The sequence below is a fragment of the Oryzias latipes genome, chromosome 13 (genome assembly GCF_053564925.1).
Source record: "Oryzias latipes strain Hd-rR chromosome 13, Olatipes_Hd-rR_3.1".
NCBI lineage: Eukaryota > Metazoa > Chordata > Actinopteri > Beloniformes > Adrianichthyidae > Oryzias > Oryzias latipes.
This window is the reverse complement of record NC_136249.1, coordinates 6,504,975-6,793,332: the sequence shown is the minus strand read 5'-3', so window position 1 is coordinate 6,793,332 and position 288,358 is coordinate 6,504,975. Positions and strand designations below refer to the sequence as shown.

Sequence of the window (288,358 nt, the reverse complement as noted above, 5' to 3'; positions counted from 1 at the left end):
CCGGACACATCAGTTCAAACATGAAATGGTTTTCGGAGGCGAGTGAAGTGATCTGACTAATGGTATTCATGCTGAAACCGACTAACCTGCCCTCCTTGACGGACGGGCGGTCGTGCGTCCTCCCCGCCCTGCTGACTGCTGCCAGTCAAACCAATTAAAGCAGGGGACGCTTGCAGGAGCGGAAATTGAAGTGAAGTTTGTTTAGATTGAAAATGCCCTCTCCAATTAAGCCCTACTTCACAAGCATTGGAGTTCATTATTTCACATTCCCATCAGTCTGTTTATTCATCAACAGATGCAAGACGAGTGTTGTGGCAAACCCCTTGAATTTTATTAGAGGGTCTCTTGTGTAGTTTCAAGAGCCAAATACTTGCAGGGTATTGGTGGGAGTTTGTTCAGTTTACTTAAGAAAAAAAAAAAACTTGCCCCTATCACCCTTTCGTGGGTGGTTTCTCACTCAAGCTCGGGTCCTCTACCAGAGGCCTGGGAGCTTGAGGGTTCTGCGCAGTATCTTAGCTGTTCCTAGCACTGCGCTTTTCTGGATTGAGATGTCTGAGATCTTTCCAGGTATCTGTTGCAGCCACTCCTCCAGCTTGGGGGTTACTGCCCCGAGTGCTCCAATTACCACAGGCACCACTGTCACCTTCACTTTCCAGGCTTTCTCCAGTTCTTCTCTGAGTCCCTGGTATTTCTCCAGTTTCTCATGTTCCTTCTTCCTGATGTTCCCATCGCTTGGCACTGCCACATCCACCACAACGGCTTTCCTCTGTTCTTTATCCACCACTACAATGTCTGGTTGGTTCGCCATTACCATCCTATCAGTCTGGATCTGGAAGTCCCACAGGATCTTTGCCCTCCCATTCTCTACAACCTTCGGAGGTGTTTCCCATTTTGACCTTGGGGTTTCCAGTTCATATTCTGCACACATGTTCCTGTATATTATTCCAGCCACTTGATTGTGGCGCTCCATGTATGCTTTACCTGCCAGCATCTTACACCCTGCAGTTATGTGCTGGATTGTTTCAGGCGCCTCTTTGCACAGCCTACACCTTGGGTCTTGTCTGGTGTGGTAGATCTGAGCCTCTATTGCTCTGGTGCTCAGGGCTTGTTCCTGAGCTGCAAGGATGAGTGCCTCAGTGCTGTCCTGTAGGCCAGCCCTTTCTAGCCATTGGTAGGATTTCTTGATATCAGCCACTTCCGTTATGGTCCGGTGGTACATCCCATGCAGGGGTTTGTCCTCCCATGAGGATCTGTCCTCCAGCACTGTATCCTCTGCTCTCCATTGCCTGAGACATTCACTGAGCACACTGTCATTTGGGGCCTTGAGCTTGATGTACTTATGCATCTTGGATGTTTCATCCTGGATAGTGGCTTCTACGCTCACTAGTCCTCGGCCTCCTTCCTTGCGGCTAGCATACAGTCTCAGGGTGCTGGATTTGGGATGGAACCCTCCATGCATGGTGAGGAGCTTTCGTGTCTTAACATCCGTGGTCTGTACCTCTTCCTTTGGCCATCTTATTATTCCTGCAGGGTATCTGATAACTGGCAGTGCGTAGCTGTTTATTGCCCGGGTCTTATTTTTGCCATTGAGCTGGCTTCTCAGGACTTGCCTTACCCGTTGGAGGTATTTAGCTGTTGCAGCTTTCCTTGTTGCCTGCTCCAGGTTGCCATTTGCCTGTGGAATTCCGAGGTACTTGTAACTGTCCTCAATGTCTGCTATTGTTCCTTCTGGGAGTGAGACCCCTTCTGTGTGGACTACCTTGCCTCTCTTTGTCACCATCCGACTGCATTTCTCGAGCCCGAATGACATCCCAATGTCAGTACTGTAGATCCTGGTGGTGTGGATCAGGGAGTCAATGTCACGTTCGCTCTTAGCATATAGCTTGATGTCATCCATGTAGAGGAGGTGACTGATGTTTGCCCCATTTCTGAGTCGGTATCCATAGCCAGTCTTGTTGATTATTTGGCTGAGGGGGTTCAGACCTATGCAGAACAGCAGTGGGGACAGAGCATCACCTTGGTATATCCCACATTTGATGGACACTTGTGCAAGTGGCTTCCCATTGGCTTCAAGGGTGGTTTTCCACAGCTTCATTGAGTTTCCTATGAAGGCTCTTAGAGTCCTGTTGATGTTGTACAGCTCCAAGCATTCAGTGATCCATGTGTGTGGCATTGAGTCATAGGCTTTCTTGTAATCAATCCAGGCTGTGCACAGGTTGGTGTGTCGTGACTTGCAGTCTTGAGCGACTGTTCTGTCAACCAGGAGTTGGTATTTGGCTCCTCTGGAGTCTCTACCAATGCCCTTCTGTGTGTCACTCATGAATTGATCCATGTGCCTATTTATCTTGGTTGCAATGATGCCTGACATGAGCTTCCATGTTGTGGAGAGACAGGTTATTGGCCGGTAGTTGGATGGGACTGCACCCTTTGAGGGATCCTTCTGGATCAGGATCGTTCGCCCTTCTGTTAGCCATTCGGGGTGAGTTCCATCTCTTAGCAGCTGGTTTATTTGTGCTGCCAGGCGCTCGTGGAGTGCAGTGAGCTTCTTTAGCCAGTAGGCATGTATCATGTCAGGGCCCGGTGCTGTCCAGTTCTTCATACCTGAGACTCTTTCTTGGATGTCTGCCACTGTGATGGTTACTGGATTCTGTTCAGGGAGGTTGCTATGTTCTTCTCTCAGAGAGACCAGCCACTGGGCATTGCTGTTATGTGCTGTCTCTTTCTCCCATATACTTTTCCAGTACTGTTCAGTTTCTAGCCTTGGTGGGTCTGCTCGGCTGTTTTGACCCTGCCACTGTATATATATATATATATATATATATATATATATATATATATATATATATATATATATATATATATATATATATATATATATATATATAATTTTAATAAATTAATAAATAATAAATTCCAGTTTGCAGTTTTTGTTTTAGCCACTTTCTGATATACCTTATGCAGTTGTTGTAAGACATTTTTATGCTATCAAAACAGTGAATAAAAACAGAAGTGGCTGAAAATTATGTGAGATTGCATAGTGTGAACTCCCATGGATCAAAGAGACTGAGAAAGTACAGGAAAGATAAGATAATTGTTGAAAGAAAATCTGTGAAAGTCACATTTAGAACAGTAGCTCATGCAGGGACCTCTTCAGTGTGTCACTTAGAGACTTATGTAGGTCAACTGCCGAAGTATGGGAGGTCATTTCCGCCCCCAGCAACTGTTTAACACAATATGTCTTTTCAATAACGTTAGGAAACTCTTTTTCATGAAGCAATACTTCTGAAATCAAGTTGGAGTCACTTTGCTCTTAAAATAAATATTTGTTCTTGCAGTAAACTCCTTTGTTGGATCCAGAGTTTAGTTCCAACTTTCACATAAGCCTCAATAAAAAAAAAGTCTTGAAGAAATACGTTTTTTTTGGAGGACAATTTTAAAGCTGTTTAATTTTACAGTGGATGTTGGACCCCAACAAGTGTTTTTCTCATTACAAAAATGGGTTTGACATCAATACTTAAAGAAAATATTAGGACAGCGATTCATAAACTATACTCTACAGTGCAACTAAGATAAATGTACTTTAGGTAAAGATATGAAAAAGAGCTTTTATTTGTTTGCAGAGGTTCTAGTTTTGCTAAAACCTGTCAACAGTACGATATTCTATTTGTCATCCAATCTAACGATTGAGTCAGCTTCCCTTTTTTAACTGAAAAAAGCCAAAGCATAATCACATCTTAAGCCTTAGTCCCATGCACCATGGGACTAAGGCTTAAGAGGAAAGGGCTCCCACATCTAATGCTACGTTCACACCAGGCTGGGAAATGTTAGGTCAAGCGACTGCTTCCAATGAAAAGTCTATATAGGTGCGCGCATATGTGTCTTTTGGGTTTCCACGTTCGAAACTCTTGCATTCCCACGTCACTACTCAGGTTTTTGTTTACAGTGTTGGGCTTTAGGTACATAACCCGCAGCAACTGAACGTGCGTTAAAAGTTAAAGAAGTTGAACTTTGACCAATCAGAGACTCGGATTTGGTAGGGGCAAAACACAGAAGTCCCAACTAGCCTAAAATCGTGTTTGTGCCTGGCCAAAATTCTACGACACCAAGGCCGAATCGGAATTCTTCCCCTACCCATACAGCTTCTCTCTACCCCTGCATATAGCCCCTCAAACAGAGATAAGGACAAATAGCGTCTTTTTATTCGGACGTCACTCTCACTTGATCGTCGTCTGTTGTCCGTGTTAGCGCGTAGCTGCCAGCACTCGGAAAATGCACAACAACACGAGTTTTATAACTTTAAAAAGTCATGGTAAAACAAAAAGTAATTACTTACATTTACGCGTAAACGTCTGTACTTCAGAGGACACCCACGTGAGGAAATGCGATTGCCCCTGTGGCGGACGGATACAGAGTCCTCTGCCGAGAGGGTTTCCCCTTAAAAAGCCATTTTGGACACCCCTAACCCTCCAAATAACCCTACAATTGCAGGGATAGGAAGAAGGGCAGGAATTTGGAATCGGCCCAATCCTTTCATATATCGGAATAGAGATGTGAAGAAAAAAAAAAAGCCTGGAGCAAGTTTTGCACCATTTTAACATTTCACACCAGCCCTCCTCCAATTGGGAGTTCATGTGCTAATATCAGGGAGTGACAGACCTGTGTGAACAGTGTATGCCACAAGGGCATACAAGAATGTCTTTTTATTTCATTATCGAATGCGCCACACATGCCCAATGTGTACGTAGCTTTAAGGAGAGTGCAGGTGTGTCTTGTAGTTCACCTAAGTAAAGTCACCTCAATAAACTTCATGAAAATGGAACGTATGGTTGTTGTGCGTGTGGTAAGTATATTAAAAAGTATTTGTAAGGCTAATGTAAGTTGCATGGGTGATGCTGCATAGGTTATCCTGTTGCATGGTGCCCTTAAGGCACACTATTTATTAGTAGGCAGGACTTGTGGAGGTGCTATGCAAGTCCCCAGAGGAGAATCAAAGGATGTCCACACAGAGTACACTGTGATTGTCTCAATTCCTCATTTCTAAACATCTGGATTGCCGGCCTGTAAAAGCAGATGAAATTGAGATGTTGCCCCGTTGGTTACATTCGTGGTCCACCTGCATCTTTTAAAGCATGAGGCTATTGCATATTCAGGGGGGAAAAAGCTGTCAGGTTTATCCTTCCACAGCAACTGTATTCACCAGTTCACTGCAAGCAAGTGGTTTTATTTTAGGAATCCGTAGGCCGTTAGATAACACTGAGCCCAACAATGCACTCACACACCAAGAACATACCATTGTATGGATGTTCTAATGTAAAATCCTGGCTTCAACTTGCATGACAATGCATCAATGCAGACAATAAGATCCATGTTGGTCTTTGTTTTCCTCCTCTGAGCTGACATCTGCCTCAAAACTGAACGGATGGACAGCTCTGATATTGCTCACCATTTTTGTTGCTCCAGTAACTAATATTGCCTTGGGGGTATGAGGGGCTGTAAGCTAGCAAAGGAGTAAGTGTTCATGGTATGTCAGCAGAGGCTTACTCTGTGCCAGTAGTCCCCGTCCACAACTCAGAAGTGAATTTTTGATGAAATCCTGCCGCTCTGCAGAAACTATGTCCCAGACAACAAAACCTTTCTTTTTGATTTTGCCAATAACAGCATAATCATAATTAAAAGACCAATGGGAACACTTTAAACATAGATCAAACAATAATGGGAGTGTGACTTTAAATATTTTTCAACTATTTTATTATTAAACAGAAAGTGAAAAGAGTAAGTGCATCCCTTTTTGGAATTAGACAAAACTCCACTTCTACTATGGCTATGCAGCAAAATCCAAGTACTACTTGTTCAGCTTGTTAGTGGGCCATAAAGGGCTCATAAGGTGGAAAAAGACTAAATAAATACAGTTAGTTTTGAGAGGAACATGAGAGTTGTATATTTGGAAAATATGCGCAGAGAAAAAAAACACAGAAAAGAACAGAGGTGTATTGTTTTTGCATCAGTCAAGGTCTTTCAGTGAAAGTCACTGTCACTAGAACATAAATGTGGGATGTGTCACTCAAGTTAGACTGTAATAAAAGCAGTGTGGGGGATTTCAGTGTTGGCTTCTGAGGTAAAAGGCTGCAGCTCTTGATTACCTACTTCCATTCATGGATGAATCACAATTTTGCCTTTTTCTTTTAAAATAAATGTTTTTTACTTCAAATACCTTTTATTTTATAATCATTAGGACAGTAATGGCATCACCTGATGTAGAATATATGAGATGCTTTGATTTTGTAGGCTGATGTTGTGCTGTAGTGATGTGTCTAATCTGTTTGCTAATGCAGACAGTACTCCTTCATCTAAAATAGTCCCATCCTTTTGACCGTTTTCTTTGCCTTTCTCCATAAATTTCTCACTTGTCTATTTGTTTTTTTTTTTGTTTAAACCAATGACATCTTTGTAGAATTGCCTATAACAGGCTGCTGGCGCTGCTCTGTGCTCTCTGCAGGAGTCAAAGGAGCGCCATCCATGCAGAAGAAAGCTCTGCTCAGTGTTCTGGGCGTAGGTTTGAGCTCGTAGATGACAAAATTAAACAAATCAAAAATAATCACTGCATTTTCTAATCAAATTACTTAAGGAATCGTTTCAGTTCAGGCATTCTATTTTAACAACCTCGCCAACCACACACTAATGACCCACAATGAGACGAAAACAAGGAACGGAAACTGTGAAAAGCAAACGGGGAAATTTGAGTGCCCATTTAATGGAATTTTGCCAGCGGTTAAGTGTATCGAAATGCCATCTCATCTTGCAATGCAGCTCCACCGTCTGTGACCTCAGAGTCGCAGTAGGAACAATGCTGAAGCTCTGAATACAGGTGAGTCAAAGGTTTGTTATAGCTCTTTTTCTCTAGTGTTGCTGTTCTGAATTTCAGGAATTCACCATCTTCTTTTGAGGCTGGATATAAGTTAATCTAGCTTTTAAATGGGCTGCTGCAGGCAACATGTTTGTTAAAAGCAACCTGCAGGCTGAATAAACACCATAAACCTCAATACTTAGAGTCCCTCTGGGTTTGCTGCTGTTTATGATACTGCTATCACTCAGTTCTGATGACCTGCATATCTTTTTTCCAGTGTGAGATCTTGCAAGAACACAAAGTACCAAAGGACTCTTATTACACAGGGGGCCACTTTGGAATATGCAGCCTTAGAAATATTGTTTAAATTACTCTCAGCTCCAGCAGTATGATTCATTCATGACTAACAGTCAACAAATAGAGACGCCGTACCCAGAGAATAATATCAGCAATGTTCCTGCACTCATATAATTGAAGAGGCTGTTATAAAAGTATACTGTTTCTATTCTGGGAAATTTGTTTGTAGGCAGCATTTCCTGATACTAAAGATGAAAAGAATATTAAAGCTTTGCTCTTTATGGTTAAAACTGTGTTTGTTTTTCTGTCAGTTCTGCAGCTGGCCTGGTTTTTTCATGATCAACGTGCAGAAGAAATCAGAGACTTGATCACCTTGAGTCTCGTTAAAATATGTGTTCAATGAAAGACGGCTCTGCAAAAAACCAGAATGAAATATCAACGGAGACTTGAATGGTCTTCAACATTAGACATTTTGAGGGGAACTGGCTCACCCGCAATCTCATTAACCCTTGTGCTATCTTAGATGACCCCGCCCTTACATTGACGTTTTCTCCCTACCAAGACAAAGGTGGATAAAGGTGGAAAGATTTCATGTAATCCATGGACACCAGTGAATATCACAAATCATTGAAGAAAAAAGGTTCAGAGCACTGTCTAGTGCAGAGGTGGGCACTGAGGGCCGCAGTCCTGCATGTTTTCCAGCATACCCTGCTCTGGCATGTTCTGATTGGCTGGACACATCTGAACCAGGTAATCAGCCATGAGTAGGGCAAGATTATTGGCTGGACACACCTGAACCAGGTAATCAGCCATCAGTAGGGCAAGAGTATCTGGAAATCATGCAGACACACCGGCCCTCGAGGCCTGGAATTGCCCACCCCTGGTCTAGTGGGTCTAGATGACCCAACTCCCAACGTTAAAGTGCCTAGGATAGCACAAGAGTTACACCACTGAATGTATATGAGAACTGGACTGAGCCAGTGTGGCGACACTAGTAAATTACTTACTTCTGTCTCCAATGAAATTAATCATTTCAGCTGACATTTTTTGTCACTCAGACGTCACCATTTTGGAGCTAGATCTAAATCGACACTTCCATGGCAACCACAATGGCCAATTAGGATTGAGCTTGATGGAAGTCCACACTCCTTCCATTGAAAGCGGGCTTGGGAGAATCTGTCGATCAAACATTTTGAACGTTAGATGTGTGACCACTTACTTTTATTGAGGCATCTGATAAGCCATTTTATAACTAAATAAATTGCACTACATGTCAAGTTGTGAAACACAAGGATTTTAATCCTGAGGAAGGCTCTGAGACTCGTACACTAGTAACCGTCATAAGAGAACGATCCGGTGATAAGTGAGGAGGAACCCAAGGTATATATACACACACACACACAACAGTGATTGACAACAGGTGAGTAAACAGGTGCTGGCGATGAAGAAGTCAAGTCAACAGAAGCACAACAGAACACCGAACCGGAACCTAACAAAATAAAAGCCCCAACCCGGAAGTGAAGGTGAACCTAACCGCCCTGGCCCCCGGTACCCGACAGTACCCCTCCCTCAAGGGGCGCCTCTGGGCGCACCACCGGGCTTGTCAGGATGGCGGCGGTGGAACTCCCGGAGCATGTCCTTGTCCAGCATCCTCGATGTCGGCTCCCAGGACCTCTCCTCGGGCCCGTACCCCTTCCAATCCACCAGGTACTGCAGACCCCGACCCCGCCGCCTGACGTCCATGATGCGTCTGATGGTCCATGCGGGCTGACTGTCGATGATACGAGGCGGTGGCGGTTGGGAGGGAGAAGGCTGGAGAGGACTCGTAACGTGTGGCTTGAGCTGAGAGACGTGAAAGACTGGATGAACACGCATAGTACGAGGAAGGCGCAGTTGGACCGCCACAGGGTTGATGACCCTCTCCACCTCGAAAGGCCCGATGTACTTGGGAGACAGCTTCCTCGACTCCGTCCGCAGCTTGATGTTAGCTGTAGATAGGAGAACCAACTGACCTGGTGTGTAGGTAGGTGCAGGTAACCTATGCCGATCGGCCAGTCTCTTGTTAGCTGCGGACGAGCGAAGAAGAGCAGCGCGTGCCTCCCTCCAGATGCGCCTGCAGCGGCGGTAGAGGTGTTGAATCGACGGGACCGTCGCCTCCTTCTCCTGCTCCGGAAACAACGGAGGTTGGTAGCCCAGGGAACTCTCAAAGGGGGACATACCTGAAGCAGATGATGTCATAGAGTTGTGGGCATACTCAACCCACGGCAGCAGGGTGCTCCAAGATGTCTGGTCACGGGAACAGACGCATCGGAGAGCCACATCAAGGTCCTGATTGGTCCTCTCGGCCTGCCCGTTGGACTGTGGATGGAACCCCGAAGAGAGACTGACCGTGGGACCAAAGGCTGCACAGAAAGTCTTCCATAATTGTGAAATGAACTGAGGACCGCGGTCAGAGACGATATCCACCGGAATGCCGTGCAGCCGGAACACATGTTCAATGACGAGTCTGGCGGTCTCAACGGCCGAAGGCAGCTTTCTCAGGGGCACGAAGTGGGCTGCCTTGGAAAACCGGTCCACGATCGTCATGATTGCAGTCTTCCCAGAGGAGGATGGCAGACCGGACACAAAGTCAAGGGCGATGTGGGACCACGGACGGCTCGGAACAGGTAAGGGGAGTAACAGACCTGCTGGTGGTCGATTGCTGACCTTGTTCTGGGCGCAGATCGTGCAGGCCAAAACAAACTCTCGGGCGTCCTTCGCCAAGCTGGGCCACCAGAAACAGCGACGCAGGAAGGAGACAGTTCTGTGTACACCGGGGTGACAAGTGAGACGAGTAGCGTGAGCCCATTGAAGGGCCTGACTCCTTACGGCCCTGGGTACATAGTCTGTTAGGTGGCCCACCACCAGGGGTCCGGTTCCCGGGTCTGGGCAGCTTTGATATCCCTCTCCAGCTGCCAGGAGAGGGCACTCAGAACACAGGAGGCAGGTATCACAGTTTTAGGTTGCTGACTCTCCACCACCGGTTCCTGTTGCCGAGAAAGAGCGTCTGGTTTGACGTTCTTGGAGCCAGGGCGGTAAGACACCACAAAATCAAAACGAGCAAAAAACAGTGACCACCGTGCCTGTCTAGAGTTAAGCCGTTTTGCGGTCCGGATATAGGACAAGTTCTTATGATCAGTCCAGACCACAAAAGGCTGACCCGCCCCCTCCAACCAGTGCCTCCACTCCTCCAACGCCAACTTGATAGCCAGAAGCTCCTTGTCACCCACATCATAGTTCGTCTCCGCCGGATTAAGCCGGCGGGAGAAGAAGGCGCAAGGATGAAGCTTGCTGTCCGCACCCTCACGCTGGGACAACACAGCTCCAACCCCAGTGTCCGAAGCGTCAACCTCCACAACGAACTGGGCGGAGGGATCAGGTTGGACAAGGACCGGCGCCGTGGTGAAAAGGCGTTTGAGGTCCCGAAAAGCACCCTCAGCGGCCTCCGTCCAATAAAAAGGCGAGGAAGTGGAGGTCAGACCCGTAAGGGGCGCTGCGACTGAGCTGTAATTCCGGATGAAACGGCGTAGATAGTTGGCAAACCCCAAAAACCGTTGGAGCTGTTTGCGAGTGGCAGGGGTGGGCCAATCCACCACCGCACTGACCTTAGCCGGATCAGGTCGCACCTCCCCTCCTGTGATTACAAAACCCAAAAACGATACACTAGAGGAGTGGAAATCACATTTCTTGGCCTTCACAAACAGTTTATTCTCCAGGAGCCGTTGGAGAACCAGACGAACATGCCGCCTATGTTCACTGGGGGTCCTGGAGAAGATGAGAATATCATCCAGGTACACAAACACGAAATGATGGATGTAATCTTGTAGCACATCATTAATCATGCCCTGAAAGACAGCCGGAGCATTGGACAAACCAAACGGCATCACCAGATACTCATAGTGTCCAAGATGTGTGTTGAAGGCGGTCTTCCACTCGTCACCCTCCCTCATACGCACCAAGTGGTACGCATTCCTTAAGTCCAATTTAGTGAAGATACGGGCCTCCTGCAAAGACTCAAATGCAGTGTTCATGAGGGGAAGAGGATAACGGTTCTTAATAGTGATGGCTTTTAACCCACGAAAATCAATGCATGGCCGTAAAGAACCGTCCTTCTTCCCTACAAAGAAAAACCCCGCTCCCACAGGGGACGAAGAGGGTCTGATAAGGCCCGCCCGAAGAGAGTCAGTCACATACTGCTCTATGGCCTCCCTCTCAGGCTTAGACAGACTGTAAAGATGAGTCCTGGGGAGTGTAGCACCGGGCTGCAACTCTATGGAGCAGTCATAAGGCCTGTGAGGAGGTAATGAGAGAGCCCGGGATTTCGAAAACACCTCCCCCAGATCGTGGTATTCAGAGGGCACCTTGGAGAGGTCGGGTGAGGACGGCTGTCCTACTGGGTCAGTGGAATCAGCCCCTGGATGCCGAGCTGAGCGTAAGCAGACTTCGTGATAGTGATTACTCCAACTGTTTATACGGTTGTTAGGCCAGTCAATGACTGGATTATGGGCCAGGAGCCAAGGAAACCCCAGAACCACCGGATTATGTGGTGAGTCAAACAGAAAAAAACGAGTATGCTCGTGATGGTTCCCAGACAGTATGAGGTGGACGGGCTCAGTAATCTGGTCAATAGTGGCGACAGCCTCTCCATTAAGGGAGATAACCTGCCAAGAGCGGGGAAGTAACTCTGTCTTTAGTCCGACCCGTTTGGCTAGCTTGGCATCCATGAGGTTCTGTTCAGCCCCTGAGTCCAATAAGGCCTGTACAGGAAACCCCCCACCCCTAGACATGACATGACCCTCCAGAAAACAGGAGGTGGATTTCGAACAGGTGGGCGCATACCCTCCGTTCGTCAGCGTGCCCACTCTTAATGACGAACGGAGACATTTGGGCAGTGCTTACAGAAATGTCCCCGCTGACCACAGTAAAGACACTCACCCGCCGCTATCCGTCGTCTGCGCTCAGAGGGGGATAAACAACCAGCTGCATGGGTTCCTCAAACGGAACTACAGGAGAGTCTGTGGAAGCAACCGAAGAAGGATGAGAAGAGGGCGGGTCGTAGTCGTCAGTGCGTCCGCGGGAAAAGGAAGCGTTCGACCGGCGCCCCCGTCGGCGATCCTGCAGTCGATTGTCAATCCTGATGACTAGAGCGATGAGAAGCTCCAGAGACGATGGCAACTCCAAAGGAGCTAGGTGGTCCTTCAGCACCTCGGACAGCCCCACCAGGAAAGCGTCTACGAGCCCGGCGGGATTCCATCCGCTCTCAGCAGCGAGAGTCCGGAACTCGATAGCGTAGTCTGTCACCCGACGATTTCCCTGCGTCAACCGCATCAGCGCCCGGGCTGCCTCTGAACCGGGTTTCGTGTGCTGAAAAACTTGGGTGAAGGCGTCGAGAAAAACAGAAAGAGAAGCGCAGGTTGCTCCCCCACGTTGCCACTCCGCGGTGGCCCAGGCTCCGGCTTTGCCGGGGAGGTGAGAAATAATAAACGCCACCTTGGCACGATCCGTGGGAAAACTGGCAGCCTGCAGCTCGAAATGGAGTTCACACTGTGTGACAAACGCCCGGCAGTCCCCAGAGTCGCCAGAAAACCTCTCCGGTCGGGCCAGCTGAACCGCTGGGGCGGGAGACGTCTGACCGGATCGTAATGTCAAGGAACGAAGACGTGGACACAAGATGCAGGACGACAGAAGTTGTGAAACACAAGGATTTTAATCGTGAGGAAGGCTCTGAGACTCGTACACTAGTAACCGTCATAAGAGAACGATCCGGTGATAAGTGAGGAGGAACACAAGGTATATATACACACACACACACAACAGTGATTGACAACAGGTGAGTAAACAGGTGCTGGCGATGAAGAAGTCAAGTCAACAGAAGCACAACAGAACACCGAACCGGAACCTAACAAAATAAAAGCCCCAACCCGGAAGTGAAGGTGAACCTAACCGCCCTGGCCCCCGGTACCCGACAGTACAATTAAAAAAATCACAAAAAAATAGGGATTAGCACTATGTTTAGAAATAAGTATGTTGTGCCCCAGTCTGTTTTTAGGAGACAGTCACACTCAGCAAAATAAAGAAAAAACTACTTTTAAGATGAACAACATTTAATGAAGGATACAAAAATTAAGGTTATACAGAAAATTAGTTTACCATCAGCGCACTGGACCAAACCGATGTCTCTCTTAAGGAACAGACACAGAGTGATACAAATTTCTCCTTTTTGTTCTCTCAAGTGGCTAGCTCCGCCTCTTAGGACTTTCCCCTATGTGGATCAGTTGTCAATGTGTTTGAATCCTGCTGCCAATGCATGGTCTGAATATAGTTTATCAGACGTGTAATGTGAGATGCAGAGAAGCATTAGGGAGGGGTCACTAATGCCTCATTTCCACTGAGCAGACACGGTCTGGTCCAGGCAGCAAAAGTCCAATTTAGACTGGTCCAGTAAATTCAGGTGAGCGTTTCCACTCAAAGTTGGACTGTCGCAGCGCATGGGTGGTGTAGACTGATTGCTATGCGTCATTGTTGAGCGACTACAGCAAAAGTTAAGCTATTGACAACGCATGGGTGTTTGGTATCTATAAAGCATTTAAATTAGTTTGAAAGGAGATTGCGCACGAAAATGTTGGTGCTAGTTTGGCACTTTCTGTTATTGTAACGACCTTCCGCCAATCAACGGGTTTCATCATGTGACTACGGTAGCTCCGTCCTGACTGGTCTATTCCATTTTTCTATGGACCTACAACCAACGGGGGGCCAAAACTGGGTCCATTTTTTGGGTGAAAACGCTAAATATACCATACTGGTCCGGATCAGACTGTGTAACACGGGTGCCAACCTGGGCCATTGTGGGTTTTTTTTGCAACCTGTTGCGTGTATACTACGTGCCTTGGGTCATGTGACCGCAACTAACCAATCAGTTAGCTTTACAAGCCGCTACCCCGGAAGCTATCACAGTACATGATAGGAGAGCTGGATTATGACGCTACGAGGTATGTTTGGCTTCGGATTTACTTTAAAATCATTCGATCTCATCCTGATCCTTTGCCATATGACTTATTAACTTGTAGGAGCCAACTACCAGCTTAATCTCGCCGCAAATAAACCGCATATTTGACACATTTCGATGAAATCGGTGAGTCTATACTTCCTCCTGTTTGTTTTGGTTAGCTTAACATTTGCTATTGTCAATGAATGACGTGGACCGGTTAACAGCTGCTATCAATGCCAAATTTCTGTTTTCTACAACGTTGATGTTTACACTACATGTTAACATTTTTTGTTAATGCAACCACATTGATTATTAATCAATGTATAGGTTCTTTAGTTATTTTGCCTAATTAATTTATTATTTTGCTGGTGTATTATGAACTTAAATGCACTTTAAATTGAAAAGCCATTCCATTGAATGGAAACACACATTTATGTGCCTTTTTCTCTTGTGCTTTGTTCAAGTGCTAATGATTCACTTAAAAGTTTATTATAAAACTGAATCACAATGAATTGAATTATGAACTGAACTACAATGACTTGAATTATGAACTGAATGTGTATTGTACAATGCTGGAACTTTAAATGACAATCTATTTACCTAACTAATACAATTTATATTTTTGTATTTAGAGGAAGATCTTGTGGTGCCTCTCCTTGTACTGTGACAGACCAATGCTTCTTCCAACTGTACCCCGCCTCTGACAGCTGGGACAGACTCCATCCTCCCCACCCACACCACCACCTCCCACAGCGATTCGGACAATGTGGAATAAAAGAAAGCAGACAATGGACGCAAAAACCGCTTAGAATTCAAGTATTCATGGGATTTTCTGAGAGATCTTAAAGGCTTTAAGGACCATCTGCACTCTAAAGCATTCTCTTGCTAAATCAATGGGCAACTTTCTTTCAGTGTTTCTCACTGATGCTTGAAAAAACAAAGTTTCTTCTCGTGGAACAGGAAGTTTGCAGACAAGCACACTGTATGAAATATGAATCAAGAGATGATACATCTATGAAGGTTTTGTCTTGAGAAAAGTGTCTCCTTCTTGACAGATTTGACTTATTGTGAATACCTGGGGAATGAGTGTGGGCTTTGCTTCTTCAGCTTTCTTTCACTTTTTGTCTTAATAAATTAAATTCGTGTTGTAGCTGCAGGAAGAGACTACACGTATCCCAGCATAGCACTGAATTTTTCATCAAGCTTTGCCGCCTTTGCATGCAGCCTCTACTAAGCAGCTTTCAGCAGAGAGAATTTTAGTTTTGCTGACTGTGATTTATTAGTGGTAATGCGGAATCTGTTTGTGTGTTGACTCATCAGGGCCAAATGATCACAAAAATATATTAAGGAAACTTGTACATTTGCTTAAAACACCACCAAACCTTTTAAGATATTTTTCAAAACGGAAACAATGGATTTATCTCATTCATCACTAAAGTCATTCCATCTTTTAAACTTTTTTTCTAACAAACTAAAACTTGGCTTTTAAAAACATTTATTTAGATGTTAGCATGTTGTAAATTTTGGAACCATGACCTGATATTTTAGCCATATATGCTAAAACCATACGATTTCTAAGTTAGATTTTTCTCTTTCACAAATTGTTTACATCGAAATGAACAACTACTTCACAAATTAGTATTTATTAAGATTCGCAAGTGTGCCAGAGAAAATGCCAAATACACAATTAAAATGTCTGCAGAATAGCTTTTATTCTTTCACAGTGTGGTGTTTGTTGACAGGCTGTGGGTCTGCTGTCATTCACAATGCATCTGTGAACACCCCATGGCGTCAGACTTCAAAGCTCACTTTAGAGGTAGTCTGACACAGCAAGAAATATCTTTCCAGCCCTGTGTCAGCTCTGTAAAGGGGTGCATCGCCCTAGAAGTACCGAAAAAAAAATATGTTCCCCTTCCCTTTTATATATTCCATTGAAACCTCAGTCATCTTGGTTGAGAGTTGGTCCAGGACACAGGTTCAATGTATATTCAAAACACAGTGTGAACATTTCTTTGTGGAACCAGTAGAAAATACAGTTTTCCATTTTGGAAAGAAATTTCCTTTTAAATGTGGTCATAAATAAATACATGAATGAATTCATGAAGATATGTATGTGCATACACAATGATCTGACTCAAAAACCAAAGACAAGAAAATAGTATTTTAAAAACAGGGGGGGGGGACCAAAAAAAAAATCACCTGTCCTATTCCTTAATCTGAGAGTTATCAGTCCTTTATAAGACTGTGTTTTTTCCATGATCTGACATTGCAGAACTAATACCAGTAGACTTAACAAATGTAGTTTATTAAAACGGCTACCATATTTCTTAGAGTACAAGTTGCATTTTTTTGTAAAGTTTGGCCAGGAGTTTGTCCTATACTCAAGAGCGACTTAATTGTGTTTTTAAAAAAATAAATTGCCTCATACATTTGCCATTTTCCCACTAACACACTTTGGCGTTTATATCCCACTTACAACGACTAGAGGACACTGTAGATGTGTACGTTAGTATTTGCAATGCTGAAGAAGAAGAAGAAGCACTGTCCAAAAAAAACATGGAGGAGAAGCTGTTTGTTCTCTTCCTGAACTTTATAATATTTTTCTTAGTTGTATTGAGACGTTAATATTATTGTCTGTATTATTTCCTTCCTGGGACTAATGTGAAACAGCAAATCATTAGACTGGCTTACAGAAACACAGAAGTATCAATTAAAGCTCAGATCACTATAAAAAAAAGAGAAAATGATATGAAGCTCTTCAAAATGAATAAATCTGATCTCTGGACATCATCCACGTTTTTCATGCATTGTACATGAGATATACAGTCAATGCTTCCATGTGGCCATCAGGCTAAGAACTTGATGGAAGCTTCACCCACACGCAAAGTGGGTTTCTAGTTAAGGTACGCATTTTTGGACTAGCACTGAGCATCCAATCTGACGTGACAAAAGAGGAATTGGACGCAAAATTTGACAAACATCGAATAGAAGAGGCAGCGTAAGTGAATACGACGCGTGAACAGCATTTAATGGAAATGCAGAGTTACACTGGGCTTGGGAGATTTGTTCAAAAGCATTGCCTCTTAAGCGACTTACATGTGGGGTTTTTTCTTCTTCTTCAAGCATTTTTTTTGCTCCAGTCACTTAGTGACCTATACAGTAGATAGAAGTGAGGCAGATGTATTATTTCACTTAAAAATAATATCAATTCATAATTTCACAAGTTTTAAATATGTCTATTGCTTTATTTATTCAATTTTGTGACATTGTTCTTTCTTTTATTATTAAGGAACAGAAAAAGTAACAGATATTTTTTGTCTTCTTTTTTCTTCCTAAAACAACATTCACCATCCGTCAAGTCTTTCTAGCCCAGGGCCTTTATTCCCAGCAGAAGTGTCAGAGCCGTAGCTTGTCCTTAGACACGTGTTATCTTTCGTACATGAATGTAATATCCTGAGGCTCGTGCATTCATATTTTGGTTGAATTTTCACACTCGCATCTGTCCCTCTGATATATTTCCATTTGCCTCCCCCAGGACTTTAATAATGTTGGAACCTTGATGGTTTGGGTCGGAAAAAATCCTCTTTTATACTCCACTCTGGAGTCCACTGTGGAGCTTTACACTTAACAGGATTGCAGGAAGAGTGGCGCCTGGAGTCACACAAGCGTCTGTGTTCTGACCAATGCTGGCAGTTTACAGGCATGCGCACAGAATTCTCATTTTATGTCAGAAAGATTACGATCATTTGAAATGACGTTGGCTCAAAACCATTTTGTGGAAAGAGTTAGCATATAAATGGAAAAAAAAGATTAAATCGCCAACAACAAAAGAGTTCATTGTCACCGGCTAGTAGTTGATGCTAGGACATGCACGAGAGGGAAAGGTGGTTTTTGTTAACAAAGTGGGCTTTGCCATAGAAGACAAGGTTTTACAATGAAATAGAACAAAATAACAAGGTGACAGATAAATGTCTATTATGTTTCAAAACTATGCCAATTTTACTAAACATGGAGTGTCTTTTCCAAATAAAATGTTCTGATTGAAAAAGTGGGTGTTACTGTGGCACACACCATCCATCTACACATTTACTGGACACTGAATCAACCTTAGAAGGAAGCAGTTCCTTGCATCACAACAAGCACCGACACAGTCAGAAGACCATCCCAACTCTTGCCCAAATGAGCAGTTGTGAGACGTGTGGCTGCAGGTTTAACCAATGTGTTATCCTAGGCACTTTAACGTTGGGAGTTGGGTCATCTAGACCCACTAGACAGTGCTCTGAACCTTTTTTCTTCAATGATTTGTGATCTTCACTGGTGTCCATGGATTACATGAAATCTTTCCACCTTTATCCACCTTTGTCTTGGTAGGGAGAACATGTTAATGTAAGGGTGGGGTCATCTAAGATAGCACAAGGGTTAAACCGCTGACATTTGTTCCTGCAAAGAACTCAAAAGACTCCAGGGGCCTCATTTATAAACGTTGCGTACGCACAAAAGAAGGCGTACGCCACTCTCCACGCAATAGTTGAGATTTATAAAAAGCAAACTTGACGGGAAAATGTGCGGTCCTTCACGCAAGCTCTGACCCAGGCGTACCCACAAAAACGGGTGAAATGAGAAACGGCGACGCGGTCGGCAGATGGAAGAAACACGTGAAAGTGAAAATGACAATACTGCCTCTCAGAAATTACATGAAGACTTCACAAAGCAAGTCTCACAATTAACAGCCTACACGAACACCCATTTGATCGATCAGCAGTGAAACAAATAAAAAAAATCAAACGAAAATTACAACAGAAATTCAAATGAACAGATATTTGCAGAAAGAAAAGTGAAATACGTTCTGCAATATTGGCATGTTGTGCAATTCATCCTCATAAATAATATAGTTAACAGAACGAAATAATGTACAAAACTGATATTCTCGTCAATGTGTCCGTCTGGCGGAGCAGACAAAGGTGTGGACGTGCGGACGGACGGACGGACGTACTAATTATCCACTAGGGAAAGTTGTTTTCATATTAAAACATTTCTTCATAAGCTATGGAATTATGGTATTCATGCATATGCCTTTAGTTTGTTTTATTTTTGATAAAACCATGTATGGCGTATGTCTCAACCATTCAGAAAGCAACAAGAAATTACATTTGCGCTGATCAATTTCCCATTTCCACATCGATTATTACCGACATCTGTAGCTTGTCAGATGTAATTAAATGGATGGAAATAAAATGCCCCATCACAATGCGTAATGACGCACAATGGCTGATCTTGCGCTCTTAGAAGATGTGGCAAATGGAAGAATTCGGAGTGAACACATCTTTAGACAGCAAGAAGACTTGCTGGCAAACGAGGACGAGTGGCTTATGAGCCGGTTCTGACTTCCTCCAGCCGTCCTGTTGGACCTCTGCGGGCTTTTGGGCCCGGCGTTACAGAGGAGCACTCGGAGGAACCACGCGTGTCACCCGGTGCATCTGCCCCCCCCCCCCCCCCCCCCCCCATGGCAGACACACTCTGGCGATGCAGCGCCAGACGTTTTTTTTGCCTCGACTTTGATGTCCGACCATTTCTTTTTTATTTAGGCCATGGTCCGAGGTTGTGAGTCTACAGCATTTTCGGCGTCTGCCACCGTTCGCCACTCAAGTGCCTTTTTGGCATTAGTAATGCCCACACTGTGCCCTCCAAACAACACTTTTCTCCTCTTTTCCACCTCGCCAACGATAACTTCTACTTCACATTGAGTGAAGTTACGTTTTTTTGATTTCCTCTCTGTGTTTGCCATGATCTCGCAAGACATGAATATTAATTTGTGGGCGTTTCACGGACTATTTATGGGCAACTATGGGCGTGTCATGAAGCCGCAAAAGCTGCGCAGCATTTAGAATTGGTTGTGATTTATTAAGGGAAAGATGCGTAGGATGTGCGTGCGCACGGTTTTATAACTCCGAATATTTCTGTGCGTACGCACGTCCTATGTTTCATCCGTACGCCACTTCTGACGCAAATCCTACGCAAAGTTTTATAAATGAGGCCCCAGGTCTTTGTCCCAACGCAGGACAGAAGTTGGCGTAATACAGTGAGTGGCTGATGGTTGGAAAACTGACCTGCAGAGGACTTCAGCAGCCTGCACCAGAAATGGTTCCAGAGGAAGGTAGCTATTTGGTTGGGGGGTGGAGTCGTTTTGGGGGGGCAGAGTTATCACATGTTCCCTTTTTTTTACATTTTTAAGAGCATTTATGTGAACTCTCACAGCAGAGCATTAAAAAATATTACGCACGCACAAATCCGACTGAGTCTAATTTCTCTCCATATTATTATTTGACAGGACAGTACAGACGTTATTTGTTGAAAAAGAAACGCTTCTAAAGTCCTTTTATTTGTGAAACAAATGCTTCAGCCTGTAAAATGGTTTTTTCTTTCTTTTCGATGTATAATAGAGTATTTAATTGTATAATAATTGTAAGAAAAAGTAAAGGTTTCTACTTCACGGATTTTGCCTATCACGGGTTCTTTTTGGAACGTAACCCCCGCGAAAAACAAGGGTTTACTGTACAGCACTTTTCTACTGTCCTTGAAGGGTCAATGTGCTTTACAGTCACAGTCCCAATCCCCCATACACACACTGGTGGCAGCTCAGCTGCTGAACACCGGCGCAAACTGGAGTCAATGTGGAGTTCAGTGTCTTGCTCAGGGACACTTTGACACATGGGCAGACATGGTGGGAATCGAGCCTGCAATCCTCCGATCAGAAGTTAACCACCCTACAGCTGCACCATGGTATCTTCCAATCAATTAGTAAATAACTGTTAAGTAGTTTTCCCATGTATTTAAACAAATAATAAAAATAAAATGACCTACCTGAAAATAAATAAATAAATAAAACAAAGCTGAAATACTCTTTGGATAAGTAGCTTCAGAATGAAAACATTTTGACAGCCATACATTTTTTATTAAAAGTTTTTTATTTCCTAAGAAATAAACTAGTTCAGACTGAAAAAAGTCATTTTAGATTGTTTTGTTCTGGTTTTTTAAGAACACAAAATAGACAATTAAAAAATAGAACAAATTGAGGATGAATATTCGGATAAATATTTGGATGAATATTTTACCAATAAATAAACAACAATAACATATTTAATAACTAAAAGTAAATATGTACTCTTAAACTGTATAATGCTTAATGGTTAATGCCATCAAAAAAATTCAATGTTTGCTGCCGCCAGAGAATGGCAGCATGGTGAGTCACACACACACACACACACACACACACACACACACACACACACACACACACACACACACACACACCCACACACACACACACACACACACACACACACACACACACACACACAGTATCACCTTTGCTTCATAGAAAGCATTTGAAGTGGCAGAGCAGCATGATATTTATTGATGTGTAGAGCACCTGCATGTACCTCCCCTTGATGTACAGATACTTCATCTGCTTATACTTTTCCCATCTCTTCATATCCCTGCATCTTCATGCACGTGTGTGTATGGACTGGCTAAAAGCTGTCACCAGAGGCTGCGCCTGAGACACCGTTGCCATGGCTACACCATCTCTAAGTAGATGACAGGCATGAAAGGCATGTTAAAAGATTGAACGCTTCTGTAAGGGCAGAGGAACACATGCAAGTTCACTCTTAAATGTTATCAGAGACAACTGCTCAGGTCTGTGTGCTTACAAAAAAAAAAACAACAACCTTTGTGTTATTTTCAATATTATTAAGGTGTCCTCATTTTTGAATAAAAATAACAATATGAGAAGTAAATTCAGCCTACCTTTACAGGTCTATACATCCCCTCTATTCACAGCTTGGACTGTTCCAAAAGCAGAGGGAATGTTGGAGGATGACTGTTGGCCAGGAATACTTTTATCTGAAAAAGTCCAAATTCATATAATTAAGTCTCAAAGGACATTCCAGTCAACCACCATGGTTTGCCTCAGAATAAAAGAGCAAAAGGCTAAGCTTCCAAGCAAGAATGGAACTACTCCTGAAAACAATTGAATGTTCTGCGATGACGGTTTTCTTTCTCCCTTTACTTGCTTGTTCATTACCATTTCCTTTGCGCTTTATTAACACGACAAAATAAAAAAAATGTGATGAGTCATGTAGCCACTGATTAGGTTGGATGAGGTTTTATTACAGACCCCAGAGCATGTTGTAAGCATTAAACAAACACAGTCAGGATGTTGAGACATCCTGGTCACGTATGACTAAGGCATGGCATCCTGAAGCTTTCCTCTCCACAACATCCCTGTTAAACAAATAATGTAAACTCTAGTGCCGTGGTTGGTAATCCATTTGAAAGGCTTAGTAAAGACAGCATTCGGACCCTACGCTCCATCAGAAGGCAGAGTCAGTGCACACCCACCCATCCCAGCTGAGCGTTAGAGGATGAGGTTTTAACTAATGTTGATCTGACTGCAGGGACAGGTTAAGCTTAAGGTTTAGGGTTAGCCACACGAGTTAGTCTTTTATCTTAGGTCCATATGCAAAACAATGTTCTGGAATTGCCCTTTTTCCATTAAATGCTTCCTAACTTTTTTCAAGAAATTGATTTTCTCTTTTTTCAAGAAGCTTACAGTCCGGACAAGCTTAGATAACCAGGAGGCAAACCCTTAATTATGCAAAGTTAATAGAAGATAAACCGAGATGAACTATTACACTTTTTCCCTCTTCTCTTTAATATGTTCATAGGTAATTGTTAATAAAACTGTTTCAGTTATCTTTTTCTTTTCCCACAGCTATCATCTTTTTGCTGCCTATTTTCTGAACACGTTGAGGGTGCGATCACCCTTTTTGAATCGTGTTCTGCCTGATGTCTGACTGTGAAAAGACAGTTGTTGACGTGCGGTCAAAATAGAAAAAGGTAAATTAAATGCATTTTATTTTCCACTGATCTGTGTTAAATATACATTTTCAGTCAACTCAACACGTTTTCCACAGTTTCTGAGGTAAATATCTCAGAATTTAAGTGTTGCGCGATCACAGACGGAGCGGATCTCCTGGTGAGGCTCTGAAGTGCTGTGCCTGATGTCTGTCAGCAGGACTCAATGTTAACAGAGACTTTCGCTGAAAACACTGCTTTAGGCCCGCAGAAAAAGGCTTTAGGTGAGGCAAGCCTCACCAGCAGGGGGCAGACGTGAGCTGACAGCTGCTTTGTAGCTACACTGGTGCCGTAGAAACAGACTAAGGACGTCTTTCTCCATTGAGGGGGAGAAACTCGTACAAAATAAAGGAAAATGAGGACGACTTTTCCAACAGATCATAGAGCTTTTTGTGGAGAAGAATAGGCGGACAGACTCAAACAGTAAGGCCAAACAAGTTTTTCAATGTTTGTTTATTAAAAATAACATGGGAGTAAGGGGAAAAATGTAAGTAATATAATCTATTTTATTTTTATGATCATTTTCACAGACATTTGATGACATTAAAGCACCAGAATTTGAAGTTGTAAAAATACCAGAAATAGTTACTGAGGGTCAACTGTGTGCTGAACACATCTGTATACTTTAATTTGGTCACAGTACATATGAATAATTTATACACAAGAAGAGTGTTCTATCCATGTCTATAAAAGAAATATTCTCTGTAGGACAAATATTTTCTTGTGTGTATTTTATAAGCTGTTAGCTGCCGTTGGATGAATGGTGAAATATTTGGTTCTTTCATAGTAAATCTGACTCCAGATGAGTCAGTGCCTCACCAGCCATCAACCTCACCGCGCGTCACTGGCTGTCACCCCCCCCCCCCCCCCCCTGTCTAACCTAAAGATAAACATCTGAATCTAAACATTATTTGTCCGTTTCCTTTCTCCTATTATATTGGATTCACACAGAATCTGAATTAAACTGTCCTGAAGTTAAATTAATTGAATATTATTGGGTCAACTGTGCTGAATACATTTTTAATTTTGGTTTTCTCTCCATAACGTTGATTGCGATTTGGTGCTTAAAAAATGGTCCTTTCCCCCCAACAGATGGAGAGAAAAAACGGATTAAGATAATGCTTTTCCTATTTCCTGTGCAGTCATATTTAGTTTTATTATTCCAAAAGAGTTAAGTCTGGCACAACTTTATTAAAAAGTTCCTCCTCATTTCTATGTCTTAAAGAATTTATTATGAACAGGTAAAGCAGAAATGAAGTGTAGCACACATAAAGTTGCCAAAACAGAGTCCTGTCTGTTTTCATGGTGCTGCACTATTTATTCCCTTTCATATTGATAAGTGTGGTTTTTGGTTGCTTGCTGTCAGATTCTCTCATTTTCACCCTTTTAGTCACATCACAGTCAGGCTCTTGGTTTGTCACATTTTATTGTTTTGTCCTGTTTTACTTTATTTACTAAACGACATTTCTGACACCAAGTATTGAGACCATCACTAAATGAATGTGCACTTATGTAAGGAATCCAAGGAGGTGTTCTAAAAAGTAAATTACAATTTATCACCTATAACCTCAAGGCCGTTTTCTCTCAAAGAAGAGATTAAAAAAATGAAGCTCATTATATATAATGTCAACTTTCATTATTGCATCAGCTCCAAGGGAATTTTACTTAATACACACTTACCACACACTTTATTAGGCACACCTGTCCAACTGCATGTCAGTCCAAGTTTCTAGCAGCCAATTACAACGCAGCAACTTAATGCATTTAGGCATGAAGACATGGTCATGATGATCTGCTGCAGTACAAAGCGAGCGTCAGAATGGGGAAGAAAGGTGATTGAAGTGATTTTGAACGCAGCATGGTTGTTGGTGCCAGACGGATTAGACTGAGTATTTTAGAAACTGCTGATCTACTGGGATTTTCACCCACAACCATCTCTAGGGTTTACAGAGAATGGTCCAAAAAGAGAGGGAATATCCAATGAGCTGCAGTTCTGTGGACAGAAATGTCTTGTTGATGCCAGAGGTCAGAGGAGAATGTCCAGACTGGTTCGTCTGATAGAAAGACAACAGGAACTCAAAGAACCACTGGTTCCAACTGAGGTCTGCAGAAGAGCAACACATCCAACACTGAGGGAGATGGACTACATCAGCAGGAGACCACACCAGGCGTCTCTCCTATCAGCTAAGAACAGGAAACTGAGGCTACAATTCACACAGACTCACCAAAACTGGACAATAGAAGATGGAAAAACGTTGTCTGGTCTGATGAGTCTCCATTTCTGCTGCTACATTCAGATGGTCGGGTCAGAACTTGGTATCAACAACATGAAAGGGTGAAACCATCCTGCCTTGTATCAATGGTGAAGGCTGGTGGCGGTGGTGTCATGATGTGGGGATATTTTCTTGTCCCCTTTATCTAGTCCCTTTAGTACCAAATGAACATGGTTCTAACACCACGACCTACCTGAGAATTGTTGCTGACCATGTTCATCCCTTTCCGACCATAGATCTTCTGTTGGTTACTTCCAGCAGGATATGGTGGCATGTCATAAAGCTGAGTCCTCTCAGACTGGTTTCTTGAACATGACAATGAGTCATTGGACTCAAATAGCCTCCACAGTCACCTGATCTCAACCCAATAGATCACCTTTGGGATGTGGTGGAACAGGAGATCCGCATCATGGATGTTCAGCCAACAAATCTGCAACAACTGTGTGATGCTGTCATGTCAATATGGACCAAACTCTCTGAGGAATGTTTCCAGTACTTTGTTGAATCTATGCCACCAAGAATTATGGCAGTTCTGAAGGCAAAAGAGGTCCAACCTGGTACTAGTAAGGGGAACCTAAAAAAAAAGGCAAGTGAGTGTTTATGTATCGAATATAACACCCAGACATGATTTGTGAACAAAAATTAAATTTGGAGGGTCTATTTATTCTAGTCTTAGGCTTTTCTTAGTTATTTATATCTACATTTGCATCTTTGCATTTGATGATGGAAAATCAAATGATAAGCAACAACACAAGTGTTTTCTATGCACACATACACCCATTAGTCCCTCCAAAGCAGGGCAACAATAAAGCTTGTGCTTTTATGATGTGAACAGACTGCTCAAGAAAAAAGACAGAGGCAGCCTTCTTTCTGTAGCAGGGTCACTTTATCACATTTTATTTGCTTCTTTCTATAAAACGACATTTCAAAGGAAACCCTGAGTGGTTGAATAAGTGGCACACATAGCTGTGCCATGGGTCAAACTGAACCAAAAGGAGGTCATTCTCAAATTACTTTGCCGTTCTCAGAGACCTCTAAACGGTGGAAGGACCTTCCGTCATTCTGCAAAAGCCTTTACAGGCCTTTTATTGCAGTCCAGACTCAGGAAATGTTGGAACTTTGTGAAAATTTAGATCAAATCTAAATTCTCCTCCATTATTTTTTATTGCAATTCAAAGATTTCTGATTTATTGCTGTTTGTTAATAAAGTGAATAATTATAAATCAAGATACATTGCAAAAGAGAATACTTCCGTTCATGCAGCAAGGAAATTTTAATTAATAAAAAATCTTATGAGAGGAAATCAAAATCCACACAAGCATCCAAAAAGGGAAAAATAAGCTTAAAAAGGCTAACTGTTAGATAGAATTACTTTAAACTCAATGTTATACAGCCAAATAATTATATTTTTTGTTAATTCCAAGCAAAGTATTTCAATTTTTCAAGTTGTTTTGTACTAATTGTAGTTCCTTTTGACGACAGTGACACAAAAAAACTTGTGTAATTCGTGACAATGACTCATTTTAGAACAAAATATGAACAAAATCTGAGTACCGTCTTCGTATTAGTTGGCCCATCTCAATAAATCATCATCAATTCTGAAGCCACCACATATTCTCAGAACCTAAATGAAAAATTTGAAATATAAAAATGTTAAAAACTGTCTGGGAGATTTAACACCCCTCCGTTTAGTTCCGTTTTAGGAACTAATTTTGTTAAATAAAATGCATGTAGGATATAAGGATTTCTTGAATCAAACAAGTCATGTTTTTTTGTGTCGAATCAAGTTTTATTTTATTGCCAAAGGAAAAGAATTGAGGCTCGTTTTAATAATACTTTCCATTTGTCTGAAAACTTGGTTTTACATCTTTCCATGTGTCAACAGTTTTGCAGTGTATCTTCTGCAAAAGCCTTTTGTGTTGATTATTTACTAGAACCAGTACACAGCACAGGCGGATGAAATATTCAGAGAAAATGACAAGTGTTTAAAAACATTACAGATGCTTCGATGCAGTGCACTGTGAAGTCATTTTCAAAAATCCATGAAGCTTTAAATGAACCTTTTCTGGAGCCTTCATTAACTTCTTTGGGTTCAGAGACACAGGGGAAAGATCCAAGATAGATTACGTGAGCACTGTGCGGAGAACATTTTATATTTCAGGTGGTGTTGCAGAAAATGAAGGCTGCATGGTCTGAACCCACATAGAGATTGCCATCAACAAGTCCAGAAGCCGGGGCGTGTCCTCATGCAGCGTGTGATCATAAGGACTCTGTCCACGTCTGGATGTCCTTGGCAAATGTAATCTACACTTCTGTCATTGCAGCATAAATACTGAAAACTGTATTGAGTCTACAGAGCAACATGTGCTGCATCTCCTCCAGAAGGCTGCCCTCATTTTTCAACGAGGTAATTACATTATTTTTCCGTACATATTTTTGAGATAAGGCCCTTGACTGGCCTGTCTGCAGGCTTGATCAGCCCCCACTTGAGAATGTGTGGGGAATTTGAATGATAACATTGTGACGACATTGACCATGTTGTTGAAAAGCATCAACCCATCAACTACATTTAACATTAAACTAAAAACACAAAGTGCTTCACCTTTGCACAAGTTAAAGAACAAATAATTAGAAAAAAAAAGAAAAAATTGAGAATATTAACAAGGTCAAATAAAAAAAAGAAACATTATCATCCATTGAAATCCCCCACATTCAAGAAAACACATAGAGAGACTTGAGTTTAGTAAATAAAAGAATGAAATATTGAGGTCTGTGGTGATGAAAACAAATAATAATAAAATCCAGCCTCTGCAGGAGCGGCGTTTCAACAGGATGGATATAATCGAAAAACAAATGGATGACCAAGAGCAGATCTCCAGATCTAACGACGTGATAATCACCGGATTGAAAATCAAACCCTGGTCATACGCGGACACAGTGACCACTGGGAACAGTGAGGAATCCGACGAGCAGGAGACGAGCTCTGTGGAAAAACAGGTGGAGGAGTTCTTAAAGTCCAATGGAATTTCTCTGGACGCAAACAATGTGAAGATGTGCCGACTGCCTCCCAGGACAAGAAAGACAGACAAAACAGCAATCTGATGCCAATCAGAAACACAAAGCAGATTTATTGAAGCAAGGAAGAAATCTGAAGGGAACCAACGTTTACATGAAAGACAACCTCATGAAAAGGAATGTCGACATCCCCAGAAGAGCACGTTATTTGAAAAAGATGGGAAAAATTCAAGGAACCTCAGTAAGAGACAGTAAAATTTATGCCAAAGTCTGTGGCTCCCCTGAGGAGTCCAAGGTTGTTCTTATCAGGAACCTGCAAGATTTGGAAAAATATTTACCAACTACAGTCTAAACAAGAGATAAGTGAAGATGCTGGTCTTACAAGGTGAGGAGATGAACTCTACTATCCATAGCTTCTAAAAATAACAACACTTTTTCTTCAAATGTCACCTGTAACCAAACGACTTTCAGAGATCTGAATGGTGAGCAAACCGACCTTAAAATATTCAGTGATAATGACAACAACCTCCAAGACATCGACCCTGATCAATTTTTTTCCACTGTTAATATGGACTGTAAATATTACAGCATAGATGACTTTAAAAACTCTGTTAACCCAGAAGAAAAACTGTCAATCATTCACTTTAACAGCAGTAGCATGTGGACCAACTTTGAAGACATCAAGGACTATTTACAGAATATGGGGCATTCCTTTGATATCATAACCATATATGAAACGTGGTTCAGCTGTCACAAGGACGCTGACTGTGAATTGGAAAACTACGAACTTAACTATGTGAACAGAGTAAACAAAAAAGGTGGACGGGAAAGTAGACCAGAAAGTGGAAAAAAATACTAAGTTTACAGTAATTGATAAATTGTCTGTTGCAGTGGATGGAATACTGGAATGTCTTACAATTGAAATATGTAACGACTCAGGGAAAAATGTCATTATAAGCTGTGTTTATAGGTCGCCAGGGTCAAGCTTAGAAGTGTTCAGTGACTGGATGGAAAAGATGTTTACCTCTCTAAATAACAAAATATTATACATCAGTGGAGACTTCAATATCGATCTGATAAACCCCAGCAAACATAAAGCAACCGACGACGTTATCAGCAGAATGTATGCTATGAGTTTACATCCAACCATAATAATAATTGATACTTTATTTATCCCACGATGGGGAAAGTCTTCGCCACATTTTGACCCATCCCCTGGAGTGTGGGGAGCTGCAGACTAGTCATGCTCGGGGGGCAACAGCTTGCTGGGGAGGGCGGGGATCGATCCACCATCCCTTAGGTAGGTGGACGACCTGCTCTTGAGGTCTGTGGTGATGAAAACGAATAATAATAAAATCCAGGCTCTGCAGGAGCGGCGTTTCAACAGGATGGATATAATCGAAAAACGAATGGATGACCAAGGTCTTCAAAATGCATGTAAAAAGAAAAAAAACCTCTATAAAAAATTCTTAAAACAGAGGACAAGAGAAACTGAACAAAGATATAAGTCATATAAAAATAAACTAACTGAAATAACACGGCACAGGAAAAAAGTATACTTGAAAAAATTTACTGAATGAAAATAAAAACAATGTAAAGCGAGTTTGGGAAATATTAAATAACATCATTAAAAATGGGACAAAAAAGCGAACTTATCCAGATTACTTTACAGATGAGAAGGGTCAAAGCTATAACATCAATGTAGCAGCAAACGGTCTCAATAACTACTTTGTAAACGTGGGTCCAGAGTTGGCAGCGGAAATTCACCAATGCAAAACTAGCAAAAACAATAATCCACCCATCGAAAGGATCCCACACTCAATCTTTCTCTCTGATGTGAATGAAAATGAGCTGATATCAATTCTGAATAATTTCAAGAGTAAAAACTCAAAAGATTGTGAGGATATACATGAAAGTGGTGAAAACGGTCATGTATAGTGTATCTAAGCCTCTAATGTACATATGTAACTTATCATTACGAACTGGGAGATTCCCAAACCAAATGAAAATAGCCAAAGTGATTTCTATCTATAAGAGTGGAGACAAACACCAATTTACAAACTATAGACCTGTTTCTCTTCCACAATTCTCAAACATTTTAGAAAAAATATTCAATGATAAATTAGCTTTATTTATTGAAAAACATAACATTATAAATGAAAACCAATATGGTTTTAGAGAAAACAGATCAACCTCATTGGTTATCATTGATGCTGTGGAGGAAATCACAAATGCTCTGGACAAAAAGAAATATGCAGCTGGAATTTTCATTGACTTATAAAAAGCATTTGACACTCTCAATCATGACATCCTACTTGACAAACTGGAAGTTTATGGTATAAGAGGACTAGTGTTAAGGGTGAGAGGTAAGGTGAGAGGCTACCGTGCAGGAATCCAGGGTTCGATTCCCAGAGGGGAAGAAACAATGGTACTGGAAGCAATTACCATATCAATGGCGAGCAGTTAACATTCTCAGTGAGGGTCCTTAGGCAAGACCCTTAACACTACCGCCTCCCAAGCGCAGTTCAGCTGCAGCTCACTGCTCCCCCAGGGGATGGTTCAAATGCGGAGAAGAATTTCCCTTTTGAGGGATAAATAAAGTATCTGAAAAAAAAAAGAATTTACATTAGAAACCAAAGAGATAAGTTGTGGTGTCCCACAAGGATCAATTCTGGGCCTGCTGCTATTCAATATTTACATAAATGATATATTCAATGTTTCAAAGCTTATGAAACTCATATTATTTGCTGATGACACAAGCATATTCTATTCTACAGACAATCATAAGGAACTTAACAATGTAGTAAACACAGAGTTAACCTAAATAAATCATGGATGGATTACAACAAATTATCTTTGAACCTAGATAAAACCAAAGTGAGGTTTTTTGGAAACTACAACCCAAATAAAGAGCTCTCAATTGAAATAAATAATGTCTTAATTGAAAGTGTTACAGAAATCAAATTCTTAGGGGTTATCGATGACAAACTAAATTGGAAGTAACACATCAGACACATACAAACTAAAGTCTCAAAAAGTATTTCCATCATAAATAATTCAAAACATATATTAGGATACAACAGTAAATAATATTGTACTGTAGTGCACTTTAAGTAGTGTACTTTAATATCTTTAATATTACCATATTTCACCTACTGTATAGAAATTTGGGGGAATAATTACAAGAGCTCACTACATCCTCTCTTTTTACTTCAACAACGAGCCGTCAGAATTGTACATAAAGCCGGATATCTTGAACATACAAACAATTTATTTTATCAATCCAGACTTTTAATACTTTATGACCTTGTGGATTTTTACACTGCGCAACTTTTATACAGAGTCAGGGGGAAATCGTTACCATTCAATATCCAAAAACAGTTCTTAGCAAATGAAGGAGGCTACAGACTGATGGGATGTAGGAATTTCAAGATCAAACTGATAAGAACCACAAAGAAAAGTTTCTGTGTCGGTGTGTGGCACTAAACTTTGGAAAGGGGTAAGTAATGAGCTCAAAAAATGTTCATATATCCAAATGTTCAAGAAAATGCATAAATAAACTCTGATTTCAAATTATGAAGATAAGATGAGTTAACGATCAACAGGTGTTTGAAAAATTCTATATACATGTGTGAACTTGATTGCAGGGAAATAATTAAAGCTCTTTTAATTACAATAAATTAGTATTACATCATTTAATGTGCATGGGAGCCAGTTTAGCTCGTGCTGGTTTGCGGCGCCTTCCGTCCGTGAAACTAGGGTTCGACTCTGGGCTGCTCCCTGTTCCCTTTTCTACTTCTGTGCTGGTTCCAAGCCCAGATAAATTGAGAGGGTTGCATCAGGAAGGGCATCCAGCGTAAAACATTGCCAAGTTTACCATGCAACTCATCCTCGAAGGACAGGTTGTTTCGCTGTGGCGACCCCTGATGGGAAAAGCCAAAAGAGAAAGAAGACATCATTTAATGTGCAACTAATGATTACTGAAATATTTTTAATTAAAATCAATAAACTATCGATTTTCATTACTTGATTTACAATGTTTAGCAATATTTACTGGTTTAATGTAATAGTGATAATCTAATGATAATCAATGATTATTACATATTGGTTACCGTTACTGTTTACTGAAATCATGAATGAATGTTTTCTGAAGATAATCAGTCATTTTTTTATAGGCACTGGATTTTGTTACTGAAAAAGAATCTATTGGATGAGAAACAGATTACAACAACTATGTAAAACTATCCAATGAAATAACTCAGTAGGGGTGGGATTATATAGGTTCGCTTCTTCCCACTTCTTTTCAAGCAATAAATCAAGCTCTACTTGACTTTGGTTAATGATCACTGTATTTAATTAACCCTTGTGCTATCCTAGGAACTTTAACGTTGGGAGTTGGGTCATCCACTCACTCCACCCACTAGACAGTGCTCTGAACCTTTTTTCTTCAATGATTTGTGATCCTCACTGGTGTCCATGGATTACAGGAAATCTTTCCACCTTTATCCACCTTTGTCATGGTAGGGAGAACACGTCATTGCAAGGGTGGGGTTATCTAAGATAGCACAAGGGTTAAGCAAATGTGATTTTGTTTTGTTTTATTTTCTGTCATTTTAAGCTATGCATTTCATAATTTCTGTAATGAGTTTGATAATATGTGTAATTCTTTATTGCTTTGACTACAATGCTTGACATAAATCAATAAATCAAATCAAAATATTTTAAACAATTGTGATTCAAAAGGGTTTTTGCAACATAAGTAAGAAATAAAGTAATGTATCAAGTATGTAAATGAAATACTGAAGTGTAGAAAAGAAAATCAAAGTAATTTGCAAATAAAATTGAATTCAATTACTAACATAGTAAAACATTACCCATTGACTTCTACAATGCCCTACTTGAAGCTTAAATTGTCAGCTAACGGGCCCAGCCATATTGGCTGGAGTTTATTTTTAAATATAAATTTTTTTTTTTTTAGTACTTACGGGTAAGAAGATAACAGAGGACTCCCAGAGAGCGTGTTAGAACAGTTCACAGCCCAACAGCAGAACACAAACCAAAATATAGCGTAGATGCTAAAGCTAAAACGGATTAAACAAGGTAAACACTGTTCCCAGAATCCACCGCGATCATCATCTGTCAATCATAAAACCACATCCCCTCATTAAGCGAAAATAAACGCTGTTTATTTATTTTTTAAAAACTTTAAAAAAAAAAAATCCTTTCCCCCAGGGTTTTCACGATTTGTTACTTTGACTCCACCCCCGCCTGCTAGAGGCAACGCTTGGTTTAATCATGTGAGCATGTGGCGGCTTCTCACCCAATCACAGTCCTACAAATCATCAGCCTTCCGTTGCCACTAACCAGAAATGGTCAGAGTCAGTGTTTTCATGCCAGTCACTCTCGCCAATCAGGAGTGAGCTTGTTGGAATGCCACACCAACTACCACTTGAAAGCGTTCTCGAGAGAATCTGTCAATCATGTCATGATCAGAACACGAGACGGACCAAGATGCTGTAACCCGGAAGGAAGAGGCAGGTAAGTAATTTGGTGAGTAATAAGATTTAATGTAGATCCAGTGGGTCTTGATATAATGTGAGGCTGGAGCTCTGGTGGAGCTGAGGCTGAGGCGTGGCCGGAGGTCCGGATGAGGGTTTTCAGAATTTGTAGCGTAACCACAGCAGAATCGAGTGGCATGGCAGTGGATCTTGATCGTGGCGTGACTGGAGTTCTAGACATTGGCGTGGCTGAAGTTCTTGACTGTGGCGTGGCTGAAGTTCTTGAGGAGCGGAGTAGTTCCAGGAGGTTCAGGAATACAGCTTCTGCTCGAGTTGAAGGATGACTCCGGGGGCCTCTCGTGAGGTTCCTGAAGCAAGGCAAAACAAGATTAGGATGAACGATACAAGGCAAGGGGGCCAGACGTAGAGCTCAGGAGAATAAGCACCATCAGGGTTAACGAACTGGCGAAGAATGCTGGAGCTGGGTCTCCTTTTGAAGAGCAGGTGGCTGATGAGGTGAGTAGTCACAGCTGGTGAGTCAGGAGCAGAGCAGAGCTGGGAGGGGGAGGAGCGCTGACAGAGGCACCATGACAAATCAAATACTTTGAATGTCCCAAGTGAGACCACATACTTTACTGAGGCATCTGATTGGTCAGTTTATAATTTAAATGACTTGCATTACATAAAGAAAATATTGTGAAAAAACTATAGGCTCAGGAAGAACATATAAAAAAAAGGTATCTGGGTTATTCTGACAAATAGAATGACGGATTAGTAGCTGCTTCTAAAGTCTACGGGATTTTGGCTTCTTGGAACCAGCGGGTTCTTCCTGTTTGGAACTGGAGGGATAGGAGTCACTCATTGCAGTTCTCACTCAATGGCTTTTCCTAACAACCCACCGACTCACCTGAACTAACTAGTGCACAGCTTCCTTGTTGATGCCACATAAATGCCTGTAGGTGGAAAAATCCTCTTTTGTTCAATGTAAAATTTATAAAAAATTATAGAAGATATATTATTTGTTGTTTATAATGTTAAAAATTCATTAATAAGGGAATACTACTTAATTAACCTTTTAATAATACTAGCCAAATTTCCTGATCATAAATGCAAAGTCCAGAATAAAAAACTCACTGCTTTTACTGCTCTTGTCTATAATCCTTTTTTTTCCCCTTTGTTCATTATGTTCCCCTGGCACATTTTGTTACTTATTTTTATATCTGTTTACTTTAAAGTTGACTCGATTTTGTAATATTATCCTGTATAGCTTCAATAAAGATTTTTGAAGAAAAAAAAAAAGTTTTTTGGGGAAAAACAAACACGGCCTCATTTTTATTTCGGGTGGCATAAATTGAGATGCAGATTATGATCGCTGCAGACCCTCTGAGGACAAAGATGTATAATAATTAGGTTTCTGTCTTTTTGATTTTCACTGTGTTTTGGAAAATATTTGAACACGTACATGTCAAGGAAGACTTTGAAGAGAGCACAAAAGCTACATTTATCTGTCTACCAAGGCAAAAATAACAAAACAGTAAAAACAAAACTAAAGAAATTAACTTAAGATCTACAGGAATGCTGGAATTTTGAATGTTTTTGTTGTCAGATCCACAATAATTTACTTTTAATTTCACTAAACCTTGCATAATTGTTCCTCTAAATGATGAATGTTTTCATACACTCAAGCCTTAAAATATCCCAGAACATATGACTTTAAGCATCAAGTAACTACTTTAGATACTTCATAGAAAGCTCTTCCATCAGTCATGCTCTCAATAGCTGTCATTGCTGGGAGCTGCTTATGTACACAACCCCGAAAACCTGCAGCCAAGAAAATAACTGATATTTTAGGGTAATGCATTTTTGAACATGCCCGTGTATACCCTTACATTATCATACCAAAGAGCACAATGGACAAGTGATGGATGATATATTTAGTCCCCCATTTATCATATAGAAGACTTGAAATGCAGTCTTATACAGGGCTGCACTGCTTTATTCTACCTAAGCGGTTTTCTGCAGAGACTATATGCCACAATTATTAACATGTTTGAAATACTGGTTGCAGCTTTTTTTGGGATATTTTTCTAGTGAAAGCAGTTGAAGAGAAAATCTTGATACAAAGGCAAATCTATAAAAAGGAAAGAAGTCTTTACATTATCCATGGTTGAGTTTACGGGGAAGTCTCAGCTGATGTCAAAAGGTGAGATCCAAAGTGTGCGGCGCCCGTCTTTGTGCTTCATGCTGAATACAGTTTTAGCAAAGGCGGCATCTAATTAGCTGTCGAAAATTTAGCATAGAGGAAAGATGGATACCGCGGAAGGTTTGCATTAATAAAACTCAGCCAAGCAGAGTAAAGCATAGACTTGGGAATAGGGACGCCAGGGCTCAGGGGTACTATTTCATGCAGCAGAGCTCTGCAGATGGAGGAGGGTGGGTTTCAACTTTAAATCAAGTTGGCTGTTGTGGGAAAGGATACTTGCCCATTCCTGAGGTGATTGGGGAGAAACTTAACAGCAGTGTGCAGTCACTGTCATGCTGCAGAGACATCTGCGATTTACACTCTAATTGGGGCGTAATTTGCCAGCTGGTACATGGTTAATATGATAAATTGTGTTTTGCTGAAGGTATGAGAGCTGAAGAAAAATGGAGCCATACGTGTGTGGGTAAATGCTGACCTCAGATTACAGGCAAATCTTTCAAACTTTGCAATTCTTGTTTTAGCAAGAGTTTTGCAGACACATCGTGAATAAATTATAAGCTATAATTCTGTCTCAGTGTTTGTGGTTTGCCTGTATGCGGCTCTAAGTGTCTTCACAAGTCTAATTAACCATCCAGTTATATTAGATTTCTCTATACAAAGTTTTAAATGGATGTTTTGAGAGAAAAAATGAAATTTTGGAAACCCTTTTTTTTTAACCCTTGTGCTATCTTAGATGACCAGGTGGAAAGAGTTCATGTAATCCATGGACACCAGTGAAGATCACAAATCATTGAAGAAAAAAGGTTCAGAGCACTGTAGTGGGTCCAGATGACCCAACTCCCAATGGTAAAGTGCCTAGGATAGCACAAGGGTTAAATAATTTACTAAGAAAACTGTCAGATTAAACACTATCAAGATAAAGAGCGTAAAGGGAAACCTTAAATTTTTTTATGCCTTTATCACAACTTCTTTTACTGGTGGATACAGGATGCCTGCAGGCGAAAAAAAGGGCAAACGTGTCCGGGGCACACAGGTGGCCCAGAGGAAATATCAAACTGAAGTCGTAGATCGCTCGGGGAGCCCGTAGGATGAAAATGTTCATCAACATTTTTCTACGAGTACGCTAGAGGCTGCGATTGAAGCAAACACATAAGGATAAGTAAGGCTGAAGTGGGTGAGACGCAGGCACATTGTACAGAAATTTCCTTTTTTCAACCCCCCCCCCAAACCCTGTGACAGAAGTGAAAGGTGTTTCACCTTTCAAGTAAAAGGTGTGTGTGCTCCTTACATGTCTTTGCGGCATGGCTGGTAGAAATGAGGAAATGAAAAAGTTGGAGCATGGTTCGTATGGACATGCTGTGGGGATCTAACAGGGACAGAAGTAAGAGCACTGTCTCCCCCTTTGGTCACCGGTGGGAGCCGTCCGGTGAGTTCTAAACACACTAAAACTCCAAGCAACCTCCAGTGCACACTTCCTGGATGCCACACAGCTGACTCTCATTCACTCAATCCACCACAGACCTGAGCTTCTGTCTCCTGACCCTGTTTCTGACTGTTTGCCTGCCGCCTGCCCCGACTCTTGCCTGGATTTTGACCACCCTGTCTCCCCTCTTATGATCTTATGCCTGTTATCGACTCCTGCCTGCCTGATCGACCCTGATTTAGCGCTGTGGACTTTTAGTTGAGCTAATAAACCTGCTGCATTTGGATCCAGCCTGTTCCTGGATAAACAAGCACTTGCGTATCACCTACACACCCCGTGTGCAGCGTTTGCATAGAGTTAGTAAGAACCCAGTATTTTCTCCTTATTAATGGCGTCAGGGCATCGTACCACATCATTGCTTGTATGTCATAAGTGCATGAAACTTACATTATCCCTATAAATACTTCAAAAAATACTTAACACATGCATGACAATCAATCATATGTTCTGTTCTTATGACATCCTTTAAAGTAGCTGCACAAGCCTCAAGGGAACAGCAAGACACACCTGCGCTCTCCTTGCGATCTAGCTGCACCTGTCCACAATCCTCCACGGGCCAGGAAAACCCAAAAACCCGCAGCACCCATGCGGGTCAACCAATGTATGGATGCATGACTAAGGCACTGAATAAAAGTGGTGCTGCTAAAGAAAATCAAGGGGTCCCTCAATGGACCACACATTGGTGTACTTTGAAGAGATAGTTGAATTGAATTAGGAGAGGTTTGTAAAAAAGAAAAGTGTACAATTTCAGGAACTCAAAAAGCTCAAAAACATTAATTAATCATTCTGTCCGCTGACTAAAATCAAACTTTTTTGTTCGAATGTTTTTGGCCATAATCTGAAAATAATCTCATCAATCTCAGATATTTTAATTCAAAAGAACAACTTTAAAAAAACTATAAAATACAATTGAGTAAAGAGACATTAATCTAAATACATTAAAAAAAACATTATGTAGGTTCTCTGTAGAGCTGTTTGAGATCACCAAAGTAAGCTAAAACACCAAAAGCGAAGCACTTCCCAAGCCCAGCTGGAGACGACGATTCTGGCTCCAAACAGGACAGAAAATCTTTGTGGACAGGCTGACACATTCTTAAAAGAGCAGGAGAGAATGTACTGCCAGCTCATACATGCTTGCCTGGGTGTAGAAGTAACTTTCCAAAAGAAACGGGCTCAACTGAGTTAGACAAGAGCGCATTGATGCCCCCGGTGCTGTCAGCGACCTGGCTTTCATTTAGGAGGTGCCATTTCCCATGTGAATCACGTTGGACGCCACTTAACCAGAAGCCCACTCTCTTCCTTCACCTGTTTGTACTCCTGATCTCACTTTCTGCTCTGTCCATGAACAATTGTACTGCCATGTTTCCCTTTATTTTTGTGCCAGATACATCTTTAAAGAAAGAAAATCGAATGGGAAAAAAGCAACAGAAAAGAAATTAGCTACAATTTGCAGAAACTGCATCCTCATGATAACCAAGTTTTAAAAATGAAAAAGATCGCATCCGACAAAGATGCTTTACTGAAGAACGACCTATCGTCGTATATCACTGGGGGGCTGGATGGATAGGACAATTCATGGTACAATGATTCAGCATTAAAAGTCTCGTCATCAGTCTCCGCAGTATTGAATAGAGAAACCCATTTCCATGATAGAGCTATAAATGTCTGCTTGACTCAAGCTCTGAGGCCTCCATCCCATAATTTAGCTCTGATCTGAAGATGCTTGCTGCCATGAAAACGGTTTGGTACAATCGTTCTTTTTGACAGGAGCACGGCGGCAGTATTCCATTATCAGAGCGGAGGCGTGTCCGTGTTCTTTGTGACCCTTGAAGGTGCACATTTAGCATCATCCAAGAAAAAACCTGGAATTTCACTGCAGGAGCAGGAGCAGGGGACCGGGAGGAAATCATTTCAGTGCACTTATCATTATTTTAACATTCTCCATCCCTGCTGGGTTTCCTTTTCTACTGAATCACGCGCTTCTATTTCAGCGCTCTTGTGCATGTCTGCTTCTGCAAATGTGCATCTATTTATTCAGTCCCAGCACCATGCTGTTATAGAAAGTATGCAGTGAGAGGTATGATTCCTCCGTTTTTGCTTCACTCTTACACACTATGTAAGGGTTAATGGCCAACAATGTATGCATTATCCCTTTTTATGCACGACGTGGAAGCCTGAACCGTCCGACGCGAGGTTGCTTCCACGAAGTGCGTTAAAAAGTAATAACGCACACTTCAAAGGCCATTAACCCGCTTATACCATGGTCACTTACAAAAGAAAGAAATAGTAACCCGTTATTAGTCCTTAATTCTTGTTTTTTTCCAATTTGGATCGCTTTTCTCACAAAAAACGAACTATTTGTTACGCGGCCACACCACGTAACAAATAGTTTGCGTTGTGCGCACCACCGCTGCAGTCAAGATTCGGCGATATAAAGCGATATATATATATATGCTGATCTTTCCGATGGGTTGTCCAAATGATGAAGCTAAAGGTTGTTTTAAAGAACCCGGCGCAGTGATACGAAACATTTAAGCTAGGTGACCGGACCTTCTTTTTTCACCGTGCGGTTATCCTGTGGTATATCACTTTTGAATGCACAATCAGAGCCAATCAGAATCGAGTATTGGCTCTGGTCCATGGTATAAATGCTGGTATTGTTGTTCATGCCTATATCATGCTTTCTTTAAGCCTTTCAGAGTAAAACATATCCATATATATGATCATATATTACCTTTGGCACACTTAAGAATGATTTTTTTAATGTGTTTAATTTTCTTACATGGAAGAAAGACCACTTGATATCTGAAGCTCCGCCTTTCTCTCCTTGCGGGTACCGCCCATTTTCATGACGTCAATGTAGAGTCGTATAGAGTGCGTTTCTCTCTCGTAAACATACAACTTCTGAAATTTCGCAAAGATGGATGTGCATATTGTGCATAAAAACTGAAGCATTTTTGCCAAACAGCGCTAGCTCTGCAGAGAAAGTGGGTGTGTTTGTATTAGCCTGGGGGCGGGTCTAGGAACGCAGACTCTACCTGGAAGGGGCGGTTCCTCACTCATCTAAGTCGCAATGTAAGAAACCGCTTGTTCTCATGGATTGGGAGGGGCTGGTGCTCATATTGCAGGATTTTAGAGGGATCCTCGGAAATGTGTGAATGGATCAAAATACCGCTTTGGGGTTGTTTATAGTGAGAAATGAACATTTTAATACAGTTAAAAGCTCAAACGTCCGTCAACGTATGATCCAAAATATCTTTTGGATCATATACAAGTGGACGCATTGGAATGAAGCAGAGTCTGTACACCCCAACTACAAGTTTTTTCCAGCTGAATTTTTTCCTAGGCTTTATTTTTTTTTTACATTTGATCTTCATCATGAGAAAAATGCCACAAGAATATGTTAAAAGCACCAAAAAACACAATTTTAGAGTGTCTGCAAGGTTTCTGCATGAATTATGATGGACTATATTTATAATAATTGCTGGCAATGTACCGGTAATCTAGAATTTTTCCAAACTATGACCTCAAGCCTTTTCATTCATTGTGTACATATACTTTTTATCCTTCGATTGTGGGGTCATCTCACACAAACCCACACAGGCTTTTTCCTGCCCGCATGCTTTATCCTATATTATCTATGTGTAGTATACTGACGATAATTTCAGCTGACTGCTCTTCCACAGTTTTAAATTTCATGCTACAACTACAGCTTCGAGAAAATGTTTTATTCATTCATGCCGTACGTTGCTTTTTTTCCCCCTCTGTGCTTCATTTGCTGGTTGCTGTTGGGGTGATTTTGTTTCTTTTGTTGTTATTTTTTTTCCTATTGTGTGTGATAGCAGTTAAGCCTTTGAATGGGTTTCTATGAAATGAAAAGTTGACAAGGAATTGGGGGAAAAAAGGCTCAAAGGCTGCAAGAAGCCTGTGTTTAGTTTTTGTGTAATAGCAGCATAAGCATGATCAATAAAGCTGAGCGCAGATACGATTTATACTAATCAGTAAATGAAATATTTGCTCTCAGGGCTGTAATGTAGTGAGTGTGAGTCTGTGATAGCAGTGAAGGAATTACAGCTGGGGAAATGCATGGCGCATTATTCGGAATTCATCCCAACCAAAGAGGAACACGGAAGGAGATTTGAGCTTTTATGAAAATGAAAAAAATGCAAAAACAAACGAGCAAATATGATCACATCCCAAAACAAGCTTGCCTTTATTTAAATGTACATAAAAAGAGACTCCCCCCTTTAGAATTGCTGAGAGTAAAAGAAAAAAGGAATTTATGAGACATGCTTAGGTAAAGCACTTCTTAAAAGCTGCATGAAAGCAATCCATTTCCATGATGTCTTCACACGTCAGAGCTGACAGCATTCAGCTTCAGAGGAGGAAGTGAGCCACTTTTGAAATTCAATGCCACAGCCCCCCACCCATGGGACACACAGCAACTGCAACAGTCTTTTTTTTTTAACCCTTGTGCTATCTTGGATGACCCCACCCTTACATTGACGTGTTCTCCCTACCATGACAAAGGTGGATAAAGGTGGAAAGATTTCATGTAATCCATGGACACCAGTGAAGATCACAAATCATTGAAGAAAAAAGGTTCAGAGCACTGTCTAGTGGGTCTAGATGACCCAACTCCCAATGTTAAAGTGCCTAGGATAGAACAAGGGTTACGGTCAAACCAACAAAAATATTGTTAATGTACATATAGGAGCCCAGACCCATTTTTTCTTAAAGATAAAATAATCTGTATTTTACCACAAACCAAGTGGACCAAAATCTATTTCTGATATTTTTCTGTTACACTGATGTCACCATAGGTTCTTAGAGTTTTTGTTTTTTAGTTTTTACTGTGTTACTCTTTGATTAATAGCGTTTTTCACAGTTGAAAAACAAAACAATTTTAGAAGAAATTTATTTTTTCTGAACCAAGACTATTTCAAGCATGCATAACCCAATAAGGAATATATTTCCATACATCAGTGTTTTTCAACCAGTGTGCCATGGCCGAGATGGTCAGGTGTGCCGTGAGAAAGTACCCATTTTAAAACTCACAAATTTAATGACAATAGTCTTTATACTTGGATTAATAATTATTTCCTTTAAAAAAACAAACACATCATTACTTCATATTTACATTTAAATCAATGAATGTCTGTACAATGTTTCAGCTGAGTGCCCAGGCACTCCGGACCACGGTCAAATCCCCAGGGGTTGGGTCTGCAGCCACATATATTTATTTTATGCTCACATACGTCAAGACAAACATGAAGAATCTAATCTTTTCCGGTGGCATTCGTCCTTCTCACTCGTAGGAGAAAGCGAGCTGCCTCAAGCGTCACATGATGTCTGGTTCTGCGCTGCTCACCCTTTTTCACAGATGTTGAGCCATATGTGTGGTATCTCACAGCAAAGATAAAACCTCAGGATTTTACAGTATTAAACCTGTTTTATCTCAGCTTTGCGGGGGGGGGGGGGGGGGGGGATTACACTTCACACAAAAAAAACCCATCTGTCTACTGGACCAGAAAATAAAGGACTCTTTCCCCACCTTTTGACGGACGACGTCTGCCGAGCTGATCCTGAAACCCTTCATGGATCAGAGGCTGTAATGTTCTCTGAAATTGCTACATTAGATTTTAATGCGTGCGGCATAGTAAAGTTTGACCCAGGGAAGACTAGTAAATACCACCATCAGATTAAAGACTTCCTAGCAAGGTGGAGTCTCTTAATGTAGTTCATATATTTGCATGAGTCGCACTGAAATAACAGTTTTGAGGAGAGTTTCATATTAACTTCTAATGTTTTCTACATTCTTCCTTCATTTTTTGACCATATACTTTAAAAAGAATAAAGGGAGAAATTAAAACGATAGACACTTTTTAAAAGTTATTTTGCTGTCTAAATGTAATTGAACAAGGATATTTCACTTCTCTAGGACCAAACAATCCCTAAATATTTCTAATGGATGATAAGTATGTATTACACTAAAAATTTTCTCATTTTTCCCTTTTGTTCTTGTAAACACTACCAAACACTACCAAATATTTACCAATGCCTTATACTCACAACTGAAACAGGATGTCTGCAAACATAAAGGGGTAAACCTGTAAGGGGCAGGTGGTGGTGTGCAGGAAAGATTTGCATCGTGGATCAGTCGACAAACCCGTAGAGTAAAAAGGTTTGGCTCCTCATTTGGTATGAAGAAGTACTTAAAAATGTAATTTGAATCTTAATTTTGTTTATATATGTCCTCCAACATGAGAAAAATGCTACAAGAACATGATAAAAACCAAAACCAAAATTCCTTTTTCATTGGTGTGGGTCTTTGCAAAATCCTGAATGTGAAGCTGCTGACTTTGAGGCAGTGCTGTGTGAAAAATATAATCTCTGTATGACATTAAACTGGAAATGTCCGTTTATTAATATGTAAACAAAAGAATATATTAAAATTCCAAAAGTACATCAACCTCCAAAAATGCTGTCAATGATGTTTTGCAGCTGCTGGAGGACGTTGGAGAAAACGAAACTTTCGGAACAAATAAACAAAGGTCTCCTTCTGAAATATTAATGTTTTAAATAATTTGTTAATTCTAGATAATGTTTAAAGATGAGTTTAGTTAACCTAGAAGTTGTTTGTATTCTAGGTTTGGAAAAAGCATAAAATGGTCTAAAATCCGGTTGTAAATGGTCAAACTGTGCTTTGACAACAATGGAGCATTTGTAATTGATCTAAAGATCAAAGAAACACAAATATATTTATTTTAAATTTATCTTACAATATGGCTCTTAAATTTTCAGCAGTGCCTGGTGATTGAAATGGATTAGAGGTTGGCTAGGAGGTTAAAGCTTTAGATCAGCGCTGAACTCATTCCACCAGGACAGAAGTCAATCGAAAAAATATATTCCAGTTATGTCATTATTCCAAAACGGCATTTTCATTCTGTGTACATTATGCCCCCTCTCCCCCCTCTCCCCAAATACCTCCAAATGCTGCCAGTCCTACAGGATGGAGGCATTTTCAGTCAGTGCACACCTTCGATGTGGCTGTAAATGACCATTCACTGGCTCGCCATTTGAGCCCCAGCCCCCTCCATCTTTCGTGCAGTGCTGAAGAGATGATCGAGCAGCAAATGAGTCGGATTTTTCTTTTCCCGCTCCTTCGTTGCGCTGTATGAAAGGGTTTCGCTCATCGCTGCTTATTCGGCGAGGACAATGGGGTTGGAAAGTGACGGACAGGGCAGAGCAAAGAGGCAAAAATATTTGTCATCCATCATTTCTACGTCAGTAAATATCATGAATGTGCAGATTAATCAAAGACTGCTATACCAAATAGGGCGCAGAGTTTTTGACATAATATGAGGTTTGGGGTACAGTTACAGTGAAAAACTAAAGGAGATATTAAAGTTTTTTACATTCATGAACCAGTTCAGTAAAGATTTAAATAGAAAAGTTTCATTTGGATTACTCCTCACTGGACATCCCATCACACAATCAATTATAACATGAAATTAAAAAAAAAAAAAAGCTGGTGCTGCTTAGAGATTTTGGTTAAAGCAGTTCATCTTTAAAAATTCTTCACTCTGATTTGACTGAGCTCCATAATAAAAGAAAAAAATGGAAAAAAATTGGGGTTGTATGTAATCTCTTATCTCTTATTTGATGAAGTTTTCTTGTCATCTTTGCAGCTCGTATCAGTAATATGAACACAAATGTATCATTTGTTGTTAGTATTTTTAGCTTAGAGGTATGCATGTGCACTTTTTCACTTCACCTCATGTCTGTTTGTCATTTAGTTTTTATACTTTTGCTCACCTTCCAATAATATGCTTGCATTATCAACAGTGCTGAATTCAGATTAGAAAAGAAGAAAACTAGTCCTTTCCCAAAGCTCTTAATTGATCTTAAATGTTTAAAATGATTTATTTCTTTTTGGAAATTCATAGAGTTTGATAGCTTAGTTTGTTTTTATAGGATTTTCTTTGATTAAAGCTTTTTGATGTTTTGACACAAAACGTCCCAAAGTGACAATTTGAAGACTGAAAAAACCGAAAAGCAAAAGAAAAGATGAGCAGGACGAATGAATACGTTTCAGAAGTGTTGAAGCAGTGAAATATTTTCGAGCCCGTAAAGGCCTCAACGGGCTAACATTATTCACAGGTGTTCCAGGATTTTAAAGTTCGGATTTTATTTTTATTTTTATTTTATTTTTTTATACTTTTGCTACTAATTTTCTTCTTTTAAGTTTTAATAGTAGTTATTTACATTTCAGTAAAAAAGATACACGCTGCATAATAATTTCAATTAAAATCTTTTTTAGTTGTGTGTCTTGGTGAAAAACATTTTGAGACATTGGTCTGTTCCTAGAAAACGCACATCAAGCATTCATAAAAATATTAAATATAACATTTTATCTATTCACTATGTTTTGTTTAAGGTCATTAAAAGCCACATATACCAAATATTTATTTCAATAAAGATGATATAATGGATACATTTTTTCAAGATGCCTTGACAAGCCTTCATAATTAAATTAATACAAGATAATTACTGGCAATGGATTCAGACGGCTCCTGAAAAGTTATGATTTGAGTGCTTTTGGAACATGCTTTGCATATATATTTCAACCAAACTAACAAACTTAGCTTAGCTTCTTCATTTCTTTGAAGTACCTACAGTAAGTTCTTCTTATTTTTCAAACTTCAAAATGCCAACTGTCTGCAAAAAGGAGCTGAGATTGTTTCATGACATACGTTTTTCGTCTTTTTTGTTTAGATTGTGCATGAAATTATAAGTATTTGTCACCAAAAAAAAAACAGTAAATTGAGTAGATCAAGATTATGTCCAACATTTATTAAAACACTTTGGTTCAGTGGAATTGAATCCCCCTACCGAAATTGTAGTTTTTTAATACTTTTAGCAAATGAAGAAAATGAAGGTACTCTTATCTGACTAGTGGCAAACGTATTCACTGCAATCATTTATGCTTTATGAGCCGCAGACAAACGCTGTTTGTTTCAAACGCTGAGTTCTGCAGTGAAAGAGCAGTGGGAATAAAAGCTAAGTCATGTGCAGCACCAAGTCACTGCTATCGTTCTTTTGTCTTTTTCAACATCGAGGTTGAAGGCAAAACAATCAGCATCTACTGGAATAGTTTTATGGAGAGATCATGTTATGCTTAAAATAAAAAAAAATAAGTCTTTGCTGATTTTTAGACGTTCAATTTGGCACAGTTTTCATGACTTTCACTTCTTAAGGTTCGAGTGGGGCTTTTTCACAAAAGATACGAACTCCCAGTTAATCTAAATAGTTGAGAATGGGTTTTGAAGAACATCATTTCTGCATATTTTATTTAAAATGTAATTTTTACAGCAAATTTTGTTGATTCCATTGAAATATTTTATTTGCTTAAAGTCCCACTCCAATCATCTTATATCTGTTGTACCCATTGGTCTTTTGATTCTGATTATTTTTAGCCATAAAAAAAATACCTGTGTCATTTTCTAGGACATAGTTTCTGCAGAGCAGCAGGAGTTCATTAGAAATTCCTCACTGAGTTGTGAGCGGAAATGTCGGAGAACCCCACCCCCTTTCCCCTCCCCGTTGTGGAGCAGAGCGGGAAGCGTGGGGCCTGCCTGGTGTATTCTCCACGTCACAAATGCGATCTTTTTCAAACGGCACTTTGTCGTCTGATGCACAACAATCTGAATAAAGAGAAACTCAGAAAAAAAGATTCTAAGCTTCATTGTCTTTACATTTGTCCTTCACCAGAAAAATGCCACATGAGCATGTTAAAAACCACCATTTTCATTGGAGTGGTCTTTAACCCTTGTGCTATCCTCTGGGGTCCAGATGACCCCACCCTTACATTGACGTGTTCTCCCTACCATGACAAAGGTGGATAAAGGTGGAAAGATTTCATGTAATCCATGGACACCAGTGAAGATCACAAATCATTGAAGAAAAAAGGTTCAGAGCACTGTCTAGTGGACCCCACTCCCAACATGGGAGTTGGGTCATCTGGACCCCACAAGACAGCACAAGGGGTAAAGAGGAATTCTTTGGCTGGAAATATCCAGTTTTCCTGGGATCTTCAGGAAAAATATTCGCCTAATTTTGAGAACCAAGCGGTGATGTCTGATGCAATTTATTTCAAACCTTTGTGTTGTATTTAAATGAATTGCCTCTGGATTATTCCAGGGAATAGAGCTCAATAAATATCAAAAAAGAAGACTTTAGGCCAAATGTAAAAATAAACCCAAACATTCAGTTTTATTAAAACTGAATGCTGTGCTTCGGTGCATAATCATAAAGGAAGCAAAAAGAATGTAGAATAGGACTTTTTTATTCAAATTTATATTAAATTGGTTGATTTATTTGAAAGTTTTAGCGATTATAGCAGTTCTGTTATATAAATATTGCTTTGCAAGTAGTCACAATGCCTAAAGGTTTGTTTGTTTTGCTTTCTATAACAAGATCGCATCAAGCTGTGTTGATCTCAGTCAGTCCTACGAGTTCTATTCCTTTTTTTGTGGGGGGAATGTGTGGAAACCGCATTTGCTGCTGAGGAGCTTGTACAGAAATGAAGCACCTCCAGCTCTGCAATTTTAAACAAAAGACTTGTATCTCTGCAAGACAAAGTCAAATCTTTGCCTTGGCCCTCCTGCTTTCAGATGCAAACGCTGAAATCCTGCTGCTGTGAAACATGCAAATTAGACTGCACAGACTCAAATAATCTGATAAACATCCTCCATTGCATACCAAGTGTCGAAATGCAATTTCTGCAGGAAATTACAGTGCCGAAGAGCAGGAGATAGGTTTTTAGAAATGGAGATATAAAAGCCCATGAGGGATCTGCAGCCACAGTCTCATTGTCTTTGAAAAATCGGCTCATTGTAGCACATCTCTGTTGTGGAATTGTAAAAACTTTTTTTGTGCTCTAATTAGCCAAATATTCTGACCCAGATATGATCTACTGGATTTGAAACTAGAAGAGGAAAGGCTTGCAGGCAGTGCGCCTCTGAGGGCTATCTTATCTGTGAGCGCAGAATCCCTGCAGAGGCAACCCACAATCAGCTCTCTTGCTTCCCCAGACGTATCACATTCAGGCTCTGCAGTCTGCTGAAGCCCAGCATCCAAAGTCCTTGAAAGCTTTGTGTCGAAGGTTGCGATTTACCTGATGAAGGTGTGAGCTAAAGGATTCTCTGAGAGCTTATTTTTGAGATGACGTTTTATTTCATTTTAATTCATGCATTAATATGAAGATACAGCATGTCTTGCTTTTCACATGGAAATCCAGTTTCACCTTGAAAATGAAGATCCGAGTTGGTTCAATTCTGTATCGATCCGCTCAGAGAAGCAGCCCCGATTGGGAGGGAGTGGCACTTGGAAGGGCTGATAAGTGTGACTGTTGGCTGACATTGGCTGGTAGCTGAACTCATTAAACTAATGAATCTGGAGAATTGGTGGTGGGGGCCACGCTGAAGGATGCTTTTGGAGGAGGGGCACATCCAGGACGAACTGACCTTTTCCATGACTGATGTAAGAATCCAGGTGAGCCATGTCAGCAGAATCTGAGCTGATTTAGGGACTAATGTGACATAAAATAGTAAACCCTGATTTGAATTAGTTTGAAACATGAACGTTTTCAAACAAAGCATGCATTATAACTTTATAACATTTACATACCACACACACAGATTGCGAATGCATTGTCATGACTTATCCTTTGCATACATCTGCTTGCTTTACCCAAGCTCTGACTTAGTGTCTGCTTTTGGATCAGGAGCATTTTTGGATTTTGGATCCTGTTTATTGGAATAGGTCTGTCTCAAGCAATCAAGACAAAGAAACTTTTAAAAAAGGCAACTATATATATATAAAAAATATAGTTTTTTATATATATATATTTATATCTCACCCTTCCGCCTGGGAGCTTAAGGGTCCTGCAGTATCTTAGCTGTTCCTAGCACTGCGCTTTTCTGGACTGAGAGGTCTGAGGTCTTTCCAGGTATCTGTTGTAGCCACTCCTCCAGCTTGGGGGTTACTACCCCGAGTGCTCCAATTACCACAGGCACCACTGTCACCTTCACTTTCCAGGCTTTCTCCAGTGCTCACGGCTTGTTCCTGAGCTGCTAGGATGAGTGCTTCAGTGCTGTCCTGTAGGCCAGCCCTTTCTAGCCATTGGTAGGACTTCTTGATATCAGCCACTTCAGTTATGGTCCGGTGGTACATCCCATGCAGGGGTTTGTCCTCCCATGAGGATCTGTCCTCCAGCACTGTATCCTCTGCCCTCCATTGCCTGAGACATTCACTGAGCACACTGTCAGTTGGGGCCTTAAGCTTGATGTACTCATGCATCTTGGATGTTTCATCCTGGATAGTGGCTTCCATGCTGACTAGTCCTCGGCCTCCTTCCTTGTCTGTCTGTCTATCTGTCTGTATACTTCCACAAACATGTGAATGATGACACAATTTCAATCATGAATAGACATATTTTCACTTATATTTACAATACATGACTCTTTGAATCCATGAAATATTGGGTTTGTCAAATACAAATTAAATAATTGCTTTAGCAAGCTAAAACAATCTGACACCTATTAGGTCACTTTTTTATTTTGTATAGATAGGCCCAGTTACTATATACATATATTTAAGCTTTTTTTGCATTATTAGATTTTTCCAGTCCAAGTACAGATAAAGTCCCATTAGCTGTAACGCACCTAAGAGGGTAAAATTTGTTCTCCTGATTTGACCCGTCCCCTGGCGGGGAGTCACGCCTGGGAACCATTTGGTGTTTAACCCCCCAATCCAACCCCTTAATGCTGAGTGTCACGCAGGGAGGCATCGGGTCTCATTTTTAGAGTCTTTTGTATCACTCTGCCTGGATTTAAACTCAAACCTTCCAGTCACAGGGCAGACACTGTACCACATGGAGATGGTGAGGTGGACACCACATGTTTGCATTCACTCAGTGGTAGACTAACAGCCATGGGGGCTTGACTATGATCACTGAGCTGTGAACTTTCTGTGACATCGGTTCATTTTTTGTAGACGGATGTAAGGTCAATTCATAAAAAGTTGTCTCTCTGGAGTTTTGATTAAATGTTAACACTAAAAAATAAACAATCAAATATGTGCAATAATCCAATACATTACATTTATAATTTTAGCCTTTTTATGTCATCCAATCAAGAATCTATCATCCTGACATTTTTGTCTTTTTGCCATGATTTACTTAGTAATTAGATAAGTCCAAGTATTAACAGTTCATGTGAAATGTTACTGGAATCTGAATCTTCAAGATAAAGTGATTCCAGAGGCTTCGAGCTTCTTGACAACACAATAATTTAAAGTTTTTTGAGGGATATTAATGGGACCATTAGTTGTGCTGTGCAGAAGTCAGGTGGATACACAGCTGATAGCGAGTGGCGATCATTACGTTAAGAAATGAAGGTTAGTCAGTCCCAAAAATTGGGAAAATTTTGAAAGTGTCCCCAAGTGGAGTCACAAAAACCATTAAGCAAAGAAACTGGCTCACATGCGGACCGCCCCAGGAGACGAAGACCAAGAGTCTCCTCTGCTGCAGAGGATAAGTTCATCCGAGTCAAGTCAATGGCACACAGAGTTCTAGCAGCAGACACATCTCTACAACAACTGTTAAAGGAGACTGTGTGAATCAGGCCTTCATGGTAGAATATCTGCTAGGTAACCACTGCTAAAGAAAGGCAACAAGCAGAAGAGACTTGTTTGGGCTAAAGAACACAAGGAATGGACTTTAGAACAGTGGAAATCTGGGCTTTGGTCTGATGAGTCCAAACTGGAGATTTTTGGTTCCAACCACAGAGTCTTTGTCCGACGCAGAAAAGGTGAACGGATGGACTCTATATGCCTGGTTCCCACCGTGAAGCATGGAGGAGGAGGTGTGATGGTGTGGGGGTGCTTTGCTGGTGACACTGTTGGAGATTTACTCCAAATTGAAGGCATACTGAACCAGCATGGCTACCACAGCATCTTGCAGCGTCATGCTATTCCATCCAGTTTGGGTTTAGTTGGACCATCAATTATTTTTCAACAGGACAATGACCCCAAACACACCTCCAGGCTGTGTAAGGGCTATTTGACCAAGAAGGAGAGGGATGGGGGGGCTGCACCAGATGATCTGGCCTCCACAGTCACCAGACCTGAAAAGTGGAGATGGTTTGGGGTGAGCTGGACCGCAGAGTGAAGGCAAAAGGACCAACAAGTGCTAAGCATTCTGGGAACTCCTTCAGGACTGTTGGAAGACCATGAAGTCCATTTCAGGTGACTTGAAGCTCATCAAGAGAATGCCAAGAGTGTACAAAGCAGTAATCAAATCAAAAGGTGGCTACTTTGAAGAACCTACAATATGACATAGTTTCAGTTGTTTCACACTTTTTTGTTATGTATAGAAATCCACATGTGTTCATTCATAGTTTTGATGCCTTCAGTGTGAATCTACAATTTTCATAGTCATGAAAACAAAGAAAACTCTGCCCCAACATGTATATACCTAGGCGTTGTACTAAGGGAAATTAAATGCCAGAACTTCATATAGATATTTTTTAATTAATATAATTATTTGGCAAAAACTACAATAGCTGGCCTGCGTGAAATTTCACTGATTTATTATAATAACATTGAATCTAAATCATGCAATCTAACAGTGATTTGTCTATGAAGACTTAATTGAAGCAACAGCAAATAAATACGTTTTTTTGTCGATTCGGGGGTTGCACAGTTGTATAGTGGTTATAAGTCTGGCCTCAAAGCCAGAAGATTCCGGTCTGAAGTTTTTTTTAATAAAGGCAACATTACGGGCTTGTTTTTTTAATAGAATACCCTTACACATTACAGTAAATACTCAGCACAGGCTTAGATTTTCTTTCAGGGCAAAAAGGTTAATCATTTTTTATTCTCTCATTTTGTATTTCTCTTTAACACAGAGGAGTATTTTATGTGCTAATGTTTCTTAACAGATACCTGTCCGATTTACTTTGACTGTAATTCTCAGAACGTCTTATAACACGTTTCCACAAATCAGCAACTTTATTTTATTAAATCTCCATTTTATGTAACCTTCCCTCTTCATTCAGTTCATTTACATCCATACCATTATTTAAAAGAGCTCTCAGCGCACTTGAATCATTTTTTCAAAGTTTATTCTTTTAATATTTGTTGGTTTTCGTTGGTCTTTCTTAATAATGTCTATGTCCTGTGCTCTGAATGAATTTGTTTAGTAAATGCATTATGATGAAGGCTGAAAAGTTGAGAGCTGTTGTGTTTGTGAATGTGGATGTATGTGAGTGTCAGTCATATACTTAGTTTATTTTGGTTTGTCAGTTATTCTCTTCTTTTCAGTTGTCATCTGCCTGGGAGGAACAATTCGTAAACGAGATGTGCCATCTCAAGTGGCTGATCCTCCCATTGCTTAGTAAATGTTTGAATAAATAAATGTAAACTATTTATAGTAATATATGACATTTAAGTCAATGTGAGCATACAGTGCAAGAAATGACAACACGCAGCAGCAGAGCAGACCGACTTAACTAAATGTTTGTTGATAGCGTTCCAAATGTGTGGAAGCTCACTTGCGGGATCTCTGCAGCCCGTTGATGAAGACGTCGGTATCTCTGCAGCTGTTCACTTCAATCCTTTCTTCCTCCACCAAACACGAGATCTCTAAGTCTGTGTGATGTTTCCGTCTGTGGAGGCGCACTTTATGGCATTTTCAACGTTCTTCTGATTTCATCTTTGTTGTTTTATTTTGAAACAGAATGTTTCATGTGGGGGAGGGGCCTACGTAACATTGTTTCTCTTTAGCTTTGGTGTTTCGTGCATGACAGGTTCATGACATAATGAGACAAATGCACTTCTAAATAAAGCAGCGGTCCTCTACACCCAAACGTGTCTCTGAGCTTTTACAAATGAAACTCCGCTTCACCGACACCGAACCCAATAAGACGGCTAAACAAACAATAATCTGATTTTGAATCTCCAAAAGGTTAAAAATTTCTTTGTTTTTGAAACTTATCCAGAAACAAAGCTTCACAAAATGCTCCACATCTTTCATCTTCAAGCAAGGCTCTGATAAATAGAGAACTTTGGTGTTTTTTCTTGTTAATTTATGACTTTTTTCTGGTAAATTTACGACTTAAAAGTCATAATGAAAAAAATGTTTGTGAGCTGGCCCTAAAACTCTGTTGTAGACCTTAGAGACAGAGTTAGACTATAAAGGGCGTAGGCTTTGTGTAGGATAGGGGTAGGTATCACCAATAATTTCCAGAATCCATTCGATTAACGTTTTTTTCTTTTCTTATTCTTTTGATTCAAATCAATTTGATTCAGTTTTGAGTTTATATGGTTTACACATTCAGACATGTTTGTATAGAAATACAATAATCCTCCATATAAGTTTTGAAGATATTCATATTAATCTAATACAGTTCACACACTGTAAAATGTCTTAGTGAAATAGACCAATGAGACTGTTAACAGCTGAAACATGGTTTCTCAAAAGGAGAAGCTCTGCTAAAAATGTGCCTTTAAATGTTAAAGGCTCTAAAATGTGAGGGCCTTTAATATTGTAAAGGCTCTAAATTGGCTTAAGTGTTTTGCCTGTCCTGGAGGGCGTTTCTGTTTGACCTCTAGGTGGAGCTTTTGCTATAGTATTACACTTTAATCCAGAAGATTTGAGCAAAAAAAAAAACAACAACTGAGCTTTAGATCACAAATGGTTACTTTGAAAAAAAAAATTCTTAAAAGAGTTTGGAGAATTCCTGCCTGTGAGTCACTAAAGCTGTTCATTTAGTCAGCAATGTATGTTTAGGTTGACTGAGCGTTAGCATTAGCCCTCCTATAGGAAATTCCATTATACGTTAGCATCAAGCTAGTGACCTTTGGCCCTACTACTATTATTGTTAAAATTAAACTATAGATGTATCAGAGTATATTAGTAATGTTCCATGAACCTTACGACTGTATTTTGTAAACAAACAGTTTTACAAATGTACATCATGAATGTTTCAAAATTTGATCTCGCGTCTCTTGTTTGCACCAAATCCAAGAGAAGGAAAGTTAATTTGAACACTTTCTGCAGATGATTGGAACATTTGAATACACCTATAATTGTTTCTAGGCTTTTAGAGTCATCTTCTCCTTTACACTTTCAGCATTTTTCCCCCTATGGTATTGAAAAGATCACCTTCCAAGCTCAAGTCAGGATAGGAAAAACATCAAGGTGAAATTTAACATGAAAACTATGTTAAATATATCTGACCATATTTCTATATTTTCTGATAGCTTCTACAAAATGGTAGAATTTTGCTGAATTTTTTTCAAGCAGATCAAAAACAGCGAGAAGCTCTAATGCCTTTGGGCCACATTTATGGAAATCATATTTCGGAAAGGCTTGGAAGATAAATGTCAGTTTTGCAGAACTGCTAACAACCCAGAAACCCGACAAAGAACACCAGCTACACACAACGTTTTCACAGGAGGTCATGCACTGGAAAGCCTTAAGGCTACATTAACTAGTTCCAGAAAAAAAACAAGCTCCTAAATCAAACTGACAGTGTTTGAAATGAGTGGTGAGTAATGTAGGCCAAAGGATTTCAACAACTTCAGATGTGTGAAACACAATAAGACACTTCATCAGTGGTGTTTTGCTGCTTTGTCAGCTAAAAATAAAGCAAAGGGAACTGCATGATCTCTGATAATGTACAATGTGAATGTGACTTGAAATATAACAATTTTTCTAATTTAAAATGTTTTGCCCAGTCATTTCCACCAAGTAGCTTTTTCAGCAATACTGCTTTTAGTATGGTGCAATTGCTAATTAATTTCACTAATTCCATGTTTTACTGTTCCTCCACTGATATCCAATTGGGTCAAACAGGTATTCAATTCTTTATACTTCATTAGCTCTTGTGCTATCTTAGATGACCCCCCCCCCAACATTGAGGTGTTCTCCCTACCATGACAAAGGTGGATAAAGGTGGAAAGATTTCATGTCATCCATGGACACCAGTGAAGATCACAAATCATTGAAGAAAAAAGGTTCAGAGCACTGTCTAGTGGGTCTAGATGACCCAACTCCCAACGTTAAAGTGCCTAAGATAGCACAAGGGTTAAATTACCACAATCCCTATTCAAGTGGCAAAATGCTGTCACTAATGAGGAAACAAAACTGACGTGTTTTGTGCACAACATAGTTTTAGTTAGATAGTCAAAGTTTATAAAATGATTTGTGGTTCAACTTTGATAAAGAAAAATGTATTATTAAAAAGCACTGAATTACTATTTGCTAAAAGTCATCAAAAGTTTAGGGTGTCATGTGGAATTGTTGGATCCACAGCTGCTCTGGAAAATCACCAACTAGGATTTTCCAAAATGGTTTCATCCGTAGACACTCCCACGTGTAAGGAGCTCGCCTCTCCATGGCTGGAATCAGACGCCGACGTCTCCTTTGATAGATGATGACGAGCGCTGTATTTGCATAATTATGATTAATAATCGAATTAGTGTAATTGGGAAATTGTGTTTTTTTTCCACCTATTTTAGAATTTCAATAAAGTTTTGCGCATATGTGTCATGGAAACGCAGCTAGTGTCAACATAAGGCAGGAAGTAAAGACAGATGCCACATTAGCATGACTTGCATGTAGGTCAGTATTAGGAAATGATGTAATTTTTCATTACTCTTTAATGCGTTCAGTTGGTGTTAACGGATTACATTGCATGAATCCTGGACTGCCACTGAAAAAAAAAAGAATTCTCACATTGCAATGGCAGACAGAGACATAAATTATTCAGGTGCTAAAATATGAACATAGACTTCAGAGCAATTGATCCCCACATCAATAAGGAAGACTGGATTACAAAGTAGAAGGGGATCAGACTGGAACATACTTTACTTGTACTGCTACCAGAAGTTCCAAAATAACAATAAAAAAAATGGTAGAAACTCTTTATTCCCTTTTACTGTCTTTGAGGGGATTCAACCACAAACCGGGCACCAAAGCCTCTAAAGCCTCACAGCTTCAGCTGTTTGAAAACTTGTGAGGTCATTATGCATGGCACAAATCCTAAAAACTAATACAGGACAGTGAGGGATTAGTGCTGAGAATTTGGATTGGAATATATAACACATGTCAGATCAGCCCCTCTAATCACACCACTGTTGGTGTGTCTAATTCCCCATGTGTCCACAGTGCAATTCCAAACAGCAGATATTAAGGATGGGATGTGTGCCGGTTGTGTTTTGATCTCCTGCTGAAATAGGAATGCTTTCTGAACTCATCATTTATTGGGGTTATTTGGGTGTTTGCTGGTGATGAAGGAAGTACAAAAGAGCATTTTTCTTCAGTTTGCTAGAGGCCAGTAATACATTGATTACCTTTGTGGTCTCAAGGTAACCTGAGTTTTTGCTTTTCTGCATTTTCTCATAGAGCTTTTCTGTGGTTTCTGACTACATTTATATATTTGCAACAAACTTGCCTTGTAAGCAAATCAAGAGCTGACAGGAAAAGAAAGTGCAAACTCAATTTAAATGCAATATTTTTGTGCTTCCTCTGAACTACAACAAACCTCCCTAAGGTGTAAAACATGTCCTACAGCATGCAAAATGACAGGACTGTGTAGGTATCTCTAATGCAAAGACCTTTATACTTTATACAAATTGTGTTGTACAATAATACCATTGTGCACACTGAAATAGTCATAGTGCTTCAATTCTGTGGGGAATTTGAAGACATTTCAAACCCAAACTTGGTTGGACTTGCTTTCTAAAGGATCAAACCTTCTCCAAAAAATCCAACTGCTCCATGTCCAACAAAAGTAAACAAGCTCCGACTAATACATAGGAAGAAGCACAAAGAAGAAAATCTCTGAAACTCTTGGATTATTATATATTAATAAGCTCCTCCCCCTCCTAAATCCACCACTCGTACCTGCTAGTTACCTTAAAACTTTGTCGTGATTCACACCAACTCAAATTGAAAAGGTTGGTTTGCTTCTCAAAATACAGACTTCTGACAAAATTCACTCCCTTTGGTTCACTTCAGCTCTTCAGTTCACAAAAAAAAACATTCTCTATTCATATTATTGCTTTATACCATGGTCCAGGTGAATACTCGATTCTGATTGGCTGCTGGGTGTGCGTTAAAAAGTGATATACCACTGGATAACCGCACGGTGAAAAAAGATGTTCCGGACACCTAGCTTAAATGTTCTGTATCACTGCGCCAGCTTCTTTAAAACAACCTTTTGCTTCATCATCTGGACAAAAACAAGCGGTAAGAGATGAACTTTCTCTCTGAACTGATGCTTTATTCAACCCATCGGAAAGATCAGCATATATATATCGCTTTATATCGTCAAATGTCTTTTGTGACCAAAGCGATCCAAATCGGAAAAAAAACAAGAGTTAAGGACTAAAAACTGGTTAATATTTATTTCTTTTGTAAGTGACCATGGTATAAGCGGGTTAATGGACTTCGAAGTGTGCATCATCACTTTTTAATGCACTTCGTGGAACCGGTTCAGGCTTCCACGGCGTGCGTTGAAAAGTGATGATGCATACTTCGTCTGCCATTGACCCTTACTTGTTCCTCTGTGTTAACTTGTTTTTGGAGTTGTGGTAACAAATCAATTTCTCTGTTGTAGGATCACTTAAAGACCGACCCACCCACCCACCCACCAACCCACCGACCCACCGACCTACCCACCCACCCATCCATCCATCCATCCAAGCCCATGGTTCATTTGATCGCATTTCATACTGTTTAAAGAGAACTATGCAAAGTAACAAACCCTGAGTCAATCCTGACAATTTGCATTCCAATAAAAATACAATATGGTGTCAGTTAATGTTTTTATCGTTCTACAAAAAGTATCAAACTGTTCTAGCTTACATGTGCAAACTTTTAATACAATTTTTAGTGTTTTTAGTTGTTTCAAGCTACAGATACACCAGGCGTGTGATGTTAAAACAGAAAAGTGATGTTAGTCTGGGGCTTTAACACTTGGGTGATTAAACTAAATCCATTCATCACTTCATGTTTGCAGCGCTTACACATCACACGAGGTTTGGGCTAACACATGCATGGACGTCTTAAACTGGTGCAAACTTCATGATGACCAGAGCAGCCCAAATGTGACTTTTTGTAAGCAACCAAAAGGCTGTTTCCCTCTGCCTAAAGAGAAGGAAGAACTTTTTCAGTTCAAAATCCTTTCCGAAGGGTTTTGGGGTGCACAAAAATCTGCAGCTTGCATATTAATAAATATATAAATGCTGAACGGTGTCAACAGCAGTCAAAGAACAACAAATAGAGTTAGTCTTTTTTCAGGAAAGGTTTTATGTATTTCAGGACAGTGGCAAACTCCAAACTCAAGCTATTAGAACAGCACAGCTCTGTCCTAACAAAGTTCAGGGTTGAAATTGGTCCACTCAGACTGGAAATTGCACCTACAGGGAACATTTCACAAATGATTAAATTAAAGTTTCTATACAACCACAAACCCTGCAGCAAGTGGATCAAATTCCAACTCCCAAACTCCTGAAACTTGTAAGCCCAGACAACTTTAAACTGGTTTAGAGGACGAGATTCTACATCATTGGGGTCATGCCTCTGTGACAACTACACTTGTAGGGTCCATCAAGCTTTAAATGAGCTTGATTTGCTCATACAGGTGTAATATTCCTGAAACTAAACAGTTTTTATGTTTCTTCTTATCTATTCAAATGTCAAAAATTGTGTTTGGACAGAAATAAGTGATTATTATTATAATTATTAACACACTGTGCTTTTATCAAAGGCAACGTTAAACCAGGGAGCACCCAAAAGAAAAGCTAGAACAAGGGCAGAGGGTAAGTGAGTCAGTAACTGTGTGATACTTTCAGCTATACTCTTCTAGTTTTGTGCTTTTTCAACTTATAAATGTTCTCAGTAAAATAAATGGCTGCTTCAGCTGGCGTTAGGTTACGGCCCTGCCATCATTCGTTTATTTCTGTAGGTCATATGCTTGTGTCAGAAATGTGTGTCTGTATCATTTGTTATGTGAGTCGTATTTAGCTCTGCTAATAACACAGCATGGGTCTGCACTGTGGGACCCTCAGGGCTAAAATGTGTTGAATAGATGAAAAAGATATGACTGATTTATTTGGAAGACAGAGGCTGCAGCCGTCTTTACCTGTAACCCCTGTGCTCTCCTAGGCACTTTACCATTGGGAGTTGGGTCATCTAGACCCACTAGACCTTTTTCTTCAATGATTTGTGATCTTCACTGGTGTCCATGGATTACATGAAATATTTCCACCTTTATCCACCTTTTTCATGGTAGGGAGAACACGTCAATGTAAGGGTGGGGTTATCTAAGATAGCACAAGGGTTAATTAGGTTGATATCCCACATTCAGAGACGGCCGAGCTTTACTTGACAGGGAGGGAAGAAAATCCTTTAAGACACAGGGATAATCAGTAAGCACAAACATTTTTTTAGTCAAGAAATAGTTTGAGTTCTTGACCAAAAAAACTTTAACCCTTACCCCTCATCTGTTAGTAAGCCTTGAAGTCCCACTCCAGTCATCATTTGATCTGTTGTACAAGCGCTCCCAATGGACTTTTAATTATGATTATACACTTTTAAGCCAAAAACAAACAAACCAATGTGTCGTTTTTGAGGACGGTCTCTGCAGAGGTACAGGAGTTCATCAGAAATTTGCCTCAGGGTTGTGGGCGTTTGGGGTAAGATTACTGTCAATAAGAAATGTATGCCAAAATACAAAACTGTGCTCAAATTAATACTTGCTGCACAATGAAAGAAAAATGTGAATAGAACATTCAGTTTCATGTTTGACACGTCTGTTTTGACATGATTTGTCTTTATTTTGAATACAACTCATGCTTGTCTTGAACACAATATTTCTCCTGTAACAAACTGTCAAAAATTCTTCATTGAGTCCTGAAACATCGAACTGAGCGAGCATTCGCTTTGAGCCTCATTTGTTCAACTAAAACAGAATTAAACTTTTTAGAATGTTATTGATCCCGTGGAAGGGAAGTTATCCTGATACCATAGCTCTGTTGAACAGCAGCCGGGACAGGCTACTGCACCGTGATCCCGAAAGGGATAAAGCGGGTGAAGAAAATGGATGGAAAATAACAAAATCAAGAAACTGGTACCTGACCGTATAACTAAAAAAGAAAGTTAAGAAAGGAAATTTAAAAAAAGAAGAAAGTTGAGTATTCTGATCCTTCTGACGTTTTTTTTTTTTTTTTACTGCAGCAAAATTCATCCGCCAGTTGGCCTACTTTAGCTCTGAGTTTGCTTAACTGTTTTAGTTTCATTATCCTCTTAAAATCAACCAATTTTGACAGACATGCACTTTTTGTTTTTACATCTAATGAGTAGAGTGGAATGTCTGCTGCCGCTTTCTGGACTTGTGGGTCTGAAACGATCTGCTGCACCATGGTTCACTCAATCAGCTATTGAGCGCTGGGGCTGACAAACTGCTGCCAGAGATCGCTGTATATCTCTATTATTGTCCGTTTTATTCAATTTTCAACAGAGCTTTGGTAACAACATAATTTTAAAACATTCTAAAAAGTTCTATATTTTAGTTTGATAAATAAACTTTAAGACGCATGCACAAATTTGAATTAGCGATGTTTCGGGACTCGATGTATATGCCTTTGACCCTGTGACGTGTTTTTGACCGTTTGTTAAATAGAGAAGTTATATATTTAAGAGTCGTAGTTAAAACAAAGACAAATCGATTTGCAGCCCTTTTTCTGCAAAGTTGTGCACAACATATGAATCTGTTTGTTTGCTCCTGATTCACAAACATTTGAATAAAGAAATGCTTAGAAATTCAATTTTAAGCTTAATATTGTTTATATTTGCACTCCATCATCAAACAAATGCCACAAGAACATGTTAAAAACACCAAAAAGACTATTTTCATCTGAGTGAGTCTTCAAGAGATATTTCAGGGAGGGACCTGGAACATCCACGATGCTTTCATGAACCCACGTAGCTCAATTCAAATGTCTGCCACTCACTTTGCTTCTCACGTCTGATCAAACAATTCTGAAAAAAGTTGTAAGACTAAAGCAAATCCAGATTTAAAACTCAGACTGGGTCCCGATATTAAATCAACAGCCACTATACAAATATATACACTAGTGGCAGAATGACCAGAGGATTCTACCTGCCTTTTTGACTGGAGCTCTTTGTGCTATCCTTGGCACTTTACCATTGGGAGTTGGGTCATTTAGACCCACTAGACAGTGCTCTGAACCTTTTTTACTTCAATGATTTGTGATCTTCACTGGTGTCCATGGATTACATGAAATCTTATCCACCTTTGTCATGGTAGGGAGAACACGTCAATGTAAGGGTGGGGTCACAAGATAGCACAAGGGTTATAAGGGCAACAGCATTCTTTCCTTCACTTTTCACCTCAAAAATGTCACTCTGACTGCCTGCTTGCACCTGCGGATCATCCGCCGTCTTCACCCTTCCCTCAGCCCTCATTCCACTGCCGTACTGGTCCACAGCCTCATCACTTCTCTCCTGGATCATTGCATTTCACTTCAGACTACCGCAAAAACGAACTTCACCTGTTTCAAAACTCTGCCGCCCGCATCATCACTCAGTGCCCCTCCTTCCATCACATCATACCTGTACTCAAGCAGCTTCACTGGCTACCCATTACCTACCGCACCACCTACGAAATCCTTATTCTAACCTACAATGCCATTCATAACCTCGCCACCCCCACATCTCTAAGAACTCCTTCAAGTCGCCACTCCCGCCCACTCCCCTCTGGTCATGTCCTCCCCTCAACTCCCCACAGCCCGCCTTGTCACCATGGGGAGCAGGGCATTCAGTCACTCTGCCCTACGGCTCCAGAAAAACTTTTGAGATTAGCCTACTTTTCCTCACTGCAATGCACTTTTTTTAACCCTCGTGCTATCTTGTGGGGTCCAGATGACCCCACCCTTACAGTGACGTGTTCTCCCTACCATGACAAAGGTGGATAAAGGTGGAAAGATTTCATGTAATCCATGGACACCAGTGAAGATCACAAATCATTGAAGAAAAAAGGTTCAGAGCACTGTCTAGTGGGTCTAGATGACCCAACTCCCAATGTTAACGTGCCTCCAAGGCACATTAACAGTGGGAGTAGTTTAAAAAGTATTATTATTATTATTGTTATTATATAACCCTAAGAGACTCCTGTATGTTCGGCATCTCATCGCTGAGCAAAGTCAACCTGAATCTAAGACAAAGTGCAGATTTTGAAGCACTTTATGTCTACAGTGTGTTATCAAGGATCCATTTGGACAGCGACGTACCCACCCTTCTGAAGGATGGCTTTTATTTAAAAGGGAAAAAAATAAGAAGTTTGTTGGAACTTTTCTTGTACAGAAAAAGCTACATGTAAACATAAATGTTTCATGCAATCATTTATTAAAAAGAAAAGGCTTAATGGGCTTGGAACTGACATTCCTCATGGAATGGGATCGTGTTAATGATTCATAGTCTGTCATACTGTATGTAGTGAGAGCTTTGAAAAATGTTTAAGGGTTAGCCTAATGGAGTGGGTTTAGAAAAAAAAAGTTTTGCATCTTCTGACATGCAATGTCTTTAAAAGACGGAGGAAACGCCTTAAAAACGTCCAGGAAAACAAACGGGCCATCACACGTGAAACAAAGCACCAACATCACGATTCAGGAATTAAAAACCATAAGCTGATCTGTGTGAAAGAAAAAGTTGACAAGAAAGAAGGGCAAAACAAGCCAAAGGAGCCGGGACCTTGGCCAAAACAAGCAAAAGCAGGAAAGCAATAGTCCCACTAATGTTGGAGTCAGCGCCTGGATGGCTCCAATGTTACCCGCCAATTTTGTTGCATGTTAGGTTGGGGAGTGAGAGGCGGTCTAAGCTAGCAGGAGAGAGTCTAAACAGACAGGAAGGGGACATGGGCTGACTCAACGCCCGTAGTCCCGCCCACAACTGTTGCTCTGCAGAATCTACTCTGCTCAAAAGGTAAAGGGAACATTGGTAACCGCAGCAGAGGGGCCCCATGTTACTGTTCGCCTGGGGGCCCCAAAACTGCTTAGTCCGCCACTGGTTGATGTTCACCTTTTTAGCTTTAGGGATCGCCACAATGAATCAGCTATCACTGATTCGCACTGGTGCTTTGACAGAGAGTTTTTAAAGAAGGCTGTTATTTAGGATGGTAATAACCAAAGCCTGACAGGCTGGTGTGGCTGTTGTGGCTTATCTAGTCTGCTGTTTGTGTGGATACGACACCCAGAGCTGTACATGTCAGAAGCTGAGCCCTTGTTCAGAGGCTGCAGTGCGATTTGTAGCTGTCTAAGGATTTGCCCTTGATTCACAGGTATTACACATCTGTTTGTTGATCAGTCTGAGGCGCTTGTATGCCACAGATACTGTTCGGCTGATGGCCCATTCAGTAAAAACAGAATCCCTCCTCAGCCTACCCGCTGCTGCCAGTGACAGCTGTTCAGTGGGTAGACTTGGCCTCCTGCTGCTCCTCTGAGCGTTCTAAAACACGGTAAACTACTTTTATCTCAGGAACGACAGCACTAATCAATGAATTAGGTTTCCTTTAGTGACAGCCAGTATTTCAATACTTCAAATGTGTTTGAGGATTCATTTTAAGAAGTAGGAGAGCTGCAGCAGCCCTCAGTCACATGCTGTGTGCGTGCTGACCTAATGCTGCCAGGCTCACACCCATGTGCCATCATTTCCTGCATAATGGTGGGGAAAATATGAGAGTTGGGTTATATTAAGTGACCACAGAAGCATTACACCCTTCTGGACAAAATGTCAGAGTGACCCTCTACTCAGTAAAAGTTGTTTCAGTTATTTGCTCTCTGTAAATGTTTTTTTGTGTGTGTGTCTAAGTCCTGCATTCAAGAAACAAAAACAAGTAGAAAGACATCAAATGAAGAACACCCCCACAATAGCAATGCATGTGCACTAGGTAGGTAGTTCAAATAATGTATTTCCAGTGTCCACAATGTACTGCAGGTTTTGACACTTTTCCTTAATTTCTTAATAAAATAAATACAAATATAACTATAATGTGGATATTTTTATACTTATTGTTAGACTACAAGCGTATCAAATGTAGTTAAAGGTTCAAATCTGCCCAAATTCAGCCCTTAAAGGCACAATGTTAGATCAATGAACAAGCCTCCACATTTCAATTACTAGTTTTAGGTCAATTCTGAAAGACCAAATATTGTAGTTCATCAAACGACCGCAGGAGGCTGGTTTACAGAAGAAGGAGCTTCCTGATTACTTTGATGTAATTTTAAGCAAAAGGTAAATGTAAGTACAGTCTGGTGTTAAAAAATCTTTTTTTTGTTCATGACAACTGTGAATAGGATTATTAAAATGATGACACTCATTGTTATAATCTCAGTAATTCTCAAATTTGCACAATAATAGGGGTAGTTATTTATTTTTTTTCGTCTTTTCTGGAGTACACTCCACTTGGCATGTCTGACCTATATTAGACATCATTGCTCAGAAACTACATTTTTACAGGAATTGGGAAAACAGTGCATTTTCTTTATTCAGCAATTCTGGGGAGCAACTGCTGGTTCCACCAGACAACTCCCATGAATGACACAGCCCAAGGCTGTAAACAAAGAAAAGCAAAAACAGAGGTTGAGCCGGTCAATCGTTTCAGAACCATCACATGCATTCCAACCTCATTCATCTCCAAAAGGAGCCGCTCTTATGAATGAATTACATTTCAAAGCTGATATTTTTGGAAACAGAGACAAGCAATCATGCTAGCAGTTTAATGGCCACAAACATGCATTTTGGACTCTCTTTTGTGTGCTGCATGGAGACAACATAATTGCATGTGACACGGCCCTGGCTCTACCCTTTCTCAATCTGACTCTGTCCTTTCTGCTCCCCAGTGAATTCGGCCTCCAGGCAATTCTGCAAGATGTGAAAAACACAATAATAATGCACAATTTGGACTTTATTCAGAAAGCTTTGGGCAACTAAGGTCTATTCTTAAATACACGTCTTGAACAGATTTTCAGTTCTTTTGATACTGCATGTGGCATTCAGATTAGTCCATGTTGTTGGGTTTGTACTTGTTCGCCTGTCACTAGTGAATGAACAAGGTAAGATAGTTAGCAATCCGAGATGCTGCCATAGAATGTTTGTCTGCGGTTCACGCTTGACTTGGTGTGTCAAAGGTCTATGACCAGTAATATAGTGAGAACATGTCCTATATTGAAAGATTAAAACATGATCATGCAAAGGCGTTTCATTACATTTCATGCCCCGCATGAATGAAATGTTTCAGCATTTTCGTGTAATAATATAGACATTTTTAAAGGAGCTTTTTAGATTGTGTGGAAACGATTTAGTTACTAGAACAGGCTAACCCCAATAAAAAGATAAAAAATTGCAGCTGTGCTAGTTAAAAAAAAAAGAAATACAAGCTGCTGAGAAGCTTTATATAAAAAATAATATGCCAGGGTCCGGGTAAATACTCGATTCTGATTGGCTGCTGGGTGTGCGTTAAAAAGTGATAACCGCACGCCCCAAAAATAAGTTCCGGTCACCTAGCTTAAATCTTCCATATCACGGCGCTGGCTTCTTTAAATCATCTGGACAAAAACAAGCGGTAAAAGGAGAACTTTCTTTCTGAACTGATGCTTTATTCAAACCATCGGGACGATCATCATATATATATATGTTTATATCGCCGAATCTTAACTGCAGCGGTGGCGCTGCGCCTTTTCACCACATAAAAAAATAGTCCACTTTTCGTGAAAAAAACGATCCAAACCGGAGAAAAACCAAGAATTAAGGACTAAAAACTGGTTACTATTTATTTCTTTTATAAGTAACCATGGTATAAGCGGGTTAATGGCCTTCGAAGTGTGCATTATCTCTTTATAATGCATCGTGTCGGACGGTTCAGGCTTCCACGGCGTGGGGTAAAAGTAATAATGCATACTTCTAAGGCCATTACCCTTACATATTGGCACTTTATCAAAGCGTGCACAACACAAAATCTGAATTAAAAATAAAACCTTTTTGTAAATACTGTCCAGGCTTTCAGACCGCTGTATCATAATGTGACTGAACAGTTACTTTTCAGCCTCTCTACAGTATGTTTTTATCTCAACAACTAGCAGCTGCTGACAGAGCAAGTATCTTATAAGCGTTGGCATCTCAGCAGGTTGGAGTGACCCACTGACTGCAAAAATATATATATAGAATACAGCATGACGGATGATGTTACAGCTATGAATACCTGAACCAGACTCTGGCGTGCGGTAGATTAAGACTTTATACCAGACATTCAAACAAAATCAAACCTAAAAAAGAAAGATAATATATATATATATATATATATATATATATATATATATATATATATATATATATATATATATATATATATATATATATATATATATATATATATATATACATACATATGTATATGTATATTACTTGACAAAAAATCTGCACTTGTTCCGATCAGAACCAGAATTTGATATTTATACAGAAATATAAAATGTATTGACTCAGAAGAGATGAGTTCATATAAATTTGCTTTTTCACAATTATTTTTCAAGCGCTAAGTCAACGTTCCACGTGATTTTAATTAATAATCACTGTATCTAATGAATCTAATGTGACCTACGTATGTATTGTATTCAGAACTGCAAATATTTCTATGAATAGAAGACACAAATATTTTCTTCTTGTGTTTATGTTGATATTTCTTTGTTTATTTTTCATTAACCAATGCAATTTAATTTTTTTTGTAATGAGTTTGTAATATCTAAGTGATGTTGTTGTATTGCGTAAAGTCATTACTTGATGTCTAAAAGATACATAATAAATAAGTACCAAGATGCAATGTAACATTGATGAGTGTGTGTATTCTTTTGGAATGTGGAATGATCATTACCAAAGTTTTTGTTTTGTTTTGTTCCTGTATCATTTTTCAGCTGAAGAATCTTGTTTCCTCCTTCCTTTTTCATAGGGGATTTGGTGTTTGGTCGGAGTATATGGGCGTGTCTGTCTGTCTTCGTCAAGTGTTTCTCGTATGTTAGCGTTATTATGTCAAATTGTTTAATTTTTTTGTTTTTTTGTGTTACGAGTGTTGTTGAGTGGGGGTTAGGATTTTATAAGCATAAACTTATTCCATTTTCCCTTTCAAATCCCATTTTTAAAGTCTTGTGTAGACTTATTTTTACATTTAATGTAAATGTTGATTTGATTTGAAATAAATCTTGAAGTAAAAAACATAAATAAATAAACCAAACCTTCTTCTTCTTTCTCTTTCGGCTTTTCCCATCAGGGGTCGCCACAGCGAATCATCCTTTTCCACCTCACTCTATCATGGACATCTTCTACCCTAACATTAGCCAACTTCATGTCCTCTGTTAAGACATCCATGTATCTCCTCTTTGGCCGTCCTCTTGCCCTCCTGCCAGGCAGCTCCATCTCCAACATCCTTCTACCAATATATCCACTATCCCTCCTCTGAACATGTCCAAACCATCTCAGTCTGGCTTCTCTGACTTTGTCGCTAACACAGGCAACATGAGCCGTCCCTCTGATGTACTCGTTCCTTATCCTGTCTAACCTGGTCACTCCTAAGGAGAACCTCAACATCTTCATCTCCGCTACCTCCATCTCAGCCTCTTGTCTCTGTCTCACTGCTACCGTCTCTAACCCATAGAGCAGAGCTGGTCTCACCACTGTCTTGTACACCTTTCCTTTGAGTCTTGCTGACACTCTTCTGTCACACAACACTCCTGACACTTTCCTCCACCCGCTCCAACCTGCCTGCACTCGCCTCTTCACCTCTTTTCCACAATCCCCATCACACTGAACTGTTGACCCCAAGTACTTAAACTCCTGCACCTTCTTCACCTCAGCCCCCTGTAGCCTAACGCTTCTACCTTGATCCCTCTCGTTCAGACACATGTATTCTGTCTTACTACGACTGACCTTCATGCCTCTTCTTTCCAGAGCAAACCTCCACCTCTCTAGCTGTTCCTCCACCTGCTCTCTACTGTCACTGCAAATTACAATGTCATCCGCAAACATCATTGTCCAGGGAGATTCCTGTCTTACCTCGTCTGTCAGCCTGTCCATCAGCATAGCAAACAAAAAAGGACTCAAAGCTGATCCTTGGTGTAGTCCCACCTCCACCTTGAACTCCTCTGTCTGACCTACAGCACATCTAAATAAATAAACCAAACCAATAACTAAAAAAAGAAGTGGCTTTAAAATGAACTTTAAATGTCAGGTCATTACAAAGCTTTTTAAATAACTTTTTATAATGTCCAGGGCATGCACATTTGGATTTGGAAATGGTTTATTTTAATCAATCAAAGCAAGAGTAATGCACAAAAAATGCAATCAATCAACAAAGTGTTACATCCCTACAAATAAGTATCAAACATAGGATATTTAATCATCAAATCATAGATAGGAAGCGAAATTATATAATCCCTCCCCAGTTCAACCTTACAATTTTCTTTAAAAGAAATATCATACTCTGGTTCATAGCTTCTAATCAGATATTTATACCTTACCAACACAGATTCAGGTCATTAAGAATCCTTAATGAGTAAGTATCAATAAATCACATGACAAAGATGAAGTAATTATGTAAAATAGACATAACACTATTTCATCTCAAGCAAATCAAGTATCAAAAATAAAAATGATGTGCAGATTATTGTTCATTAGAAAAATCATTAATTAGACATAACACTATATCAGATATCATCATAAGCATATACAGTTTAAATATAAAAAATCCAAAATATATGCAGATTATTTTTCATTGGAATAACCATGAATATAAATCACTTTTTGAGAAACCAAGTGAAGTGATATAATTAGACATCAATCACTTTAACCCTCTTCAATAATTGGTTAAGTACATTTATGATTAGAATTACATGGTACTGCCGTGGAATAAAAAGGTCCATATTCTGTCCATTGCCTATATTTGGTTTTCCTTATAAAGTTCTCTTCACTCTGATGTCTGCAGACATAGTTTATCAAGGTCCTTATCCTGCTGCAGCTGATATCAGTGACAGGGATAGGCTCCAGCAGCCCCATGACCCCAAAAGGGACAAAACAGCTTTAAAAGATGATTAAATGACATTGGCTTCACACAGATTTGTAGGAATAAAATCAACAACAACAAAGTTTTGCATCGCCATTTTCAAACTATTATGAAGTCCGACTGAAGTGCAATTAGAACAATAAATAAAAATGAAAACCAACAAAATTTAAATCTTACATGGTCTCTTTCCCAAAACCAGATGGATGGGCCACTGCCATCATCCACACATGAGAAACAATGGATAAATTCTTTGGATGGTTGGGCAGGTGATTGCTCATTAGTCCGGAATTTGCCGCTATCCAGGCTTGCTGAGTTCACTTAGTGTCTGCTTTCATTTACGTTTTATCAGAGGCACTTCATTTATTTATTTCTCAACAATCTACCAATTCTCTGTAAGGGAATAGGCTCTCTGGTGTTTGTAACCTTAAATTAGAGTAGAAATTAATTGCCCCCCCCCCCCCCCCCAAAAAAAAAGAAAAAAAAATGTGTGTGACAAATGGAAGGGGGGCATGTTTTTGACTTGATACTTAGATTTCGTTTTTATCCAGAATTCATTTTTTGCCTGATTGTTTATAATTTAGCTACTATATATATATATATATATATATATATATATATATATATATATATATCCATCCATCCATTTCATAGACCCACTTTTTTTTTACTTACCCATGTGGGGCAATATAAAAAAGAAGAGCACACTTAGATTAGGTTTCTCATTTCTCTTGTTTCCATTTTTGAATTTGTTAACACTATTAACCTAGTATGTGATTTTTGTGTGCCCCTACTTTCACGTCAATGAGTGTAGCTTGGCCATGAAGTAGTGGTTCACCGTAAAAGGTGTATTCAAAAATGACCAGAAACCTTCTCTACATTTACAGGCATAAAACAAAGACGCATCTTTAAAGTCTCACTCCAATCATCTTTTGACATGAAATTGTTCTCAGCTGTCTTTTATTACAATTAGGCTATTTTTTTTTTGCCGAAATCAACAAATTGTATCATTTTTAAGGACATAGTTTCTGCAGAGCAGCAGAAGTTCATTAGAAATTCCCCTCTGAGTTGTTGGCGGGATTGTTGGAGTGGTTTAACCATGTCACCCACGACTGAGCGATCTGTTTATACACTTTCCTGCTAGCTTACAGCCCCTCAGGCTCTCTCTAAAGCCAACATTAGTGGTGCAACAAAAGCAATTTCAGAGATACTGGATCTAGCCTTACAGTTTGGAGCGAGATCGCCAGCTCAAACGAGGAAAACAAAGACCTACATGGATCTACGGGTGGATGCATCAGAATGGAGCGGAGCAGGAAGCTTGTTTCTACGAAACAAATGAGCTCTTTTTCAAACAGCATTTTTGGACTGCTCCTGATTCCCAGCGATTTCAATAAAGAAAAATACTCAGAAGTGCAATTTTAAACGTGATACTTAATATACGTCCTCCATCATGAGAAAAATCCCACACAAACATGTTGCAAACATAATTTTCATCACAGTGGGTCTTTGAAAACAGAACTCCATAAACATTAAAGCATCATCTGGTACATTGATTGATTGATTGATTGATTGGTGACAGCCAGTCACCTGAAAACGGGCCGACATTGTAAGTCACAGCTAACAGCATTTTAAGGGTTCTGACTATGGTCCGAGTAGGTTACAGGCAGTCAGCCACAATGGTTATAGCGGGGGTTGTGTAAATGTGCAGATGGCTCTTACTTACAATCCACCAAAGAACGGCATTTCTGTAACAAGTCCCACAGTGTAAGCAGTTCGCCAGCAAAAGCAGAACTGCGCTGCCTGGTTCCAAATACCCACCTCAAAATTTGTCAAAAGATTATATATCAATGGAGCCGAATGAGGCCAGTGGGGCTTGCCTGCCAGGCGTGACTCCAAAGCTGGCAACGTATCGGGGCCCCCTCCATCTGTTGCCCCGTTCTCTTTGTGTATTTTTGTGTGTGCCCTGGTCTGTGCTGCACCCGTCTCTGTTATCAGATGAACTCCAAGTCTTCTCTTTTTTCCTCCTATTAGGATTGAAAAGACATACCAGATGGCTCGTGGAATAAAAAAAACAAAAAAAAATCATACTCTTCCAGAAACACACAAGGCACCACCCACAGCCATGGAGGAGCTCGGAAATATTACATGTGACATACTTCTGACACAAAAACACACAACTCTTCCTGTTTGTTGGTAAATACAACAATGGCAGCTGCACATTAACCAACAGATCTGCTATTGTTATTAATCTTTTTTGCCTGGTCCAATTAACATGAACGTAGTCTGTACTTGGACTCTTCATAGTTATGGTACCCTTGTAGGGACATCTACAGGTACCCCAAATTTACACTGGTCTGTCTGCGGTGCACCTCTGTTGCATTGCGTTGAGAGTCCGTCTCACAACCGTCAGTTCATTTACATCGTCTCTTTTGCGTCTCTGGTCCATTCCTCCTCCCCCCTGGCTCCCAGAGGATGGATTTGTCCTGCCATCCCTGTGTGCAGTAGTTGGTCCTGCTTTCTTCGCTCATGTAAAACTTAAGCCACCAGGCCCCATGCCCTCTCGTTTCTCGTAAAATGCCCGTTATGTGTTTGTCATAAACGATGTTATGTTTTTGCACTGCCAAAATTAATCTTTTGTCGTCCATGAAATCGACGCTGGCGTGATCTGCAGTGTTAACGTGCGTTACTGGGTGGACGTCATCTCAAATATAAAATCGAATTTGATCGCGTCTTTTTTTGTTTTGAAAACCGGACTTCTTTTCCATTTCTCAGGATTTTTCCTCATGTGTCAACAGACGGGAAATAGAACTCCCTCATGCCGGTGGATGGATGGGAAACGCAGATATGATGCAGGCGATATTAACGTTCGATTGATGAATGAACGTTCAATTCTTTTATAGGCTAGAAGGTAAAGCATTCTTTCATTATTTTCTGTTGCCTTTCAGTTTCTTCATTCACTCTTACATTATGGCAAGTTTCCCAAATGATATTGGTTTTTGTTGATATTGATTCTACTGTCCCTCTTAGTAGAGATTTGAAAATTTTGATATAAATCATCACTTTAGTATTTTACAGACAACAGAATGTAATTTATTTTGTGTTTTTTTGTGTTTTGCTTTGATTCTGTGTGTTGGGGGATGTAGAGAGGAGAATGGCTTTTTTGTTTTCGCTTTGGGGTTTTGAGATTTGCTAAATGGAGTTACTGCCTATCTTGTTAGAAAAGACAAGTTAGTAACATTTAGTCTCTAAATTAAACCACAAAGGATACATTCGTTTTTGCTTGTTTGTTAGAAAATACATTTTTAAAAGGCAGCTTCTTCAATGGCATCAGCCCTGCTTCCTTTTGTTTATCAGCGCACACACAAACCACACACTCGGCCCTGAACAGCATGGATTGTCTGTGGCAAAAGACAATTAATGAATGCATATTTAAATCTTCTGTATGCTGGGCGGAGATTTAATTCAAATAATTATGATAATGCTATAGCTCGCTCCCATTTCTGGCTGATTTTACGTCTGTTTTGACCATGTGTCATCTGAATGTCTCACTTGACTTTCAAGCTGCCCTCTTTTCCCTTTCATTCCCGTGATGAAGCCTCCCCGAAGCAGTCATCCTTTCCCTGTAAATTGCTCTGTCTAACACCCCGTGTCACACTCTTGCATTATTTCATCCCAGCAGCTCAAGTCCCCACAGCTCCAACCGGCGATCAGACCGAAGCTGAAAATACCGCATGACATCAGTGCAGTGAAATTTCCCTCCCTCTCGCCAGATCATCTGATGCTATTTGTTTGTATTTTTGTTTTTTTTACCCAGGTTATCCAGGCTCACACGTGCACACACCATCATATTAGTGGCTGTGCTCATAACAGCAATTTGGTGATTTGAATTCCCTGTTGGCTGCTACCTTTTTCATTATAACGAGGAGGCAAAATGCAAAGGAGTTTGTGCGTTCAATATAACAGATATAATTAAAAACAAATGCGTGGAGACGTGCCTCACCATAGGATTATTCATTGTCATGTAGGGGAAAGACTACAGGGAGTGGGTGTCTCTCCTCCTGCCTCTCTGCAGTCCTGTGTCTTGGGTTGTCCCTCTCTGAGGTCCGTCATGTTGTTACTAGCTAAGATCCCTTGTGGCAGCGGTTCCTGGTCCAAAACTGGTACTGGTCTGTGGGTCAGTTGGTACCGGCCTGCAGAAAAAAATGAAATAAATAAACAAGACCTACATATTTTCTGTTTTATCTCAAATCTAATTCTGAAGGAAGTTTTATTTTGAAAAACTCCTGGATTGTAGCCACCACATCTGACTTAGGTTGTGTCCAAATTCCTTCCCTACTCTCTTTCTCTATATAGTTGGTTCGCCATTTTGTATAGCTGTGAATCTACATATTCCAAGATATTTACCAGAAGTCTCTGTGAAAAACCAGTGTGCATCGATGCTCACTAAATAAGCAAATATAGACCACAATGCATTGCGTCTGAACAATTTTTGCCAAAAAAAACGTTTTTTCTTAACAAACCATCAACGTTTTTATCTTCAGAAGACAATGGTTAAATAATCATTGCAAAACGCTCATATCAATGAGATTTTAGTTTTGTGAAATCGATGACGTCATATCCGCCATTTAAAAAAGAAAAAGAAAAAAAAGGTGAGCATGGTGTCCAAACTGCTTTTAGTATTCCGGGCACTAAATAGTGCCGCACTATATCGTAGCCTTAGTCTTGACGCATGTCAAGTCGCTCGGCCATGCATAGAAAATACGATAACGCTTTCTTTACAGTACTTATAATGTAACTACTGGGTTTTTACATGGTACTTTTTATGGATTTTATTGGGTACTTGCAGGGTGTTTTGTGTCTTCTTGGTACTTACTGTGTATTTATGTGGTACTATTTGATTCATACTTATGTGGTACATACTGGGTATTTATAATATACTTACTGGGGATTTACATGTTGTACAAAGGTGTCCTGTGTGGTACTTAACACATGTAAGAACAAGGTAAGTACAAATAAAGTACCTTGACCTTAAGGTCCGCACTCGATGTATGTTTCATGGTATTTACCATTAATTTACCACAGAAACTACCCCTTAACCCTTGTGCTATCTTAGATGACCCCACCCTTACATTGACGTGTTCTTCCTACCATGACAAAGGTGGATAAAGGTGGAAAGATTTCATGTAATCCATGGACACCAGTGAAGATCACAAATCATTGAAGAAAAAAGGTCTAGTGGGTCTAGATGACCCAACTCCCAATGGTAAAGTGCCTAGGATAGCACAAGGGTTAAGTATAATGAAACTGGACTGTAAAAGAAAGTTAGCCCTATTTTCACTCTATTACATGGTTCTTTCAGTAGTAAATGCTGGACATGTTCACGTATTACCTTCCCGTACAGTGTATAAACACACTTGGTCTTCTGACCTCACCAAATGAGACAATGCTAACTTGTTGGTAAGGGTAAAGTAACTACATTGTAAAAACATATTCTGGCTTGATTACTTCTAGTAACATGTAGCAAATTTAAAGAGAAACAAGACAGCAGTGAAAACAACAATCTTTAATATGATACACTTCTGCTGCATACAAAGTGTCATCACAATGACATTTGTTTTAACTACAAAACAGTAAAAAAGGAGCATTCCAAAGAACAGATATTATTTTCATATTTTCATTTTTCATATTATTTATCTTTTCTTCCAGAGTTTTGTATCGTTCCAGGAATGATTCACACTCCTTTGCATGGCTCATGAGTTTGTCACCCACCGTGAAAACAGGAAATGGCCCCAGATCCTCACCTTTTCCAGCTAAAGTCATTTCTGCAATAGTTGCAGTCAAATCTGTTGTATATTTGTCTATATCACACTGGCGACATGTGAGGATTGTTCTTTTTGTCCGTCAAAATTCCTTCAGCAGAGTTTGGTAACAGTGCAGGACTTCTTCAGAGTTAAGAACTGCAAAAAAATCACATTGCAAGCTCAAATGAACATAAAAAGCATAATGACTTTTATGAAATACAAAGTATATTTTAGTTATTTAATAATTTCTGTATTGAGTTTGATAAATCTCTATAAATTCTTTATTGTTTTGACTGCAATGCTTGAAATAAATCAATTATCCTCATTTATAAACATGATAGATTATTCACAACTGCACTTTTTTTGATGAAGTACAAAGTATATTTTACCTACACTAAACAAAAACACCAAAAAGAAAATAAAGGAAAAAATCAAAATTGCCATAAAAAAATCTAATTTGCTTCTGCTGTTATAAAAGCGTTCCCAGTGGTCTTTTAATTATGATTATGCTGTAATTTGCCAAAATAAAAAAAACATCCTTTACAAGGACATAGTTTCTGCAGAGCGGCAGTAGTTCATCAGACATTTGCCTCCGAGTGGTGGTCTTGGTGTGGAAGTATCCCATCATCTCTTCGTTTACACTCTCTCCCCACTAGCTTACAGCCTCTCACAACCCCACTGTAATTATTAGCGGCGCAACAAAAATGCAAAACAGTATTGAAATTATCCAGCCGTCCAGTTCTGATCCAGATTCCAGCTCAGACGAGCAAAACAAAGACGCACATGGATCTATTTGTCTGCAGGTGGATGATCTGAATGGAGCGGAGCAGGGAGGCTTTGACCCACCCATTTCAGTTGCTACATCACAACTGAGATTTTTTTCAAATGTCTTGTTTTTAATCTGCTCCTGATTCTTAAACATGTACTCAAACACGCAGTTTTAATCTTAAACTCTTTTATTTGTATCCTCCACAGTGAGAAAAATGCTACAAGAACATGTTAAAACTATCTCGCTCCTATAGGGGCGAGTCTTTAAGGAGCTGAAAACGAGGTGGCTGTGAAAAACTACTGTCTGCTTTTCTGAAGAAGTGAACTTTTTTTTTCATCTGCATGCAGTATTGAGGTAATTTATGGCAATTTTGGATGTGCACGTGTGACTCTGCATGAGTAATCGGCCTATTTCCAACTGTGTTTCAGCTGCTGCAAGACAAATTCAACATTTGCCTTTTTCTTCTCCTACTTTCCTGTTCAAGAGGCGTAAGTGGAAATGATGAATAGTTTCACAAAAGTCGTTTGTGGACTAGAGAAACGGTCAGATTCTGACAGTCACCAGTCATTCCCAGCTCCAGAGCATCACACTGGAAAGGCGGTTCTGGATTTTTTTCCTCTGCCTTTGACCCCATCTCTTTCTATTACCCTTCGCTGCACTCTGAGACCCCCCCCCCCTCCCCTCCCGTCTCTCTCTTTTTTATTCGTGCTTTATCCTGCACCCCTCTCTTTCAGCTCTGCAGCCCACCCTGCTCGGAGCTGTATTGGTACATGCCATGAGAAAGCCCATCTCTAGGAGGGAGGAGGGAAGGGTGGTCTCAGTTCTCAGCTAGGAGGCTACTGTAGTCCTCTACACACACACACCATTCACAGACATCTCTGCGCGCGTGGAACCGTCTCCAACCGTCACGACAGAGCAGCCCGCGTCCGCTTCAGCCAATCGAGAAAAACCAAAAAAAACAACAACCCAAAAAAAGAGGGATACGAGAAGAAGGGTGGGAGGGAGAGCACGCAAAAGAAGAGGTGAAGAGCCACAGAAGCAAAACACAAACATCGCTGTCCGTCACTCTGACGTCTCCCCTCATGCACCCGCTGTGGCGTGTGTGAGTGCAAGAGGAAAGAAGGAAGGAGGAAAAAGAGAAAAACCCGTGGAGCTCCAGCTCTCTCCTTGCTCCACATCTCTGTCATTTCGCCCTCTTGTGCGCAAAGGCAAGTTCCTCCCGGCAAAATGAAAGAGATGCTTTTAGTGAATTCTCCTCCGAGAGGGGGACAATGAAGAGGAAGGGGCGACAACACAGCGGGGAGCAACACAGGATTTCTAGAATGAATTGATGGCTTTCTGCTGCATGCGCTGGGAACAGCACTGAAGTCTGTGAATCAATGAGGTAAAATTCCTAATCTCACATCATCTTCTCTTTTTGTTTTTTTGTTCACTATGCCTGACTGACTTACATGGTCAGATAAGCATCTGAAAGGCACTTGAAGGCATGCGATGAGCTTGACAAAGATGAGCCAGTTTAATGCTGATTTGGTTTGGAGATTGCCATCTTAGTCCCCGGGTTGCAGGGCTCTGTGGAAGTGAGACGGGGGGGGGGGGGGGGGGGGGGGGTGTGAAAGCAGTGCATGCTGGAAGCTGGAGAGAGGCAGCGTGAGCTGGAAGCTGGAGGAGCAGTTCAGCGTCAGCCTGATGAAAGGAATTGGCAATAATCCTCATGATGAGCATTTGAGTGCTGAGATAGCAGACGGGCACAGACCCATTTTCTTTGAACAGAACAGCAGAGACGTGAGTTCAGCTGGAATTCTCTGATCAATGGGAATTGATTTCCCTTGTTTTTTTGTTTTTTTAAATAAATGCATTTTTAATCTTGCAGTACAGATAAAGAAGTCTGATGAAAGAAGGTGAGGTGCAGAAAAAGAGGTCCAGAGGGAAATCTTTTGTTATGCTGATTCTGAGCAGTTTGACCCCATAAGAAATGAATGAACGAACCAACAACAACAGAAGGGATGCATGGCTCACGAAAAAGGGAAGTTTTTAGAAATGTTGCTTCTATGCAGCTATTCATTCTCCCCACATTGTGGTTCAAACCTTGATTTTTGGGTCCCAGTTTGGTTTCAGTCTGATATATATATGATGTGCTGATTTCAAAGCAACAACAAAAATAGGAAAAATCTGTTGTGAAATGTTCTAATAAGCAAAAAAAACAAACAACTTTCAGTTGTATGCCTGTCATAAAACAATAAATACTAAATCCTTCTTAAATTTAGCACAATTGTTTGACACTTTCAACGTAAACATCCTCGGATGGTAGGGATGCTACGCTTCGCTTTCCCTTTTCGGTTTAATGTTGGAATGCACGGTGATTAGTTTGTAATATCCTAGGCACGGTGATGATTGTGTATGGCTTCAGAATAACAAGAAAGTGTGCTTTTAGAATTGGCGCTTGGTTCAGGCTTGGAGAATTCAGGATTTTATAGCCTACATATTTAATAGGTTGTGTTGTTTCTGGGTCCAGTATCATGTGTGTTCTTTTTGCAAATGCTGTTGTATTTAGTTGGCGGCACATTATTGTTTTCCCCAAGATATGACAGATACACGAGCAGCTCTTTTTGTTTTTCTAGATGAAACCATGGAAGCAGATTTTTAAAAGTCTAAGTAGCCCAACCAATTTAATTTCATTTTCAATGGTTCTTTACAAGATGCAGCAGTGTAGCAGTGGGTCACCCTTTTCATTTACATTTCTGCTTATAGCTATATCCGTCCCACTGGAATTCAAGTACTACAGGGTGGCACAAACCGGGGGGGGGGGGGGGGGGGTCAAAAGGTTTGGGCCTCCATAAAAGACAAAAGGGCATCAGCATGTTTCTAAAAAGTTCAGTTTGGTCCACTTATGACAAGCTAACACCCAGTTTGACATCAGTCCCCATGAGCAAATGTGTTTTCCCTCAAAATTATGTTTTCACAAGCCAGTCGGAGAAGAAGTTCATGGAAAAAGATGACGTGCAATCTCTTCTGTACTCTTAGCTTTTTTAAATAAAATACAGATGTGAGCTGTTTGTTTTTTCCAGCAAATGCCTAAATGTATAAATTAGATTATTTTCCAACAAAATCCTCAAAAATGTTGTGACCTTGAGCCTTAAGAGAACATCTTTTTAAAGCAAAACTCTTGGATTCTCTTCAGCACTGTGCTGAAATGCATTATTTCCACACAGCAATGCATTTACGCTGCACATGCTGCCAGCTGTTTGTCGCATGCGTGTTTGCATGCCTGTGTGCAGCTCTGCACCCTCTGACCGTGTGTAATTTTAGTTTCTGCTCAGTCAGGCAATGTCAGCAAATAGTGTCCGGATCTCATTTGGGGAGACGGAGGGTCTTCATTTCACTCTGTCCTTCGGGTTGCCTCTCGGTGCATTCAATGCAGCGGCCTTCTGGGCAGGAAATAAAACCCTGAAGTTGCTGCAATTCTCATCAAAATACCTCTGTTATTGTGTGAAATGAGTAGAGTTGATGACAAATATGAAGAAGTTGTTTTGCAATTATAAAGATTAATACCATGTACCATATTTCTAACTCTATTTACTATATTATAAGGTGCACCCTCAATGAATGGTCTGTTTTTGAAATAATACAAGGTGCACCGAACGCAAGACAAAAGAGTCAGAAATAAATCTGTCAGTCATTCAGACTGTGTTCACATGAACTCTAACTTGTTTGTAACACGCTACATGTTAGCTACGCTTGAAGTCACATTAGCGTATTCGCAATAATCACGTGACACGTTTTTCTACTTTGACTTAAAATGGCCTAATCATAATTAAATGATCTCTGGGAACGCTTTTAAAAAAATCAAAAGATGACCGGAGTAGGATTTTTAAAATATCAACAAAGGCAACTGTTTTGGACATATTGTAATGCATTTAGGTGAATTTATCTCCACTTCTGCCATTAAATTTCCCGGCCTTCATAGGTGTTTATTGTTGTAGAAAAGGAGGTATGTTGTATTCCTCAGTGGGTTCAGTGCTAAAGGCTGATGTTATGAGGCAGCACACTACACTAAAAGGAGCACCGTCAGTGAATGGTCTATTTTCAAAAATGTGATTTATTTACAGCGCAGCTGTTCACAAGAATTTGTTTAGAACCTGCCCCATGCTAGCTACATACGAAGTGTTAGCATATTCACAATACCTACTCACTACTTTATTTGCAACACATAAAAAACACACGGATAGCGCTAGAATAAACATGACTGTGACCACGTTATCCCCCAACCTTGTTAGTAACATCACGTCTACATGTTAGCCACGTTAGCATGTATCAGCAACGCGCAGCCAGAATGAATCCAGGTATGTGGTGCTCTGGAATTTTAAGACGCACTGTCATTTTTGAAGTAAATTAAAGTATTTAGGTGTGCATAAAATAGGGTAACTTGTTTTTGACCGTTAAAAAAAATGTGTCGTTTTTTTTATTCGTTTTGCATTTCCTCACAGAGGAAACATCATTTCGGTTTTGATTTCAATTAAGAGAAGCCCTTTCCATCTACAGTAACGCAGAGCTAATGGGTGATCGTCCAGAATAAGCACCCACATCCTTTAATTACTAAAGCTTTTAAGCTAATAATAAGCTTCCAAATGTGAGGCAATAAATGTCAGAAACACAAACCAAGATTTACTCACACAAACTGAATTTGCACACTTCTTTCTAGAGCGTTGAGAAACACATAAAATGTGGTATGAATCTATCATACTGTGTTTTGTTTTGTTTTTTCCCTTAATGATAAGGAATCCGACTTGATGTTGGGAGTCTTTTCCAACACAGCTCAAAACTAGTTTTCAAATGTAACAATAAAACTGTCAGAAAAGGCTTTCTGCACCAAAACATCTGCAGTTTTTCTGCTGTTCACCTATTTTTTTATTTATTATTATTATATTATTATTTATTTTTATTTATTTTTTTTTACATCTACACATTTGAATTTAACACCTTAATTAAAATCAATTCCAGTCTTGATTTTGCAGTATTAATGAATAGATTGTCTCAGGTTTGTCCTACTTTCTGCTCTTTCTTTCATGTTGCTTCTTCTTCTAAACTGACACATATAAAAGCTCAGGATTTTGCAGACAAAGGAAGTAGGACATCTGTCATCCTGACATCCGTCAGGAATAGAATACCATTTTTTTTTCTCCCAATTTTGATTCGTCAAATCTCAAGCATTTGTTTAAAAGTCACTGATCATCCTTTCACATTTGGATTTTTGGCAGATGGATGCAGTCGATGAATCAGCTGCAGTTTTCATGTATGACAGATCTGTGAGTTCACCTCAAATGCGCAATAATTTTATGCCACTTTGTGGTTTTGCAGCCTGAAAAACCACTCAGTTTGACTGAGGTTCTCTGTTTTTGTGTGAACATTTCAAAGCATGTGTCATTTAAGCATAGCTGCTTTATTTCATGCGTCATATTCAGGCTCTTTGAAATATTGCTGTCTTAAAGACCCACTGTTATGAAAATGGTGTTTTTGGTGTTTTCGCCATGTTCTTGTGGCAATATATAAAAACAAAAAATGCATTTCTGACTATTTCTTCCTTCAAATCATTGTGAATCAGGAGCAGACAAAAAAAATGCTGCTGGAAAAAGAGTTTGTGATGCAGAAAATACGCAGGGCGGGCCATGAGCTTTCAGCAATGTGACGGGAAGGGGGGACAGGGTTGCTCTGCACCAATGATCCAGCCCACAACTCAGAGGCTAATTTTTTTATAAACTACTGCCACTCTGCAGAAACTATGGCCTAGAAAACGACTCAGTTTTGGCGAAAAACAACATAATCATAACTAAGAGACCACTGGGAACGACCAAAAGACGTTGGACTTTAAATATATTATCAAAGAAAACTTTTTTGAACATGTAGGGCATCTAGGTGAATTTATTTTCACTTCTACCATCAATGTCCCCTGCTTTCATAGGTGTTTATGGCAAACTGTTCTCAGTTTTTGCCTAATTATTATTGTAGAAAAGGACAGGTATGCTAGATTCCTCAGAGGGTTCTGTGGTAAGGGCTAAACCAGGGCCTCTCATTCCTGGTATCCCCCTGCCTGTTGTCCAGCTCCGCCTGCACTGCTAGCTGCTGATCACCTGGACCAGGTGGGTCATTCAAGAATCTGGAGACATTGGGTTGAGCTAATCAGCAGCTAGCAGGACTTGGAGATCTGGAAAACAGTCAGGGTGGTAGATCTCCAGGACCGGGAATGAGCAGCCCTGGGCTACAATAATAAGTAGTACGGTCTCGCCGCAAGTAAAGGTTACTGCACCGCTAATGTTTGCTTATGGCACCCGAATATATGGTTACCAACATAAGAACAAAATCCAAGCTGTCTGATGGCATGGGTAATCATGGTAATATCTATAAAAAAAAGTGGGTACACACCCTTTGTAATGAATAGTTGAGACACAAAGACAAAGTGAAATGCCAATGAAGAACAACCCGTCACGTCTTGCTGCTCCGCTGCTGTGTACTCACCGTCTTACACTCCTCCGGACACCTAAAATCTGTCTGGCTCCCCGTTAAAACAGCCACTGTTGAAGCTCATTATTGTTCTGCAGAGGAATTAGAGCAAACTGTGCATCACAGATTCTCGCTGTCTTCTCTCCTGCAGCTCTTTCTCCCTCAGGGACAGCGGTTGTTGTGCCTGCAGTACATCACAGCAGCTTGTAGTGACCAGAAACTGCGGATAATTAGATGCTCAACTCCTCCGAACTTGCTGGGGCTGTAGAATGCATCTTGACTTATTTCAGCAATTTCAGAAAGGCTGCCAAAAACAATCAGTGTGTGGGCCACCAATACTCACTTATATGGAGAATTGAACTTGAAAGGCAAGTATTATAGGAGGATGGGAGGGTATCTGACAGTGGAGAGGATGTGGAGCTCAGAACAGGAAGGAATGTAAGACCCACTCAGATGAAAATGGTGTTTTTGAACATGGTTTTATGGAGGACATATATGAAGACAATTTTGATTAAAATTGCATTTCTGACTATTTCTTTATTCAAATTGTAAATAAGGAGCCGATGAAGAAATGCAGTTTGAAAAAGAGGTAATTTCAACAGAGTTTTTTGAGTTTTGGCTAAAAATGGACTAATCACAGTCGAAAAACCCCTGGGAACACTAAAAAATAGATTAAAAGAGGATCGGAATTGGTGTACAAGTCCAAAAAGAACTGAATTATTAAATCTGCTCACAGATTCTTCTTTTTCATGAGATTATGTAGCTTTTCACAAAGGATTTGAGATCATAGCGCAGGTGTTTGGGGGCCATAATGGCTACCGTCATAATTGCACTTTAATGAAGGGCCAGTTGTGAAAGGGGCTCGTGATAAGTTTATATTGGAAACCAGCCTTCACTCTGCGCTAAAGCTGCCGTTTATTCCAGTCCCTCTGAACTCAGCAGCAGCGGTCCTTAGGTTTGCTTCTTTCTTTGCTGATGCTGTCATGCCCATAAGCCATAAATAAAGCGAGTCAGACGCACGCTACACTTATATATCATTTGCTGGCAAATGAAATGGCTTTTTTTTTCAGCAACAAAAGAAATCATTATTCCAGCCTGAAAGGCCACATTTATTTACATTTTATTAGTCTCAGAAAATAAAATCTGCATCATTTTAACAAATGAGTGTCTCTGGCTGCTTCTGTTTCATATCTACCTATGTAGATGGTCAATAAAAGAACATTTAACTACCGTAAAAGGTTTCCGAAGTCAAACAGCTGGCCTGATGGGGCGATTGCAAAATGTTTTACTTTTTTTTTTAAATTGTATCTGGACACATTTTGATTGGTTTTCCCTCAGGAAGCACAGCTGTGTTGGACAAGAGAATGATTTTAGAAGCAGTTGCCAGCGTTAAATCAGTTGCTCAGTCATCAGGTCTCTTCAAAATGAAGATGGAGAAGAAGGACAAAGGCCTCCTGTGCGTTCAAGCGGCCATTTCCACTGAAAGGTGCATTTGAGGCTTCTGCATTCAAAACTCTGGCATTCATACAGGTTTTGCAGTTTTTGGGCTCTGCATGTCAGACCAGGTTGAACTTTGACGTTTGAACGGCATCCCTTTTAATTCTCCGAAGTGCCAACCGTTTGAAAATTGATCAGGGATGAGAAATAAATAATTGGAATTGGAATTCTGCAACACCAAGTCTTTCAAATATCGTAACAGAGCTGTGAAAGAAAAAAGCCGAATCAAGACTCAATAGATTTACACCGCTTTGCCAAGCCTCTTCCAACTGTAGGTGGTGGACATGTGCTTGTAAACAGTAGCAAAAGAAAAGAAGAAGAAGAAGAAGAAGAAGAAGAAGCCTCTACCTGCTTGGTGACCACCGTGGGCTGAATGTGCAGTCAGGAACTAAGAGGTTTGGTGCGAAATGTCGCAGTGGTGCAAATCTTTCTCCAGGCTCTCTCTTTCACATCTCTTTTCCCGTTGACTGACTTACAATGTACAATTCCGGCTGCACACAAACCAGTTCTCTTCATTTCCTCTGAGTTGATTTGTCCGCAAAAAGAAATAATAAAAAAGAGCTCCTTACTAGGGATGGGTACCGAGCCCCGGTAATGAACGAGCCCCGGGGCAACATCCGTCAAGACCGCAGTATCGTTACGATCTGACCTCAACGGTTCTGCTATCCGTACTGGACAAAATAACCTCTTTTTTCGTGTATTTTACTTTTCAAGTTGGAAAATGTATGACGTAAAATGTTTTGTTAAAAAACATTGTTGCATAATGAGGAAATAAAACACTATGTTCTTAATTTATTCATTTATTTTTCGTCCTCAAAACGTATCAATAAGAGTATTGTTAAAATACAGTATCGATAAGCAGTATCAATAAGAGCAGTAGTATCGTTAAAACCTTACCGATACCCATCCCTACTCCTGACCGAGTCTTCAGCTTCACACACCCCCCTCTGCCAAAGCACGTTAGGCCTCACAAGACCAAGAATACATAGAAACACCAACTGTTTGCTCCTCTCGCCTTGGCCTGGAATGCATTCTATAAGGGTAGCAATTATATAACATAAGAGAGAAGAGCCTCCCTCTTTTGTTCAAGGCTCTGAACCTGCAGTGACTATAGCAGAGACGACAGGGCCTGTTAAAAGTGTCAAGCCTGGAGGGAGGAGCGGCTGCATTTAGCAAACTGTGAAGTGGAGTAGAGTGCCACCCCACAGAAAGTGGCCGTGATTAGGAGGCAGAGACGATAATTTCACATGATGACAAAGGTCTTCCATTATTGTCACCACAAGCTCGTGATGATAATGTGACCCGACAGCGGTGCTGAATGCTGTGGGGGTGCGAGTGAAATCTGACTAACATCTGAGGAGCTGCTGGGGGTGTCTGAGACGAAGCAATGTTTTGGGCTGAAATCAGACGAGTAATCAAAGAAAAGGAGTTTCAATCCCTCCTGTGTTCTGTCGAAGTGCTTTCAAAGATGGTTTGTTCTGTAACTTTTTTTTTGTGCCTTTTGTTTCTTTGGTAAACATCCACTTCCTGTCTGTGCCGCTGCAATTACTCACACATTAGGAAGCAGCAAAGGGCTGCACACTGTGTGATGAAGGAATCCGGGGTTTCAGGCTCAAACAAGCTTACTCAATTGCCCTTTTGACAAAATCCTACAGGTTTTTGTCATAAATCCCTCAGATTTAACAAGAGTAAGTATCCGTCCAACTCTGCTGGGTAAAGGATCACCTTGTGGTCATGCTGAGAGAACACAAGCACCACTAATGAGCCTGGTGCATGAACACATGCATGTAAATATTTGGAACAGCTTTGGCAAAAACAATAAAAAAAAACAATCATCACCTTCAACTGGGTCCTTTAAAAACAGCAACAATTGAGAGATGTTGAAACAACAGGTGGTGAGCAGAGACTCAGCATCTCTGCAATTTGGCATCACCAGCTGTTTGGGATGCCTCAGCTGCAATGACAACAAATTATACTGCTGGTGTGCTGACCAGCTAATCTGTCCCCCTGAGTGAGATTAGCTCCGTAAACATTTATAAGAAACATGGAATAAAACATATTTAATGCTGTCACTGATTTCAGTTTCTATGGCTAATGTATTTACCTTTAGTACTACAGATGTCAGAAGACCCAAAACTGGATTCAATTGGAAAAAAACATCATTTAAAAAAATACTTTGACATAATTTAAAGGCAAATAATTAATTAAGAAAAGAAAACATTATCAAATATAAAAAAAAATAATAATAATAACACTGAAGAATGGAGAAGCAGCAGGCTGAGAAGACTTGTGGTAAAGGCTGTGGACAGTAGAAACTAAATGATCAGAAGGATCATTGCTAAAGGAAATGACTAAGAGGTAACTCAAAGACTTTTTGGAAAATTTGATTTAGCAAAATTAATAACAAAGTACGGGAGTAGGGGTGGGATTATATAAGCTTGCTTCTTCCCACTCCTTTTCAAGCAATAAATCAAACTGTACTTATACCTCAGTTAATGATCACTGTATTTAATTAAGCATATATGATTTAAGTGACATTTTTGTTTTGTTTTCTGTCTTTTTAATCTATGCATTTCATCATTTCTGTAATGAGTTTGATAAATATGTGTAAATTCTTTATTGCTTTGACTACAATGCTTGAAATCAATCAATAAAATCAAAATCAAAATCAAAAAAGTATGTTCATTTATCTTCTTAGAGACCCACTCCAATGAAAATGGAGTTTTTTCTTTTGGCATTTTCCTGATAATGGAGGACTAATATTTAGGAAATTAAAATTAAATATAGATGTCTGAGTATTTCTTTATTCAAATAGTTGTGATTTAGGAGCAGACAAAAATAATGTCACTGGGAAAAGTTTATAAGCGTGACATAGAACCGACTTCAACAGGCCACAAGCTTCCTGCTCCGCTCCATTCTGATCCAGATCCATGAACGTCTTTATTTCCCTGAGCCCACATCTGGCTCAAAACTCTAAGCTAGCAGGAAATGGATGGCGGGAAGTAGAGGAGGACTTACTTTGTGTCATTGGCCCTGCCCACAACTCAGAGGTAAATTTCTGCTGAACTTTTTTGTTACTTTATTTCATTAACTTGCTTTTTAATATTTCAATACATTCAAGTTAAATCCCATCTTAAGTTAACAGAGCAGTTAGAGTTTTCCTAAACCGGGTCAGACGCCTGAACAGGAAGATGCACCCGTGTTTGCACCTTTCAGGACACACGAGGGAGCCGACGCCTGTCCGCACAGGGAGGTCCTGACAGAGCGTCACCAGGAATGAAAGCAGAGCCGCTTGGTTTGATCTTTGGCTGCAGAGCGAAGCGTCTTACAGGGAGATCCCCAGAGTGTTGCGGACATTTTGTTCAGCAGTCCGCTGCAGTGTTCTCAGAGTCACCAAGGAGGCAGAAGCCATTAGTCACCGAGACATCCGACCTCTAAAAGCCCAGCGGAATCTAGAAATAAAAGAAAGAGAAAAACATTGACTGTTGGTGATGAAAACGTTTAAAGATACAACTAAACAGCAGCAAAAGAACATCGCTTCCAATCTGTTTTTATAACATACAAAAACCTTTTTCAGTTGGCTTCATTCTTTACTTATGGAACAAAAATGCTAACAATCCAGATTTGAACAAGAAAATCCAGTTAAAATCTGCAGAAAATGACAATAAAAAACCAACATGTCCCATTAAAATAAACCCAAATCAAACCCTTTTTTTCTTCCCTGTACATTTAAACTTTTTTTTTAAACATTTATGAACCAAGCTGGATCTCATTGATCCATGTCATGTCAAATATGTTGAATGTAAACATGAATACAAGCTGAGGTTAAAGAAAGTTACTAAAATAAAATTCCTCCAGAACTGATAGTTTTTCATGAAATCTAAAAGACAGACCTTAAATACATCAAACCGAGGCCTTGAATGAATAATTGTTGTGCTTTCTTATGCAGCCTGTTCTTTTGTAATAGTGAATAATTTCGTTTTTTCTCATAACGGTTTAATGCTCTGCAGTCTGTTGGCTGTTCCCTGAAATGGGATGAAACGCTGAGGTATGTTTTGTGTCAGAACAGGGAAAAACCAAAAGAGAATTCCCTCTCCCAAGTGACAAAAAGAATCCAGTGGCATCAATGATTTAGGGTGTTTTCAGACTGGACACATTTGGTTTTCAGTCTGAATACACCCGAGCAGACCCTGGTCCGGGACCAGGAACCGCGCTTGGACACATCTTTCGAGGTGGTCTCAGTAAGTTCCAATCGCACTGAGCTTCGGTTCACTCCGACTTTTCTGAAGCTGAAGGCAATCTGTGCCGCCGTCTCCCCAGTAACCGCCTTGCAGCATGTCTGCGCCGGAAAAGACAGACGTTTGCTGGTCTGTTTTAAGAACGTTTCCTCTAAATAAGCTCCATCCCCCTCCTTTGACACTTTCAAAAATCTGTCTCTTCTTAACATCTGTCATGACAAGAAACCACCTCATCGGAGATGTGGTGCCTGGAGTGAGACCCTAAATGGGAGTTGGAGGGGAGTCTTTGAGGACGGGGCATGGGATGGGAGTAAAACGGTGAGAAAGAAATAAAGCCCTGTGTCTTCTAGAGAGGCAAAACATAATATTTTGTAAAGCAGAAAAGATCATTAATATGGAGTATGGGGGCCACCATGGTAATAAAATTTTTTAACACATATAGAAGAATAATAGAAGAAGAATAAAGATCTAAAATTATCAAATATAATTTCAAGAAATATGACGCCTGGATTCATGGCTTTCTCCAAAAGTCTAAAGTGACCCGGATTCTCTATGGACCTCAATCTAATGTCTGCAGACATAACAACAAAGATAACTAGAAACTCTGAGAACGAAAGAAAGAAAGAAGAACAAACTTCCTAAAAAGAGAAGTCTTATAGTGGCGGCGTACTGCTCCTTCCTGTGTCCAGCAGCCAATCCCCTGCAGGCATTTGCACAATGTCCTTATCAGGAGCTGTTCACCACTTTGGTCTTTAAAAGTTGGTTCCTGTTTCCGTAGAACGGACCTGTTGACCTTTGGTTGACTTCAAATGGGTTCATGAAAGTAAGTTGTGAGTTCGAGAGAACCCGGGTTGACTGCTGTGCTCGTCTGCAGACGAGAGGTGAACTTCCTGTTGCGTTGGCGTTTTGTCCAGATGATGAAGCTAAAGGTTGTTTTAAAGAGGCTGGCGCAGTGATGCAAAGCATTTAAGCTAGCTGACCGGAACTTCTTTTTTCACCGTGCGGTTATCACTTTTTAATACACACCCAGCAGCCAATCAGAATCGAGTATTCAGCCAGACCATGGTATAAAGTTATGGTATGTAAGAAGGCACGATATAACAACATGATATAGAAAAGACTTAAAACAGACATGTTGAGCTGCTTTGGTTCATTTGTTCTTTTAAAAAGTAAATTTACATGATCTAAATTTTACAACCTAATAATTTTTTTAAATTCACCTTGTACTTAATCCACAGTATTTTTTTTTCTTTTCTTTTCTTCTGGTTTCATCTATAAAGTCCTCACCCCCCACCGTGTCCTCGCCATGGCGGTTCAGACAGCAGCAGCTGGATGAACCCATTCTGGAGAAGAATATCAGATATGACTTGACCTAAAGCTGTTTGTTTTTCCATCCACTTTGCAACTTTTACTTATTATGGTAAAAAAAAAAAATATCAACTGTAAACTAGTCTGGATCCAGAACGACCATAGACCGTCTTGGGAAACTCCACAGGGAATTATTAATGTTTGCATTGCTAAATGAAAATTCACACTGAAGGGTGCCCTTTGTGTTGATTTATGAGGCTCAGGCAGCCTGGTTTAATTGTGGTGTGTTGTGGGATGAAGACTCATTGAGTAAACTTGTGAGGCATAATGAAGATGTGTGCATTAAGAGCAAACCGACACGTCCAGCGGAGAGCATTCTTATCATGGATTTGCTTCTCCAAAGACATGGTGGTGAATTAGTGGTCTTATTCAAAAAATATACATATATATTTTTCAATTTTATTTCAAACACAAATGAAAATAAACCCAAGAATTGGAAATAGACAGATACAACAAGACAGTGTACTTGAAAGGAGTGGGTTATAGAGAAATCTTGGTTGACCCCACCCCTTTTTTTTTTTACAACACCTGATCATCTGCATTTTTCTATTGAAAGTTTTGTTCAAAACATTCATTCCATTCTGCACAGCACCTATGCAGAAGGGACATTTTTGTGTTAATTGATCATTTCTGGCATTGCAAGGTTCCATTAATGACTTCTTGTAGTTTTTTTTTTGAATACATGTAAACTTTTACTCTTTGTTAAATCCACACCACAAATTGAGAAGCACATTTTCTTTTTCGTTGCATGAATGCTCTGCTTTTTGAAGTTCAGCTGATTTCTTAACTCATAACCCCCATCTCTGTCCTTCAACATTTGTTGGATGTTTGTTGGAAGTTAGTTATGTCTGGCTTTATGATGAGTACTGTTTTAAGTTTCACTAGTTCCCGTGATTTCAATAAACCCGACCTTAAAGAAGTGCATTTCATCCATAATCCACACCATGAACGATTCTTCATTTTCCATATTTCGATGTAAAATATTTTTATATTTCCCCAAACTTTTACACTGTACTGTAAATATATAGTATTATCAATGAAAATATTAGTAATCATGCTTTGTGAGTAAGTGTGTGACGCACTTTTTCCCAACACTGCTATGTTTTTACCCACTTTAGCTCTGACCTGCTTTATTTGTGGCTTCCAGATTATTTTGTCGTCCATAATTATTCCAAGAACCTCAATTTCAGTCACTCTTTTAAAACATTATTATCAATAGCAACTTTTATTCCTATATCTGCAAATCTTTCAATTTGATTGTAATTTTGACTATGCTGCTCTTTTTTTAACAGCTTTTTATAGTGCAGACAACATAAAAAAAAAACCTTGGGCTCATTATTAGGCAGAGCCTTGATGTGGTTTGAGAATCCATTGTTAGTGCTAATGATGCTGCCAGGCCCATGAATTCATCAGCAGCAACAATCTCATTTTCTGCTGATCTTAATCTTCAGTGTTAACAAACGGGGTGTTTGTCAGACATAAATTATGGCTCCAGGCTGAGCGGAAGCACGCAGACGACGACTTGTCATTTGATAGTCGATGCTGATGTCTACTGCTTACATATCTGCTCCACTGGACAGCGTGAAGGTAAAATCCCCAAATCAAAAGACGCCCTTCAGTTGCCAAATTCTTTTCGCTTCGCTTGACATTTTTAAGCTTTAATAAACTGTCGGACTGACGTGAACCACAAAACATTTAGTCTCATTTCACATGAGCTGCTGGACCTCAGACAGCTGTCAATCAGTACTTATTAAAAGGGAAATGTCGCTGTTGAGGGTTTATGGCTTCCATTTTTAAACTGATGCTCTTCATCCGAGACCAATTTTTGAAGCGTACGGAAGACACCAATGGCCTACTTTTTTTTTGCCCATTGTCTTGTGATAACGCCATCTACTATCACAAAAAAAAACTTTTCTCAATTAAAAGGATAGTAGATGTTGTTATCACGACAGTAAAAAAACGTTTTCATGTCGTGATAGCGAGACAACGAATAACGTACTTTTTTCATTTTTCTACAATCCGTAGCAAAACAAAGCAATTTCTCAGAGAGAATGTCAAACCTATGATCAATTTCTGATTGATTACTTTAATCGCGGTGCAACTCAGTCAGAGATCGTTCTGATGTTCCGGTCATAAACAACGGCCAAATCAGTCACTGCTATTTGAGCAGAAATATGGCTCAGCTACAGCTGCAGAGGCCCTATTCCAATTTTCAGTCTTCTCATTGAAGCACTATTGTGACAATAAATAATGAGATCTATCTCATTATTATGAGATTATTATGAGAAAATAGAAAAAATGAAATAAAAGAAGAAGTCGTTATCACGAGAAAGTGGTTCGTGGCTTTTTGTAGAAAAGTATGAAGGTCACAACATTTTAATGCAACACTTAAGTGTCTTCTTAACTTTGCATCATGGGAAAACATATTTCTATGGGAATGAAATAGTGAACGGCACTCGCAGGAGCCTTCTGGGTTTTTTTTTGTGAAGAGACTACTGGCAATTTTGAGAGATGTGTACATAAATGTAAAAAAGCAGTAAAATAAATATACCGTATTTTCGGAACTATAAAACACACTTAAAAGCCTTAATTAAAAAAAAAGAAGCATATTCCGGAGCGCCTTAAATATACATTCATTCTGGTTGTGTTAAGTGATGTTGAAGTTATTTTAAGAGGTACACGCTCTGTCAAAATGTCAAAGTTACTAGAAAACAAAGTTGGGTGTTCTTGTGAAAATGCTAACGTGTTGCTGTGCCTAGCATCCCTGCGCCGCTAGCCAGCAGTCTGGTGGACAGCACTGAATTCCCTCTTAAACCAGTGTGGCCAAACACAGGTGGCTGTGTGGCTTTCCTATTAACAAGGTTGGGCGTTAGCGGGATCACAGTAATGCTTGTTTTAGTGGTTTTAGTCTGGGGGTTTGTGTAGAGAGTTACAGGCAGCCTATTGTGAATATGCTAACATGGCTAACGTGTAGCATGTTATAAATACATTCTAGAATTGTGTGTGCAGTTAGTAAAGTCTGACTGGCGTGATGACTTTTTTGTGTGGCTTAGTGCTCTTTACAGTTCAGTGCACCACATGATACAATTATATTTACCTCATCATTTGCTGTGCCCTATAGTGCAGAAAACATAGTATATTTCTTTATTACCATCTTGAACACATCAATAAAAATATAGGCAAAACTATCACTATGAGTAAAAGATAAACTATTATGGAAATGTGTCTACTCAGAGAGAAAATGTTCATTTTACTACTTTTGGGGTCATTTTTTTATTATTTTATTCCGATCTAGTTTTGCATAGTACAGAAATGACAACCAAAACACCTGCAGGTGTGCTGGCTGCAAAACCTCGTGCTAAAGTGTGCAGCGTGCTGAGGAGTGAAAGATGGCAGGTCTTCACCGCAGCCTGTTGTTATTGTTGGGCTCCCTGCGTGACATTTCATGTGTAGTAGGTGCCAATTACATCTCACTTCAAGTGTTGCATCTCTGAATCACAAAGTGTGCTCCTACTTGTCTGCAAATTCAGAGGAGCTGTTGTTGTCAGGGCCTTAAATTGATGGTTTAAACCAGTTCCGCAGATGTAGTTTTTGTAAATGAAAGTGCTCTTTTTTTAGTTGACTTTAATGCTTTGGGACAAGAATCTGCTTAGTGTCAAAAGCTGATTAAAAATCCAGCTTATTTTTAAACAACTGTTTTTGATTGGATTGAAAATTCAAATATTTAGAGGGTGAAGTGACCTTCTTGGCCAATCCATTGTGCAGGTTTGCCTCTTTTTGCTTTAGGCTTTAATTAAGATTTGAATAAGGTGCATTGAAAAGCATTTGCTGGCTAAGCCTGTCAGCAACAGAAATTAATTAGCGTGAAAAAAGTCTAAAGGACAGAAAAACTAAGAAGCTTAGATCGTCCATGCCTTTAATTATTAAATGTTTGTAAAAGAAGAGTGGCATTTTTAACATTAAGAAACTAAAGGTCATTTTACACTCTGGATTTTTACCTTTTTTTTTTTTAGAGCATTGCTTTTTGTGTACTCACTTCCCACAAGTCTTTGCAATGTAGTATCAGCTGGCAAAGCAGCTAGTTTGATCCTAAACCAAAAAAAATAGAAGACAAACACATCTTTATGGGAAGTTTTAATCAACTTCGTTATAGTAATTTAGGAAAAACAATTAATTAAAAAAAAAGCTGCTTTAACCCTTCAACACAAGGGCTTCAGCGTCCGTGTTTACATTCTTTGGACCACAGTAACTCATTGAAGAAAAAAGGTTCAGGTTCGGTCTTGTGGGGTCTAGATGACCCCACCCTTACATGGACGTGTTCTCCCTACCATGACAAAGGTGGAAAGATTTCATGTAATCCATGGACACCAGTGAAGATCACAAATCATTGAAGAAAAAAGGTTTAGCGCACTGTCTAGTGGGTCTAGATGACCCAACTCCCAACATTAGAGTGCCTAGGATAGCACACGGTTTTAAAGGGGTGTCAGACTCCTGGCCTTGAGGGCTGCATCTTGCTGGGTTTTAGGAAATCCTGCTAAAAACCTGGATCAGGCGTGATTGGCCAATAAGGAGCTTCAATGGTTAGTTGGAAAACATGTAGGACACCGGCCCTCGAGGTCCGAAGTTTGACACCTGTGTTTGACGCAATTAAGTTAATGTCGGCGGATTCTGAGGTGGATTAAGCAGCTTTGAGCTGATATGGAAGACTTTACAGCAGTGAAGTTCTTATGCAATTAATGTAAATCGGATTCTGTCATGCAACGCTTTACGGTAGTAAAGTATAGCCACTTTTTTCCACTTTACTCAGCTGATTCACGTTGATCAAATCTACGGTTGAGGTGTTATTTTAGCCTTTGTCATAACTGCCTTCACGGGGGATACACACAGGCGGAAAATGGAAAAGCCTGTAAAGGACACGAGGTGGCCCTGCCTGTTCCTGCAGACTGACTGTTGAAAATGTGGAAATTCAACAAAGTGTAGTTTCTATGGCTGGGTTGATCAAATTGATTAATCGATCTTAATCAATACAAGCTTAATAGATCAATAATCGATGCCTAAAAGTAGATAATCTTTTATGCCTTTCTTTTTCCGGTGACCTAACGCATAACAGCACTAAAGCTAGCTTGATGCTAAGGTATAATGCTATTTCCCATAGGAGTGCTAGTGCTAACGCTCAGTCAACCTAAACATACGTTGCTGACTAAATGAACAGCTTTAGTGACTCACAGGCAGGAATTTTCCCAATTGTTTTAAGGAAACTTTTTTTTTAAACAACCATTTGTGGTCTAAAGCTCAGTTTTTTGCTCAAATATTCTGGAATAAAGTGTAATCTAAATGGTAAATGGCGTATACTTATATAGCGCTTTCTACCTTCTTTCGAAGGCCCAAAGTGCTTTACAGTCACAGTCCCATTCCCCCAGTCACACACACATTCACACACTGATGGCGGCTCCGCTGCCGAACACTGGCGCCAACCTCCCACCAGAGGCAAGGTTGGGTTCAGTGTCTTGCCTAAGGACACTTCGACACATGGTCGTACAAGGCGGGAATCGGGCCTGCAACCTTACGATCATGGGTCGACCGGCCTACCGCTGTACCACGGCCGCCCCTATAGCACAAGCTCCACCTAGAGGCCAAACAGAAACGCCCTTCAGGAGAGGAAGAATATAAGGATTTTCACATTTTTGTTGGAGCTTCTTCTCTTTTTTTTACAATACTACAGTATGTGAACTGTATCAGATTAATATGAATAACTTCAAGACATATATAGATAATTGTTGTTTTTGTTGCACAAATATGTCTAAATGTTTGTAAATTCCATATTGAATCGAATTGAGTGGATAGAGAGAACCTAAAGAAATCGTGAATCGAATCAATCCAAATTTCGGTGGATTGAAACAAATAGATTCTGGAAATGTTTGTGTAGTTTGTGTGCATCCCTCGGGCAGACTGTGCAGAACCAAAACACTCCATGACAACTGAAGCATCATTTGACGGAATGCCATAAGGCAGGACATACATGGAGTATTATTTCACACGCAGCCGAGGAGTTGATTTTTATTCCACAGTGGGTTGGAGGCCTGAAACCAATGCCTTTGTGTGATTGATTACACGCTGGAAGCTAATGAGATAAACAGAGCCTGAATCAATTCAGTGGAGAAGGAATCACGCTACAGGGGAGCATGCAGCTGTGTGCAGCGGCTGCATTGACACGCTTGTGCTCAAAAAGACCCGCTGAAAGGAGACTGGAGGCTGCGGTTTTGGCGGAAAAGCGTTCTGTGTCCTCTTCCGCTAAACGGAGCTGCTTCGCTCGCACGCTGCAATCAGGGTCAGTGCTGCTCAAATCAAACCCTCCTGATTGGATCTGACAAGTCGGGTACTTACTGCTGAGCTACTGTTGCAAAGAAAAGCATTTTCTTGACAAAGACAAACAAGACGGGGGCAGTGTAGCGGGGCAGTCATGTAAAAACAGACGGGTGCGAGAGTGCTGTTTTAAACCGGGGTTAGCGACAAAGCAAATCAGAAATGTGAGTTACCATCATCTGCCTGCATGAGGGACTTTCTGCTGGGTTCACGCGCTAATGGCAGACACACTGATATTACAAATGCTGTGGTCAACTAATTAAAACCTTCATGCTGCACCAGGGTGGCTATAAGAGGATGAACAAGGCTGGATGCCATTTAAAATGTTGAGCCTGTCTGAGCTGCTAATGGTGACTTGGAAAAAAAAATGAGAGCAGACACAGCTCACAGTTTAGAGGAAGTGATTATCTGCTCTTTCTCCTATTTGCTTGGATTAGTTTTACCAATGCTCTGCAAAAATAAAGAGACGGGAGACATGAGGGCTCTTGTTTCAGGCCAAAAGAGCTGGATTTCTTTATCCTAATAACTTGTATATCTTCATTTCTAACACAACTGTCAGCTTAAAATGATCAAACAAGTTGGATTAGAGTTATAGTGATTTTTGAGTCTCTTGATGGCCTTTGATAGGATGACAGGAAGGAAATGTGACCGGGCTCTTTGGAGGACACTCAGAGGAGGCCCATTTAATTGACTGCTTTATGATTGTGTCACTCAAGTCTTGTCTGCACACCAAAGGACATTTGGGAATGAGTCATCTGACATACATGGGGGAGCCGGAGAGTTACAGCCCCACCGAGTCCAGCATTAATTGAGGGTTTTCCTTTTCACAGCACACAACGCCCATCTCTCCGTCTCCAATGTTAATAAAAATTTACTAGAGGAAATTGATCAGATCCATATTTCATTATTATTCCTTTTTGAATCTAGTCACGAGTCTTCAAGCAGGACAGAACGGCCACATCCTCAAAGGAACTTCTCCCAAAAGAGACTTTTCATAGTTGTTGTTTCGTCTCTTATGAGATTTCATATTTACGATACAATTATCAGTATAAATCCCATTAAAATGACTATTGTTGTAATATTGGGCTAAATAAATCAAATTGAATTGAAATTGAATTAAATCTTAATCTACTAATGCACAACGGTTTGTTTTGTAGGTAAAATTTTATGTCTTCAGTTTTAGTGATTAAATCTTTCTCAAATGTTAAAGCGCCATTTTATTATTTTTAAAATTACATAAGAATTGGATTTTGTTTTGTTATTTTCTTTCCCCCAATGTGTCTGGTAACCTCCTTGAATTTTGTATATTTGCTTGGGAAACACCTTGAATGTTTTGAACAGTTGCAACCTATGCAGTGTATGACCACCAGAGGGCGCCGACCCGTTTGCTTTAATGTTGATGAAATTCAAAGAGGAAGAGGTTTAGCTGTTCGTGATTTTGTTGACAAATATTAAAGGCGGACGGAGGCACAACATAGATGACCAGTCCGCAGACAACAAGATGGCGCCCATGCATCATTAGCCAAAACCGGAAGCTCGCACCCCCATTTCTGTCGAAAAATACTTTTTTTTCTTTTTGTCAAAAAATCCCTAATTGAACTGGGGATTAATTAAACAGTGTTTTTTTTCAGTTTTAAACTTTTTACCTTTATAATAATAATAATAATGGATTGGATTTATCTGCGCTTTTCAAGACACTCAAAGCGCTTACATTGTGTCCATTATTCATTCACTCCTCATTCATACTTGGTGATGGTAAGCTATGGTTGTAGCCACAGCTGCCCTGGGGCAGACTGACAGAGGCGTGGCTGCCATTTCGCGCCTACGGCCCCTCTGACCATCACCGGGACATTCATGCACATTCACACACCAGTGGAGCCACACTGGAGGCAAGGAGGGTGAAGTGTCTTGCCCAAGGACACAACGACATTTTTTTGGCTGGTGGGAGCGGGGATCGAACTGCCAACCCTTCGGTCATTGGACGACCTGCTCAACCACCTGAGCCACTGTCGCCCTTTGACATTGGAGATGTCTCCATCAAAACCTACAATGCACTTTGACGTACCTTACGTAATCAACGTGAATCCGCTGATTCGCAGTTAAAGAGCCGCTGTGCAACACCTTAAAGAGGCGTTTTACCAATATGCAACACATAACTCATGTAAAGTGTTGCATACAGGAGAAAAAACGCGTTTCTCCGTGATATAGTGATCGCGTTAAGGGTTGAAAAGTTACAGTTGTCAAAGAAATGTAAACATTAAAGTTAAATATCCTAAAGGCCTGTTCACACCGGGACGAATTTCGCCGGCGATTTTCGCCGACGTTTAACGCCTCGTGACTAAACAAAGGGCACCAATGAGAGTGTGCACACCGACGCGAAAAAACGCCACGCGCCAAAGCGTCAAAAAAAAAAAACGCCTCGGGTTCGTTTTTTTTTTTCGACGCGTTGCGCCGAAATCTATTCGACCAATGAGAACGCCGCTTTTGCACACGTGTCTGGAGCTTCTGAAGTTACAGTAAAACACAACTTGGGGGCGCTCAAACACAAAACTGCCTTGCTGAGCACACATACCAGCGAAGAAGATAGACGCCAAGTAGCGTCTACACTGCCGCAAAGAAATAATGACGGACATTCTTAAATATCCCCTTACCAAGTACCAGTTGGAGCTACTGGTGCTTGAAATATTCATGTTTTCTTTGTATGATTCTGACAAGCGCGTAAATACTTGCCCTCTTCTTCTGAGGGAAAAGCGACTTTAAGAATCGTAAAGTTGCGCAGCGCCACCTTGTGTACAGGAGTATTTCTGTTTACATTAAGCGCCATCTAATGTCAGGGAATGAAATTGCATGTTCGCTCGGCTCATCGTCAGCGAAAATCACCTGGGTGTGAACACAAAAAACGTGGCGAAAAACGCTGGCGAATAACGCCTGGCGAATATTCGTCCCGGTGTGTACGGGCCTTAACAGTTTTACAAATCTTTTGTTAATATCAATTTTGAACCGAATAAAACGATTAACATTTTATTGCCCCTTTTTAAGATCATCTTGCAACCTTAACCATTTATTCACTTGAAAAAGTTTTGAAAATTATCTTATCTTTGATTTCATAAACCGTAAAGGGATACAATCCCGCCAAACAACATCTTAAACAAACATAAGGTGCTGGAATCGCTGATTAAACCTGTGAAATGTCCGCTTCAGGCTGATGATGTTTGGGCGCCATGTTGTCCGCAGCCAGGTCCCCCTAGAAGCAGCACAGTTATTTTATCATGTGCATTCTACAAAAGGCTTTAGTCAGAACTCAACTGTTTTTACCAGAAACACAACAAATTAAGGAATCTTCTTTTTTTATGGTAACATTTGTAAAAACTTTAGTTATGATTATCCTTTAACCTAAGAACTTGTACCCATTACCTGTTTATATTTTTTCAAAGTAAACATCTTTTTTTTCCATTCTTGAGTACCTAAAGTGAATTGTGTTTAGACTTCATCCTGGGACCTAAGAAATAAAAGAATATTTTCAAAATTATAGAAAGAAAACCAATTTGAAGAACTAAAGTAAAAAGTCTCAGCAGCTGAATCCTTAGATACTAACTAGTATGATATTAACTGAGTGAGTGAGGTGTCAAAGAATGTCCAAAGGTGGTTTTAAAAACACAAATGAAAACCTGACAAGAGCAGAAACAAGCTTTTAAACCTCTTTTCAAGCCAAGAAATCAATATGGCCGCAGCTACACCGTGCAGCAAAGAAAGTCCCGCCCACATCTTCAATAGATATGGATTTTAAGCCTCATGATTCGTTCACATGCAGAATTCCAACCGTAATGTGTTCTATGACAACTAACGAGAGAACATCAAAATGCAAGAGTTTTGTTTAAGCCTGGTGATTTGGTGTTTATAAAGTGTTTAATAGGGTTTATGAGCTGGACTGACTTTATACGTGGATTTCTGTTTCTCCTATTTGTTCTGTCAATAGGCTAAGCAGACAATTATAAAGTCTTTTTTTTATTAGGTTTAGATACTACTTTAGTAAACTAGCTGTATATTTGAATAAACCTCCTAACCCTTATGCTATATCTTGTGGGGTCCAGATGACCCCACCCTCACATTGATGAGTTCTCCCTACCATGACAAAGGTGGATAAAGGTGGAAAGACTTCATGTAATCCATGGACACCAGTGAAGATCACAAATCATTGAAGAAAAAAGGTTCAGAGCACTGTCTAGTGGGTCTAGATGACCCAACTCCAAATGTTAACGTGCCTCCAAGGCACGTTAACATTGGGAGTGGGGTCATCTGGACCCCACAAGATAGCTCAGGGGTTATTGACACATCTCAACACAGTTTAATAAAAAATAAAAAGCCACTAAAAACCTTAAAGAATATAAAAGAATCTTGGATTTTGCTGTTATTTTTGTCATAATGGACCCCACAAGATAGCACAAGGGATATGTAATTGACTTCCTGAAACTCTATGTCCAAATTTGGGGACATGACAATTTTCTAAATGGGGAAAAAAATGAACTTCAAAACAAACGTTTAGGTTTACGTTCTGGATTGAGCAATAAAAAAGAATGATGCAAATGTGGAGAAAGGAGTTAAGAAAACGCGGAGGAGAGGAGAAAATGTAGAGAAGGAAAAAAGGCCAGAGGGCACAGAGTTCAGAGAAAAAGAAAAATGCTGGACACACAAAGAGAGAGCATCAAAATACACAACAAAAGTTGCTCGAGGCTTAACCTGATCCGTGTTATAAGCAAGTGTTTACAGAAGTGTTGTCTTTGTGTGCTATACCACACACATACAACCTCAAACATCTCAAACACAAAGAACGTAACTGAACAAACCTGCACACGCGTGTATTCATGCATATCTACAGACTACTGGAAATATGTGCAAATACAAACTAGCTAACACGCACACGTGTGTAGACAAACACACATAGATGCCTATATTAGGTACATATGCAGGCACGAATGGAAAACTAGAACCAGCAGGCTCCAGTTGCCAAGGCGATGATTAAAATACAGAGTGACCCAGCACTCGAAAGTGAAGACCCAATGGTGGTCCCCCAATGACCCAACCAGCCCCCCAGATCACAGAGATCACCTTCCCTGCTTTAATAGAGGTCTTTTGGGGCCAGTGAGCCAATGCACCTGGGACACGTGCACCACCCCTGGACAGCTTCAAAAGACTCCACCCCCTCAGACAGACCCACTCACCGTCTAAGCAGTGGCGTTGGCGACGGTGGACCAGAGAGACTGGAGTCTTTTTGAAGCTGAGCTTTTCTTTCAGCTGATCTGATCAAACTGCAAGTTGCTAAATTGTGTGTCTTTTTTCTCCAATTGAGGTTTAAATTTTTTTGTTAGCCATGCAGAGAGCAGTAGAAATTATAAATGTTTTCCCCCTCTGTATGTTTACCAGTCAGCAAAAGGAAGTGGAAGGTGTGACTGGATTCAGGTTGATAGATCTGCAGAGGTGGACAGTACCACAAGGGGTGAAGGAAGCCATCTGGGGGTTCTGCAGTGCTCACAGGTGTCTGAGTCTCCTCGCCCTTATGCCATCTGAGGCACTTTAACATTGGGAGTTGGGTCATCTAGACCCACTAGACAGTGCTCTGAACCTTTATTCTTCAATGATTTGTGATCTTCACTGGTGTCCATGGATTACATGAAATCTTTCCACCTTTATCCACCTTTGTCATGGTAGGGAGAACACGTCAATGCAAGGGTGGGGTCATCTGGACCCCATAGGATAGCACAAGGGTTAAAACATCTTGAACATCCTCTCCCCTGTATAATGAAACCTGTGGGGATTCAGAAACTGAATGAACTGTAAAGCCGAAGCTTTATTTGTCAAATTATTGCTGATATTCAAGTCAACATCAAAGTGTTTTAAATGGGGAAAAGTTCATGAAATTGTTTTGTAATTCATGAATCTTTACTTTGTTTGACTGAATTTTACCGTTTTTCTTGTAAGAGACTAAGGTTGGTTCTGATGAAAGCTGTGTTTTTTTAAATAATTGTATTCAAATGATCACAAATCAGGAGGCAACAAATAAGGTCCGGTTTAAAAAAGATTGATAGGGTTGCTCCACACCAACAGTCCCACCCACCCACAACTCAGAGGGTTAACCTTATCCCGCAAATAAATTACTGCCGCTCTACAGAAACTATGTTCCAGAAAACAACACAGATTTTTGATTGTGTCTAAAAACTGCAAAATTTTAAGTAGAAGACCACTTGGAATGATTTAAAAAATAGATCAAAAGGTGATCAGAAGGGGGCTTGAATCTATTGTTCTCTATGAGTTCCTAAAATAATGTAAAAGTTCTATTGATAATGAAGTGTTCTAGTTGTGACAGATGGAAGGGTTAGTGTCACTGAATATTTTGACAGTTTGAGAAAGTCCCACCAAGGTGTTGATTGCAGCAGTACTTCTGAAACAGTTGTACAATTGATCTGTTCACATGGAAAAGCGCTGAAAGCCCATCCGTGAACACGTTTTGGATTCATTTTAAACCATTGTGGAAAAATGTTGTTAGGACAAAAATAACGGCAAAATCCTGTTCTTTTACATTCTTTAAGGTTTTTAGTGGCTTTTTTATTTATTTTTTATTTTTAAACTGTGTTGAGATGTGTCAATAACCCCTGAGCTATCTTGTGGGGTCTAGATGACCCGACTCCCAATGTTAACGTGCCTACAGCACTTTGAAATTGGGAGTTGGGTCATCTAGACCCACTAGACAGTGCTCTGAACCTTTTTTCTTCAATGATTTGTGATCTTCACTGGTGTCCATGAATTACAGGAAATCTTTCCACCTTTATCCACCTTTGTCATGGTAGGGAGAACACGTCAATGTAAGGGGGGGGGGTCATCTGGACCCCACAAGACAGCACAAGTGGTAAGGTTTTGAAACAATGCAGATGATTGGAAATAACAGAGAAAAGATGACTGATTTTATGCAGCCCCTTCAGTTCTTCCACAGCTATCCTCCTGACGAGGGGGGGGTGCTCTAATCAAAACTTTTGTAAATCCACTAAAGACTCCAATACCCAGAACCTCACTCCTTCATGTTTGGCCTCACTGAAACCCCTAAATGTCTTCTGTAGATACCAAAATGAGTTCATTCAGTAGAATGCAGTGGTCGGGTCTAGATATGCCCTAAATACAGAGGACAGATTTGCACAGTAGTCCGAATGCTATGATGGATAAAGGCAGGTCGACCACAGATGTTAGACAATCTTGTATGGTTTTTAATGATGGCAAGTATTCAAACTGGATCGGGTCTGATAAATAGCAGAAAAAGCAATGTTTTAATGTAGATCTGCTTTGGAAACACTAGAAGAGGCAGTTTTAGAAGGCTAACTCCTAGTTCTCTGCCACTGCCCCAGCAGAATTTGAGGTCATCTTGAGGTAAGGGCAGAAAGCCAGTCAATTTAAGGCTACCATTAAAAAGTCAAACACCTGCGTGAAGAAGGCGGCGTGATGTAAAAAGAAAAAGAGCTGCATAACAATGCTGAGCGTGCTGAGAGAAGCAGGTTTGCAGCCTCAGGGCGCCGAGGTTTGTATGCAATCAGTGAGATTCCTGCTCTGCATCTGTCTGTGCGGCTGTGAGAACGGCTTTTATGGCTGCAGGCTGCTGTGTTTGCATAAGAGGTCAGGGCATCATTTCTACCTGAAATATTTGTCTGCTAAGCAAGTTTCTGTCTAAGAAGAGGTTTCCATGGTGATGCCCGCTAGCTGTCAAGAAGTGTTAAACTGCTGGCGAAGAGACACCTTTTCCATCTCTGTGATAGTTTATAAGGACTAAAGCTACATACACACCGGATGCAAAGTGGACGCACTTTTTCTTTTTCTACTGTTACTAGCACATGTCCGCCACCTGCAGTTGAAAGAGGCAAAATGTCAAAGATGTGAAACTCAGATTGCAGTCTTGTCAGGAGAGTGGCCTCGGTTTATCTCTACTTGAAAAACAAATGCAGACATCATTTGGGCTGGGTTCACATCACCGCCAAATTTGAGTCCGCGATTGGTGACCTGGTTTAACCTGCAACTGATGCATAATTGCCAAGAGTTTTGTACTTGGGACCAGAAAACGGTTGTAGAAACTTGCGTAGCTACACGTGAACGTGAGAGTTTTGAACGCAGATGGCCAAACACGCACATACAAATACTTTTTATTGGAAACAACCGCTTTAATGCGTGTTGCAGAGAGCTGCGTGAACGTAGCTTTATATTTCAGAGTTCAGCCTATGGTGTTGCCAAAGACTAAAAGTGGCGCTTGCCAATTAAAAGCTGCGTTTCCATGACACATATGCGCAAAACTTTATCAGAATTCTAGAAATGTCAAAAAACACAATGTCGCAACTACACTGTTTCGATTAAATCATAATTATGTGAATAAACCCAAACCAACTCAGCAGATCCACAGCACTACACTCATCATCATTTAGTAACCCTTGTGCTATCCTAGGCACTTTAACATTGGGAGTTGGGTCATCTAGACCCACTAGACAGTGCTCTGAACCTTTTTTCTTCACTGATTTGTGATCTTCACTGGTGTCCATGGATTACATGAAATCTTTCCACCTTTATCCACCTTTGTCATGGTAGGGAGAACACGTCAATGTAAGGGGGGGGTCATCTAAGGGTTAAAGGAGACGTTGGCGTCTGATTCAGGCCATGGAGCGCGTGGGAGTGGCTATGGAGGAAACCATTTTGGGAAATTATGGTTGGTGATTTTACAGAGGAGCAGTGGATCCAACAATTCCACATGACACGCTCAACTTTCGAAGAGCTGTGTGACGCTGTGGGACCTGTAGTGGCGCACGCTGTGCAGCGCCTAAGACAGCCACTTTCTACCAAGAAGCACATTGCCATCCGGTTGTTTGTCATGTGACTCATTTGATTTAAAAAAAGTGTTTCTATTGCAGTTTTGTGAAATATGTCCATTTCAATGTGCCTCGAAAACCAGCTCCCCCAAGCGCAAAATCTTTTTTTTTTTCATAAATGCAAGTTTCTTTCCAAATTGTCATGTTTCCATTAGGGAATTTTTTTATCCTAAATCCAATCTGCGCAATGTCATAGTCAATGGAAACCCAGCTAATCACTTATGGAGCCTTTGATTGAAAGTTAGAGAATAAAGATGTGGATGATCTGCTCATACGGATCCAACCTTTTCTATTTCAGACAGTCAACTGTTGTCAAACACAAAGGACAGAAACATTCCACTCACGGAAAGTGGTTGCACTTTCTCTGCTCCTCAATTTTATTTTTCTGCCCTCGTTTTTGTGTCTGACGGGATCACATGTCTTTTGTTTCCAGCACATCCTCTCCATCAGCTGTTTCTGCCTCTCCTTAGTGTCCATTGACACAAGGCATTGTTATTTATTTTTTTTTCAGAAAATTGGCTTATTTTTTTATGCTTAATCAGAGCATTTGTGACTGAGCCCTGCAAGGAATTGTTGACATACTAATCAAAAATGTTCAAGTCTAGTATTAGTATAAGTATTCCCTTTGAACAGAAAAATGACCGTAATCTCTATCAGACAGTCAAATCATCAGAATATAAATCTGCAGCAGCAAAAAGAGCAAAAGTTAGTCCTGAGTCCTCAGATTTTGTTTAATCTAAGCAAGAAAAGTGTTTTTTTTAACTTCATACATTACAATGTGTCCAAAAATGGCTAGTTTTCCCCTTTATATTTTTAATTTCCTTTATACTGGTCCATTGTTGAGTCTTGTGTCTAAAATTGTCCCCTTTTCTGTTTATAACAGTGCAATCATGAGTCACAAACGCCTACATGTTTGGGATCAAAAATATCTATGAAAACAAAAAAGCCAAAGAACAGGCTGTGAAATGCTCCTGCATTCCAGTCAAGTTCATAATAAAACAGCAAAACTGCTTTCTGTGGCTCAACCTGAAGTTAGAAGTTAAGAACTAAATATTTTTGTCAAACTTAGATTAGCATGCACAGCATGTGCAGCTGCAGGGACAGTCATTTTGCCCTGGGTGTCATCGGAAGGTTAAGAGGTGATAGTTATGCATCTCCAGGGAGGTGCATCAAAATCAAAATAAACATCACAACAGAAAGCCCCCCCCACTCTGGTATGAGATTGAATTGTGAAAATGTATGCATTGAGATTTTTTTCTAACTACTTTGTGTCTTTTCAAAACATTTAGTCCAAAAGTGTCTATAAAATATCACTACCTCATAGTTTGTGGTTTGCTGTTAATTTATTCCAGAAAAATGAAGGAACTCCTGAATGACATCATTTTGACCAGGGGTGCTCAGACTTTTTTGGCATATGAGCTACTTTTTAGATGACAATGTCTCAAAGATCTACCTATATATACAGTACAGACCAAAAGTTTGGACACAACTTCTGTCATGAGGGAAGGTTGAGGAAGTACCCAGGCGCAGAGACGATGAGGAGGCAAGAGGTTGCAGGGGAAACCAGGGCTTTAATTTTAACAAAAGACCAAAAAACAAAACCACTGCACATGGCTGGCAAGCTCGAAGCTCGAAATACACATACACATGACCGGGGAGACCTAATACTATGGAGCAGCACAGGAGGAAGCGAAAGACAAGACTTAAATACATGCAAGGCAACAAGACACAGGTGGAAACACTCAGGACTGATGGGGAAAGGTAAAACTCGAAAACAACAACGAAACAGGAAATACTTCAAAATAAGACAGGAAGTAACTCAAACCTATACAGTGATCCCTCGCTATAACGCGGTTTACTTTTCATGGTTTCGCTACTTCACGGATTTGCATCGTGCATTGTGTTCTGCATTCTGATTGGCTAAAAAGTCACTCCGTTTCTTCTCTACCTGCGCAGAGCAGTGAAATACACCTGAGTCACTATTTGTCCAACTGTACTTTGTATTTTTTTCATAACCATTTCAAATTATCTTCCGGGTCGCGGTGGGCGGGGCTAATCTCCCCAATTTGAAGCCTTCTGTTCACATTGATGATTAAAATTATTATTTGACAGTACAGTACAGAAGTTATTTGTTTCTAAAGTATTTTTATTTGTGAAACAAATGCTTGAGCCTGTAAAATGGTTTGTTCTTTCTTTGCAATGCATAATAGAGAATTTAAATTCATATTAATTGTAAAAAAAAAATAAAGGTTTCTACTTCATGGATTGTGTCTATCACGGGTTCTTTTTGGAACGTAACCCCCGCGAAAAACAAGGATTTACTGTACAGAAAATCAAGGAACCAAACACAAAGGCAAAGAAACTGAAAACCGTTACATTGTGTCCAAACTTTTTGTCTGTACTCTATACATATATGTATATTAACAATAGTTTGATATATATATAGTATTATGAAAGAGTGGTACATAACACTCTTTTTTATTGATATTTCAAAAACTAAGAAGAAATAGTACACAAAGATTTGCGAGGAGATACCTATCGTAGTAATAGATGAGGCGTTATGGAGACTTGGAGACTTTATTACAGGTTGTGTCCGAATTCCTTCACTACTCACTACATAGTGCACTATATAGTTTTTCATCCTTTTGTAGTGCTGTCCGAATCCGAATGCCCTAGATATTTCCCAGAACTCTCTGCGAAAAAACAGTGTGCATCGATGCTCACAAGATTGGCCAAAATAGGCCACAATGCATTGCATCGGAACAATATTGGCCAAAAATAATGTAGTTAATTGTATTTTTTAATAAACCATCAATGTTTTTATCTTCAGAAGACAGTGGACTCATAAATGATCAGTCATATCAATAAGATTTTTACTTAGTGAAAACTATGGTGTCATATTAGCCGTTTAAAAAAATTAGTCAGCATGGTGTCCCAATTGCGTTCAATATCCAGGGCACTACATAGTCCCGTAATACATTGTTTTTTAGTAGTCATGGATTAGGGTGGGAATTCAGACACAGTTACAGAGTACATTGTTGAAAAAACAGTAGAAAACCACTGATACACGCTATTGTTTGTTCCCTATGTCTCTGTCCAGCTTCACATAGAAGCAGGCAGTTAAATCTTTCTGTTGTCGCCTCTGTTTCATTTAAAGAGCCACGCTGATTCAAGACGGCGTCAGCTGCACAGCTCTTAGTGGAGGTCAGGGTTTTCTCTTACGGTATCGCACTGACACAGGCGCTATGATACCACTTGGCTGGAACATCATTTCAGTGTCGTCTGACGGGGGCTGATGGGGCGTCAGGACAAACGGACAGCAGACAGCCAGCCTCCGTTATTGTTAAATAAGCTGGCAAGAAAGAAGGATGGAGACAGCGCAGGGAGGACAGACAGAAGCAGAGACCCAAAGAAAAGGAAAGAAGACACTGCACTGATAGTGAGCTTATCTCTAGGTGGACCCCCGTATCTGTGAGGTTAATGCAATGTCATGCTGCAGAGATGGACAGGGTCCATTCCACAGACTCATCTGGGACACACAGACAAGATTATCTCAAGCAATTTGACAATAATAGGCAATTTGTCCAAGGCTTTATGGCTCATTGTGGATGCGTGAAATCATAAAAGAGACTGATGAATCGCAGTGTGAAAATGAAGTGCCATCTCTAGCCATTCTCTTTCACAAATGTCGGATTTACAAGGTGAAAAAGTGAAAGCAGTGTTCAACTGAGAGGATTGTCGTATATACTGTCCATTTGTGTGGATGCATTCCCTCTATATGTTCATAGTTTGACAATAAACATGGATTTTTTTAGAGCTGCATGCACAGATGGGATGTTCATGCAGTCACATAAGGAGGAAGAAAGGACAACGCTCTTTTGGTCAGGTAAAAACAAACTTGTGTGATATGTTTAGATGTCTGCAGCTGCTCAATAGCATGAACACATCTGGCCCTTTTTTTTCTCTGTCAAAGCATCTTCTGTGTGCAGCGAGGTGACTTCAACAGAGATTACAAACAAGAGGAAGACTGTCTAACAGTCCTCCAATTTGAAATGTGGTGCTTTCGGGAGATTTTCACTGAGGGCACTAGACTATCAGATCTGTTTTTGGTTTGGTGTTTAATTTAAGGGGTTTTGCTGCTGTTAAAGATGTTTGACCCCTTACAAGAAAACTATCCCACTCAAAGGCCAACATCTGGTTTGGCTGGTGGAGGCGAAGAAAAACTAATAAAGCTATATTTAATTACAGTAAATATTTAGCAATTAATTGATCATAACCTATATTTAATAATATAATGAATCTATTTTTAATCAAAAGCTAACAATTGCTGTGAAAAGTCTCCTTTTTAAGTATTTTGATTTAAATGGGTGACATTGTGGCCCAGTGAAGAAAAAGGACTTTATGAAGTTTTTATTCAAACCCAAATTTCCACCTTTATTTAACCCAGCAAGGGACAGTTTTTCATTTATTGATAAAAAATTAGCTTAACGTAATTTAAAAAAAACCACGGAAACATATCTGTAATTAATCAATCTCTATTGACGTAATAATTTGACACCCATAATATGTGTGTGTGGGTGTGTGTGTGTGTGTGTTTGTGTGAGTGGGTAAACGTGCAGTAGCAGGACCAATTGTCAGAATACGCGCAACCCCACAAGGACATTTTGTTTGGGGCAGTATACAGTACATAGATGCGTGTGTGCGTGTGTTTTGGTGTGTGTCTGTGTGTGAGTGTGTGTGAGTATACATACCTCTGAGATGCAAGGGAAGAAAAATGGCTGTCGTGTGTCCTCTGAAGAACGAGCATCTGACACAACTTGGATTGTCCAACAAATGTGTTTTTCTGTACTAGTATTTGTACACAACATGACATTAATGTATCCTTGTCCTCTGGGTTTTTACTGTTTCTGGCACGCTTGGAGCTTTTTTCCACAAATAAAACAAGAGGTCTGTCATCTGTGGTGAGCGGGACGGTGGCAGAGCTGTGCATATAGCTTTTCCCTCAGATAAAAACAAAGACAAATGTGAGGTCTGGGTCTAAATCTTACTGACGTTTAAGTGGAACAAACGAACCGCAGTCTAGCTTTAGAGCTGCCTGCAGACATCGGTGCAGAAATAAAATAAAAAAAAGTCCACTGAACCCTGTCAAACTGGAACTCAACCTAAATCTTTAAAGTGAACTCGGTGTTTTCGGACTGGGAGTCAGAACCCCTCCAGAGCTGCTGAGCTCCCCAGCGAGTGTTGTCTGTCTGGGTATACAGTACATCCACACAAGCTGATGGATGGCAGAGGAAGGATAGAGGTTCCTGCTCTATTCATCAAAACCAGACAGCCTCCTGGTGGCTGGTGGCCTCTGTGACAAACGACAGCCCAAGTCACTATAGGAGGCTGACTAGGGGAGCAGCTTTGCAGAAACTCCTAGATTTTTGAAAAGACAAAGATTTGTTTTGTTCAAATGTTTTTTGTTAAGCAGCCTTTTCTATTAATAAAAATCTTTCTTTTTTCCCACTTTTTTCTGGAAGAAATCCTTTCTGTACTTTGATCTGCGTTCTGTAAGAATCTAAACACTTGTACAAAGAGAAGACGCTTTCAGACGGATGCGCCTGAAGAGGCTACGGGGACTTGTGTCAACGTAAACCACGCTTAGTTTAGAACTGTTTTGAGGTAGGCAGCAGCAAGAGGAGGAAGATTCTGTGTGAATGACTGCATTTATTGTCAGAGGTCTGGTGGAATGACAGAAGAGCATCCTGGTCCAAGAAGAGAAAAGCCAAATCATATAGGAAGATGGGAAAATGTATCAGAGCACCTAAAACCTTCAACCCCACAGCTTTAGCTCCATGTTGACATGCTTTGGACTACTGTAACTCTTCCGGGCAAATATGGCTGCCTTGCACTGATAAACAACACTAGACAGTGAAGTGCTTCCACAATCAACGTGAACCCGCTGATTCTGTGGCATGCCGAGAAAAAATCCACTTTATGCTCTTATCTGCATCTATGTGCAAAGCCCACATGAAAAGCCGTCTGTCCGCACATCAGAGTCAGCTGATTCTTGTCCATCATGTAAAGAGTTAAGGTACGTCAAAGAACGTGTGTTATTTAGATGTCACTGCTGACGTCTCCAGTGTTAAACGGTTAAAAAAAACAGTATAAGAATTCCCAAAGAGGCCATTTCCTTCTCAAACTGTCAAACTTAATTCTTGAACATACATTTGCAAAAGACAGTTCATTTAGCACAAAAGCATATGGAAACTGTTCATTTGTTGAGATATCACTGGAGCCATGGAGACATTTTGACTAAAAAAATGACAGTTCTGATTCACTTTGGGGATTTCTTTTAATGCTAGACTGGATAATCCAGAAATCAAGACATTTTAGCCTCAATGCTCTAAACTGAACTGTTTTTCCCTCTGGTGTTGACTGATTATTCGTAGAAGGAAACCTGTAGGGGGGCAGGTGACCTCCTTCAGATCTCACTAGAGGTTTGCAGTTCTCTTTGTTAGAATACTGCGGTGGTGTAGTGTTCTTTATAACTTTGGTTTGGTTTGGTTGCAAGGTTTCCAAAAGGTCCAGATGTGCACAAAGATGTCAAGCCTTATGATGACATGATGTATGATCCTCAATCCTTAGTCACAACTGCCCCGAAGGGCGGATGATGGCGAAAAAAGGGAAAACCTGTATGGGCCACGCAGGTGGTCCACACAAATTCTAAGGTAGTGGACCGTTCAATGAGCCCGTAACCTGGAAGTCTGTGTAACATCCATGAACCTTGAGAATATTTCACGATAGATTTACCACATGCCCGGCAATCGTTTGTTTCACTTTCATGGCCTTTCCTGAGGTGGCCACACAAGTTTCAAGGTAGCTTCAAGAAACAATTGACTCCTCTTGGGCGTCCCATACGACTCTCCATAGGCTTGGCAAAAAACCCATACAGTTGTGTGTGACTAAGGCATAACTAGCCGACCTTTATACACAATGCACTGTGCAAGTATAACATCACACAAAATGTTTTCTTGTTTCCTTTGCAACTGCAGTGGGATTCAATGGATGCATCCTACTGCGGCTGCAAAGGCTGTTCAATGACAGTGGCTGATTTACTGCAAGCAAGAAGATTCTGCAGCAGCTTTGTGACACTCTGGTCTCTTTTCTTTCTATTGTTTTAAGGAACATTTTTCAAAATCATAGTAAGTTGAACTTTCTTTCAACTCGAAAGTGCTTCCATTCTGGGTGGCAAAAGGCTCAGAAAGGCTCAAAAGACATTTTTCAGGGATTTTAGTCCTTCATATCAAGAAGATGTCGCTGCTGCAGATTCAACACAGCCCATCCATGATTTTCATTGACATCAAATGTCAAAGTCCTCATATTTGAATAGGATTGACATTTCATGAAAAACCTTTTTTGACAAAGTGATGTCTGTAGGATGGTGTCTCCCTCTGCCGGGGTGCCCTTAGACAATAGACAGTGGTGGTGCAGAGGTAGAGCGGTCGACCTCTCTGATTGGTTGCAGCTTTGGTTTCTGCCTTGCCCGCCTACATGTTGAAATGCCCTTGGGCAAGACACTGAACTCCACGTTGCTCCTGGTGGTTGTGGATTAGTGCCAGTGTCATCAGGCAGCGGAGCCCCCCATCAGTGTGTGAATGTGTGTGTGCATGGGTGTATGGGAATGTGACTGTAAAGCACGTTTGTCCTTCAAGATATACCGGTAAGCAGTATAAGTATATATGTCATTTACCAATAGACACACTGCAGACATTCAGGTGCCTGCTTAATGCTGATGAATTAAAAGCCAATTAAGGGTCAAGATAAAATGTCCTTCCCTCCATCACCTTATCTGGCCAAACACAGAAGTACATTTATGTTGAAGTACAGTCAAACAAAGGGGCTGTAATGGGCACTGCTCAGCATGAACCAGATTTTGTGTTTAAACCTGAGCAAGGACAAGAGCAAGGACAAGAGCAAGGACCCGCACGCGTACATGCTGTATGTTAGCTTAATGGTGGAGTCGCTTTAGCTTTGATTTTGCAGCAGAAACCATCCAAGCACAAAGTGCAAAGACATTTAGAAAACTCTTCCCAGGATAGTTTTCCTGACCTAAAGCTACACACAGAGTCTCGGAGCGGCTTAAAAGAATTTATTTTTTCTTTACTGCAGCATTTTATGAAGACCAATTTGCCAATCTTGTTGGCCTGATGTCGGCACGTATTATTGATTTGCACGGAGTGCTTAGGGTGGTAAATAATCACAGAGGATATATTGCTTTCCATGCGAGTTGAGCTTTGTTTACAGAAGCCGGGCTGTTTAATTGCACTTTGTGGTTGGCGCTCCAAGCTGCTTCATATGGGAATTTAATGAATTTCAGTAAATGCGATCAGACCAAATAAACTTCATAACTTGCCTTTCTGTAGTTTAACGGACTTGCAAAGGAGCTGCATAATTTTATGCTTTTCATCATGTTTAAATGCAGACTCCTTATGAGTTTCTTTTTAAGACCAATAAACAAGGAAACATTAAATTACTGTAATATGGTCATTAATTTATACTTTTTTTTTTCTTTCTCAATGTTTGTTGTAAATTAAACTAAACAGATGTCTTAATCTGATCATCTTCTGATCTATTGTAAAAGCATTTCCAGTGTTTTTTTTTATGGCTATGCTGTTTCTAGTGTTTTCTAGGACATTGTTTCTGCAGAGAGCCGCTTGTACGTTGAAAATTCAATTCTGAGTTGCTGTGAAGCAACCCCGGTCCCCCTTCCTCTTTCTGTTGCTGGCCCACCCAGTGTCTTTTCTACATCCTAAATAAGCTCTTTTTTTTCAGCTGCATGTTGTCGCACTGCTTCTGGTTCACATCATTTATCTAACAAAATACTGGGAAATGCAGTTTTAAGCTTCCTTTCCTTAATATATGTCCGCCATCATTTTAAAAAAATGCAGCGAGAAAATATTAAAAACACCAGAAACATGAATTTCTTCCTTGATTTCTGAAAATATTTGCTTTTATGTCTGATTGACAGGGGTGTCTAAAAATGAAAGAAACACTTGTAAATAATGCTTCCATAGCATTTTATATAGAAAATATAAAAGATTAAAAAACAAATGTCCATTTTCTAAAGAAAAATCCAGCAAACAACTCTCTACTGTGTTCTATAATGGAAGATTGACCACCAGATAAACACATGCTAACTAAAAAAGGATGTGAAAAGCATTTATTAGTTTGACCTTTGTGGTTGTTTTTAACTTATTCCTCTTTGAGCGTTTTATTTTAACCAATACTTTTACCAAAATGAGACACAAATATCCAATGACTTATCTTTAGACTCCAAAGAATCAAACACTTTCTTTTTTTGTAAAATTATTCGTGCTAATGGCTAAAATTTTAGGTACCTAATGATCCGATAGCAGAAGATTCTGGTTTAATCTGCTGATAAACGTCTCTTCTGAGGCCTGTTAGCACACAGATGTAGTGAATACAGCCCATATACCACAGTTGCCCCTCTGAGATCAGATAAAGAGTAAAGCTGGAGACCTGAGTGCCCCCTATTCAATGTTATTCTCTCCCACTGTGGCAGTTTTTCGCTGCTAATGCTGTGAAGGATTCCAGGTCTCGTACCCTTGCTCCTGTGCAGCCCATCACTCACTTCAGGACGCTCCTTTTTTTTGCCTTAAGCGAGTGTCACGCATGAGTGTACACAGGCTCAGTGAAGCTCCACTCTCACTTTCACACGTCACTTCCCAACCAGCACCAGTTTTCTTTTTCTTTTTTACACAATTTAAGCTTCAGAGACATTTCCTTCATGTTAGCTTTATAGATTTCTATGTTTTTGAGTCTCTCCACATCAATGTCATCAAGGCCAGCTCTCTAAAGTTTTCAACAACTACAACAACAAAAAAAAGCCAGCCATCTTTGCAGATCTGGATGAATTCACTCCATGAAGTGCAGAGATGGCAGATGGTTGGTTGGGTTCTGCAGGATAATCAGAAGTGAAATCTCTGCTGCCGTTAATCTGTTCTGTCAAAATATGCAAATGAGAGGATTTATCTCCTCTGCCATCGACCCTTTCCAAATAGATTGTGTACCTTTGCACACATGAAGGGAACTCCGTTTTCTGGTCAGCAATTACAGCTCACCTCTCCGGCTGCATTTTGTAACACGATCTGCTGGGTTGGCAAATCGATCCCCTTCGTTAAAGTGACTCCAAAAAACAAAACTTGCAATTAGACTTGGAATTTGCTAATGGCAAAAACCGAACCAGCACGAAGAGACGGCAGTTGTGTCGCCTCTTGGTCTGAGCTGGCATATGGCAGCATGGCAGCAATTAAGCTGAAGGAAGAAAGACGCTGAGGCAGTCATTTCCCATGTAAGCTTTCCAGGAAACATCAAAAAAACAAAAAAAGGTACACAAGCCCAAAGGATGTTCCTCTGCTTTAATCACTGTAAGCTCTACTAAAATGGCTCAAACACCAGAGATATGTCAAATACCCACACCTAAATTTTAAAGGAGGATGGATTTTTTCATATGTAATTGAGCAACACAAAACTGTGGTTTTGTGTTGCTATAAATCAATCTGCTTGACCTGTTTGCTGAGGATTTCTTTTTAAAAAGGGTAGGCTAATTACATTTGGGTAAACACCCGAAACACGGGTGCTTTTTACATGGAGACAGTTTTTGGGAAAACTGCACTCTCTGAGATCTACTGTTGGGGAAAGGCAGCAACTCCCAGCATTCTCTGCAGAAACTGACAGCGGGACCATGGCTGTGCGTCTTAATAGGAATGCAGAGGTCGAACTTCTCGGATTGAATGTGGGAGAGCGTGGACGGCAGTGTTTTGTCGGATGGTGAGCAGGAGACGGAGCGCCATCGTTTGCTTCCAATCGGATCGCATCCGTCAGTGAATTCCTGTGTGTTTGTAACGCTGCGTTTCAGCGGGAATCGGCGGCTCCCTCAGCCTCTGCCACAGGCGACAGACAAATATCCGGACAAATAAACAACATCAGACGGAGTACCAGCATCACCACGCCTGAGCACGCCACCGAGCTGAGTCATGATGTAACTCACATCTAACCCTTGTGCTACCTTGTGGGGTCCAGATGACCCCAACTCCTAACGTTAACGTTCCTTTGAGGGACGCTAACGTGAAATGGAAAGCTTTTTTTGGGGGGGTTAGGCCTGGCAACCAGTGCAGGTGCACTGCCTTCTGTTCAAACACAATGATGTTGACATCGTAACACACAATGACAACTGTAAAGGGGTAAAAACAGGAAGTTGTGGCGTAAAATTGGTGTGTTGCAGTGGAAAATGTGCCTGTTTTGACATTTATCCCTTGTGCTATCCTAGGCACTTTAACATTGGGAGTTGGGTCATTTAGACCCACTAGACAGTGCTCTGAACCTTTTTTCTTCAATGATTTGTGATCTTCACTGGTGTCCATGAATTACATGAAATCTTTCCACTTTTATCCACCTTTGTCATGGTAGGGAGAACACGTCAATCTAAGGGTGGGGTCATTTGGACAAAAAATGGCTCCATGAGGGATTGATCTGTGTCTTTACTGAAATGTATTTAAGCTAAATTCTAGCACTCCATCCACGATCAGATTCAAAGAGAGCATGAACCATGTTCCGGCGTCCTTCATGATGATACTCTGTTGATTGGATGCTTATAAAATAACTCTATCACTGTGGAATCACGTGAGTGGGGTTTTATTGTTTTCCTGATTCCCCCTGTGGCCACAGCCATGTCCAGGCCGTCAGCGCAGCGACATGAAACCATGAGGAAAGAGGAGAGGTCAGCTCTGCTGCAAAAACTCTCACTGCAGGGCAGCCTTCGCTTCACAGGCAGCCTTTTGAGTCTGTCTAATTATTTTCCCACTTGCCTGCCAATTAGGCTGATGAGATTATTAGTTTTAAACAGACGTTTTGTGACAGCTAGACTGCACACAGACAGAATTGGCACTTTTTTTATTTAAAAAAAAAAGCTGTAAAAACAAAATTAAAAGAATTCTAATTGCACAAACGTTCTTCGCAGGGCTAATAATAGATTGACAGCCTTTGTCTTTAAATATCTGTAAGAAATCTGAAGATAAAATGCAGAAAATGTTTTCTCTCCCGCCTCAGACACCAATGTGATAACAGTGTCTGCAGATGAAAACCAGAGGAAACATCCTAAAACGTACATGTTCAAGAACACGATAACTGATCATTCTTGAGCACGCTGTGAGCTTGTGGTGCTCACAGTGGACGAGCAGGAAGGGGCTTCTTTTTGTGTACATGTACTGTTAGCTAGCGCATGGTCTCCATCTACAGGTGGAAAATGCTTGGTGGGGAAAAATCAAAGCGGTGCAAAGCTCGTGAATTTTGCTCCAGGCTTTTTTCTTTTCTCAGCTTTTTTCCGATATGTGACTGAAACGGTGTCGTAGAATTCCAGCCGGACACAAACCACAATCATTCATTCCTCCTCCATGATCACTTTTCAAACAGTTGGCACTTCGTCCGTTTGTCACCTCCAAATCCGGGTCCCTGATTGGTCAAAGTTTGTCCTGGTTTAACTAGCATTGTGCGTTCAGGTGGCGTTCAGCACACGTGAACGCAAGCTTTTTTTGAACACGGAAGGCCGAAACGCGCATTTACACTTGTTCACAAGGACTTTTTATTGAAAGTGGTCGCTTAGACACGCGTTGCCAAGGGTGTTGTGAACGTATTACACCGAAAAGGATTCCACTCAAGATGTTGAAATATTAACAAAAAACTTTTTCCACACCTTTACTGTCAACTAGGCAGACAAACGGTTCCAGTTCTCTAAAAATGATGCTCCTGCTTATTTTGGCAAAGTTAAACCTTCTTATTGAGAACCGATTGTCAGAAGCTAATTTTTGGGGGGCTCAAACAGTTAAAGGCAGGAACATGTTGTGAAGAGTAAATTTTATTCCATCAGCGTTCAACATAAAAGCAAGTTAAGTTCGATAGAACTTTAAAAATGAGCCAATTCGAAATTTCAAATATTTTTGTAGATGTTTCTCCAAATAATTTTTATTTCCTCTTCATTTCCCATGCATTTTTACATGACATACACGTTTTACACGCCTTCTTTAGAAAGATATGGCTTCATAATCCAAAATGAAAACCATTTTTTTGCCATTCTAAAACAGCTCTTTTGTGTTAAAGTTTTTATTTCACTTTATTTTTCTCAGTTAACAGAACAAATGAGGCTCTAAGAAGTTGACCTGACTGGGCTCTGCAGCCTCCTCAACAGGTTACAAGCCAAGTGATTTCATTATGGCTCCATTCCTGCATTTCTGGAAGCATTCGTCTCAGCTTTAACCTGCATCAGAGATATTTGTGAAAAACAACTCCAAGGTGCAGCAAAAGGTCAAAATAAGCCAGACAAAGTGATAAATATTTCAGCCCACCGCTTGTGCTCTGCAGCCTCTGCCGAAACAGGGATCCCGGCAGCTCTGAACATTCAGCGCATGTCGGCAGCTGAACCTGAAGCCTGCAGCGTGTCATCACCTTCAAAATCTCCTAAAGTGGGAGTTGATGCCCATTTAAACTCCGGCTGTAGTTCTGACCAGCCGTGGTCAGTAAATCTGACTGGGAACACTTTTACAGTAGACCAATAGAGGGTCCAGACACATCCTGATGCTATTGTTAGGGCTCTGGATCAAGCCAGAAATGACCCTGAGAGGTCCGACGCCTGAGATAAAAGGTGTCACGTTTATGGTTGTGGTTACTTTGCCATGGAGTGGCAGGGCTGCTATTAAAATGATGTTTCCCAAAATATCAACTCTAATCTGCCATTGCATCACTTCCAAGAGGAACAAAACTAGTGTGCAATGGGGTGCATGCAGGTTGTCAGAAGAAATGCACATTTATGTTAGGGAGTTAATTCTCCTCAGGGTTCAAATTTTTTTAAAGCAGTACAGTGCTCCAACGGGACCCAACCCGGAGCTTTTTTTGATATTTAAAACCTCAAAGAGGAGCTGAGATTCTGGCTGATTCACCACGCGTCACCTTCAGGCGGCTCGTGTTATTTTGGTGGAGCTCAGCAGCTACGGCTCAGGCTACAAATTCTTCACAGGGATCAGTGTATTCCTGAAATGGTTTAGGTCATGTTGTGCGTCCATGCGTGTGTGTGTGTGGGGCAGGAAGGCAAGGGGGTAATCTTACAGGGAGGGGGGGACTGCCTGTACATCCTTCTGATGCCCTCCAGCTGTGAACTGTCAGCAGGTTGAGTTTTAGAACATATTTTGTAAGAATGGTTTAAGGTTTTGGACAAAGGTAGATTGGATTTTTGTTTACCTATTACATTTTTGAACAAACTTTTGAATTTTATCCATTAAAAAAAAAGACATTTATAAATAGTATTTTTAGACATTTCCAAAATGAAAGTCATTAGTCCAAAGAGTCCAACCCGCTAACCCTATAAAGCTACATTCACACCATCCTCGCTAACACGCGTTCAAGCAACCAATTTAAATAAAAAGTCTAAGTAAACATGCGGATATGAGCGTTTACGTCTCACCACGCAAGTATCTACGATTGTTTTCAGGCTCCAAAACGCGCGTCCATTGAATCCACATTGCAATTAAAACCAGTGAAATGTCTTCGATTAGGGACTCTGATTTGGTAGTGACGGATGGATGGCGTCCTTTTTATATTATGGAAGTGCCAACTGTTTAAGATTTGGTCATGGAGGAGAAGTTGGTAATGGCAGATTGTACCCGGTTGGAAAGACACAGCCTAGATTTGTGAGATTTGTACCACGTCAACATTTAGCACCTAGCCTCTTCCAACTGTAGGTGGCGGACATGCGCCAGTACGTAAACAGTGGAAAAAGATTGAGGAAGCCCCTCCCTGCCCCTCCAGTGTGAACACCATGAGCTAAAAGCGTGTTTAAGAACAGAAAGGCGCCACATGCCCAGTGTGAACGTAGCATTACGCCAGTGTTTACATTCTTTCCACTTCTATAAGACTGTAACTGTTGACGTAGTTAACATAGTTCTAGCAGACTCTGTCACGGAGAAAAGCAGATTTGCAACACTTTTTATTATTAATGTGTTTTGAATTTCGGTACAAAGCCGATATGAAAAGCCATTTTTCTTAGCGTCCGAATCAGCTGATTTAGGTTGATCACGTATACGGTCGAGCAGTGATATTATGATGAAAAACTTGTGTTATTTCAACGTCGCCGCCAACATTATTGGTGTTAGAGGCTTAATATAATGGTGTAAATAAATGAACCGTTCAGTTGTGGCTCCTGTGAACCAGGAATAAATGCAGAGACTTCCAAAAAATGAACAAAAAAATCTTGGAAATGAGCCACTAAATCCTTTCACCCTAGAATATCGTGGTATTTTCTTGCTTTTTTAACCCTTGTGCTATCCTAGGCACTTTAACATTGGGAGTTGGGTCATCTAGACCCACTAGACAGTGCTCTGAACCTTTTTTCTTCAATGATTTGTGATCTTCACTGGTGTCCATGGATTACATGAAATTTTTCCACCTTTATCATGGTAGGAAGAACACGTCAATGCAAGGGTGGGGTCATCTAAGGGTTAAAGGAGACGTTGGCGTCTGATTCAGGCCATGGAGCGCGTGGGAGTGGCTATGGAGGAAACCATTTTGGGAAATTATGGTTGGTGATTTTACAGAGGAGCAGTGGATCCAACAATTCCACATGACACGCTCAACTTCACTGGTGTCCATGGATTACATGAAATCTTTCCACCTTTATCCACCTTTGTCAAGGTAGGGAGAAGGTAGGGAGAACACGTCAATGGAAGGGTGGGGTCATCTAAGATAGCACAAGGGTTAAATACCTGACACAAAAGTTTCAATGAGGTTATTCTTAAATGATATCATTTTGTTTGAAAGTATTCTAAATTTTTTGTTTAATTGGTTCAACACATCATTGACAGTTAAAATATTGAGAAAGAGAAATAGCAACAAAGAATGACTGAATTAATGAATAACTAAAATCTATAGTTTGGGTTACATTGAAAAGGATGAAATTCCATGGTGACCTCACTGTAATCCTAAATCCTTTATTGTACTTTAATTGCGCTTTTTTTTTTTGCCAAATAAAGTATGGAATTTCAAATAACTGCATATTTTCATCCAACATCAGCTCTGACCATTTTTACTGAAAAAGGAAAAATGAATCATAAAACATGTTGGCCTCAGATGTGCTTTGTATTTAATAATTGATGATAACATACATTTTCCTAGCATGATGCTGGTCTTTTTAATCCACTGTGTTCAATGAAAAACTTCAGTTAATTAAAGTCATTTTGATAGTTCCCGTCCACAGTAAATTAAAACAATCAATGGCAGAGATTGAAAAGAGATGGGGGGGGTGGAACCATCAAACAACCTTTTTTTTCCCCTCTAAACACCATCAGTCACAGTCGCCTGGGGTTGCCATGGCAACCGGTGGTCAGGCCGAGCTGAGCACAGGGCAGTTCTTGGCCTGCGGAAACAGGAGGACAAACAGAGACGGCTCTCCAGAGCTGCAGCGGGTAGACACAGAGCGGCTCTGATGCCAGCCTGCATGTGCACTGTGTCACCAGTATGCAAATGCTGGCGTGAGATGTCTGCTCCTCCCATCACTCACAACGGCCACTGCTTCATTGTGGCAGTGCGCGCACTACGCAATTAGATTGTGTACCTCTCAGAATGTATGAGGGTGTCAGGAGATTATCACTGCAAAATCTTTCAAATAAATCACCTTGCAGATAATTGTATCACATCGTTGCCATTAGGCCTCTGACATTTCCTTTATTCTTTAATGCGAGTGTAATGAACTGCTAACATAAAAATTCTGCACGCTCCCAGCCAGCTGATAATCAGCTAAATGAGTAATTATGATCTAAATAGCTGACTGGGAGCTCAGAGGACTCCAGAGTGACCTGCTCTTGATGATTGTTCATGTAAAAAGGACATCCTGTGCTCCAAAGCGTGGCCTGCAGAGCTGTGAGGATGCTGCCTCCCCACCTGCACGGGGTCCATCACTCCAAAGCCTCCCCGCTGCCTTTTGGAAAAACTCAAGCACTACAGCTCCTCCAATTACTGGATCTTTCCATCAGAACAGGTGTCAGAGGCTTGTGACGCCTTTCAGAGTCAGGGACAGTCAGGGAGAAATACAGGATGTGGCAGCACACCGGGAGGGGAAAACAGGCAGTGAAGGACAGACGGACAGAATGACGGGATGTGTTGACAAGCAGCGTAACCCTCCATGTCAAACTGTGCCAAGACGGATGTTGAACTCAGACCTGCATGTGCATTATTAATATTGACCACTTAGAAGAGAATAAAGGAGCGTTTACTCACCAACTGACATTCTTGAATTAGTTATAGAGCCATGCTCTAAAGGCACGCGAGTCGTCTTTCATGGGAAACCAAACGATTTTCCCTGAAATGACAGATGTCTTCTAAATAAAGAGGCCACTCACTCAGTCATTATCTTGAGCATTATCCAATGTACCTTCAGTATCCTGCATCAACCTTTGAGTCCCCTGGAATTTCACCACTGTATTTTCTACTTATTTAAAAGACTTACTTTTATATTGAAATGACTATGCGCCTTATAATAAAGAGAACCTTTTAGCCTCGATAGATTCATTTCCTTGCAAACGTTGTCAACAAACGTAGGTAGCTAACCTGAAAGTGTTAGACTGTGGGTATGTCCGAATTCCCACCCTAACCCTTACATTTGAATTCTTGTCCGAATGTACAATTCCAAAATCAACTCCCCTAGAAATTTCCCTGAAGTCTTCGATGCTAACTAGATCGGCAAATATAGACCACAATGCATTGCGTCGGAACATTTTTTACTAAAAAATGTATCTAAATGTATTTTTTGATAAACCATCAACGTTTTTATCCTCAGAAGACAGTGGACTCTTAAATAATTGTCACAAAACGCTCATTTTAATTAGATTTTAACTTTGTGAAATCGATGATGTCTTATCCGCCGTTAAAAAATTAATAAAAAATAGTGAGCATGGTGTCTGAATTGCTTTTAAAATTCACGGCACTACATAGCGCTGCACTTTTTGTTTTTTAGTAGTTAGGGTTAAGGTGGGAAATCGGACACAACTTAAAATACAGGTTAACCTGTATTTTAATTTTTGACGTGTTGCTAATAAAGTTGAGAGTTAGCATAGTCACAGTACCGTTTGTTTTAGTAGAATAATTTTAATTTTTTTACATGTTGCAAAAAAGGCTGGGAGTTACAGCAATATGTTAACGCAGCTAACTCTTCTAACATAGCTAACGTGTAGCATATGTAGCATATTACAAACCGATTTCAGAGTTACTGTGAGCACAGTTTATAAAGTTGGACTGATTGATTTAGCTCTGACTCTTATTTCTGGCTTCATGGGCCTCCATCATATTTATGGATTAACTCTGCTGCAAACAAGGTTGGGTCTTATTTTAAATATGCTAACACAGCCTATGTGTAGCGTTGTCGGACTGTGTTTTTTTATGTGTTACTAACAAAATTGGGAGTTTGCATAACCACGTTTGTGTTAACTGTATCATTTTATGCAAACAATGTGTTATCCGTATCAAGAATACGCCAATGCAGCAAACCTGAAGCGTTGTCAGACTGTTTTTTTGTGTAACTAGCAAGGTTGCGAGTTAGCATAGTCACAGTAATGTTTGTTTTGGCTGTATTAGTCTAATTTTTCCCCACATGTCGCAAAAAGGTTGGGAGTTACGCATATCAAGAATACGTGAATGCAGCTAATCTGCGGAAGTGTAGGACTGTGTTTTTTTATGTGTTACTAACACAATTGGGAGTTAGCACTATTACAGTAACGTTGGTATTAACTTTATCATTTTTTGTAAACAATGTGTTACGCATATCAAGAATACGTGAATGCGGCTAACGTGTAGCAAATCGGACTCGGTTTTTTCACGTGTTCCTAACGAGGTTTGGAGTTAGCATAGTCACAGTAACGTTTGTATAAGCATTACTAGTCTGTTTTTCATTGTGTTGCAAAAAAGGTTGGGAGTTACACTTGTAACGTGGGTAAGGTGTAGCGTGTTACTAAAAAAGTCAGAGTTACTGTGAACACATTAACCCTTGTGCTGTCTTAGGCACTTTAACATTGGGAGTTGGGTCATCTAGACCCACTAGACAGTGCTCTGAACCTTTTTTCTTCAATGATTTGTGATCTTCACTGGTGTCCATGGATTACATGAAATCTTTCCACCTTTATCCACCTTTGTCATGGTAGGGAGAACACGTAAATGTAAGGGGGGGTCATCTAAGATAGCATAAAGGGTTAATAAAGTTGGACTCACTGACGGTCTTTATTCTGACTCTTATCTCGCTTAAAGCGCCTATAGTTCGGTGCGCATTATTTACGACATAAGTTAAAAAATAGACTATTTATTGACGGTGCACCTTATATTCCGGTGCACTGGAAAATACAATAAAAGTTTTTTTTTATTTTAAGTTTTCCTTTATGAGTATTGTAAGCTGCTGGAGGCAGAAGTATCTGCAGCTTCTTTTCAGCCAACTGCATTAAACAGGTGGATTAATAGGGGATAAATAAATAAATATGGGAGCGCCAGGCTTACATAGATTCTAGTCATCAATAGGAGGAGTGTGCTTTTCATGTTGATTGCTTCTTATTGGATTTCTTCTCATAAGCCAGTATCCATGTGAGAAATGATCTGTTTGGGGAGATCGATACCAGTGCTTGCAAAAACAACGTGTGAGAAAAAGAGGGTTGCTTCGTTCACTTCTATTCTCTTCTGAGTTGTATTAACAGGTTTGAGATCCATCAATATCAGCGTGGCCTTGCCTGCTTACCCCCCTTCCCGCCCTCTATCTTTAGACATAGCCCGATCCATCCATCACTGTCGGACGTGCGCGCTGATGTGGTCAGGGTGGCCAGCCCACAGCCGGCACCGCAGCGTGAGCTGGCCTGAAAATGTGCGAATGTGTTTGAGCACCCACACACATCTGCTTGAGCGATTACGTGTTTGGTGTCTGGACACAGGGTTGAACATGACAGAACAGCAGCTGAACAGTTTTAGCTGCCGCCTCAAGTTTCTGCTCAGGCCACAGTGGAGCTTGTGGAAGCAAAAAACACTTTTCTTAATATCAACATAAAAAGAATGGATATATTAAAGTAGGTTTTGGTTTGTGGATCATTTTTGTTTTGGTTGGAATAGAAAACATGTTTTGCTTTGGAGGAAAGATTTCTTTTTGGAAAAGAATCTACCTTTGACAATAGAGCCATGACACATGCAACAAAGCAGCTTTAGATTAGAGGACAATTACTTTTTGTCACTTTGAGTTTATGGCAGGAGAAGAGTAAGTTTTCAGACGTGTAACCCTTGTGCCATCCTAAGCACTTTAATTAGATGACCCCACCCTTCCATTGACATGTTCTCCCTACCATGACAAAGGTGGATAAAGGTGGAAAGATTTCATGTAATCCATGGACACCAGTGAAGATCACAAATCATTGAAGATAAAAGGTTCAGAGCACTGTCTAGTGGGTCTGGATGACCCAACTCCCAACGTTAAAGTGCCTAGGATAGCACAAGGGTTAATGGAAAAATATTTGTTACAGTGGTTGCAGTAGCAACATTTGACAATGTTACATTTATCTTTTGGTTTTAGTATATTGTTGATCTTTTGGCTTATATAATTACGGCAAGTGAATGGAACAATAAGCTACGAACCTTTCTTGCTTTTATTTTTCTGTGATCTTGAAGATTCACACTCATGGTTGACCTAGAAATGGTTTTTAGTCGGCAGGAAACAGTCATGCCTTTATCATCTTACTAAAGGTACTCACAGAACTCTTAGACTAATGGGTTTTGCTTATTTAACCGTTTCAGATGGATCATTCTTTTGTGACATCATATCCTGCATGCATAACGATGACCAGAAAGGTAAAAAACGGGCTTCAGTTTCATTCTGTAGAATTGAATGGGCTATACGACCCTTTACTAAACATCTATTGTACAATCATTGGTTTTAGTATGTCTGCTATCAAATGACCTTTTTGTTGACATTTGTGTCCGTAGATTCTTAAGCTAGTTTTAGTTTAGGTGCTTTGAGCCCTTACTTGGCTTCCATCTTAATAAGTAGAGATATTAGGAATGTTAGTAAAGATTTCTTTGTGCTACAGATCCAACCAGATTGATCTGTCTGGGGCAAGTTGTTAATTGAATCGACCTAAACCATTCAAAAACATTTCAAAATGACATAAATCAATAATCCATATTGGAAAAATACCATTTTGATTGGGCCATGGTAGATTTATTTTACCATAACAAAAAATCCCTTGATGGCAGCAAAACACTATCACGCCATCATGACAGTTCAATTTATTTATTAACACTTTATTATCTTGTAAGAAATACAAGGAATATGGAAAACTTCACCTGCACTGTTCAGTACCAGATACTCATGGTACTTTCTGGTTGAAGTTTTGGGTAAAGATGTCCTGGATCGTTCTGAATGAACCAATATTTACTATGAATCAGATCGTCAACCACAAATTATGATGTGAATCCAATCATTAAAACGAATCGTTACACCCCTATTTCCAAAGCATCGCTCCAGGTGGAGATTGGGGTGGAGGAGGGACAACAAACTGCCTAGAATGCATAGAGAGACAAGCATTCGTGCATTTAAAGTCCAAAATATGAATGTAATTGGCTGAGAAGAATTTGGGTTATTTAGCTATTGGTTCAAATGATAAATGGCGTAAACTTGTATAACGCTTTTCTACCTTCCTTGAAGGCCCAAAGTGCCCTACAGTCACAGTCCCAATCACACACTGATGGCAGCTTCGCTGCTGAACACTGGCAACAACCCATACCCACCAGAGGCAGTGGGGGGTTCAGGGTGGGGTTCAGTGTCTTGCCCAAGGAGACCTCAACACATGGGCGGGTAAGGCGGGAATCAAATCTGCAATCTTCGATCAGAGGTTGACCGCCGTATCGATACGCTACGGCCACCCCAATTAGACTTCCAAAGTGAAAGTCTGACATTGGTGTGTAGAGTGATGCAACTGCCCAGCTCACCTGGAAGTGAGGTAGATTGTCTTTATTGGAAGCTTCAGTTCTGCTGCCAGGGGTGCTGGCCAAACCAGAGCAGCATCCGCCAGATAATGTCTGATATCTTAAAATTAAGAACAAGGATAGGGTAAACAAAGTGGAGCGATAAATTACACTATGGATTTTATGCTTAGCCTTTAAGTTTTACAATTTTTTCTTCCAATCATGGATGTACAGTGCTTCGTTGTTTATCGTGGGAAACATGTTCCAAAAATAAGCCGCAATTCGTGAAACCCGTCAAGTAAGATTACGGATGTTTTAAGGCGGTAAAACGCCTCACGACACACTTGATACCCTTTTCTCAGACGGACATGAATCTTTTTCTCACTTTTCTCTCTTGTTTAAATTCTCAAAGTTCAAACCTTTATAGAAAAATAAGTCAAGCATAAAAATAAAAGCTGGCATAATCACACTGAAAAAAATCCAGAAAAAGCTAGACCGCAATACGTCAACCGCAGTTTATAGTTTTATAAACCCAGCAAGCTATGCTAAAACAAAATAGAGCCATTTAGTCTATATCCCTAATGAAGGATCCATTAAGATGTGCATTGGTAATTTTTATATCTATTTGAAAACACTATCATTATAAAAACACCAAGTACGGTCATGTTGTATTGACTGCATTAAAGATATTTATATAACTCTTATGTTTATCCTTTCTTTTCTAAACGTATATCTTTCACAAAATGTGATTTTTATGAAACCGTTACACCATTTTTCTCCGATCACATGACCACACAACCTTAAAGCCATTCATCTGCCACGCTGACATTGCAATTGCAATTGTCTGACAACACAAACAGCATTTTGTACATGAAGCAACATCAGTGGTGGTGGAGTGATTTATTGCTTTCTGTCATCCAGGAGGTGCAGGTTTTCAGTCTTTTACCATCATCACGTCAAAATACAACACAATGCTGTGAGTCGTAGCGGTGGAGCCGGGGCTGGGACATGGTCTGTCACGGACGGTGTGGGTTTTAATTCCGATTCACCTTGACTGTATTTCTGCTATGAAAGCTGCTGCCTGATGCTCCTGGAGCCTCACTTGATTTCTTCTAGAAACTTACATTTCAAACACGTTGCCCTTCACCTTCATGCTACTACGTGATAAAAAAACAAAAAAAGAAACCCTGCTTTTTTCCACAAGTGATTGACCTTGCAACTTGTTTTACCTCGCTTGACTTCACAGTCATCCCCCCATGCTCCTTCACTCCCTTTTGTTGCTGTAATTTGGCAGTGCAGAGTATGTTTCAAATCATGGAGCTCAAACCGAGTCCGCCAGACCTGTATAAAGGCCATTCCCCGTGGCTTTAAGGTAATTATGTTCTCCCCTTATGACAGCCCAATTGAATTTAGATTAAGCCAATAACAAACCTGCAGCACAGCATGCCTGCTGGACACTGGCCTGTCAATAGGCTGTTAAAGAATCCAAGCCTTTTATTTTGCCTCACGCGGCATCAGCTGGTCCCTCTCTGCAGCCGCAGCGTCTGCCCAGAGGAGAGAGCAGCCAGCGGTGCAGCAGATGAGGCCTGCAGAGGAAGTCTCATCAATAATAGAGAGCGGTAGCTGAGGGAATCATGCTGAGGAATTGTGGTGGCGCGGGCAAGAAGTGCAGCTGCTTTGTTTGTCTCATTTCTTACAAATGAAGCTTGTGAAATACTGCTTGAACGCACATGAGTAGCCGAAAACTATTAATAGCTGGTGGGCTGAATAAATTGTGAAACCACAGCGAGGTATGCAGCCAGCCATGTTCTGGAAGCTAATGGGCATTTCCTGAAGAACTACAGCAATTAAACTACATTTTGGACTGTTGAATAAAAAACATGAGCATTGACGGTATATAGAGAACTGGACTGAGTAAGTGTGACATCACTCATAAAAAATGACTGACCTTAGGTCAATTCAGTTGCCATTTTTCCGCCATCTGTCCGTCGCCATGTTGGAACCAGACGTCCTTATTAAGCTGTGATTGGTTTGTGTCTATCTTAGTCTACATCTCCATGGCAACCACTCTCTCCAATTGAGCATATTAGAAGGCGGGCTCAGGAGAATTAGTCTATCAAACGTTTCGAACATTCAACGACTAACCACCTACTTTCATTTAGGCATCTGATTGGTCAGTTTATAACTTTAATAACTTTCACTGCAGAAGCAGGAACATCTTAAGAAATAGGTATCAGAGCTAGAATAGTTATTCTGACAAATACTGAGTAATAGCTGTTTACTACTCTATAGATGTCTATGGGATTTTGGCTTATTGGAACCTATTTGGAGTGTGAGGGGGGTGGGGTCACGCAGTCCAGATCTAATATACAGTCCAGTCCAGATATAATATACAGTATGGCGTCACATCAACAAAAGCAAAGACTCCAAAGATCATCCAAAGAACAACCATCATCTCCTGTGATAGCATCCAGATGAATATGATAAAATCTGTTATACAAAGTTCGCATTGGGCACGTTCAAAGAACATGTTGAAAGCATACGGCGTTCACACTGGACTGCTGCCACCCCACATGTCCGCCACCTACAGTAGGCAGAAGCTTGGTGGGAAATGTGGAAGTGGTGAAAATCTGGTGGCTGACTTGGTGTCACAGAATTCTGGTTGGGCACAAACCACAATTATTCATTTCTCTGTCGTGATCAATTTTCCAACAGTTGACACTTAAAAGGGAATTAAAAGGGACGACATCCATACATCGCGCCCAAATCCGACTCCCTGGTTGGTCAAAATTTGACCGCTTAACTTGCAACGCTCGTTCGATGGATGCCCGTTTTCTACTGTACATAGAGCCCTATACTCTATGTACATTTTTACTGTACATTTTTACATGGTCGTAAAAATGTGCGTAGAGACAAATGAATGTGAGGATTTTGAACACAGAAGCCCACAATGTGCATTTGCCTGTGTTTACATGGTCTTTACAGTGAAAGTGGTGGCTTGAACGTGTAATGTGTAAACGTAGCTTTTACAGTCAGAGCCACTGACAATGAGCCGCTGCTCGTCATAGTGGGACACTGTCTCCTCCCCGCTGCCATCCCGCTCATTCCCTTTCTTCAATGGCTCTCATTGTATTGGGAAGAGGAGGCCCATTCTTCCTCACGTCTCACTTCTCTCGTGCTCTTGTTCCTCCAGGGGCTGGCCCTAAGGACATGAAAACACAGGGCGAGTGTGGATGTCACCCATGTCAGAGCCTTCGGTGCGTTTGACCTGCCTTCCATCGCACACATCCCTGCTCCCCAAGCGGCACCAATTACAGGCGGGCTCCACACAAAGACCTGCCACTGTAAAGGACTGGGCCGAGGCGAAGAGGGACAGAATCTGCTAGAGGAGGGGCCGTTTTTGTTTTTTTTGCAGGGGAGAGACAGAGCGTTGTTTGTGAGTATTGTCATGTTCTTATTGTTGGGGGAACCGGCACTGGGAAACCCATGTAATGATTTTCCTTGTACACCAGAAATGAAAGGAGCTCATAATGCCAGCAAAAAGTGAAGGATGTCGATGTCTTTGTGAAAATCTATCCAGAGATGTCTCTCTGATGTATCGGGGAGATAAAAGATAAAGATAGAATGATGGCAGTAATTGTTCCTCCACCCACCATCTTTGTCATGGTGTCAAATCTGTCTGTTTTATTGAAGACAGAAGTTCCTTCGGAAAAGCGAAGGCAAATGTATTCACTTCCCCTTTGCTTCTTCTCCTCTGGGTTAGACATTAGAGATTGTTGTGTGATGGGGGGAGGAATAAGATGGGAAAGTGAAGGTTGGAGAGCTGGAGAGCCTAAGCAGATCATAGCAAAGCAGGGAGAGTGACCCTAAAGCGTGGAGGTGGTAAATGATCAGATAAAGAAGGCAGGAAGAGGCCAAGTGTCAAAACAAAAGCTTCTGGGCTTCATCGTCTCCTCACTGGACTAAAGAAAATATTATATAAACCATAAAATATGTAGGTCTATCATTCAGTTGTTTTATTGTTCAGCATCAATACAAAGAAACAGCCTGAGTAAATACTTTATATATGATTTTATCGATTAATGGAAGCTGCCCAAAACCAGGAACTTCACCTAAAACCTGGTGGTGTCATCGTTGGCAGCAGCTGCAGTTATCAACCGTTTGCAACAATTGGTATTGTTTTTCTGGCACCTGCAAAGGAAATTTGGGCCATTCTGTTCTGCAGAAGCGTTTTCATTTGTCCAACGCTGCAGGGTATTCCGGCATGGATGGACTGTTTAAAGTCGTGTCATTTCAATTGGATTTAATGAGGGACTTTGACTGGGTGACACCACGACCTCATTAAGGTTTATTTGAACCCTTCAAATGGTCTTTTCGGCGTGCGTGGGGTGAGATGGTTGGACATTAACCTTCAAAATGTTCTGGTCAAGTGAGGCATTGAAAGTTTTGTAATTCATTTAATTGCATCAGCAGTTAGCGAAACTGCTAATTAATCCAAAACCTTCCCACTACCACCCCTATGTTTGACTGACGGTATGAACAGTTTTCACAATTCTATTCCATTTTTTACTCCCCACCATGGATTTCAAAAGCCCTGCGGTTCCTTAAGCCTCAGTCACAGGCAGCTTTTCAGGCAGACAAAGGCTGAAACAAATGGCAAACATGTATGGGGTCATGTTAAGGTCGTTGGGTCTTTTCTACGGGGATGGTGTGAGCGAAAGGTCGTAGCGAACACTTTAACAACATGCAAAGGTAAAGTCAGGAGGAAGGTTTTTTAGTTTATTTTATTTTTTGTTTTAGATGAGATTTATTAGTCTACAAACATCTGCAAAATTACACTTATATACAGTAATTGTGAGGCAGAAACTTCACAAACAAGATTTCATATCAGCGTAACCCTTGTGCTATCCTAGGCACTTTACCATTGGGAGTTGGGTCATCTAGACCCACTAGACAGTGCACTGAACCTTTTTTCTTCAATGATTTGTGATCTTCACTGGTGTCCATGGATTACATGAAATGTTTCCACCTTTATCCACCTTTGTCATGGTAGGGAGAACACCTCAATGTAAGGGGGGGGGTCATCTAAGATAGCACAAGGGTTAATCAAAAGTTTGAAAGTTCCGCCCAAATTTAACAGTTCCCTTCTTTAGGCAGCAGCAGTGTAGGTACATTTTTTGTATTTATTTTTATTGAACATTCGCTGAATACAAGACAAAAATGGAACATGTATGACAATATAAGAATACAACACAATTCCAAATACAGAGTAAAATTTTTTAACCGTATGATAATCTTAACTTTTAAGAACCAAATTGTAAGTAATATCGATTTTTAAAACAAACTGGTGTTCAATAATAATCAAGTAAAGCAGTCACAAAAGGAAACAAATAAGTAACTAAAAATAGAAAAATAAAAAAGAAAGAAAAGAAAAAAGCAAAAAAATAGAAATGCGAGATTTGACTTTTGTCACTGATCCAAAAGATTTACGGATCGTTTTTTGTGCCAGGAGGAAGTAGTTGAGCCCTTTAGGGCTCCACGCATGCAAACTGACTGTTTGAAGTGAAAGAATTAGACAATCAGAGCGTAGTTTGTGTTGACACCCTATGGATGTCCCACGTGAACTTGCGTATCATGTGCACACCCCGTGCATGTGGCATTTGGGCGGAGTCAGTAAGAGAGTAGTACTCACACCTGAAAAACAACTGTAATGTGGCGTTTGTGTGCATCACACAGCAGCATCACCCGTCCGTCACCGACATTTCCTTTACAAATACTTCACACTTACCGCACGCGCAACAGTGGTACGTTCCATTTTCCTGACGTCTCTTGAGGTGGTCGTATGAGCTTCCAGGGACCTGCCAGACACACCTCCTGAAAGTGTGGCTCCTCCTCCCTATGACCCTCCAGAGCCTGCAGCACCCGCACAGGTCAACCCCCATACGGGTGCAGGCAGTACGTGTTGACCTTAAAAGTTTAGTAATATCCTGGATGAAGCTGAATTTGGCTTTTGATCTAAAGCATGAGCAGGAGCAGAAGGAGACACCACAACACCATGAGGTATCAGTACCTCTCAATCATTAAAGAACGTCAACATATGAAAGCTTTATTTTTGATTGCATGATGAAAAGCAGGAAAGGCTCTCAGAAAAGGTTGAAAAATTAGCAATAACTAAACTTTTGCTGCGGAAAGCTACGTCTCCGCTGTGTGATCCAACTCAGTAGAGCTTCTCTGTGCGGCAATAGATCGCAGCTACAGATTATTGACATTCATTAGGCAAAAAAACAACACAATCTGTTTGTATTGAACAAATCCTGATGAAGGACAAAAGTGACTTTAGTTCAACATTTCAACTAAGCATCAGTTTCCCAACCCCCTCACAAAGCTTTCTGAATTTTCTAACATGCTTTCACCCTCAAAAGTCTTTATAAGATCCCTGTTACAATTATTAATTTACCAAGATTCCACAGTTTTAATTATACTAGCTTTTGATTTCACCGAACTGTTTGTTTTTCCTAAAGTAATTCTATCAGCATCCTTCTGCCAATGCTCAATGTTTGTTTGGTTGAACTAAAAACGGAAAGTATTGGAGAAAAAAAGTCCTAGTTGCTAGCAAGAAATGCTGGCAAAGAGTTGTGGTCCTTAGCCAGGAGGGACCCCCCAGGGCAAACCAGCTTATGAATATGTGCAGTTGTGTTTGTCTTTTTTTCAGAAGCTCGTTAAAAAAAAGAGATTGTATGAATCCAAATGATATTGCTGATCGCTGGAAATCCTGTTTGAGTTGCTACATTGTTAAAAAAAAAAACCTAACAAGCACATTTTTAGCTTTATTCACATTTCCTATAGTTTGACTTGTGTGAAAATCATTTGTGAAGTAGAAAATGCTGATAATTCTCAGTGTTTCTGTGCTGTTGCTCTGTGTCCTTAAGCTTCCTGGGGACGTTTGTACCACTTGAAATGGAGAGCTTCTTTGGGGGGGGAGGGGTGTCAGACCTGACAACCATTGCAGGTGCGGTGCATTCTTGTGCAAACAAAATGATGTTGACATCGTAACACACAAGAAAAGGTGCCTTGGAGGCACTTTAACATTGGGAGTTGGGTCATCTAGACCCACTAGACAGTGCTCTGAACCTTTTTTCTTCAATGATTTGTGATCTTCACTGGTGTCCATGGATGACATGAAATCTTTCCACCTTTATCCACCTTTGTCATGGTAGGGAGAACACGTCAATGTAAGGGGGGGGGGGGGGGGGGTCATCTGGACCCCATAAGATAGCACAAGTGTTAAAACTGTGTAAAAATTATTTTTGGCAGTGGAACTACCCGCATTGACGATGCAAAAAACAAACAAAAAGCACCTCCTCCAATCACTTCCATGTACAGAAAATAAGCATTTTAATGTGGGGTGGAGACCAGCAGCCATTCAAGTGTCTCTATGTTGCATGGATCAGGGCACAAAAAAAATACATCAGTGGTCATTAGAAGCAGTTCTTCAGATAATTAAATTTTACCCGCATCTCCACGATTAACTTCGGCCCACATTTCTGAAGCTTGTCCCTGAGAGGGGCGTCGTTTTGATGACCCACTTTGTTTTAGGGGACTGTGCTGCAGCTTTTACACTGCGTTTAACGTTCTCTAATGCCGTTTTAATGCAGATGGCTTCACATGCAGTAGCTGCCAGGCAAACAGTCGGCCCGTGTGTCTGTAACGTGAAAATAAGGCGGCACTCCATAAGATCTTTATGATGACAGATTTATTTACAGTCTCTCATCCACGCTTGGAGCAGAAAGCATATGTTATGTCATAAATTAGAAAGCCATACAAGTCTAAATGTTTCGAGTCAAATGCACACAAATGGAACTACATGGCTCTTTTTCGCCGTGGATTTTTGCACAGCTTTGATTTTGCCACAGTGAAATTAATTCTTTCCTTGTGCAGGCTTTTTTTTTTAAAGGATGCCTAGGCGAAACGCTTCGTTCTCTTCGGAAACACACACATGCACATATATGCAGATGAGCCTGCTCTGTTCCTCGCGGCTATCTCACATGCTGGGCAAAGCTGTCACACAAGCTGTATCTGGGAGCACCAGGAGGCCGAGACTGACTTGAATTAAAGTGAGAGAACGTCCCTTCCAGATCTGAGAGGATACACAGAGAGACGGTCCCAGAGAGACGGTCAGAAAAGGATGGAGGGAGGGAAGAGGCATTCTGGCAGCAAATAAGAAGGCAGAGAACAATTGCTGGAGAAATGAAAAGAAAAGGAGTGTTTGATGATGTGGAAAAGAGCAGGAAGTGTGTTGAGCAGGGTTGTGTATTTTCTTGTCAAAATAGAGAAGTAGGAATGGATGATGAGACTTACAGTAACTCAAGCTAACATATCATATATTTGAGAAAGGTTTTCGGATCATTATTGATTAGACACGATCAAAAATTCCTCAGACATAATCAGTTCAATTAAATTAAACATTCAGGCAGATTGAACTGATATTATCATATACCATATTTTTTACACTACACAGATTTTATGGCACACCATCAATGAACGAATGGTCCATTTTTGAAGTAATGTCATATATAATTTACACAAAACTATAAGAAGCATTAGGAGTCAGGGATGAGTCTGTCAGACTTGAACTGTGTTCACGGTAACACCAGAATTTATTTGTAACATGCTACACGTTAGCCACGTTAGCATCGTCACAATACCTGTAACTGCTAACCTTTGCAACACAAACACAAACAGGTTGTGTGCAAATTCCTGCATATATACAGTGCACTATGTAGTGCACTATGTAGTGCACTGTATAGGGCATTTGCCATTTGCCTTAGAAATTTCCCAGAAGTCTCTGTGGAAAACCAGTGTTCATCAGTGCTCACTAGATCGGCGAATATAGACCACAATGCATTGCGTTTCAACAATTTTTGCCAAAAATAAGCCATTTAAATGTATTTTTTTAATAAGCCATCAATGTTTTTAACTTCAGAACTCAGTCGATTTATTAATACTCCTATCAATTAGATTTTAACTTCCTGAAATTGATGGCGTCATATCCGCCGTTTAAAAAAAAAGTAGTGAGCATGGCGTCCGAATTGTTTGTAATATCCAGGGCACCACATAGTGCTGCACTATATAATAATAATAATAATAATAATAATGGATTGGATTTATCTGCACTTTTCAAGTCACTCAAAGCGCTTACATTGTGTCCATAATTCATTCACTCCTCATTCATACTTGGTGATGGTTTGCTACTGATGTAGCCACAGCTGCCCTGGGGCAGACTGACAGAGGCGTGGCTGCCATTTCGCGCCTCTGACCATCACCAGGACATTCATACACATTTACACACCAGTGGAGCCACACCGGAGGCAAGGAGGGTGAAGTGTCTTGCCCAAGGACACAACGACAGTTGGCTGGGGGGAGCGGGGATCGAACCGCCGACCCTTAGATCATTGGACGACCCGCTCAACCGCCTGACCCACTGTTTTTTAGTAGATAGGGGTTAGGGTGGGAATTCAGACACAGCCTCTGACTGATACAGCCAAAGCAAATGTTACCGTGACACATTAACATACTTACAATACCTCCCAACCTTGTTTGAAACTTGTAAAAAAAAACGGACATTTTGACGTCGTGTGCCTCTTAAAATGGCTCTGACTTCAATAAGCAAAACCAGAATAATTCCATATTTCTGGATTATGAGGCGTTTTTGTTTGTTTGGTTTTTTTAAACAACAGTACGTCTTTTAAGTGCAGAAAACACAATACTTGGATAGATCAATGTGAAGTTTGTGTTTGGTAAAGATGTGTCATCAGTTTTTATAGATTTACAACACAATGATTCACAGTGACATAGTAAAACTAACAAATCTATGGAAAAGGAAAATACCAATAACAAACATTTTTTTTCAGAATACAAACACTGTTCTATCAGTATCTTGCTGTGTGTTACACTGTATGTTTCAGCTTCTAAATGTTGTAAAAAATATGCCTGACATGTCTGCAATGATGCCTCACAGCATTTAGACTGTAATTATCAGCTCTTTCTCTATGGGGTCGGCAAGTTCTCCTTATGCATACATGGATTTACACCAGACACCTTCTCCTACCCTGGAAAATCGTTCTTTATTGGTCAATTGGTGTAGAAGTTGTCGCTTAGGTGTGTGCTGCCCTGTGAAGTAATAGTGAACTGCCCCTGGTGTACCCCACCCTTGCTCTGAGGTAACTGGGATAGGCTCCAGCAACGCTACCCGGGAGTGGCGATAGAAGATAAATGTATAGACGTTGCCCAGAATGCATCCCATTGAACAGATGTAACTATATGTACACTCAGCATTCGTGTTTTACACTAAAAACAAATAATACAGCATGACATACCAAGACACAAATCATAGCTGTCATACCCGGAAAGACAGAAGCAGGTGCAGCTGATACATTCATCTACTTCAGTGAACCGTCTCCAAGCAGATGTGCTTGAACAAGAGTTTAAGCTAAAAATAGAATATAATAATGTATATCTTGTACCAATACTGCAGAACATATTCAGAAAATTTTCGCTCTTTTTTCACTGCTTACATGCTTTTTTGGGGGGCAAAAAATGCTTTTGCTGCATTGCTTTATGAGTTCTGCACAGCAAAAAGCTGGAACATAAATTATTAAACGACTTTTTTTATATATTCCCCCACCTCGTTTCCTCGCAAAAATGCACCCATTGTAATGTCATTCTGCAAACGAGGCAGCAGTCCGCTGCTCGGATTTCCACTTCAGCACGTGGGGTAAGGCCGCCGTTGGTGATGCTTTGCATCGCTCCTCCTGCCCTCTGTGCTGCAGCCTCTTTCTTCTGTAATGACACAAGCCCGCTTTAGCAGCATTTTTCCAGTCTGTGTTTTCTCATTTCAATTTTAGGGCATTAGCTGCAGAATCATTCGCAGATTAATGATGCATTTTAAAGCATGAAACACAGTCATTGTGTGTGATTACGTACTAGCAGGGAAAATGAGCAGTTCAAAGATAATAACACACACATTTGGCAGTTTTAGGAAGCCTTTTAATGCATCAATATTTACTCGGCATTATACCACCTACGCTACAATTACATTTGCGCCTGTTGTGTTTTTCTGTAAGGATAATTCATGCAGGTTGAACAGGCGTGTAAATATTTCTAAAAACAATCTGAAGTATTAAAAATGTATGTAGGGAGTTTATGCTCTTTAGACTATCCTAATTGTTTTTGAGAGATTTCAAGCCGAATTTTCACCTAAATATAGCATGTTTCTTTAGTTTATGTTTGGTTCTTGACTTCATGTAAACTCAACCATTAGATTTGTATTTTTACTGCAACACATATTGTAAATGCAGCAATAACATGTTGTGATGGCTCAGAGCTGCAGAATGTGGAGCACTTGTTTAAGGAAACTGCCTCCTCAGATCTGGATATTGTTGTTTTGTAAAGTCAGATGGAATAAAATTTGTGATTTTATGATGCAACTGTTTGTAACTTCACTTTTTTATTCCAGATTTATTTTATTTATTTATTTTTGCAAGAGATTCTTTCTTTGACACTGTGTTGTTCAGAAAGCAGAACCTCAGCTTTGGATGGTGTGGTTCCATAAAAAAAAATCTTAAATAGGTTAGGTTTTTTGTGTGTTTTTTTTTTTGTAGAGATTTTCTTGGGAAAAACCATGAGACAAACTATTATTGCGTATCCCAGAAAAAGAACTTTTACAGAGGTCTAACATGAGCACCTTAAAGTAGTAAATGATTTTCATGTAGAAATTATTAAAACACACAAGCAAGTTTTCTAACAAAAATATGTTTGAGTTTTAGTCTGATCAATAGATTGTCCAATATATGAGAGGGTAAAAAAATCCCCAAATAGCAATTTTTCATCCTTTTTTGGGGCTTAAAGACCCATTCCGATGGAGATGGTGTTTTTGTTTGTTTTTAATATCTTCTTGTAGCATTTTTCTGAAAACAAAGGAGATATAAAGAAGATTAAGCGGAAAATTGCATTTCAGAGTATTGCTTGCCATTTTTGTTGCACCGCCAATGTTAGGTTGGGAGAGTGTCGGTGTAGGTGCCATAACAGTTCGGCCAGCAACAACCATTCTGGGTCCTTGGACTAGTGCTGACGTCAATCATTGTGTTGTTATGTGATTGGCTGTCTGTTGGTCCGATGACGTGTCAGATAGTGATTGGTCTGGACAAATTACGACACTACCATAGAAGAAGATATCATGAAATCTGTTGTAAACAAACAGAGCTCCAACATAGAGTGAGATTATCTTCTAAATGTCCTTTTATTGTGATTATTATTAAGTGCATTGCAGCTGAACGGACTGCGGTCCAAACGCTTCTCCGGACCGAACACTATAACAAAGCACCTTCCCTACAAACACAAAGCTACGAGACTCCAGCTGCTCTGATCAGAGATACGGTTCACTCTGTGGAGCAGCAGGTTCATTCTAACAGCCACAGATGTTTTTACTAAGTGGGTTGTGGCAAAATCTCTCTATAAACACTACAAAGAAGAATGTCAGACGTAATTCTAAGGGAAAAGAACTTTGGGTTAGAAAAGGAAACGTGAAATGAAAATATATAGAGCCCGAGCAGATCTCCACGCTACGTAGTTTGTCCTAGTGGGGCTACTGTAGTGTGACGTTATCCTCAGTCGAAAGGACCCCGAACGGTTATTGCAGCCTGAATGGTTACGGTACCTACACCGGGACTGTGAGTTTAAAGAGATGGGTGATGGGAAGTGAGGGCGGGCTAATGAACTCCTGCTGCTTTTCAGAAACTACGTCCTAGTAAACGACACAGTTTTTTTTTAGTTTAGGCTAAAAAGGGTGTAATTATGACAAAAAGACCACTGGAAACGCTTTGACAATAGCTCAGAAGATTATTGGAGTAAGTAACTCAGACATGACGCTCACGTTTCCATGGTGACGATCAGTGGTACCTGTGGAGCAGCAGCCATGTCGAAAAACAAACATGGCACATGATTAGACTTTGTTTTTTATATTTCAACTGCAAAGACTGAAAAAGGAGAACCTGGCAAACTGCATTTTTCTGATTTACATCTGTATAAAGCAGATTTTCTTTTTTTAATTCAATGCTGGCTTTTCTCAACAAGGATTTTGATATTTGAATTTTGTATTTTAAATACTGACAACCCCCCTTCCTCTGCTGGCATCAATCGCTTCCAATTTGAACACAATCCTGAAAAATAAATGCAAAAGTTCCTTCTTCTTTTTTTTTTGTTTCTTGTAAATATAATCAAGGGAAAAAAAGTTTTTAAAAATGTTTAGATGCTGTAATTTTATCTCAGCTTAAGACAAAGTAGTGACACTAACAAAATCCTCTCTCCTCATATTTGTAGATTTTTAATGTAGAATGAAAGTGAAATCAAAATCATGTAGAAACGAACCTCTTCACATAGGAATGACATTAGTAAGATGAGATGTTTGCGTTTTTTCTTCTCAGGGTTGACTGTCTGTGTGGCTCTGAACTAGAAGACCGTCTGATCAATAACGAGGAAGCCTCTCTGTAAATCCTTTTCTGGGCTCATCCAAGGGTTATTCCATAAAGCAACAGCGTTACGGTGAGCCATTCATTTTCTTGCCAACTGGCACCTCGTAATACTCATGACAAATTTAGCATGAGAAGGCAAGGAAAGCGCAACCTACTTAAAACCGCATTAGCAGCCTCTTCTGTGAATTCAAAAAAAAAGAGAGATTTGTTTTCTTTTTGACCCTTTTTTCTTTGCACCTATACTCTAGCTGTAACGTTCACAGTGATCCTACATTTATATTTTATAGGCTTGGCAAACATTTTTAATCAAAGACAATGATTTTTACCTTCAAAAAAGGCACTGAAGCCATGATATTTGAGCCAAAAACGCAAGAATATTGATAAAAAACCTATTCTAGTCAATTCAGTGGTCGTTATTATTTTATAGACAGCTAGTAAGAGCAGATGCTCAGCACACCTTTCCTATCTCTTAATGATTCTGGAGCATCCTTTAAGTTAAGAATCTTTATTAAAGAACAAGGTCCAGAGGGGTTTAGTCAAACTTAAGTCAATATATTCATCAACCTTATAATGATTTTTCATCTCTGAGGTCATTCAAATACAGCAGCACTAATATGTTTTCAATTTGGTGTAATTGATCTTTTTTTTATGTTCAGCTCGGTGCCTAAATGCCGATCATTGAAGGAGATATCAAGACGCACAGTATTACATTTACTTGTGGAGCACTGATATGGATGTAGCATATTTTTATCATTACTGATGTTGACAGGATTTGTAGAGGTTTACGGCACTCTGTCAAAATCTTAAGTATGGTGATTGAGAATACGCTACACGGCTAACGTGTTTCCGTATAGGACTCAGTTTTTTTAAGTGTTACTAACAGGGTTGGGAGGCCGTGTGGTCATAGTAACGTTGTGGTATCAGTATGTTTTCCTACGTGTTGCAAACAAAGTTGGGAATTACAGGTAATGTGAATACATGGCTAACACTGCTAACGCTTCTAATGTTGCTAACGCTTCTACTACAGCTAACACTTCTCATATGGCTAATGCTACTGCCATGGCTAACCCTTCTAATGTGGCTAATGCTGCTAACATGGCTAACACTTCTACCAATGAGTTATATCACTAGAGGAGACACGCCCGCTTGGGAAGCCTGGCTGACGGTGGCGGAGCGCGACGCCATCTTGGTGAGGTCGACGACGCCCACATGACAATGATTTCTATTGCTTTTAGTGGTGTCTAAGTAGCTTTTATATACTATATATATTTTTACATTTATATATATTTATACATATATGTAAATATATTATATTTATATATATAATATATATATAGATACATGACTTGTTGTTGTTAAAGAAGAGAAACAGGCAGCCTTAAAAGCTCAAACTTTAATGAAAATGCATTGTTGCAGGACTTCTTACGAAGACAAAAATAATTTCAAAGAGTTTTTAAAAATAATTTCTAAACATTTAGAAGTTTTAGACCTCTTTGACATGTAATTTAAATTATTTAGAAAAACCCAACAATGAGTCAATAATAATAATAATAATAATAATAATAATAACAAATCAATAGTAAGTCAATACAAACAATAAATAAATAATAAGCCAATAAATAATAATAATAATAAGTCTATTAATAATAATAATAATAATAATAATAAAATAAATATTCAAAAGAAGTCCAAAAGTGAATAATAGATTTACCCTAAAAAAGCAACAACTACAACAATAAAGAAAAACAATAGATTTATACTGATTCATATGAGTGATCAATTTGTGTAACACAGATGTTATTGTGTCGGGTTTCAAGCAAACAGTCTGGCCTCTCTTATCTAAATGTGTTTCCACAAATGTTTCTAACATAGCCAGACTGTATTGCTAGTTGGTACCACAGTGATCCATCTGGGTTAGCTCTTTTTATTGCTAAGATACGCTTTTTCCTTAAGTCTGAATCCATTGGAAACCTGCAAGAAAAGTTCAGTCACTGAGTCAGAAATGTCTAAATCTATATTACTATAATAGCCTAGTATGCTGTATACAGGTTTAGCAAAATAAAATCTACATTTATGTCAAAAGCAAATTATCCGTACATCATGCAGCATGTTGATAACAGCCCTGCAGCATCATGCATGTCAACATGTGTATGATTAATGAAGCCCCTGCAGCATTAAAAGAAAAAAAAATTAGTACTTACCTGTGAAATGATATACCTTCCTCCTTCATGGACTCAGTGCTCTGATTTTGGCAGTTGAAACCCGCAAAATTAACTGGTATTATGCAAAAAATGTGTTCACATGCATGCACTGCAGTAGTAACTTGACCTCACCAAGATGGCGGTGCTCTCCTCCCATGAGGAACCACGTGATGTCTCCTCTAGTGATATAACTCATTGACTTCTACCATAGCAAATGCTTCTAATGTGGCTAATGCTGCTAACATGGCTAACACTTCTAACATGGCTAATGCTTCTAATGTGGCTAACATGTAGCGTGTCACAAACAAGTTCTAGAGGTACTTTGAATGCAGTTAATAAAGTCTGAAGACTGCTGGACTTATCCCTGACTATTTTGTCTCGCGTAATGCGCCTCATAATCCGGTTCACCCTACAGTACAGAAAATATGGTACTTAGGGCTAATTTGGAAAGGCTTTGGCCATAGAGTGAGAAAAAAGAACACATTTTGGTTTCCATATAAAGTCATGTCACTCTGAAGTTGAAGTTGACTCATCCAGATTGTACCTCTCCACGTAGGTTTGAACCCATCATTTCTCCAAAGGGATTTAAAAAAGTGAAAGTTATTGTTTGACTTTATTGCTTTCTACATGGGAGTTAGCTTGCTGATGTGGACAGTTTAGGGCAATTCCAAGACAGCCAGGAAAAAAAACTGTTCCCCCTGAGGGGGTTCTTGCTGCAATACTTTCATGAGGCATCTAGCAGTGTCAATGGGACTTTTATGTTGGGAGATTTTACATCAGCTGTTTGTGATTGGTAAGAGCAAATAGTGATTTCTTTTTAAGTACAGGAAAAACCAAGAACTCTTCCACATCACTGGAACTTTTAGACCAAGGAATCAAAACTAGTGTAGAAGCCCTAACAGACATTTCCAAATCAAATTTGAACACTATGTGTACTTTTCCCACTTACAGTAATTCCTTTCTGAGATTCAACCAGGGTTGACCTGGATGAGTGCTGCAGGTTTTGGGTCATTTGGGCCCATAGAGGGTCTTTGACAGGTGTTTCTTTAAGGGAGCGCAGGAGTGTCTTACAGTTCTCTGGAAGCTCATGTAGAGGGCATTTATGGGGTATGTGACGTTAGTAGACATGATAATTGAGATCTTATAGGAATTACGGCATGGAGGTGAGGTGACTGAGGGACAGGAGGAAAATTTACAAGCTTCATCTGAAGATGGGTCTGTTGCTGAGCATGTAGAGTTTGTTGACTGGCCATCTTCTATCAGTCTGATTGTGTATTACCCCTTTATGACCAGAGCCCTAGCTTCAGTGTTGACATTCGTTCAACTACTGCAACTCTTCAACCATTTAAAAGTAATTCCAGCGGACTTTGCAGCAGAGAAAAGAAGCCTTACGCTGATATGCAGCATTTTACAGTAGGGAAGAACAATCAATGTGAAACAGATGATTCCATCATGGAGAAAGGTGATTTTGTGTCAGTTAGGTTTAGTAAAGTGTTGCATAACAGTGCATAGCTGAAATGTAAAGTTACCTTTCTCAGAATTAGCTGATTCACTTTGATTGCATAAACGGCGAAGTTTTGGTAGGTCAAAGAGCGTATGTAGGTATCACCGTGTTTTAAAGGGTTAAGACGTCTGAAACCTCTTTTGATTTATCATCACAACCTTTTAGGGCTGCTTATTTTTTCTTGGACTCCCTCTTGAACAGCTCTGATTTCTAGTAGCCAGATCTGACACTTTGATGGTTCCCCATTTTATTACCCATGATTCCAGTTTCTTTTCCAGTCATTCTGTCAGGTCACTGAGGATCCAGAGCTTCAAAAGTTGATGTCAACATAAATGAATGCACTTTTGTCTCCTCCATGTGACTTACAGAGCACCCTCCTGTCTATGGGGCTCAAAGCTTCCATTCTGTGTTTCGTCAGCTCACCTTTCCTTCTCAGCATGCTGCATATGCACAAAAAATGAAACATCAGCCGTGTCTGATTGAAAGTCATGCCCCAAAAAGACAAGAGAGGCAGATATTCACTGAAGCTTCTATTCACCACTGCTTGGTGAATAAAAGCTCAAAGAGCAGCGATTGGATTGGATTCTAATGACCCCTTATTACAGCCAGATCATCCATAACCTCTCTTCTAACTTTGTTACTTTTCAAGCCTTCCAATCTGCAGCCTTTACAGCTGGAAGGCCTAATTGGAGCCATTTCCACATATAATGTGGCAGTCCCACTGGGGCTCATTATAGAAACCGTGTTGACTCACCTTGGCTATTCTTTAGACACCCGTTCATCTGGGGCTTATGGTTCGGTCCAGTGACATATACAGTGGGGTTTCTTTCATCCTACAGGCTATTGATCACCATTACGGAAGAGAAAAGTCATGCTGGCTGTGATGCATGGCTGCAGTGCTCCACATGTGTGTCTTGGTCAATGCAGGGTGTGAATCGCCGAAATGACTCACTTCTCATACACACACACACACACACACCCACACACACACACAAACTAAACTAAAGGGAGGAACCTAATGGCTGTGAAAACTGTGGATGTTAGAAAAGCCCAGTGAGCAGCGGACATGCTAGGCTGAGGTTGAACAATACAGTAGTGATTCACAGAAAATAGTTTTAAGTGCTAATTAAAAGAAACTTTATCTTGCTACACTGCTTACAATAGCAACATCTCCACTCTTATCTGACTACACTGTTTTTAGAGTTGTTCAGCATCAGCTTTGCAGTAGCACTTTCAAAGCATTTTCAAAAGTGGGATCAGAAAGGTCCAATGAAAATGTTACTGTCGGTGGCTTATCTCCAAATCAAGGGGGGGCACACTTATCACTAGCCGCAGTTACATGGGCAAAATATCTTGATCGGATCAATGGTCTGATTAGAATCCAAACTGTGTACATGGGCACAGAAAACCTTTTTCCGATTAGAACAAACGTTCACATGGTCACACTTTCCGTCGGAATAATACCGGAGGGGAAATGAGACCCGTTGTAAACAAACTGCTGCCACATACATTTTATGCAGCAGCTCGGTAATATACGAGACGATCTTCCAAATGTGCTTTTATTAATGTCATGAATATTAACATTACGTAAATGTGTGGGAATAACTTCACCCTTTATTTGGTCGGGACACGACTGGAAACACAAATCCAGGTGATTGTTTGAACAGTTTCTAAGGACTGAGCGACATTTCTGCTTTGAAAAGTTCGCACACCGCCCCAAACAAAGCCGCTGTGTGAGCTGGCGGCCCAAGCTCTGCTCGGACACACATGGTTCTCCTGCAGGCAGCCGCTAACCCAAGGCGGCGGGTCGGCTCGCATTCTCAATTCTCACACATAACAAAACAACAAAACGCACACGTAACAAAGCACCCTACCCTCAAACACAGATTAATAAATCCGCCTGCTCTGCTCAGAGAGGTTCACTCGGTCCACTGGCACCGGAGCCCGAATGCAGAGCTCGGGTGCAGGGTCCGGACGTCCGTGGGCAGAGCAGCTGGTCGGTGCCTTATTAGCGCCAAAGCTTTCTCTCAGCGAAACACCGTCTATGCATGATATAAACCAGAGCAGTAGTGACACACGATCAGAATGAACCGTTTACATGAACAACGGTCGGATAAACAATCGGTATAACTCGGTATATAATCGGTATAACTCATCTATCTTGAAGCGCAGCGTAGAGTGAAGAGAGAGGTGGCAAAGGCCAAACAGAAAGCTTACGATGAGCTATATGACAGGCTAGACACAAAGGAAGGAGAGAAGGACTTGTTCAGGCTAGTCAGACAGAGAGACAGAGATGGGAAGGACGTGCAACAGATAAGGGTGATTAAGGACAGAGATGGAAAGGTGCTAACAACCCAGGAGAGTGTACAGAAAAGATGGAAGGAGTATTTTGAGGAGCTGATGAACGTGGAAAATGACAGGGAAAGAAGGGAGGAAGATGTGGTTGCTGTGGAGCAGGAAGTAGCAGAGATTGGAAAGGATGAGGTTAGAAAGGCTCTGAAAAGGATGAAGAGCGGAAAAGCCGTTGGTCCTGATGACGTACCTGTGGAGGTATGGAAGTGCTTAGTAGAGACAGCAGTGGAATTTCTAACAAGGTTGTTCAATAGGATTTTAGAGAGTGAGAAGATGCCTGAGGAATGGAGGAGAAGCGTTCTGGTTCCGATCTTTAAGAACAAGGGTGACACGCAGAACTGCAGCAACTATAGAGGAATAAAGTTGATGAGCCACACAATGAAGCTGTGGGAAAGAGTAGTGGAAGCCAGGCTTAGGAAGAAGGTGGAGATTTGTGAGCAGCAGTATGGTTTCATGCCCCGTAAGAGCACCACTGATGCCATTTTTGCTTTGAGAATGTTGATGGAAAAGTACAGAGAAGGTCAGAAGGAGCTGCATTGTGTGTTCGTAGATTTAGAGAAGGCGTATGACAGGGTGCCGAGGGAGGAGCTGTGGTACTGTATGAGGTCGTCTGGAGTGGCAGAGAAGTATGTCAGAGTAGTTCAGGACATGTATGAGAGAAGTATGACGGTGGTGAGATGTGCTGTAGGTCAGACAGAGGAGTTCAAGGTGGAGGTGGGACTACACCAAGGATCAGCTTTGAGTCCCTTTTTGTTTGCTATGCTGATGGACAGGCTGACAGACGAGGTAAGACAGGAATCTCCCTGGACAATGATGTTTGCGGATGACATTGTAATTTGCAGTGAGAGTAGAGAGCAGGTGGAGGAACAGCTAGAGAGGTGGAGGTTTGCTCTGGAAAGAAGAGGTATGAAGGTCAGTCGTAGTAAGACAGAATACATGTGTCTGAACGAGAGGGATCAAGGTAGAAGCGTTAGGTTACAGGGGACTGAGGTGAAGAAGGTGCAGGAGTTTAAGTACTTGGGGTCAACAGTTCAGTGTGATGGAGAGTGTGGAAAAGAGGTGAAGAGGCGAGTGCAGGCAGGTTGGAGCGGGTGGAGGAAAGTGTCAGGAGTGTTGTGTGACAGAAGAGTGTCAGCAAGACTCAAAGGAAAGGTGTACAAGACAGTGGTGAGACCAGCTCTGCTCTATGGGTTAGAGACGGTAGCAGTGAGACAGAGACAAGAGGCTGAGATGGAGGTAGCGGAGATGAAGATGTTGAGGTTCTCCTTAGGAGTGACCAGGTTAGACAGGATAAGGAACGAGTACATCAGAGGGACGGCTCACGTTGCCTGTGTTAGCGACAAAGTCAGAGAAGCCAGACTGAGATGGTTTGGACATGTTCAGAGGAGGGATAGTGGATATATTGGTAGAAGGATGTTGGAGATGGAGCTGCCTGGCAGGAGGGCAAGAGGACGGCCAAAGAGGAGATATATGGATGTTTTAACAGAGGACATGAAGTTGGCTAATGTTAGGGTAGAAGATGTCCATGACAGAGTGAGGTGGAAAACGATGATTCGCTGTGGCGACCCCTGATGGGAAAAGCCGAAAGAGAAAGAAGATAACTCATCTATCTTGATCGGAAAGAAATTTTGATCCGAACGAGTCTGATCGGGGCAGACTATTCCGAACGGCTTGTTTACATGACGTATTTTTCTTCCGATCGGGCATTCTTTCCGATTACTTTTGCCCATGTTAACACGGCTACTTTTAACAGCACCAAAAGGCTGTTAAAGTGGATTTGGGGAGTTGAGAAACATGAGTCGTCCGTACAACGTGGCTACATCTCTCCTCGTTTACCATTTCTTATCCTTGTGTGTTGTTTAAGTGTTCACTACGACCTGTCGCTCACAGATTGCCCATTAAAAAGTGTGCATGAACATTTTCGCTCTACGGGCTCTTCAGGTGGTCTACAATCTTCAAATTGTTGGCCAACTATGTGCCCTGTACAGGCTTGCCCATTTTTTTACCCGCAGGTAACCTCTATCTTCCCAGATGGGCAGTTGTGACTGTTAGAAGCATTGGAAAAGAATAGGTCAACTAAGGAGCCCAGCAGTTCCATTGGCTGAGATGTACGACGTAGCCATATGCACATTGTTTTCGTTAGTTTTGTGAAGCTACAGAGTGAGAGAGCGCACTAGTTTTTGACCGTACTTTAAAGTTCATATGTTTATATGTTTTTGTATTTACATTTTTTGAACAACCTTTTTGGGAAGTAAACATCGGAAAAAGAAGAACTGGGACTGTGGAAGTTCATTTAATAAGGACGCGTCAACTATAAGCTCTGGCTCTATAAGCTCTGGCCCTATAGCTTAAGTGTGCCTTTCAGAAAATAGACGGAGCCACACTTACAGTGACCGAAGCAATGAAGTCACTAAACGCGCATTGTTCAAAGCATTTTCAACCAAAGGTGTTCACACTGGACATACAGGGATGGGCTTCTTAATGTACTGTTTACTAATGGATGTCCGTAGGTAGAAGAGGCGTGGGACAAAATGTCAGAGTGGTGTAAATTTCAGGAATTTTACCTCACACTTTTTCTTTCACAGCTCTATCCCAAAATATGGCTAAACAGGTGTCATATATTTCTAACCAGGCACAAACCACAATTATTAATTCTCCTCCATATTCAGTTTTTAAGCAGTTGGCACTTCCAGGAATCACAAAGAAAGCCGTTCGTCACTACCAAATATTTGATTGGTCAAAATTTGACCTGGCTCAATGTTCAATGGCCACACGTTTTATTAGTGGAGCCTGAGAACAGCAGAAAAAAAAATGTTGTAATTAATGTTGCAAGTGTTTTGAATGATAAAGCCTGTGTTGTGCTTTTATGTGTCATGGTTTGAGTTTCTTTTGTATTGGTTTTTGCTTTCTGTCTTGTTCTGTCATGGTTAAGTTCTGTTTCCTGTTTTATTTTGAAAGGTTTCCTGTCTTGTCTTGTTTCTTGAGTTTTACTTCCTTTGGTCCCCATCTGCCCTGATTGTGTTCACCTGTGTCTTGTCTGCCCTGTCTGTTTATAAGTTCTGTCTCTGCCTTCCTCCTGTGCTGGTCCATTAACTTCTGGTCGTGTGTTTAACGTCTTCATGTGTCTTCGTCCGTTCATGCCTTGTTTCATGCCCCGCCACAGTGAGTTTTTGTTTTGTCATCCTGCTCTGCAGCGCTTTTTGTTATAATTAAACCCCTTGCCCTTGAACCCGTTTGCCTCCCGTCTCTGCGCCTGGGTCCTACCGGCTCTCGAGCCTCCCGCACATGACATTATGTGCGTTTTCATAGACTTTTCATTGGAAGGGGTTGCTTGACTGTGACTTACTGAGGACGGTGTGAATGTAACCTCAGGCATTTGGCTGTGCTTACCATAACCTCCATCCCAGAATTTACTTCAAAATATTATTGGCACACTTTTTTACATTATTTTTTAAAACCCTTAAAAGATTACAACTAGTCAAAAATTAGCAAAATAAATAGTCTGAACTAAAGGATGAACTTCTTCAAACTACCTGACACCCTAACAAACACCCTTGCGGTCTGAGAGAATCTACATCTTTTAAACAGCAGCTGGTAGAATTGGATTTATTTTTTGTAAATTGGAGGGATATCATATCCCTCCCCTTTTACAGGGCCGTGCAATCTCAGAAATAAGAATCACCTTGAACTACTTTGAATTACAAATTCAGTTTAGCTCATTTTCCTAAACGTTCGTGATGGCTTGGAAGTGTACAGATTAGGTCGATGTGGCTGAATCATGGACAGGGGTGGAGGTGAGAGCAGAGGAGTCATAATCTGCCCACCGACTGTCAAACCATGGAGCCAATTGTAGACCGTAGTGTGGAAGCAGTGTTGTTCCTGTTTCCTGAACATCCCTATCGACCCAAATTCAAGCAAAGCATCGAACATGAGATAAAGTCAGTCAGACAGCAGCTTCTCGTCTTCCACTGGCTCAGTGAAGCCAGCACAAACACCAAGATATTCATCCGTTTTTATACATTCGTACCTCAAGAACATCCTGTCAGCTTCGGGATAATATTATACAGTTGCTGCACACAACCTCAAAGCTTTGGCCCGGCTGCTGAGATCAGCACATCATCAGTCCTGGTTTGCCGCTCATGTGGGACTCCTAACAGCCTGAGGAGTGGGAGGATAATGAATGTAGTCAGAATGCAGCCAGCCCAGCCACAAACCATTCACTCCACACCTGATAGGGGTGCTCCAACATCTGCATGAAAACCAGACACTTCCCAACACCTGCAAAGACACACGCAATTTTACACAAATTAATTTAAAAAATTACCTGCTTGCGACAACCCTCTATTATTTCTGAGGTTTTGCAGTCTATAATAAGTAGACAGCCTTGTCTCATTAATATCCTCTGGGGTCCAGATGACCCGATCCCTACATTGACGTGTTCTCCCTACCATGACAAAGGTGGATGAAGGTGGAAAGATTTCATGTAATCCATGGACACCAGTGAAGATCACAAATCATTGAAGAAAAAAGGTTCAGAGCACTGTCTAGTGCAGGGGTGTCAACCTCATTTACACTGAGGGCCACATCTGCATGGCTGTCCTTGAAGGGCCAGATATAACTTATACATGTAACTAAATGTAATGAAAAATAAATGTAGCTACTCCTTAATGTGAAATAACTCATTATTTACTATAACTTTTTAAAATGACAATTACAGTTGCATAGAAACATATGTTTGCTTGTTACTCTAGCATAAATCCTTTTGCATTTGATTCTGTTAGGTTAGGTTATATGGACAGTGTTTAAGTCCTGATGTATAGTTGCCCAATCCGATATTTCAAGTCCGATTCCCCCTAGATATGAATAAATACACACCAATTTTATTTTTTATTTTAAGAAATTTAAAATGAATTTCTATTGTTTTAATCAAAAATGAAGTCTTTAAAAACTTTAACAAAAACGTTTTATTCATTTTTTTGATGATTAATTTGTTTCAATTTAGTTTAATTGTGTCTGTTGGCCACTTCACCTTAATCCTGTTTGGTAAATGTTGTTATTACTTCTATTTAAGCTTAACTTTAAATTTTTCAAAAGTCACTGAAGTCTGAAAGCAAATCGTTTAACAGAGAAGACTCATTGTAGCACAAAGATGCTATCACTTTAAACCAATGCATCATGGGAGATGCAGTGAAAAAACTGACGCAGAGGCCAGAAAGACTCTGAGCTTTATTACTTTGATCACTTTCTCAACGGTCTGATACCGGATTCTGTGGAAAGCTACACCACTAAAGACCAGCTTTAGCTGGTATTTTTGTTGGAACTGAGCGACTTTATGAGCAGAATCTGAACAAGTGAAGACTTTAACCACTTCTGATTGGTCAGACTGATGACGTATGATTAAGCCTCCAAGAATGATTGGTGGAGACAGTTAAAGGGGCGGGACTTTTCCGAAAAACAGCGCTAAAGCTGCGGCTAAATCGTGGTACCGTCATTCTTATAAAAGTGTCTTTAATAGAATCAAATAAACACCAAAAAAAAATTATTTTTTATGATCTTTCATATTCCTAACTACTCAGTGTTTTATCAGGGCCTGTTTGGATGAACAAAGAGCTGATATCCTGGAGATGGGAAATGTTCAGTGATCACTGAAAATTGATAATTTCCCACGGCACACCTGACCATTTCTCGCAGCACATTAGTGTGCACACCGGTTGAAAAACGCTGGTCTAGATGACCCCACTCCTAATGTTAAAGTGCCTGGGATAGCACAAGGGTTATAACAAATGAGAGCTTGACTTCACTAATTAATGGATTTTACCTGAAACACTATACGCAGTGTGGGTTTTGTAAATAAATGTCTTGTTCTTTCATGTTTGTGCAAATATTCACAGTGCAACACCATGTTCATCTTAAGCAGTATTTTTAAAAACTGCTTTTGCTCTCAGATACGTATATTTTTGAATGACTTGAGAATGATCTTTTTTGAGTGGTTAAATGCAGTGCATGTTATCATTGAAAACTCATATAATCAAATAAAATCCTAATATTTGAAGGACAAAGTTTAAAAAAAAAAAGAAGTTTTGAATGCTTGCAGGTGTTGGTCGCTCTGCAACAAGACAGTTCTGTTCTGGAGAGAACTGACTTGATGAATGTTTAAGGAAGATTTTTAATAAACCTCTTGTGCTATCTTGTGGGGTCCAGATGACCCCACTCCCATCCTTAACGTGCCTCCGTCGCATCGGACAGTTCAGGCTTCCACGGCGTGCGTTAAAAAGTGATAATGCATACTTTGAAGGCCATTAACCCGCTTTTATACCATGGTCACTTACAAAAGAAATGAATATTAACCAGTCATTAATTCTTGCTTTTTTTCCCGATTTATATCGCTTTTTTCACAAAAAGCGGACTATTTGTTTTGTGGTGCGGCGCCTTGTCATGGTAACGTGACAAGGCGCCGCACCACCACTGCAGTCAAGATTCGGCGATATAAACCGATATATATACACTGATCTTTCTGATGGGTTGAATAAATCATAAATTTTATTAACCCAGCCCTAAAAATAACAGTGAATAGCCAACTCCCAACCTTGTTAGTAAAATGTATAAACAGACTGACACCACTACACATGTTAGCCACGTTAGCGTATATTGACAGTACCTGTAACTCCCGGCTTTGTTTTCAACATGGAATAAAGCAGACTAATAGTAATAGTAGTACATTTATTTGTAAAGCACCTTTCACAGAACACTTGTCACAAGGTGCGTCACCAAGATATTAAAATAAAAATCGTAAAAGACAAAAGCATGTACTACGTAAAATAATCATCTCAAGCCCAAATTAAAACAGTTTCAGTTCAAATGCTTTGCAAAATAAAAGGCTTTGAGTTCACTTTAGCGCTTAATACCACTAAAAGAAATGTTACTGTGACTATTACCGATGTGATGCCCATTGAGACGACTGTTGTTGTGAATTTGGGCTATACAAATAAAATTGAATTGAATTGAATTGACTACGCTAGCCTTGTTAGATACACGTGAAAAAAGAAATAAGAATAATAATCAGACACCGCTACAAGTTAGCATATTTAAAACAACAACCAACCTTTTTGGCAGTTCGTAAAAAAAGAAAAAAAAAATACAGACACCGACCAAGTTCCATACAAACATTTTGACAGAGAGCCGTGTGGCTCTCATTGTTGCTTCAACATCAGTAAGCACAACCAGAATTAATCTAAGCTCCAGATCATAAAGTGTACTGTCGTTTTTTTGAGAAAAATGAAGGCTATTAAGTATGCTTTATAGTTTAGAAAATACTTCTTTTCTACATTTTAGAAGTCTTTCTTGCACTTCTCAGTTAATAACTGCTGGAGCTGTTTGTCAATATTGTACTAGCAGGAATACCAGACTGAGTGTTCTCTTGGAGGCTTTGCCAGCAAATGTGGAGCCGGGATTCTCTGAAGTTTTGTCAGTAAAGACACCACAGTTCCCTTCATCTCAGCAAAGTCGACGCTCTGGTGAATCAGGGACACCTCTGCACTGAGCTGGCACACACGTTCGCTGTGTCAACGCCGTTCTGTCGGAGTCATCTTCCTCTGCCCTCGGGGGTGCTCTTTGAATGTGACTGCACAGCGGAATACAAGCACAGTCCAAGGACAAATAAGAATATTGAGTGATAAGCAATGACACGAGACCGCAGCCGTCAGCAGGCTCTGATGGCTGCGGTTGGAATGTCAAAGGGGGCTTGTTTCTGCTGTTATGATGGCAAATATGCTGACTTCCAGCTTTATCAAGAATGTGTTATTTATCATTAATCTCTGGCATTTCCCCATAGAACTTTAAATGTCAGAGCTTTAATTGTGATGTTCAAGAATCACCATTTGTGTAAACTTACATGTTTCTAATGTACAGTTGAGAGCAGGGGTTCTCAAAGCTTTTGTAGAGGAGGGCCAGATTAGGAACATGACATTAGACGGGGGGTCAATTTTGGTGGGGAAAAACATGGATATACAAATGTCTTTATAAGCAGCTTACTACAACATTAAAAGTGCTTGTTAATGTCTTATAAATAGTTTATTAAGGACCCCTATTATAAAGCGTTACCAATGTTTTTAATAATAAGGTTAGGAAAACAAAAGGGCTGTCATTATTTTCCCTTCTTCTGACACTTCGACCTGTGTTTGTTGCTCAGAGAATTTGAGCCAGTGTCTTTTCAATTCTTAAATGAGTTGGTCGGTCAAAGTAAACCATCAGGCTCTCCCCTAGATTCCATCCCTCCCAAGCTTTTCAAGGAGGTTTTCCCCAGCATTGCACAGACAGTCCTCTCAATCATCGACAGCAGTCTGGCTGCTGGTGTCGTTCCTGCTGTTTTTAAACATGCAACAGTTCAGCCTCTATTAAAAAAAAACCAGCCTGGACAGTACTGTGTTGGCTAATTTTAAACCCATCTCCAAGATGCCTTACATCTCAGAACTCCTGGAGAAAGTAGTCTACTCGCAGCCAGAGTATTTCCTTAACCAACATCAAATTCTTGAAGTCTTCCAGTCTGGTTTTTGACACTTCCACAGTACAGTACTGAGTCAGCGTTACTAAGAGTCAGCAACAACATTCTCCTGGCTAATGAGGCTGGAGACTTTGTTGTCCTGGTCCTGCTGGATCTAACAGCAGGATTTGACACTGTAGACCACAGTAATTTAATATAGGCTCCAGAACTCAGTGGGGATCCGAGGTACTGCACTGGACTGGTTTAAGTCTTACCTGGCAGAAAAAACCATGTGTGTCAGCTTGGGTGGTTTTGAATCTACCACAACTCAAGTTTTTTAGGGGGTTCCACAAGGATCGGTTCTAGGGCCACTTTTGTTCTCTCTGTATCTGTTACCCTTAGGGTCAATCTTGAGGAAGCAGGGCATTTCTTTTCATTTGTATGCGGATGATAGCCAGATCTATCTGCTGTTAAAAAAAGATGATGTCACCATGAAGCAGCTACTGTCGTGTCTTTTGTCGTGGCATTAAAGACTGGTCGGTCATAAGATTTTTGAGTTATATCCCTTGTGCTATCTTAGATGACCCCACCCTTACATTGACGTGTTCTCCCTACCATGACAAAGGTGGATAAAGGTGGAGAGGATTTCATGTAATCCATGGACACCAGTGAAGATCACAAATCATTGAAGAAAAAAGGTTCAGAGCACTGTCTAGTGGGTCTAGATGACCCACCTCTCAACGTTAAAGTGCCTAGGATAGCACAAGGGTTAATGAAAATAAAACTGAAGTTTTAGTTTTTGAACCCAATGATTTTAGTGAACCGTCCCCAGTTGATTTGGGTCCCTTGACTAACTTTTTAAAAGCAACTGTCTCTAACTTGGTTTTAAACTGGATCAGCAGATCAGCTAAGTGGTGAAGTCAAGCTTTTTTCATCTTCGCCAACTTTCTACGGTAAAACCTTTTTTAACAGCTTGAAACAGTAATCCACACGTTCATCACGTTCCGCCTGTATTACTGTAATTTTAATGCTCTGGCTTTTAAGACTTCTGTTATTGCAGTGTTATTGTACTGGTTTTATTGTTTATATCTTTCTATATTTTATCTTGTGTTTTACCGTGTTTTAGTGTTTGCTTTCTTTATTTCTCGTGTTCAGCACTTTGTATCAACTGCTATTGTTTCAAATTGCTAGATAAATAAATTTGAGTTAATAACTTTAATGACCAAGTGTTAGTGTACAGTAAACCAGGCCCTCCTGATGTTTTCCCAGTTGCTGTCGAAGGTTGCTGCGCAGATTTTCTACTCGGCTAGTAATTGTGTCATTTGACAGACTTTTATCTTTTGCTCTGGACGAACAATGTCAGCTACTTTCACACATTCTTTTTTACAAACTCTCCGTCACTTAAGGGCTTGCTTTGCCGGGCCATTTCCAAAACCACAACGTAGCTACTAGCTTCTGTCACAGCTTCCCTGGATTGAGCCATTTTTGTAAACATCTGCAGTGCAGCATAGCCTCGTTGTAGTTGTTGGAGCTTATTGTTGCACTCCTCACCGGTAAATTTGTTACAGTTTTTATGATTTGCAACATAGTGATAATTTATATTGAATTCTTTGAGCGTTGCATTTACCTGCTTGCAAATAAGGCACATGACTTTATCCAGCCCTTGAGGTACGACATAGTAAGCATTTATGCACTTAGCTTGAAAGCGCCTTTTCTCCTCGCCAATGCATTTTTTCCTCAAAGTAACCTGCTCTGGTTCTCTCTCCTAATTGAGTTCTGATTCAATTTCTACTGCCGTCGTCACGGTCCTTCCTTTCGCAGAGGCAGTGACATAGAAAATGTTGTCTGCCCTCTTGTGGTGGAATTCATACACTGTACCGTTGACCCCCCGGGTGTAATTACCTTTTTTTCCTACAGATGTCGCCAGAAACCATAAAACAATATTTTTCCAAGCAATGTACAGCTGGTTTAACCCTTGTGCTGTCTTAGATGACCCCACCCTTACTTTGACTAGTGGGTCTAGATGACCCAACTCCCAATGATAAAGTGCATAGGATAGCACAAGAGTTAATAAAATCAATTAGGATTTATTGAGGCCACAGAAATTCTTCCCGCGGGCCGCCATTGGCCCCCGGGCCACACTTTGAGAACCCCTGGTTTAGACAGGCAGACAGACAGATGATCAGATAAGATCAAATCAGACCCTCTGAGCTATTCTCACTTTGTCTCTACAGCACCACTCCGTTGTCTTGGAGAACCTGCTGACGAAAAAAACAAAATAAACAACAGCAAAAAAGACAATGTGTCTTACATTCCCTGTGCCTTATATGGGGATTTAGTCTGGTTCTGGTTGTGTTCCTGACATGGTTGGGAGTTAGTGTAGTGAGTAACATTTGTTTTGGCTGTATTAAGTCTGTTTTTTAACGCGTTGCTAACATGCGCTGACACGGCTAACGGGTAGCGTACTTTGAACGAGTTCTAGAATTATTGTGATTGCAGTTAATAAAGTTAGACTGACTGACGGACTCACCTCTGACTCTCCTGCCTGCACCTTATAGTTTGGTGCGCCTTATATCTGACATAATGTCCAAAAAATAGGTCGAGGTGCGCCTTCTATTACTAGTGCGGAAAATGTGGTAATCTGATTTTGTTTGTGATAACAGGTCTTGTTTCCCTGAGTGCTAACTGTGTCTTCCTTTTTAGAATATTACAACCCAGAAATACTTAGCAAAAAGACCACTCATTTATTTCAAATGAGGATTTAAAATTACAATAATTATGAACCAACAAAAAAGTATATTAAATTAGTCTTCACCAATTAGATGTGTGCTGGGGGATGTGTTTTGTTGGCTGGTTCAAGACTAATAATAGCATGTCAAATGCAAACCATGTACAGCAATTGTCTGACAAATAACACACTGTAATTAAGAGAAAACCAGAGATGGACATGATGTAATTGTTATGTGTCAAGTTGTTCCACCCCTCTTTAAAAGACCTTGTTATTGTGCGGACGATCCAGTTCATGTTCACGGCAGAATCATGACTGCTCAGAGACACCCATTCTCTAATTATTGCCCCAGAGGGGGCTCATCTGTAAAATCCAAGGCATCTTTTGTCATTCTTTATTAAATAAAAGAAAAAGAAAAAAGATGCATTTCTGAGTGTGTGTAATATATTTTTAAATATTTCCCCTCATTTAATTATATTTCGATTCTAAGTTTGCCATGAATCTTTTTAATCTATTTTCAAACAAAGGTTTTTCTAATAGTTTTTTTTCTTTCTATCGTGTCTTTTTATTTTCCTCATCTGTTAATATCAATTCCTTTGCAAATTCAAACAAAACTCTCATCTACTCCACCTCAGCACAGGATTGAATCCCCCCGGTTTAATTAGTGATCATCAGAGTCATAATCATTTTTTTTCCCCTGCACAAGGGCATATAATTGGGAGATTTCAACTTTGGGAAATCTTTAATCAAAGAAATTCATGGTCTTACCCTCATTAAGGAGCTCAGAACTCTGCACATCCAGGATGTTGAAGTCAGAGGTGTTGTACAGCTGAATATCTACTCCCACTCCGGAAGCAGGCTTTAATTAGCTAAAGAATGTGGAAGCTCCTGCTGCAAACCTCTGACCTTATACTAAATCTTAATAAGACCAGTGCACAGTGTGAGACGTGTCACATGCAGTAGAGATCAATATCTTGTCTTCTATAAGAAGAAAGCCCTTTAACAAGCTAAATGCAGCACAATCCCTTTTATTGCACTACAGGGGATGAAGGGAACAGAATAAATATTTGAAGTCACTGACGGTATCAGCCCTGTTAAAGGTAAAAGCAAACTATGAAATGTCGGGTTTTGTTTGAATACGATTGCGGGACAAAATTTCCTACCAAATATGATCATTAGCTCAGGATCTTTTCTTGCCGTTGACATACTGTACATGAATAGCTAGAAGGAAAACATCATAATAATAATAGTTTTAGGAATCATTTTTCAATTTACCATCACATTATTTCTGAATTCCTTCAACTTTCAGAGGGGCTGACATGAGTGGAAGGCAGTGATCTAGATGAGTCACATCAATGTGTTTTTCCCTTACATATTTACTTATTTTTATGCGTGCTGCATCTAAAAAGCTATGTTCAGGTCGCCCACGGTAACACACGTTCAAGCGACCACCTTCAAGGAAAAGTCTATGAAAACACGTGTAAATGCACATTTCGGGCTTTCACGTTCAAAACGTTCGCGTTCACACGTAGCTAATAAAGTTTTTACGATAGATTTTGGCCTCCACTGCACGTACGTTAGAAGGTAAGCCAGGTCAAATTCTGACCAATCAGGGACTCAGATTTAATAGTCACCAAAGGATAGAGTCCCTTTTCATTCAAGGAAGAGTTAACCAATAGAAAATTGTGGCTTTTGGCCGGCTGGACATATACAGTAGTGCAAAAATGTATTTAGTCGGCTATCGATTGTGCAAGTTCTCCCACTTAAAGAGATGAGAGAGGCCTGTAATTTTTATCATGGTATACCTCAACTATAAGTGTCGAAATGAGAAAAAAAAAAAAGAAAATCACATTGTCTAATTGTTGAAGAGTTAATTTGTAAATTATGGTGGAAAATAAGCATTTGATCAATAAGAAAAATTCAACTCAATACTTTGTTATATACCCTTTGTTGGCAATGACAGCAGTCAGACTTTTTCTGTAAGTCTTCACAAGGTTTTACAAACTATTGCTGGTATTGTTGGCCCATTCCTCCATGCAGTTCTCCTCTAGAGCAGTGATGTTTTGGGAGTGTTGCTGGGCTTTCAACTCCCTCCAAAGATTTATGGGGTTGAGATCTGGAGCCTGAATAGCCACTCCAGGACCTCACAATGCTTCTCATGAAGCCACTTCTTTGTTAACCACGGGTCAGTGTGTTTGGGATTGTTGTCACGCTGATAGACCCAGCCATGTTTCATCTGCAATGCCCTTGCTGATGGAAGGTTTTCACTCAAAATCTGACGATACATGGCCCCATTCATTCTTTCCTATAAACGGATCAGTTGTCCTGTTCCCTTTGCTGAAAAACAGCCCCAAAGCATGATGCTTCCACCCCCATGCTTTAGAGTAGTTATGGTGTTCTTTGGATGCAACTCAGCATTCTTTCTCTTCCAAACACAAGTACAGTCCTTACCAAAAAGATCTATTTTGGTTCCATCATAGGACATTCTCCAAATCCTCTTCTGGATCATCCTTCACATGTACTGGCTTTAGCAGGGGACACGTTTGGGACTGCAGGACTTGAGTCCCTGGCGGCGTAGTGTTACTGATGGTAGCCTTTGTTACTTTGGTACCAGGTCTCTGCAGGTCATTCACTAGGTCCCCCCGTGTGGTTGTGGGGTTTTTGCTCACCGTTCTCACCACGGGGTTAGATCTTCCAGGGAGATTATCAGTGGTCTTCCATTTCTTCTTTTTGGAGAAGGGGGGGGGGGGGGGGGGGCACTCAAGCTAGCACTACCCCTACATAGGACTTTAAAAGAAAAGCCTCCCTTTCACTTCCTTTTATCATAGTCTGTTGCATACTTGTACTTCTTTTTCCCTATGAATGAAGTCATTGGTTTTAAGATGACAAACTGTTCAGAAAAAGAGGCTATGATAGAGTGAAAAATAAGACAAATATGTGTGAGATTCATTCACATTCACTCATTCATAATTAAAACATTAATTATTGTAACTGGAAAATCACAGTTCATCCAAAAAATGTTACATGTTTATTAAAACACATACTTTCTTCACTTAGTTTGGTTCTATATCCTTTGTTGGCTTCATTCATTTAACCCATCATCTCCACTATATTATAAAAAAAACAAAAAGACGTGTTGTATAATCAAAGCTCAAAATAACCTCTAAACTAGTTGCCTGCAGAGTTTCGAGCCTAAAGCCTGTACTCATGAATCATTCCTGAAGACCCACAGTTTGTGAAGTATTGATTGTTAGAAAACAACAGTCTTCATGACTGATGTGTTTTTGTGTTTATTGCACACAAAGGTCCTGCAACATGTTCTAATTTACAGCATAAACAAACTCCTGCCAGAAGTAAGAACACACATTTGTTCCTTTTTAACACCAAAGCAGATGTGTCTGTTTTCCAAGATCAGCAGTCGCTTAATTTACAAGTCTGGTGTTTAAAAAAAAACAAAAAAAAAAAACAGCATCAACACAAGGTTCCTGGGTTTACATGTGCGTTTTAACTATGACCTCTTTCTGCCTTTTATCAGTATGGTTTCTATTTGGTTCTGGTTTGCAGTTACCAACAACCCATTAATAATAATAATAAATAAGTAAATAAATTATAAACACATATACACACACACACACATGTATATATATATATATATATATATATATATATACACACAGACACACACATATATATATATAAATGCCCCTCTAACCCTTCCGTGGGTGGTTTTATATATATATATATATATATATTTTATATATATATATATATATATATATATAGTTAACTGAAATAAAGACAGCTGTGGGTCAAGACAAACCTGAAACTGATGTGACTGAGGGGCAATTCATATTGGAACATGACCAAAACCACAAGATAACTGACAGAAACCAAACTAAAGCTCACAATCCTCACACTCAATAAAGGTGTTAGCAAGTAACTTTAGCTTTTCAAGTGCAAACCTAGTTTGTCTACTTCAATAGGCAACAATATCTACGGCATTGACTTTAAATAAGATACAGCTAGTTAATATTCTTCAAAAACTCACTGATGAAAATTGTGTTTTTAGTGTTAACATGCACTAATTTGATGGAGGACATATATTACGCAAATCTTGCTTAAAATGGCATTTTTGGGATATTGCTTTGGGCAAATCATTGTGAATCAGGAGCAGAGGATAAATGAACGACCTTGGGAGTATTTCAGGCAGGCAGCTCAAGCAGTGCGTTTAGCTGGTTACTCCTTCCTTCAGCCTAAATAACTCAGCTATTTAGCGTCCTACTTAAGCTCCAGGTGTGCGGTCCTATCCCTCTTCATCCATTTCCACGTTGCCCCCACCTCCTCCCCGGCTTCCACCTGTGAGTTCCGTTAGGGGTGATTTAATACCTGAAATTTTCTTTGGAGATCTTTGTTTTATGTATCTGAACGGAGCCTTATGCCAAACTAAAAGAAATGTGGAAATAAATCTTTCTTTACTGCATGAGTTGTCTGACTGAAATGCCGTTTGAAAAAGAGTTATTGTGACTTATGTGGGGGGGCCACAAGCTCCCTGCTCCGCTCCATTCTGATGCATCCACCGTCAGAGAGATAGATCCATGGACGTCTTTGTTTTCCTCGTCTGAGCTGGAATCTCGATCATAGCTCTACAGCCGAATATTGCTCACCATTTATGTTGCACTGACGATGTTAGTTTGAGGGTTTGAGGGGCTGTAAGCTAGCAGGAGAGCAACAGGGAGGGAAAAAAAGGGTCAGGGGGCAGGGTTACGCCACATCAACGGTTCTGCACACAACTTAGAGCTATATCAAAGAAGACGACAAGGTTTTTTGGGGGAGATAAAAACAGCATAATCATAACCAAACGACCACTGGGAGCACTTCTGCAGGACTTTAACTACTAAGACATTCTTGTTTTCAGTCCAGTCCTAGACAAAATCTAAAATAGTTTTCAGGTTAAACTGTTCTGACAAGGCAAGACGTCTTTTACCAGGAAAGATCATTTTGTGATTAAAACACTTAAACTTTGTGCAAAAACATCCGCTCCACAAAAGAAAGGAGCGTGACTCAATAAAAACAAAAATATACAAGATGTTTGATCATCCGTGATTGTTTGTCTGACTTCACAAAGTCAAACTGCACTGGTTCGACATCTCGTATTTTCTACAGTCCTGGTGAAGACTGTCAGTCCAGTCATCCACATGCCAAATGACACATTTAAGTCTGACGTTCAGCAGGGGAAATGAGGTAGTGAGCTGGATCATAAATGAGTCTGGAGGAGTTCAGGGTTGACTGTGCCAGGCTGTTCCCTTGTGGATGTCAGGAGAAACCTGCCTGAGGCTCTGTGCTCCTAAATCTTTTACCAATGCTGAGGCAGCCAGCTCACACACAGTCAGGGCCCATCCGTCAAAGCCCATCCTCGCAGCTCCGGAGTTGCTTAAAGTTTTCCAGAAAAGAAAACAGCTTTGCTTATCTTAATCAGGCATGAGAAACAGCCCTTTCTAACCTGCCATACTTAATTTAGCAACAAACTGCATTTAAATTGATCAGGCTTTCTTGGCCTCAGAGGAGAGAAAATGTGCCCGGCCTCGGGGTCGCCTCTTTAATTTGCTGGGCCGTTCACCAGGAGCAACCTATTCATATCCAGGCTGGAAAATATAAAAACTGATCAAAGATAAGGATATGACAGTCACGCTTGTTCAATTCAGAGACTTGTTCAATGTAGGGAAGGTCAATTTTTCAATGTATGACTGATGTGAATCAATCTGTTAGGGGGTAAAGAACTGAGAACGGGAATGTGTGAAGGGGTGTGGAAGAGGATAATGGGATGGACTTGTTTTGATTGGTTGGAGAGGGCAAAAAACAATTTTTCTCCTCAATCCGATTTGGTTGTTACGAGCTGTCTGCATGCCAAACATGGGCAAACCTGTACGGGGCACGCACACATTTTTGAAGATCACAGTTGGTGAGCCCATAGAGAGAAAATGTTCAAGTATGTCTTTCTCTACGGGCGTGCTGCGGGCGACCAGTCATAACGAAGACTTAAACAACACGCAAAGGGGAAGTAAGGGGGAAGTCAGTGAGATGCAGGCATGTCGTAAGGATTGTTCATTGTTCCAACCTCCCAAACCTTACGAAGCGAGCTAGGAGCAGTGCTGTCCAAGTGATAAGTGTGCGCCCCTTGCACGCTTTTTGTCCACTGCCTTACTGTCGGAAAATAGGAAATTAGACAATAGAATTAGCATTCTACCACCACTTATGCATTACCTGCTCAACCTGTGCGTGCAGCGCTTGCACGCGGTCAGTAAGGTGCCAAGAATGTGGCTTTAGGGCACCGTATGACAACGTTACCGGTATGTCATAAATGTGCGCAACTCCTTACAAATACTGCACCAAACAATCATGTTTTCCATTTTCATGACGTCCAAAAAGGTGGCTGCATGAACATCGAGGGAACTGCAAGAAACACCTGCTCTCCTCTTTAGATGTGGCCGCTGCTGTCTATTCTATCCTGTTCAATTCAATTTTACTTCAACAGCCCATTTCACAACAACAGTCGTCTCAATGGGCTTCATACCAGTAATTGTAAAGTAAACGTACGATCAAAAAGGATCATAAATGCTGAGAATTCAATAGGAGAATACTAAACTTTCACTAAACAGACTAAACTAAATTGGGCATCCCTGAACTTAGACCCTCCTTCACGGTAAGGAAGAACTCCTAAAAAAAAGCTGGACCACAACCCTTCTGAGGTCCAGACTATCCAAAAACTCGCAGCACCCATACGGGTCAACCCATGTACAGGAATGAGCCCAAGGCTTAAAATACTGTCAATCATTTCAACTCACAATTTAATTCAGTCTTAATTCATAACAATTTTTGTCATTCTGACTAATAAAAACATTACTACACAAAAATATATATATCAACAAAAAATTACTATATATTCTTAAGTAATGGTTGTTTACATTGTATAACTGTTTTTTTAAGCCAGCACTGATGTTAAGGTTGAATCTGATAAAATAATTTCACTGTTTTTCACAGTTTAGTCTTTACTGTTCAGTAAAAAAAGAAAGCAAAGTCATTGGAAATATTTGTTTTTCTCTGGTTAAACACAACAGTATGCAACCAATTATGAGCACAATTTAAGCCATAGATTTTATAGTAGAAAAGATAAACAAGATATGATTGTAATTACAAAAATCTCTGGCTTTTAAATTGAAGGTCAGAAGGAGAGTAGCTAATGTCGTTTTTACTGAAGTGTCCAGAATCGTGTTTGTTGCAGCGTTTTATGGTATTAAGTTCAAAAGTTCAGTTTTCTTTATAAAGCCTTTGGTTGCAATGCGGAATATTCAATTAAATATAATAGTGTTTATTTTGTTTCTTTTTAACAGACAGTGGGAATGAGAAAACGATGACAAGTCTGCTACCACATTCATTTACCTGGAGCAGATTTTAAACTGAATATTTAATGAGGTTTTTTATGCAAAGATGTTTCTGGGGACTATTGCAACATCAATGATAATCTATGGCAGCGACTGCCGTGTAACACTCCCCAGACGTCACTGAGAACCACCGTGTGCTTTACCACGTTTGTTATAGACCAGTGAGCTCACAAATGGAAGCAAGCAATTGCACATGCAATCTCCAGAGAGTCTCTTATCCGTGCAGATGGAAACCACGCCACTGCAAGGCAAGAAAACTGAAAAAGACTGTTATTTCTAGCCCCTAGCACGCTGGAGATGTCCAGGGCTACGACAACACAGAAGCCAGACTAGAATACGGACTTGCCAACCAGTTCATGCAGTCACTTTGAAGATGTGCAAGATTTCACATCGCAGAGAAAGCGATGATGCCAGAGGAACAGGGAGAGAGTGTGCGCCGACAGCGGTGCCCCACGTCTGTGATTTATGACTTACTGAGGATGTTAGAGGGATAAATATTCACAGTCTAATCCTTGTTAAGAAGCTTACGAAGTCAAAACATTATTATAACATTAGCATACAAATATTTGATTATTATACAGTATAGAAGTACAACTTCTGCTTTCAGTCTGATCATAACAGAGGTCATTTCACCACTTCACTAACTAGGGGGGTAACAATTCTTTTTAACAACAATTCCATTCATATCATAAAGTGTGGTTGAGGAGTCATTGATATTAGTTCACTTTGAATGATCCGATTCACTGACATAAAATGGATCCAGAACATCTTGATCCAAAACTTCCACCAGTGTGACTCAGAGAGAAATACCTGCTACTGAACAGTGAAGGTGAAGTTTTCTACATTCATTGGATTTCTTCAAGATAATCAATTGTAAATTAAATATGTGTAAGAATGAATGTCAAATTTATTCACATTTTAGTTTCCTAAAGTTCAGCCCATAGTTGTTTTTTCAAATCCAAATAATCCAAAGAGAACATTCTTAGAACATTCTAGCACACTGTATGGTCACATGACTTTGCTGAATTCAAAGTGTTTCCATACATAGGACTGGAAGGATGGTTGATCAGTTTTTGATGACGTCACGTCTATTGTCCGCTGATGCACTTGGTTGTTTTTTTGTTATAGTAAAATGAACCCACCATACCTCAATCCAAATGGTATGTTCCACAACAGATTACAATTGATTGATTTCATTTTGAATTGATTTAATGGTATAAGTCCATTTGAACAGCAATTTGCCTCAGACAGATCGATCTGGTTGGATCGTAGGAATAAAAATCGATCAATCGATGAAACTCAGTCAGTCTTTGTGGCACTTGAACCTGGCTACAAGCTTGACGGGTTCACCCCCGCGTTTGACCTTTTGGGGTTACCAGTGTTTTTTCACTCTCTACATCATGTTGCTGTGAGACTGTATTAATCAGCGGCAGGTGTTCCCTTCACAGCTGGTTAGCTGGTGCGGATATGAAAGGCTGTGGAGCTCCACTGTCCGTCACAGCGCGCTGCAGTTTACAGTTTGAGGCCAACTCTCTCAGAGTTCATGTGCCACAGACGTATGAGCACGCCGGATGCTTTTGGCGGGTTGTTGATATCCTTGACCCCGCTGCTTGCTCACAGACTGCAAGCTGCTAATTTCTTTTCGTGGTTCAGAAACAACCCGAAGCTCAAAATCATCATGACAAAATAGAATTAATAGCTTCCTGAAACCATCTGTGCGAGAACAAAAAAGACTACAAAAATAAACCGTTAACGCTCGCCCGGCTTCAGAATGTGTTGAGGACAAGCCAAAACTGATACAAACCCTCATTCACTGAGCCAAGCTGCCAAGTGCAACAAAAAAATACTTTTTTGTTCTAAATCAAGATAGTTCTCATCAAGTTTGTGATAATATTCTAGATGTTGCTCATTTGGTGAAAAAATGTTTGAGCCATGTCTGTATCAGACTGGATTTACAGATTTAAAGTCTTGTTTTTACAAAGAGAATTGTTAAATTATGTATTTAAAGAATCATGTCTATGAAGACTCTCATTCATCCAGGTCGGTTCCATTGTAGTAGGTTTAGGGGATGTCATCTGGACTTGGTTTTAAAGTTCGAAGACGTTTCGCTCCTTATCCAAGAGGCTTTGTCAATTCTGAATTAGCTGGTCTAAGAGCTGGTCTATATGCGCTCATGGGGGAGGAGTCAGACCTGAAACTGGATGGTATTGTCAACTTAGCCTACATGGTTTCGGGTCGTTAATAGTCCTTTGTCCTCAGCTGGGGGTTGGGGAGCCAGTGACTCCCTCTCCAAATTGGTCATCTCTTTCAGCTGTTAACGACCCAGGTGGAACTGGTTTGGTTTGTTTAGGTTTCAAAACACTGCCGTAGATGGATGGAAGAATAAACCTGAGACCACCATTCTTATTAAGACAAGGTTTATCCTTCTTGACAAAGATGGCTTCTTTCTCTCCTCGTTCAAACCATCCTTTCTCTCTGGCTAGAATTCGGACTTCACTGTCGTCGAACGAGTGGTTTGTGGCCTTCAGGTGGAGATGCACTGCAGACTCAGGTCCACTTGGGTTGGCTTTGCAATGTTGGTAAAGCAGCTTTTGTAGAGGCTGTTTGGTTTCTCCTAAATACTGTTCATTGCAGTTATCTTTGCAGTGGATAGAGTACACAACATTACTCTGTTTGTAGCTGGAAATTTTGTCCTTGGGATGAACCAGTTTTTTGTCTGAGTGTATTAACTGGTTTGAGATGAACTGGGATGTTATGTTGTTTGAAAATCCTTTTAAGTTTTTCCGACAGGCCTGCGATATATGGAATTGATGAGCAGCTTGATTCTGTTTTTAATGTTTCAAATTCTCTCCTCGGCGGCGTCTGAAGCAGCTTTTACAGCAGACTGTTTAGTTTAAGATCTTCCTCCTTCTAGTCCACAATTGACTGCGTTTCCGTCTGTTCCTGCTCAAAGGTTTTGTTTCTTTGTCGTAAATGTTGAAGATATTGTTCTTTTTTTTGATTGCTGTCAGCGTTATGTTTTCTGGAGAAAACACAGACTTAAGTCTGGAAGCCTCGTCTTCTAACTTGATTTGTTTTTAACTCCTCCTTCACAATGTTGTTGTTTTTTTTGCAGGTTTTTCTCATTTTTCATGTCACATTTGTCTTCCAATGCTCTTTGGTTGTTCAGTCTCTTTTGAAATGCGTTAACCTCTTTTTCTAATTATCTGTTTGAATTACAGACATCATTTTTTGGCCTCTCAAATACCTTTTGTACATCAGCCACTGAATTGCTTTGACCTTGCGAAAAGGCCACATCTTGAATATTAAAAAAAAAGCATCTTTAGTTCCAGATAAAAGCGAAAACTCGTCAGGGGCATTTTTCTCCATTTTCTCGTAACGTCCACAAGTTCACATAGACTTTTCATTGAAACTGGTGGCGTGCACGCACGTTACTGAGGTCGGTGTGAATGTAGCTTCACAGCTGCAGCCTCTGTGCTTTGCTAACTATATAATCATGACCTTTAGCAACAGCTGGCACCAACATGACAGGAGGACCAAATCATTTGGTTGTAAGGACATTAAATAAACCAGTTCCATCAGAATCTAACTCTTGTTTGACATTGAATTTACAACATTATATTTTTATCCTGCCATATTATGTGGGGGTTTTTTCTACTTTAAAGTTGGCAGCCAAAATTTCACCTACAAATTTCACCTGGAAAAAAGTCAGATGTTAAAAATTCGCCTGCAGAAATTCAGCAAAAAAAATGGATTCCCCAGCCAAAATTCACCTGGAAAACATAATCTGTCAAAAAGTCGTCTGCAGAAATTCACCTGCAAATGTGTTGAACTCTTCATGACCCCAGGTCAAAGTAATCAGCCCCAGATCAAGTCCAGCGGCTCTCAGCCAATCAAACATATGACTTTTTTACAGGTCAAATTTTGGCTGCCAACTTTAAAGAACGATAAAAAAATGTGGTGTTGTAAATTCAATGTCAAAAAAGACTTGGATTCTGATGGAACTGTGTTTCTTACATAGATATGAAGGGATGAGGATTGTTAGAAAAATAATTTTAAGATAGACTTCAATGCAGTTTCCAATCAAGACGTGTTGCACTTTCAGCAATATAGATAGAAAAAACTTTATTCAAAGAAAGATGTCTAACTTTATGTTAGAACATGAAAAAAAGCAAAAAGAAAATGATGGGTTTCAAAGTGGCACTTAGCTAAATAACGCAATTATAAAGGCATTAGTTACACAGTAGCTTTATCATACATTAGTCTTGGGGGAAAAAAAGAAGTCAAATAAAAATGTCCCCAAGATTCCATTTCTTCACTAGTAATGCACTAACCAGGTAAGGAAAATAGCACAGAAAAAGCTCCCAGTGTTGTTGGCAGAGCTCAAAACTCCAACCAAATTATTTCAAACATTTCTCGAGAATGGCCAGATTGAGCTAAACGTGTGAACAACTCTGTGCCAGTGTGGATGTAAGACTTTTAATGTATGCAGGCACGTATACACCTTCGCTTCATTAGGAGTTCCAGCACCCGTCAGCGCCTACATTTTGCCAATGTGCATTTTTAGCTGTAAATAATACGCTTCCAAGAAAGTTTGCATGTAAAACTATAAGCTTTCTGCATGTAACTGAATAGAAAACACATTTACGGAAGCGTCACTTTCTATATCTTTAGATGTTAACACACAGTCTCACTTTTTGCATAGTTTTTACTGCTTTACTGGGTCCCAATGTGTTGTGTGCATCTGCCTTGTATTTGTCGGATGTCTGCTTTTCCCTCCCAAAAGATGTTTTCTGGGGGGGCTTCACAGTATTTGTTCCTATCAAGTCCAAGTGCTGATGCAGCGTGGAGATATCACAGGCGGGTTGAGGCTTTGGCAGAAAGCAGCATTTTATTTTGGATGTAGTTGAATAAGACATTATGTCAGTTTATTCTTGTAACATTGCCCGACACAGACTGTTTGCAGGCTGGGCAGACGTGACTAACACTTCCTGTTTCCAAATGCAGGAAAGAAGAAAACAAAGTGAACTCAGCACTGCAGTTCAGGAGTAAAGATCAAAGTTAACCGTATGTTCAGACGAATTAACTATTGAACAGAAGAGCAACAAAGGAGGGCTTCTTCTTCCTGTGGGACCAAACAACCAGAATCCAAATTTTGCTTATTTTTACTCGAACTTTTGAGTTTTCTTGAATCTCAAAGCCGTTATTGATCTGTGTGATCGGTTCAAAAACCAAAATCTTCTTGTCTTTCAGGAATGAAAATTCTCTGCAGCAAGAAGAAAGCAGGAAACGATGACACACCGCGGATAGCATCAACGGTGGACAGTCAACCCAGCGTCCAGTGTGCAACCCGCATGTGCATCCATAGTGGAGCCATGATTCAGTTCTAACTGTGGGTGAGCACCAAGACTTTTACTTCTTTTTAATCCATGCAACTGTATCAAGTCACAAATAAGTGATATTTTATCCTAAAGAATACACATTTTTGATAATGGGGTTGTAATAGAATAGATTAGAATGGAACACAATAGAATTAGTCTATTGTCACACATTGTCCACATGTACAATAAGATTAAAAGCCATCACCATATCAGTGCAAAAAAAACGATGTACATAATATTGGACTAAGCTTGGAAGCTAGTGATGTATTTGTAAACAGAGCCTAATAAAGATAATTGGGGCGCACAATTATGTTAAGTCCCGACATATTGCCATCTTCCCCAGCTGGAAAAAAGGATGACTTGCTTCCTCATGTGTGAATCTTGAAAGAGTGAGCAGAACACCTGTTCCTCCATCCTGTCTGCCTTTTCTTTTAATTGAGCTAAAAGCTCAATATCTGTATTTTTCCAGCTACAGTTTGGCCTAATTCCAAAGACGATTAAGCATGTGGGAGAGAAGAGGAGGATTGCTGTCCCCTATATTCAATGTAAATGAGCGGGGAGGAACAGGGGGAGGAGCATGGCGGCCCAGTCCTCCCTCCATTATTGGTTTTTGTGTTTGGTAGACAGACTGTCTCCAGTCGCCGCCTTACCGTGTTCGCCCTTCAGGTATTCCCAACAATACTCTGCACTGGACCACAACCAAGATTCACTCAATTCTTTGGCTCCAAAACCTCCTTTACTCATTAAACGCTCATTAAAAGCTGATCTTCACCTGTGCTTTGATGATCTAAAGCTGATCTTTCATGTCCATCTTTAACCATTGAACTCACCACAGATTAGCTTCCTTATTTGATGCTCCTGCAAGATTGTCTTTTGATACTAAAGCCCACAACGTTTGACCAAAAGTAATAATAAATAAATGCATTAGGGAAGAAAAAACTGAAAGATTGAGGACCTAAAGTGACTTTTGTATTTTCTGATTAGTTTTGAAACTAAGATTGACCATTTTATGTAAATGTTTCTGCTTTGTATTTTATTGTTTACTTGGATTGCCTCTTGAGTGGCAGTTATGTTTCGTTTAACATGCATCTGTATTGGAATTCGGTGTTAGTATTCTAGGGTTGTGAAGTCATAAATAAAACTGTAAATGTCTATTAAAGTGTGCAGCCTGAAAAAGCAAACCTCCTTGCAACAACATCCATCTATTATTGAAGCCACACATTTGTTTATAAATGGACTCCATTTTAAAATGAGCAGAACATTGGTCTGTATTTTACAATCAAATCATACGTTTCCCTGATCTCTCAGGATATTTCACTGTCCCACTCAAAATAGGAGAAGTATGGAAGTCTCAAAGCTTCTCTAGCAAAAGTAGTGAGAGTTCTCCAAACTAACTGTGGGGAAAGGATTTGAGTTTTTTTGGGAAGTTTGCTCCATTTCCACCATGAGTTGAGTATTAAGTATGGAAACGATGATATAGTTTTTTTATTTTATAGCTGCTTGAAACTGGGGTTTTGGGCCTTTTAACCCTTGTGTTGTCTTGTGAGGTCCAGATGACATTGACGTGTTCTCCCTACCATGACAAAGGTGGATAAAGGTGGAAAGATTTCATGTAATCCGTGGACACCAGTGAAGATCACAAATCATTGAAGAAAAAAGGTTCAGAGCACTGTCTAGTGGGTCTAGATGACCCAACTCCCAATGTTAAAGTGCCTTGGATAGCACAAGGGTTACCATCACAGATGTCTCTGGCACTCGCTTTTTGACGTGCCGTAACACTTCAACTGTTTACACAATCAACTCGACTCAGCTAATTCAGACTAGGAGAACAGTAGCTTTGCACCGACTTTACTAACCTGAAAGTGCTGCACAACGGCACAAAGCCGCTTTTCTCTGCAACAGAAGCAGCTGATTTACATTGCGTAAGCACTTCACTACTGTTGCATATCGGCTTTTCTGTGCTACTGAAGCGGCTGGAATGAGGTAAATTGCATAAACATTTGTAGAGTTACGGTAGTTGACAGAATGGCTGTGTCCAAATTGGAGGGCTGCGTTCCTCCTGGGCTGCATTTGAACGCTGCTTACGTCACAGCGCCGCCACAAGTGCTGTCCACATTCAGCAACTCATTCAAATGCGGCCAAAGAATACAACCTTCTTTTTCCAGATTTCATGGACTGGTCCAGTGTATCCTTCCATGCTGTCCATATCCCAAGATGCATTGCGGCCGAACCCAGAGATTTTCTGACATCAATGGCGGACTGTGAAGCGGGACCCAGAGTTGGAGATAATTACACCTTTTTAAAATTACACCTCCAAGATTAAAAGTTGGATCAAATAAGCCAGGAAAATGTTAAGACCCATGCCCGATTCACTACTCCTCTCTGTTCGGGACTCAAGGTTGCTAGGCGACAGGACATTCACCGATGTAACAGCTGGAATTATCCAAAGGCTAGACTCGTCCAAATTCCCAGCCGTTAACGTCCGATCTACCCGCTCTACAAAGGAACCGGCCAAAGTGGCCCGGGAAAGCCGCGGCCACTGAAGGATGCAACGCTCCAATTTGGACACAGCCAATGTCAGCTACAGCTTAGATGATAAAGGGTTAAAGGAAGAACCCCAAACCCATTTTCTGGTAGGCTACAGTGAAGGTGAGGGCTCTAAGCCAGAAAGGGCATGTGAAACAATCCTAACAAACTAAAGAGTTTTAGACAATTTAGTAGAGGCAGCAGGATTTTGCCGTCCAATGTTTCATGCTCTGCAAAAAAAACCTTTGCTTTCTGATGATTCATATTCTCAAAAGAGCAGCTCAGTGCTTTGAATGGGAAACAAACGTTCTGAACTCAGATGGATTACATCTTTGCAGTCACGCACAGTCAGGTGACGTCCCTTTCCGTGATCTGGCTGCTTCGGTCAGTGAGGGTTAAGTCACCCAGGCAGCTGGTGACAGGACTGAAGAGCTCACTGGGGTGGCGGCGCTCTGACTCCAAGACCTCATAGGGCTTTCATTAAGCTTTTATTTGCTGTAAGAGTTTGTACTCAATCAATTTCCTCAGAGAATAATGTCGCGTTCACCTATTCCAACATTTAATTCTTGGAGGCTGTGTGCTGCCTGGAACTCCGTAACCCTGCCTGTGTAGCAAATAAAAGGCTTTTATTTTAATCCGAAAAAGAAAAGTGCTGCAAAAAATCTGAACTGAAAAGCAAACCCAGTCCAATCATCTTTAGACCGATCTCAAACGCATTTCATTAAGATGACGCCATTTTTAGCCAATAAAATCGGTGTCATATTCTAAGACTTTGTTTTTCTTAAAAGAAACTTCGCCTCTAGGTTGTGGACAGGGCTGTTGGTGCGGAGCAACCCCGCCCTCCCTTCCTGTCACCCATAAGTGAGCTCTCTGTTTACAGCCTCTCCTGCTAGTTGACAGCTCCAAGCTAACGGCACTTTTTCGTCTGCTCCTGATTCACAACAATTTAAAACTCAGAAATGCAACTTTTAGCAAAATGTTCGGCACACACGTCCTCCATCGTCAGAAAAATGCCACAGGAACACGTGAAAAACACCCAAAACACCATTTTCATCTGAGTGGGTCTTTTAAAAAATGCTGCCAAAATGATTTGCACACCAGCAAACCATGTTCTATTGTTCTCACTGGGATTTTTGCTATTGCTTTTCCCAGGTAATGCCAAGCAGTTTAACCAATCCTGGAGATGCCGAAGAGAAGAGATATTCTTGCCATCGTACTGATTGTGTTACCCTGGACTCTGCTCATCACTGTTTGGCACCAAAGCGCAATCGCTCCACTGCTTGCCATCCGCAAGGGTAAGAGGTACACAGCACTTCACCGGCACTATCAGACTTGGAGTGGGCGCTTGAACCCGACCCCACACTTTGGTTTTAGTGTAGAGGCACTCATGAGGCACGATCCGTAGCTTTATCGGAATTCTATAACACTTGTCCTACTTTCAGGTGCTGTTTTGATGATGCATGCTTAGTCTGATGGTCAAAGGGTTAATTATGCAACATCTAACCTGCATTTGTTTTTTCCATGTCAATAACCCATCGCCGACAGCAAAAAAAACAACAAGTTCCGCCACAAATTAACCTCTCACAGGGCTCATTGGAATAAACGCTGCCATCTTGATCAGTTTACCATGTTTGCACACCAGCCTCTGTCGTTAGCACATTCTCACGAGTCTGCCAATCATCTCTAGAGGCCACATGCCAACACTGTGAAATGTCAAGTATGCAGCAGAGTAAACACAACCAAATTAGAGCCACGTCAAATCAATGAAGCCGCTTGCTCTTTTCTTGTCGCACCTCCAGGGCACCTGTAGGGGTTTTTACCATCACACCACGTTCACTCAAATCAGCCAAAACAGCTTGTAATGGAAGCAACTTAGACTTTGTCTGATGCTAACTGTTTAAAAATAAAAATTTTGGACCTGTGATCCAAACACATTCAGACGGGTTAGCAGTTATCATTGGCGCTGTCGAAAAGCAGAAACCTATTCTAGCAGTAAATTAGCTGTCTTGAGGTAAAGGTGACAACATAACTAAGAACACTGCTCAGTGGAGATTTTGATAAAGTTCTGCCCACACACCTCCCTTTGTGTGCAGCTAAAGCCAGAGATGGGGTTTTTTTTTTGGCAGCACGCTCCCTGGCAGCCCCTGCTGAACATCTGGCTATCAGCAGATTGTGTTCATCCCTGTACTGTAAAATAATCCTCTTTAGGTTGTAAGTGTGAATGGAGCTGTGACAGAGACTGCCCAGTCACACAGTCACAATGAAAAGAAAGGAACAACTTTGAATATGTTGTCATCATTTATTGTGTGCTCTAAATGTGACTGCAAAAGCTTTTGCAGCAAAAGGCAAAAATAGAAGAGAATATTCTGCAGAAGGTGTTTTGTTCCACTGCAGAGATGGGTATACTTAGTGATATACTTAAGTAATATTTTGCAAAGGTTTCGCTCCCTAGTCATTTGAATAGAATAGAATAGAATAGAATAGAAAAGAATAGAATAGAATAGAATAGGTCTTTAATAATCCCTAAGAAAATTTAAAAATGACCATCTGCTCCCACTCAAATCCCACACACACATTAAAAACAAGAAAAATAGTAAAACAAATAGCAATAGATAAAAAAGGTAATAAATAGATTAATAATGGAAAAATCCGTGGGTTAAAAAAATAAAAATCAAAAATTAGAAGAAATTACTTTTCAGATGCCCTGCCAGAGAGTTGTATTTCCTGATGGAACGAGGAACCAAAGATTTCTTCAGTCTTTCTGTGGAGCAGCGCTGGGACAGCAGTCTGCTGCTGAATGTGCTCCTGCTGCTGGTGAAGGCCTCATGTAGGGGATGTGAGGGATTCCTCATGCTGGCCCTGAACCTGCTCAGAGTTTTTTGCCCTGCCACCTCCTCCACAAGATCCAGCTTCAGCCCTACTACAGAGCCTGCAGATGTTCTTCTTGCTGGTGTTGCAGCAGCATACAGCAGCATAGAGGAGAGCACTTTCCACTACCGACTGATAAAACATGTGGAGCAGTTTAGTGCAGATGTTAAAGGAGCGCAATCTTAGGAGAAAGTACAGCCTGGACTGGCTTTATCTTGTAAAGCTGGTCCGTGTTGGTAGTCCAGTCCAGCCTGTGGGCCAACCCCCCCCCCCCCAGGTACTTGTAGGTCTGGACCATCTCCACGCTTTTCGATGTTCAACTGCAGCTGATTCTCCCCGCACCACGCCACAAAGTCCTCCACCAGCCGCCTGTACTCCCCCTCCTCTTCTCCTTTAATGTATGCCACAATAGCTGTTTCGTCCGAGAACTTCTGCATGTGGCAGGTTGAGGTTTTATAGCGGAAGTCGGACGTATACAGCGTGAAAAGAAGAGGCGACAGCACTGTCCCCTGTGGTGCCCCTACACTGCAGCTGAGGGTACTGGAGACAGACCCCCCACTATCTCACTGTTGGTCAGATAGTCCATGATCCAGGACACCAAGAATGGTTGCACAGTCATCCTGGTGAGCTTCTCCTGCAGCAGCTGAGGATGTACGGTGTTAAAGGCACAGGAGAAATCAAAAGAAAAACATTCTCACAGCGCCACCTATAGGACACCATCTGCTTTCCTTTTTTACTACCTCTGAAGGAGGGGTGCCCAAAACGTCGGACTGGAAGGAAATGTGGGTGGATCGCAGGCCATCGAAAACAAATAAACCAAAAAAAGACGCCACACGCCGCTAGCAGAAATTCCCTCCCTACTCCCTAACTACTAAAAAACTCCACAGTGCAGGACTTCTAGGATTTGATAAGAAATTCAGACAACATGCTCACTACTTTTCTTTTTTTAACAGCGAATATGACATCACCGATTTCCCAAAGTGAAATTGAATAAATATGAGCATCATATGAAGGCTATTTATGAATCCACTGTGTTTGTAAGATGAAAACTTGAATGGTTTATATTATTAGTATCCCTTGTGCTATCCTAGGCACTTTGACATTGGGAGTGGGGTCATCTAGACCCACTAGACCAGGGGTGCTCACACTTTTTTGGCATGTGAGCTACTTTTGAGTAGACAATGTCTTGAAGATCTTCCTGTGTGTGTGTGTGTGTGTGTGTGTGTGTGTGTGTGTGTGTGTGTGTGTGTGTGTGTGTGTGTGTGTGTGTGTGTGTGTGTGTGTGTGTGTGTGTGTGTGTGTGTGTGTGTGTGTATATATATTAGTAATTACTACTTGCTAGTAATTACTTACTACTTACTATTAGTAAGTAGTATTTTACTATTTACTAAGATTTACTATTAGTAAATGTTTGTTTATGAGTTACATGTTTATTTGTACACTGTTGTTTATATACTGATACTTAAAAACTGCACAGTAAGATTACACAAAGATACTTTTGTATTAACGGATGAGGCGTTTTATTACAAAGACAGAAAGCAGCAACTATCATATGTCATGCTCTGTTGTAAACCATGCAATGCGGGGAGCGTGGCATTTCAAAGGTGCTGATGGCTGCGTACGAAGCGCGTGCCACAGAAAAAACCGCTTCCTTAATGAACTCGTATTTATCGGGCGAGAACTGCAGAGGCGATAGCAGGGGGACACAGGCGGGGCGGCTTCAATAAACACTCCGGTTGTCCGGAGTGGTCCTCTGCCAGGGACTTGACATGCCGCGGGGCAGAAAGAGACTTTCTGATGACAGACAGAATCTGCGCTCAGTGAATTTGAACACGCATGTGCAGTGACACATGTTTCAGAAGATGTCCGATTGGCCGTTCTGCATGTCAATCATGTCCCGTACTTCTCAGGGAGGATTTTGATTGGCTGGTGGATTTTTTAGAAGTACCGTAATTTCCGGACTACAAGCCGCTACTTTTTTCCTGCGCTTACAGCCCTGCGGCTTATTCAGTGACGCGGCTAATTTATGGATTTAATTAGCGGCCGCCATGTATGTACTTTCGTACTCAGTGAATAGTTTGTATTCTCTATCTAACACCAAGCACAAGACATTTATATTCAACACACCTCTAAGCAGCCAAACAGCATGGACTTGACTTCAGGTCTTAGACACTTCAGTCATGGTTCAACAAAACGAAACACGCATGCCCGGCCGCATCCCAGAATCCTTTGGGGCCATTAGAGCCAACGTGCACGTGATCGCCGCTACAATATGATGAAGCTTTCAAGTTAAAAGCAATCGTTAAAAGCAGCGTAAAAAAGTCCACCGTCACCAACGGGTTTGGAAAAGCCGGTTTGCTGCGTGACGGAGAGAACAGCGCATGGAGTGAATTTACACTCCATTTACGGTTTCTAAGGAAACCGTAAAAGCGGAATTTTGCTTTGAAAAACTCACAGCCTCCGTGTGAGCTGGAGACATCTTCTCCTGCTGATTGAGCTGCGGGGCCGATGGCAGTCTGAAGGCTCCCACACGTAACAACGCACCCGCCCCTCATACACAAAACGTACAGTATTAAGTCCGATTGCTTTGCACAGAAACGATTTGCTCCATCCACCGGCGCAACGGGGACGAAGTGCTCCTCCTTGAAGCTGCCCTGGCCAGAGGTGTCGGAGTAGATAGGAAGGGGAGACAAGGAGCGCGCGGGGCGGGAGCGGAGCGCAGAGGCTTCTGAATTCTGACGCACGCGCCGCACTGAGGCGTGCGTATCGCGCTGAGGCGCGCGTATCGCGCTGAGGCGCGCACTTTTCAGTCGCCGCTGCTGTATTTTACCGGTGTGTTTTTTAACCAGCCCTGTTACTCCCATAACGCTGCCGCGACACAAGCGGAAGGAGAGCTTTTCCCGTTCACCCCTCCATGCACTGCTGATACTTGCTCATTCTTAAACACATACAACAGTGTGGCGAGCCGGGCATTGGCCCCGCCTTTAGCCCCTAAGACTCATGGGAAATGTGGAATCGCGGATGTAAATTTCCTCATCATAACTGAGGGATGCAATGTTGATTATATGGTTACTGTTTGTAATTTTATGTATGTCAATAAGTAAAAAAAAAATGAAATAAAAACACCATAACTGAGGGACTTGTGAACAGAATAGAGGTCCATGCTGTTTGACAGATGTCGATACACTCAAATACATGAGCCAGAGGCAAAGCTGGAACCACCCACAATGTGCTAATGAATTGCACTCACTCTGGGATTCTGGCCGTGATCTGTCAGGATGACTATATCGCCTAACACATGCACGGCTTGTACTATGCCGCGGCTCGTGTATGTATAAAACTAATTTTACACGTGAAGATGGGTGGGTGCGGCTTATAATCGGGTGCGCTTTGTAGTCCGGAATTTACGGTACTTTTTTTGTGGTTATTTATCTTTGCTGACCTGCGATCTACCCTCATGTTCTTGAAGATCTACTGGTCGATCGTGATTGACGTACTGAGCACCCCTGCACTAGACAGTGCCCTGAACCTTTTTTCTTCAATGATTTGTGATCTTCACTGGTGTCCATGGATTACATGAAATCTTTCCACCTTTATCCACCTTTGTCATGGTAGGGAGAACACGTCAAAGTAAGGGTGGGGTCATCTAAGATAGCACAAGGGTTAAAGTGTTTATTTTCCACATTGAAAATTGTTAAAACACAATGCATTGTGGGCTATATTCACCAATCTAGTTAGCAGTAATGCTCACTGGTTTTTCCCAGAGACTCCTGGGGCATCAATGCACTCAATTTTGGAATTGTAGGTTCGGACAGTTTTTCTTCCTCCTATACATTTGAAACGTGGATGTATAGCTGTTAATGTGTCTGCTTTTGTCCTGGCTGAGCCTCAAACAGAACTTTTCTTTGGTTGGTAGACCGCACGCCGCGGCGTCATTGACAAGTACAAACACATGCGTCCAAGTCAGCAAGCTGCTGAAGGAAACACGACAGAGGAACTTCTTATTATGGTGTTCATTTACATTTTTTATCAGTTAATTTTAGATTATGTGGTCCAACTCACATAATAAGGCTGTGTTTATAGGAACATAAATGTGAACATTTCAAATGATTATTTTGTAACATATAATTATATTCAAACAATAATAAATAGATCTTTTGGAGGTGGCTGTTTCAAAAGTAACTTGCATGCCAGAAAGCCGTGTTTAGCCTGATGTAAAGTATACGGAAACATTCCTCTTGATCTGCTTTCTTAAGGGCTGCATTCATCTAGTTTTTCTTTTCTGGTCTCAAACATTTCAGTATCAGCATAAGAATTCTGTTTCCTTGTAGGAACGCACAGTAAGCCAGCACAATTTCAATATCTGCAGATAATTGCACAGCATAGGTCATTTTCAGGTCGCCTGCAAACACATTTTATAATCTCAGAGGAAAACAAACTTGCTATTTGCTTACCAAGCAGCAATGTCGTGGTGGAGAAAAGCAGCATTTTATTGAACACTAAAAGGCAGGAAACATGAAAGAAATATTTGAGCATTAATTTCAATTTCATTTTAAGAGTAGAAATCGGATATATTGTGTTTAACAGCCATTTTTTAACTTACATTCACTTTATAGGTAAACATCACTTTAATTGGTACTTTGATTACCACTATAAGTTATGTAACATGGTATAAAAATGGAGGGAGGCATATATTGATAAACCCCAAAACAGCACTACAGGAATTGCAGGCCTCATCACTATACTACTTCCCCATGCACTGTCTTTCTGTCCATCAGCCTTGTAATCCTCTCACAGTGCCTGCTTTCGCTTCTTACAGCCTGTCACCACCTAGTAAAAGAGATCTTTATCATTCCAGAGAGGCTTGCAGTCCACCACCAACGTCTCTCAGGTACTCTTTACCTGCACTGGGCTTAGGTTACCTGAGGCAAATATACCAAAAGCAACTCAAGGTTCCTCTAATCCCTTACTTGTCTTTTTATCTTCATATCTGCAGATTCGGGTGGCGAGGGCAAGAGGGAGGCTGGCGGTCAGGACTCCAAAGAATACTGTGCTTCAGACAAAGACATTGTGGAGGTAGTGAGGACGGAGTATGTGTACACACGGCCTCCCCCGTGGTCTGACGTGCTCCCCACAATCCACATCATCACCCCCACATACAGTCGGCCTGTGCAGAAGGCCGAGCTGACACGGCTGGCAAACACTTTCCTCCATGTTCCCAACCTGCACTGGATCCTGGTGGAGGACTCCCAGAGGAGAACGCCTCTCGTCACGCGCCTCCTCAGAGAGACGGGGCTGAACTACACCCACCTCAACGTGGAGACCCCCAGGAACTATAAATTACGGGGTGACACTCGGGATCCCAGGATTCCAAGAGGAACGATGCAGAGGAATCTGGCTCTGCGGTGGCTGAGGGAGACCTTCAACGCCAACAACAGCCAAGCTGGGATCGTCTACTTCGCTGATGATGACAACACGTACAGCCTGGAGCTGTTTGAGGAGGTTAGTGATGGTGCAAAGTGACGCTGTTGCTTCCATTATCACCCACTGTTATTGCATGCAAAGGCTACCAACTGATTATTAATAGGAAAACAAAAATACAAACCCAAACATTTCTTCTACTTAATGCATTCCCTTGTCTCAGTTTGAAATTAGATTTGTTGGGAAACTGATTTTTTTTTTAAAAAGGAGTAAATAAAAGCTTCTGCTGTAATAAAAAGAAAAACATTTAAAATGTGACTATTTTTGTATTCAAATCATTTGTGGAACTTACTGAAAATATGACCTAATTATCAGTATGAAAAGTTTACTTTTGCTGTTAAAATTGGTGATCATAGGGGGAACGTTTGGGAGATTCTAAGCATATTGATGAGTGGATTTCTTAGATGCCATTGCATTGACCTGCTTAAAGGGTGGGGTAGAGATGAAGTAATGCAGCTTTGAAAAAACAATCCTCATCTGAGGAAAACATTGCATTTTGTTGCATCATTTGTGCAATGCTGGATTACTGTAAAGGGGACAGACTGTCTATAGGTAAAAGGGAAATCCCCTCATGGATGCAACGAAGAAAATAAGGGAAAGTCTCCCACAAGAAAATAAGATTTTGCAATGACTGACAGACTTCTAAAGGATGACTTAAATATTAAGTTTTTAGTTACTCAAATTCAACATGTAAACTATGTAAGGGATATTGCTAGATGTCTCTTTTAAGAAAGTAACTAACTGCTCTGAAGCCTAAACCGGTTGCTTTTATAAAGTCTGTTCATTTCTGATAATGGACACCTCGAAGGCATAATCCTAACCGTGGTCACATACAAATAAATATTCAATCCATTTTTAGTACGTAGCCACTGCAGTGACATAGAACATTTAAGCTATGTGACCGCAAAGTTTTTTATATACACACAGTGTGTGTGTGTTTATATATATATATATATATATATATATATATATATATATATATATATATATATATATATAGTACAGACCAAAGCATCAAAACTATGAATGAAATAATTTGGAATTATATAAACAAAAAAGTGTGAAACAACTGAAACTGTCATATTGTAGGTTCTTCATAGTAGCCACCTTTTGATTTGATTACTGCTTTGTACACTCTTGGCATTTTCTTGATGAGCTTCACCTGAAATGGTCTTCCAACAGTCCTGAAGGAGTTCCCAGAATGCTTAGCACTTGTTGGTCCTTTTGCCTTCACTCTGCGGTCCAGCTCATCCCAAACCATCTGGATTGGGTTCGGGTCCGGTGACTGTGGAGGCCAGATCATCTGGTGCAGCCCCCCCATCCCTCTCCTTCTTGGTCAAATAGCCCTTACACAGCCTGGAGGTGTGTTTGGGGTCATTGTCCTGTTGAAAAATAATTGATGGTCCAACTAAACCCAAACTGGATGGAATAGCATGCTGCTGCAAGATGCTGTGGTAGCCATGCTGGTTCAGTATGCCTTCAATTTGGAGTAAATCTCCAAGAGTGTCACCAGCAAAGCACCCCCACACCATCACACCTCCTCCTCCATGCTTCACGGTGGGAACCAGGCATGTAGAGTCCATCCGTTCACCTTTTCTGCGTCGGACAAAGACTCTGTGGTTGGAACCAAAAATCTCCAATTTGGACTCATCAGACCAAAGCCCAGATGTCCACTGATGTTCATTTGTTGTGTTCCTTAGCCCAAACAAGTCTCTTCTGCCTGTTGCCTTTCTTTAGCAGTGGTTTCCTAGCAGATATTCTAGCATGAAGGCCTGATTCACACAGCCTCCTTTAACAGTTGTTGTAGAGATGTGTCTGCTGCTAGAACTCTGTGTGCCATTGACCTGCTCTCTAATCTGAGCTGCTGTTAACCTGCCATTTCTGAGCCTGGGGACTCGGATGAACCTATCCTCCCCAGCAGAGGTGACTCTTGGTCTTCCTTTCCTGGGGCGGTCCGCATGTGAGCCAGTTTCTTTGCTTGATGGTCTTTGTGACCACACTTGGGGACACTTTCAAATTTTTCCCAATTTTTCAGACTGACTGACCTTCATTTCTTAAAGTAATGATGGCCGCTCATTTTTCTGTACTTGGCTGCTTTTTTCTTGCCATAATCCAAATTCTAACAGTCTATTCAGTAGGACTATCAGCTGTGTATCCACCTGACTTCTGCACAACACAACTGATGGTCCCAACCCCATTTATAAGGCAAGAAATCCCACTTATTAAACCTGACAGGACACACCTGTGAAGAAAAAACCGTTTCAGGTGACTACCTCTAGAAGCTCATAAGGAGAATGCCAAGAGTGTACAAAGCAGTAATCAAAGCAAAAGGTGGTTACTATGAAGAACCTACAATATGAGATATTTTCAGTTGTTTCACACCTTTTTGTTTTGTATATAATTCCACACGTGTTAATTCACAGTTTTGATGCCTTCGGTGTGAATCTACAATTTTCATAGTCATGAAAATAAAGAAAACTCTTTGAGTGAGAAGATGTGTCCGAACCTTTGGTCTGTACCACACACACACAAACACACACGTCATTTTTTTCTAGTTTAAAATGTCTTCTAGAAAATGTGTTAATTTTTGAGTCACAAATAACAGTCGAACCCTTCAAAGTCATCTTTATGATGTTTTTTCTCAGACATTGTGAAGGAGAATGGGAGGCTGGGGGGGGGGGGCTTGTGCTGGTAATCAGGACATCTCAGGCCATCCATCTTGGCATGAGTCAAATTAGCGTAGTGGCCACGGTCTGGGTCCTCCAAGTATTAGCCTCAACTCTTGTTAGTGGTGCAGACGAGGTCCATAGTAAATGGAGCGGCAGGTATTGACGGAGGCTGTCATTACCTTTCTTTGGGAATCTGCCAAAGTGCTCCTTCTCCCTCAGTGGCCCTCCATCACCTCCACCGTGCCTATTTAGGGAGCAGTGTAATAGCCCTTAAAGGCAGAGAAAGAATCACTGAAAAGGAGGCATGGAGACAGAAAAAAGAAGAAGAAAAAGAGTGACAGCCGCGCAGGACTGTGCTGCAGGTGTTGGTTAATATGCTCCGTGTCTCAGCAGGTGAAATCCTTCAGTGTGAATACGACATTGTTCTTCGCCGTGGCTGGCTCTCCTCTCACACTCCTCACTTACAGCTGTGTCTGTGTGAGTCACTGGTGTTCAGAGGAGTCTTGCTTTTAGCAAAACTCTCAGCAGAACCCTAATCAAGTAGAACGTAAGCAATGCTCACACACACACAGAACAAGAAAAAACAAATACCCAAGCATCTCGACGAACTGCAGCAGAACTACCCACCTCTGGATCATCCTTAGAAGCCGGTGCAACACGAACGCATTGATCTGCCCTGGCAGAGTGTGCAGCCGCTTTCCTGTTTCCTGGAAGTTTGCCGTCCTAACCTGCAATCTGCATGCAAATGGGACTCATGAGCACTGATGGTACTGGGTGGAACTGTAGGCCCAAAAAGGCTTTGCCTCCTGGGGAAGAGAAGACTGTATGTCCGTAAGGAAGACTTCCTATTGAAGAATGTTCTAAACATTATCAAAGGAGCTACAGAACAGGGAGATGTGAAAAGATAAAAGAAATATTGAAAAGATATTTTTGGGGCAATTTTCTGTAAACAATCAAAATAGATGGAGGAAGGTAGCACAGAAATTATTCGTCAGCTACCTGCTAAACATACAGGTTTCTTTGTAGGCATTTTTATTTTTGCAACCAATGAGATTAGTTCCAAGGAGGACTCTGCATCATTTTAATGAGGTCATATAAGTTTCTAGGTCAGATTTGAATAAAAACTGATTAAAAGTTCATGAAATATTCATTTCTGCTGTTAGAGGACATGACTGTAAAAGAATTGCATTCATAATTAAGCTCTCATAAGAAATGTTTACATTTTTCTTCCAAAACAAGCTTATTTATGTGTAGCACGCTGGTATTTGGATCTAATCTTGATACTGCTTTTAAAAAAAAATACATTTAATATACATAGATTTGTGAGAGTTGATATTATAAGGTTTTAGAAATCAGATATTCAAATGTTTGATTTGTTTATATGGCAAGTAAGGCAAGTTGAAAGGCCTAAAAAAAAAAAACTAAATTTAAAAAAGTGTGGACATAACCACCTTTATGTCTTAAAACATGTAGTCTCTGCAGTATCTGCATGGTGATGTCATTTACGAGGTCATTTCTGAAACAGCTGACAACCTCCATGATGGGACAGAATGACCCCACCTTGTGAAACTGTTTCACTGGAACGTTTTCCCAGAACATCAAATGTATATTGATTCAACCAAAACGGAAAAAAAGGACTAAATAAACAAACCCCGCTGCTATACAGGACAAAGAACAGTGCAAAGAGCGGCTGTGGAAATGGACGCTGTCTCCTCTGCAACCTGAAGAAACGTCTATTGTTCATAGATGTTCAGTTTCTTGCCCTGCTTGTTCTGATTTCCTGTAGCACGTAGAATCTAGTCCCTACAGGCCCTTAACTAACTGGAGCAGGAAACAGCTCAAATGCTCACAGTTTCATGCATTCAGATCTGGAGCAGCACTGAATATGAAACTGTGCAAGCGCATCATATTTACCACATCAGCGCTGGGGAAGCTTGCTTGCATTATTTCAGTGTGCTGTGAGCAGAAGAGCAATTCGTGATTTTCCACCGCAGTAGGTTTTACTTCCAGAGGAAGCCGACAAAACTCTAATTGTCACGCTTTCGGTGTGAATGGAAGTGTGGGAAACTTATTGACGCCGCCTCCAAAGAGCTGACGTTATCGTCTCACTTTTTGTTCTCAAAGTGGAAACCTTCAAGACCCACTCTGATTGAAATGCTGTTTTGGGGGTTTTTGACATGACCTTGTGGCCTTTTTCTGAAAATTAAGCTTAAAAATTGCATTTCTATGTATTTCTTTAATCAAACGATCGTGAATCAGGAGCAAAAAAAGAGATGCTGTTTGAAAAAGAAGCATTTTTGACCCAGAAAATAATCTAAGCCACAAGCTCCCTGCTCCGCTCCATTCTGATGGATCCACTTGCAGACAAATAGATCCATGAACGTCTTTGTTTTCCTCGTCTGAGCTGGAATCTGGATCTGAACTGTACGGCTGGATAGCTCCAATATTGCTCAGCATTTTTGTTGCACCGCTAATGTTAGGTTGGGGTTTTGACTGTTGCTCTGGGGGGTGGGGTTGCTTTGTGCCAATGCCCACAAGTCTAATGAACTCCTGCCACTCTGTAGAAAATGTCCAAGAAAACAACATTCACTCATCTTCTAAACCCGTTGTGTCCCTTTCGGGGTCTCTGGGCTGCTGGAGCCTATCCCATCCACTACTGGGTGAAGGCAAAGCACATCCTGGACAGGTCGCCAGTCTGACGCAGTGTCACAATCACACACTCATGTATTAGTGTAACCAATTAACACTGTCTAGTGGGTCTAGATCAGTGTTTTTCAACCAGTGTGCCGCGGCACACTAGTGTGCCGTGAGAGATGGTCAAGTGCGCCGTGGTAAATTGCCCTCATTAACTGATCTAAAAACATTTCCCATCTCCAGGAAATCAGCTCTGTGTTCATCCAAACAGGCCCTGATAAAACCCTGAGTAATTAGGAATATGAAAGATCATACAATTAAATTTTCTTTGTGTTTATTTAATTCTATTAAATACATTTTGATAAGAATGACGTTACCGCGATTTACCTGCAGCTATAAGTGTTTGCGGAAAAGTCCCGCCCCTTTAACTGTCTCCGCCAATCATTCTTTAAGGCTTAATCACATGTCATCAGTCTGACCAATCAGAAGTGGTTCAAGTCTTCACTTCCTTGTTCCAATTTAGCTCAAAAAGTCGCTCAGTTCTAACAAAAATACCAGCTAAAGCTCGTCTTTAGCGGTGTAGCTTTCCACAGAGTCCGGTGTCAGACCGTGGGCCAAATGAACAAAACAATGAAGCTCAGAGACGCGAGTCTTTCTTCCCTCTTTCGGTAGTTTTCACACTACATCTCCCATGATGCACTGGCTTAAAGGGACAGTGTCTCAACGCACAATGAGTCCTCCTTGTTTAACGTCCTGAAACCACAACAAATAGTTTCTAAATTTTCTAACGTAACTTTTATTTCATCTTAGAAAAAAACTGCCGCAACTTCCTGCTTTTTCCACCACAACTATCACAAAAATGCACGTTAGATTGCGGGGGGCGCGGGGGGGGCTCGATCAATAAAGACCATGAATTTCTGCTTTTTTTTTTTCTTTGGATGCTGGTGTGCCGCGGGATTTTTGGCAAGGTTAAAGTGTGCCGTGGCTCAAAAAAGGTTGAAAAACACTGATCTAGATGACCCAACTTCCAATGTTAAAGTGCCTAGGATAGAACAAGGGTTACAAGAGCACTGGGAACGCTTTTACAATAGATTTAAAGATGATCAGAGAGGGTCTTTGAACCTTTCTGATAATGTCTACTTTGTATTTTCTTCTCAATCTTTTATTTCATTTAAAAGCTCAAGGTTTTATTCTTTTTTTTTCTTTCAACTAAACAAAGTTTTATAAAATGAACTCTGTCTCAAAAATGTTCATAGAATTGATCCTCCTCTATTGTAAATCTCTGCAGAAACACACTCAAAACCTTTTTTCTTTTAACTCTTGTTGAATTGATGGTGAACGACTGCACAGCCTTTCAGAGGAGAACTAATTGTGAAGACTTTTGTGACTCATATAAAGATGGCATTTGATTATTTTTCTTCCTTAATCCCCTGTGTCAACTGCTACCTAACCTTTACTCCCACGCAAGCTGACTAATACGAGTGCTATAACTCGCTAAATCTGTCGCTGCCCTCCTAAAAGAGAACATAATCGGAGGAAATCCGCTGCCTGGTGTGAAGCAGGCTCTGGGGAAGCAGGAAATAAAGTGTCAATCTGCAATATAGACACTTTGGAAACAAAATGTGAACCTTTTTGGATTATAACTTCTACAAATAAGCCTTTTAACCCTTGCGGCATTTTGTGGGGTCCAGATGACCCTACTCCCAATGTTAACGTGCCTCCAAGGCACATTAACACTAGACAGTGCTCTGAACCTTTTTTCTTCAATGATTTGTGATCTTCACTGGTGTCCATGGATTACATGAAATCTTTCCACCTTTATGCACCTTTGTCATGGTAGGGAGAACACCTCAATGTGAGGGGGGGTCATCTGGACCCCACAAGGTAATGCAAGGGTTAAGCTGTTATATTGTTGAGTACCCTCAATACCTGCCTCTTGATTTAATTTGATTGTTATTATCTCTAAAATAGCCTGTTCAATGTGAACTGCCCATTTTTTTATTTCAAGAACCCTGAATTTCCTCTGTCTTCTTTAGAAAATTTGGCTAAAAGCTTTAATTAGTTTAAACAAAAAATAATTCAGTTTCATTGGCCTGCATTTATTTGCACCTGCCTTGGAAAAACCTTTGCTTTTCTAAAGTCCCCTTTGTACAGCAGCTTTCCTATTTCTTGGGAGTTTGTCGTACTAGCCTGCAATAGTCCTTTCTATGAAAGTTGTCTGGTGAGATTTAAACCTTGTAATTTGACGGAAGAGAAGGAAGGAGGTAAGAATGTGTGCCCTGTGTAGGCTACCCCACCTTGGTGGGACACAGCCTGGGTAGACGGGTAGACGGGTGGGTAGACAGACAGACAGACAGACAGACAGACAGACAGACAGACAGACAGACAGACAGACAGACAGACAGACAGACAGACAGACAGACAGACAGACAGAATTTGGGGGCGTAAAAATAGTTACTGTTTATGAGTGAACAAGGCTAGCAATCAGCAGGTCAAGCCAAGCCCCCAGCTTGCACTTATGCATTTGAAGCAAAGATGAGATTCCGATTGTTTCAATACCTTCAATGACCACTGATGGTTGGTTTCCAAAAGGAATAGTTTTCCATTCACTTCTGGTGTGTCTTTTCCAAACGTTCACAGGTTGTGCAATAAAAATAAATGGAGGTTGGCGAAGAGAAAAGTTAATGCGAAGGTTCAAAAACAGTCAAACTCGACAGTGGTTTTTGTTTTAGGAACCTTACAAAGCCTGTTTTGACAGCTATTGTGTTAAAAACCTAACAATGGAGGCACGGTGCAATCTGATGACCTCATCATTAAAGGACATTTTAACGTCTCAGGTTGGGTCACTACATGATGCACTGTGGGTGTTGGCCATTTTTTCAGGGAGTCAGAATCTACAATTCCTTTAATCCCACTGCCCTGGAAATTTCCCAGAAGTCTCTGCGAAAAACCAGTGTGCATCGATGTTCTCGTGATCAGCAAATATAGACCACAATGCATTGCGTTAGAGCGATTTGATAGACAGAGCTTGAACTGAATGGTTCAAAGGGTGTTGAGGGGCTGTGGAGCAGGAAGGATCTGTGAAAGCCTTCTGTCGTGTCCCTGACTGAAAGAGCTGCTCAGTGCACCCATGGTCTCAGATTGACGATGATGATGATGAAGAGGGTGTTCTATAATGGATTCCTGTTTCTGCAATATCCTCCTTCCACCCACCACAGTCACAGATTCCTGTTCCTGTCAGTGAATACCCCCCACCCCCAGGTGCCCAGATGCAACAACGCCATCAAACTCTTTAAAAGTCCTGCAAACTCTGAAGGACCTAGTCTCCTCTCAGGCAGACCGCTTTAGACCCCAAGGTGGTGGAAAACAGTCCAGAAGGAAGGAGCAGGCATCAAATGGTAAATGGTGTGTACTTATATAGCACTTTTCTACCTACAAGGCCCAAGGCGCTTTACAGTCACACACACATTCACACACACACACACCCATTCACACACACATTCACACACTGGTGGTGGCTCCGCTGCAGGGCACTGGTGCCAAGCCTCCCACCAGGGGCAAGGTGGGGTTCAGTGTCTTGCCCAAGGACACTTTGGCTCATGGGCGTGCAAGGCAGGAATCGAACCTGCAACTTACGATCATGGGTCAACCGGTGCCCCCACGGCCGACCCCCATATAAAAGGATTAACAACCAAACAAAGACAAGTAAGCCTGAATTTTAATGCAATTTGTACACATGCTCACTACTTTTTTTATATATACATATATATATATATATATATATATACTGTATATACTCACGAAATATTAGGTCACCTCCCTTTGCCAAAGTGAAAACCAGATAAATATGAACATTTTACAAAGACTATTTATGAATCCAATGCGTTAATGTTAATAACTGAATCAAAAAAAAAAATTAATGCATTTTTTTAAACAAATCATTCAAACGCATTGCATCATGGTCTATATTTGCCAATCTAGTGAGCATCAGTGTACAATCATTTTTTGCCTTCTGGGAAATTTCCAGGGCAGTGAATTTTGGAAATTGTGCATAGGAAAACAAAATGGAGACGGCCACATATAGTTCACTAAACGAGTAGTGAGTGAATTCATACACAACTTAAATTCCACTTTTCCCTTTGTTACAATGTCTTTATGGATAAAACATGCAAAACTTGAAAAGGACAGATGGAGTTGTGCCGTGGTGCAGCGGTAGGGCGGTCAACCCATTATCATAAGATTGCAGGTTCGATTCCTGCCTTGCATGCCAATGTGTTGAAGTGTCCTTGGGCAAGACACTGAACCCCACCTTGCCTCTGATGGGAGGTTGGTGCCAGTGTTCGGCAGCAGGGCCACCATCAGTGTGTGAATGTTTGTGTGACTGTAAAGCGCTTTGGGCCTTCGAAAGGGGGTAGAAAGCGCTATATAAGTATTTACCAAAAATATGAATAAATATAAGGTTTTCTAACACATTTGCTATCAGAAATGTCTTCAACTTCCCCATCGCCCCGCTACCAATACAGATTTGATTTTTAGCATTATTTTTGGCTCTTGTTACAAATAAGTACTATGTTGTACTGGACACTACAAAAGTACAGGCACAAACCTTTAGACTTAACACATCCCTTGCTTAATTTTCTTTTTCTGCCGCAGAGAGTCTGATGAAACGACTTCATAGACTGTCCTCTTCTTTCTGCTCTCCATCACAAAAATGTGCTTTCTTTATGGCTGCTGCGGCTCTTAGCAGCATGGCAAAAGACTCACCGAGCTGCACATAAAGGAGGAAGAGCGGCACAATCGTTTCATCACAGATGAAAGGACAAGAAAGGACGGGGGGGGGCTAAAAGAATTGCCTAAGCCGACCAACGACCAGAACTGCTTTCTCTTATGGCTTCACTCCATCCAATCCCTCTTACCTCTGTCCGTGTTTTCTCCTTCTAAAGATGCTTGTGCCTCATTATCTCATTGTCAGGCAGCTGTTGAAGAGTGTGTGTCATTAGCCCTCATCTAACACAGCTGCACAGGGCACAGCTGGTCAATAAACACCCTCCTTCAGAGAGGATCATGGCTGCAGCGCCGTGAAAGCCTCGGTCAACGTCCTGCTGCGATGCTCAGAATGGGATGCATCCGCCCTGTCAGGCTGCTAATTTGCTCTCCTTCCTCCTCTTCGCTCTCCTCTCTTCCAGATGAGATCAACTCGGAAAGTTTCTGTGTGGCCTGTGGCTTTTGTGGGGGGGTTGCGGTACGAGTCCCCCAAGGTGAATGCAGCCGGGAAGGTCTACGGCTGGAAGACAGTGTTTGACCCCCATCGGCCATTTGCCATCGACATGGCCGGCTTTGCCATCAACCTGAAGCTCATCCTCTTCAAGCCGCAGGCATACTTTAAGCTCCGCGGAGTGAAGGGGGGCTACCAGGAGAGCAGTTTGCTCCGAGAACTCGTCACCCTCAATGACCTCGAGCCCAAAGCAGCCAATTGCACTAAGGTAATTCCCTTTTTCACGTTGATAGGAGCTGAGGGGTTAGCTTGTCTAAATCTGAAATAACATACTAGGTTACTCAACACAAACAAGTAAGGCACCTATTATTTGCTTTTAAGTACTTTAAGTAATTAAAACATTTTTTAAAAATTTTATTTATTAATGATTTTTGGCCTTTGAACAAACTATTCTAGTGTAAAATGTAGCATTTTTTTAATCCAGTTATAAAACTGCAAATTATCATGTTAAAAACAACAATAGTAAAATAGTAAAAATGTATTTATATAGCACCTTTCAAGATTAAAATCAGAAAGTTCTTCACAACAAAACACAGTATAAAAATAGCGTACAAAAACAGAAATAGGAAAAAGCTATTTTGAAAAAATGTGTTTTAGCTGCATTTTAAATAAAAACCTACAGATCTGAGGCTGAGAGGAAGGGAGTTCCAGAGGGATGGAGCCACTGCTGCAAAGGTTCTGTCACCTTTAGTTTTTAACCGGGTTCTCTTTACAACCATCAGACCCTGGTCACATGACCTCAGGGACCTGCTAGGAGTGTACGGCTGCAAAAGGTCTTTCATGTAGACCGATGCTTGGCTATTGAGAGCTGTGTATGTTAAAACTAGGATTTTAAAATGCGCTCGCAAACAGATGGGGAGCCAATGCAGCTGGATTAATAACGGGGTGACGGGTAAAAACGTGGAAGAATTGTTGCAGCAGCGATCTGGACAACCTGGAGCCGTTCTAGAGATCTTTTGCTTAAACATGTGAAGACATAATTGGACTCAGTTTGGCAATGTCTTTAAGATGATAAAAACAACACAAGTGACCGAATGTGAGATTCAAGAGATAAAACCGGGTCTAGAGTTACCCTAAGGTTCCTGACAGAAGGACTTGATAGAGGAAGCAAGTGGACCGAACCTCTGGACTATCAGAGGGAGGCAACTGTCAGGAGCATGGACGAGGTCCTCACTTTTAGCTTCATTTAGTTGGAGAAAAATTATATTTCATCCAACTCTTGACTGAATTCAGACACCTGCGAACAATCTCAAAAACTAAGGTTTAAAAGAATATCATCAGCATTAAAATGGTAAGAAATTTCCTTAAAATATAATATAAAAAGGTAGCAGATTTGAAATGAACAACATTAGAGGTCCCAAAACAGACCCTTGTGGTACACCTGAAGTGAGGGATGCAGAGGAGGACTTAAATTTAGGAGATGCTACAAAAAATGATCTACCAGTCAGATATGAGGAGAACCAGTTTAGAGCAGATCCAGATACCCTGACCCACTGTTTCAAGTCCACCATCATGTCCAAGAGGACATGATGGTGGACAGTGTCAAAGGCTGCGGTCAAGTCCGATAACAGAAACACGGAGCAGTGTCCGGCATCACTCTGCCTAGAGGATTGGACGAAGTACCGGGTTTTCTGCACCGGATTAAAAGGCAAAGTCAATTGAACTGGTGTCAAATTGAAGGAGCACTGAACTATAACTGTGACACGCTACACGTTAGCCAAGTTAGCGTGTTCACAAAACCTGTGACTCCCAACCATGTTTGCAACACATTAAAAAAAACTGACTGATACTAAAAGACATGGAACTGTGAGTACGCTAACTCCCAACCCTCTACACGTTAACCGTGTTAGCGTGTTTATAATAACATGCACACATATGCGTGACGTGTGCCTCTCAAAATGGCTTCAACATCAGTAAAAGCAACCGAAAGTAATCCATGTATAAGGCGCTCTGGATTAAAACGCATTTAGAAAAAAAAAAGATTAAGGCTTTTATGTTCAACTTATAGAACAGAGAATAAATCATTTTTTAAAAGAGAAAAAAAGTAAGATGCGTACAAACAAACTACTTTTTTGTGAGGTCATTCACTTTACTCATTGCAGCAAAAATTGAATTTAATAAAGGCAGTTAATCTTTCCGGAACAAAAAAGAATTTTTACATCCATTTAAAAAAAAAAAACTTAAATCACCCCATCCAATCCAACACTTATTTTAAATGTATGACAGTGTGCTCGTCTCTTGTTCCATACATGATTTTTAAGGAGAGTTTACTAAAGCCTTATGTTCTTCGATTTCTAAAATTATTAAACATCATGAAAAATATGAGCTCTTTCATTTTGATTGTCTGTAAATATCAACACAATTGTTTTTTTAGCTAATTTTGGGGGGGAAATTGTAAATAATGTATATATTTTTAAATGTATATTGTCTGTGAGATTTGTTTATAATTACCTTAATTTGGCATAGCATAAAACAACAGGCACTGATTTTGTGTAAAAACAGATTTTCTGCATGTTTTCTTTTACTGTGTAGAAAAAAAACCTCTTGCTTCAATCATAGCTTTATTGACACTTGCAGTGTTTCACTACCTGATTTTTACAGATCCCCCTGAAAGGGGACATGACTTTCCATGATTGTTTTGACTTTTTGCAGCAGAAAAGCTCCTTTTTTTCAATTATCACTGAAAAAAAGACAAGACAAGCAAAAAGCTCTCAGAGTCCAAACTTATAGATTAAACCATCAAGAGTTGACAAAGCCTCAACGACCAAGAAATCCATGACTATTTTAAGTCAGAAGTCCTTGTAAAGGTGATTTTTCTGACATCAGCACCGCAGATAAACTATTCCGTAACAATCAGCACCATCGATTGCTGCCCACTCTTCACTTTAAAACGTCCATAAATATACATCTCAGTGAGAGGCTTTAGGGTATCAGCGGCTCGATGCTCTCCGTACCACCTCGTCGTTCGGCGGTTGCCCTGAGTCACTAAGCCTTTCACCGGGAGAGGAGGAATCGGCTAGAGGGCTTCAACCAGCCAATATCCTCACGACAAGCGCTCTTACTTACACAGACAAAGAGGGAGAAGAGAAGAAAGGAAAGGAAATAGAGGCACTTTCAGCCAGGTTTTTCTCCAGCTCTGCCCCTGCCATTCACAAGGCTAAATGAAAAGAGGGTATTCAGGGAGCAAGCTCACGGAGCGGAATTGGACTCTGTGGTGGAGGTAGAGACATCACACTGATTACAGATTAGCACAAGGACGGATGGGAGGGAGGGCGAGAGTAAGAAATAAAGTGGAAAGTCGTGCATGTGCATCTCTGTTCCTTATAATCTTCCACTTCAGATGTGAGCGTGACTGTTAACCTCCTCCCCCCACCACCACCACCACACCTGAGCAAAGTGGGAGTGGGCTCCTGGCTCTTCTCGTGCATAATTCATGGCTGCTGCCAAGCCGAGATAAAAGGAAAGTACCGGAGAGGAGCGAGAGGGGAACTGAGCTTGACACTTTCCGTTTGCTTTCCTTCTCGAGTCTCTTTGGCCGACGTTTTCCTGGATGTTTGTTCTGCCTCTGGGGGCCAAACCACGCCAGCATGAAGGCTTTACAGAACAAAACAATGGCGTGCACAGAAGGGTACAAAGAATTGGAGAAAAGCCACAAAGAATCCAACTCTGGCACATTTTGGCTCGTCTTCATGGTGACTAAATGCAAGCTAAGCAGAGACGGTTACGTCACCCTCCCAAGGAAACTCACTGTTTCTTCTCCTCTGATGCGAGGTTCATGCTCAAGTAGCTCTTTACACATAGATGGCCCCTGTGGTGGTTTATGTACAGCCAGAGCTGTTTCAGGAAGGGACTGTTTTTAAGAACACCAGGCGGAAAGATGGAGCTGAAAGGGAGCGGAGGCTGAATGAGTACATTAAGGGAACAGCATGTCACTAATGTTTCTCTTGTTTGTGTTTCCACGCTGCTTTCTCACCAGATATTGGTTTGGCACACAAGAACAGAGAAGCCCGTCCTCGTGAACGAGGGGAAAAAAGGTTTCACGGACCCAAACGTGGAGATTTGACCGCTTACCCAAGAGTACGTGGCAAGTAATAATACATTTTAAAAAATATACAGCTATCAAAAGGAGCTTTGTGTGTTTCTTCACTCATCACTGTTATTTTAGGGAGTAGTACAGTTTGGTCATAAAGGTGACAAAATGATGAGTTGTTTTTTCTTTTTCTTTCTGTTAAAGACCAACTCCGATCATCTTTTGATCTATTTCCCAGTGGTCTTTTAATTATGATTCGCCAAAATATGAAAAAAAACCTGTGTTGTTTTCTAGAACATAGTTTCTGCAGAGCGGCAGGACTTCATTATAAATTTGCGTCTGAATTGTGGGCATGACTGTTGGCATGGAGCAACCCCGCCCCCTATTCGCCTCCCCATTACTAAGAGTTCTCTGTTTACATGCTCTCCCACTAGCGTACAGCCCGTTCACACCTCCAACCTAACGTTATACAACGAAAACGGCAAGCATAATCAGAGCTATTCAGTCGCAACGTTTTGAGCCAGATCCCAGTTTAGACGAGGAAAACGAAGACAAAGATGGATCTACAAAACAGTTTGTTATTTTCCCACTAACAACCACTAGGGGGCTCTGTAAGGGTGTATCAGTATTTGCTCTGACAGCACCACAGGAGAAGAGGCGTCGCTCAGTCTAAAGCTACGTTCACACCGCTCTCAGCAGCGTGCGTTTAAGCGACCACTTACAGAAGAAAAACATACATAAAAGCGCGTAAATCCACGTTTGAGGCCTCTGTGCTCCAAAGTCTCGCGTTTGTGCATAGCTACGCAAGTTTTTACGACAACTTTTGGGCTCTACATTCATTGAACAGTCGTTGCCAGGTAAACCAGGTCAAACTGATCAATCGGGGACTATGATTTGGCAGTGAGGTACGGATGGCTTCTTTTTTTAAACAGTGTCAATTGTATAAAAATTGATCATGAAGGAGAAATTAATAATTACAACTTGGGCCAGAGATTTACGAGATTTGCTTTGACATTTGGCACCTCATCCAACTGCAGGTGGCGGACATGCGCTAGTAGAAAAAGAAGAAGGTGAAGCCCCTCCCTGCTTGTCCAGTGTGAACACCACGGGCTATAAGCACATTCAATGATGTGTGTTTATTGTGTTCTTGAATGTGCGTAACACGGCCAAAGGGCTCAATGAGGGAAAGCGTTTGGCCGACTTGTCAGCGTGTTCTTTATGCTATGGGTACCTGAATATTTGCCTATTGTGTTACACTAATACACTAGACCATAACTTAATTCCTTCTTAGTTTCCTAAAGCTAAATAAGCATCAATGTGTTGCAGTAGTGAAGCGTGCAAACATTCTGTCTACTATTATTATCTGTTGTGTTTTGAATTTGAATCCATTGTGTTAAAGCCGTTTCCATGTCTTGTTAGATAAATTTCTCCGACTTACACGCTTTTCTTTTTGGCGTCTCCAACTAATGCTGCAAAGCGACATAATAAGGTACTCATAAATGCAGTTTTGAGCGTAATTTTCTTAATATACAGTACAGACCAGTTTGGACACGTGTGCCACGTTTTATGTATTATTTATCATTTTTAGGTGTAAGTTGTTGTTTTTTTAAAGGTACAAATGTTGCACTGACCAGAGGGCACTTTTAATTTCATTGTACTTGTGACAATGACAAATAAAGGTCTATCCTGTCCTTATGACATGTCCCCATGGATAGAAACGACTTGGATGATGTTACATGAAGCTGCAGTGCTCCTTCTCAGCCCTTTGTAATCCTTTTGTTGCAGGCGGCTGGCCTCGGATCCACTAAGGGAGAAATCTGTTGAGCTTCACAGAGGTGCAACCAGTGCTTTATCCCAACCATCAGGAAAATTGGGAATGTTGAATAGCAATTTTTCCTCTAGAATGACACTGACACGTTAAAAAACAAAAACAAACAAAAAAAAAAAGCGGACAAATATACATCTATATCTTATGAAAGCACAGCTTTGTAAGAGGCAGCCGTCTTTGTTCGAGTCTTCAGGAGAAGAGAAGACAGATTTCCTCACAGAGTCCACTGAGCGACAAATGACAGAGGAGAAAAAAGACAGCACAATAGGAAAAGCATACAACACATTCAAGCTAAAAAAAAACAAAAAATCCTTGACCTCAAATGAAAAAACAAAACCTGCAAATGAAACACAAGCAGGCCTGGGTTTGCAGATGGCACACAAGAGAAGCTCCACTTGGAATTGAAGGACTGCATCATCAGCCTTGAAGGAAAACAAGGACTTCCCATGTGGATTTTTCCATCGGAATAACACAAACAGCAAATGAAGGAATGTTCTTTTGATAACTAGAATTGTGTGCTTTAATTAAACTGGTTTAGGCATCTTACAAACATTTGATCTGCTAGTTCAGCACTCTTAACACCATTTACTGTTGTGTTGTCATTTCCCATTTTATAGTGTCATTCAGTGGATGGACGCATTTACAGAAAGCTCTAGGACAAAATGCCACCTTGGAGCTTTGGGGGGGGGGGGGGGTGAACAAGAAACATTTAAAGATCAAAATGGTGAAAGTCACTTAGTGCTACACAAATGTTCACAGAGAAATGGAGAAACAGAAATACTCTAATTGCTGTTTTTATAGATGAAAGTCAAACAGAATCGTCTTTTTTTTTTCCTTCTTGACAAAGTTAAAGGCACATCCAGACCAGGTTCAATAAGAGAATGAGTGGGGATTTCATTTTAAGTCAAGTTTGAGACAAATAAAACAAATAACAAATGCTTACATGGAGCTGTTGTTCAGGCTAAATGAGGGGGAAAAGGGGAGTTTTGGTAAGTGAAAGCATCTCCTTGCCTATGCACATTCAAACTACAGTCTGCACTGAGTTTAAGGCCAGATGCGTGTATTTAAAGAAGAAAAGACAGAAACGTAGCAACTGGAAGTCACATAAACGAGAGAAAAAACCATCTTTGAGAAGTATTATTTTGGATGCATGGCCCAAATAATGTGATTTTTTTCCCACACATTAAGTCAGGTGAAACTTAAAGGGGAATTGACAAGCACAATGAAAATAAAGCTTATTTTTTCAACGTTGCTTTAGGAGATATGCCTCATACTAGATGGTCATATCTTGGAGATCCTTCTCTGGTGCACACACGGGTGTTGCGCCAGTGCGGTTGAGAACGTGAAGCTATTTTATACATTATGGCGTGATAAGATAGAGCAGCTACTCTGCTTCACAAATCATCACATACTGGCACACACTTTAGCTAACGCTGTCCAGCAGCACTGGCAGATGCCAGGCCTCCTCTGTGCGACCACTCCACCCCCATGCCAAGAAACCTGATCTAAACTGCTGCACTATTTAAAAAAAAAGTCCTTTTAGGCCACATTTTTGACTTGATTTAGATCAATCTCCCTCACTGACTGCATGATACTAACAGGATCAGCCATTTCCACCACCAGTTATCCTCCCATTATTTATTCCAAATCAGATTTAATATATTTATTTATAGAAGCATATATGTATTTATTTGAAGTTTGGGTGTGCAATTTCATTACAGCGGCTGTTTCTTTCCAGCTGCTTTTTTTTCCAAATCAACAGCATGCTCACACACATGGTTTATCACATCCTTCCACCGACTTCAGAGCGGCTGTTTGCCACACTCCACTGGCTTTCCTTAATCAAATAATCCATCTACCACTGCAATGAAACGAGACGTGCAGTCTTTCATGGAAAAATGCCAGCTTGTGCGAGAATCTATGAAAAAAAAGCAAATTATTTTCATGTCGTTTTGTACTTTCCAAGTGAAGCGAATCTGCGGCTGTCTTCTTCTAAATGTTGCTTTTGTGGAGGTGCAGGCGGACTCCTGTCCTGTGGTGTGCAGATCAGCATGCGGTCGGGCCGGTCTAACCAGATTCTGTGATATTCCTCTGTGTGAAGGGTCCTGAAGCGGCAGAGGTGTTCACAGTTCCACCCTGAATGTGATGTTGTTACAACTTTACAGTAAAAAAAAAGAAAAAAAAAAAGAAAAATCGGTTTGTTTTGTTCTTCTCTGAATTAAACAGCAATATTTCCCAAAGGAATCTACTCAAGATGACCTTCCTGCAGCAAAACACCAGCCTCAGCGGATCATGTTTGTTCATAAGGGGGCACACAACATTTTACACACACACAAACACCATCAGCTCCTCCTTTTTCTTCATCTCCACCATCATCTTCCAGCCTCGCGCGACTTACATTTTATGCATGTGACTCTTAAGGATGTCGATTTGCCACAGAAATCCTGTCTGAGAGAAAAAGTGTTAGTTGAATTGAAATAAATAAAGCTAGAAGAATCTCATGTGTCGTGGAGTGTTTCTTTCTTGCTTTATGGAATGATAATCATTGGGAGATTTGGAGCCGCCAGGTTTACGACTGTATTCTGTCTGAAATCTTCGTAACCCTTGTGCTATCCTAGGCACTTTAACATTGGGAGTTGGGTCATCTAGACCCACTAGACAGTTCGCTGAACCTTTTTTCTTCAATGATTTGTGATCTTCACTGGTGTCCATGGATTACATGAAATCTTTCCACCTTTATCCACCTTTGTCATGGTAGGAAGGGTGGAGTCATCTAAGATAGCACAAGGGTTAAATAAATATTCGTCCTCGTCCCCCTCAGTGTTGCTGCAGCAGGAAGCCGTTCACACAGCAGCTCTTTCAGAGCACGAAAAGGTCTAATGCCGATGTGAGGCCTTCCTGACTTTTACCAAAATAAACGACTTCATACTGATCACAGCGTGAGGCTCCGCCCCCCCCCCCCCCCACCACCACCACCACCGGGGCGCTTCTCTGTAATATCCATAAAATCAAAGAAAAATCCTGTTCTGAAAGATTAAGACCCTCGTAGAATTACATAAAAATGTCAAACAGTGTCGAGCACCTGCTGTTTTTTTTAATTAAAACACTTGAGTTACTTTATAGAAGATATTTTATTGCACCAATACTATAAAGATAATTGTACATCTTTCTGCAACACATTACTAAATGTTATAAAAAAAATTTAACTTTTTGGTAACTTTTAATTTATAGAAATTTCATATATATATATTATTTCCACTTAATTGTGGAAATTGTTTTATTTTTTGCATATTAACTCACATTGTGTCATTAGGAGATGGCTGGCAGTGATAAAAAAAAAGCACAAAAAGGTTACACACCGGGGTCAAATCAAAATTTATTTAAACATTTTCTCACAGCTTCAACTTTTTACATAATTAGTAGAAAAAAAAAATTACATTTCAATTAAATTAAATTTATTTACACGGCAAGAAACATTCGCAATGAGCTTTATAAAAATGTGTTTATTTAAAAGGTCAAATATTGAATCACAGTGGAAAAAAGAAAAAAAAAGAGCCACATCTCTTGTGGGTTCTGCAGACCCGGGCGGAGAACCTGATCCAGTGTAAACACAGTTCTCAACAGCCTCCAGGGCTTTTCTCCTTCTGGGTGATGTCTTCCTGTTCCTCCTGTCATTGGACATCAACCGTCATGCCATAGTCAGGGCTGCTGCTGAACTGGACTTTTCCATCGGTTTCCAGCTCTTCGAACACGATGATCTGTGAGGAAGCACAAAGTGCAGCTTAGTCAAGGTCAGCTGAAGTGGGTGGTTGATCAGAAATGTGTCCGTTTAAGTGTTAGTCAGCCAATCAATCAGACCAACATTTCTTTTTTCCCTTAATTAGTTCTTTTCATTTAAAAACGGTACAAAGATGCAAACTTAAAGTACAGAGAACATGACCTCCTCCCCTCTCAAACTGCATTATAAACCCTACATTTTCAAAAGAAAATACATCTACCAATTCCAAATGTCCAACGTGCTTACAGCTTACAGAACAGGGTCAGTCATACAATATTCCAACTTTAGTCACATCCAGTTTCTCCATAGAATTTAAGAATAGATTCCACGTAGCATAAAATTCTTGTGTACCATTAATTTTCTCCAAAACTAAAAGCTCTCCAACGTTTTTCAGGGCCTGTACCGGTTTATCGTCAGACAATATTTTCACGGACTCGTCAGTACGAGGATGAAATGGTACATGGCGTGAACTTTACAAGATTTAAAGTTGTAGATTGACGAGTTTTTTTCTCGTAAATTTGTGAGATCTTAAGTGGCAAATTTTCAACTTAATTCTCATAATTTATCAGTTATGACTTTTTTCCTTTTGTAAATTTACGACTTTAAAGTTGTAATTTAAAAAAAATGTTTGTGATCTGGCCCTAAAACTCCGTCGTAAAAATAGGATTCTAAAGGAAGTTTTATTTTGGAAAACTACTGGATTCTCCAAACCACAACTGACTCATTTGTGACATGTCAAGTTCATCACTCACGTGAAAATCATCAATTATTAATTACTGAGTTTTTTTCTTGTAAATCTACGACTGTAAATCTCGTAATTTTACTAACTAAGTCCTTGATTATAAAGAAAATGGATATAATTATTTTTTTTTTCCTTACGGCCTGGTACCGGTCCATAGCCTGGGGGGTTGGGACCACAGCTGTAGAGGATCATTAATCCATATATTCCATTTGAAAGGAACTAGTGTCCTGACAATCAAGCTCCCTAAGATAATTACCTATTGTGCTCTGTGTTTATAATCAAGATTGTGTAGAATTGGACCTCCATTTTCCAGGAATAAGACCAAATGGAATAATTTACTTAGTAACAAATAATTGAAGGTCAAATGCAGTACCTCATTGTCCCATCTGTTGAGCCAGGCACCTGGGACGTAGAGCGTTTGCTGCGGGCCAACAGACCAGTAGCGTCCTAAATTCTTCCCGTTGACAAAAACCACACCTTTGCTCCAGCCCTGCAAACACAACCAGACACTGCTCACAAAGCTGAGGGAAACGGAAGCAGAAACAAACCCTCCTTTCACCTATTCTTTTTTTTATATATCTGATGTTTCATAAACTCTGGCTCGCCGATGATTAAAGGTTTTCTCTAAATCAGAGGAAAAAGTGGTGCTGCAGTTAGAAAAACGTTGGCGAGAGCTGCAACACCAGGGAAATTGCTGTTCTACAAGCACTTGTCTCATTTAATCAATAACTGCATTATGCAGGAGGGCAGGAAAACATCGGAGCATCTTTATAAATAGAAGCGTGCAAGAAGTCCTCTGACCCAACCAACAGGGCAAAGCATTAGAATTACGCAAAGAAATGCAATAAATCATAAGCAAGTCAGCACTTCATGAAGCTATTGACTCTGGGAAAAGTAATGAGATTGAAGTGGATTTGTGATGTTTATATGAAATAGATTTTTGAGTTTTGATGAGACATTCTTCTTCTCGTTCCAACCTTGGCTAAAGCTCTGAAGAGACGACAGGCTGCTTCAGAGGTCTAAGTAGAAGAGCCGATGAACATGCGCTGCTACTTACAGGGAGTTTGAGGAAGGTGTCTTTAGGAGAGCTGCTCAGATAGAGTTTGGTTTGAAAAAAGGCAGGGAAGGAGGGTTTCTCTCGCATAGACTTCCACTGAGCTGAGCTTTGTAGCCTGTAAGAAAATAAAAATAAAAACACAAGTTTCACCAATAATAAAACCCTTTTTACTGCTTTACTGGTAACATTTACACTAATATGTCTATGAAGACTCTCATTCATCCAGGTAGACTCCATCATAGTAGTAGGTTTAAAGGCTGTCATCTGGACTTGGTTTTTAAAGTTGAAGACGTTTCACCTCTTATTCAAAAGGCTTTGTCAATTCTGAAATCGCTGGTTTGTGAAACCCAAACAAACCTAAGTCATTAACAGCCGAAAGAGATGACCAGGTTGGGGAGTGTAGCCACTGTCCCCCCAGCTGAGGACAAGGGACTCCTAACGACCTGAAACCATGTAGTCTAAGTAGACAACACTATCCAGTTTCAGGTCTGACTCCTCCCCCATGAGAACATTTAAACCAGCTCTTTTACCAGCTATTTCAGAATCGACAAAGCCTTTTGGATAAGAGGTGAAACGTCTTTAACTTTAAAAACCAACTCCAGATGACCTAAACCTACCACTATGATTTACACAAATACTAAATGAACATGAGGACCTCAAAGACTTTAATTCCTTAAGGTATAAACTTCAGACAGAAAGGGCTTTTTTAAATAAGGCAAACAAAAAGAGCAAGTTTGTCTGATAACAGCTGGGGGGTATTCCAGGAAGCAGGTTATGCTAGCTCCCACGGTAAGTTTGAGGCTAAGGAAGTTGATAACCTCAGCTTTCGGTTCCAGAAATGGAGGTATGTTTCAGGGTAGGTCAAGTTACTCATGCTCTGAACATAACCAGGTCTGGAGCAGGTTTAGTTGAAGGTTAGTTTGTTTTCAGAGAGGTGAAGCAGCATGGCGTGTCCATTTGAAGATGATTTAGTGCAGGGGTGTCAAACTCATTTTCACTGAGGGCCACATCAGTATAGCTTTCCTCAAAGGGCCGGATATAACTTAAACATGTAACTAAATGTAATGAAAAATAAATTTAACTAAAACATTTGTTTGCTTGTTACTCTATCATAAATCCTTTTAAATTTGATTCTGTCAGGTTAGATTACCGTAATTTCCGGACTACAAGCCGCTACTTTTTTCCTGCGCTTACAGCCTTGCGGCTTATTCAGTGACGCGGCTAATTTATGGATTTAATTAGCGGCCGCCATGTACATACTTTCGAACTCAGTGAATAGTTTGTATTCTTTATCTAACACCAAGCACAACGCATTTATATTCAACACACCTCTTAGCAGCCAAACAGCATGGAGTTGACTTCAGGTCTTAGACACTTCAGTCATGGTTCAACAAAATGAAACACGCATGCCCGGCCGCATCCCAGAATCCTTTGGAGCCATTAGACCCAACGTGCACGTGATCGCCGCTACAATATGATGAAGCTTTCAAGTTAAAAGCAATCGTTAAAAGCAGCGTAAAAAAGTCCACCGTCACCAACGGGTTTGGAAAAGCCGGTTTGCTGCGTGACGGAGAGAATAGCGCATGGAGTGAATTTACACTCCATTTACGGTTTCTAAGGAAACCGTAAAAGCGGAATTTTGCTTTGAAAAACTCACAGCCTCCGTGTGAGTTGGAGACATCTTCTCCTGCTGATTGAGCTGCGGGGCCGATGGCAGTCTGAAGGCTCCCACACGTAACAACGCATCCGCCCCTCATCCACAAAACGTACAGTATTAAGTCCGATTGCTCTGCACAGAAACGATTTGCTCCATCCACCGGCGCAACGGGGACGAAGTGCTCCTCCTTGAAGCCGCCCTGGCCAGAGGTGTCGGAGTAGATAGGAAGGGGAGACAAGGAGCGCGCGGGGCGGGAGCGGAGCGCAGAGGCGTCCGCGGAGTGCAGAGGCTTCTGAATTCTGACGCACGCGCCGCACTGAGGCGCGCGTATCGCGCTGAGGCGCGCGCTTTTCAGTCGCCGCTGCTGTATTTTACCGTTGTGTTTTCTAACCAGTCCTGTTACTCCCATAACGCTGCCGCGACACAAGCGGAAGGAGAGCTTTTCCCGTTCACCCCTCCATGCACTGCTGCTACTTGCTCATTCTTAAACACGTACAACAGAATGGCGAGCCGGGCATTGGCCCCGCCTTTAGCCCCTAAGACTCATGGGAAATGTGGAATCGCGGATGTAAATTTCCTCATTATAACTGAGGGATGTAATGTTGATTATATGGTTACTGTTTGTAATTTTATGTATGATACCTAGATTGTCAATAAGTAAAAAAAAAATGAAATAAAAACACCATAACTGAGGAACTTGTGAACAGAATATAGGTCCATGCTGTTTGACAGATGTCGATACACTCAAATACATGAGCCAGAGGCTAAGTTGGCTACACCCACAATGTACTAAGAAATTGCACTCGTTCTGGGACGCTGGCCTTGATCCGTCAGGATGACAATACCGCCTAACACATGTGCGGCTTGTACTCTGACGCGGCTTGTGTATGTATAAAAGCAGTCAAACACGTGAAAATGGGTGGGTGCGGCTTGTAATCGGGTGCGCTTTGTAGTCCGGAATTTACGGTACATGGACAGTCTTTAAATCCTAATGTATAGTTGCCCAATCTGATGTTTCAAGTCAGATTCCCTCTAGATATGAATAAATACACACCAATTTTTATTTTTTATTTTAAGAACTAAAAAACTTTTATGCTCTCGGGGGCCACATAAAATGACATGGAGGGCCACATTTGGCCCCCGGGCCTTGAGTTTGACACATGAGATTTAGTGGATGAAGAAGCTCAGATAATACTTTTTCCACCATGAGAGGGTGATAAGACCACGTATGGATGTTGGAAAAATAAACTTTTTACTTTGATCTAACTTAATTATTTGCTTTAGTTAATATTAATCATTTTTTTAGTTAAGTCAGCTTAAAAATAACACGTTGTTGTCAGACAGTTATTGTGCTTTCATTTAGATTAATTCAATCAAGTAGGTGTAACTTTGGTGCTGCCGTTCGACACCGCAAGGAATTGTGGGATACCATTCCCTTTGTCTGGAAGGATTTGGGTTTAAGTGTGGCTTTTTGACCAAATGTGTTTAGTCGTTTAGCTGTTTTACTGTGTTTTGCTGAGTTATTTTGTCCTACTATGCCTAATTCTTTCTCCACCATGAGTGAGAGGGAGGGAGAGGATGGTAGGGATGGGTATGGTTAAGGTTTTAACGGTACTACTACTCTTATTAATACTGCTTACATTTTACTTTATACATGTTTCCAACTTGAAAAGTAAAATACATGAAAAAATAAGAAAGACGGGAAAAAAGAAAAATAAACAGCAACGTTTTGACATATTGCTGTCATGATGTAAAAATAAAACAAATTAAATAAATGATTGAGTTCATAAGATCATCCCAGAGAAAGTATCTGCTTCAACTCCCGCAGTGAAAGCTGTGTCTGAATCTGACGCCCATGTTTCCATCTGACAGTTTGAAGCCAAAGCCCCTCCCCCGCCTCTCTACCTGCTTTTCCTCTCTACCTGTTCACCTGTTCATATCCTCTGCAGCTGACAGACCTCTCCTCTTCAGTGAGAATAGACCAATTAATATCATCATTAATTAACGGAAAATGACTGATTTGGTGAGTTAAATATGGAAGATAATGTTTATATTTGTGGGACACAAAAAAATTTTGACTTCTCCAGTACGGATAGCAGAACCGTTGAGGTCAGACCTTAACGATACTGCGGTCTTGAAGAATGTTGCTCGTAACCCATCCCTAGAGGATGGTGACATTATTTAGCCCCACTGGTGTATTAGTATGGTATTACAACTGAAGTTACAGACAGTCATGATAATTATATGCATGGTAAATATTGTACAGGACAGGACAAGTTAAAAAAAACATAATAATAATAATATTGTAAATCCACACTGCATCATTTATTTTAATTTTATAAAAAGGAGAAAATCTGCAGCCTCTAACTTAGTCATATTAGAGTTCAAGAAGTACAATAAATTAAGATGGAAAAAAGATTAATTGAATTGGAGTAATATGACATTTAGTTATATAAATATGTAAATTTGACTTGTATAAACAATTATTGAGTTGGATAGACGTAAGAAATTAGGTTGAATACATTCACCTCAATTACTTGTTACCAACTGAAGTAATTCATTTAAGTTTTATAAGATGCATATATATATATATATATAAACACCCCTCTCACCCTCCGCGGGTGGTTTCTCCTCCAAGCTTGGGTCCTCTACCAGAGGCCTGGGAGCTTAAGGGTCCTGCAGTATCTTAGCTGTTCCTAGCACTGCGCTTTTCTGGACTGAGAGGTCTGAGGTCTTTCCAGGTATCTGTTGTAGCCTCTCCTCCAGCTTGGGGGTTACTGCCCCGAGTGCTCCAATTACCACAGGCACCACTGTCACCTTCACGTTCCAGGCTTTCTCCAGTTCTTCTCTGAGTCCCTGGTATTTCTCTAGTTTCTCATGTTCCTTCTTCCTGATGTGTCCATCGCTTGGCACTGCCACATCCACCACAACGGCTTTCCTCTGTTCTTTATCCACCACTACAATGTCTGGTTGGTTCGCCATTACCATCCTATCAGTCTGGATCTGGATGTCCCACAGGATCTTTGCCCTTTCTTTCTCTACCACCTTCGGAGGTGTTGTCCGTTCTTTTTCTCCAAGCAGAAACTCTTTCTTTTGCTGATGATGCAGCCGTGTTACTTTTTTGATGGATGTATAATCTTCACACGCCGTCATTAAAATCTCAGACTCCGTCTCACCGAAGTATAACGCTTTCTTTTTTTCTCCACGCATTTCCATGGTGACTCCAGAAATCGGTGATCCATTGAGAATGTCTTTATGTACTTGACATGCACGTGCATTAACCCAGGGTTACCAAGTCGAGCGTAATTACGCCAACTCATATCCGGTCTTTTGGAACCGACATACCCAGAGTAAGCGAGTTCAGGCAGATTTCAGCCAGAGTTCAGGCTTAAAGTCAGGGTAGTTTAAACATGCTTCCTGGAATACCCTTCTGGTAAATTTGGAGATACTCGGCTAAACGTCAATGTATATAGAAGATATTTTATTGCATTTATTGAAATTTTATTTACACTAAACAAAGCAATCCAGAAACATTTTCATTGTGAATCCCAGTTTGATGTGACTATGGAAGTGTATTGCTTTCAATTGAAAAAGATAAATATATTTTCAAGAACTACAAAAGCCAAGAACTCCAAACAGGCTGGGCTCTAAACTGCTCATCAAAACTATCAGATGAGCTGCAACTAAAAGTGGAAAAGCCACAACTTTTAGACATGATCCAGTTTTGTTTTGTCTGAGTATGTCCATCTGTTTTGTTCTTCCTACTTTCTTTATCCAAAAATATGACAGACCAAAATGTTGGGGAAGTATTAAATATTGACCTGAACTGTTTATTTTTGTCTGCATGCATTCTGTATGCAAAAAACGGGTTCCAGCCGGAGTTTCCCTAGATGCGAATCTAGGGAGCCCCTAAGACTCATGGGAAATGGGGAATCGCGGATGTAAATTTCCTCATCATAACTGAGGGATGTAATGTTGATTATATGGTTACTGTTTGTAATTTTATGTATGATACCTAGATTGTCAAAAGTTAAAAAAAAAAAAAAAAAAACATAACTGAGGAACTTGTGAACAGAATAGAGGTGCATACTGTTTGGCAGATGCAGATATACTCAAATACATGAGCCTGAGGCAAAACTGACTCCACCCACTGTGTGCTAATGAATCACACCTGCTCTGTGAGTCAGGACGTGATCCGTCAGTATGACAATGTTGCCTAATACATGCGGCTTGTACTCTGACGCGGCTTGTGTATGTATAAAATTAGTTAAACACGTGAAAATAGGTGGGTGCGGCTAGTAATCGGGTGCGCTTTGTAGTCCGGAATTTACGGTAAATAATCAGTTTATACTGGTCAATAGAACGACATCCCATATTTTCACTGGAATGTTTGTGGATAAAAAAAGTACACATCAACACATCAACTAAACGGATCATGTCTGACACTGACGCATTGTGGCTTTTCAACTTTTAATTGCAGCTCATCTTTTTATGAGCAGATGAGGTTAGAGCCCCGCCTGTTTGGAGTTCTTAGTTGTGTATTTAAAAAAATTATAATAATCAAACGAAAAACAGAAAAGATTTGAATGAAGATCACCCCTTTTATTTTTTTAATTGAATGGAAACCGCTTCCACAAAACACATTAAAATATCAAAACGTTTGCAGGAAAGAGCAGTTTAATATTGCAACACAAAACCCCTCTGCTCTGAAAGCTCTTTAGAGTACGCTGAACTCTATTGACCCAGAGGTGCTTGTCTTGAGCGCATTATATGTATAGAAACCGCTGGATAAAATAACCATTATGTGATGACTGACACACTAACCATCTCCATCTGTGCTCAGCAATGCCTTAGCAAACAGATGGCGTGCATCTTATTTCCCACATTTGAATCCGTCTCTATTTAGAAGACGGAAGCTTGACAGTTTTGATTTCCCATGCGATGTTTGAGCAGTCGTGCAGGTGACAAACATCCAAACTCACAATGACTTTAAAGTTTTAATTCAAGCAATTTGGAACGACACATCCTTTTACAAGGTGAGGCAAAAAGGTCCCAAACTTTGCAGATTCAAATTTTCTAAGCTATATTTTCAATGACAAATCTTATTTTGTCCGTTTATGTACTCATTTATGCCTTCATCGGGTGGTTAAAGGTCGTCTTCTGGTGAAAAAATGGGCAAACCTGCACCTGGCATTCAGGTAGAAATAGATAAGTCCCAGACCTCTCAGTGAGCCTGCAGAGTGAGGCACATTGTTTTCTACAGGCATGCTGTAGGCGACAGGTCATAGTAAGCACTTATCCAACACGTGAAGGTAAGTAAGGGTGAAGGAGGGGAGATGTCGGCGTGTCTTATGGGTTTTAAACTTTTTTCAACCCACCCAAATCCTGCACACTGAGGGAAGGGGCCCGTTGGTGCTGTTTAAGTAACAAGTGCGCACTCGTTGCCCACTCTGTGCTTGCAGCCTGACTGCCAAAAAAATGGGGAAATGATGGACCATCAGAGTGAAGTTTGTGTGGACATCCTACGGGCACTTGCGTATCACTTGCACACCCGTTCGGGCAGCATTTGCGGGCGGTCAGTAAGAAGCCAGTCCTGGCAGAGTGAGATGTAAGGGCAGCGTACGACACCATCACCCCTATGGTATAAATGCGATCAACTTACATTATCCATACAAATACTTCACAGTACACTTACCACACACAACAATTGTACATAGATTTTTCATAAAGTCCCTTGGTGGCTGTGAGAGCTTCAAGGAAACCGTGAAACACACCTGGGCTTCCCTACAGATGCAGCAGCTCCTCTATACGATCCTCCATGGGCCCGGACACCCCAAAAAGCCACAGTCAAGGGTTTTCTCACCTACTTTAAACTCCAATGTCTCCTGCAGTCTGGCAACACTTTTAAGAATCTGTTTTCCCCCTTATTTTACTACTTTTATGTAATCTTTACTTGTTTTTATTTGTATCTGGTTCTTGTCAGACATGTTGAGAGGCAACATTGCATGAAAAAAGGGCTAAATAAAAAAATAGGACACAGAGGTTGAGAAGCTCCTGTGCTGCTTCTTTTCTACAAAGTTTTCTATGAGACTCTGGATTAAGAGGAAGTGTTTTGTCTTCTGAATGTTGCCATCACACTCACTCTGTAATCGTATTAGGCAGGGAGGTAATCAGCGAGAGTGAATCAGAGGCAGGCAGGTGTAATGACGGAGAAACACAAACACAAGGATAATTGAAAGGCACAAACCTGCTTACAAAGTCTGGCTTCATATCCAAACTGTGAATCATGAAGTCTCGAAGGATGTTTGCATTTAACTGGATATCTCCAACAAGGCCTGAAAGGTAAAACAGATCATCTTTCAGTTTCTTTCTGAATAGTTACAGGCGGTTCGTTAGTTTCCTTCAAAGACGTGAAGGAAAGCAGAGGTTTGCTGACGAGGACATCGACAGGTCGTAAAACACTTCGGTACCTTTGCGCTGTTCATCCAGTGTCTTCCCATAATTCACACGTCCACAGTTCTCCACAAGTAGACCTAAAGTTCGCTTTCCCTTGAAATAATTAAATCAAACAAGAAAAACAGCATTAACTTCTCTGAACAATAATAATAAATACTTATCCACTGTCTTCCAATTGATCCACACAGTTTTATACATGGTGTAACTGTATTGTAAAGAATTCATTATCAGCACATTTTGCATTCTTTTAATACAGTGACTATTGGAAGAATGCAAGTAGTGAATTAAAAAAATGAAAAGCAATGGAGGAGTCATGGTCATCATTAGCAAAAAAAATTCCCGCCAAAGGTAGCAGCAGCAGCCATTTTGAAATCAATAGGAAAAGCCCTTCTACTGCCTCTAATTGATTGATAATGCACTACATGACAGAAACGGAAGGTTTTGATCATTCTAATGAGATAGGGGCATCAGAAATGCATGTATCAAACATAATCCGATTGGTGCTTTCCGCACTTTAGGGCAGACCGGATTACGCACCATCAATGAATGGTCTATTGTTATTGTCACATCAGTCTGACTTCATTAACTGCGTTCAGTCATTCTAGAACTCGTTTGTAAAACACTACAAGTTAGCAACGTTAGCATGCTGACAAAACCTGTAAATTCCAACATTGATGGAATCGAATAAAAAAAAAAAAAAGACACCACTACACGTTAGATGCATTATCATATCTACAATAACACCCAGCCTTGTTTGCAACACGTAACAAAAACACAGTCCAACACAGCTGCACATTAGCTGCGTTAGCATATTGACGAAAGCACCAAACCTTGTTTGCAACATTACAAAAATGTTGACAGAGCGCCATGTACCTCTCAAAATCCCTTTGACACCCAAAAATATGTATAAGGTGCTCCACATTATTATTGTTTTCTGAAAAAAATGAAGGCTTTTAAGTGTGCCCTATATTGCAGCAAATATGGCATATAGGTGTAAAAGCAATTTCTGAGTTCCACATGTGTAAAGATGATGCTAATTGTCAGTACCTTTCCATCAGGTATTGAAAGCTCTTGCTCCTTATAGTCCAGAACACCAACAAACTGTTTTTCCACAAAAACCTAAAAAACAAAGCAACAAAACGACAATCACTGAAACAGTTTGTTATGGAATCGTTAAGAAACAAGAAAAAAACCATTTATGTTTAGCATACTTGCTTGAAACTTAAAACCTCTGCAACCAGAGAAAACAAAAATCTACATTCGGTCAAACTAAAGTTGGGCTTTGCTTTCAGTTCTCCACAAGTACACTGTGAGGTGTGATGACCAGCAGCTCACAGCTTTCCAAGCACCAATGTTCCCACTAACAAGCTGCGGCGTGGGACTGCGGCTTTGCTGTTGTCCGTATCCTCACCAGTGCTCGGTCTCTGATGTTGTTCAGGGATTTGAGGCTTCCTCCACTGCTGATGATGGTCTCGTAGAGCGTGTAGCCATATGCTTGACCGTTGTTATTGTTGACTGGGAGGTTCTCCATGTTCACCGGCTTCTCTGACTTGAAAGGCTGTGTGGTGTGAAAAAGAGGTTAGATAGAGAGGTAAATAGGTTTTTTTGGTCTCTTCTGAGGCCATGGGTGTGTTTTCATGTGCATATGTAGCCATTTGTAAAAATTCTGTAAATAGTAAACGTAACTTTTGTGACCTCATTAAAATCCCACTCCGATCATCTTTTAATCTACTTTTAAAGCGTTCCCAGTGGTCTTAATTATCATTATGCCATAATTATTTCTAGGACATAGTTTCTGCAGAGCAGCAGTAGTTCATTAGAAGTTCACCTCTGGGTTTTTTTTTGGGTGTTGGTGCAGAGTAAGCCTGCCCTCATTCCCTATCATCCCTTTGTTGACACTCTCCCCCTCACATCTAACATTATAGGTGCAACAAAAATGGCGAGCAATATTCAAGCTATTCATCCGGATCAAACAGTTTTGATCCAGATACCAGTTCAGACGGGGAAAACCCAGACATACTTGAACCTTTTTGTCTGCAAGTGGATGAATCGAACGCAGAGCAGGGAACCTAGTGGCCTGCCGTTGTCGTTTCTACGTCACAGCTACAGCTTTTTCCTAGCCATTTTTTGGTCTGCTCCGGATTCACAGCCATTTGAATCAAGAAACCCAGAAATTCAATGTTGAGCTTAACTTTCTTTACATAGCTGTATGTCCTCCATCATCAGAAAAATGCCACAAGAATATGATAAAACACCCAAAAACAGGATTTTCATTGGATTGGGTCTTTAAAGGGGATATTTAGTTCATTGTGGATAACTTCTGCTGGGAAAATTGATCCATCTGACAAGAAAAAGTCATATCCAAAACCAAGTGCTGTCCACTGACTTCCAGGTTGAAACTCTTTTCAAAACCAAAACTAGCTAGATAAAAAAGTCAGGGGCTGGTAATCTTCCAATTTGCCAAGAACCAGACATTTCATTTGTATTAAGTGCAATAACAGAATCTAATCCTTGGCACAAGTTACTTTTTTGTGTATTGAACTATTTATAATATATTAAATGCTAAAAATGTATAGCCAGGATCATTTCCTTACTAACCGAGATAATAATAATAATAATAAACTTTATTTGTATAGTACCTTTCAAGATAAAAATCACAAAGTGCTTCACAGTAAAACATGGTGAAACACAAAAAAACACAGAATACAGAGAAAATTAAGAAAAAGCAATTTCAAAAAGATAGGTTTTTAGCTACTTTTTAAAAGAAAACACAGAATCTACAGATCTGAGGCTGAGAGGAATGGAGTTCCAGAGGGATGGAGCTATTGCTGCAAAGGTTCTGTCACCTTTAGTTTTTAACCGAGTTCTCTAAACAACCAGGAAACCCTGGTCACATGACCTCAGGGACCTGCTAGGAGTGTACGGCTGCAAAAGGTCTTTCATGTAGACCGATGCTTGGCTATTGAGGGCTGTGTATGTTAAAACTAGGATTTTAAAATGCAATCGGTAGCGGATGGGGAGCCAATGCAGCTGGATTAATAACGGGGTGACGGGTGAAACTTAGATGATTTAGTTAGAAGCCTTGCAGCAGTGTTCTGGACAACCTGGAGCCGTTCTAAAGATTTTTTGCTCAAGCATGTGAAGATGGAGTTGCAATAATCAAGATGAGATGAAATAAAAGCGTGGATCAGCATCTCCATCTCGGAACAATTGGACTCAGTCTTGCAATGTTTTTAAGATGATAAAAACAAGAACGTACAAGTGACCCGACATGTGAGTCAAGGGATAAAGCCGGGTCTAGAGTTACCCCGAGGTTCCTGACAGGAGGGCTTGATAAAGGAAGCAAGTGGACAAAAACACTGGAATATGTGGGGGGGGGGGCAACTGTCAGGAGCACGGACGAGGACCTCACTTTTAGCTTCATTTAGTTGGAGAAAATTATCATTCATCCAACTCTTAACTGAATTCAGACACCTGCGTAAAATCTGTATTTTAAAAACATACTGCGGTTTAAAAGACACATAAAGCTAAATATCATCAGCATAAAGATGATAAGAAATAACGTTAAAAGAACTTAAAATGTGCTGCAAAGGCAATAGATATAAAATGAACAATAGAGGTCCCAAAACTGAGCCTTGTGGGACACCAGAAGTGAGGGATGTAGAAGACGACTTAAACTTGGAAAATACAACAGAGAAAGATCTACCAGTCAGGTAAGCTCCACCTGTGTGAACTACAGACCCTAACCATGTATTCCCAAGAGTCAATTAGAAAAATACATTTAAAGGTGTTAAATTGCTCTAAGAATTGCTTCTTCAAGTCACATTTTCCAGAATATTCTTTACAAATCAATTTTGATATTTCTAAAGTAACCTCAGAAAGGTTTAGTGTAAGGGTTTAGACTAAAGACTTCAATGACACAGTGAATGTCATGTCTTTAAAGAGCTAAACAAAGCACTGTGAGTTTTCTGATATTTGGAAATGTCAGCCTCTGCTTCTCTCCACTTATTGTGAATGGTGACAGTGCATGATGGGACGGAGGAATTTTCCCATATGCAGGATGACTCGACCCAGACTCCATAGATTTAAATTCAACTGTCTTGTGTTGACTATTTGATGAAATCTTTGTTTTTCACAAAACTTCATGACCATGACATAATAATTTGCCATTATGCCATGACCCCAAACATAAGAAAAGTAGGTTCCGGGGGATAAAACAATAATTAAACATATTGTGATATAACTTTTTCTCAATAGAAGAATAATTCTATTCGTATTGCAATTGAATTAATTTGTAGGGTCCAAAATTAACACTCGCCAATGCAAGCATTTTCACTTTCTAAATTAAAATTTCTGAAAAGAGTTCAAAAAGCAAAACGTCAAAGGTATTTCTGTATAAAATAGTGACATACAGTGCCTTGCAAAAGTATTCGGCCCCCTTGAACTTTTCAACCTTTTGCCACATTTCAGGCTTCAAACATAAAGATATAAAACTGTAATTCTTTGTGAAGAATTAACAAGTGGGACACAATCATTGATCATTAAAGCCAGATTTGGATGCAAATAGATTTCCCAAAGATTTGGGGATTCTTTAAACATCCCAAGGAGAACTGTGCAAGCGATAATATTGAAATGGAGGGAGTATCAGACCACTGCAAAGCTAAAAAGACCTGACCGTCCGTCTAAACTTTCAGCTCCAACAAGGAGAAAACTGATCAGAGATTAAGCCAAGAGGCCCATGATCACTCTGGATGAACTGCAGAGATCTACAGCTGAGGTGGAGAGTCTGTCCATAGGACAACAATCAGTCGTATACTGCACAAATATGGCCTTTATGGAAGATTGTATAAGGAAGAGAAGATATCCATAAAAAGTGTTGTTTAAAGTTTGCCATGAGCCACCTGGGAGACACAACAAACATGTGGAAGAAGATGCTCTGGTCAGATGAAACCAAAATAGAACTTTTTGACAACAATGCAAAATGCTATGTCCGGTGCTAAAGAGACACAGCTCATCACCCTGAACACACCATCCCCACTGTCAAACATGGTGGTGGCAGCATCAGGGTTTGGGCCTGCTTCTCTTCAGCAGGGACAGGGAGGATGGTTAGAACTGATAGGAAGATGGATGGAGCCAAATACAGGACCATTCTGGAAGAAAACCTGTTGGAGTATGAAAAAAACCTGAGATCCAAAACATAAAGAAAATCTACAGTGGAATGCTTCACAAATGAACATATATCCTAGTGGCCAATGGCCAAGTCAAGGTCCAGACCTGAATCCAATCGAGAATCTGTGGAAAGAACTAAAAACTGCTTCCAACCTCACTGAGCTCCAGCTGTTTTGTAAGGAGGAAAGGGCAAAAATGTCTGTCTCTTGATGTGCAAAAATGATAGAGACATACCCCAAGAAATTTACAGCTGGAATCACAGCAAAAGGTGGTGCAACAAAGTATTAAATTAAGGCACCTGAATCATTTTTCACGCCCAATTTTTCAGTTTTTTATTTATTAAAAAAGTTTCAAATGTCCAATAAATTTTGTTCCACTTCATGATTGTGTCCCACTTTGCTGTTGATTCTTCACAAAAAATTACAGTTTTATCTTTATAAAATGTGGAAAAAGGTTGAAAAGTCTGAAAAGTAATTTGGCTAGTAAAAATGTGTTTAGTAGATTTTTAAATCTACCGGCCAACTTGGCCGGGGACTCAAAAATTCAATTTTGGCCCCTGTGTGGCGGTATTTCAGTGATTTAAAGACTGACAAAAAAACAGAGTAACGAGCGCTGCAAATTGTGCAGAAGGGATGTTGCTTCTAAAACTGGAAATACCACCAACCTTTGTTATCACCTGAAGCAGAGAAGTATGTTCAATCTCAGACTGAATGTCCAGCAAAACCCACAAAGATAAGACCTGCACAGCAGCAACAGTTTCAACGACCAGGAGAAATTCTGACAGTTTGCGTTTAGTTCCTAGTGTATTTACAGGATGTTGACAAAAATATTTATCTTTATGTTTGTTCTCTTTTGAAACTTGAAATCTGGTTACACATTTGTCTTGTTAGCCACAGTGCTCAAATTTGGCAAATATAGTTATTTGGTTTATATCGTGATTTCTGTCGTTAATAAAAAAAACTATGTCCTGATATCAAAAGTTCTGTATCGCCCCGGCCCTAAGAATAAGATTTAAACAGCTCACTCTAAAAAGCCAGTTGATAAGTAGTGAGAGCCGTTTTTAAACAAGGGCATGCTGCTGATCAGGAGCGCAGTAATCGTCATATCAAGAGAAGCAAACGACTCTGATGGAGAGTGAATAATTAATATTGTAAGTAGCTGCCAGCAAAGCTGGTTTGAACATAAAAGCCTTGACACGTAGGGTGTAAATGGCAATAATGGACCAGTGGACATGCAAGGCAAAAAACTCAATTACCGGTGAGTAACTTTGCCTCATTTCTAATCATATCATTACATTTGGTATAGGCCAAGGTGACTTTAAAGGTCATTTGTACTAACATACTTTGAATAAACACATCTCCAATGCTGAAAAATGTGACACTTGTTTATTTTTCTGCTTTTTTAAAAGTTTATTCTGCTCTATTATAGATATATTCTTTCCATTAAGTCATTCTTTTACGTTGAAATGTTATCTGTTTGGTGATTGCGTCTTATAAAGTGAACAATGGATAATTTGTCTAATGTACCTGTCAGATTTTACTTTTTGCAGAGTGAGATTTCAAATGACCACATTATGACTTCATTTATTTTTGTTTGTTGGACCAATCGTGCCACTCTAATGAAAAAGGCGTTTTTGGTGTTTGTAACATGCTCTCGTGGCATTTTTCTCAGGATGGCGAACATATATAAAAGAATTTAAGGTTAAAACTGCATTTCAGAGTATTTCTGGATTCAAATCGTGATGGATCAGGATCAGACACAAACCCGCGCTTTGATAAAGCTCGTGTTTGTGATGCCATGGGCGGGCCAAAGTCTCCCTGCTCAGTTTCATTTCTACATCCACCACTTGAAGACAAATTGATCCACCTACATCTTCATTTTACTCGTCTCAGCTGCCATCTGGCTCAAAACTGTGCGTCCGCTTTGCGCCGATATTGCTTGTGTTTTTGTTTTTTTTTTAACGCTAATGTTAGCCTGGGCTTGTGACAAGCTATAAGCTAACAGGAGAGAGTGTAAACAAAAGGCATGCTGGGATATCAACATAGGGCTCCTTAACGTCACCCATAGAAAATGCCTTGCTTCCGGTTCCAACAGACTGAAGTCAATTCATTAGGTTGGAATATGTCCTTCGCCATGTTGGAGCCAGACGTCCTCAGTAAGCCGTGATTGGTCCGTCTACATTTCTATGGCAACCACTCTCTCCAGTCAGGAGTGAGCACATTAGAAGGCCACACCCCTTCCACTGAGAGAGGGCTCAGGAGAATCTGTCAATCAAACGCTTCGAACGTTCAACAGGAAGGCCGCCTACTTTTATCAGAATAATTTTCTCTACAGCAAAAATATCATAAAACAAACATAGGATTAGCAAGAACATGTTAATAAAAGGCAGTATGGCAAGAACTGTTAGTCTGACAATTATGAAATAGCTTTTTGTTTCTCTATAGAAGTCTATGGGATTTCAGCTTCGCACAGGGGGTACTTCGGTAACGCGAGGAGGGAGGGGCTGTTTTGCTGTCAATGGTCCCGCCCATAACCCAGAGGCAAATTTACTAAAGACCTCCTGCTGCGCTGCAGAAAATGTGTCTAAAAAACAGGACAGACTTTTAGATGTCGACAAAAACCTGCATAATCATCATTAAGAGAACACTGGGAAAGATTTTATAATGGAGAAAAATATAGTTGGTGTTACTAGCCCTGGTAGTGTCTACTTGTTTTGTGGTGTGTGCTTGTCTTTTGGTTTCAGCAAACAGAAGTCAGCTCCGGCACAGATGCTGACTCCGCCCCCTCTGCAGGGCTGATTGAGGCTGCTTCCAATCGTCTGGCTTGGAGGGAAGCTTTAAAAGCTCCCAGGATCCTCTGCTCCAGTGGCGGCTGCATTCCTGAGTGGGAATTTACTTTCCAGCCTGCCCCTGCTGTTTGCCTGGCCTTAGCTTGAGAAAGCCTCTGGTTCCCCCTTTAGCTGGATTTTGGTTTTGTCCTTTTGTTACATTGTGGTCTTTTGTTTGCATTTGGAGTAATCTTGAGTTTTGCCTTCCTGTCATAATTGTTTAGATACAAAGCCTGAGAATTTAAGTTCTTTATTAATTTCACCTTTTGGTGTCTTGTTGGTTATTTTCCTTTAGTTCCCTTTGATTTATTCATTTATGTGTCGCCGAATAAACGGCTGTGTGGCCAACTTTAACCCCACCCGGTTATCTTCATTTTCTTTATGTTAAACATTTTCTCCCTCCACTCTGAAGAGGGACGCAACAGCTGGAGTGGGACTTTAATGCAGTGCTTTGACAGTCATACATTTTTTTATTGTTTTAGAGCTTAAACACAGTTGTAGCTTTACGGTAAGCACTTCTCTCACGGGGTAAACTGTTATTTTTCTAAAAGTCGCTCACCTGCTCAGTGAAGTCCAGACAGCTCCACAGGGACAGGTGCTGCCGGACGATTACCGGGCGGTACGGGCTCCTCTCTGTGGCCTCGGGTGGTTTAGGTAGAGGTACGCCTAGAAAAACCAAGGACAGGAATAAAGCTATTAGTGATCAGCTCTTTAGTATTGCAGATTCAAGTATTGCAGATTCTTTTTTTTTTACCAGCCTTTAAATGACATTTTAATGAGCAGTTAACCTAAAAACATCTCCTTTTCATTTACTTATAAGCCTCACAGGAAAAGGAACTGCTTTACCAAATCACAGAGCTACAACAGTCCTGTGTTCACTAATCTATAAGTACCAATAGCTGATCTATTGAAGAGAGAAAACAGGGTCATATATTCTACCATATTTACATTTTTCTGTCAATAAAAAACATATTTAAAGTAGGACAATTCTTCACTTTTGTCAATAAATACAAGACCCCAGAGTGAGGAAACAGTGTGAAAAGATGCATCTGTAAAAACGATTCACTGCAAACAATGATTCAAAGGTTTTACGCATCTATTTTTAAGATCTGGTAGGGGCAAAACAAATGCTTTAACAAATTACATCTGGCATGTAAAGAATATAAGTGAGGCATTTTTTACTGAAAAAGGGACGCATGAGGAACGGAGATGAATTTATAGAAACAAATACGTCATCAAATCAAACCAAGAATAAAAGCAAAGCTGGATCAAATGAATAACCATACGCATGAATAAAATAGCTCAACTATTGCAGTTGCTTGAGCTGGGGGATTTTTTGCAACAAAGAAACCATAATTAAGACCGTCGGGCAACAAAACAGCTTCTTTTACAGAGATGCACAAAAAAGAGAAGAAGGAAAAAGTGTTCCAAACTTCAGGAAAGACTTCAAACTATTGTTTATTTGGAAAAAATGCCACAGCAGCTCTGAAATCAGACGCGGGTATCTGCGGGGATAAATCTGTAAAAACAGTCCAAAATGCACCAGATGATTTTTCTTTTTCTTTACGTTTTAAAATACAAAATATCAACTGTGAGGGAGCTTTGATAAAGGTTATAGAAAGAGGACTTGTGAGTTCCTCCCCCACACGGAGGAGTTCAAGAATCCCTGGGCCTTCGGAGGGGCATTGATGTGGAATAAACTGCCAATATTCTAGTCAAATCTATGTTGCAACCCACACTATTGGTGCATGTAAAATAAAACCAAAAAAATGTATTTCTCTTCCTACTCTTGGCATGACCTTTCAAAAAGATAAATGTATCCCAAACCAGATAAAAACTTAGAGATAAACTAAATAAGTTTCATTTTGGTTTGTGGTTTTTGGATTTAGACGATATTGGCACATCTTTTCTTTATTTGTTTTTTTTAAAGAACATTTTTTTCCACAACTACGGCTTTAAGGTATTCAGCAGTGGCACTTGAAAGCTCTTTAAAGTACACTATTCGAATACTATTCGAAAGTAAACAAATGCTTTTTAGTTATTATTTTTTTGTTTATAATTGAACCATTTTGGACAGTATTCTCATCAGCACGTTTCATTTACTTTCAGCATCAGCTTTTCCATTTGAGGAAAATGTTACATTTTTTGTTAGACTGCTGTTAGTTGCCTGTTAAATAAAACTTTTTTGAAAAAAGCAATGTTATAATTGAAAATTAACTTTAAGTACACAGTCAGTGTATGACTAAAGTATTTATAAACTTGACCTGAGCTCCCTCGTTCTCATTTAATATTATTTTGCATAGAAAAAATGACCTTTTTTTTTTATTGATCAAGATTTACATTCAAGATTCTCTACGTTTTATGTTTTGACTTCCATCAAAGAGAGTTCGCCACTTCTCGTTGTCCACTTAAAGCACCGTCCGTAACAAGTTTAAACAAAACTGTGTGGAATTAACTTTTAAAGGATTCTTCTTCCATACACTCATTGGGAACTTCATTAGGCACATCTGTCCATCTGTTCATTAATGCAAATTTCTAAGCAGCCAATGACATGGCAGCAACTTAATGCATTTAGACATGAAGACATGGTCATGATGATCTGCTGCAGTAAAAAGCGAGCGTCAGAATGGGGAAGAAAGGTGATTGAAGTGATTTTGAACGCAGCATGGTTGTTGGTGCCAGACGGATTAGACTGAGTATTTTAGAAACTGCTGATCTACTGGGATTTTCACCCACAACCATCTCTAGGGTTTACAGAGAATGGTCCAAAAAGAGAGGGAATATCCAATGAGCTGCAGTTCTGTGGACAGAAATGTCTTGTTGATGCCAGAGGTCAGAGGAGAATGTCCAGACTGGTTCCTCTGATAGAAAGACAACAGGAACTCAAAGAACCACTGGTTCCAACTGAGGTCTGAAGAAGAGCATCTCTGAACGCACAACACGTCCAACACTGAGATAGATGGACTACAGCAGCAGAAGACCACACCAGGCGTCTCTCCTGTCAGCTAAGAACAGGAAACTGAGGCTACAATTCATACAGACTCACGAAAACTGGTCGAAGCCCATCGAGACGACTGTTGTTGTAAATTTGGGCTATACAAATAAAATTGAATTGAATTGAAAATTGAATTGGTGGTGGTAGTGTCATGATGTGGGAATATTTTCTTGGCACATTTTAGTCCCCTTAGTACCAAATGAACATGGTTCTAACACCACAGCCTACCTGAGTGTTGTTGCTGACCATGTCCATCCCTTTCTGACCACAGTGTACCATCTTCTGATGGCTACTTCCAGCAGGATAAGGCACCATGTCAAAAAGCTGGAATCATCTCTGGTGTTTTGAACATGAAAATAAGTTCTCTGGATCTGAACCCAATAGATCACTTTTGGGATGTGGTGGAACTGGAGATTGGCATCATGGATGTTCAGCCGACAAATCTCCACCAACTGCATGATGCTGTCATGTCAATATGGACCAAACTCTCTGAGGAATGTTTCCAGTACTTTGATGAATCTATGCCACCAAGATGACCAAGGACTCTCCAATAAAATACTTAATAGTTTAATTTTTCTCTTCATTTAAACTACAAATAATTAAAAGGGGCATTCCAACTGCTTTGACCAGAGGTCTGCAACCTGAGGCTCTGGGGCCATAAGTGGCTCTTTTACCTCTCCATTGTGGATCTCTGGTAAAATAAAAATAAAATGTTCTTAATTTTTAAAAAGTAACATTCTTTTGGACTACAAGCTGCATTAAGTGAAACAAAACAGAAAAGTCCAACTTTTTTCAACTCATTCACAAACATTTAAAAAAAAAGTATGACTCCACCACGCTCCTGACTACAGCACCCAATACGCTCCAAAAATCTATCAAGCGGTTGGTAATTTACCCAAGTCAAAGAAAAACATTTTCACAGATTTTTTAGCACGGTTTACCACTGAAAATCAATTGGAAGTCAGTTAACACAGCCAGAATTTATCCTTAAGACGCACCTGATCATGAGTGGCTGTTTTCTATTTTTGAAAAGATATTCAAATATTTGAACAATGCCTTTTCCTTTGTTGTACAGGATGTCTTTTATTTTGAAAGGAAGTCACATGAATCTCAAAAGTTGCATACTGTTTTATATATTAAATAAAGGCCATTTTCTCTGTATGTTTAAGTTTATTTAAGCCAAAAAGTGTTCATTTATATGCGTCATAAAGTGACGTAAATACATAGCAGTGTCTTATTTTTCTGAACACTTTGTGAGAAATCGACATACTCGGCTCACAAACACGTGTTGAAGTAGCCACTTTGTATGAAAAGTCAAAAGGAAACACGTGTATATGTGCGTTTTGGGTTTCTGTGTTCAAAAATCACGCTTCACACATTTTTAACTCTGTTTTCAGGCTCAATGAAAAAACCTGCAGCCTTTAAACATCCATCAAAAGTTAAACCAGTTGAACTTTGACCAAGTCAGCAATTCGGATTTGGTAGTTACATACGGATAGTGTCTTTTTTTAAAACACGAAACTGTCAACAGGTTGAAATTGATCATGGAGGGGAAATCAGTTTTAGCGGTTTGTGTCCGGCTGATATCATAAATCACCAAGTCTGTGTACGTAGCATAAAGGTAGAAGGTTGCAGGCTAAGACAATAACTGTGAAATGGCATTATGTCTGGGTATTTAGCATCATGAGAGGTTTCTATACACATTTTTATTTAAAAAAATACATATTACAGTTCTATTTTAGAAGTCTTAGTGTTATGTTTAATGCATATCAGTCTGAATTAAGGCTATGCAAAAAAAAAAAAAAAAAAAGACACCACAAGGCGAAGTGAAACTGACATGATGTACATGACTTAACAGCCAAACAGCCACGAAACATCTAATTACAAAACTAGGTCACGCATTTCTGTTTACAGTCTGGAAGACAAAACATTCTCAGACTCATATTCAGGCCACTGCTCATTGTTCAGCAGAGAATCAAGCTCAGGAAGGCTTTCAAGATCTATTCTACCAACACAGCATGAGCCAAATTACGGCTTTGGATTGCTGCCTTTACTTTTCAAAAAAATTAGTCCCTGACACAAAAAAGACTGGAAATCATTCTCACATGTGAAAAGTTCCATAAACAACACAAAACATAAAATAAAATGTGTGCTTGTAAAGTTCTCCCTCTTTATTTAACAGAAAACCGGTTTTATGACGAGAATAAAGTGAGCTGAAAAAGAATGAGAAAGATGGGAAGGGGCAGTTACACTCACGGTGGTGGTGGCTGAATAAATTCCTCAGAAGATGATACTTGGTGGTGTAATCCCCCGCCTCGGATAATGGAGCGTCGTAATCTGAAAGATAATGCAGTATCAGAACAGCAGGCCTGGGAGCCAGGGAGCGATGGGGTTGCCTCTGAGCGTGGCACATGCTTTCTCTGCACTCCTCTATTGAACAGCAGTGGGCCAAAATTCACCCTTAAGGCATCAAAACTATGAATGGACACATGTGGAATTATATACATAACAAAAAAGTGTGAAACAACTGAAACTGTTTCATATTCTAGGTTATTCATAGTAGCCACATTTTGATTTGATTACTGCTATGTACACTTTGTACACAAGTATCTTCTGCTTGTTGCCTTTCTTTAGCAGTGGTTTCCATATCAGATATTCTACCATGAAGGCCTGATTCACACAGTCTCCTTTAACAGTTGTTGTAGAGATGTGTCTGCTGCTAGAACTCTGTGTGCCATTGACCTGCTCTCTAATCTGAGCTGCTGTTAACCTGCCATTTCTGAGGCTGCTGACTCGGATGAACTTATCCTCTGCAGCAGAGGAGACTCTAGGTCTTCCTTTCCTGGGGCGGTCCGCATGTGAGCTAGTTTCTTTGTAGCGCTTGATGGTTTTTGTGACTCCACTTGGGGACACTTTCAAAATTTTCCCAATTTTTCGGACTGACTGACCTTCATTTCTTCTAGTAATGATGGCCACTTGTTTTTCTGTACTTGGCTGCTTTTTTCTTGCCATAACCCAAATTCTAACAGTATTCAGTAGGACTATCAGCTGTGTATCCACCTGACTTCTGCACAACACCACTGATGGTCCCAACCCCATTTATAAAGCAAGAAATCCCACTTATTTAACCTGACAGGACACACCTGTGAAGAAAAAACCGTTTCAGGTGACTACCTCTAGAAGCTCATAAGGAGAATGCCAAGAGTGTACAAAGCAGTAATCAAAGCAAAAGGTGGCTACTATGAAGAACCCACAATATGAGATATTTTCAGTTGTTTCACTATTTTTTGTTATGTATAGAAATCCACATGTGTTCATTCATAGTTTTGATGCCTTCAGTGTGAATCTACAATTTTCATAGTCATGAAAATAAAGAAAACTCTTTGAATGAGAAGGTGTGTCCAAAAATGTTTCATCATGAAACAGGAGAAGTGTTTAATATTTTATATTCTGGTTCAATTTAGATTGTTTATAAAATGTCATGATAAGGTCAGACATTATAAAAAAGCTTTAACATAAGATAAACCTATGGGGTCAAATCAGGATCAGCTTAAAATGAATCAAACATCAGATTCATAATTTGAAGAAAAAAAAAACAAATTTAACATCTTGAAAACAGTTTTAAACTTGATAGTACATATTGTAACCTCAGAAATGCTGTAAATTTGAAAGAGATATTTAATTTGAAAGAAATTTGAAAAAACAAAATAAATTTTAAGTTTGAATAAAACTATAAACCTAAAACTTTTACCAATTGAAAAATAATGTTTATCAATAACAGCTGCTGTTTTTTTTTTTCATTTTCTGTCTTTTCGTTTTCAGTATTGAGCCCAAGTGTATGTGGGGGCAGGGCTTTGACCTTTTTGGCTACCGGAGCATGAATGACATGAAGTTTTGGTGTCATTAGTTGTTGGTGTGCCTGCGTCATTCCTCCTCTGATGTGAGTTACATCAAACTTTAGGAGAGCATTATCACTACGGTTCACCCAAAACCTTCATCACCCGATGTCAATCATGACCTGGTAGCCAACAGGCTCAAAGCCCCACCCCCACAGAAACAAACGTCTAGTGTACTCTATTGGCAATCATCGACTTCACAAACAAACAAAGCCAGAAAAATAAAATAAATAAATACAACTTTCAAAATAAAAGTGTCACAACTTTTAATTCAACACAGATTAGCCTACTTAGTCGAAGTTTGAAAGTGAATACGTTCTTCTTCCCTGTGCTGTTTCGCAACTTTTTTAACAGTATGATTATGGCACCAAGCTCAAAACTAAAACAATATAAAAAAATATTTAAAAAAATGTATAAACATGGTAGTTCACCCTAATGACAAGCTTGAAACGTGATACTCTGACTCAGTTTAAAGAGAGTTTTTTTAAACCGCAGGACAACTGAGTTTTTTCCCCCCAAAGCTATAATCTGAGCTGTAATCTGATTTTAGGTGGTTCTGGAGGAGTGAATACCTCCTTCAACTTGCTTTTGTCCATATAGTAGTAGATTTTTTTTTAAATGTTTTGGTCTTTATTTGCATAAAAGACAAATAACAAGTTTCCTCCCAGAGGAAAAGATTGCAAATGATCAATCCCTGAAGAATTAGCCAGGTTTGAGATACTTTATTACTTCCTCTTTTTTTAATATCATGTTTGGTTTTCTTTTTAACTTTGCTGAAATGCAACAATATAATTTATAGATGTATATGGCCCTTTAAATCTCTTGTATTATGTCTGTATTGTCAATTAGCCTTGTGATGCACAATGTTTTGGCTAATTTGGTACATTTCTGTGTCGGTGCATGCAAAAACAAGCACTGTAAAGCATACCATAGCTTGTTACCATGGGTGCGGGTGATGGCCTTCCCACTGCAAATGCACCACTCATGAAGCCAAAATTGGTCCCTCCATGGAACATGTAGAGGTTGATGGACATGTCCAGCTTTAGAATTTCCGTGACTACAGCCATCATCTCTGCAAAGAAAGTAACTGGTAAATAGTGTGTACTTGTAGCGCTTTACTACCTTCTCAGAAGGCCCAAAGCGTTTCACCCACGCACACATTCACATTCTGATGCACACAGAAATACATGAGAACTATTTTCTATTTAAATAAAAATGCTTAAGACTCTGTGGCGAGTAATAGTAGTTATGGGAAAAATGCTTTCAGTGGCCAAAAACAGTGGTAGGCAAATGAACGACCAGCAGAAAGAAAGCTTCAAAAGAAGTTAGAAGGGTGGGTTTATTTACACCTGCTCTCTTGCTCTTGCCACCTATGTGCACCGGCATTTGTGATGAATAAACACTGTGCAAAAAGACTGCAGTGATGCTTCTTATTCCCAGATTCACACAATAGCAGTTGTTGTAACACTTTTTATAGCTTGTTCATGTTGGGCCGTTGCTCATGCTTTATTCTTAACCGGTTCCAGACTTTTACCCAAAACTCAAAAATAGTTTGCGCAGTTGAACCAGTCATCAAATAAAAAATGTATGTACCCGTAATTTCCGGATTATAAGCCGCTACTTTTGCCACACGCTTTCAACCCTGCGGCTTATTCAATGATGCGGCTGATTTATGCATTTTTTTTCCTTCTTTTTTTAATGCATTTTTTTCTAACGACCACTAGGGGCGCTCAAGCAGAAAGGGTAAGAGTGAATTGGAATATCTGACACTATTCCAATCCAACACTGAGGAGGAAGACTTCCATGGTTTCAGTGCACAGGAGGAAGATGAAAGCTCTCAGTGACTTTTACGTTTATGTTTTTTAAAATAGCCCAGTTAGTGCTGTGTTACGGTGTGTCACTATTGTGGAATAAACCCTATGGCGCACGCCTCTGGGCAGCCTGTACTGCTGCTCTCAGTGACTTTTACCTGTATGTGTTTTTTTTAAACCAGCCCTGTTAGTGTTTTTTCTACCATATTGCTGCTGTGTTCCTGCCGCATCACAGGCAATGTTTGGAAAGAAAAGCTCAGGTATATCATTAAAACTTTGAAAACTCTGTGTACCGTCTTTCTTTGTAAATATATCATGTGTTGAACCTTTCCTGCGATTACTTTTGTTCTTTCTGACGGTGGTCGGAAAATGCAGGGGAGATCCTCTCCGCAGAAGGCGGACCTTTCTTCGGGGTTCAATTCCACATCCGGACCCTCAGAGCCTCCAGAGCGGGTTAATAAAGAATCCTTCATTGTTCTTCTGGGGAAACCTTTTATTACAGTTCTCCTTCACTCTGTATTTTAAACATGAACGAGCACCCCCAACAAACTTCTGCTGCATGCTCTAGCTCCCTCCTCCTTACACACGCAGCGCGGTTTCAGCACATACACATCCTCATTCTACAACACATGTTTCAATGTTGGCACATGCGGCTTATAGACAGGTGCGGCTTATGTACTAAATGGTTTATCCTTTAAAAATGTAATGGGTGCTACTAAGAGGGAGATTGAAACAATGTTAGAACAAAACCTTCCTTGGAGTGCCATGTCGTGTTTGCTGGGTGTGTTCCCAGGGATCTTGGTTCTGATCAGATATATATAGCGCGCATTTTATTATTGGTAGCAAAAAAACGAAAAAAAATAACAGGAAATTGGAAAAAGGTCGAATCACCATCTTTAACAGAATGGAAACAAAGAATCAAACATATTTATTTGGTGGAAAAAATGACAGCGTCCCTACGACTAAACACTGATGTCTTTGAACGTAGATGGCACACTGTTAAACTTTATTTGGGGTTGTAACTGTAATATGTACCTTTATTCATGGTTGTATAAGTATCTGTTTAACTGAACTACAGTGATCCCTTGCTATAACGCGGTTTATTTTTCACGGTTTCGCTACTTCACGGATTTGCAACGTGCATTGTGTTCTGCATTCTGATTGGCTAAAAAGTCACTCCACTTCTTTTCTACCTGTGCGTCAATAACGTTGCAGTTTAAAGTGAACAGGTACGTAAAACAGCTTACCAAATGTACATTACGTATGTGCAAATTCTTTTGCTATTTTGAGTTTCTCTAAAACCCATAGAAAAAAAGAGCGACAACAACTGCCAATCACTATGTTCTTCTCCCGGACAAACACAGCTGCACCGCGGGCTTCAAAAGAAGAAAACACAGCAGGGTGGAGTCAGGATGCAGCGGCTCAGTCTGAAGAGCAGTGAAATACACCTGAGTCACTATTTGTCCGACTGTACTTTGTATTTTTTTCATAATCATTTTAAATTTTCTCCCATTTAATCCAATTAATCGGGTCGCGGTGGGCGGGGCTAATCTCCGCAATTTGAAGCCTTCTGTTCACATTGATGATTAAAACTATTATTTGACAGTACAGTACAGAAGTTATTTGTTGAAAAAAAACGTTTCTAAAGTACTTTATTTGTGAAACAAATGGTTGAGCCTGTAAAATGGTCTGTTCTTTCTTTTCAATGTATAATAGAGGATTTAATTGTATATTAATAGTAAGAAAAAAATAAAGGTTTCTACTTCACGGATTTTGCCTATCACGGGATCTTTTTGGAACGTAACCCCGCGAAAAACAAGGGTTTACTGTACTTGTCTCATATTTCCTCAATGCAATTTTTGTTTTAACTTGGGAAAAAAAATATATATATATATTGTACACCTTACTGGATGTGGATTTGTGGTCAAATGTATCTCAGGGAATTGTTGTTTATTTGTTGTGATGAGAAAGCAAAAATAAAAAGTTAAAAAAAAAATGTAATGGGTGCTGCTTATGATCAGATGCGCTCTATAGTCCGGAAATTACGGTATATAAAACTTACCAAAAACCGCAGAACTAGTAACCAGTAATAAATGACTCCTATTGGCTCTTTTGTGCAGTAAATTCAGTAATTGTATTGTTTTGCATGCATACTACAGGATTTGAATAACTTGGCTCTGCATATCTGTGAATTTCAAAACTAAGCTAGCCTTTTGTTTTGAAATACCCTTAATAACCATTTTAATGTCAATAACAGTGTACTAGATTGCTTGTTTTTTAATTCATACATGTATATTATATCTTTTTTCAGACACTGGAGACAGAAAAACAAACTGAACTACAATATGCAATAAAGGTCAAACATTTAGAAAAAGTATTAAAGCTATGAGACACATCATACTGTCCTTTTAATATTAAAAAAAGGTACAGGGATTCATATCATTTACTTGAACCATTTTATTATGCTAACTAATTTGCTTACATGTTGTTTTTGACTTTCTACTAATTATTGGTTGTTTTTTAAAATAAGTCTGCTTAAATCACCATTTATTTTTAGAAATGTCAATAAAGTTTTCATTTTTTTGGAGGCATTCTGCTGATGTTTGGAAATCCAAGAGCCAAACTCCCTCCATATTGGAGTGACCTGCTGCTGGGCGTGCTGCTTTGTTCTGTTCAATGAACTTGTAAGGACATGACTATGTTAGGAATATTTGCATGTTTTCTCCACTTGTGACAGTCTTTTTATTGTTTTTCTTATACAAGTTACATTTTTCAGAGAAAAATGGCTTGTCTGAAAGCTTTCTTCTTGCACAACTACTACAAAAACTACTACTACACCGACTGAAACCCTGCCTTAATGCTACATTCCCGTCGACCTGGTCAGAGAGTGTTCAAGTCACCTCTCCCAATGAAAAGTCTACATAAATGCGTGTTTCAGGGCTATGCATTCAAAATTCTCTCGTTCACGCATCGCTACACAAGTTTCTTCGAGCATTTTAGGTCTCGACGTACAAAACGTGCAGCTGTTGAACACGAGTTAAAAGTTAAAGCAGTTAAACCCTGACCAAACAGGGAATCAAATTTGGTAGTGATGTATGGGCAAAGTCTTTTCAATACATGGAAGCACCAACCATGTAAAATTGATCATGGAGGAGAAATTAATTTAGTTGGATTTCTATGGTACCTAGTCTTACAGATATCGGAATAGAGCTGTGAAAGAAAAAGCCAGGAGCAAGATTTGTGAGATTTTCACCGCTTCAAAATTTCGTGCCAAAGCCTCCTCCCACTGTAGGTGGTGGATATGCGCTAGTAAACAGTAGAAAGTCCGTGACATGTGTTCTTAAACACATGTCACGTGCCTGGCGTGAACGTAGCATTCCTCTCATAAAGACCCCGTCTTCTTGTGCAATGGTGAGTCTTACCCTCAGCAGGAAATACATGATGAAGACCACCCCATAGGTCAAACCAGCCAGACCAGTACTCCATCACCATCTTTGGTTTCTGAGGCTGTTGGAAAAGGACATTTGTAAACATGGGTGCATCTGTTGACTTGAATAAACTCACAGCATTACAACAAAATGGTTTAATTGTACGTATTGTAGTGCAAGAGTAAGAGTTAGAGAACACAGGCCAGTTCTAAAAGGTTCTCAGTGAAGAAGAAACATTTTGAATTCCCGAATTTAACTAATTTAAATGCTAAAGTACCTGTAGCAGGTCAGTTAACTAAGTAACCACAAGATGACTAGTCACAAAGGCAATTTAGTTCTCATTCAAACCAACAAAAACAGTCCAAATTTAAAACATCGTCACAGTATGGTTTAAAGTCGTGTTTGAATCTAATGCTTGTGACAAAAACATTGTAGGTGATTTTTTTTATTTTTACCAACCTTTACCAACCTTTGATGTTGAAATCATGGACTGTATAGGAGAACTGGACTGAGCGTGGGCAATGTCACCCAATAAAAATGTCTTACTTCCAGCAAAATGAAGCCAATTCAGTCGCCATTTTTCTGCAATACGGACGTCACCATGATGGAGCCAGATGAAAGGCAGGGTCAATCTGAGTCAATGTTTCTAAGACGACTACTGTCGCCAATCAGGAGTAAGCATGTTCAAAGTCCACACCTCTTTCATTGAAAGCGCCTCAGGAGAATTTGTCCATCAAACGTTCGAGGTGGGGGCCAGCGTTCACTACATGTATTTACTGAGGCATCTGAATGGTCAAAAATAGAATAACTGAGTAATAGCTGTTTGTTTCTCAATACAAGTCTATGGGATTTTGACTTCTTGGAGCAAGTAGGTACTTCCTGTTTGGAACGCCAGGGGGAGGAGTCACTTATTCCAGTGCTTTATATACAGTCGTTGAAATGAGCTTGTTTGTGTCACTACAAACAAATGCCATCTTTTCTAAGGTGGCCTCTCAGTAGATAAAGACAAACACCAAGCTGAAAAACAGGATCCAAAATGGTAAATGGCGTATACTTGTATCGCCCGTCTCCACCTTCCTCGAAGGCTCAAAGCGCTTTCACAGGCTCATTCACCCATTCAAACACTGATGGCGGCTCTGCTGCCGGACGCTGGCGCCAGCCATCCATTAGAGGCAAGGTGGGGTTCGGTGTCTTGCCCAGGGACACTTTGACACATGGGCGGGCAAGGTGGGAATCAAACCTGCACTCAATCTTCTAATCAGAGGTCGACCGGTCTAAGAATGCTCCAGATCAAAAGACCACGTGCTTTGTTTCTCTTTCTTCCAACTACTGGATAGAACTTCTGACATCAAAAGTCGCCCTACTTTATGGTGATGAGTTATAATGGACGATTTTATGTTATGACTGAATAAAAGAACCTGCTGTGAAAATACAGATGGCTAAAAAAAAAGCAAGACAGTGGATCTTGGGCCAAGCAGGGTTAAGATACACATTCGTGGAAGTTTTTGCAATTATTTGGTAAACTGAGGTATTAAGAGTGCATTTTGAAAACACTCAGCTTTTCCCAGCAACAATAAACCATAGGTCTCTATTTTGTCTTAATAAGACAATTTTTATTTTCCAGTTGATCCAGTCCCAAGGCATCATAGCTATACAAAAATGAAATGAAATGAAGTGAAATAGAACATCATGAGTGCTGTCTATGTCAATCCAAAGCTGGATATGGGATACCAAAAAACAGATTTTGTATATCAGAGGACCTCTGTGCAATAAAATAAAACTCACTTGAATTTTTTCAAGATACTTGATTTCCTCTGGGTCCAGTTTCTGAAAATTGATTGTTTCCAGAGCTTCAAAGAAAGAAATCAAAAAAGTTATTCGCTAAACATTTCCGTCTACCTTTACGTTGCAAAGAGACGCGTCACACAAACGCTGAAATACTTTTTGATTAATAAAAAATTACAACAGAAAATGTCAAATATGGTATTAGAGACAGTCTATGCTTAAAAAAAAACAATGCTGAGACAGATAAAGTAGAATAGCTTCAATGCATGGTAAAGGTATATTTTAAATGGTACTATTTTTACAAGTCTCCTAACAATGGTTACCAATGCACATGTTTAGAAATAGCTAGTCTAATTTCGGTCTCATATTCTCATCTTGCTGATTTTCTGTTGCTTCACAGAATTCACAGCGAACAAAATGATCTTGAACTGCAGATGCATGAATGCAGATCCGTCCTTGTCCTGGACCTCTTGGCAATTTACTTAAAACAAAAAAAAAGAAGCTAATTGGACAAACCTCCTTTCACTCCTCCAAGCTTTAGTCCATCCTTGTTATCGGAGGTCACCAGCAGCTCTGTGATGCCCCTGGACAATAACGCCTGGAGAGGAAGAGGAGGGGAAAATAAAAACATTCATAATGTGCCTGTTCTTGTTTTTGTAAATTCTGAAAGCAACCTTAAGGGGTTTTTAAAAACAGGATTTCTTACCTCCTTGATAAAAGGCATGTATTCTTCATCCATCGCATAGGAACCATACTCATTCTCCACTTGAACTGCTATGATCGGGCCACCCCGGGAGTACTGCTCATCAATTGGCCAATGAAATGAGGACACAATAGTGTAGTGAGATATATAGTCAGTAATACTGTACCTCAGACAGATAGACTCACTCAGTATTTTTAAATCTGCTCTTAAAACATATTTTTTCACTTTGGCTTTCAATTGACCTGGAATCCTATTTTATGTGTTTTATGCTTTATATTGTCATGTGCTTTTATTAATTTTTGTTTTGTTCAGCACTTGGTGAACCTTGTTCTGTATAAAGTCCAAATAAAATTTATTATTATTTATTTTATTATATTAGCTCTGTTCTTATTAACTGTTTTTGCTCATGTGTTGTAAAGCGTCTTTGTGTGCCATTTAAAGCGCTATACAAATACAATTTATTATTATTATTAGTATTAAAGTGCTTTATAAAAAAAGTTGAGTTGAGAAGTTGAGTTGAGTTTGTCTTTGTACCTTCTTTATAAAACTAAATCTTCAACACAATCTTATATTGAGATAAAAGACATTAACGATGCACACAGAGCTGATAATAGGCATTAAACAGTCATTATCTATATTTTTCACAGGGGTTTACAAAATGCATCTATAAAGACAAAACATTATGAGATACGGTTTTATATCTCGATGTTTTTTTTTCTTTATATGCGAGGAGGCTCATGTCACGTGAGTAAAAAGGAAGTGCTGTGAGACCGCTGTGCTACCAAATTAGCATCGCTCAGGTAAAACTAGCCTTTTTGCTTGATTATACGCCAACTTCAGAAAAATATTGTTACCGACTGTGACAGACAGAGCACACGTCTGTCACGATATGAGAGTTAAATAAAGTGGATTTGCTTCTGACAGCATCAGTGGGTGAACACACTGTACTGCTGTAAAGTTTCCAACAGGGGCCTGTTTCAGAAAGGAGGTTCAACCAACTCTGAGGTTGAACTTGAACTCTGAGTTGGTCAATCTAGAGATTAACAACTCTGAGTTTTCTGTTTCAGAGAAGCTGATCGGAGTTAGATCAATCAACTCTGAGTGGACTGATTCGGAGTTAAGCGTGCGCACCGCGACTATAAGAAGCCATTATCAATGGAGCGCAAATATTACGAGTCACCATGGCAACCGTGGAAAAAAAGAGGTCTGCTTATTTTTCGCCAGCTGAACTTGACGTGCTGCTGCAGAGTTACAGTGAATATGAGCACATATTCCAGAAGAAAAGCAACACCGCTGCATCTGCAAAACAGAGACAGTTAGCGTGGAAAACATAGCTGCTCAAGTTAATGCGCAAGTTTGCATTTAAATCATTGTTATAAAATATTTGCTGTAATAACTTTTTAAATAGCGTAAGGTGTGAAATAAAAAAATGGCGATATTTAGGTGTACTTTTGAAGTGTTATTCCTGGTGTAATTGCATGAAATGCTGCATAGTGTACAGAACCAATCGGGGGGGAATATTGCATTTAATGTCGGTAATGTTTAGAGGACTTTTTGTTAACCTTCCCCTCTTGCAAACGTTGGTCAGTTTAATATTAATACATTCAACTGTGTTTTTAAAAGTGAGCTTTGTCTACCCTTGTATTGATCAAGTGGTATAGGTTTATATGGGATTAAGAAAGTAAGCAGTTCTAGCAAATTGTGTTTCCAAAAAGTAATTGTTACATTAATCTAATTCAATGTCCCTGATTTCATTTTCATGTAGATGTAATCCTGCAGGAATTAAAAGAACATGGCAGCAGCTAAAAATGAAGTATAAAAACATAATTCAATCAGATAAAATGTGAGCATGTCATGGATGTAGGCTTTGTTGACAATATTTGACATATGAAACATCTACATAGCAATATCTAATGTTGTTTTCATTGTATATATGTAATTGACTGCAACGAAAAACGGTAACGCTCAAACAAAAACGTATGGGGAAATGACAAAAAAACGAGTCTTCTCAAAATCCTCGTACGAGGTAAATATAATTCTCTACGAATTAATGCAGCCTCCTCGTCTATTGGGTCCTCCAAAACAGGACAAGCCATTCTTGTCACTTGTCTCTGTGTGACGGAAATGTGGGCAATGAAGGTTAAAGCGAAAAATACCGCTTCGTCTTTAAAAAGGGGAGGGGACCGGCAGAAACCTTGAGTTTGGAGAATAAAACCTGCTCCCGACCAGGTTAGGTTCACAGCATAAGTAACCATGGACACTGACTCCGAGTATAACTTACCTCTCTTTCAGAAACGGGTTTGACTTACTCTATTTACTCTGGTTTAACAAACCTCCCATTCTGAAACGGAAAACACAGGGTTTCCCTGATTTCAGGGTTAACGCACTCAGAGTTTACACTTAACCTCCTTTCTGAAACAGGCCCCTGTTCTTGCAATTCACTTTGTTTATTTTCTGTTTTTGGTTGTTTTCAATGGTTTTTTTTGTTTACTTCCTGATTCCTTAGGGGCACTTCCTGTATCCGGGAGATCCAGTGGACCCGCCTATTGTTTAGGTTTCCTTTGACAGGCCTGTTTTAAATTCAGAATGATTTCTTTTTATTTTGCATTTTTGTTTAAAGACCGTTGTTAAATTGCAGACATTTTTGTTTATTTATGTTACATTTGTTACCAGGAAAATGCATGTAAATGTTATTTTGTTTCTTAGGGAATGTGTTTGATTTGATTGTTAATTGTGTTGGTTTGGTAAGGGGTGGAGCCAACCAACGATAGAAGAGGACCTCTTTTCAAGATGGAGGCCCCTTTTTTTGTTGTCTGGCTTCCATGCTGCTGTACTGTAGGCTGCTTCCCTACCAAAGCATTTTCAATGAGTGCATTTTCACCACATTTTTCTTGAAGACAACATAAAGATTGAGAGCACCTCGACTGTTTTGTGTGGACAGTAGTTTGTTCTTCTGACACAAACATTGAAATAATTGAGTCTGGAGGCTCTGGAAGATTACGAAGGTTACATTGACGAGGGATTCGAGCGGATAGTTACGGGGAAGAAGCAAGCGCGTATATTTGTATCAACCGCTTTTGTATTTGAGGCAAAGCTTTATTTATAATTATTATATGTATATGCATTCCTTGTTGGAACAGACGGAAAAAAGAAAAGAGAGGGGGAGAGAGAGTGGGATGCTAGAAACACACACACACCAACATTATGTACGTTCTGCTTTCATGACACTTTTTCCGGAACTTGCTAGCGATGTTTGGCAAAAACGCTTTTTTTTAATATGCACAAATGCACATCCACCTTTGCTGAGGTTGGGATGTTGTTTGTTTTCGTGGGCAAAACGCAGAAACGCTGCCGACTCTATGATGACGTCATGAAATGTGCGGCACCCACAAAGAGAGAAAGGTGGAAATCGAGCTGTCTTACTTGCATAACTAATATTTCATAGAAATAGTGTGCCAAAGGTAATTTATGATCATATGTATGGCTATAGTGTACTGTGAAAGGGTTAAGAAAAGCATGGTATAGGCCCTATAAACAATTATTTAGACTGTGGTCAGGTTCAGTACTAATTCTATTTTAAATGACAACTTTACTTGAGTAGATTTTCAGATTTTCACTGAGAATAGATGAAGGCTTGGCCGTTTTAATGTCATTATAGTAAAGGATGGATCATGTAGGCTAATCTAACCATCTCTCTAGTACAGATATCAAGTTGTACATGGTTAGAGAGACAAAACGAAGGTGTTTGTTTATCTGTTAGCCCTAAATCCTCTAAAGTGGGCTTCTCTTTTTTAGCCATCTCAAAACACACAGGTAGTCGAGAATCCACCCGTGTATTCTGTAGGACAAGTCAATTAGCTGACTTTGATAAGAGTGGAAGTTAAAATTGGGATTGATGGTGTGAAAGATGAAGGTCAAACAAGTACTGATAAAGTTCATTAGCTAGGAGCTATTCATTTCACAGAGCCAGCAAGTGTCTGATTGGAGATCAAGAGGGATTACCTGCTCAGTAAGAGCGCCATTCCTGAGGACAGAGGTTTAAAAAAATAGCCAAAGCTCTGAAGGGGTTTACAAAAAAAAAAGGTTAAAATCAAAAGGTAAAGCGTGACAAATATAGAGAAATCCCAGCACAAATGGACAAATCCTGATCTTTGTAGTGGGAATTTTCTTTTAAACCAGAAGCAACTGCAAGAATTTCCTGCAGTACGTGAGCTGTACGGATGATCCAGCTGTTTTTGGACCACCTTTCCCATAAGAAAACCAAAATCCAGTCCAAATATTCAAACGACTGCCAGAAGATGTTCTCGTCCCGATCATTATTTAGGGGATAATTTGATATCATGCGATACTGCTGGATTTCTAGAAGGTCAGAAACTGACAGTAAACAAATCAGTGGAGACAGATTAGAAATAAAAAATGAACAGAGTTAATTTCTGTTTTTATCTGCAGCCTCATAACAACTCAGACTCTGACAGAGCGTAACAAGCTCTTTTACCTTCAGGCAGACAGCTGCAGGGCTCCAGACTGCGACCATTTGGTCGCATTTTGCGACCAAAATTTGTGAGTGTGCGACTAAATTTTACATCCAGTCGCACATTCGCGACCAGTAAATTTGCCTGCCCTACCCTACGGATTTTTTTATACATTAAACTTGGAAGGGACACGTCAATGATCAATGAAATAATCAATGATACGCGAGCGCACACGCACGCAGGCAGACACACACGCTCGCGCACATACTCATGAAACGCGAGCACACACTCGCGTGATGCCCGTCTGTGAGGCGGCCACTGCGTGTGAGAATAAAGGGAAAGCCACTTTAAGTGGCTAAAATGCGTGGAGGGGGAGGGGCCTATAGACAATAGAGCGCGCGTAAACATCTGTGTGAAGGAAACGGAGACGAATATCATCACAACCTGATATGTGCGTCTGAGCTATGAGTAAGTGAACTATTGATTCGACTCGCGGCCCGCGGGCTATTTGCGGTCTCCAAGATAATATTTTGCGGCCCCCACCTTAATATGAAAGTTTAATGTTACTGCAGGCCGCCAGTTTTAATGAATGACACTTTTTCATCGTCGTGCACGGAGATGACCAACCAATCACAGTGGAGTAAATTACTCTTGGGGGCGGGACAATGACAGGGCTTGAAAGCAGGAAACCTGACAGCCCCCTCCCCGGACCACATTAAGGAGTTCCTTACTTTCCTTTAGAACGTATCTATTCGCTCGTAATTTTCTACATACATGCAGTCCGTGCTGAACTTTTCTCTGGGTCACACAGACCCGGAGGAAGGTTAAGTTTTGGTTACGGTTACTGCGGCGCATCAAACGGTTATGCACGGCTGTGTTACGACAGCACACCGCTCCCGTCCCGCGGGAGTCGGGTCAGCTGAGGAGAATAAATGTCCCACACCTACATGCGTGACAGCTAACGGGGCTTGAACTTTAAACACGCTCGAGCAAAAACAACATTAGTTTTAGACACACTGAAAATACGTGGGGAAAATGCAACGATAGACGTGCTTGACATGAACTGGCACCTCGCCTGGATTGTTGGGGACACCAGGCCGGGGGGGGGGGGGGGGGCTGTGAGATGAAGGCGAATCTGCAGCAAGACTGAAGGAGGATAGGAAGTTGGAGTTGTCCTTAACATTCAATTTAGTTTTAATATTCCTCTCCCCCTTTTAATGTTTTGTGATGTATGTAGCCTTTTTTTAATGAATTGGTATTTTAAATTATTTCAATTAATCACTCAACTACACAAACCATCAGGACACATGTCCCATAATGCATTGTTTTGTAGTCTGTAGGGCAGCTTTCAGTCAGTTCAGTTTTCAGCTGTGTCCGGGTAGGTTTGCCCCTTGCTCCCACCCCTTTCTCGCGATATTTTTGTGATGATTGACAGGTGATGTTGGAGCAAAAACAAAAATATATGTCACACACCAGGTGATCTGCGCAGCGTTGAGTTCACCTGGGTGATCTCAAACACGCTTATTGTGCATCTTGGCTGCACCTATTTGGTGTCACAAAGATACATTTCCATCCGTTTTCTTTACTTATTTGTACTGTCATGACAGCGATGCTTTTTTCAGTTTACCTTCTTGTTGCATCTTCAAAAGAGCAGAATAAAATGTGACACTGAATTTGAAACAACACATTGTAATTTCTGCATCTATTATTAAAGTATTTATTAGTAATACAGTGGAAATTTGTAGATTTGGTTAGCATGTTGATTTACGGTATGCGCCCCTAAATTTTCTGGTTGTGCCCCTAAAATTTTCAGTTAGGGGCCACTGTGCTCCTAGTGAAAAAAGTTAGTCTGGAGCCCTGAGCTGCCATTACCACTACTGCTCAGTGGCGGCTACTGGTCTGTCAGAGAGGGGAAGCTCATTTTCGGCCTACATCATAAAATGGTCTATTTATTTAAAAGTAAAAAATCAAGCTATTTCGCCAAGCAAACATTAAAGAAATAGGTTGCAGCAGTTTTTATTTCGACTGAACTTGAGAAATCCACGATGGGACTGAGCGTGAATCGCTTCAGTGATTCCTTATAGTACAGAAACGCTGTCAGTCTTTCGACAGACCCTCCAATCATCACGCAGAAGCTCGGAGTCCGGGCCAGCCCACTCCCCACTGACCCCCAGAGACTGAGCGTCTGTGGGCGGGACATAATCGCAGCGTTTATCCAATGACCGTCTAGTTTTGAAGCGCTGAAAAAAAAACGTTCAAAGCGGCCCCATTGAAGTCAATGGACGCTGGGCTTCAATGGGGAAATGCACTGTGACGCTGCAGGAATGTATGAGACGGAAATCGGGTCAGCCGACCTGCTGTATGTAACTGATTCTGAATGAACTCGTCCTTGAGATGAACGTTTTCTAACGTATTTTTAGTCGATAAAATGTTAATACAATAGCACATATTTGACCATTAATTTTATGACATTATAATGGAAGCCGACCTTCCCTTCCAGTCTTAAAGAAATCACCACTGCTACTGCTGGTGAAAACCAGTTTTACAGCCAGTTCTCAATACCACACAGAGTTTTCTCCTCATCCATAACATGAGGAGTCTTCCCCTAAAAGGGCATTTAAAAGTTTTTAAAGACCCACTCAGATCAGTGGTTCTTTACCTTTCTTTCAGGTCTGACTAGCATGAGGAGTACCTGATATGGAGCCACTTTCTTAATGAGGTGATCAAAGTAGGAGTCGACTGCAGCTGTGAATCCTGGGTAGGTTGTTCTCAACCTCATGTTCTGGTCTCGCAGAAGCCAACTAAAAAAAAAAGAAGAAAAAAAAATACAAAACAGGTTTGTGCTGCTTGTAAAAAACAAAAACAAACATGGCTCTAAGCATGATTTCAGTTTCAGCCCTGAAGTCACGTTTCACTTCTCTGTATCAACACTTCATTTGGATAATTAATCAAATAAACACAGCCTGAGCGTGCACCCAGGAGAGCAGGACAAATCCAGAAGTACCTGTGAGGAGTCTTTTCCTGCCAAAAGTAACTCTTTATCAGATTCAATTTATCAGCAATTACAAAAGCAAACAAATTCTTCCTTAACGCGACACGGCCCGTCAGCCTCGATTACTGCCGTCACCTCCAGGCTTTAACCCCTTTTGTCAGAATAAGTGAAGATGTTCACGTAAATGATGGATGTTTTAAGGACTTCATGAGAACAAATTTCACTTTTTTTCACCTGGATTTAACCAAAAAAAAATACAAAAAAACAAAACAAAAAAAACAGCCAACAGAATATTTGTCTGAAAAAACGTTTCTTCTACCAAACTAAAACCCCTGTTGTATATCAATGTATCCTGCAATAATGCATATGAATGCAACTCTAAAATGTAATGCTTTGAAATCTTTTTTTTTTCATTACCTGGGGAGTCCACCTAAATCCCATTCAGCACAGATGTACGGTCCTGGACGCAGAATCACCCAAATACCCAAGCTGGCTGCAAGGCCAAGGTAGGCTCTAGAGGCCGAAAACATGAAAAAAGAAATAATCAAAGATCTCCTTCATAACAGCCGTTGCTTTAAAAAGGCAAAAACAGCAAACATAAAGCAATGACAAACCATCTTCAACTGACCAATACAACTAAAAAGCCTTTGGACACCATTAAAAATTCTACTAAAAAACTGAAGGTGCATCTGGTCAGCAGGATTCCTCCCTCAAGAAGCTCATTTGCAGCACAGCAGTGCCCTCCTCAGGACAAACTTTGCGCTCCAGTGAAACTTGTGGTGTTCCTTCTGTTCTTACTCTAAGTCGAGCTCCCCCTCGAAGTCAAACACCCCTCGCTCCGGCTCGTGCAGGTTCCATGGCACGTAACTGAAAACAAGAAAGCTGCAGGTTCATTTCTGTGCCGTCAATATTTTACCCGCTTTTAAATTCAAACATTTTTATTGCAATAAACATGAAAAATGTACCAAAAAAATCCTTAAAATGTAAAAAACTCTCTTCTGTTTTGCTTTAAAAAGAAAATAAATGCTAAAAATCAGATGTGTAGCTAACAGAGGAGCCCTTCTTTATCGGGGTAGATCCAGGGCATTGTAATCAATTAGCTTTAAGAAATGCACTAAGGACACCCTTTAATCTAGAAAAAGGCCATTACTTTTGTTTTTTATTTGATCAGTTTAATTCTCCCCCTTTTTTTTACTTTTAATGCTACATTTAGATCAAGTATCTGGTCTGCATACTGGGATGGCTGACACAGATGCTGCCAAATGCCTTAAGAGACCCTCTCTGATCATCTTTTCATCCATTTTTAAAGCTGTCTTTTAATTATAATTGTGTTCTTTATAGCTAAACTCCAAAAGTCTGTGTCGTTTTCTGGGACATAGTTTCTGCAGAGCGGCAGGAGTTCATCAGAAATTTGCCTCCGAGTTGTGGTGAAATGTAGCAACCCTGTCCTCCATTTCTGCCACCCATAACTGAGAGCTTTCTGTTTACACGCGCTCATACTGGCTTACAGCCCCTCACTGCCCCAATCTGATATTACTGGTGCAACTACAACGGCAATCAATATTGGAGCCGTCCAGCCGTAAAGTTCTGGGCCAGGTGTCAGCTCAGACGGGGAAAACGAAGACTTCAAGGATCTATTCGTTGGCATCAGAATGGAGCGGAGCATATATTCTACGTTACAAATACGATCTTTTCCAAACGAGGATTTTTCGTCTGCTTCTGATTCACAATTATTTAAATAAAAGAAATACTCAGAAATGCAATTTTAAGATTAATGCTCCTAACATCAGAAAAATGTTAAAAACACCAAAAACACCATTTTCGTCAGAGTGGGTCTTTAAACATCGAAGACTACAAACTGATGCAAGCTGGGATATTTTCCCTACCTGCACTTTGTGACATAAAAACCAGTCGTTTTAGTACGGCACCATCATTCTTGATCTGTCCTATCAGCCCTATAAGTCACCTATTAAGGAGGATGTACATGAGTAGTTCTCAGTCTTTGTTAACCCAGCACTGGGACGATTGAGGTGCACCATTAAAGGCACGGCCTGTGAATCATTTGCAGACAATATTGATGGTTTTTATTGCTTTACAACTTTTCCTTGTCGGGCTTTTCGCTGCACTCCAGCATCAACAAGAAGAAATGTTCCAATACTTCAATACTTGTTTGGTGCACAGAGTCGGTGGGTTTCTGACATGAATACTAAATAATTATTATGTTCCATATAAGGTAATAGTTTGTTTTTCATGGAAAAAAAAGAAGAGGTTAAATCCTACTGGTGAAACGTGGTAATATGTACATGATAATTCATTCCTGTTGTTTAGGTTTAAGTTTACAGCTAAACCTTTTTACGTATATCTGAATTCCCACCACAGCGTGTGCAGGTGGGAAGCCAGTTGTGCTGTAATCAGCACAGATACTTGATAACTTCCAGCCACGGCCTAAGCGCCTCAGAGGACCTACGTTGTGAGAGTGTTGAGGCCACAGGCCTTCAGCTTCAGCAGGCGGTCCTCCCAGTAGGCTTTGGGGACGCGGAAGTAATGGATGGAGCCTCCAAGGATGAGGAAGGGTTTTCTCTCCAAGGTGAAGTTAGACGAGTCGGCCTTCAGTCCTTCAATGACTTGATGCATTTTTACTTCGGGCTGGTTCCTGAGAAGCAGAAATAAATCAAACTGCATTCAAAAAAACGGTGGATGCAAATAGACTCCAACCTACTAAATGACATACTGGTTTTCCATGAAATAATCTGAAAGCAGCTTGCACCTGCTGAGAAACCTCTTTCACACAATCACAGGAAGGTCTGGGGTTATCACTGCATGAGTATTAATCATAGCAGGAAAGCCACGCCCACATTTTGATTACAGATTTTACGTAGATTTCCAGCTGAATTGCTCTCCTTCCTCCTGGGTCTGACCATCACTGTGCGCTTTCTTGCGCAAACTGTCCGTCTGCAGAATGCCGGCGGTAACCGGATCCGTCTGGGACGCCGGCGCATGAGGGTGCCCCGTCCCACGAGCGTCTGTTTAGTCACCATGAAGGTTGGGTGAAGGTTCACGGACTGAACCAAGAAATTGTCCAAAAAACCACAAACTCGCAGCTAACATTTCACGCGTAAATGGGCGGAGCTCCGTTTCCGTCCATTCGTGGCTTTGCGCGCACACTAAAACTTTGAGCGCGCTCGGGCGGCTGGCTTACCTTCTCAGATGATAAACTATTATTACCAGGGCGGCGATGCAAAGCAGGGAAAAGTATCGCTGTTTCAGGGAGAGTCGAACACAAAACGCGGAGTTTTCCATCGGAACCAACCGCCGCCGTCAACCCCTCCTTACAGCTTTGTGCTCCGGCGAGGCGAAACGCATGCTGCTGTTTTCCCTTTTTATTTCCTGAGCGTTTGTTCGGGACGCAACAAGCACCAGCAGTGGACGATCCTGTCGCACAACTTCATGCTGTTGCGCAAAAACAGAAAACGAGTCTAACATGTAACGCAAACGACCTAAACCAGCACGACAGAAGGGCTTCTCCTTCCGGGAGCCAGCCGTCGAATCAACAAAAACGTTGACAGAAATGGCTTTCACCTCATCCTATCAGCTGTTCTGCTTGTGGGGCTTTTATTTTCTGGGGTTATAAAGGTCATAATTCAAATCGACACGCGGCAATCGTGGTCTGAGTCAAGGGACCGTCACAAAATTACACTTTCACTAAAAAAAAAAATGTTTTTTTGACTGTTTCCACATTATTAGTACAACGGAGTGTTAGCGCCACCCACAAAATAGTAATCACAAACAATTCCATATATTTTCAAAATAATATACATGTTTTCATGGACAACACACGTGGTTGCGGTCCTTTAATTCTTTCAAACGTGTGTGGAAAGGTTATCTCACACAGCTGCGTGTTTTATTGCCTGATGAACTGTGTCCTGTGTTAAAAGATAGCAGACAGAGCTTTAGTGCAGAGATACAAGGACTTGGGGTTTTTTCCCTTTTAAAAAAAAGGATAATTCTTTTTTTTTCCACTAAGTCGCTCTTTCTTGGAACTCTTATGGACATACTGGGCATGTGACCCGTTCAGGAGTGCACAAAACACACATTTGGCTTCTTCTTTTTCTACTGTTTACTAGCGCATATCCGCCATCTACAGTTGGACTGGGTGCCAAATGTCGAAGCGGTGCAAATCCTTTGAATCTTGCCCCAGGCTTTTTTCTTCACAGTTCTATTCTGATACATGAAAGACGTGATGTCATAGACAAACCGCAATTAGTCATTTCTCCTCCATAGTCAATTTTCAAACGACTGACACTCCAGTGAGTTTAAAAGGCACTCCATCTGTACAGCGCTACCAAATCCAGGTCCCTGATTGGTCAAAGTTCAACTGTGATCTAATCTTGCATAGCTATGGGACTTTTGAATGGAGTAACCTGAAACATACATTTTCACTGGAAGGGGTCACTTGAACGCTGGTTGCCGGTAGAATAGAATAGAATAGAATAGAACAGAATAAAATGCTTTACTGTCATTATAGAAGTAGCATGACGAAATGTAAAGTCAGCCATCATGCATTAGGAATCACAATAATAAAAGCAATACATAATCAGTATGAAAATGTGTTCAAATGTCATGGCGTTTGGAATGCTTCATTAAGGAGCCTGATGGTCCATGGGTACCAACAGTTTGTGAGTCTGTTGGTCCTGACTTTGTGGGGTGCATATTTCCTCCCTGATGCCGGCAGTTTGAATAAGTGTGAAGACGTCTATCATTACTTTCTTGTCTCTTCTGAGGTAGTGTGAGCTGGCGATGTTCTCCAGGGGGAGCAGAGGGCGACTGATGATCTTTCCAGCTGTCCCGTCGTCCTCTGCGGGACCTTCTTGTCCGAAGCCGAGCTAGCAGCAAACCAAACACTCACACAGTCCATCAGCACTGGTTCAGTGATGGCTAATCTGAAACATTGTAATATCATAGGGTTTTTTTCCAGCCTAGAGTGTGAAACAGGGATAGAAAAAGACAGTGAGACAAAGAGAGAAAGAAAGCGAGCGTGCGTTACTACCATTGTTCTGAAACGACAATGGTTTCCCTTATCTGTAGCGTTTGAGGCCTCCCAGCACCATCTGCCTACAGAAGGTTCTTTGGTAAGCACCACGGCACAGCAATAACAGCCTTTTTGATGCTATTTGGATTATATTTTCTTATATTTGGAATAGTCCGGTAAAGATTTGGTAAAGTTTTTCTAGTGTCAACCTTTTTTCAGGAGCACATGGTTTAAATTTGTGTACTGTTGTATATCTTTGTTAGGACAGGCTGCCATTATTTTATTAGAAGATGTTGTTTCACTCCCCTTTCCGCCTGCCAGATTGCCTTTTAAAGCTTTGGCGATGAGTCGTCGGGGTTTAAGAGCAGACTCGACTCAGTTCACATTGGAAGGAAAGCCTTTTCGGATCCTGGGAGGCTCTGTGCATTATTTCCGTGTCCCAAGACCCTACTGGAGGGACCGTCTGCTGCAGATGAAGGCCTGTGGCCTCAACACTCTTACAACGTAAGCCGTTCTATCACATGTATGTATTCATATGTTTACGTTTAGTTTTGAATGTAGGAACGAGTAAGAGAAAAATCCGTAAAGACCGGCTCTGATGAAAATTGTGTTTTGGGTGTTTTTAACATGTACCTATTGCATTTTTCTGATGATGAAGAACATGTATAAACATTGTTTAGCTAAAATTTGGATTTCTGAGTATTTCTTTATTTAAATTGTTGTGAATCAGGGGAAGATGAAAAATGCAGTTGGAAAAGATTGTGTTTGTTGCGTACAAAATACACTGAGCAGGCCACAAGCTCCCTGCTCCGCTCTATGCTGATACCTCCACTTGCAAACAAATAGATCCATGAACGTCTTTGTTTTCCTCGTCTGAGCTGGAATCTGGATCAAATCTGTACGACTGGATAGCTCCAATACTGCTCACCAGTTTTGTTTCACCCATGATTTTAGGTTGGAGGTGTGAAGCAAGCAAGAGAGAGCGTAAACAGATGGATGATGGGAATGAGGGGCAGGGTTGCTATGCACCAACAGTCCTGTTCACAACTCAGAGCCAAACGTCCAACGAACTATTGCCACTCAGGACAAAACTATGTCCAAGAAAATGATACAAGTTTTTAGATATGGGCTGAAAACATCATAATCATAATTAAAAGACTACTGGGAACGCTTTTAACAACAGATCACAAGAGTGATTAAAGTGGGACGTTAACTGAAAAGTAGCTCTTGACTAGCAACCCATGAGCAGATAAAGATTTTTGTACTTCAGGTTTACACAATACTTTCATTGTCATTTTCACAGATATGTACCATGGAACCTGCATGAACCTGAGAGAGGAACCTTTCATTTTCATGATCAGCTTGACCTAAAGTATAAGGAACTCTTTCTGTTTTATCAAATTGAAAGAAGAAAACAAAAGATTTGACTAACAAACACAGACCGTCTCTGGGTCTGGTTTAGGTCTTACATCCGTTTGGCAGCAGAGATGGGACTGTGGGTCATCTTGCGCCCTGGGCCTTACATCTGTGCTGAATGGGACTTAGGAGGCTTACCGAGGTGACATCATTTGTCTGTTTCATCAAGGTTTTTAGTTATTTTTTGTTGCTTTCTGCTGCTGTTGTTTTATTGTTTTGTCCTTTTGTGCATGAACTGTTTCTCTCACAGCTTCAGTGAAGGCTATTATTGAGAGTAATGGAACAGCCAGTTAACCTTTTCACGTTTTCCAGCTGGTTGTTACAGGACAAAGACATGCAGTTGAGGACAACATATCCTGGCTTTGTAAATGCAGTCAACCTGTACTTTGACAAGCTCATCCCTACCGTCAAACCTCTGATGGTAAATCCAGATCCCTTTTTGATTTTTCCTTTGAAAAAAGCTGCTGATCATTTCAGTGAATGGGTTTTATTTCTTAGTTTGAAGAAGGAGGCCCGATCATTGCTGTACAAGTCGAGAACGAGTATGGATCCTACGCTAAAGATGAGGAATATATGCCTTTTATTAGGAATGTGAGTTCACCGATGATTTTCAATAATGCATTTGACTGCATTTTATTCATTGAGTACCATTTTGTTTTAGTGTCTTCAGTCCAGAGGAGTCAATGAGCTTCTTATGACTTCCGACAACTGGGAGGGCCTAAAATATGGAGGGGTGGCAGGAGGTAAACAAGTGACTCCAGACAACATCTTACATTTTATTCTAAGCCCTCTTCTGATGTTTGAGATTCTGATATTTTCAGCTCTAAAAACGATCAATTTCCAGCGGCTGTCAGTTGGAGCTATCCAACACTTGGCTGACATGCAGGAAAGTGGAGTTTGATTCTCACTTTGGCTTTGGCTTTTTTACATGATGTCTGAAAAGGCAGTTTGTTTCTCTTTGTACGCCTATTATTAAAAAAAAAAAAATTGAGTCCTACTTTGCAGCCTGCTTTGGCCTCATCACCAAGACTACAAACTTTAGTCAGTCAGTTTTGTAATGAGTTGTGTTTGATTGTAAATGTATACCATGTAGCCACAGAAACCTCTCTTGGTGATGGAGTACTGGTCTGGGTGGTTTGACGTCTGGGGAGAGCATCATCATGTATTCCATGCAGAAGGTTTGAATTACCATCAATAATCTTTAGGGTGTTAGCAATTATCTTCTCTGTCCTTATTTATGTTGCCTTCTTTGCATGTTTTCCTGCAAACTGATAACGTTAATTCTCCAATGGAATGAGGACCATTTCAATGATCTGTTGCAAAATTGTCTACAGGGGGGGCTAACTGCTCCCCCAGCTAAAAGAGACCCCCACACACACTTGATCTCTAATTTTTGAGTCAATATTATCATAATGTAGCCAAAATCTGTGTTGTTTCTGTGGTAGGGCAAGATGAAATTCTCATTTTTGGAAAATTCTTTAATAATATCTAATGAATAATAATACTTTTTGAAATATGTTTTTTTTTTCCTTTTATTTGTAAAGGCTTTCAACTCTGCTATCCCCATCCTGCCCCCCCCCCCCCATATAAAATGTTCTAGCTCTGATCAGTAACGTTTGTTGCCCCCAAACAGATATGCTCGCCGTGGTATCTGAGCTCCTGTCCAGAGGCGTTTCCATTAACCTGTACATGTTCCACGGCGGAACAAACTTTGGGTTCATGAATGGAGCCTTGGATTTTGGCACCTACAAACCTCAAGTCACAAGTTATGGTGGGATAAAAAAAACCTCTTAAAGTAGCTATGGATGCAAAAGGAAGAGTTTTGATGATCTGTTCTATTGGTTCTCAACTACAAACCCTATCCTGGCAGATTACGATGCTCCCCTTTCTGAAGCTGGAGACTGCACCATGAAATGCCAACTACTGCGGAATTTATTCAGCCAGTATCACTGTAAGGCTTAAAATTGTTTGGATTATATTTCATTTTTCATGTAAAGTGATGCACATGTTGATGTATGTTGTCTATCTTCTGTGTTTCGGCTTCTGAGTAGCCTAAACAGAATGATTTTGTTGACTTGTGTTCCAGCTGAGCCTCTCCCTCAAGTGCCCTCCCCTCAAGAGAGAAGAGCCTATGAACCTGTTGTAATGCAGCAGCACCTATCCCTGTGGGACAGCTTGCACTTCACAGACAAGGCAAGCTGCAGATGGAAAGCACTGGTCCAGTGCCACAGCTACATGTGAAAGTTAGAAAACAGAAAACGCTGCATTCAAACCCAACACAAACAATAACAGTATGGCTCTTCTGATACAAGATCTAAGGTAGAGCCTCTTGTTTTTAGCACATGTATTCCTTAAGGAGCCATGTGCAAATAGTCAATACAAGATCTACAAACTTATACCAACCTTGAAACACAAAACTTTTGCGATGACTTTCAAATTATCTTGGTTTATTAGTGTTACCAATGCATGTTTTATTAATTTATGTCATCAAATTGTTCATGTGATTCTCATTTGTGTAGCCACACAGGTCAGAGAAGGCGCTGAACATGGAAAATCTACCAGTCAACAACAACAATGGGCAGTCATATGGCTATACTCTTTATGAAACCACCGTCACCAGTGGAGGAGCCCTGAACTCCATGAACAACATCAGAGACCGAGCATTGGTGACGTCCGTCAGAGGGACTTATAGAAAGACCCCCATGCTTTGTGGGCTTCATGCTTATGGTTATCTGTTGGGACTCTCATGTGATTCAGGTTTTTGTGGAGAGAGAATATGTTGGATGTTTGGACTACAAGACTCAGAAGGTCACTCTCCCTGAAGCCAAGGTATTCCTTTGTTCAAATCTTATTTTATTCCATTGTTATGATAGAGAAGTGCATCAGCATTCATTATTCTTGATGTTAATTGAAAAAAAGAATTTTCAGGACTATGAGTTGCTGCAGAGTACAAAGATACACGTATTTTGGGCTTCCGTGTTGAAATCTCTCATGTTCACCCTTCGCTACGCAAGTTTCTACAACAATTTTGTACTCTATGTACAAAACATGCAGCCTTTGAACACGTATTGAAAGTAAAATCAGGTGGAACTTTGACCAATCGGGGAATCGAGATGGCGTTCCCTTTAATTCATGGAAGAGCCAAGTGTTTGAAAATTGATGATGGAGGAGAAATTAATAACTGCGGGTTTTGCCCGGCAGGAATATATGACAGCGAGTCTTAAATACTTTGGAAAGGAGCTGTGAAAGAAACTCATTGATTTCTATTAAAAGTGTATTCAGGCTAGAAAAGTTCGCTGGTCTGGTCTGCTTAATTTGGTCTGGATCATGTCCTGAACCTTGACTTTTCAGTCTGCTTTCTACCGGACATTTCTGATTCTGATTGTGAACAAAACCATGTGACTACACTATAAACAAATATTCAGGATAAAGAACACGCTAACACTAAGCTCTGTATGTCATAGAAAATCACTAAATTTGTTGAATTCTTCCTTGTTTGTGTTGCTTTGGAACAATTCCGAAAAAGCTTGGCGTAAGACTGAGCGGCGCTTCTTCTTCTGTGTTGCTGTCAGAAGCAAATTCTGATACAGCTACAGCGCCCTCTATTGGTTCGTGTATATATATGAACCCTTGACAGCCCTCTCTCTTTCACTGCCCATATCAATAACATCCCCGCTCCGCTTGCTTCCATCGTCTCTCACTCCTCACTCCACAGCTGTCCTGGTCCACAGTCTCACCACGTCCCGTATATGGACTACTGTAACTCCCTTCTTTCTAGACTTCCTCAAAAAAACCTCTGTAAGCTTCAGCTGGTTCAAAACTCAGCTGCTGGAATAATAACCCAAACCTCCGCCATTCACCATGTTACAGCCGTCTAACAGCAGCTTCATTGGTCACCAGTACCTCACCGAATCACTTAAAAAAATCCTCATTTGAACCTTCAAACCCTCCACAACCTCCCCCCACGTATCTTTCAGAGCTCCTGACTGTTGCTCCTCCCACTCGCCCCCTCAGATCCTTTTCCTCCGTTCGACTGGCTGCCCCACGATCACGTCTCTTTTCCCCGGGGGGCAGAGTATTCAGCAGCTCTGCCCCCCGGGAAACGGACTAACTTTCTCAGTTCTCCTAACATCTCAAAATTTCCCTTTTTCATCGTTCATTCAGTACATGACATTTAAACGACTGCTTTAACTGTTGACCTTGAGTGTCAAGAAAAGGGCCAAATAAAAAAATGTATTATTATTTTTATCATTATAAATTTGTTTTTATAGTCACATGCTAGTCACACAGGTTGTACGCCGGACCAAACTATGCAATCAACGCAACTTATACTCAGATTGGTCATCCACATATTAAAATGTCTAAAATTAATAATTACTCCTAAATAATTTTGTATACAGTAGTTGACTGTTGTTCAAAGTATGTTTTGCTATGGTATTTAATCTTTACAACAACACTCCTAGCCTTTTAGAGTCGCCTCTCAGCACATTATTTTGGTTTCTAAGGGAGAACGGATGTTAAGCTTTCTTGTGGAGAACTGCGGTCGGGTGAATTATGGCAAAGCTCTCAACGACCAACGCAAAGGTATTTTATGTGTATTTATTATTTATTAATACCTGAAAATGTTAACAGCCATTGTACAATCTAAAATCTTTTTTTTCTGAATTATTCACAGCTAAATGTGTAATATAGTTGTAAAAAAAAGATTTTATATTTTGATTAGAGCGAGTATTGAGCTCATTCATTTTATCAAACTTATTGTCTTTAAAGTATTTTACTGCACAGAGAAAGTTTGCTTTCTTCTTTTAACCTTTTATTTTTTGCAATGCACAGAAGGTGAGACGACCCTTTACTGGTTTCCATGGATGTGGTTTGCTCTTTCCCTCGGTCTGTATTGTCTGTTGTAACCAGGTTGTAACCCTGTCATGTGAATTTCAGGTATCGTGGGAGACATTGTTTTGAATCACTCCCCCCTGAGAGGGTTCAACATCTTCTGTTTAGATATGAAGCCACGTTTCATAAATAGGTAATCCTCAATGTGTCAAAATTTCACATAATTTATGGACGACATCAACAGACTTTCAATGATACAATGGAAATTTTGTATGAAATGAAAAACAGTATCAATTTTAAAATGTGTGTTTTATTTATTAAGTTGATGGATAAGCTGGATAATCACTAGTGATTATGCACCCAGTATTGATCAATGAATGTAGCCTAAAAACAATTTCAGAACAAATCACAACAATAAAAATAGATACGTTTCCTGTTTTAGATTAACGCACACAGCTCAGTGGAAGACTGACTTCAGATCACTTGCTGTCCCAGGATTTCTTCAAGCCAGGCTCAATGTGGACGGCTCACCAAGAGACACCTTCATCCAAATGACTGTAAATAAAGCTGTCGGATTATTTGTGTGGTCAATTGTGCCTTTTTATGCTAGTTTAGGGATTTTAACAGTGTTTGTTCACAGGGTTGGGGTAAAGGTGTTGTATTCGTTAATGGACAGAATCTCGGCCGTTACTGGTTTATTGGTCCTCAACGTTTCCTTTACCTCCCTGGACACTGGCTCAGGAGCGGAGAGAATCAGGTTACACGATCTATAAAAACTATACTGGTTTTAGTATTGTCTCCCTGTACAATTTGACTTTTAATTGTCTGTTTTTTTGTGTGTTTTTTTTTTTTTTTTGGTTTCAGATTATTCTTTTCGAGGAGCAAAGAACCAATGGGGAAGTAGTTTTTACTGAGAATGCAGATCATGGAAAGACTATCGATGTTTATAAACTGCCCTTCTGCACACTGCTGTAAAAATGTGTTCAAACCACACAGCTTTAAGCTGTTTGTGTGCACATGTAACATTCGGTGGACTTTTTTTTTGCTCTTCTAATTTGCCCAATTGTTTTAGGAATTAACTTTTAAATGTTGCAAAATCACAACTTCTTTCAAAATAATGAGATATTCTAATTTTTGTTAGTTAGTTAGTTAGTTAGTTAGTTAGTTAGTTAGTTAGTTAGTTAGTTAGTTAGTTAGTTAGTTAGTTAGTTAGTTAGATAAAGTTACAGGCGTTGCTAGACACCTCAGCTTCCTGTTGGACGAAGCGCCTGTCATCTAAATATGGACCGTGGATGACCACAGCGGAAAACCTGAACATCCTTTCACAATAAACAAATAAAAGTTGAAAAACTGTTTATAGTTGTGAAATTCGTCATTTTAAATGAAAGAAAAATGACATAGTTAACTATAGTTCTGAAAAACAAATACTATTACTTTGTGTTTCTAACTGCACTGCACGCGTATAACGATTTTTTCTGTGAACGTAAGTTTATTTTGAAATTATTTTTTTGGAAAGGGGCTTTGTGCCTGCAGCTAGCTTACCATTCAAAAAGGAAATGACACCCATATAGCTGCCACGGGAGGAGCGAAGGGTCATAGTTTACCCTGTGTCTTTTTACTTAGGAGAATGTCGTATAGAAATTCAATCTCGTAACTAAATACTGAATTTGCATGACAAAAAATCCAGCTATACCTGGAATCAAAAGCGGTTTTGTATCATGTTAGCATAGTCTGACTGACTGAGCAAACCGTTCAGTGCACCGACCGGGGGGGAGAAACTAAGGTTTATCCTTGAGGTAATTCAAAGTTTCTCGGTTTACACCTTTACACTGAGAGGCTTTTGCTTCCCCATCGACACATGGAGTCGCTCGGAGCTGTTGGCGCTGTTCTCGGATGCTCTGCTTGTTGCATCCCGGTGGTCGCGCTGCTGCTCGCCGCCTACAAACTTGGCTTATTTTACCAGCTGTTTCACCAGGTGGGTGTTCGTCTAAAATGAAAACGCATTGTTTTTACTCCACGCGTGATCGCTTTGCGGATCAGATCTGCCAGCTGACCCGGGTAAAAGGGTAAATCGAGCTCCACTGACTGACTCGGGTAAACTTTGACCAGCCTTGTGGTTTTCTCGAACAAAGGCCATCACAGCCAAGCTGTCGGGGAGATTGCACAAAAGCATGGAAGCTGCATGTGTGCACACTGTTGGGAAATGGAATTGGAGAGATAAGCCTCCAGAGAATGATAACTAAAGCATCTTTCTTTGATGCAGAAGTCCTGCTTGCACGACCTCTTTTGGGTCAAATTGCATTTATTAAAAAATAAATAAAAAACACAGATTTGTGGGATAAATGTCCTAATCTCTTCCAATCACAGCTTGCTCTGCCACCGACTTGTGATTAAGGAATCAGACCATGTTGGCAATCTAACCACATTCAGCACCTGCAGAAGGACGTGAAGAACCGGACCCAGTGCTCCTCACGCCGGTCCCTGGCTCCGTCGCACGCCGCTGCGGGACGCCAGTCCATCCTCCAACAAGCTTTTGCTGCAAGTCGGCCAATGTGGTTAGGCTGGTCTGGTGGCACAAACACGCCAAATCGGATACCTCAAGTGATCTGTCACCTCTTGCCAAACAGGAGTTCATGTTTTACTTCGAAGCCCATCGAGACGACTGTTGTTGTGATTTTGGGCTATACAAATAAAATTGAATTGAATTGAAACACTTGAGGGAAACTCAAAATAAGTCAATAATAACAACAACAACAATAAAATACAGTTGGACTTTGGCTGAAAGATTTAGGCAAATCTTTCATGGGTGCCTGATCGGCTCTGCTGCTCCTCCGACAAATCCATCCCCCAACAGATGTGGCGAAAAGAGGCTACACACTGCAACACAACACTACTGAACACATAGTTTCCTAGTTTATAGACAGCTGAAGTATTTGAAGAGAAACACTTACCTGACAAGCACAGCGTTTGGTTAAATAGCGGTTCTTTTCTAACATGTTCTTGTGGCATATTTCTGATCATGGAAGAAAATTGAGCTTAAATTTGCGTGTTTGTTTGTTTGTTTGTTTGTTTGTTTGTTGTGAATCGGGAGCAGACAAAAAAAAGCTCAACTTTTCAAGAAAGGGGGGAAAAAAGGGTTAATTTCTTATAAACACCTGTCGCTCTGCAGAAATTAGGTCCAAGTTTTACAATTTATCCTAAAACAAACAGCATAATTGTTCAAAGGCTGCATGGAATGCTTTAAAAAGAATGAAAAGATGATTGGAGTGGAACTTTAAACCTGTACAGACATTAAAAACGGTTGGAAAATTGATATATTTTTTAAACACTTTTCCCCCTTGTTCTCTTTATCTCATTGCAGACGGAGACCGAGAGCCCCCGCCATGGCGGTGAGAGCGTGGCAGAGGTCCTCCGTGCTCACGGGGTCAAGTTCCTCTTCACCCTGGTGGGCGGGCACATTTCCCCGATCCTCGTGGCTTGCGAGAAGGTCGGCATCCGTATCGTGGACACCAGACACGAAGCCACGGCGGTCTTTGCCGCAGACGCCGTGGCGCGGCTCTCAGGTGCAGGCTGACGTTTTACCCCGGGGCTTCAAATCCCAGCCGAACTTTCCACATTTCTTACATTTTGTTTTGTTTTTTTCCCTCTGGAGTTCAACGTGGTTGTGTGGCTCTCTGTACCAGGTACTGTGGGGGTAGCAACTGTAACCGCCGGCCCGGGCCTGACGAACACGGTGACGGCGGTAAAGAACGCCCAAATGGCTGAATCTCCTGTGCTGCTCTTGGGAGGAGGTGCTGCTACACTACTGCAGGTAGGTGAACGCAGATGGAAATGGGATGCGAACTCTCTGGTAGGTGCTACGCACATTTAAATGATCAATCCTTTGCACGGCAGGGAAGGGGGGCACTGCAAGACATCGACCAGATGTCTCTCTTCAAGCCGCTGTGTAAATTCTGTGCCTCCATCAGGACGGTGAGGGAAATAGTGCCGACTCTCAGAAAAGCCCTGGCCATTGCCCAGTCAGGAACGCCCGGCCCCGTTTTTGTAGAGTTCCCCATCGACACCCTGTACCCCTATCACCTTGTGTCCAAAGAGTTTGCACCGAAAACCCCCCCTAAAGGCCTGATGGGAAGTATCATTTCATGGTATGTTATTAGAGTGCAGTTCTGTTGTCATGAAATAACAATCATTGTCTGTCAAACTGATGTATAGTTGTCGTTTTTTGTTTTATTTTAATGTTTTCTGGTCTGATCACCTGCAAGGTATCTCCGAAATCACCTGAAGAACCTCTTTGCTGGAGCCTGGGAGGCCAGAGATGTCTGTCCTCTTTCTGTCCACGTCCCTCAAGCCACAGAGGATCAGGTAGTTCTGCTCCCGTGAAGCAGGATTTGAAGACAAACACATTTCCTCAGAGAATAAGATGTTTATAAAGCATCTGTTGGCATTTCCACCTTCACCAAAATCAGGTGCAGAAGTGCATAGAGCTGGTGAGTCGAGCAAAGAAACCCGTCATTCTTCTGGGCAGCCAGGTGACTCTGCCGCCATCGCCGTCTGACCATGTCAGGTGAGGCGTGCGTTTCTCATTTATCTCTCAGGTTTGCTTTCATCTATTGGTTTATTTTAAGCAGTTAAATTAGTGGAATAATATAATAAAAAGAATTAGAAAGCAGACATATATTTAACCCATTTTAGAAATAGTCATAGAAGAAAAGCGATGTAGAAGATGACGCCAGTGTCATCACTCATAATCATAAATAGATGTATTTGCAGTTACAGCACTCACATTCATTAAAGACCCACTCTGATCTTTTGATCCATTTTTAAAGTGTTTCCAGGGGTCTTTTCATTAGGATTATGTTGTTTTTTTAGCCAAAATAAAAATAAAAAAAAGTTGTTTTCTTGGACATAGTTTCTGTAGAGCGGCAAAACTTCATTAGAGATTTGCCTCTGAGTTGTGGGTGGGATCATTTCCCACTATCTATTTGTTTACGCACTCGCTAGCTTACAGCCCCTCCCACCTCAAACCTAACATTAGCGGTGCAACAGACATTCTGAGCAATATTGAAATGATACGGTTTAGATCCAGATTCCAGCTCAGACGAGGAAAACAAAGACGTTTATGAATCTGTCTAAAAGTGGATGCATCAGAATGGAGCGGAGCACGGAGCTTAAGGCCCGCCCAGCGTATTTTCCACGCCACAAATGAGCTGCGTTTTATCAATTCACAACAATTTAAATAAAGAAATCCTCAGAAATGCAATTTTGAGCTTCATTTTCTTCATATGTTAACATGTTAAAAACACCATTTTCATTGGAGCGGGTCTTCAAGTAAAATGATTGTTAAATAGGGATGATTGGTGAACACGTGAATGAAGCCGGTGTCGCTGTTAGACAATCCCAGGTTTGCTCATTGTGGTTTTTTTCGTTGCTGTAGGAAAGCTTTGGAAGATCTGGGGATCCCCTGCTTCCTGGGAGGGATGTCCCGAGGGCTGCTGGGTAAAGACAGCCCCATCCACATCCGACAGAACCGCAGAGACGCTCTGAAGGAGGCGGACTTGGTTCTCCTGGCAGGTGAAGAACTGATCAGATCTGGATTCGCTTTAAATGTGTGTCCGTTTAGGAAAAGAGTACATTTACCACCAAATCTATGAGGAGGGTTTGATAATAACCTTTCCTGTTTGGATGAAGTTAGACTTTATAAAGCAGCAAGGCTTTTTCTTCAGTCATAATTATTCTGTTATTTATGAAAGCTGATTTGTGTCTCTTCCTTTTCCTGCGTCTTGTTGGTTAGCACTCTGGCCTCTTGGGGAGAAGAACCTGGTTCCTGGTTCAGATCCCGGCTGGCACCTTTCTGTGTGGAGTTTGTCTTCTCTTTGTGCATGTTTGGGTCCAAATACCTGCTTTGTAGCTTAAATTGATGACTAACTTCTCCCTAGGTGAGACTGTGAGTGTGCAGTTGTGTTGCTCTGAGCTGAACTAGCCCCGCCTTTGCCCAGCATTCGCTGTGATTGGTTCCAGCAACCCGCCGACCCCAACAGGGATGAAGCGGGTTTGGAAGATGGCCGGATCCCATCACAGCAGAATGAACCTTGACCTTTGCGCCTGCAGGCACCGTGTGCGACTTCCGGCTGAGCTACGGCCGGGTCCTCGGCAGACGCAGTAAGATCATCGCGGTCAACAGGGATCGGTCACAGCTGCTGAAGAACTCCGACATGTTCTGGAAGCCAACTATTGCAATCCAGGGTTAGTTTCTGAACTACGGTTGAAAAAGGCTGATTTGCGTGTGTTTAACGTGTTCTTGTGGCGTTTTTCTGATGATGGAGGACTTCCGGGAAGAATCTAGCCACAGGGGTTGCAAGCCAGTTGCCTCTGTGCCGGTCCCAAGCCCGGATAAATAGAGAGGGTTGCGTCAGGAAGGGCATCCGGCGTAAAAATTGCCAAAATAACCATGCGAATCATCCACAACACTTTAGACATACCGGATCGGTCGAGGCCCGGGTTAACAACGACCGCCACCGATGCTGTTAACCTACAGGGTGTCGGTGGAAATTTGACTACTGTTGGTCGAAGAAAGAGGGGAGGCAGAAGGGCACGTGGCCAGAGAGAGAAGGGAAAAGGCAGGAACATAGGTTTGAGAATAGGGACTCTTAACGTTGGCACAATGACAGGGAAAGGCAGAGAGCTGGCAGACATGATGGAGAGAAGGAAGGTAGATGTACTGTGTGTGCAGGAGACAAGGTGGAAGGGCAGCAAGGCACGTAGTATTGGAGGAGGATACAAACTGTTCTATCATGGTGTTGATAGGAAGAGAAATGGGGTAGGTGTGATTCTGAAGGGGGAGTTTGTAAACAGTGTTCTAGAGGTGAAAAGAGTCTCAGACAGGATGATGAGCCTAAAGTTAGAAATCGAAGGGGTGATGGTGAATGTAGTCAGTGGGTATGCGCCACAGGTTGGCTGTGAGTTAGAAGTGAAGGAGAGATTCTGGAGTGAGTTGGATGAGGTCATAGAGAGTTTCCCCAGAGGAGAGAGAGTTGTTATTGGAGCAGACTTTAATGGGCATGTTGGTGAGGGCAACAGAGGTGATGAGGAGGTGATGGGCAGGTTTGGTGTGAAGGAAAGGAATCTGGAGGGACAGATGGTGGTGGACTTTGCGAAGAGGATGGAAATGGCTGTAGTCAACACTTACTTCCAGAAGAGAGAGGAACATAGAGTGACATACAGAAGTGGAGGTAGGAGTACCCAGGTGGACTACATCCTATGTAGACGAGGTCATTTGAGAGAGGTTAATGACTGCAAAGTGGTGGTAGGAGAGAGTGTAGCCAGACAGCACCGCATGGTGGTGTGTAAGATGACTCTGGAGGCCAGGAAGAAGAAGAGAGGGAAAACAGAAAAGAAGACCAAGTGGTGGAAGCTACAGAATGAAGAAACTTGTGAGGAATTTAGGCAGAAGTTGAGACAGGTCCTGGGTGGTCAGGATGAGCTTCCAGATGACTGGGAAACTACAGCAGAGATTATCAGGGAAACAGGTAGGAAGGTGCTAGGTGTGTCATCTGGAAAGAGGAAAGACGGTAAAGAGACTTGGTGGTGGAATGAGGAAGTACAGGAATGCGTCCAGAGGAAGAGGTTGGCTAAAAGGAAGTGGGATGTAGAAAGGACTGAGGAAGGTAGACAGGAGTACAAGGAAGCGCAGCGTAGAGTGAAGAGAGAGGTGGCAAAGGCCAAACAGAAAGCTTACGATGAGCTATATGACAGGTTAGACACAAAGGAAGGAGAGAAGGACTTGTACAGGCTAGCCAGACAGAGAGACAGAGATGGGAAGGACGTGCAACAGATAAGGGTGATTAAGGACAGAGACGGAAAGGTGCTAACAACCCAGGAGAGTGTACAGAAAAGATGGAAGGAGTATTTTGAGGAGCTGATGAACGTGGAAAATGACAGGGAAAGAAGGGAGGAAGAAGTGGTTGTTGTGGAGCAGGAAGTAGCAGAGATTGGAAAGGAGGAGGTTAGGAAGGCTCTGAAAAGGATGAAGAGCGGAAAGGCCGTTGGTCCTGATGACGTACCTGTGGAGGTATGGAAGTGCCTAGGAGAGACAGCAGTGGAATTTCTAACAAGGTTGTTCAATAGGATTTTAGAGAGTGAGAAGATGCCTGAGGAATGGAGGAGAAGCATTCTGGTTCCGATCTTTAAGAACAAGGGTGACACGCAGAACTGCAGCAACTATAGAGGAATAAAGTTGATGAGCCACACAATGAAGCTGTGGGAAAGAGTAGTGGAAGCCAGGCTTAGGAAGAAGGTGGAGATCTGTGAGCAGCAGTATGGTTTCATGCCCCGTAAGAGCACCACTGATGCCATTTTTGCTTTGAGAATGTTGATGGAAAAGTACAGAGAAGGTCAGAAGGAGCTGCATTGTGTGTTCGTAGATTTAGAGAAGGCGTATGACAGGGTGCCGAGGGAGGAGCTGTGGTACTGTATGAGGTCGTCTGGAGTGGCAGAGAAGTATGTCAGAGTGGTTCAGGACATGTATGAGAGAAGTATGACGGTGGTGAGATGTGCTGTAGGTCAGACAGAGGAGTTCAAGGTGGAGGTAGGACTACACCAAGGATCAGCTTTGAGTCCTTTTTTGTTTGCTATGCTGATGGACAGGCTGACAGACGAGGTAAGACAGGAATCTCCCTGGACAATGATGTTTGCGGATGACATTGTAATTTGCAGTGAGAGTAGAGAGCAGGTGGAGGAACAGCTAGAGAGGTGGAGGTTTGCTCTGGAAAGAAGAGGCATGAAGGTCAGTCGTAGTAAGACAGAATACATGTGTCTGAACGAGAGGGATCAAGGTAGAAGCGTTAGGTTACAGGGGGCTGAGGTGAAGAAGGTGCAGGAGTTTAAGTACTTGGGGTCAACAGTTCAGTGTGATGGGGAGTGTGGAAAAGAGGTGAAGAGGCGAGTGCAGGCAGGTTGGAGCGGTTGGAGGAAAGTGTCAGGAGTGTTGTGTGACAGAAGAGTGCCAGCAAGACTCAAAGTAAAGGTGTACAAGACAGTGGTGAGACCAGCTCTGCTCTATGGGTTAGAGACGGTAGCAGTGAGACAGAGACAAGAGGCTGAGATGGAGGTAGCGGAGATGAAGATGTTGAGGTTCTCCTTAGGAGTGACCAGGTTAGACAGGATAAGGAACGAGTACATCAGAGGGACGGCTCATGTTGCCTGTGTTAGCGACAAAGTCAGAGAAGCCAGACTGAGATGGTTTGGACATGTTCAGAGGAGGGATAGTGGATATATTGGTAGAAGGATGTTGGAGATGGAGCTGCCTGGCAGGAGGGCAAGAGGACGGCCAAAGAGGAGATACATGGATGTCTTAACAGAGGACATGAAGTTGGCTAATGTTAGGGTAGAAGATGTCCATGATAGAGTGAGGTGGAAAAGGATGATTCGCTGTGGCGACCCCTGATGGGAAAAGCCGAAAGAGGAGGAGGACTTCCGGGAAGAAACTTCAGATTCAAACGGCATTTCTGAGGAATTCTTTATTCAAATTGTCGTGACTCAAGAGCAACACAACCATGCTGTTTGTGACGCTGGGCGGGCCACGGGCTTCCTGCTCCGTTTCATTCCGATGCATCCACTTGCAGACAAACACATCCATGAACGCCTTTGTTTTCCTCGTCTAAACCGATATCTGGATTGAAATTGTACGGCTGGATAGCTCCAATATTGCTCGCCATTTTTGTTGAACCATTAAGGTTAGATTGGTGGAGCTGTAAGAGTAAACAGAGAGCTCTCAGCAACAGGGAGGGGAAGGAGTCAGGCTCATTCTGTCCCAATGCTCAGGCCCACAACTCAGAGCTTTATTTTGAATGAACTCCTGCTGCTCTGGAGAAACTATGACCATGAAAACAATTCAGTTTTCCTTTTAAATTTTGCCTCTGGGGACGCTTTGAAAACCGATCAAAAGGAGTGGGATTTTAAGAGACCTCTTTGGTTATTTTGAAAGTGTGTAATTTGGATTGAATGTCTTTATTTCCTTTCTCAGGCGATCCAGGTTCCTTTTTAGTGCATCTTGCCAAAGGTCTGAAAGGTCACCGCTGTCCAGAGGAATGGCCTCAGAGCCTGAAAGTCGGCGATCTGACCAAGGAAAATGCAAACAGGTGAGCCATGGGGACGACCTCTGAACACGCTCTGGGTTAGGCTTGCAGAATGAATGGAAAATGTATCGTTATCGGCATGTCAGGCTGTGCAATATGCAGATTGCAAAAGTCTGCCAAAATTGCAATAAATGCTTTCCTCAAATGTGCTAAAACAATAATACGACAGCTTGACGTATTTAAGAAAACAAATTAATCCATTTATGCATTTGACCATGGACGTCTCCACGTCGTTGACCAATCAGATGGAGCTCTTTTAAATTAGATGCTTGCCTCTTATGTAGAATAACTAATGACTCTAATCTCTCCTATATGTAGACTGAATCCAGGGGTGGGTAATTATTTTACCTCGAGGGCCACATTGGGTTCTAAAGTTAGATAGAAGGGCCGGACCAGGAGCAGATGTGTGGAGTCAGAATGATATAACATGAAATGTAGATGAAAACGTTTGGATTGAATATTATATTCTAAAACAGAATATTCTAGAGTTTTTAGTTTAAAACTTTTGTTCCCATTTTAGATCTTTTTTATTGTGAAGCCCTTTGGTACCTTCAAGGAGTTGTAAAGTGCTGAAATGAATGACACTTTAGTCATACATGATCCTTTTAATAAAATAAATAACATTATTTATGAAATAAAACAAACAACACCCTATGATTTTCAAAGGCAGAAATTCAGGAAAAATAAACTGATACACTTCAAAAAACAATAAATAACGGATCCTCTCCCGTCATAATTCCGCAGAGACTTTGAGTTCATCACACGTCTCATGTTTTGCGCAGCTGTGCTGTGTCCGGTGCGTCTGTTTCTCATCCAGTAATAATGAAAAAAAGCAATTTTCTGTTTTCTGCTGCAGCTACGCATATTTCTGCGTTACCTTTTCACCAGTCCAGAGTTCCCTGTTTATTGCAGGAGTTACGTTCTAAAAATAACCGTGATTGTTGAAATCCACGGTAGTCTGATTACAGACGTTTATGGCAGTAAAACTCCTCACTGCAGAGTTCCTACACTTTTCTCACACAGACATGAACATTTTCACACTTTTCTATTGTTTAAATTCTCAAACTTTCATAGAAATGAGGTCCAGGATCTTAGAATGAAAACAAAGATCTGATCGATCACAGATTTCTGATCTGAAGAGCTCCGCGTTTCTGTACAGGAGACACACGGAGGAGATTGATTGACAAGGTCTCCAGCCAATCAGGACACAGAACAGGATGCGCTGGTTAAAAAAAGAAGCATTATAGCTCTAATAATATGAGCTAAACTGGTAAAGATGAACTGCGACGTAGAAAGGAAAGACTGTCTTCTGTTCTGCTTGACAGAGATTTTTAGAGGGTTTCAGATCGGGACACAGACTGCAGAAGGGGGGAATAAAATGTCAGGTTTTGATCATGTGGCCAGATTTAAATTACAAAATACATGGGTCTCTGATATTGTTCAGTGGGCCGGACCAAACAGGAAGGCGAGCCGGATCCAGCCCGCGGGCCGTAGTTTGCCCACCCCTGATGTAGACTAATCTAAACTATGTAGACTGACTCTAATCTATTCTATGTAGACTAACTTTTATTTAAACTGTTGCAGTGAAATGGAAACGATGTATTTAGTCGTTTTGCTATTTGTTCTTGTATCGCAAGTTATATTGTCATCTCAGTATTGATTAATTTTGCATATGGGGAGTTTTCCTCATATCGTGCAGCCTTCTCTGCATTTAATAACCGTGTGACGTAAGCAGTTTGTTTTCTATTTCAGGGCTAAAGCCGACGAGAAGACGGAGCGGCACTTGAACCCAATCAAAGTCCTCCACTGTGTGGATGAGCTGATGGCGGAGGACAGCATTATAGTGGCAGACGGGGGCGATTTTGTTGGAACTGCCGCTTACATAATGAGACCAAGAGGACCTTTGCGTTGGCTCGACCCAGGTCAGATCCTTTGGACAGATCCATTCTGAAGAGTAAATGGATAATTGTTGCCTTCTGTCTCCACCACACGCTGAATGTCTTCTTTAAGTTGAACGGATTTGTTCTGTAAGATCATGTTTCATCTTTAATGCCAGTATTTTGGATGTTTGTGTGACCCAATCTTTGTCCTGAAGGGGCCTTTGGGACTCTGGGGGTTGGAGGAGGTTTTGCCCTGGGGGCAAAGCTTTGTCGGCCTGAATCGGAGGTATAATTCTAGGATGAATTTTTGTTGTTTTATAATGTTTGAAGAAGCGTTGACTGAGCTCTGTTTTCAGGTGTGGATAATCTATGGCGACGGCTCCCTAGGGTACAGCGTTGCAGAGTTTGACACATTTACTAGACACAAGGTAAAGTTTCAAAGTAAAATGCAGATTTACAGTACGACTAGGGGTGGGTGTGGTTAAGGTTTTAACGGTACTACTACTCTTATTGATACTGCTTATCCATCCGGTATTTTAACGATACTCTTATCGATACTTTTTGAGGACAAAAATAAATAAATAAATAACAAATTAAGAACATAAAGTGTTTTATTTCCTCATTATGCAACAACATTGTTTTTTTTTAATAAAACGTTTTACTTTATACATGTTTCCAACTTGAAAAATAAAATACATGAAAAAAGAAGTTATTTAAAGAAAAATAAACAGCAATGTTTTGAAATATTGCTGTCATGATGTAAATATAAAACAAATTAAATAAATGTTCATAGTTCATAAGATCATCCCAGAGAAAGTCTCTGCTTCAACTCCCGTAGTGAAAGCTGTGTCTCAATCTGACGCCCGTGTTTCCATCTCTTTGAAGCCAAAGCCCCTCCCCCGCCTCTCTACCTGTTCACCTGTTCATATCCTCTGCAGCTGAGAGTTGTTTTTTCTCCCCCCCTCCACTGTGTTCTATACAGAGAGCGCTAAATACGGTCATCATAGCAGCAGGTTGACACGACAGTCGGGGCGCTCTAGTGCATATTTAATTCATTTTACGCGCTCGCCGTGTACTGCCTGCACAACAGCCCCGCCCCCCGTTCACACAAATAGCCAGCCAGACTTCTCCTCTTCAGTGAGAATAGCAGAATGAATATCATTATTAATTAACGGAAAATTGACTGACTTGGTGATTTAAATATGGCAGATAACGTTTAGATCTCGTGGGACACAAAAAAATACTTCTCCAGTCCCGATAGCAGAACTGTTGAGGTCAGATCGTAACGATACTGCGGTCTGGAAGGATGTTGCCCCGGGGCTCGTTCAATACCGGAGCTCGGTACCCATCCCTACTTACGACTGTGGAATACTTTTTAAAAACTTAGCTAAGTATAATTCGGCTGCCATTTGTAGCAGCTATTTGGCCACTGAAAGATGCCTTTGCTATTTATCTGTACACTTTCACAAATCAGTTTAAAAAAGGCTTTTATTTGTCGAAAGGTTTGCAAATGTGGCTGTTTGCAGAAGTATGGCTTTCAAAATGCAACCCTAACGAATGAATTAATGTATTTGTTGTATTCCTAAGACCCCGGTTCTAGCTCTGGTGGGAAACGATGCCTGTTGGAGTCAGATATCCAGGGAGCAGGTTCCCATCCTGGGTAGTAACGTAGCATGTGGCCTCGCGTTTACAGGTAATTCTTTTTTCTTTTTTTTCTTTTTTTGCTGGTAGAAAAACGTATAGATTATTCTTGTGTCAATTTTCCAGCAAATTGGTGAGAGTGCTTCTGATTTCTCTCTTGCTGTTGAAGATTATCATGTCGTGGCCGATGGTTACGGTGGAAAAGGCTACCTCGTAGGGCGGGAAGAGGAGAGCCGACTCCGCGACATCATCAAGCAGGCTCAAAAGGAGACCAAGGAGGGCAAGGCTACACTTCTCAATGTTCTGATAGGAAAGACCAACTTCAGAGAGGGCTCTATCTCCGTTTAGTGGTTTGCTTTGATTTTAAGGTTTTATGGGTATTTTCAACAAACTGGGACATATTTAAACAAATAATTGGTACACTATCTCCTAATCAGTTTCTTATCCTTTTAAAGGTTACTTTCAAGCCGACAACCAAAGCTTTCCTAAAGGAAAGAAAAGCAAAGGGGAGAAAAACCTGCATGACTTAGAAGTCATAAGCACCTTTACTCATCTACACTGTGGCCTATCGGCTTAAAAAGAAACCTTTGTTCTGGGTTTTTTTTGTTCGGGTTTGGGTTTATGATATAACTGCTGCATTTAAAAAGGGAAGAAAACATTATTTTAGCACTTTTGATTTATAGGAGGTCTTTCTTTGTCTTTTTCTCTTTTCTGACCTTTAAACTGGGGATTACAGGTTTTCCAAATAAGCCAACAACCACGTGTGAAAGAACGGCATTGATTTAAGTTATCACACGTGACCAGTATGCCTTCTGTACTGCTCTGACGTGGAGCTGTTTACACGTCAAATGTCGAGGAACTGTAATTTGCTGCAGAAGTTTGTTGTACTGGAAGTATTTCTTTAAATGTCTCCTGCTGATTATTGCTCTGCCTTCCGATGTTTGATTGTGACTTCAAATACGTAAAAACCGTGTATACTGATTCAATCATGGATTAAATTATTATGATGTAAGATTATTTTATGGTCATTCTCTTTTTTTCCACCAAAAGCCACACTAGTAATATTTTTCCCAGAGTGCAATATATCTTTTGAACAGTAGGGGGCAGTAAAATGTTTTTTAAATGTCGTGAATGCTGACGTGGTCAAGTTAAGATAAGCTAAAAAAAAAAAAAAGCCAAGTAAATGTTGCTCTAAAATTAATCAAATTTGCTGTTCAACGGTTTGGATCAGAGATTCGGGATAAAAAAAAGTTATTTATCTTTATCCCCTCTTTTTTTCTTCATGTGTGGATCAATAATTTGCACAGAAAATAGTTTGCTATCTTATTTCATTGTGTACATATTGAAATGATTATAGTTGAAATTATAAAACTGTATATCTAAAGAAAATACTTGTCTGCGTGCTTTTCACCTGATGTAGACAGCAGTCTGCTGTACGTAACGAGGATCACCACATCATGACCTACCGATGCTGCGTTAAAGTACATCCTGTAAATCTCTTAACACAAATGCTTCTGCTCTTATGTCAGTAGATTATTGTATGAATTATCAGCTTTCCATTGCTTTCAAGACCATTGAACCCTCAGCTCGCCCAGAAGAATGACTTTAGATCCAAATTGTTTTGGTTTATCTTGCTTGGGATCCTTAAAAACAAAACAGAATAATTTGATGTCCGCATCAGAGGCGATAGCCATCTGAATCCATGGCACCTGTAGAATGCAGAAGTTGTTCGTACGGTACGTGAAGGCATCACCACAAAACCCGGCGCACGCTCGTGCAGGCGGCGACTTCAACGGTTGGAAAACTTCACATTTCCAGTCGGACAGACGGACGGACGGTCAGTGTGGCGAGCGGCTGCGTGACCCGCCGCAGCAGAGACTGTCAAAGCGGCTGTGTCACGGGGAAAATAACGTTTTTTCAGGTTTAAATTGATGAACCGACTGACTGATAACCGAGTTGGTGTTGTTGCTCTGTGTTTCCACGGCCTGAGGCGGTTTATTCTACTACTTTCTAGTGTTTGCATCCGAGTCTTGGACAGAAAAGGAGTTTGCTAGCTTAACGCTAGCTCGCGGGGACTGAGCGGAGCCTCGTCGGTCCGTCTTCGGCGACCCATTGACGGTCACTTCAAAGGTAGCTCCAACATCATCCAAAATAAAATAAAAATACTGAAGCCTCTGCGGTCCAACTTCTTCGTTCTTACGGAGAGAAAATTCCACTTTCACGAAGAGGAAATCCTGCCCAGACGACCTGAACACTGGCCGTTACCTGTCTACAGGTGAGTAACTAACCGTGTGGATGGGAAAGTAACCTTTAAACACTTGTATTGCTGTTTCTGATGGCCACACAAGCAGGAATGGTCCAGTAACTAAGTGGGTTCCAAAAAGAGACTTTTCAGTTTAATTAAAGGTCATATAAATGCTGTTTTGAACTTTTGCATTATTTATGTTCATGGCAGACTTGTGGTTTTAGCAGAATACATCCGCTGATTTATTAGTAACCGTTTAATTCCTTTTAGATTTGATGAAGACATTGATTGTTTCTTCCTGTCAGATTAAAGGGTTGGAGCTTTGGGCCTCCTAGAGCCGACAGGTGCTTGTGGGCCCTCAGACGGACTGAGGTGTTTAACATGCAAACTGCTCTCCATTGTCTCCCAGAGCTGAATGGCCTCCGCCGTGGGAGTGAAAACCGAGAAGCGACCTGCAGCTGATTCCCAGGATGCAGATTCAAATGCCAAGAAGCCCAGGTAAGCACCTGTGCAGCCGCCAGGCCGCCAGCTGTGTTCACTGGACCAAAGTTGTGCTTTTTCGGGGGATGTTTTACTGTGGGAGGAATCTGGGTCGCTCTATCTCCGCCTGCTCCTCAGGAAGCTGCTCCCCAGCCTGAAGACCAAGCGCGCCCCCGAGCTTGTCCTGGTGATCGGCACGGGGGTGAGCTCGGCGGTGGCTCCCCAGGTCCCAGCGCTCCGCTCCTGGAAGGGCCTCATCCAGGCCTTGCTCGACGCCGCCAATGACTTCGATCTGCTGGAGGAAGAGGAAAGCCGCAGATTCCAGAAGCACATGCAAGAAGACAAGAATTTGGTGCATGTGGCGCATGACCTCATTCAGAAACTTTCCCCGGTGAGACACTTTGATTCTGCCCCCACCTCCTTCCTAAACCCCTCCATGTGTTAGACGCTGGCTATTTCCCTACCAGGTATTTGGTCTTCTAAATTAAAATCCCTGTAAATGCATATTCATCTACAATTTGCACAGAAAATCCTTTAAATTCAGGGATTCATTTCAGTGAGAAAAACAACTGAAACTTTCCTGTTGGGTTTTCCAGTAAACATATTGCTCTGAAGTGACTAAATGTTTAAATTGTACAAATTTATGGTCGTATAACAGAGGAAAGATACATCATTGTTTAGTATAAAAAGTAAAATATGATTTGGATATAAGAGTATTTTGTAAAACCAGACTAGAAGACCCATTAGCTAAAAACAAAACAGCTGTTTTGTCTAGAGACTATTTGGCTCTGATTTGTGGGTGGCACTGTTGGCGTGGGGCAGCCTGCTCCCCTTGCTGGTACTGAGAGCTCTCTGTTTACAGTCTCTCCCACTAGTTTGCAGCCTCTCCCGCCCTGTTCACCCTGCCCACAGCAACACGTGTTCAAGCGTCCGCTTCCAATCAGGTCTATGTAAACCCGCTTTTCGGGGTTTTTTGCATGCAAAACTCTTGCGTTCCCGCGTGGCCCCGCACGCTTTTACAACCGCCCGTACCTACAAATGCGCTGCCATTGAACGCGTGTTTCCAGCTAAACCAGGTCGAACTGTGACCAATCAGGGACAGGGATTTGGTTGTGACGCCTGGATGACGAGCGTCAACTCAGACCCGGTGACGAGCCTGACGACATCTGCGTTTGTTTCTCAGATAAAGATCAACCAAGGCCACTCTCCTGACATGACGGTGAACCACAGTCGCCATTGCAAGGACGCGAGCAATGAACCCAACCGTTTCTGTTTCCTGCTCAATTTGCCAGATGTGCACCGCTTTGACATTTCGCACCAACCCGTATCCCTTTCCAACTGTTGGTGACGGACAAACCCCTAGTAAACAGGAGAAAAAGGAAGAAGCCCCTTCCTGCTTGTCCAGTGTGAACACCATGGGCGTTCTTGAACGCACATCAAATGCCTGGTGTGTACGTAGCTTAACATTACCGGGGCAACAAAAATGGCGAGCAATATTGTAACAATCCATCCGTACAGTTCTGATCCTGATTGCAGCTGAGACGAGGAAAACAAAGCCGTTCATGAATCTGTTCATCTACCAGTGCAGGCATCAGAATGGAGGGGAGCAGGCTCCCACTGACCCACCCAGCACATTTCTACCTCACATATATATTTCTAACGCTTTACATGTCCTCCATCATCAGAAAAATGCCACATGAACATGTTAAAAACACCCAAACTCCTCACAGTGTCTCTTTAAAAGTTTAGTTTGGAGCCAAACTAGAAAGAATGACCATAACCTGAATAAAAAGCTGAGAGCTGCAGTCAGACATGTTTAAAATGCAGTCGCAGCTGCACGCTCCAGCAAAGGAAGCATCATCACTTCTGCTTGCATCTATCAGGTGCCTCTTTTAAAACTGGTTCCTGCCGCTTCCGTAACTCATGCCTAAAAACGCAGAACTTGAAGTCAACTGAATTTGTGAGCGCTTAGCGTAACACCGAGTGCAGATGCAGCTCTGTTAAAGCCGCAGACGTGGACCCCCAACAGCAGCTGCATTGCTGCATAAACCATCAGTATTTGGATGGAATTCTCCGTCGCTGCTGCGAATCAGCCGGACTGAGTGGGACGTGGAGTCTGTTTGCATTAATTTATGACAGCAGCAGCACTCTGCAGAACCAGTTTGGTCTGGAGCAGGCAGGGCTGGCAGATGGGAGTCTTAATACCATTTGCCTCCTGTGTTAGTCATGTCTCGTCGCACCTTTGACATCGATAAAACGGGCTTTGTTTTAGCCCTCAGCCGGTCATAACAAAGGGAACAAACAGCGCTTTTATGGCTTTGTCCGACGTGTTTATTTCAGTCCACAGTCGTGCAGACACCAGCCCACTCCCACTGGCCACAGACACAAAAAAACACAGAGTGACTGGGGACGGGCACCCCCGCTGCTTGACCCCAGAGTTTTCCATTCAGTAATTAAGATACAGCAGTCAATCTGAGGACTCGGTCCCTTTCATTTAGAAAATCTACATGCTTGCTTAGTTATCAACTGCTTTAAGGTGGATTTCTAGAATAGGGGGGTTGTGTTGCACTGCAATAATTACCAAATCCCCCCTACTTTACCCTAATTGTGTCTCCTGTGTCGCCCCAGAGCGGCAACTGCTCTGCTGAGGAGAGTTTAACCCATTTTCAGGGATTTCTGCTTCAGCGGGCTTACTGCCGTCTGTAAAATGAAGTGCAGTCAAAGTAATCTGACATGAAAACCCAAACTGCAACCCCCCAGCACACACACACACACGCACACAAATCCTGTCACGTTTTCAAACCTGGCAACAGCAAGTCACATCTCTGCTGATCGATCTCTGCTCTCTGAGGCTCGGAGAAAGATTCCTGTCGTCCGACTCTGACGTGATGAAGATGAAATCTGAAGTTAAATGCATTTCTTTATTCTTTATTAAAAAAACAATTTATTTAGGCAGATCACTTTAACAGTGATCTGCCTAAATAAATACAGCCAGCAGGAGTTTGACGGATTTAAAAAAACAAACACTTTCAAGCTTAGAAGGAGAATGTAAAGGCCGGGTTTCTCTTGGCTTCTTAAATCAGCTGTTACATAAGTCTTAAGACCGGACAAGGACGAGGTGATCGCCATAGAAACGAGATGTGAATAACGATCAGCTTCCTGTGGAAAGGCCTCCCGCCGCTGAGCCCATTAGAGCAGTAATCTGTGGAGTACAGTAGAGCGTTTGCTAGAATTGGGGATCACCTTGGTCACTGCATTTTTTGTCTCCTGCTATTCTTAGCTACTGTTTGTTTTTCTTTACGACACGCTCTGCCAGGTGAGGATGAGATTTAAACTGCAGCCTGTAATCTGTTAGCAGAGGACAGGATCACAAAGGGTAATGGAGTGTTGGATGCAGCAGGCCTGCAGAGGTTGACGGATAACTTCCTGTCCGACCTAAGACCCTCGTTAAAGACCAGCTCTGATGCAAATGCTGGTTTTCACCTCTTCTTGGACGGACATGTATGAAGAAAAGAAAGCTTAAAATAGCATTTTTTATTCAAATGGTGGTGAATCAGGAGAACGTAGGAAACATGCTAGGCGGGCTTCAAGATCCATTCTGATGCCTCCACTTATAGACGAATAGATCCATGAACGTTTGTTTTTCTCGTCCGAACTGGAATCTGGATCAGAACTGCTCGCCATTTTTGTTGCATCGCTAAAGTTAGCATGGGGGTGCGAGGAACTGTAGGCTGGTGGTAGGAAACGGAGAGCTCTGTTATGGATGACGCTCAACAGAAACAATGTCTACCACTGGAAAAGCTTTTACAATAGCTCACTAGACGACTGGCGTGGATGTTTGAGTCTGAATTCCTGTCCAGAGTAGTCAGGAAAAGGTTTTGTTGATCATTGTGAGGCTTTTTGCACTAACCTAAGAAGTGTAAACTGAAAGGATTTGTTTCTCCCGCTATGGCGTCCAGAGGACGGGAAATGTGCGCTCCACCTTTTTCAAAGACTGCCTCTACGAGGTCTTTGACGACCTGGAGTGCAAGATGGAGCACGCCGGAAAGCATCTGCTGCGCTCCGTGCTGCAGCTGATGGAGAGCGGCGCGCTCGTCCTCACCACCAACTTCGACAACCTGCTGGAGATCTACGCGGCCCACCAGGACACCAAACTGGAGTCCCTGGACCTGACGGATGAGAAGAAGGTAGGCGCGCCAGCATGAATGAGCATTGATCGATACTCCCAGCTGCATCACGCGCTGTCAGCTCTTTATCCTCCAAGCAGATGCAAAGGTCACCACAATATGTGCTGATGTGAGCTTTTGTGTCTTTTTCCCATTTGTTGTTTTAAAATGTTGTCTTTTTATGTCTAAACTAGATCAAAATGTCTTTAATGGAGACAACGAATGCCTGTCCGTCTGTGAAAAAGCCCTTTTCTTATTATCATTATCTTAGTCAGACAGCTGAGTGAAGGCCAAAGGTCAAACTCTGATGTTGGAGGGGAGAGCCTGAACAGTCGTTAGTTTTCACACGCTGCTCATGTTTAAATCTGTGCTCCTCTGATGTAAGACTTACCTTCTGAAAAGATCCCATTTGTGAGAAACCGCCGGGCGCTCTGCCCCTCAGTCCTGGTATTTATGCCCCGTCTCCATCAGAGCTATTATCCGCTAGTCGCCGTCCAGCCAGAACCGGCTTCAGTGCAGTGGAGTGTTCAGCTGGCGTGTGTGCTTTTGTGTGTCTAGGTGTTGGAGTGGGCTCAGGAAAAGCGGAGGCTGAGTGTTCTGCACATTCACGGTGTTTACACAAACCCCAGTGGGATCGTCCTGCACCCTGCGGGATACCAGAACGTCCTGAGGAACACTGAAGTCATGGTGAGCGCCGACGGGGTTCTGCACGCAAACGCCTCCCGCTCCCATCGTCACCCATGACGCCTGTCCCCCACAGCGCGAGATCCAAAAGCTGTACGAGACCAAGTCCTTCGTGTTCCTGGGCTGCGGGCGCACGGTGGACGACACCACCTTCCAGGCTCTGTTCCTGGAGGCGGTCAAGCACAAGTCGGACCTGGAGCACTTCATGCTGGTGCGGCGGGAAGATGTGGGGGAGTTCAAGAAGCTGCGCGACAACATGCTGGACAAGGGCATCAAGGTCATCTCCTATGGAGACGAGTATGCTGACCTGCCGGAGTACTTTGAGAGGCTGGCCAACGAGATCTGCAACCGAGACGTGTCCACCAACGGCTGGGGTGAGGACCACCAAAGAGCGGCACATCGCTTCAGTCCACAGAAGTCTGCCGATGTCCATATGACATACACACATCTACATGACACAATCTGAATGCTCATTCAAATGAGCAAAGTTTAGCCTGACCGGGCTGCATGATGGGAGCAAAACATGCAGTGTCCAACATTAATGATCAATGTAACCATGACGAAAACAGAGAACAATAATGCATCGTTTCCATTTCACCCCAACAGTTTTATTGAAAGAAAAGTTGACATAAGTTGAAGCCCCACCCCCGATCATCTCTGGTGGTCTTTTCATTACGATGATGCTGTTTTCAGCCAAAATCTAAAGACCTAGTTTCTGAGTCTCTGAGTTGTGTTCCAGCAAAAGTAACCCTCCGCTTATATCCCATCAGCCCTTTTGTTTACACTCCCTCCCACTAGCTTACTGGGAATGAGGCGGAGCAGCAAGGCTTTGCTCCGCCCATTTAAGTTGCTGCATCACAACTTTTTCAAACGGCCTTTTTTACCTGCTCCTGACTCACCATGCTGTGAATGAAGACATCACAGAAATGTAATTTTAATCCATAATTATTTCATAAATGTCCTCCATCAAGAGAGAAATGCAACAACGTTAAAAACCACCAAAAAACGCCATTTTCACTGAAACGATTGTCCAAACAAGCCACGTCTACGCAGCAGGCAGGCCTCATCTAACAGCACCTGATTGGTCAAATACTTCAAGCTGCCATGAGACGCTTTTTGCACATGGATGAACATGTAACCCTTGTGCTATCCAAGGCACTTTAACATTGGGAGTTGGGTCATCTAGACCCACTAGACAGTGCTCTGAACCTTTTTTCTTCAATGATTTGTGATCTTCACTGGTGTCCATGGATTACATGAAATCTTTCCACCTTTATCCACCTTTGTCATGGTAGGGAGAACACGTCAATGTGAGGGGGGGGTCATCTAAGATAACACAAGGGTTAACAACAAATGTTAGCTTTACAATGAAGCCTTTATTGAAATGACTCAATGTTTAAAATTCTTCCTAGTTTTGCTAGATTTTCTGTTTTCATTCATCTTCAAATGAAAGAACCCACCTCTGCTGGGTTGTCAGAGTTCTGCATGTTTGACTGTTTGTCCTCTTCCTCCCAGGCTCTCCGTCCCAAAACGCAGAGGAACAGCAGAACGGCTTCAACTCTCAGAAAAACCTGCTGCAAGGCTAGAGTGGAAGAACGTCAAAGTCTGTAGAAACGACCCTGAAACCAAAGCTTAGTAAAACCTGAACTGCTGCTGCCTGGTTTTCAGACGTTTCTTCTCTGCTTCTCCTGTTTAGAGGGGATTCCTCTGCACACATGAAATGAACGGAGGCCTAAAAACCTTCCTTGTGTCTCCTAAAGGAAGCTGCAGGACTTCCTAAACCTCCCCGCCACATTTCAGTGCTACAACATGAATGTTACGACACTTCGGTTTGTTCTAAACAGATTTACAAGTAGCTTTATTTTCTGGTTCTTCTAAAGCAGAAAGAGTTTGTAGAGCCAGACTCAGGCGTTCCTTTTAAAAGCAGCTGCATGTTCTGTAGCTCTGAACTGACAGCAGGCTGAGAAAGCCGCTCATGTTCCTGGAAGTCCAATGTCACCAGCTTGCCACTCCTCCAATGAAAAGCTTTTTTTATATTTGTGGTGCATTTCTGGTATTTATATTTTCAAAATAAAAGCTTTTGGTATCCCATCTGTCCTCTTATTTCTGATGGGACAGTGACCGAACATCCACTTGACTCAGCATTTAGCAGCTTTATTAGGAAATGCTTACATTCTCATAAATTAGGTCAGATTTTCAGTACAACTCTCGTCTTTCTTATTGCACTAAATCAACTTAAAGGGGGCATGAATATATAGATTTCTTAGACTTGTATTCTTATAATTGAATAAATGAAAGAAACATCCTAAATCTATGGATATTTGGACAAAAATACTGTCTTTTCTAACAGAAATAAATCCATCTGCCTTCCGTGAAGCTGCAGACGAAGCCTTTCCAGTTCTCATCTTAAAAAATAAAAAGAAGAGCTTATCTGCATCTTCCAACCAAATGCCCAACCGCAGCGGTTTGTGACCAGAGCTGCCATGTTCTTATTGGATGTGAGTGAAGGCGATGAGGCACTGCGGTCGCTCAGGTCTGTACCACATCAGCATGAAGAGGAACAAACCCAGACAAAAAAGGAAAAGTCTTTACTGTGAGAGCCGGTAAGAGACAGACGGATGAGACTTCACCCAGACTCATCTGAGGTTCCTTTGTTTTTTTCTTTTTTCATTTGGCCCAAATTATGTATCCATGAAAAGAAGAGGCTCCTCTGGATTAGCTGGACGTGTCCATCAGCTGTCCCGTACTGGCAGAATTCAATCCCGTGTGGTTTGATTTGGCAGATTTTAACCAGAGAAAAGGTAGAACAGGAGGAGAAGACGGGAGACTAACACGGACGACTGGCTTCGGAGCGGCGGTAATGAGCCAGCAGAGTGCGCCGCCGCTCTTAAGCCTTCATGAGAGCGCCGACCACGGCCCGGGCGTTGAGGCTGCGCAGGTCGTTGTAGGTCTGCCCGGTGCCCACGAACACGATGGGCTGGCCTGTGATGTAAGTCATGGAGATGGCGGCGCCGACCTGCGAGGGCAAACACCGGAGCCGTCAGCTTTCCAGCCCCCGCGACATCATGAGCGGAGGACACGCCGCACACACTGAACGGGGTTTACCTTGTCATCAATAGTGTCGAACTTGGTCAGCACGATGCCATCAATCAGACGAGGCTTTTCTGACATGGAGTGGTCGGCTAAAGCCTGGTTGAACTTAACCTGTGGAGACGAGGAGCCAGAGATAAACCAGTCAGAGAACATCAGGACAGACTTGAAATGTCTTTGCAGCTTAACACGGTTAAGATAGTCCTGCAACTGTGTGAACATGAGGCTGATGGAGCAATGCTGCCCTCTGCTGGACAGTTCAGTCTTCTCAATGCATCTAAACTGCCTGTGGTCAAACAGCGTTCCTCTCACTGAAGACCTTCTAACATACAAGAAAAAGAGCTTCAGTTAAAGTTACTACAACCAAAATAATGGTATGAAAAAAATGATCAAATGTTCATATTTTAGACTAACAACAACTTTGTGTTGTTCCAATCTGAAATTCCTCAGACAGGACTAAACTCATCAGCCTAATCAGAAACACACGTCGGACCTTTAAACATGGCTTTAACTAGACCCCATAATGCAGCAGCTGCAGAATTTGTCGTCCTCTAAATGGAGCTAAAGCGGAGTAACGAGGGCTGCTGGTCTGAAACCAACGTTTAACGGTTAATATGAAAGTTAAAGACCCACTCTGATCATCTTCTGAACATAAATGATGATTAAGCTGTTAGAGGCGGGGCGGAGCGTCTGTCAGCTGTTAGACATTCAATAACGAGGAAATCGATCAGTTTATTTAGGGACGGGAAGAGAAGATTTTTCTAGAACACCGAGCACCAGCGTCTTCTAAAAACTGCGGAAACTCTGCGGTTCACTGTCAAAGTCCCGCCCGCCGGCCTTGCAGAAGGCGAGCGGTTCAAATACTGTGAGACACGCCTCCACCTGTGAGCAGATTCCTCTGGAAGAGGACATCGGAAATCCAGCCGGATCAAAATTTACTCCAAAACATTCCACTGACAAGAAGGAAAACATGCAGAGAACAGTCAGGAGACGGATTCCGGCTTTTCCTGAAGCCACACGTCCAGCCTGAAGCACAGACACCGCCTGTATGACATCATGAGAAAGGTCACGGCATGGCGGAGTGAACAGAAACGGTTCATTTATGAGGCTTGAACTTTCTGTTTTTTGTATGAATTTAAGTCTAGTGTGTGAGCGCAGCATGAGTCTGTGTGCTGCGGAAAATGATTCCAGATGAGCTAGAAGTCTTTTCAGTGAAAATAAAGGGGAAACAGAGATTTAGGTCCCGGCTTCAGACGGTAGATCTGTTTTGGTGGCATGAGGTCATCCGGTCAGGTGATTGTGAGCTCCTATGATTCTCTTACCAGCTGGTCAACTGCTTCATTGCCCACCAGAGCCTCCCCCACAAACAGCACCAGGTCAGGCATGTTGACTGCGATGAGTTTGGCCAGGGCCGTCATCAGGGGGGCGTTGTCCTGCATCCTCCCCGCAGTGTCCACCAGCACCACGTCAAACGCCTGGTTGCGAGCTAAAGGAACCAAACGCAGCTCGTTGGCGTGCAACCAGGGAAGCAGTGGATGCAGAGTCGGCGTGCGTTCGAGCGGGTCCCTCGGGGGGGAGGGGCTTTACCGTAAGCGATGGCCTCCATGGCGATCCCGGCTGCATCCTTCCCGTAGCCCTTCTCGTACAGCTGAACGACGGGCTGTCCTCCGTGCTTCTCCGGCGGGTGCAGAGCGTTCAGGCGGCGCTGATGAGTGCGCAGCTGCTCCACCGCCCCCGCACGAAAGGTGTCGCAGGCGGCGATCAGCACGGTGAAACCGTTCTCGATCAGCCAGTAGGAAATCTGAAGCGGGACAGAAACGTCACAGAGTCACAGTTCGCACCCTAGATCAGTGGTCCCCAACCACTGCGGCCCGGTCGTTTGGTACCGGGCCGCACAGACAGAAAAAATAACTTACATAACTTCAGTTTTATTTATTTTGGAATCTGAAAGATGTTTTATTTTGAAAAATTGCCCGATTCTCTGTTCCATCCGTCTATGGCTACGTTCACACTCCAGGCTGAAACGACCCAATTCCGATTTTTTTGCCCCTATGCGACCCAATTCCGATCTTTTCATGACAGTCTGAACGACACAGATCCGATCTTTTCAATTGCGACCCAGGCTACTTGGGTTTGCCGTCCTGATTCCGAAACGTATCCGATCTTTTCAATTGCAACCGCCGTCTGACCGGCCAGGCGGCTTGATTCCGAACCGTACGTCATCGATACGCAACAAACGTCATCATTCTGCGTTGAAGTAGGCGGGAACGAGAACATAAACAACCATGGCAGACGATGCTGCTGAGACCAGTCAGTGGAAGGGAAGCGATGTGACAGCTCTATTCAGGCCAAACTCCAGGGCTTTTATCGCAACCGGGCGATTTTTGAAAAAAATTCCAGCTTAATGGCCGAGCGTGGTGTTGAACATTTCCCGCAATGACTTTTTTTTTTTTTTCTCCCCTTTCCGACCGTGGTCAGAAGCGCGGGGGACCCAAGGCGGATCCTCCTCCTCCTCCCTGTTCTGATCCTTAGATTCTCCAGGATTCTCTAGAGCGGGTTAATAAAGAATCAATAGCATTTATTCTGGGGGCAACCTTCTATTACCGTTCTCCTTCCTCCGTAACACACAACATGAAGGCGCGCCCACACTGCCCCCCCACCCCCATTCTCCACCGCTGCACGCGCTCCTCTGTCTGTACTGCGCGCGCGGCCCAAACACATCCTCATTCTACTACAGTGGGTACAAACGATTTGCAAAAGATCTCCACTGTTGACATCCATTGTTCACGTTGGCTCCGCAAACAACGAGTGACGTCGTTCACCGTTGAGTACTCTTCAGCGCATGCGGGTCAGTTTTGGGTCGTGTCACGGTCACACTGGAGACCACAAAAGTTCGGATTTACTTCGAAATGTGAACGGTCTAGCAAACAATTCGGATTTTTTCAAAAAATCCGAATTGAGCATTAAGCCCTGCAGTGTGAACGTAGCCTATGTTACTCTTGACGCTGGCCAAGGTGCTCTTTTCAGTCACATGACAGGTTACCGCCAAAATAAAACCCAGGAGCTGGCAAAATGAATAAAAAACAAACGACTTTGGAAAGTTTCTTTGCCAAGGGGAAAAAGGCCCAGCCAGGAGACAGAAGAGCAGCCTTTGACTCCCCAAAAAAAGAAAGCTACATTTAATAGACAGCACTTCTTTGTTGCACCATGAGTGTGAGAAGGGGAGAGGATGATGAGACCTGTGCGATGTACAATGTTATGCATGTCAAAATAAAAGCTCAGGGTTCGTCTTGTCATGACTTTGTTCCTCCTTCATCGTAGCGTAGCGACAATTATCATCAGTCTACAATCTCAAGACCGGTCCGTAAAAACTGTGTGTGACGTCATACCGGTCCGTGGCGTTAGAAAAGGTTGGGAACCTAGAGCCTTGACGTGCCGCCCATCATGCGTCGAGTCCAAACCCACCTTTGCCAGGTTGGTGGACTTTCCCACTCCGTTGACTCCACAAAAAGTGATGACAAAAGGCCGGCGCTGGCTCTGCGCCTCCATCACGTCTCTCAAAATGTCCACTCGCCGCTTGGGCTGCAGGATCTGCACCAGCGAGTCCTGCAGGGCCTGCTTCACCGTTGAGGCCACCGCTACACACACACACACACACACACACTTTAATTAGGTGATTACAGATCAATCATTACAGGGTTCCTCTTACTATATTGCAGAACTTTTTAATCAAATGTTTGTTTTCTTTAACAGTGCACTGTGTTCTCCGTCCTGATTGGCTGTTGCCTTGTTAATCACAGGAACTGTACAGAATGTCTTCACCAGATCTACAACAACCTTCCACTGCCATCACACCTTTGGTTTCATTCCGTCATCCTGGACTCTGAAGGTTTGAGCTTTCAGAGTTTCAACGAGAGAGAAACGTGTGAAAATGTTCCCGTCAGAGTTTTCCAGCCTGAAATCCTCTAGGATTCTAGTTTTTAGGACATAACTCCTAAACACAATAAGCAAAGGACTACAGAAGATGCATCTGTGTTTGTCACAATCTAAGGAAAATGTTTAAGTTGATGTCAATGATTCTTTCTGTGAAGCAGAAACCCTCAAAAACCCAAGAAATGTTTTTGTTTTTTTAAGTTTCGATGTAAAAATTAGGATTAGCAATTTTTAATCAATCCCAAAATAAAAAGTTGAAAATATAATAAATGGGAAAAAGCTGTTAAAGCTGGCTATGTAGCTGGAGTTCATAAACAGGTAGAGGTATAATAGAATGGTCTTACCTTACACTAAAAGTCAAAACATCCTTCAATTTGTCCTGAATATTTACATTTGAATTTAAAAAAGTGTGAAATGACACTTGATGTTGAGGAAAATGAACAGAAACCTGCAGTGGGAACTCACTGGTGAACGTGCCCATCACTTTGCCCTCCAGTTTCTTGGCAACAGAGTCGCACAGCTGGGAGGCAATTTCGGCCGCGACATTCTTTGCTGTGAAGTCACAAAAGCAAAACGACTTTATTGACACCTGTGTGTGTGTGGGTGGGGGTGGGTGTGTGTGTGTGTGTGTGTGTGTGTGTGTGTGTGTGTGTGTCCGCCTCCACGCCGGGCAGAGCTGGCGCCGTGAGAGGAAAACGCACCGATGAGATGCTCCTTCATCTTCTCCAGCACCGGCTCCATGTCCTCCTGAGACAAACTCTTGGAGCCCACCAAGCCCTTCAGCATCCCAAACATTCCCCCAAAGCCGCCGCCCTTTTTGGAGCTGGGGGGGAGGGGCAGACAAACCGGATGCTTGTTAGCATAAAAGCTGAAACCTGGCATACATAGACAATCAAAGACTGGGAATACCTTGGTTTGCTTGCTTCGTTGACCACTACCTCCTCCACCTCTTCTTCCTCGCTGGACTCATAGTCCACAGGAAGCAGGTCTCCCTTCATGGAACTTTGCTGAATTCCCTGGAATAACAAACACAACGGTTCTTTTGGAACAGTAAAGGAGCTACCTGTTCTGTGGAGGTGAAGCGAGGTCCCACCAGGTCATTGTGTGCATCCAGGTCCTTGTCGTTAACCCCAGGAGAATCTCCGTTCTTGGCGCTGTAGTCCAGCTCCTTAGTGTTTGTGCCGCCGTTGTCCCAAACCCGTTTGGTTTTCCCCCTCGGCTTCTGAGGCTTTGGGGACTTACTGTGGACGTCATAAAAGGACAGAGGAAGAGCTGCAGTCAGTAACGACGGAAACGGCGTTTCCTGCATGCATGAACAGACGGAGAACTGAAACTTCTTCTCCTTTTTAAATAACTGATGACCTCATGCAGTTAATTCAGCATCTTTGTCCTCCTCCATGAAAGTTCTGCTTTTCTCACCATCTACCGCTCCGACCATCGAGCCTTTTCTGTTGGAACACCCTCCTAAAATAGCCAGAATCTCTCCTCAAGTCATTTTCCTCATCCAGATCCCAACTCTGTTCATTCTGGGCGCTATTCCCATCTATGCAACTTCAATCAACTCTTTCACATCCCCATCCTGCATGAGTATTGGTCCATGCAATGGACTGTATAAGGGGACTGGGCTGAGTGACCCCGCCCCCCTGGCGTCCAAACAGGAAGTACCTGCTGGTTCCAAGAAGCCAAAATCCCATTTCTATAGAGAAATAAACAGCTGTTAGTCAGTCAGTATAACCATTCTTGTTCCAATTCCATTTTGTTTACATGTTCTTGGTAAATCTTTATTTAATGACACATCAAATGCCTCAATAAAAATATGTGGTGCCTTCTGGCCCCCATTTGAAGCATTTTAAAAGACAGATTTTCAAGTGAGGTGGACATCCAACGAGCTCACTCCTGATTGGTGAGAGTGGTTGCCATAGAAACGATGACTCAGACCGACTCGGAACCAATGACTGCTTACTGACGATTTCTGGTTCCAACACGGCGACGGCTGCATTGTGAAAAAAGGGGGCCTGAATTGACCTCATTTGGTTGAAGCTGGAAGATGACATCACACTCAGTCCAGTCCTCATATCCAGTCCCTGGTCCACACGTGACCCCATGTGACCTTCTGCCATGACCGTTATAATTCCCTCCCGTTGCAACGTCTGTCCTTCAGAAACCCGACTATCGGGATCAGAGTTTTTCAAAAAATAGATGTTAAAATTCAAAACTTAAAACTGTTTTAAACTTGAAAGTATTCATTGTAAACATGAAAAAAATGACGGAACATTTAAAATAAATAAATAAATGTGAGGAAATACTGAAGACTTGAAAAGGAAGGAAAACACCTAAACCTGTTGGCAAATGAAAAACCATGGATTTGGAACAGCTGCTGTTTTGTATCTTCACTTGTTTGTTTTCCGTTTCTCTCCCTCTTCCCCCTCAATGTACAGTTTCAAGTCAGACTTTTGGCTTTGGGGGGTTCAGCCCACCTTTACGAGGCGGTGGGACCGTGTGCCCGCTGGCTACAGGGGACACGGCTGACATTAGGTAACAGAGGTTCTGGTGATGTCATTTCAGCGTCTGTTGTCGGCGCTGCTGGTGTCATCGCTCCTCTGACGTGGCGTACAGCAGCCACAATGCTCCCCCAAATGCTGTATCGAGTTATCTTGTATCAAATTCCCGAGATCTTCCTCCGTCCGTTCTACAGTCGCCTCTTTCTCAGCGCGGTTGGGGGGGGCGGAGCCTAAACTCTGGAACGCCCTCCCTCCTCGTATCCTTAACACATTGACGTCACTTTACATATTCATGCTGAAAGCCCATCTGTCAGCACGTCGTCGTACAGCTGCTGTATGTTCAGTCTTATCTCTCGATATTTTTCAGCTTTATCTTGTGTGTTTTGACTGTCTTCTTTTTTTTTTTTGCTCTTTTTGACCTCATTTTCTCCGTTTGAAAAACAATTCCATTTATTTAACTATAATTATGAAGTCACGTGAGAAAGTTACATATAGATCAAGATTTAAATTTGTTTTTTTTAAAGCTTATTAATGCATTAACAGTGATTTTAAATGCATATGCTGCCAGAATAAAATGATTTATAGAAAATTGTCCAGAAAAGAACTAAATAATGGCAAAAAGTGAAAGGATTCAGAAAAAAAACCTGCTTATTATGTTCACATGGATTGAAATAAGTTAAAAGTAATTTCTAAACAGGAAATAACAGAGAAAAAGCAGCAAAAGGACAGAGTGGCGTGTGAATGTGCTGTTTTCTTTTTAGAAGGCAATAAAAGCTCATGTTGAAAGGAATGATAAATGAGACTTTTCATCTAAAGGGGAAGCTCCTGCTGAACCTTTATAAGTGTTGCTGCTGAAATGTTGATGGTTAGAGCTCTCACCTGCTTTGAAGAATTTACTATTCATTTTATAAAAGTACAAGACAAACTCATGTTAAAAAAACAGAAACAAGCAAATCTAAAGGTACAAGCATGAATCCCCTAAAGGACCGGATCCAAAATGAAATGAAGCTGAGGCGTGTGCTCAGAATGGAAATGTCTAAATAGTCAAACTATGCGGGAGGCTGGTGGAAATGAGGGGGGGGTTGTGTCATCACCTGGGTTTTTCAGTAGGTCCTGCTGTGTGTTTGCGGATGAATTCCTCCCTCTTCTTCTGTATGATCTCCTCCGGTGTCAAACCCTGGTTCCCGTTCTGAACCGCCTTTTGGGCCGGGGGGGAAGGTTTCTCCACTTTGGCTGGCTCGGGGGCAGGAGCTGGATTCAAAAGAGAGAAAAAAGGGTGTGTTAGAAGAAAAGAAAGAAGAAAAAAGCCAGTACTATGAAGTGAAACTTACGCTCTTTTTTGGAACTTTTACTCTTCTTGCCGCCCTGCTCCTTGCCTTTGTCTCCACCTTTCGTCTCAATCATGGACTTCACAGTTTTTTTGGATTTCTCAGACTCCTGAAAGGCCCGCATGTAGGTGGTGCTCCGAGTCCTGCTGGTCTCCTCCGCCTCCCTTGTGGTGAAGAGTTGAGGAAAGTTCAGTAGAAGATCCCAGCGGGATCCATCCTTCTGAGCTTTTATTGAGACAGGACGGTTTTAAAATGCTCCTTGAATTGCAACAATGGCTGCCGAAGGAAAAGTAAGTTTGACCGGAGGATTCCTGTTCTAAACGCTACAGGCTGATGGAAATGTTGCCTCGTGTAAAGAAGTGCAAAAGGAGATATTGGGGCATCTGTGATCATTATGTTAAAGTATATCATAAAAAGATTCCTCCAAGACTCAAACTAGTTAATCAGAGCAGATTCTTTGAGATAAAAGCTCCCCTTTCTACATACATTTGAGATTACATCTACTCTGTGGTGCGTTTGACTTTAAAATATTTTCCTGGACTCCGGTGTTTTGGAAACATAATGGATGAAAGGGAAGTGGCACAGGGAAAAGAAAGATGTGAGCATTTGTGGACTTTTCTGTGGAAGCAACACAACAGCTGGTAGATACGATGACGCCATTCTGAAACAAGTTGAACATGAAATGTGAAAAGATGGACAACAAAGACACAAAATGTGCACTGTTGTCTTTAAAAAAAAAAGAAAAAAAGATTGGAAATTAAAAATGTGGTAAGTTCGGGTTTCTTTCTATTCCAACGTGCTTTTTAGAGCAGAAAAGTTACTTCCATCACTCCAGTCCAATGCGTGGAAACACTATGAGTTCAACAAAGTCATGTGACCATACGGGATGTAGGCGGTCGTGGTGCAGCGGTAGGGGCGGACAACGGGTTCGATTCCCGCCTTGCCCACATGTGTCGTAGACAAGTAAACGCCATTTACAATTTAGAATGTTCTACTAATGCTCCCTTTGGATTCTTTGGATGTGGAAAAACAACAGTGGGCGGAACTTTAGGAAACTAAAACGTGAACGGATTGGACATTTATTCTTGGTCCTGTTCTATGTCCACGCCGGTAGGGCGGTCGACCCATGATCAGCCGCCACCAGTGTGTGAATGTGTGAGTGACTATAAAGCACTTTGGGCCTTGTAGGTAAAACAGCGCTATAAAAGTACACGCCATTTACCATTTGTTTACTTGTCTGTTTGTACGCATATTTAATTTACAATTGATTATCATAAGAAATCCAAGGAATATGGAAAACTTCCCTTTTACTCTTCAGTAGCAGGTATTTCTCTCTGAGTCACACTGGATGAAGATAAAGATGTTCTAGATCCTTTTTAGGTCAGTGAATCGCATCATTCAAAATGAACCATAATCGACTATTATTCGGATCAACAACCACAAATTATGATGACTTGAATCGTTATTGAACTGAGTCTTTACAGCCCTCCTGAGAACTACAGTTCCACCAGCGACAAAAACCAACTTATAGCTGGTTTAAATCTACAAGTGGACGTGTGGAACATTAATATCCATCCCTGTGCAGTTTCTTATTCATCCAGGTCACGTGATTGCAGGATTTCTGAGAATCTGCGGCGAACATCCGCCAAGTATCAGCCAGGGAATGAAACAGCTGAACTTGACCCACCAGACATTTATCTTTACCTTAAAATCCTCTGGAAGTCGTCCTCAAACTCAAAGCTGTTGTTGAGAAGCATCAGAGCTCCCTTCTGCACCAGCTCATTCTTGTAGCGATCCCGAAAACGAAGCTGAACATCATCTATAAACTTGTCCACATAAGTCAGCGTGAGGATATTTTGAAAACCCACCTGGAGAGAGAAAATAAACACAGATTGTTGGTTCATTCATGACTGTACAACACCTGCGTTTGGCCGCATTTCTCAGCATGTTCCTGTTTGAATCCGATACTTACCACAAAGATCAACTCAAATTCATTGTCCAGCTTGTATTTCAGACTTTGCCTCTCATGAGTGAAGGAGTTGCTCCCACTTCGCTCCTTCAAACATCATGAAAACACGCGTCAACCACAACCGAACACGTTCAGTCACTCTGGCAGACAATACAACAACTCCAACAGTTTGGCAATCCGCCCTCACCCAAAATTAGTGGTTTTGTTTACTAGCGTTACGCAATAAGCTAGCTAGCGCTAGCCTAGCATTAGCTTTCAGAGACTAAATAAACCAAAATGAGTACCTCTGACGGGAATAACCTGACGGGCCACTCACCTGGAGGATCACCGAGCGGATCAACGCGTTGACCGGCCCCGTGAAAGACTCTTTGACCCCGGCACCCTGAAAACACCACAACACTATCCCCCCTTTGCTGAAGATGGTGAAGAAATCCAGCATCTTGACACCACGTTTCTGGATTAAAAACACACAGACAAGAGGAGACAACGTTTGAAAAACCCGCCGTAGATAACGGTTCCCGCACGCAGCTGCCCTAGAATACCGGTCAAAACTTACCAGATAAAATAAGAAAACGAATAATAAATATCCCACGACACCGCACCACACGCCGGTGCAATAACTGTTTTGGACACGTCAGGAGCTACAGCCGGAAGTGACGCCTTTTTCCTGCTCCCTCCTTCCTCCACCAAATCACGCGCCTGCGCAGATTGAATAACCACAAAAGTAAACGAGGGAGTGTGGAGAATAAATAAATCTGTGCCTCAAAGAACCACGCGTTTCTCTAGGGCCACTTGATGGCTAATGGGGATATTGAACAAACAAACAAGCACATACTTATATATGTGTAATACAACAGATTTTTTGTATTTATTGTGTATATACCATTACATTATTCTTCTAAATTTGAAAACCCAAAGCCTCCTTAACATTGCCTTTTAGGAATGTCTAAGCAAATATTTAAAGATTTTGTGTATATTTAATTTGTTTATGGGTGAAAATTTTTCAAACAATGATGGCACAATGTTTAGTTTAGTGTTTGAAACCAACATTTTTGTACTATTATTTTATTTGGATCCATGGTTTCACTGTTCTTAAAAGGAGCCAAATCAATAAAGCAACTTTGCATGTTTAG

General features: G+C 41.0%; 6 protein-coding genes across 27 annotated transcripts; 4 read left to right on the top strand and 2 right to left on the bottom strand.

Moving 5' to 3' along the window:
• Nucleotides 1-77,047: 77,047 nt before the first annotated feature.
• b3gat1a (beta-1,3-glucuronyltransferase 1 (glucuronosyltransferase P) a) lies at nt 77,048-200,630 on the top strand. Of its 12 annotated transcripts, none has more exons than XM_023961212.2 (10): nt 77,048-77,705; nt 130,399-130,641; nt 140,687-140,804; nt 170,691-170,829; nt 174,497-174,639; nt 181,032-181,103; nt 181,209-181,714; nt 192,183-192,479; nt 196,248-196,348; nt 198,087-200,630. In XM_023961212.2, exons 5-9 carry the CDS (start codon nt 174,528-174,530, stop codon nt 196,332-196,334), a joined length of 1,074 nt encoding a protein of 357 aa, XP_023816980.1. In that variant the 5' UTR covers nt 77,048-77,705; nt 130,399-130,641; nt 140,687-140,804; nt 170,691-170,829; nt 174,497-174,527; the 3' UTR covers nt 196,335-196,348; nt 198,087-200,630.
• Nucleotides 200,631-201,480: 850 nt separating this feature from the next.
• Nucleotides 201,481-245,566, bottom strand: LOC101157148 (beta-galactosidase-1-like protein 2). 4 transcript variants are annotated; one of them, XM_078929474.1, is made up of 19 exons: nt 244,665-245,566; nt 244,365-244,550; nt 242,696-242,764; nt 242,315-242,410; nt 241,598-241,706; nt 234,437-234,529; nt 234,247-234,328; nt 233,731-233,795; nt 231,940-232,024; nt 227,635-227,778; nt 225,067-225,147; nt 220,375-220,481; nt 213,231-213,377; nt 212,867-212,938; nt 211,834-211,912; nt 211,611-211,698; nt 203,707-203,821; nt 203,023-203,139; nt 201,481-201,887 (listed from the first exon to the last, which is right to left on the bottom strand). In XM_078929474.1, exons 2-19 carry the CDS (start codon nt 244,529-244,531, stop codon nt 201,801-201,803), a joined length of 1,803 nt encoding a protein of 600 aa, XP_078785600.1. In that variant the 5' UTR covers nt 244,532-244,550; nt 244,665-245,566; the 3' UTR covers nt 201,481-201,800. The 4 variants fall into 4 exon arrangements, with proteins under 4 accessions (XP_078785600.1, XP_078785599.1, XP_004075980.1 ...); XM_078929473.1 differs by having other exon boundaries at nt 245,477-245,540; XM_004075932.5 differs by having other exon boundaries at nt 245,097-245,500.
• A 1,202-nt stretch (nt 245,567-246,768) lies between these two features.
• Nucleotides 246,769-254,300, top strand: LOC101157386 (beta-galactosidase-1-like protein 2). The gene is made up of 17 exons (XM_078930123.1): nt 246,769-247,430; nt 248,230-248,298; nt 248,389-248,484; nt 248,655-248,763; nt 248,841-248,933; nt 249,004-249,240; nt 249,436-249,520; nt 249,976-250,113; nt 250,213-250,293; nt 250,429-250,535; nt 250,862-251,008; nt 251,100-251,171; nt 252,848-252,926; nt 253,281-253,368; nt 253,618-253,732; nt 253,816-253,932; nt 254,040-254,300. The coding sequence occupies exons 1-17, from the start codon at nt 247,270-247,272 to the stop codon at nt 254,148-254,150; spliced, it is 1,905 nt and encodes a 634-aa protein (XP_078786249.1). The 5' UTR covers nt 246,769-247,269; the 3' UTR covers nt 254,151-254,300.
• Nucleotides 254,301-254,704: 404 nt separating this feature from the next.
• Nucleotides 254,705-267,844, top strand: ilvbl (ilvB (bacterial acetolactate synthase)-like). Its single transcript, XM_004075876.4, has 14 exons — nt 254,705-255,150; nt 256,537-256,738; nt 256,859-256,986; nt 257,070-257,320; nt 257,438-257,537; nt 257,642-257,739; nt 258,610-258,746; nt 259,284-259,418; nt 263,197-263,311; nt 265,061-265,230; nt 265,404-265,474; nt 265,545-265,616; nt 266,776-266,881; nt 266,999-267,844. Exons 1-14 carry the CDS (start codon nt 255,034-255,036, stop codon nt 267,175-267,177), a joined length of 1,881 nt encoding a protein of 626 aa, XP_004075924.1. The 5' UTR covers nt 254,705-255,033; the 3' UTR covers nt 267,178-267,844.
• A 625-nt stretch (nt 267,845-268,469) lies between these two features.
• Nucleotides 268,470-276,495, top strand: fam118b (family with sequence similarity 118 member B). Of its 8 annotated transcripts, none has more exons than XM_011482956.4 (9): nt 268,470-268,666; nt 268,844-268,959; nt 269,056-269,104; nt 269,484-269,572; nt 269,693-269,945; nt 273,514-273,741; nt 274,279-274,407; nt 274,481-274,778; nt 275,920-276,495. In XM_011482956.4, the coding sequence occupies exons 4-9, from the start codon at nt 269,490-269,492 to the stop codon at nt 275,988-275,990; spliced, it is 1,062 nt and encodes a 353-aa protein (XP_011481258.2). In that variant the 5' UTR covers nt 268,470-268,666; nt 268,844-268,959; nt 269,056-269,104; nt 269,484-269,489; the 3' UTR covers nt 275,991-276,495. The 8 variants fall into 8 exon arrangements, with proteins under 8 accessions (XP_011481258.2, XP_078785602.1, XP_078785604.1 ...); XM_078929476.1 differs by having other exon boundaries at nt 268,844-269,104; nt 275,920-276,007; nt 276,101-276,495; XM_078929475.1 differs by having other exon boundaries at nt 268,598-268,750; nt 268,844-269,104; nt 275,920-276,007; nt 276,101-276,495.
• A 47-nt stretch (nt 276,496-276,542) lies between these two features.
• Nucleotides 276,543-287,945, bottom strand: srpra (SRP receptor subunit alpha). The gene is made up of 15 exons (XM_004075877.5): nt 287,782-287,945; nt 287,542-287,679; nt 287,229-287,312; nt 286,961-287,124; nt 285,260-285,420; nt 285,023-285,179; nt 282,521-282,668; nt 282,337-282,443; nt 282,129-282,250; nt 281,893-281,979; nt 280,960-281,132; nt 279,082-279,295; nt 278,817-278,980; nt 277,510-277,608; nt 276,543-277,420 (listed from the first exon to the last, which is right to left on the bottom strand). Exons 2-15 carry the CDS (start codon nt 287,662-287,664, stop codon nt 277,292-277,294), a joined length of 1,932 nt encoding a protein of 643 aa, XP_004075925.1. The 5' UTR covers nt 287,665-287,679; nt 287,782-287,945; the 3' UTR covers nt 276,543-277,291.
• Between the last annotated feature and the right edge of the window lie 413 nt (nt 287,946-288,358).

Excerpts from the sequence above, each read along its gene's own strand:
- b3gat1a (XM_078956457.1), top strand. The coding sequence starts at position 174,528 with ATGCCGAAGAGAAGAGATATTCTTGCCATCGTACTGATTGTGTTACCC. Across the intron at positions 181,104-181,208 it reads CCACCACCAACGTCTCTCAG|ATTCGGGTGGCGAGGGCAAG; the intron begins GTACTCTTTACC and ends TCATATCTGCAG. Across the intron at positions 181,715-192,182 it reads GCCTGGAGCTGTTTGAGGAG|ATGAGATCAACTCGGAAAGT; the intron begins GTTAGTGATGGT and ends CCTCTCTTCCAG.
- LOC101157148 (XM_004075932.5), bottom strand. The coding sequence starts at position 245,197 with ATGGAAAACTCCGCGTTTTGTGTTCGACTCTCCCTGAAACAGCGATAC. Across the intron at positions 242,765-244,364 it reads GGCCTCAACACTCTCACAAC|TTACGTGCCATGGAACCTGC; the intron begins GTAGGTCCTCTG and ends TCTTGTTTTCAG. Across the intron at positions 242,411-242,695 it reads GAGGGGGAGCTCGACTTAGA|AGCCTACCTTGGCCTTGCAG; the intron begins GTAAGAACAGAA and ends TTCGGCCTCTAG.
- LOC101157386 (XM_078930123.1), top strand. The coding sequence starts at position 247,270 with ATGAGTCGTCGGGGTTTAAGAGCAGACTCGACTCAGTTCACATTGGAA. Across the intron at positions 249,521-249,975 it reads TCATGTATTCCATGCAGAAG|ATATGCTCGCCGTGGTATCT; the intron begins GTTTGAATTACC and ends GCCCCCAAACAG. Across the intron at positions 250,536-250,861 it reads GCTTGCACTTCACAGACAAG|CCACACAGGTCAGAGAAGGC; the intron begins GCAAGCTGCAGA and ends TCATTTGTGTAG.
- ilvbl (XM_004075876.4), top strand. The coding sequence starts at position 255,034 with ATGGAGTCGCTCGGAGCTGTTGGCGCTGTTCTCGGATGCTCTGCTTGT. Across the intron at positions 257,740-258,609 it reads TCGCCGTCTGACCATGTCAG|GAAAGCTTTGGAAGATCTGG; the intron begins GTGAGGCGTGCG and ends TCGTTGCTGTAG. Across the intron at positions 265,231-265,403 it reads TTTGCGTTGGCTCGACCCAG|GGGCCTTTGGGACTCTGGGG; the intron begins GTCAGATCCTTT and ends TTTGTCCTGAAG.
- fam118b (XM_078929478.1), top strand. The coding sequence starts at position 269,490 with ATGGCCTCCGCCGTGGGAGTGAAAACCGAGAAGCGACCTGCAGCTGAT. Across the intron at positions 274,408-274,480 it reads TGAGGAACACTGAAGTCATG|CGCGAGATCCAAAAGCTGTA; the intron begins GTGAGCGCCGAC and ends TGTCCCCCACAG. Across the intron at positions 274,779-275,919 it reads CGTGTCCACCAACGGCTGGG|GCTCTCCGTCCCAAAACGCA; the intron begins GTGAGGACCACC and ends TCTTCCTCCCAG.
- srpra (XM_004075877.5), bottom strand. The coding sequence starts at position 287,664 with ATGCTGGATTTCTTCACCATCTTCAGCAAAGGGGGGATAGTGTTGTGG. Across the intron at positions 285,421-286,960 it reads GACTTCCAGAGGATTTTAAG|GGAGGCGGAGGAGACCAGCA; the intron begins GTAAAGATAAAT and ends CTTCACCACAAG. Across the intron at positions 281,980-282,128 it reads GATGAAGGAGCATCTCATCG|CAAAGAATGTCGCGGCCGAA; the intron begins GTGCGTTTTCCT and ends GTGACTTCACAG.